Source organism: Siniperca chuatsi, linkage group LG2, assembly GCF_020085105.1.
Source record: "Siniperca chuatsi isolate FFG_IHB_CAS linkage group LG2, ASM2008510v1, whole genome shotgun sequence".
NCBI classification, from domain to species: domain Eukaryota; kingdom Metazoa; phylum Chordata; class Actinopteri; order Centrarchiformes; family Sinipercidae; genus Siniperca; species Siniperca chuatsi.
The window spans coordinates 9,203,356-9,491,713 of record NC_058043.1 but is presented as its reverse complement, the minus strand read 5'-3'; the positions used below and the strand labels follow the sequence as shown (position 1 = coordinate 9,491,713).

Genomic DNA, 288,358 nt, shown 5'->3' with positions numbered 1-288,358 from the left:
CTCTGAACTGGTATTCTCGGCCTGGCATTATGTTGCAGGCTGTGAATCTATTGTTGAAGATGCGATCTGCAACGGTGTGCCATGTTCTTTTACATGAATCACGCTTAGTCACCATGTAGTGCAGCCTGTCGTCACGTTTCTCATCTGGAGATGGGGTCCATGAAATGGTCACTGTGCCAGGCACGTTTTCATCAATCTCCACAGGACCTGGTGGCTTAGGTTCATCTGGAGTTCAAACACAAAAGGTTTTTTTGTTGTTTTTTTTTTTTTTTTACAGCATATGGAATAGGAGGAAATAATTTATAAAGGATGACGGTACAATATTTTATCAAACTCACCTGTGACTCTAATTTCAATGCTGAATGTTTCTTGGGCGACAATGTTCTTGACAATGATAGTATAGATTCCAGTGTCAGAGCGCTCAGCGGAAGGAATCAGAAGCTGGGATGTGCCCTCTGCATTGCTGATGGTCACCTTTTTAGACACTGGCACTCCATCTTTCAGCCAGATGACCTCAGGCCAAGGAGAAGCCTACAAAGAATATGAAAATATAATTTTGTTAGAAGACGAAATGAGATCACTATATATGAATTGTCATCGATATAAGTCATCATAATTACTTTCTAAATTACCTCAAAGTTAATGGTGAATCGTGCAGAATTTCCTGCTCTCACCACCATGAAACTCGTCATTTTGGCATCCGTGAATCGTGGTCTCACTAGGTTAACAGCAGGGTGAAAATGCTTTTTTTAAAGGATAGAGGGCAAACCAGACATTACTGCTGATTAAGATCAATTGTGTCCAGAAACCCAGTTCATCATTGCATTTATCTAGATTGTTAAACCAGACTTTGAAGATCCAGAGGTAACTCTGGGTTTGATTCGTGGAGTATCTATTAATCTCTTTAAATTAAGTCAGGTCAGATTTTCACAATAAGCCCTGCTTTTCTTTGCCTTTACTGGGTCTTTAACTATTAAATATTGTTACAGTTGAGTAGCTGTAATCACAATATTAAATAAAACTGTTTGACGTAAGTAACTTTGAAGTTAATTTTCTTACCAGGAGGGGGCATAGCGAGGATGTAATTATCCAGGTCCTGTGGCTCTCCCTCTCCTCCATCATTAGTAGCAATGACTCTCACCCAGTACATGGCCATTGACTTCAAGCCTTTCACTGTATAGGAAGTCATGATTATTGCATTTGAATTGCAACGATCCCATTCTGTGTTTTCTGCAGGTCTGATCTCCACAAAATATCCTTTGGCTTCATCCTCAACCCCCTTAATGTCCTTGGGTTTGGTCCAAGACAGGGACAGATTTGTGTAGGTGGAATCTGTCACTTTCAAGTCTATGACTTTACCAGGAGGCTCTGTAACACATGATTCATATTTAGTACTGCAATTTGTAGGTTGTATGAAGTATTGATAAAATAATTGCCATGATAACATTTCTAAATGTCCACCTACTTTTAGGGTCCCTGGCAAACACAAACTCAGATGGTGTACTGAATTCCCCCGCTCCAGAGTTATTGATTGCTGACACACGGAATTCATACTCTATACCCTCAACCACATCTTTAACTCCAAATCCCTTAGCTGTAAGAAGAAAGAACAATATGCAATATAAGAATTACAGCATTTATTAGACCTTCACATTTGTGTTGTAACATGCTGTCAAAATGTGATCAAACAAAAATAATGTATGAATAATAGAGTGACCTTTGATCATCTCATCAGGTGGGTTGACTGGGCCCCACAGGTTGCTGCCCTTCTTGCGTTTCTCAAGGTTGTATCCCAGAATACTGGTTCCTCCAGTGTTGGCTGGAGGAGACCAAGAGAGGTTGATGCAGTCCTTGAAGGCACTGACAACCTTTGGTGCTGATGGAGGTCCAGGGTATGCTGTATACACAAAAGATTGGAATCTATTAATCAGTTCTTAGTCTGAAAGGTAGATTATTTTGTGTACTGTGGGAGAAGTAATCATGAAGAATGTTCTGAAGAATCAAGGCCCAGTCACACCAGAAAGCGGCACAGCGAAATTAATCTGCCCGATTTCATTAATTAGATGACGGTAGAGGCTTGGTAATCTTGGGACTACTCACAGGGCTAGTTGAAATACTGTAGCTGGTGAGCTAACGGCTAACATGCTAGCAAACTGGGAACATGCTAGAGCTATGAAGTCACAATAGCTCTCCGAGCTTCTTTTTATCTTCTCTGTACTGTGGCGTTAACTTCCCCCATGGATCTTGTTCTCAGGATTGCATCATCATCATTTTATTCAATGAACAGTTATTGAAGAGGGGGAAAAAAGCTTGCAGGACAATAAGTTCACACAGTTTATTCAAGAGACATATTTGTACCATTGACTCATGTCTCATAACTGTCTGACAATCTATTATGGAGCAGTGTATTCGCAGGCAGAGGAAGTTAAATAAAACTGGATGGTGCAACACAACTGAAAAGCTACAATGGCCTTCGCCATTTTGGATTCTCTGTTTCTCCATTCTTTTCAAAGGTCAACACTATCAAGTCAACAGTGCAAATTGTTCAACAAATTTAAACTCAATGCGAGAGATCTGTGCGTATTTTCTTCACTCCCATGAGTGAACCAATTGCAGCGATTCCACAGTAATTTATTTTGCTGTTTTAAATGCTGGTGCAACCGGCCTTTACTAAAAAGTGGTATTTCTAAGATAACACAGTTTCATAATATTGGTCTGAGTATACCTTTTGTACCGGCTTGAATGTCCTCTGTTTCCATCAGCTCACTGATGCCCATTTCAGTCTCCACTCTGATGCGATAGCAGTACCTCCTGCCGTGGTCTACATCAGTGTCTCTGTATTTGGCCTCTGGACCAATTGGCCCCACCTTCTTCCAGGTGTTACGGCCAACTTGTTGTCGTTCAAGGATATAGTTGCCTATCTTGCAGCCACCGCTGTCTTTTGGGGGCTTCCACTTGAATTCAATTGAGGAGGAGGAGGCTTCACAAATCTCCAGAGGTCCCATTGGAGGGGTGGGTTTATCTGTCAAAAACGTATCAAAAGTAGCATATAGAATATTATTCTGTGCTGAACAGGTTACCTAATGTGTGACAAAGTAATTAAGTTAGACAGTTAATTTGTAGGCTACTTACTGTATAAGTAAATACAAAATACTGTGTATGAAATGTTTGTATACATACCCAGTACAATAAGCTGGCTCAAGGCCTCAACAGTGCCAAACTCATTTTTGAGTTTTATCTTGACTTCACCACTGTCCTTGCGCTGCAGCTTGGTTAGAAGCAGACGGCTGCAACCATCTGAGTGCTCGATCTTGGTATTTGCTTCATCCGAAAGCTCTTCACCCTCAAGGTACCACTGAATTTTTATAGGTTCCCGTCCAATATAAGGTAATTTGAAGGTAGCTTTGTGTCCTTTTTTTACGGTTACAGGAGTTTTAAATACTTCCAGTTCCTCAGTATCAAATCTGGGTGGATCTACAATGATTGGTAACACAATACAGACAGATATTTTAAGCAGTGTCATGCTATCTAGTTATGTACTTTAGATCAACTTTACTTTTAAAAATCAATTTTCATCATGACCGTGACCTGCAGGCACTCTCCAATGAATGATGCAACCCCTTTATGCAAGTCATTTCTGTAAGGAAAATGTTTTTACCTTCAACAACAATCAAGGCCTCTGTCTTCCTTCCCTCTGCTTCAAATTTATATTTTCCAGCAAATTCCTCTGTGACTTTGTGAATTTTCAGCTTGTGGAAACTTCCTTCTTGTGAAATGGTTATACCCTCAGATGATTTAATCTGGAAAAACAAACATCTTACTGTAACACAACAAATAATAAATTAAGTCTAAAGTTCTAATGAATACATGATAATCACTAATTCCTTTTTGGCTATGTTACTGCAATAACATCAAAGCCTGTATGCTACATAATGACCAGTTAGACCCTGGACTTACCTCATCTCCATCTTTGTACCAGATTCCTTTACAGTCTTCACTGCTCAGTTTACACTCCAGCACTGCTGCTTCTCCAATAATGGCTTTGCAGTCAGAAAGCCCAGCATGAAAGTGAACTACTGGGTCTGAGGATTTATCAACCAGTAAGTTAAGTCAGTGCACACAGCCAACAGGTGACATCTGCATCTGCAAGTTTTTGTAATTGTGGTTCTACAATTACAATGAATTCATACATCCATGTATGGATGTGTACATACTTACCTCACTTTTTAAACAAACATCACAAATGTTCTTTCTGCATTTCTGTTGGTATCATGTATTTGATATGACATTTAATGCAATACATGTTGAAATGCAGATTTAATGTCAGAAAATATCATATTTTAAGAGGCTATATAATCTTCATTTGTAAGGGATCTAAAAAGCACGCATTTTGTATTTATTTGAAACTTGATGAAGATGTCTTCTTGATTGTCTTGTTTGGGAGTGGCCTTCTTCAACTTGAAAGTTTGCAGTTAAAATCTCAGCACAGCTCATAAGAATGTCATCACTGAGGCTTTCATTTGCCTCCGTTCACTTAGTTACTCTTGAAAGACATACACGCTCTTAAAATATAAAATGTCCCACTCAAGACTGACAGTTCTTTGGTCAGTGGAAGAGTGGAATTAGCATTTTGTCTGTTTGATCTGAATTCAGTCTTCAATGTGCAGAAGTTGATTTAGAGCAAGGTCATCCTCCAAGGTCAGTTTGGATTATCTTCCATCTTCAAATTATGTACAGTAAGAGTGTGTGTCTACACACAAGTGTTGAAGTTGTTTTTTATCAAGAACAAGATCAGTTGTGTTTTTGTTCATATAAATAATTAACCTCAATGCACCGACTCATCCTGAATTTACATTTAAAAAGGCAAGCATGATTGTTAACACAGAGCACAGGTGCATTTAAACATTACTTAAACACACACACACACACTCACACAGTCTGCAAACACAATACATGAGAGACGGAGGTCGACACATAAATGTTAAACAATAAATTGCCTGCTGATATCCAACCTATGGGTCATAGAAATAGAATTGTTTAACCAATGCTGTTCTATTGTCTGCAAAACATAAGACAAAAGTATGTTTTGATTAATTTCACTGTTACCGCAACTGAAGAAATAATTATATTGTGTACCATCGACAAAAACCATTAGTGCATCAAATCTGATTAGCATTTCTTGAAGGCACTCTCAAGGTTAAATCCACTCTTGCTGAACTCTCTGATCATTCTAAAAGGCCATTTAACCAATTAGAGATCAAATGTAGCATTCTGCTCAGTGGTCACACACTTTTTATGTTAACCCTCAAATCACTGGAAAAGTCATCTGCTCATCAAATGGCTTTGTTCAGTGACAGTGCTTCCCATGCAGCAGTTAATGCAGTGCCAGTAATCTTACCACTAACTCTCTCCACGATCAATGGGCCTTGCCGTGCACGGCCTGAACGCTTGCCAGCTGCTGCTGGCTCACCGCTGTCCACACCCTCACCATTTTCAGCAGATTCATCACTCTCTGCTGTTGGCCCGGTGCCGTTATCACCACTGGCACCACTCAGTTCTGTGTTTTTTGCTTTTCAATTTTAGAGGATATCATCGTAATTACCATCAATCCAGTGTCTCATTTGCTGTTGGATATGCCTTACAAATAACATTAATGAAAACAGTAACAATAACAATTAAAATGTCAACATGGAGCATGAAAACAAGATCAGCAGCAACAACAACAGAAATAACAAACATTAACTTTAATGCAGGAGAAGAGGGTGGTGGAAAAGGTGATATCCGACTCACTATTAGAGTAAGATGGGCTCCATAATGGTGTTATAGTGTAGTGACTTGATTGGTCTAGGGCCTTGTGCATTGCTTTTCGTTTTGCAGTTAAGTATCACTTGCTACATGGATACATATTGTAAGTATTTTACCTCAAGGAGTATTACCAGTGACAAAAGTGCTGCTACTTTAGTGCTGCTAGTTTTAGTAGTATTCAACAATATAGATGGGAGTCCATGATTTGATTAATTGTGAAACAGTTGTTTAGTATTTCTGTTACTCAAAAATACCAAACCTCAAAATCTGTCATGAACAGGCAGCTTTTATGTTCTCAACTTGATTACATCTGTTAAGTCACCTTTTCCATTTTTCTACCCTCTAACATAACAAACTTGTACATGAATTAACCAAGGTATTTATAACAACAGAAAGACAAACATGTCTACAAACATTAAAGCACATATATTACGCACAAAACACAAATATAGAACATGTCTATATTTATTTAAGTAAAGGATTAGATCGAGGACTCTAAACCCATGCTACAATCGATTCGTACACATCCTGGATAAAGCAAGTTCTTTCACTGAGGCTTGACAAGACCTTTCTGAAATACCATTAGAAATTCACCCAGGGCTCATGAAGCTTTTAGCTAATTGTATGATTGACAAAGCTGAACAGTGTAGAGCTTTCTAAAGTGTCAGTGTCAGTGGTTTAATTTGGCCAGTGTTAAATACATTTATACATCTGCATCTCAATTAGGAAGTGTTTAGAATTTCCTACAGTTGTGATGTCAAAGTCATTTTCATTCCAAAATGACTTTAATAGTCAGTAAATTGCCTACAGCATGCAACCTTTGACATATCTTACCAACAACAGCTTCTTCAACCTCCACATTTTTCTTTATGGGACGTTTTCCTTTTGTCCCAGATTTTTCACCTTGTTGATTTGTGGTTTCCTCATCATTATTATTTCCTATTAGTGATAATAAATAGCAACTTTATAAAGAATGCCACGCATATCTAAATGTAATAATTAACTATCATTATACGAATGTTGACCTAATGATGAAAATGTTTTGAACATTTTTGTTTCAAAATTCTTTATAAAAGTGTTGTTCTTCTATTGATTTAAAGATATTTTAAAAGATATTGATTAAAGGTTAATCTAATTTTATAATGAATCTGAAGGTTCATGTAAAAGACAAACAGTAACATAATAAACATCAAAAGAATTGTAAAATGTAGACAAAAGAAATTAAGAAGACACTATCAAAACAGAAAAACAAGATGTTTTATATTGTGTTGCATTCTGATAAGCATTTAAGAATACTGGCAGAATAACGGACACATTTTCTTGTCATTAAGTCTCTCAACATACATTGCAGTATGAATTAATTTCTTACCTATTACTGTATCTGGAACAAGTGACCCATCTCTCACACGTTTCCTGCGTTTCCCTCCTTCACCACCTCCTTCTCCACCTCCTTCTCTGCCTCCTTCTCCGCCTCCTTCTCCACCTCCTTCTCCACCCTCTCCTCCTTTTCCATCTCCTTCTCCCTCTCCCTCAATTTCTTCATCAGAATCTTCAAATGAATCATATTCCTCAAAATCTTCTCCCAAACCTTCACCTTCTTCACCTCCAGCTCCACCCCCAGCTCCACCTTTAGCTCCAGCTCCACTTCCATCTTCTTTTTCACCTGCACCACCACCAGCACCTGCTCCGATGCCTTTACCAGCACCTGCACCTTTGCCACCATCAGTTCCGTCACCCCCTGCACCACTGGCACCCCCTGCACCACTGGCACCCCCTGCACCAATGGCACCACCGGCAGCACCTCCAGCACCATCCACAGCAGAGCCCGCACCACCAGCGGCACCAGCTTCTTTTTTCTTAGTTTTTCTTGCAGCTCCTTCCTTGCTAGCTGCTGCCTTCTTTGACCTTGCAGCAGCCTTAGCTTCAGCCTTAGCCGCAGCTTTGGCTTCAGCCGCTGCCTTTTTACCTGCTTCAGCCTCTGCTCGGGCAGCTGCTTCTGCAGCTTCTTTCTCTGCTTGAGCCTTCTTGGCAATTTCCATTTTTTCTTCCATTTCTTTCTGATATCTTTCCTGCTGTTCCTTAGCTATTTTCATCAGATCTCCGTCATTACCGCCTCCAGCCATAGTAGTTTTGCGAGCTGCCTTCTTGCCCTTGTTGGCAGGATCTCTGTCAGCTATAAAAGATAATATTTCAAATGTATTTATACATTTTAGCTGCAAGATGTTCCATATTTATGCATGCTACTGGAATTCGTACTGTGTGTTGAGAATCCCTGAACATGAAAAAGTAGAAATAGAATAGCTTAATTTTCTCACCTTCAACTACAAGCCAGGCATTGCAGGATTTGATTCCTGCCACCACAGCATAGATACCAGCATCCAAAGGCATACAGTCCCGCACAATCAACTTGTGGATAAGCTTATCTTCAGATACAATGATTTCATGTTTCTCACTGTTTGACAGCAGTGCGCTTTTTCCATACCATTTGACCTCATTCATAGGTGCAGTAAGGACACATTGAAAGAGGGCGTCCTCTCTTTCTTCTGCCTTAACCTCCTGAATTTTGACAGCAAAGTCAACTTCAGGTACTGCAGGATTACAGAAAGTCACAAAAAAAAGAAGCAGAGAGAGACTTTTTAATTTCATCAATCTATTCCATCCATTTTCTAAACTACTTATTCTGTACAGGGTCACCGGTGGCTGGCCTGACTCATCGTGTGCATTTAATTACAGTTATAACTAACCTCAGTTTCAAAAGAAAAAAATTATTTAAGGTGAGCAACAATATATCAGTAATCCTTAGAAAGCAACTGAATTTACTTAAACCTAATCTAATCTTAATCACTTGATTGAGGGCATACCTTTAAATTCTGTGGAGAAAACATTGACACCCTCAACATCCACTGAGTAGAGTCCAGCATCTTCTGAACCTAGTTTTTTAATTGTAAATACATATTTCTTGCCAACTTGTTTCAAACTATGCCTCAAGTTGTCGCCTTCTTCTTTGCTGAAAGGAACCATGACGCCATTCTGCAGGATTTAGGGACATGTTACATGTTATTTTGATAACAGATAATAAAATGCAGCAAGATTGGAGTAAGTAGTTAATGCCTCACCTTGTACAGGAAAATCTTGCTGCTAGGATCCTTGAGGTCCATGTCCAACTCAATTGTTGCACAGTCGTCATCATTGACCTCAATATGTTTCAGTGTACTGATTTGTGAAACAAACTACAGCAGAAATAGAGATAAAAATAACAAAAAATTCAAAAAAATATTTAATGAGTCTGCTTATACAATATAAGATGGACACCAAAAACTAACAAATAGGCTACTAAAACAACAAGAAGTGACATGAAGTGATATTAAATCAGTTTTGTTGGACATGCTTATGATAGAATTAATGAAGAATCAAAAGGCCACATACCTCCGCAATCTCTTCCTCTCTCTCTCTCTTCATTTCATTGAGTTTCTTCAGCATGCCACGGAAGTCTGTGATACCATATTCAGCACAGATGCGCTCATAGTCTTTCTTTTCTGCACTAAGGAGAATTTCCCAGACCTTCTCCTCTGGCTCCATTGGCTTTTCTTCACGTGTTCCATCAGCACTACTGTAGAGTGAGAAATTTCATTACCCCCACATACCAACATGTTTTCACTGAAACAATCATACTGTCATAAAAAAGCACCGTCATAAAAAAATACTAAACAGTTTATTTTAACAGACAAACAACTAAGTTTCAATATTTCACTCACCGTTTTTTAAGTTTTTTTCTGAAGTCTACTGCATCTGGGGAAACATAAGGAAAAACATCAGTCCATCACTGTGTATATGTCATGCTTTGTCTTTTACAATAGTAAAAAAAAAAGAGAGAGAAAGTTCCATTTAACTTTATTGATAGTGTACATACAATATTTTGATTAAAGCTCCATAAGTATTGTTTTCTTTTTAATAAAGTAAAACTGTGTTTTCAGCTTAATGGCTGATAGAGGAAAGTGTCCAATGCTGTCTAATTGGCACCCCACACTGTATTCCTGTTAGCCCAAATTAAATTCTGCTCCTTACACATTATCTGACTGATCAAGCATTATGTTAAGCTGTCTCCTTAACAATGCTCAGGCCAGAGAAACCTGGGATAGTTGACCTGATCTCTCTAATCTCTAAAGTCCCTTTGATATTTTTGGGCAAAAGGAAACTATAATAAAAATGAAGGCGAATGATCACAAACCATCCAGGTTGGTGAACCTGAGCACTTTGTGTTGGCTTTATACAGCCTAACATGATTGCAGTTGCATTTTTCAGTCAATTTCTAAGAGAGCCATTAATGTGTCAAGTGTCAGCACACAGTGGCACTGCGCAGATGTGACAGATGCACCATGACGGGCAGATTTTTCCCAATAATTCCAATTAATGAATAAAATGTCATGTTGATATGAAAATATATGTGCTAGGTTGTAGCACAGAAAAAGTGAGTTGCTACATCATTCCAAGTATTGATAGCTTAGATGAAAACCATCAACCTCTATTCATCTTTGTACACAGCTGGTTGCCCAATTCCCTAAAAGTGTCTTTTGTAAATTGCACTGTCAGTTTGTCTGCTATTGAGTGCTATTTGTGTCTGACAGGGGCAAGGACAGTGTTTTTAGCTCTCTTTTAGTGATAACTTTGGCTTTAAAACTGTGAGCCTTGACCTGACAGCCAACAAAAACAAACTGCCTTGCTAAAAAAAATTAAATTAAATTATACATCTCTTCAGATAAAACTTTTAGTTTCAAAAGGTACTTGAAATCTCACCTTCTCCTCCTTGTTTCTTTTGAAGTTCCTTGCTCTTAGAGAATCCGACTGTAAAGTAACACTTTAATTTTCAATACCAGTCACAATTCAATACAAATATGCTAACTTATCAAGAGGATATATAATGCAATGAGAGATTCAAAGAATAATAAGTATCCTACCCTGGATAACATTCAAGACAACAGTGCAAACAGCCCTTCCATATTCATTTGTTGCAAAACACTTGTAGGTGTCAGCATCCTCTGGAGCGACCTTAGGAAACTAATGAAATGCAAACAAAGAGTTAATGGCATTTTTATTTTCATTGAAAGCAGTTTGAGTCTTAAGGCATGGACATTTCCAGTATAAGAATAATCACTCCGTCTCCCATTCACTTCTATTGAAGCTTGAATGATGGACAAATTCAAGCGTGCGTTTCCTGTTTCGCTGTGATCTCCAGGATTTGCAGGTCAGAGTTCACCTTTGTTCAACTTTGACCGAACGGATGTGCTCATCCAATAGAGACACTGTTTGGAAATTGAGAAGTCATTATTCTAGCTTATATTTTCACTACACTTCGTACATTGCCACACTATCAGACAAACTTTAGCATCGCTCTCACACATTGTTTACAGTCTGTGATCACTCTGATCGGAACGGAATGGAAACGTAATGTGACCATGTCTTTAGGGTTTGTTGCAAATTATCATTATCATCTTTAAACGCTACATGTAAAGCTTACCTCAATGGTATGTTCGTGAGATGCCTCATCATACTTTTGCAGGCACACGTCAGGGTGAAAATGTATTTCTCCATTTGCTCTGCTCCATGTTATAGTAGGTGTTGGGGTGCCCACTACTTTGGCTTTAAAGACTGCAACTTTACCTGGAATAGGGATAAAATTAAAATGTCCTTATTAGTGTCAAATTATATATATGGTGATTATAGTACAGATACATGGCACATTTTCAAGCTTTGCCCACATGCAAACAATTTAACAAACATTTATATGTGGAATGTTCAGTTTGGCACATTGCTGTTTAACTTGTTTCGTAATTTGTAGGTATGTGCTCCCCTTTTTGTTACTTTGTTTTACATGTAATTGCACATGATGCAGCTCTAGTCAAGGAGTGTCATCTCATCATGAACTGATATGTGTTTAGGAAGATTTTCACCATAATAATAAACTATGTAACATTTCAAAAGTTGGGAAGGTGAAATGAGCCTCTAAGGCTTCCCCATACACCACATTCCTCTTTGCCTCTGTCATATGTCAAAGTCTGAGGATTCTGTTAATTCTTCCTAAATAATAGGAATAGTGTATTCTCTATACAGTATGTGGTAGGGATGGCTGCTCAACCCTCCTGAAGTCTACATGTTGCTTATTGCCATTTGTGATGTAGGTCAAGGTATTCTTTTACGGTCTGGCACACATTTGTTCAATTATTGTGATGGGAAAATAAAAAAGAATAATTTTGTTTATTTAAGATGGACTTGGGTCTATCACTCAGAGAAATGAAGACTTACCCTCTTGAATAGTCAGAGCAATGGGTTTGCGGGTGAAATCTGGAGTTGACATTCCCTCTGGAAGTTCCTCCATAAACTGCGTTATCATGACACCAGGCACTTTCGACTTCTTCCTAATGCCTAATCAAATAAAAAAAATATTAACAATTAGACAAGCTTAGTGTATAGAGGGAACAAGTTAAAGTTACAGTATATACAATATATTCATCCAAGCATGAAAATGAAGTGAACTTTTTTTTTTAAGAAAGGCTTACTAGGCTGTATTCAGATTTAGTTCAAGAGTGACTAATGAATACAAATCTAAAATCCAGACAAATTACCCAGTAAACATTTGTCGGTGTAAACTTCACTCAGTCATGTTCAAACATACATGTCAAGTGTTTATCTGAAGACAAAATAACTACCTAAAGGTGAACTCAATCCAGTTGTTGGTGTGATAATTTTTATTCTCCTATCCTATCCTATTTAAATAATATTAAAATATTTCAAGATGATCTAGTGTTTTCCGTGTAAACGGAGTGACATGTAAATAGGGATAACACAAGCAAGTGCAAAATTTTTTAACCAAATTAGCATGACTCCCTCTGCCACCTTAAATCTGACCCTGCCAAAGGTTTGTTGTACTTGTTCTCATACTTTGCAAAAACTCTATTGTTCTTTTTGCAAGAACATAATGCTAGTGAGTTAATTTACATCCCCATCTTCTCTATATCTCTTGTGTGTTGGCATTGCTCTGACACTACACCCTCACAAAAGAGTTAACATGGAGGACTCCCACTGGATTAAGAGTGCTCCTAATAAGCAGTACATACTGTAAGGCCCGCAGTAGGGTCAAAAGTCAGAAACCTTTCTAGAGGGAAGGTCTAAATGTCTAATTTATGCATCAAGACAATGTGTAAAATAAATCTTTTAAGCAACTTTGTAAAAGAAGACATAGACCTCTTGATATTAGTAGTGAGTGTTTAAGCCTGATATAAACATGCACCCCCAAGTGACTTTATTTATGTAAGTAGCAGGCGTAGTAAGCTAATAGTCTGTGTTGTAATAAATTCAGTATTCTTGCCATAAACATCAGTGTTTATGTCCTGTTGAAAACGTGAGTGGTTAATGTTAATTAGAATATGGGACACTTCTTATTTAACTTTAAATCCATTGTGGTTTACATGAAGACAGTTGATACAATGTTTATCTCTGGCTAAACTGGCTAACGTGTATGCAGCTTGTCATACATAGAGCTATTTATTCTAAGATAAAGTATTAAATGAATTATCAGAAAACTGAACTTTGTTTCTAAAGGCAAATAATATTACAAGATTACATGTAACTCAGTCACAAAGTTGTTTTTCAGCTCTCATTTCTAGTCATAAAGAAAAAAATGACCCTAAGATAAAATGTTTATCCACTAATTCTTATGTCAGTCAGATTATTGGTTCATTTTGTGTGTTCACATAGCACAAGTATATGGTCTACTCTACATTAAAAGTACATTTCTCAAGTTTCGTACATTCTGTGCACACCATATATGTTGTAAATGGATGGTTTCAAGTTTATTGAAGCTTAGTGCTACATTTTTGTTTAATATAGGTCGTGCAGTTGTTGGACTTGACGATTTCATGAGACTAAAGCAGCAGTTCATGGCCACGGCAATTGTTACATACAAATGTCTCTGGAGTTGACTGTTGAATAGATTATAACAAAAATATAGTTTTTTGGTGAAGTTGAGATATTAAGACATTCATTCATTTTTTCAATTCATTTTTCAATTGAACTTCACATTCATGTCCACTATTTAATGGAAATTAGGCGAAATTTCTTTTAATAACTATATTTAAGAAGTCTATTTTAGGTATGTACTGTCATGAAGGTTGTCATATGTAATTAATTAAACCCCTTATATTCCTATTTCTAGCACAGTTCAGTCTAAATTGTGAGCACTCAAAACAGATAAAATTAGCCAGAAGTTTTCCGTGTGGAGGAAAAAAGCTCTGCCCTCTGCAGTTTCTAGAGGTCCACAGGGTACAAATGATATGAGTCCATCTTAGTTTGATGGGCTATTTTAAAACTCTTTTAAAAGTCTTTAGAATTAGGCACTGATACTGTGATTGATAGAGTACCAACATCAACTAACCCACAGTAATCTCGAGGGTGGCATCACTGAATGCTGATCACAGGGGTTCAGCTGGTCCAGGGATCCCTGGTCTTTAATTATTTTCACTTGGCATGAAAGACCTGTAATTGGCAGAATATAAACTATAGAATATATATGTATATAGTTTAAGTAAGGAGAAATTAGCAGGGTGCCCCAGCATTTTGCAGTCTGAAGCGCATTGGTAAATTGCTTGTGGCAGGTTCTACAGAGCTGCAGAACTGTATGTGGCAGTGTGCTGATAACATTACAAGTTCACGCTGTGGAATTGCAAGGATGACGGGGGCATCATTAAAAGCAATATGTTTGCATGGAAATATTGATCAGCCTATTAATATAAACAGCAATTAAAGTTGCATGTTTAAGCCAGGCATTGATTTCATGGGTCAGTCAGCAAAAAGTATTTGATGGAGTATAATTGGCATACATTTGGTACAGAAAGATTCATAAGAATCCTTCCAGAGCAGATTTAAGTTGATTTAGGTGTTTGATAAATGCTGTGTAAAATATATGTCTTTGTATATATGAGTCATTAGATCGGCATTCGGCAATCCTTATTTTTCAAGAGATCTTGACAGCTGTCAGATGGATAAGCATGTATATGGGCTGCGATCACTAAAAAGTTGAAGGTTTTTCATTCAGTCCTCATCTGCTTGTGGCTGAAAATAGCAACTGCTCTTATGGTGTCTCTAATACTGTTGCAAGGTCTGCTTGTTCTGTTTAAAAGTTCTCTACCAAACAAAATTGTTGTGGAAGACTGTTTTTTAATGTTCTTTTAAAGTTATTTTCCAAAATGATTTTTTTTAAACGAGTACAGAAAGTTTCTTAAACTGTTCCCCAATCCTTTCTCCTGTTATTCATTCATTCATTCTTTTTTTTTCACTGTACAGTATATTTTAGTATGCACAAAATGTAATTAATTAATTTAACTGACTAGTACTTGAATGAATCAAATTTTGTATCCTTGCATCGCACAATGTTGCCCACAAAGCTACACAGAGCTGGAACAAACTTACAGAAGATATTACACTTTTCTTACATCCTGCACTTGAGTGCTGCACTTTCCTCTATTTATTGCTCTGTGCTTTCATCTTTTTAATTTCTTTTAGCTTTTTAAATTAGTTTTTCTTATTTCATATCTTTTATGGCTTATAAAGCACTTTAAAATGCATTTGTGTATGAAAGGTGCTTCATAAATACACCTGGCTTGCCTTGCCAAATGAATAAATGAACGAATGAATGAATGATAAGGAGTACGTTCAGAAAGCTTTTCAAAACCTGCTGACTCACCACCGTGGTCCCACTGTTATTGTGTGATGATGTGTGTATATTCTCATCAGTGCAACTGTAGTTACTTTGCAGTAACTTTGCCCTTCTTTGCCGCTCTGCTGTCCAATCATACAGTAACTAATACTGAACTTTTTTCATTTGTTTATGTCCCAATGTAATTAGATTCTGTCACTGGTCTTAATTGTCCTGGACTACATTAGTCTCAGTATATCACTCTCGAGATTTACTGCAATGTCTTCTTTTGGTAGACATGAACTAATTACTGGTTGGCTCGCACTTCTAATTTCCTTATTTTACTTCACGGCCATGTTAACAAAGAAAAACAAGTGCCATCTATGATTTGATACCTCAGAGCATTGTGTGTATTTCCCTTTGTCATAGGAATACAAGAAATCAAAAGATATTGAGAGCTAGGTGAGGCTTAAGGGCTTCCAGAGGTCATGAGTGTCATTCCAGCTGATTACCTCAAGACTTCAATGTTCTGTGTTAACTTGACAGCACATGGTTCTCTTAGACCTGCTTTGAACTGCTAGGATCATAGAAATTGCAATTTTGTATCTGTGACAGTCCTGGTCGTCACAGTGAAGCCAAGGAGGGCATGTTGGTCAGGCATGAAAAGGCCAATAATCTCAAGGGAATACAGAAAGGGTAACTTAAAGGGGTGACTCAGTTTGCATTGGTGTTCATTGTATAAAACTACAGCCTCAAATATGACTTATATCTAATTATTTTATTGCTACTAAATTCATGCTGTTTGCAGTTTATACATATTAACCCAAATTTACAAGTTAATTATGTTTAAGCTTGAAGATTTGTGCAATTTTAAGGGGACACTGTGGTGGCCAGTTGGATTACCTAAAATTTAGTAGAGATCACACTACTCCTTTTTGGAAGTCCCTGTAGAGCAACTTCTCTTATTGAGACTTAACTGTGCCAACATACTGTACAGGACTAATCAGCATGTGAACATAAGTTTAGAAAGTGGCTTTTTTCCTTTAAATTACAACATAACATAGACACATGGAAATCAACCGCAGTGCCCTCTAGCAACAGCCTTGAGCTAGTATTCATATGGAGGTTGTTTAAAACGTCACAATGAAATGCATCTGTTGTGACACTGAAAGTTGAATCATCCATTTCGGATGACACCTTTCAAGGAGTGATGAAGAGCACATCATACATGCAACTCACCAAACATGGAGTCATGCACTTACAGTAGGCGAATCATTTGTGAAATTTGATTTCTTTTTTTCTCGCATACCTTTGTCGTCTGGGTGAACTCCTTCAGAACCGTCGACTTAACAAGCAACGAGAAATCAGGAGAGGAAACAGGACAGGTAAATATTAATCCTGACAAAAGCACCATGGCAGGTTGGAACTTCGACAGGATTATGGAGACAATAAACATAAAACACCACAATATACAGTGTAACCCAGGAATGGGAAGCACAAACACAGACACAACTTAGGCAGAACGAAATATTCAGACACACATCACACAACAAAAAATGGTTAGTCATAGACAAAATATAATACAGTATGTTAGCAACATATGTTGTTACAGCAGCATGTAAACAGTTGTGCTGTGCAACTGCTGATTAGACTTAACTTCAATCTCGCTCAGGCAGACATCTCAGGATGATTCCTGCGCAGTGCTTGAGAGAAATAATTTGAAAATACTATGTGGAAAAGCAATTTGTTGGAAATGTATTTAAAATAAGCCTTCATTTTGTCTTCTATCAAACAACGACACCATTTCATTTTCAGTTTTCTCTTCAGTTGTGGCAGCGGCTAACGATAGTTGCATTGATCCTCCAGGATGATGGTCTTGATCATCCTTGTAGCCATCAGCTGAGAGTCACAGTAACCCTTAGTGAAGATTCTTTGTCTGACATGTTTTTTGTCATGAAGAAATTTTTTTTCACAGCATGCTCTCGTTCAGTAATTCAGCTTATTTGCATCTCATCTTCTGGCATCTGTGACGCCTGTGGTTATTTATTTGACCGATATCTTCATAATCACATCCTTGGGGAGGAGAAGTTGATGAATGATATGGCCAGCGCCACATTCAAACTTGTTGCAGCATGTTTTTTCAGATAACAAAAAACTTCCATTGAAAAGTAGCATCTGTGCCCTTGTTGACAAAAACATGGTCTTTGCTGATGAGTTTTCTTGACATCATGGATGGTACACTGCACAGTGCAGGGATTTGAAACACCATGAATATTATTTGAATTGCTTCAAATAAGTTGTGGTGCTTATCTTCATTTTCTCTTAGCTGAAATGGTCAGCCCTCAACATGATACAGCATTATTCAGATGTTTTGGGTACTTCACAACACCGACCATATGTAATCTTTGACGTGGTTAACATTCCCAGGTTTTTTCTTGTCTTGCAGGTTGTTGTTTTTTTTCTTGAATGCAATAGCTGTGTAAGTCAAATAGATCCTGTTCATCATTTTTTCTTGGATAAGAGGAAATACAGGTGGAGACAGCTGCAATACCAACCCTTGACTGACCTAACCAGAGAGGGCGTCCATCCCCAGCACTTACCCGCCTGCCCAGCGGCAGTTTGATCGGTCACCTTTGACCTCTTCCACATCTTGGCTTCCTCTGGAGCTCTGCTGATTCAGAAGGCTCTGTAGCAAAAAAGACAGACGATACAAGAGGAAATATTTAGCATACATGCTCAGCTCAGAAGCAAATCAGTGACATTGACTGATATTCTCCTCAGAGCTTAAGGTGTCAGTCTTTTTAACTTTGGGATTGGTTTTGCTTTTAGTTGCTCATTCTCTTTTTGAAAATGTAAGCAGATGCCACTCAAAGGTTGTCATAGATTTATTTAAAACTTTTGGAGGAAAATCAGCTGCTCTAAACTGCTCAGATAACTTTTTCTACAGCACACTGCAGTTACTCTAACCAGTCAGTAAGAGGCAGCAATCAATGTCGTTTACAGTAACTATTGGCCTTGACATAGGATGAATACCTATCTCAGGAATCCTTTGGAGGCATGTGTTAATTAAGCAAAGAACTTGTCGAAGCCTTAAATAAACAAGGTGAAGAGTTGGGCTTAATGTTTAAATCCTGTACACACTACCACTGCTATAGCCTCCCAGCCTTGAATAATATTGCTTTAGTCATTTATGGTACAATTTGGGGGGAAAAGTTTTAAGTTATAAGATGAAATACCATGTTTTAAATGACCTCTTCACAGGCTTTAGAGATCAAAAAACAGCTGAAAGATGCGGCATCTCCCTTCACTTGATTAAAAAATATATACAGTATATAGCAACTTTATTACCTAATGATTATTACCTAACATTGTTTTTCAAAAGAAACAAAATTTTAGCACTGAGTCTGAGAGGGAATTTGTTCACCACCACCATTATTTGGTTAAAATCTTCATTATAGATACTAAAAGAGTTTTATATATAAACATGAGGTGTAATGTGACACTTATGAGGACCACAACTGACTCATATGACACTTGTTTAACCGTTGCATGAGTCATATCTCCTCTCTGTTATGAAAGGTCACATCACCACTTTATGCCAATACTATTTTTTGTTCTTGTAAAATTTGACCTAATGACTCAAGTTAAGAGGTCTTAACCTTTTCATTGGTCAGGGACTTAAAGTAGGTGTGGTTACTACTTATATTATGGTCATCATTACTTTACAGCTGGACATAGATTTTCAGAAAATATTGTTGACATGAAGAGGTGAGTCCTGTTTGAATTTTGCTTTTAGTGCTCAGTGTGACACGCATGTGACATAACATTGCACCTTTGGGTTTACTTGGATGAGCTAATATGATAATATTACTGATTCTTTCCCCCGCTACCTTTTTAAAATACCTATGTTTAGGAATTTGTTTATCATTATGGATATTTCGATTGCTATTAAGTCCTGCCATAGCTGTACAAACTTTAATAATGCAAAAAACAGCTATTACCAAAATGCTTGCTCTTGTGTACTTTGCATGAAAAAGTCTTAACTAACTATTTATTGCATCATTCTTTAAATGTCATTATCATGTCCATCTACTACTGTAATAGATACACACCTACTGTAGTATGCTGCCTGGTTTACCAGTGTTCCAACAGCATGTGCACTCAACCTGCTCCAACTCCTCTAAATCTTTAAAGCCCCTGAAAACTTTCTATTTCTCTCACATTAAATATTCATGAATACATTAGTAACAATGAAGGTTCAACTGTGGGGAAAAAACATCCCTAGTTATTATTTATTAACAGAATAACACTCAAAACCTCAGGTAATCTGCTAATCTGTGATCATGTAAGACCCAGATGCTCATAATAAGAAGCTGTTTGAGAAAATAGATTTTCAGGGGCTTTAAACAAAGAGAAAATTGCCTAAAAGCTGAAATGTCTATTTGAAACATGACTGTGGCTTTGTTGAAATGAGGACTTCTCATTTTGACTTGAATTATAATTTGGCAAAAATTTCACCTCAAATTTTAAATATTTACAGTCTGTCCTCATGTCCTACTGAAAATAAAGTAAGTGCTTTATTTTTAGTTGTACACATGCACCAGCATATGTTCAGGAAGGCTCTGCGCTCCAGTGCCGATCTTGGCTCTTGGTGGATCTTGAAAATGAACTGCATAACACATATGGTAAAAGCAAAACAGCCTGCAACAGGAGACATATTGGCAGGAGGCCCTTTGCATTAAAGGAAACCCACTCCTCTTCCCTCCCACTGAATAGTTTTGCCATTTTAGCTCATCACATTTATAGTTTAACGTTTGGCTGAGGCTCTCATCTGATTTAATGAATTCAGACTTGTGGGGGAGGGGACGTTGTTGATAAAATAACTGTCAATAGATCCTTAGCATCTTTCCTAGTCACTGTCCCTGAGATTTTAAAGGTTTGTGCTGCAGGCTGCATTACAGTAAACACTAATGTTGCTTTAAAAAAAATACGAGCCATGCTTCATAACATCATTACGTATAACCAGTATGTAGGCAGACTGGCTGTCACTGCAGGCCACATAACAAGTCACCAAGCTTAAAATTAGAGACGAACTATCTAAAATGTTGGACCACTGTAGCAGAACGAAATTATGTCCAGCTTTTCACCCTCAGTCAACCCTCAAAGTTTGTACTGGTACTCGCCTTCCCATGCCTTTACTGTTGATGCCATGCTTATATATATCTCACTTGTTATGTTCTGCACACACAATCATAAAATAGAAAATATAATTGATATAAAAATGACACTTGAGTCTGTTTTCCTAATATGATGTTGGTATCTTAATTAAAAAGCTCCTTGTGGCAATGATTTGCTCCTGTAGTATTTTGACAGTTTGTCTCATAACTGATTCCTCTTGATTCATCATATTAACAAAATGATAAGTGATTTTGTGTTTGATTCCTTAGCTGTCCATGCATGGTCAAAACCCTGTGATGTCTGACTGTAATTTCATCTTTGCATGTGTACAACACCACATCCCTTGACATTACCTAAAGTTGACCTCTTCTCTTATTAATGACATGAAATACAGTAACAGTCTTCAGAAGATGGCAGTGGAGTTATTTGAAGTTTGTAAAAAATAAAAAAAATAAAAACACAATTGAGATGTTGAGATGCTGCACAGCTGACAAACGAATTATGACTAATGTGTCAGTAGTACGTGACATATCTCAGTGATTCAGCCAGCCACCGCAGATGACTGCACCACTGACCACGTACTCTTGAAATGGCATCTGGTAGCTTCTCAAATGTCCCCCACTGCATTTCTCCGCACGTCACTGACTGCAGCTGAGTGTACAAGACAGAAAGTGGCTTCAGTTGTGTAACTCACACAAAACTGGGCCTGATGACAAGGCTTTTTGGTGTCAAATGAGCACTAATGGTGTTATTTGAACTTCCCAATGGATTTGCTCATTTGTTCCATTGCTGTAAGAGGGCTGACAAGTTGATGCATGTTGTTCAAAACATGTAAGAAATGCTTAAGCCGTAGCATGTTATGTGTGGCAGTATGCTTTGATCAATCTGTGTTTTATTCTCCTTCACTTTTTAGTCTTATCTTTTAAATTGCTCGTGTCCTTTCAGATCTATTAAGCATAACTGCACTGAAGATAACTGCTTCTCACAAAAACCCATTTTGCATCTGCACAATGTGAGACACAAGTATAGAAAAAACGACTACCGTGCGAAGAGTCCTGTGTATTTCTTTAATGTAAAAAGAAATCCTATTTTTCTGCCAAAATACAACCCACACCCTCCATGCAGCTCAGGCTACATATCGATTTGATACCTCCATCTAAAGTTAGTCAACACCAAACAACCTCACAGCTCTGACCTCACTGCTATGATCCACCTTCCCAGATTGAAAACTGTGAAATTCAAACTGAGAAGCCTGCATGCCTTACTAAAGTGATTTCATGTACCAACACCAAATTTGTGTGTCCTCTGTGTAACAAAATCCTGTACAATGCTTAATGTATATTTAAATTATTAGTATGGTTGCATACTCTGTAATTTGAGCGACTGAAATTAGATAGCACATAAAAATCAATCACTTTATTGCTCTTTAAGCACAACAGGTTCAACTCTTGGTAGAGGAAAATAGAAGCATGTCTGCATTACACACAGGCATGAACAGTTTAGGTTTTTTTACTGCACCTATTTGTGCACCTGCCGACATCTTTCTGATGCAAACAGTGACGGCACACATTGTACTTATCCTGATTATGTTCACAGGGGCTGACTAATAAGAAATAGGTTGACTGTAATCCATTTTCCCTCTCTGCTCAGAACATTTTCTCATCCAGCCTTCATTCTGAGGGCCACCTACCTGCTCACAGTCCTCAGTGCTCTCAGCTCTGTTCTCTTTCAGGCAGCAGTCTGGTCACACTGTGCTGTCTCCTAATTTTTTCAATGTAATAGATCCTTCCAGCAGTGTGCAAGTCTGTGCTTGATGCTCCTCTACTGACTAGACCCAGTGACTGCCAAAAGCTATTTAGGCTTTTTTGTATTTGTGGTGACTCCAAAGACATTGGAGTGGGCGGTGAAGCGGGGGGGGGGGAGTGAAGGGTGGGTCAAAGAGCAGGTTAAATACTTCTTAAAGAATCATTTGTTCCCATAAACCAGATGTAGTGACACAAATGAAGAGGAAGTTTGTTTGTTTACAAGCCTGAAATCTCAATATATCAGTGTTCACAAGTTTAGGACTCGATTAGGTTTGCTATGTGTAAGTGTGCTGTAAATGATTGTTTATGAAAATAAAGAAGGCAAGAAAACTTGTGTTGTTTTTGTTTTTCCATGACACATTATAAAGGATCTTCATATTAAATACATATGAAATGCAGCCTACAAGACAGTAGACCTTTGATTAACAATGCACCTGATTCTCTCACTCCATTGAGCACACTTTTATTACAAACCACACACTGCATAAAACCGAAAAAAAAAAAAAAAAAGAAATTAACATCAAGCCCATCAAAACAGTCTTGTGGATTTTTTCACTAAAATCAGCATTTGTTTGTGTTCAGGTTTAATGTCAGAATGCTGTCCAATGCATTTGTAAATCTTGTCAGACTGATTTCCTGTAATTATGTTTAGTGGAAGTGATGCATTCTTGACAACAACTGGGACATATTAATTACCATCCTGCCAACTTAGAAATGTCTAAATGGTCAATATTGATTTGACAAACTGGAGTGGAAATATATAATGATGTTTAGTGGATGAAGTTTGATATCCAGGGCAAAGTGTCCTCTTTAGGGCGGACATTTTGAAAGTATTCATAGCAGACACACTAGAATTGAAACAGAGTTATTTATCACGTCATATTTAATAATAGCTCGGCATAGAGAATGTTATTCTGTATTTGGCTTTGAATAAAACCTATAAATGGATACAGCTACATCTAAATCAAGGTTCAAGGCTGCAGCCCTTGAATTCTTCTGTTTCTTGTCTTTTGTTACAGACTCTGGTATTCACGTTCAAGTTGCATGTCATGTCGGGAGTTGTTTGTTATTTTAAGACACACCGCAAACATTGCCAGCCACTGTCCATAGAGGCTTACATAAAGAAATGATTTATAGGTGCATCACATTGTCCCCTCCCATCAGGTGTCATGACAAACACGGGCAGCTGTTACGAGTTTGTTATGTTCCTATGAACATCTAAAACATGATCAAGAGTATCAACAAGTGCTAGTAACTCCAACCAAAACATCCTTACCAGAAATACGGACACAGTAAATGATGCTAGGGAATAAAAGCACCCATTTACATACAAAGTGATCCAAATTTATTTATGTATGAAACATGATGACAAACTCAGTATGCATTTTTTTTTTTTTTTTCAGCATTTAAAATTTATTTTCCAATAATATGGGCTTGGATTACTGGAGCGACTTGTACCATAAAACACACTCTCATTTTGCTTATAAATGTTTTATACCAAACAAATTTATATCTTAAAGACACAGGTATGTCAGACCTCCCTGAAATGTGTTTTACCGCATGCCAGTCCTCCTGACTGCCTTTCTTGCCTCGACAGTGAAACCAGTGAACTTTGCCTCTAGCAATAACAACAACCATAAACCTGTCACACTTAAATAAATGTGCCTCCAGTTATCAGTTTCTAGCAGGTGTTCAAGGGTCTGTAACTATTTAAGTCGCACAGTATACATAATAAATGTATAGGTCGTTGAGAATATCAGTGCTGATCTGCTTTCGTGTTTTTATGTCATTATTTTGAAATACAGGAAAGATAAAAACATTTTGCTGGGGGACCTTTATTTATTCTGCTTTGATGCTGATTATGTTTAATTACTTAAAAAACTTTATATGGGATTTCAGAATCTGATACAGTAAGACACCAGTAGCTTATATGTTTCTGGATGTCATACAATCATAAGTGCTTAATGCTTAAGTATACATACATTTTTGCCAGCTACTTAACTGGCTTACTGGTTCACTCACATGGAAAGATGACACCAAAGGCATGTTCTGGTTTAATGGCCAGAGGTTTAACCATGTCATCTGGTCAGGTCGAGGTCTGGGAAGGGTTGATGAAGAGCATAAAATCTGTCCCACGCTATATTTGAGTTACGGTGATATTGGAAACGACAGATAATTTACAATAGTGTGAATATGAGTTAAGTGTTATTGTGATAAGACACCAAGATGCCTATAGAAAATAATTTAGTGAATACATCTTGTGACTTACCTGTTTTAAAAACAATTGTGCCATTGTATTTTATAATTATATAATATACTGTATAATTGAATCTAACCTGAAACTTGATCAGTTATTTGATTTGCTTGTGTTAATTTTTCATTAATTTTGTAAGAAGTCTTTCTGGCTGCACAGTTTGTTGATTCTGATTTCTGATTTGAAACAATTTTATTATCTACACACATGCACATAACAAAAGTAAAGACATATACACTCCACTTGCCAGTTTTTTAGGTATACCTAGCTAAAATGAAATGCAGTCTAAGACAACAGTCCTGCAATCAATCCTACCTTCATGAAGGTTATAATTTAGTTTTTGTTGAAACTGTTTGGATTTGACTGTATGGTCATTTTGGATGATGTAGTTGTGTAGTGGTGCTGTTGAACTGCATTGCATTATACTGACAGGTGTTTCTATTATTTATTCCCATTAATATCAATGAGGATAGGCTAAATAACAAACACCTCTCAAATATACACATTTAGATACACCTTTACATTTTGTATTATTCATATATGATTTTGTATTAATGCAAGAACAATGTAATAATGATACAAGGAGTAATTCATCAGTTGTAAAGTGGCCGCATTTTTTTATTCACTTACAAAGACTGTAACTTTGGAAGATAACTTGATTTGTCCAACACAGAGTGCAGAAGCCTTATATTAGCTTTGATAAAGTTTGGAAAGTATTTTTTAACAGAATCAAACTTGAAAAAAGTGAACCCATCCTTTAAAGTAATAAAAAAAAGATAGAAAACAGACAAAGCATTAAAAGATGGATATGTGATCATGGATAGATAGAATTAATGAGTACATATTTGATTTTAACTCTAACATAGATAATAATGTGTTTAAATCTAGAGCTTGAGCTTTACCTTGTGATTTCTACCAGTTTTCCTGGCCTTCTTCTTGAGATACTAGCTGTCAGCAAATCTTGTGCCAGGTCTGTTTCATCGCCTTTGGTGGATGCTTTCATCACACTGGCCACAGATTCAGAGGTCAAGTTCCAGTTTTGATTATACGTTGCATCAAAATACTTATAGTTGTATAATGAGAGATAACAAGCTTGTCCAAGTTCTTCCCTCCTGTGCTGCTCCTCGCTTCCTCATACTGCTGTTTTCCCGACTAAACCTTTCAGGTACATGTGTACAGTGATGGCTTAGTATTCTCCAAATTCCTTGACCTACATACCAACTGGCTCCTTACAACTGTCTGTATCAGTTCCTAATGGTCTGTCTCATAATTCACACTCCGCCTCCTCTGGCTCCCTGTTGCCTCCTTTCCACTTCATTTACCATCCATACCTACCTATTCGTTGATATTCTAGTCCTTCCTTTAAGTCTGCTCCCTCAAGCAATGTCTTATCTCCCTCTTTCATTTTGATCTGTCTCGGTCAATGTAGTATTTCACCGCTACATTATTGTCAGACATAGGTAGCTGCATTTGATATTTGTCTGTGAAGCATCCCTTGGTTTGTTAGTTTGCATCATTTTGTCATGTAAGCTGCTTTAAAAGCTGCCAACTGTAACTGCTGTGTGTTTAGAAAATTACAGTATTATAAAAGTTTCTTTGCAATGCGAGCAGCTAGACTGCAAAGGTTAAATTTTCCCAGGTGCAGGCCACCAACTCTCCTCCTCAGGTGTCTGTGGCTGCACTATTTTCATCTGGATCATTTTAATAATGTCAGAATCAGAAAGACATTTTTATCAACTGTGGATAATGTTTTGGAGCTTCAGGGAGTGCACCATGCGATCAGGAAAGGTAATGCCCCCAATCCTTGTAAGAGGCGAGTGGCTGATGAGGTCACACCATGTGTTGATTTACTGTTCTGCTAGCTTTGCTATGCTGATACACCCTGGTCAGAACTTAGCCCCCAGCTGCAGCATGTATGAATCAGGAGATATTTTTGATACCTTTTGGTTGTAAAAGTGGTTGTAAAAATGAAAGGCTGTTTCAGTTTTGCTCTTTCTTCATCATGCATTTTCTGAGTTCAAACTGAGTACTGAGTTCATAGCTTTGGTTTGGCAGGGAGTTTGCTGCTTTCTAAGCTCATTAAACTTAGCATTCTCTGTTTTTGGCACACACAAAAGGTGACATGTATTCATACTGTATGTTATTTTCAAGTTTAATGTGTTTTTGGCTTCTTTCTGACCTCTGAACCAGGATGTTTAAGTAAATAAAACCTTTTCAGAACACTTTTCACCTCCTTAAAGCACACACACATCCAACCAGTGAAGCAGAAGAGGTAGCTAAACTTCTTACTTTACCTCCAGAGTAATTGAATGCTTACTTTTCACACTTCCCTGACTCTAAAGTGGCATTCATCATGTCTCCGTCATGGACTCAACAGCGTGGAAAATTAAATTTTGGCTGAATTTATACTTTCAAAAGAATACTTTACTGAAAATGTAGTATACTTTACTGAAAATGTACTAAGACATTGACCAGAGTTGTCCTCATAGCGAAATGCTTATCACACCCAGAAAACCTGTGGTGTGATGGGAATCAAGTGAAAGCAAGTGTACTATACATTTGGTATTATCTTCACCTGACTGTCAGTAAGACACACAAATTCAGAGAGTTAGTGGGACAGATTTCAGTTGCCATCTTAGTTTCATAACTCTTAAGAGTAATAAGAGTAGCCAGCCTTAAACTGTATTATCACTGTGATCAATTGTGCAGTGAGGAACATGCTGTTCAGTCCTAGATAGATGTGAAGCTGAGTGGACCCAGTCTTGTGAAATCTAAATATGTTAAACATTGCAAAATAAACTACAGAAGGCCTTCTCTTTCTTTCTCTTTTGTGGTTGACAAAAGCTGACAGTGGTGAACAAAACACGATCCTTTACTTAAGTAAAAGTAGGAATATCTTAATGTAAATATACTGCATTACAAGTAAAAGTCCTCAATTCAAAAAATCTATTTAAGTAAAAGTGCAGAAGTATTATCAGCAAAAGGTGCTTAAAGTAGCAAAAGTAAAAATATGTAAAATGCAGTTATATATTAGAGAGCTGATTTTAACTGCTTTATATACGCTGGGCAGGTTTATCTTTAACACTTCATTATATTTTATATATAATGTTATTATAATATATATGTTCATATGTTTTGTATGTAAAATCTTATTCTGCAAAGTAACTAGTAACTATAGCTGTTAATTTAGTGGAAAAGCTATAAAAAGCACAATATTTACCTTTGAATTGAAGTGGAGTAGAAGTATAATGTAGCAGAAAATGTAAACACTCAAGTAAAGAACCTCAAAACTGTACTTGAGTAAATGTACTTAGTTACTTTCCACCACTGAAAACTCATGTACTTTTAAATCTATAATCAACTAGAGTATATTCTTGTTGATGCTAAATATGGCACTAAAGTAGGCGGTAAATATATTGCACAATTAAAAGAAATAACTGTGTACATTTTCAAGGTGTGAACCTTGTATCATTCACTCAACTACATGAATCTTTTACTCTAATGAGGAGACAAGTGTTTGCAGTAGAAACTGAATCTCTCGGCTGTATGGTCCATACACAGCTCTGGCATGGCGCAGTTAACAGATGGTTGAACAGACGTGTGTAGTACTTCGATATGAGAGATGATACCGTCCTCATACATGTTAATTGACAATTTAGCGGGAATGTGAAATGGTCACATCTTGGCGTTTTGCCACCACAAGAGTGGGAGCTGGTGTCAACCTGTCAACATAGCACAATGAGCTAAATTGGTTTTCATAGGGCTCTTGGCTCAAAAATTAAATTTAACGTAGTCAAAATTAGGTAGTAATTAGGTGGGTGTAAGCAAGGTTATGGTAATTAGATATTCCTTAAAAAACCAGTCACTATGTTGAGCTTGAAGCTGTACACATGTGCTTTTAGAGATTGATTCATAGCTCAAAAATGCACTGTATCAGTCTTTTATATGTGATGTCTTTGGATGTTTAAAGGTACAGTTCACCCCAATTAAAAAATCACCAAAATTAAAAATACACATTTTTCCTCTTACCTGTCGTTACCTGTCGAGTTTTGGAGATATCGGCCATAGAGATGTTTGGCCGATATTTTTTGAATATAATGGGACTATAGGGCACTCGGCTTGTGGGGCTCAAAGCGCCAAAAAAATACATTTGAAAAACTCAACAGCAATTTCTCCTTCCAGAAATCATGACCCGGTTACTCAAGATAATCCACAGGCCTTGTTGTGAGCAGTTTCATGTAGGAACTATCAGTAGAAAGAAAATAGTTACCTACATGAAACTGCTCACAACAAACAAAGATGGATGTTACGCTGACCGATTTAAATGAGTATTGGGTCATTTCATTGCTGGGCACAAGATTTTAGAATCGTGATTGGTTGAGATTCTTTGGGGCCGCCCGACTGGCTTGAGTCACGATCAGAGGCTCTTTTAGCTTCGAGACAGTCGGGGCACCGAGGTCAGCGTGGCCTTCCTGGAATTCTCTGTCTATCATGTGCTTCGGCTGCTGAGTGAGCGTTTGGGATTACTGAGATGTCTCTATTTCCAGTTAAGGAGCGATCTGCTTCATTTCTTCACACCATAATGGAAAAAGTAGTGCCCAAAACTCTCACTCATCATCATCTTCCCTCTCCTTATTTCTCACGCCTTGCTATATCGCACTTATACTGTCTCATCCACTGACATTCAACTCCTGTTACCTCTCCCCTCGCCTGTCTATCTCCTTGACCATGGTGATAAACCCATAGCTGTCGCTGTCATGCAACACTCAGGACTCTCATAAAGGCGCCACCTGTTGCTGGTGCATGCCGTGCCGCTTAACTTGGAATACTGCAAACTTGGCACTACTCAGTCATTTACCCCACACACACACACACACACACACCCCACACCCCAGTATCCTTTTACTGGTGACATGTGTCCAATTAAAGCAGCTCAATCCACTGCTAACAGAAGGTAGATATAATTCAGAAAAGCAGCGGTGGCTTATTGCTAGGAAGTTTAAGATCAACACAGTGTTTGTCCTACTTGTGAATCTCTTAGAGTGTGCAGTCTTAATGCTAGTGGTATACTGTGGATAGTATTAAAAGCTTAAATAACAACAACATTATATATGATGGTGTTACAGTAAAGTAAGATGGTGCAGTAGGGAAGTCGTATATACGGCTTTCCTACTGCACTATTCTACTACCAAAATAGGCTATTAAATGCATATTCTCATGCAATTTTAGCCTACAATATATATATATATATATATATATATATATATACATACAAAATAATTTTTTTTACTATCACCAAGAAATTCAGAGGGAGTTCTTATTTATTCATTTTTTATTAAACCGACTACTGCTATTACTTCTACTAAAATCTTCCTTATAATATTACTCCAAAAGACTGTCATCACAAGAAAAATTACTTGTTGTTTGTTAAAATGCCAACCTAGTTAGTACAACCTACAGTATGTTTACATTTACCTTACAAGGACCTCTAGCGGCTGTGTGAATTATGACTATCAGGAGCAAAGGCCGAAGCAGCGTGACATTTTTTTAGCACCGCCAAACCTCATAGGGAAGCGCTCAGGGTGGATGGATTGAACAACAAACCTTGTGACTCGAACATAGGAGAACACTGTTTGTTTCCTGTTTCGTACCAACAGTAAATGTTGGTTTCTTTTGACCATGACTGCGTCCTTCCATAACCTTAACCAAGGAGTTCTTTTAAGCATGACCTCTGCTATTTCTTAACCATAAGGAAGTAGTTTTTGTGCCTAAACCTAACCAAACCTTTACCATAATGGCAGCAGATCAGCATAAGCATAATTTTTGTAACGGTTTTGGGAGGCACTGACAAACTATGTTGTTCTGCTGATAGAGGGATGAGATGAGCAAAATATTTATTTTTGAAAGCGATGATAAACAGTGTATTTTGTCATTTAGTTCGGAGGACTTGTACACTGTACTACACTGCCAAACATCTTTAGCTGTTAAAGCAAGTGTTTTATATAAAAGGGATAATAAAAAGTGCAAAAAAGTGTTAAAAAACTAGTGGGGTAAAATAAAATGGACAAAGAAGATCAGTCAATACAAGAGATAATTTCCTGCACCTCTTCAGGGTCAAAGAGGAGATCAACAGTTTGACAGCTTAAATAAATAATTAACTATTGCTTTTATTTGCCACAGTATGTACTTCCTTGATGCTTGTGACCACCTATTTCGTCAGCTCAGTCTACACAGCTCTGTCTTATGGGCTGTACTGTTGATGTTGTTGTAATTCAGCGGTGTAATGTTTTGATTCTCTGCAGGCTCCGTGAACTTAACATGTGTACTCGACATTAGATTCTGCTAAATTAGTTTGTAAAAGCTTTTTGCGATGGGGGAAACATGTGAAAGTGAGTTAGGAGTTGAATTTGTATTTCACAGCTGTTGTGAAGTAATTATGATTACCTTAGGTAATTTCCTAAGTAGAAAATATGTTTACAAATTAAAAGACCTGAAATGGCTCTTACAATTTGTTCCCTTGTTCTGTTTCTGACACATTTGGTAGGTTTACAAAGTGCACTTGTTGTGAAATACTAAAGTGTAATTGCACGTGAAATCTTAAACTTCAGATCTTCAACCCATCCTTAATTGTAAGCTCTGTTGCTCAGCCTCAGGGATAATTGCAGTACATTTGGTTGTAATTATATATCTGGGATCCACTGACACATAAAAGCTAGTCACACAAGCCTTTCCTGTATAAAGCTAATGTCCTAATGTTTATTAATGCCCAAATGTTTTTGGTAATTAATCAAGCAGCTGTGTTGCAATTTGCTATAGACCCAGTGGCGTATGGCCACTACCGTAAGACATCCATAAGAATCCAGTTAGACCCTGGCCATATAACTGGAAAATTCACACTTGTAATGGCTTCCTTACAGGTGCTGGGAAAGAGATCGTCTTTAATACAGTACACGCTGTCAGCTGGCATGTTCTTCAAAACACGCTGTGTCCTTGTTACAAAAAAATTGGTCTTGTAACTGCATCTCATAATCTTTATGAGTTTAACCACATCTCATGGTCTTCATCAGTGGATGGAGTTTACTGCAGAAATTCCACCTACTCATGAAGACCTTGAGAAGCAGTTAAAAGCTAAAAGTTAAAAGAGGAAGTAGCCCTGAAGTTAAATAATGAAATCTTAACATTCACTGCCCTTTCCACATTAAACGGACCAACTCAGAACTGCTGTTATGAAATAAAATCAAATATATGCTTTAACAAATCATTGTAAATACAGTTGTGTGTAAGGGACTTTCCTTCCCCAAAAATCTGCTTTTCAGGCAGTTTTAACTCCCATGCTGTGTATTGGCCCCAACATGCTTCAGAAATTTTAATATTATCAATGATTTCTAACCTTAACGTATGTTAACGTGACCATCTCTAACAGTTTCATTCATGGAGATTGCTGGGAGAGTACACTCTGAGTGCACTGCCAGTAAGGACTACCTTACAGAATACTGGCAACTGAGTATTACAGGAATGCTCACAAAAACGGTCAGATTTATTTCCAACAATAAAACTTGTGCGCTAAAACTTTTGAAAACTATAGTTTTCTTCTATTGCAACTAATGAGCCCACATGCTATGATTACTGTTGAGTTTTTTTCCCCCACTGACCTGCAGTTTTTAAACAGTTATGGAGTGATTAATCTTCTGGCATCTTGATGATTTTTTATCATCAGTTTCCCCCTGTCCTACCCTGCCCAGCAGATGATGGATGATAAGCTGATCCAAAGCGTCTGACCCATTTCAACCTGACTCCTCTGCAACAGTAAACATAGGCGCCTTTAGACATTTGAGTCACCGGCACATTCTCATATGAACGGCCTCCATTTTTCTGTAGCTCCAGTATTTCTTTAAGATACAGCCACAGAGTCTCCAGAATGCCTCTGACGGCAGTCATTTTAATACCTATTGCAAAAAATTTTAATAACAGAACTGGAGCCTACCGTGACTTTTAGTACAGACACTAATGCTACACACAGTCGCAGATAAGGCTGTAATATTACAATGATTTGAGAACCACACCAAATGCGAATATATTTGTATTTTCATTGTAAAAAAAAAAAAAAACACGTGTGTGATTTGGGCTATTATTGTTATTGTTCTATTACATCCTTTAATTATTTTCAGTCTCCATGACTACTAGACATGTCAAACTCTGTGTTCTCTTTTCCTTTTCTCACAGACTTAATTAGGCAGAAATATAGGCAAGTGTATAGAGAGAGGTAGACAGATATCTAGACAGATAAAAACAAATGCTGTATTTTAAGGAGACAATCATCCTGTGATTGACTGGAATTGTTTTGCCATATCTTAATTAAGGAAGCAGTATTGTCACTGGATGTTTATGTGTTGGACATAACAGCACTTTTAACTAGATTAACTAGTGTTTTTGAACTTTAGTCTCTCACAAACAGTGGAACTGATCTGCCGATGTGGGCCAGCAGATCCTGGTGGTTCAGGAGGAATTAAAGATGACCTCATGTGACTTGTCAGGATTAACTCCTACGTAGAATTAGGAAAACATTCATCTCTGTGTGGCCTCATCTATCGGGTACTCACGTAAACTAAGATCAAAGCTGTTTGGTGTGGTATTTCATCGATCGCATTCATCCATAGATATTTCATCAAAGCAACAGATATTAGACCAGATATTGAGAAAATGGATTATTGCTTTTATCATGAACAAACTCAGTCGCTTGAACCTACAGAGTAACAATCTATCAGCACCAGACGAGAGCCAGAGGCATGTTCTGCTGGGTTTAAAATAGTTCCTGGGAAGTTGATCGTCAGTGCTGAGCAGCAGTGGAAACCGCATAGATCAGATTTCTACTCCATATTATTGTGAGACATAAAGGGCCTTGTCAGCATTATGAAACAACATTGTGGATTACCTGTTGAAACAGAGTCATTTAAAGATGATGCATTTCTGATACTTCCAATGAAGATCTCTCCACACAGAGTAACAGGCTTGACTTGATTCCTTGAGATGTACTGCTCAGTGTTATATTGTGTCTGGTGTTGCCACTAGATGGCATTGTTACACTTTATTGTGTTGCACCGCCCTCTGAGGACAGGCTTCCTTTAAGCAGGGGATGAGCTTAATAAATTAACAAATATAAAGTCGTGGAGGCATCTGGAGCACACTGGTCAGAATTTATAGACCCTGAATTACAATGCGGTTTTGAGGCTTGGCTCCCATTGTGTTGATGCAGTTGGTGTGACCATGAAGTATTGATCGCATTATGAAATTCACTTAGATGATAAGTGGTGTCTTGGAATATGTATATTCATAAACAGAGAGACCTCCATTTCTTAATGGCAATCCATTTCTCAGCAGGCATACAGCAGTGTGTTGAAGGCAGAGGTAAAATTGGATTGCATTGCCAAGGGGAGACCAATTTTTTCCTACTGTTCCAAGCCTTCATCGCGGGGAAACCAACACAATTGCTTTGTTTTTTTATATCACATTAACCATTTCTCATGTGGATAACATACTGGAGGTGGCATTGAATGACAATTTATGAATTAAGTTTGTATAAAATGAAATTATGGAGATTACCAGCTGCCACAGAGCAATTTTTTTTATCCGTAATGAAAAGGAAAAAAAATCACAAAATATATACTTGACTAGACAGGACAAAACATTTTAATTGCTGAAGTATAAATCATTGATGCAAGTGTTTTAATGTTTGTAAACAGATCTATTAATGATTTGTGCATTAGGAACACCCTTTCCAACTATAGTAAGGGCTTCACGAACTGCTGAATGAAAGGATTCTATTTATTTATTTATTTTCTTTTTGAGATTCTTAAGGCAACATTTCGAAGCATGAAGCTTCAAAGCAGGGATCATCCGGGGACATGACACAGGTACAAGGAAAGATGCTTTTTAAAAGTGCTCAAGTGTAGTCATGCATTTACCCTAATGTGTGATCAAACAATGGGATGATTCATGGCCGCATCATGAATTACCTTACAGCACACCTTTAAAAAGATTAGCACATTATTCTTTTCTGAGAAAATGATTTTTCCCTCACCTAAGACAGCAGTTTACTGATTGGTGGTGTATTATAAAACCCAAGAAAGTACTTCTCTAACCTTCTCTGCAGTATGTTGAAATGTGTCAAATATGCCTGACCATCTGTGCCACTGTGCATTGTTATACTGCCAAAAGTACAAATGTACATATTAAAAAAATGCAGTTATATTAAAAATAGAATTGAATATATGCAGACTCTAGAAGGGTTTTACACTGCATGCCAATATATTTTCATTTCTCTTCAAGGTTACATTTCACAACATTATGACAGGGCATTACAAGGCTAGAGCTACACCAGCATGTTCTTGACAGTCACATGATCCACTTAATCCAACTGATGGTGTGTTTCATTTGCTGAAGACCATACTGATGACAAAAAGCTCCCGAAACATCCCGTCTTCTACCAGTACTCAACATTGGTTTAACCTACTGCGTATCTCAGTGCGCTCAACTCCTAATATTCGCACAACGGTAGTGGATGAACGCGCATTCATTTGCATTTTCTTTTGCCTATTTTCTGTAAATTCGGTTGAAATTTGTACCACATTTGGATGGAAACCTGACTAGTAATTGATATATTCTATAATACACTGCAAATACATACATACAATACATGCAATATAAGTTAGTACACAGGAAATCTACATATATTCAAAAGGTATTTCAGATGCACACCATATATATATATATATTCATGAATCTTTACTTAAGGGTTGTACATGTTCTTCATGGTGTAATAATGGATGATGGGATAATAAAATAGAGCACACCTTATAGATTAAAATCAAAAATTATCTGAACATTATGTTTTGAACATTATATTATTAGTTTCTGTCACCCCCACCTTCCCCTTTCTCTTAGCTTGTTGGCCTGTCTGATACCAAACTATGCTGACAGACTACCTCAAACCACCTCTTTACTGGGCCATAGCTTTTTGGTATATATCACAGCCAACCCTAAGTACCAACAAATAAGCCCAGGCAAAGCAGTTATTCATCATGTGATGCTTGGCGGTAATATATCTCTCTGTCTTGGTCACCATAACTCTTCCTTATAGTAGCCGTTTGAACACTGCAGTGTTGCCAGGGACAGGAGCGATAACTCTGGTGTAATAATGGACCTCTGCACAGCCATGATGATAGACGAGCCCCCTTGTAGGAATATATTCTTAATAAAACACACTTTTTTAATAAAGGTCCTTTATGTAGGAAGTCTCATGTGGGAGAAAACTCAGGAGAGTGAAATCCCTTCATACCTCCTGTGTGTGTCAAGAAGAGCTGAAGTGCCAGAGGTCAGCTTTATTAAGCTCATTTCATAAGCTCATACATACATTCATGGTCCCCATAAGATGAATTGCAACAACTTGCACTCTGACTTCTCATTTAGCGCCATCATCAGGTCAACATTCTAATTTGTCTAATACTTTGGTTTATGACCAAATACTTGCAAAAATATCCCATCAGCCTCAGCTGTGCTTTGTTTTTAGTTCTAATTTACTGATGTTAGGATGCTAACACGCTAAACTAAGATGGTGGATATTGTAAACATTATACCTGCTAAAGATCAGCATGTTAGCATTGTTAATGTGAGGATGTTAGCATGCTGACGTTCACATTTAGCTCAAAGCACCACTGTGCTTAAGTACAGCCTCACAGAGCTGCTAGTAATTTCAGTACTTTTTAAATGTAGGCCTGCTCTTCTAAACGTACATTTTCATTGCATTATATTTAAGCACATGCAGTATCCTTCCATCATTTTCAAAATATAAGGGGAAGTATGCCAAACTCTTCTACAGCCATTTCTTTGTTAGTTTTTACTGTTGTTGCCTTTATTTTGCATGTGTCCCACCAAACAACCTTATCCTCTGCAGGGGGAAATAGTGGTCATCATTTAGGTTAATATCTTAAGGTCCCCATCTCTGGCTTTGCTTATGCTGAATGCCATTCATCTGCCTGTAGCTGATGAGCTGTCTGATAAGCCTCATAGTAATGGCCCTATGAGATACTTCCACATCTCTTCTTCTTGCTATGGATCAGGTATAGAAAAGGGTAATTGGAATCTGAATGAGAAATCAGATGGCCTTTTGTTACTCAACCTGTGAACCTCATCGAGCAATTCAGGCATGTGAGTCATCTTTTGGTAGTTACAGAGCATGTACCACGTCACAGGCAGCTCACAGTCAAGCTGAAATAACAGTACAGCAGCTCAGATTGTGCATTTACTCTTAAAGAGAAAGCAAAAAACAGGAAAAAAATCCTGTACCTCCTACCTGTTTAGAACTCAGTCTCAGCTATAGTGGACTTCTGCAAAAGAAGTCTCCGGTTTTTGAAGCGTGATGGATTACCAGTTTAAGAGAATAAATATGGTTTGTGGAAGGAATTAGACAGGAAGAAAAACTCATGCACAAATTGAGTTTTTATATGTGAAGTAGAATTGCTCATTCAATGCTTTCTGCTGTCTGTGCTGTTTCTGATATTGGGAACAGCCAATAAGGAAGAAAACCAACTATGTTTGTGCAGAAAATCACCTTCCATCAAAACAACCATTCATCCTCTAGTCGGGCCAATACAACCCAAACTTCCCTCATTGTATCTAACAAAAAAAAGTCACAAGTAACGCAACAATACAAAATAGCAGTAAGTCAGAGGAAGAATAAAAAGATGTGTGCAGAATATGACCAGCCAGACTCATATTAAGTACTTTGAACATACATTTTAGACGTTATATATTACATCCACATCTATTCAGTATGAGTAGATGAGAGTGACAAGTTTAGCCTCGAGGTCGGAGGGTAAGAAGCTACAATATTACGTTATTGTAGACAGCAGTGAAAAAGTAATCTCTCCAGGCTCTCCACTTGTCACACTGTGCAAGCAGCGGTGCTTCACTTATTTTAAGCTCCTCGAGCTAAAAAGAGAAAGAAAAGAAGAAAAGGTGTGATATTAATAAAGAAACTCCCCCAAATCCAGGATTCCAATGGATGATTCCCCCTCAACAAAGTGACTTTGACTCATTGCACGACTATGATATCTGTGGTACTGCTAAGACTGATGGCTCTGTATATAAGAAGCAAGAGGCTAAACTACCTTCAGTTTCGACCCGTTCACTATCACTCACATTTCCTCTACATGATCTTGTTATCAGTGTGTGGGCATCATGTTACCAGTCTGCAGTGCATGCACTTACCAAAAGTGTTTGATATTTTTTCTTTTTACGTTCTCTCAGCCTTGATATTCAGCTCTTACACATTTACCGTGAAGCATGATTTCAGAATATGAGACAGCAAATGAGAACTGTGAGTGAAGAGGAGTCTTGTGACACCTTTTCAGCAGGTTTGTGGTGCAGGGATTTACAATGTGCCATTAACCCTATTATTCAGTTTGGGGATCTTGTAACCCTGGGCACTCTTTAACAGTTAAAAAACATAATCAACATTATTTTATCAGCTTGATGCTTCAAAATGTTTCCTTATTTTACAAGAATTGCTTGTATAAATGATTTTGAACTGATCTCAAACATAACGCCACCAAGTACGATAGCATACTGTCCATTTTTTTGTTAGTGAATGCTTTTTTGGCAAACAAAATGAGTATTTGTTCAAGCATATCCCATATAACAGAAAACATAAAATATTTACAAATTTGGGGTAATAACAATGTTTTATGCTCATTTCTGTGTTTTGTCGTCTCCATTATATGTGCAAGCTCAATTTGTGGCAAAGGGATTCTCACATTTTTTACAGATCGAGTAGAGATCAAGTAATCGCACAGAGAAGAAATCTACCTATTGGCCCAAATATTAGATGACCCTAATTATAAAGCGAAAAAGTAAAACATGAAATACTGGCATTAAAACATAATGTAAATCCCACATTTGTGTTTCACAACACTCTCCTGTCAGGTTCTTTGAAGCAGTCAGAATAATTTTCTCTGACAGTTAGCATTTTTCTGTTTGAGCTCCTCTTCATCTTCGTAAGCTGCTAATTGCTGCTAGCTGCATCGTAATTCTTGGCTGTTTGACAGATGATTCAGTGGTCTGTCCCTGCAGTAAAGATGTCGGGAGATGATTTCGACTCATTTTCATTCGTCAGGAATTTATTTCCTTCGTGTCAGTAAAACACGTTATGTGAGCCGTCAGAAACACCCATAGGTTTTAGAGCTAAAAGACAGACAGACTTGAACTTCCTAGCCAGACTTTTTACATTAAAAAAGAATATATAATGTTAAATGAATAATATGTAATTGTTTAGTCCTCGACAATTACGTATTACGGTTTTTCAAACGTAATTTCCAAAAAAACAATAACGTCTTAAATTTGGGCCAGTACGGTATTTTTAGAATGCCATCCTGGCCGTGCAGCACCATGTTTTTTCCATACGGCGTGCATGTTCACAATCCACTCGACGAAGAAGAAAAAAGAATTGAATAGCAAAAAGAAAAGAATCAATCAGGTACATGCACGATAAGTAATCAATTGATCTATTACTCGTACCCATACTTACGTACCACTTTTACATATCAGGTTTTGATTAAAAAAATATTTAAAGGAAAAAACTAGTTGATTTTGACATTTATTTTTCTGCACATACAGCAGTGGGGTCTGTGGGTACCCAAACAACGAGGAAGTAAAGAAAATGTCAACCAAACACAAGGGTTAATATTGAGTAGTTAGTTCTAGTAAGGTAAAAATTTAGTTTTGTTTTGCTGATTCAGCACACGTAACTTTAGCATTGTTTCTTGATCCTAATCCTTGTCATCATCAATCGATGACCACCCCCTGATTTTTAACAAATTAAATTCCCTATGCTCTGCACCACTTATTACCACTACAGTGATACTAATCAGACATGCACGTTTTATTTTTCAGCATTTTTTAATTTTGCAGTACAGAGCAAAAATAAAATCACCCTAGGGATCTTACAACCACAGCTAACACTGTGTACTGTGGCCTCCCACAGAACTTCGGTACCTTCATCGAGGGCAATTTGACAGTAATTTCTGAGGAAAGGGACGGTATTACTCAATCGCTTCACCCACCTATGTCTGTAGATGAATCATGAGTCCATCTGATGAGGTTCATTCATTTCACTGTTCATGCAAAACGAAGGTGCACCGTCCTCTTGTGCTGTTTGTTTCCTTGTCAATGTCTTCAGTCGTTAGAGTAGGATGAAAGTAGTTTGTCAGCTTCAAGGACTCGTGATTGTACTAAAACAAAAGCAGCAGGGAGGCTCTCCAAAGAGCTGACAGGCAGTGCAGTGAAATGCCCAAGCACCTGCAGGCTGTTACTCCCACAAAACCTACAGTATCTTTTCAGTATGAAACACTTAAACTCTGTAGACTTGAAAAGACTTGGCTGTAAAAAGTTTTTCATTTTGCTGTTTCATGGAGAACAGAGGCTGTGGTCAGCTTAAAAGTTTTCATGGTATCAAAATGTCCATGGAAATTTCTCCTGCAGCTTAGTCTGCTTCTGTCCATCCATATGCTCAGTATGTCCCAAAAACTCATATTTTCACCAAAATATGTTTAAATACTCTGCTTCCATTTCAATCCTGACACAAAACAGTGTTGATCTCACAAGCAGGCGTGTGCATTGGCTTGTGCACGGCTGGATTAACCCGCCCCTCACTGCCCAGGGCAAAAATGAGCTATGGGTCCCCCCTGACTTCCCCCCTCTTCCCACTTGCTGTGTACTGTGTATGTAACCCAGTGACCTTCAAGAACCCATCATGTGTAGTCCTCACAGCAGACTACACATGGTAACTTCATTATATTTTGCCAGAAGCCCCAGATACCAACTAGTATTTGCTTGCTGGAATACTACCTGTTACCAGCCCCTGTGATAATAAAGGTCTTAAAAATATTTGGCACAGTGCCTCATTATAATATATGGCCACGAGATAAGGTAATAACAGCCCAGTATCCCTAGAAATTACATCCATATTGGATGATTCCACACCTCACAATTTCTGTCCAGTGCCAACATTCAGTGCCAATGCAGGAAGTAGTGTGTCCTATATGTAGTAACATGGAAAGTAAAAGGGGTGATAGATGGCCGTGTAACATGTAAAACTTTCATGCAGGAGTAAGGAATAAACAATTATTTTCATTATAGATTAATCTGTCAATTATTTTCTTATCGGAAAATCATTTTCAGAAAATGGTGAAAAATGCCAGTCAGTTTCCCAGAGCCAAAGGTGATACCTTTGAATTGCATGTTTTTGTCTGAACAGAGCAAAACCCAGTTTAAAATTATATAAATTGTTTAACATTTTTGTTGTTTAAATGACTACATTTTTGCATTTAACTAAATTTTTGTTCATTTTCTGTAGATCGCCTAATCAATCAACTAATTGTTTCAGCACAAGTTGATATTATGATTTAGTGGTGTATTTTTACCAACCAATTTACACTTAGTTAAAGTCCCACTGCATTCAAAAATGTGTTTTGTTTATTGTTTGTTCACTTGGATATTTGACCTTCTCTGTGCAGAGTGATGTGTGTGCAGAGTTTGACACTAGAAAGCTGTTTTTATATTCATCTGCTTAATGTTAATTTTCTATTCTGTTGCTTTCAAAAAACAAAATGGACTGTGTAGAATTAACTTTTTAGCTAAGACAATGACAAAAACAATAGTGCTGCTTATTATTTTATATATAGATAAATATATAGATAATGTATACACATACAGATACTGTACATGTTCACTGATAGGTTAAAATATATTCAGACACAAACAGCATTGATTTACTAATCTGTTTACAGACAGAGCTGGTTGCCACGTATTGAGTTATTTGTAATTTATAACCTCTAATTGGACAGTGACAATGCTTTCAGACTGCTGGCTGTTTTCCACGGCTGGTTTAAGCTATTCTCTTATCAGCAGTAAGCATACTTGTTGAACTAGTAGTCTGACACACAGTTTATCACCTGTCCTTCAATTACTTTATCAGTCAGCAGGCCGGACGTGTCAGATCCCAGCAGATAGAGAGTATGTTGTCGAGGCAGAAAGAGACAGGAAGGAAGAGAAGAAGAACTGCAGGAAAACAGGAATAGAAAACATTTATTTTCTTTGGCCTTAGAGCAGATACTTCTGTGTCTTCTTGACACGTATTCCCTATACCACCTCTTCAGCAGGTCTTTAGGAGTTAATATCTATTGGCAGCGCAATTTTCAGACTGAAACCAGACAGAGTGCCAGGAAAACATGGAACAATATGTAGGTTGTCACACCATGTAAGAGTGAGTAGAATGAGCTGCAATGATTTCCCATGCCGTCTAAACTTTTACACATTTCACGCAGTTCCCTGGACTAATTTCCTTGAGTGCTCTCAACAGTCCTGTAAGATTTGTTTGGCTTTTAGAGTGCATCTTTTGAATCGTTCCACAGTCCAATTTGGTTAAGAATCTTTTGAAATGCTGAAGATCATGAACCTTGAACATTATTTTTAGACTTATGGGAAGCTTAACATGCGCAATGGGACTGATTTTTGAATTGTGAATTATTACAAACAGGATACAGCAAAAACATCTTTTTTGTGCTTTTTCTTCTGCTTTTGCTTTTGCTTCTTCGTAGTAGCACTAGTATTATATTATTAAAGGAATAGTTCAACCTAATCGCTTTCTTTCCAAGAGTTAGATGAGATTAATACCACTCTCATGTCTGTGCTTTAAGTGTGGAGCTGGAGGCAGGAGGCGATTAGCTTAGCTTAGCATAAAGACTGGAACTGGACTGGCTCTGTGCAAAGATGAAAAATAAGACCACCAGCACCTATAAATATCACTACGTATCACAGTGTATCTTGTTTATTTAAGCCGTGCACAAACAGAAATGTAAAAACAACAACTTGTGCTTTTTATTTGTTAACAGTCTAACTTTTATTAACAGTGCCTTCCCGGAGTCTTGTCGTCACAGTTAGGTTGCAAGGCAAACGGGGGGGACGATGCAAAGAAATGGTGGACAGATAGATAAACTGTTGTTTATCTATCTGTCTATTGTTTGTCAAAAATAGATGCAACACATAACTCTAAAACCACAAATTATCATTTGTACTTCTGTATGTGTACATATCAAACAAACAAGATACATTATCTTACCTAATGAACTTTAGAGGTGCTGGTAGATACATTTGAAACCTTTGGAGAGAGCCATGCTAGCTGTTTCCCTGTGTTTCCATTCATTTTTCCCCCCAGTTTGTATGCTAAGCTAAGCTAATTGCCTGCAGGCTCCAGCTCCATACTCCACGCACAGACATTAAAGTGTTATCAATCCTCTTATCTAAGTGTCAGCAAGAAAGCAAAAAAGTGTATTCCTCAAAATATTGAACTACTCCTTTACACCTGCACTAATCAGTATTTTTATAATAGCAAAGGGTCAGATAGCTATGTGTAATGTGAAAGGTGTTCTTTGTAATGATGAGCCGATCTGACTCTGCAGTCCCCTTCAGTTCTGCAGAGCATTTTAGCATCTTTCAGCTCACTCTTTTGTTTGGCATTTAGCAGCTAAAGAGCTAGATATTTTCTCCAGGAGTTGATGGTTAATGATGTCTGCAGACACATTACAACACAGATCTCCATTGTAATATTAATAACTTATTAATGCGCTAAGCAAAATTTCAACTAATACATATCTAAAATGTATTATTGGTTTTCTTTGTGCCGCAGTTTGTTTGTCGGGGGCTCGTTGTTTAGGATTCCCCAAACAAATCATCATATTCCCTCAGACACTATGCAGATGGTGGTTGATAATTAGGAGGCTGAAATATGTCACTTTTATGAGCATTGTATTTTGCTCTGCTGCTGTAGTGTTGCACTCAATGCAGAAACCAGACTGCACCCATCTAATCCCTCACACTTCATTGACACATCAGTGAGGACGGGTGTGGTTAAGCTCTTGATGAAAGATGCAGTGTGGTTACTATGAGTGTGTCCATTACCTCCACGGTAGATTTCTTATTTTGCCTCAGCACCTCAACTTATAGCAGACTGAGCTGTTTGGAATGGCTTTTGATTGGTGCAGGATAACTGATTTATGATTTAAGCCATTATCCTTTACCCAGCATTCTTGGTGTTTTGTTCAGTATGTCCTCCCATTTGAGAAGAAATAGAAACATTGGCATTAAAACATTATTTGTCGCCATGATTGTAAGAGCACAATGTGAGGGGGCCTTGAGGCGACAAATGAAGTGAGCTGAAAGGAGGCACTCATTGTCTTGTGCACTCATCAAGACTTAAAACTCCAAGCGATTAAGTTGGATAAGGCTTGATGAGACCCTATATCAGACCCTCTACATCAGAAGTACTTTGTGACTAATAGCATTTGTCACAGGTTGTTGAACATACATTTGGTTTTGCATTTGGAGACTTTGTTCAGACCCAGTGGTGAATTTAAAATTTGCCTTGAGGCAAAAAGAAATTGTGTTGTGTTTTTCTTGCTGCACTGGGGAGAAAAAAACACAGTATTAATTCCCAACAGCTATAGCTAGATTTAGGTTTGACACTTAAAGCTGTCACTTTTGTTCAGCATGTGGTGTGGTGGGTCCATTAGAAATGGAGCCTCAGGTCCCTTAGAAATGGAGCTGTGGGGAAACCACAGTATTGGAGGGGTTGATTGTACTATGAAAATCATATACACAAATCATAAAACTAGAGTTAAGATTTAAAAGGTCAAAAGTAAGTCACAAAAGCTTCAGCTATGATTTGAAATATTAAAAGTAGGATTTTGAATGTTGAGAGTTTCTGAACACACAGAGATTCAACACACAGATTTCAGAGATGGAGATCTGCTCTTTCAGCTTTACATGTTGCGTTTTCTGACACTGATTTAAGAGGGGAGAGGTCTGAAACTCAAACTGAAGCTCCATAGCTACCATTGAGGACACTGAGGGCGTGTCCTCAATATTTATTTATCTAATTTTTGTGAATTTGTGTGTTTCAGCAACCTGGGGGTGCTTCACATTCTCAATTTAAAAGCTTAGACATAGTGGGTATTTCATAAGCTAATTACATTATTTTTAGACTTAACAAGTTCCATCATTTAGACTTTCATGTTGGAAAATAGAATTTACATGAATGTATAACTCAGGAGTTACCTGACTAAATAAAGTATAAGTAAGTAAGCAATCCAACCCACTCTTTGGTTAGTGGTGTAGTCGAGGTGGGTTGTCAATCAATGTTGTTATTTTTATATTTCAAAGCATAGATTCAACTTGTGAAACTTTATTTTTAACTCTACATTTCTTAATATCAGTTTTATGAATTGTGAATGGCATTGTATTTGTTTCTTTTTTTCTTGCTACCACTCTCATACACGCAGATACAAACACATTGACCAAACAAATGTTCTTTTCAGAACATTTTGGTTAATGGTGTAGAGTAATCGTCCCACTCCATGAGATGAGCTACACACAAGAAATCTGTATCAACACTTTTTGGCTTGAAGGATGATTTTGCAAAGCCATTTTAAGTGGAGCTTCATTTATGGGTACAACAGTTTCCTGGTCCAGAAAATATGTGGATTTAATATTAATCTCAATAGAAGGTTTAACAGCCCAATCAATCCAGTTAAATTATTGTTTCTGTGGTTGAAAAGTGAGTCTGTAGGAGATAAACATTCCCTAGTAGCTCATAATCTTCACAGTTTGTTGCCAACCTGCCCCAATGGAAAAGCAGTTTTTCTTTTGGTCATTAATTCTTTCAGATGGGAAGGACAAAGTCCTGTGAACATAATCAAAGCAAGTGTTGCTCAGCGTTGACCACATTTGTTGAAATGTGAGTGGTCATATTAGGAGGGCCATGCTGACTAGCTGCCTGGAAAGTGGAACTACATTAAAAATGGGGAGCAATTTCCTCTTCTGCATCTTGTGCTCTCTGTGTAGATATATTACTGTATGAGCTCCCATCCTCTCCGTGACCAGACACCCTTCTCTGCTTATAAAAGTAGAACGCTTTTTTAGCCTATGCATCACATTTACCTACAGTGTCATCCACAGTGTCACTGTGGTGAGGGGCTTTGAATGGCTCGCAATAAATCATGATTTTTAACAGCTTCAGGGATTGAGTTCACCTCTATCTAGACTTGACCTACTTCTAAGCAAAGTCCACACAAGTTGTTGTAGAGTCCCTCGTGAGAAAAGACAAATGTGGATCTTCTCTAAATACTCATTGTGCACTTTGTCATTTCATTTGTTATACACACTACGCAATCACCCCTCCCATCCAGCTCCCATTTACTATTTTAACTCACATCCTGCTCCATTATTGTGCCCTGCAACACCACGCACATTAGTCTAACAACTGTTAGTCCTCAACAATTTGTATTTCTTGATGTAATTCGAAGGTTGTGAGTGCTGATTAGAAATTGAAAGCTCCGAAAAATACTAGCAAGTGGACCTTGAGTTTAGGGCTGCAACTAACAATTATTTTCATTATCTGTTAATCTATTGATTATTTTTCCATTTCTTACTCTGTAAAATGCCAGAAAGTGGTTAAAAAATGTCCATCGCCATTTCATTCTTCAAATGTCTTGTTGCGACAGTTATTTTCATTATAGATGTAGAAAAATTGTTTAAAATGCCTTACAGTTTCTCAGAGTCCACAGAGATGTCTTCAGACGTCCTGTTTTTTCAGAGAAACAGTTCAAAACCCAAAGATATTCGTTTTCAAATGTTATAAACAAGAGAAAAGCAGCAAATCCTCACACTGGAGAAGCTGGAACTAGGAAATCTTTAGCAGTTTTACTTGATTAAACTTGACTTAAACAATTACTCGATTATCATTGATTAATTGTCAGATCATTTCAGCTTCACTGGAGTTAAGATAATATTTTGTTAAACTGTAGATGCGGATTGCAGTTGTGGCTCCATGACTACCTGTGAGATATTATTTGCCACTTCTAAGCTAGAGAAAACAAAAAAATCAGAAAATAAATCTTAGGTTGTCCGTGTAAATGGCAAAAGCCATTTTAGCACTTTCTCTTAGTGATAACAAAGATGAATTTAATATAAAGCAGCAATAAATAAGATTTTGAATGCTCCATAGCACAAACTGACTGGTAGGATTGTTGATCAATTCCAATGCCTCAACAGTTTCTTCACCTGGATTTCTGGGTTTCAGCTTGAACTCCTGAAACAACTCCCTCCTGCTACAAGCTACTGCTATTTTCACATGCTCAGCAAGCAACAAAAGAATGAGGTGTCCTGAGAGACTTCATCAACAAAAGCAAAATAGCCATGTTCTCTAGCCAGTCAACAGTAGAAGAGTTCAGTGTTTGTATTGGTGTGATGTACTACTTTTTTTTTTTAAATAACTGAATGTTGGAACTGTTGGAGCTCAAATAAGGTTGACTAATCACCTCATAAAAATGTGACTCTGACTTTTCAGTCAGTTACATAATCCGTCAATATGTCAATTAAACTGCAACTTTGAAAAGCTACAGCCAATTAAACTTCACAAACAGACATCAAAATATTTGTCCTAAGATTTACTACTTTTTTTCCCTTTCTGGAGCTGTTTTACCACCACATACTACAGTGTAAACCTGCTTAGTGTGGACAGTAGTAGTATGGATTTGGGACACGCAGTAAGAGTCTACAGTCATGCTTACAGCAGCAATGTTTTGAGCTAAATGCTAACATCGGCATACAAACGTGCGCGCAATGACAATGTTAACATGCTGATGTTTAGCTGGTATAATGTTTACAATGTTCACCATCTTAGTTTAACGTGTTAGCATGCTAACATTTGCTAATTAACACTAAACACAAAGTACAGTTGAGGCTGATGGGGGTGTCATTAGTTTTGCAGAGGTCGGCAGAGCTCAAAGGAGAGAGAGAAATGGTGCATAGTAAATTAAAGCAATATTGCCAGTGAATATGAGAGACCCTGGCTGCGGTATACTAGGCTCCGTATTTTACTGTCACAATCTTTCCCAGTCCTTGTTAGGATGGCATAGTTACATTGTTAAGGTTTTACCCACCTCCTCACACCCCCCCCGATGGAAACATGTTACCCAAGTGTCTCTCCAACCTGGGGATCTCTACATATAGCACTCGCCTGGTTCCCCGCCTTCCCTCGGGCTCAATTAGAACCATCATTCAGTGGACTCCACAGTCGAGATATTCGCTGGCTGTGTTACTGACAGACGAGTTATGAAAAGCAAAACCTTGGAGATAAGACGACTAATGACATCTTTGTCTACTGTGGATGACAGTTATATACTGTTCATTTTGACAGAAACAGACAACTGCTTCAAAATAAATTAAATCTGAATCAACTTTATCAGTAAAGTGAGAGGGTAAATTAATTGTTATCACACACAAGACCACAGTATATCAACAAAAGTATGACTGATGGAGTTATAATAATGATAATAAAAATACTTGTGCTTCTAAAACAAGATAAGATAAGAACTTTATTCATCCCAAGGACATTTTTGGTCCCAAAAACATTGGTACACATAAAATACATACATGTAAAATAAATACATGTATGCTATAAATAAATACTATATACATACATAGTAACCTGCCAAGGAACTGAAATGAAAATTTGCTTAAAGCTTACTCTGGTACAATACATCAAATGGTAACATTGATGTATATTATTGTACATAGTCCCTTAGAAATAAATATAATAACTAATAAATAAAATATATATATGAAATACATACATACATACTATGGATGCACCTATACGAGTGACTGATAAATTATTCTCAGATAAATGAGAACATTTTTTAAATTAATTATTGTTGTTGTTCTATAATTTCAGACGATAATTACGTCCGATAATGTGGAGCCTTTTCTTACAATAGCTGCATTGTGACGCTGATTTAACACTGCAAGTATAATAATGTCACAGGCAGATGAATAGAACTAACTGCATTACTGCCTGTCAACACTGTCAAGGAAAATCTGGTGATATCTTATATTTGTTTCTTGTCAACAAATCCCATTAAAAGACCATAACCAACATCGAATTGATTCTACTAAATATTTCCTGTGTAGCCAAAGCCTGATATAGTGAATTCCTCTGTGCAATAGAGCTCCATTGTTGTCCAAAAACACATCAGTGAGCCACACTGTTGCACTGAGTGACATGTTCATTTATCACAATGAACATGGAAACCATATTTTATTTGGACATACACCGTCCTGCAGCCCACATGCACACGCAATGTGTATTTGTCCGCAGCTGAAAATAGTCCACAACAAATGCACTATTTACTCCTGTAAAACTAAAATGCCCTGCTGTTTTAGGAAATTACAGAGCTTTTTTAATAATTAACTAGTTTTTAAAAGATTTATGTCTTCAGGAGTACCACAAACATGTAAAGGAAGTTAACGCATAATAGCTAACGCATCGTTGGTTTTGGTCTTTTCATGGATTTGTTTGACACTAAGAAAAATATAAAAGAACGGTAGCCTTTGAAAGAAAAAGAGAGAGAACAATGTCAGTAAAAATGTCTTTTCTTATGTTGCACTACTAACTACAGATTCTGACTGTGGGAAAATAAACAGTTCAATATAAACATTTATCTCACAATTTTGTTATTGCAAGATTGTTATCTGTTAGTACATCCGTATGGGCCATGCCAAAACTGACAATTATTGGGTATTGTTATTGGCCCTGAAGTTGCATATCTGTGCATCTGTAATACGTCTTGGAATAAAATAGAATAAATGGGAAGGTAGAAAAAAAATAAATGGAGGTGCGAAGTACAAATGAATGCTTGAATGAAATAGCAAGACACTGGTCACAGTGTCGCACATTACATGCAATAGATAAACTGTACAAAAAAGTGCATCTGTCACTATATTACCATGTCACAGTGTAACAACTGTACTGACAGGTGCATCTGTATTATATACAGTATTTATAAATATATATTCACATCGAAATATTTATGTATTTCATTTATTCAAATACTTCTCAGTTTTTTTCCCTGTACGGAAGTAACCTTCCAGCTTTTACGCAGTGACTGAACATCAGAACATTACTCCTTTGATTGTGCGGTAAGTGATATTCATGAGGTACTGTTTCCTAGCAACATACTGTATGCACTGTGTATAAGCCACAGTATCACATTCACTCACACTATCAAAGACAAAAGGTGAATGAAATATTAGTGGAAGATTTGAGAAAACGTGAGACTCTGACCGGCTCTGCTCTTGCTTCATACATACATTCAGAGTTACTTCTTTCCCTTTAAGCTCGCTCTTCTATCGCCGTCCACAGTGAATTGTTGAGCCTTTGCGACTGACGCTGCTTCTTCTGTTGGAAAATCACTCCTCTAGATCAGACTTTTTACAGCAAAGCAGGCACTGTCAGTCTCGAGTCTGTTTATGATGGTATACAATAGCAATGCTACACAGCTGAGAGAGCTCAGTCAAAGGACCCTTGAGAGAAACATCACTGCATTTCTTCCCCCAATCTTGCTGTATATTGGTGCTCAATTCTAGACAAATGTGCTCCTGTGCTCATTCTGTCACCTGAGGCCAGTTGTATTGTATTATCTTCAGGTGCACACGGGAACAGGTCTGTACTGAGTGGACTGGACATTTTATCGGCTCAGCTATTCATACTTACACAAGGATTGTCCCAGCACTGACTGCTGAAGATAGCTTTGACTCAGTCCCCATCCAATGCAATCAGCTACAATTAAAATGGTTAATGAAATTAAATTATTTGATGACTAAAATCGAATTAAATTACTTTTTGAGAGCTTTCTTGCAAGAAGACGGTTTGCGTTTACACTTTTGACGGACTTTGACATGGTCCAATTGTCTTATGAAAGTGTGCCAAGACCATTTCAAGAACATATAAAAGGATTAATAATTGCACTGTGATCCAGTCCTCGTGTGATGGGTTTTGTGGGTACTTATGCTCATGTTAATATTTCCCACTGCTGTGCGAGCAATATTTGAATTAATGTATTCCACTAATCTGAAGGAGCTGTCATTGTCACTGTGATGACTTAGCGATGAGGAGGGGTCTACGCTCAGGAGGAATATGGATTTTCCACCTCATCGACAACGTGGTGTAGTTGTAACATTTATAGTGTCATTCGTTCATTTAGGGTCCTTAGCTCATGTGGATAAACCTCTCAACCCCTATCTGAGCATTTGCATCTCCCTATCGGCAATTACACGGTTGAGTATTCTGCATTGAACCCCTCAATAGCCGTATCAGTGCCCACAGAAATTTGTTCCAGAATATATTTTGCCATTACGCTGCCGAACAACATCTCAGGTTGTCCTAAATATTCTTCAAGTTTATTGAAAATTGCTGCCTTTCAGACTCAGACGCATTGAAGCGAGGAGAGGCCAGCTGTTGGAGAAATAATACATACTCTCCTGTCTTCTCCACAGTTGGGAGGGAAGTCCTTAGTTATAGAAACTGAAGTCTCTGCTGGCTGGAGCTGATGTGCACGTCTGTCTGTCTGTCTATCATATTTAAAGGTCAATCATTGTTTCTCACCAAAAACATTGTGTGCATCCCTGAGATTTAATCAATTTCTTTAATGCATTTCCTTCCTCATAAAACATTTGCAGATCTGATTTTTGGAATAATTTGATTTGATAATTAACCCTCATGCATATGCATGACAAATATAAACAAAACGCGGACCACTCCTAAAAACGTTGCTCTTTTGAGGTACTAGTGTTCAAAAACTCTTCAAGGTACCTTTAATGTGAGATTGTATAAAATAGCTGCTGACTCAACTCTGTTGTTAGTTTGTGTGTTAAATATACAATAAATTCTAAAATACATACCCCAAATAATGGACGGCAGAAACAACATGTTGACATGTCATGAACTGATGAACTGATGAACTCATGTCATACTCACCACGTTGTTGGTTTGAGTTTAGCTTTTTAACAGTGTTAATGAGGCTAAAGCAGCGCGTACTGTACAGCTCTACTGATTCATTATGATCTGTTCCAATATGCTGTTTTCTAATGTTGAATGAAAACTCAGCTCCTTCCTGCAGCTGCTTCACAGTAAAAGCTCTCCAGCCACAGTTTTACCATGAAGACGATGCAGGAATTGTAGAGTCATCATGAGAGAGAGAGATCATAATGATTTAATCAGTAGTAGCTAGACTGTAGTGATGATCAGTGTCCATCAGTATGCTTCTTTTTATGTTGGGTCATTTAGTGTTGTCCCTGCTGGTAAATTCAAGCCCTTTTAGTGAGCTGAAGTTAAATAAATTGTCTTTAATTTATTATCACACACAGATCAAGGCATATTTTTGAGCGACATACAGTATATGCTTTTCTTTTTGTAGATGTAAGAGATGATGAATTCTCCTCATCATGTCTTGTTGATTTTGTTTGTGGATGTCTTCCAGAGAAGCAGCCGCAAATTCAGTCACTTTTGGTTCCCCAATAATCGCGAAAACACTTCTGTAAGATCCGGGAGGGATTGATTATTTCAGCTCGAGGAACAACATATAAGTAATGTGCAGCTTGTGTTGGCCTTTGCCAAGTGTTATTTATTAATAATATATTGATTTACTGATTTATTTAGTTAGTATCCCACATCAGCATCCTGCAGTGTCTCCCGTATATAGATTTTATTTGGCAGACAGCCAAAAAGTGTTTGTTTCCAGAATATTGTATTCATGTGAATTTGTGACTTCATATTGAATTCTCAGTACTCTTTGCAACATGAGAACTGAAATATGCTACTGAGCCTTCCTATTTTCTGATTGTGATTCTAATAAGATACTTTTAATGCTTTGGCTCACATCTTTATTATTCCTGCCAGAGTGGCATGATATATTTCTAAATTTGTTCAAACAAAAGGGAAAGAAATCATCAAGAGTGTATGTCATGCAAAACCCTGTGGTCTCTTGAGAACATAAACATTGCAGACACCTCATTCTGTCTCTGCTGTGGGAAGATGATATATATTCTGCTCTGCATTTTGCAGTCATCTAGTACTTGGGCATGCATTTAGCACACTTGCTATGCAACAACTGTTATTTTCCAAGCCTTTTGTGTAGGGGGCTCGCAGTATCAGGGAGGCGTGGAGGAGATGATAGATCCTGAGAGCTCCTTGCATGCAGAGGCCTTGGATTTAAGTAGCAGCTAACCATTCATTTTAAATAATTTCATGTTTCCCTCCACCAATTCTCTGTCCTTCCACTGCTATTATCAGAGTAATTGTGCCAACATATTATTCAGAGGATGGCAGCCATTGTCTTTTTTCTTCAGGGCTGACAAACTTGTTTTTTTAATCAGTATTATTAGTTTACAGCAGGAATAAAAAACACTCACACAGAAGAGCTGCCAATCATTTCGTTGAATATAATGTAAGTTTGTTACAGTAATTTACCATTCTGCTTCTTAATCATACAACATGCATTGCATGTATTGATAGTAAAAAGGAAGGGAGAAATAGTTTCTAAGGGTCAAAATTCATGACCAAACTAACTCGTAAAAGAAACCAGTAGATTTTCCCGAATCACACAAACCTGAAAGCGGATGTTGAAGTTTTAAAACATTTTTAATAGAAATAAAATTTTGTATAAAAAAAAACTAAACATGCTTCACACACTTCATTAGTTTTCATGAGGTTTTACAAATACATAGTCAGATAGCCGGGCACTGTATCTTTTTGTACATTTTCCCCAATTTTAAGATATGTCAGGACATAAAGCAGACATCATCAATCTATTTAATAACATACATTAACTTGCCATTTAATTTGGTCAGCACTCACATTTTATTCTGCAACACAAATGGTGTTGAAAGTAATACACAGGGAGGCATGAAAAGCAGCATTGAATTCACAACACAAATGACCCCACAATGTTTTCCCCCAAGACATTAGAGGGCTTTTATACTGCACAAAGCCAACTATTAATCTGTTCAGCGAGCTGAGGGTGATTGATAGAGATATTGTATACTTTTTCAATTAGATTTTTGCAATTTGCAATTTGTTGAAAAGCCTTACAACTTCCTGACACCTCCTTCCTTATCATGAGAGTGCCTGAGGAGGACATGTATAGTAATGAAATTTCTCAGTAGCTGGTCCATTATGGATATCACCTTTAGGGCATATTGCACAATCCTCTCAAGGGCATACTTCATCTTAATTCCCCTCTTAATGGATCTGTACAGCTAAGCTTTACCCTTACACTATGTGTGACCAAGAGAATAGCTGGTGGCAGTGATGGGAGGGTCATCCTGGATGACAGCTCACAGTAAGATCTCCTGGCTAAAATACTGTTTGTTTTAACCACGAGCCACCGTTTCAAAGCACATACAGGTATGCGGAGGGCAGTGGCAGCCTTAGGCTAGCTGGTAATACAAATCATGGCCTCACTTAAGCACAGATAAATAATCACTCACTAGACCTTCACCATTTGAGAACAGTTTTTAACGTACAATAGGCTCGGGCCCAAACAATTGTTAACAACGCTGCAACAGAGTTTAAACGCATTCCAAAGATATTATTTTTTCTTTTTCTTATTTATTTTTTTTTAACAACACAACACAGGATGTTGAAACTGGCATGCTCAAAATTGGCAGAGACCATCTTATATGTGTAATCATTCTTATTAACTCAGTAGAAACCTGGAAGAGGAAAAAAAATACATGGAGTCTGGTACAGATTTGCTGCATTGTTGAGATGATCACCAGTCATTTGACTCATGAGATACATTTAGAAATAAAAACAAACACAACCCCCTCTGAGAAATCCATGGATCATGTTTTCATGCCTTTTTGGTGTTGATTAATCCCTTGTGATGCCGTGAGGGTTTCAAGAATAATTATGTTTGCAAAACTGGCAGACAGCATTGAGAACACCTGAACATATTCTTGATTTTAGTTCAGTTTTAGTCAGCACTGCTCAAGATGACACACAAGTCTTTGAAAGAGGGCATAGCTGAAATGTAAACACTCAAAAGGAAAGCTCCATCTGTCAGTCTCCAGGCCTCTGCCATGCAAGCATTTATCATATTTCTTTTTTTGTGTGTATTCTCGTGAGGCAGACAGAAGATGGAACCTTACAATTGTACTGTTATCTGTTCTGGTCCCCTGTTTTGTCCATCCCTGTGGTCTCTCCTTGCCATGGCACGTCTTTGGGCAGTGCTTCTGTCATCTCCACTTGAACAATGACATATCCATTTTTTTTGCCGGCCATGTGAAATTCCACTGCATGTTTTTCTCCATTAGGGTGGAAATCCTGAATTAGGATAAGAACCGTTGTCCCTTAGATTGCATGGTTGCTGTAGCTGATGTAGGTTTGCTTTGTTGGGAAAGCTGAAAGAGAAGAATGAGAGGGGAGATTGAGAGTCAAAGGTGAACTATTGTAACCTGTGAGATGAGGAAGACTAGGTCATGTGGGCATTTGTTTGGCAGTTTTCCCAGTGTAACAAGTGTAATCTGCCCCCCCCCCTTCAGCTATCAGGCCTCAACTTTCCAGTTGTCTCCCCAGACTGTGTTAGCTGATTCGCTGAGGTGGAGCAGATAAATCCTGACATATCACCACCAGATCTCAGCAGTTGAGGGAGCTGGCCCAGACAGGAATTTTTCAATTTCATCAAGCCATATATCCACAGTGGCGATGACAATGACAAATGGTGCTTATTCAAATAGCCATGCACTGTTCAGCCCCTGTAAACGGTAACCCCATGAGGATAAATTGCTGCTGGCTATCAATTCTGCGTCTTTGCCTTCTCACCACTTATTGTAACAAAAGGCCCTATTAACCCTCCACAGAAACATAAAACAAGATAGGAATTAATGTTGCACTATGTGTTTACATGTAACTATTCTGATGGGCCTCAACACAGTGTGCCATTGTTACTACAGAGCATTGTCAGGCAGTTCATATTGATTTCAGTTTTCTGTGTTAACAGTAAATACAATGTCAGCTCTTTTATTCTTCTGTGAAGGGAAACATTTCTCACAACTGCTGGTAAAAGTAAGGAGTAAACAAAACTTTAAAATGTGTGACAATAGACTTGATTCCATGTTAATAAAGGCCAGAATGGAATGAATCTCTGGTGATAGACATGATTAAAACCTTTTCCTGTCTGAGGCAAGCCGAGGAAGAACGTTTTGGACGTCAGTCATTTCTGCTGACTCAATTGCTGAAGTCATTATTTACTTCACTTGTATAAATCCCGGGTGTGTCACTGATACAGTAGCGCCATGCACTTTTATTGGTATTGAGATTAGGAGGAGGCAGACACTGAGAGATTCAGCTGCTTCAGAAAGGAGAGTCAGATGCCCTTTGACGTGTTTAAACTCTGGCTGCAACCAATGTATTTCATTATTGATCTCTCGATTGTTATTTCAATTAATTGTTTAATCTATAACATGTCAAACAGTGAAAAAAAAAATAAATCACATTTTCCCAGAGCCCAAGCCCGAGGTCTTTAAATTCAGTGTTTTGTCCAAAACTTTATTGGTACTATATTGAATTTACATCATATAAAACAGTAAAAAGGGAATGAAGCTGGACCCAGCAGATATTTGGCCTCATAAACGACTTTAACCAGGGGTTTTAAGTCATTTATGCCAGTTTAAACCTACAGTTTTTCACTTTAATATGTAAACCTTTGTTTACATTTTGTTTTGTGTTGCATTATATAATGACATATAGTTTGTCAAAATAAAATAAACTCAAATTAAATGGTCAATTAGATTTTATGGTTTTTTTTGGAGGAAAATTAATCATTTAGATTAATCAATTAACAAGTGAAACGATAGTCGATAGATTAATTGATAGAAAATAGTCGTTAGTGGCAGCCCTAACCTAAAACTCTGGGAAATTACAATGGGCATTTTTCACTGTCTTCTGACATTTAATAAACAAAACGATTTATTCAAGAAAGAAGTAATCAAGAAAGTAATTATTAGATTAACTGACTGCACAGCTTGTCAACACAAACACTTTAGCCAACAGACCAACAGCACTCTTATTGACCGTGGTGCGCCTGACACCAAAATGTCTCTTTCTAAACATAAAAGAAAGGTTGACCAAGCGAGAACAACCTAGTTATTCAAGTTTGAGACCGGTAACTTAAACAAGTATTCGATTATGCAAATTGTTTGTTTTCTATCGATTGACTGGTCAATTAATCAACAAATTGTTTCAGTACTAGTAAGTAGAGAGAGCAATAGTCAAAGAGGGAAGGTAGCTTTTTAGCATGTGGATCATGTCAAAGTGTCAAATTCCATGTGTAGACACTAAATTCAATGAAATAATGATGAAAATCAGATTTGTGAACATCCTAATGACAATAGAGAAAAAAATCAATGTTTCCCACTTTAATTTAAGGTTTTACTGAAGTAGAATTGTAGTTGCATTGTTGAACTGCAGAATATGTTTTGTGTTGACAACTGTAATCCATTCCTTCATGACTTCACCCCGCCACATAATTGAGAATCCTGTAATGGTTCCTACTGACTCGCAAACAATACCCCCCCCCCTTCCAAATGAACAACAGTGGCACATTTACTGGATTCAATGAAGTGTTAAATAACATGCTCCACGTCTGTTGATAAATAATTATTTTTTACTCTGCTTCCTATCACTGCATCAATTTGTTTGATTTACAGACACTGAAGGACAAAACATGCCCGAGAAAAAAAACAACCCCTGTGGGTTCTTAGTCAAAGGCTTCCTCATTAGCATTTGTGTACTTACTTTGTGTTTCGAGGCTTTCACACAGCTCGGTCTTGGCTTCTCCGTTGGGTCTGAGTCCGGCCTTGGGGCTGAACTTGTTGGACATGGTGGCGGCGGTAACCACGGCCTTGAGGCTGCGTGTGCGCTTGGGCACATTCTGCTCGGGGTGGAAGAGAACAACGTAGACCTTTGGCATGTAGAGCAACCCAAGGGACACTGAGGCGCTCAGGCTCACAGAGATGGTCAGTGTGGTTGTTTGGATGTACATCTGCAAACACCAAACATGCACAACACAAACAGTTTAGCCCTAGATTGTGCAGATTTTTCTATACGGGTGGAGACCTGTACAGTACAAGTGACATCTGCTGTGTATCATTCTAATTAGAGCGTCCAATGACCCGTTTGTTGGCCAAGCTGTTGTTGAAGTAGTTTCTACTGTGTGCAATGGAGGCTTCTGATGATGATGTTGTAAAGCTTGTTTTAAATCAGCATCTCATCTGCTTTTAGGGCGCATGTGCCAAACCACCCAAGGCCACCTTGTTTGTTTAATTTTCTGCCATGCTAGTTTTAATATGGCCATCACATCAACCTGAACACAGATTTGAAAACACCAGTCGATTGGATCCTATTCTGGCTCATAACAAGCAGGCCCGTAAAAAAAGAAACAAGCTCGTGAAAATTTTACACATGGTCAAATCCTCTGAATCATCGGGGAGAGCAACTCTGAGTATCACTCTCACTCATTCCATTTTAATTGTTTCCAAAGCTGCAGCAAATGAATGAGTCATCTTCAGGAAAGCATTAAAGAAGAAGGAACGCTTGTGTAATTTCTGTACATCGTACTATGTTGTGACTGCTTGACTGGCCATCTGAGAGGAATTAAACTTGTAAGTTGTGTTACAGAAGTTACAATTAAATGAGACTGCAGACTTCCAAATATTATGGCATTCTCTACAGCAGGAGGTCCCGACCTTTTGTAGACTGAGGAGGGGAGGTGTTGGTACAGGTACAACCAAAAAAAAAAAAAGGTAACACATTTGGATATTAAAACACACATTAGGCCTTTTATCTGCCCTACCAGCTCTGGAAAAACTCTCAAGTTCTCTGACTCATTTTGCTACCTTGTTATTACAGTAATATACAGCGTTCACGCCACATAGTTCAGACCGTAATTACGAGCAGGCAAGTGGGAAAAACCATCCACGTTAGCCTCCGACCTGTAATTCCAAGTTGAAGATGTGAACACTAATAGTCCATTTTTGATATAAGGACTTCAAGGGCTACAACCATGGATGTATAAAGAAAACAGGATACAGCATCAGAGGCGGGGCCCTGTTCATTCATATGAAAGTTGCTTTGTGGCGTATGAAGGAAAAAAAGTACGACTTCTGGGTATAAAATTACCTGGACCTTCCACATAGCTTCCGCATCTGTGTGGCACAAAGAGCAAGCGCACTAGCGTTTCCTTTAACCCTGCCTCCCAGCTGCTCGGCAGGGCAGCGCAGTCCCATGGCTCTGATGCATGTTCATTATGCCTAGGAAAGTAACTCTGGATGCAGCTATTAGTAAATTTTACAACTTTTAGGACATGATGATTTAAATAAGAGCTATTTAAAGGTCCAGCGTGTAACATTTAGGAGGAGCTATTGGCAGAAATGGAATATTTAATTATATAAGTATGTTTTCATTAGTGTAGAATCACCTGAAAATAAGAATTTTGTTTTTTATTATCTTAGAATAAGCTGTTTTTATCTACAGAGAGAGAGGATCCCCTTCCACGGAGGCCGCCATGTTGCAGCGCCATGTTTCTACAGTAGCCCAGAACAGACAAATCAAACACTGGCTCTAGATAGGGTCGTTTGCATTTTTCGCGGCCACCATAGTTTCTCTTACACGCTTGGTGCGGGAGAGTGATGCGAGCGGTATTCAAGTGGTTGCAAACTGCAATTTCACTGCTAGATGCCACTAAATCCTACTTACTGTGTTCGTACTGGAAAGTTGATGTACCCCAAAGAAAATGATCTACTGATTTACAGATGTATCTTTGACAATGTAAGTCTATAGGGAAAAGTTTTTTTGGGCCAGTGTGCATCAAGTGATGGACCCGGAAGTTGTAATTACACAATTTGGCCACTATGTCAGAATGGCTTAAAAGCCCGGCGCACTTCCGGGGGGCTTGGCTACAACACAATGCTGTGGGTGCAGGATACAGTATATTTACTCTAACGTGGGCAGGAGCAGCATCACCATGTCAGGGACACAAATTCTTATATGAGAATAAGAAAGGCTGTTATTACTGGGCCTTACCATGCAGATAAATGCAGTCTTCCAGTAAACAGCACAATATTCATCTAAGGATGGAAATGAATGCAGTTTCGATGTATTTTGTCTCTCTTGCTTGCTGACTCCCTCATATGTCAAAAACAATTAACAAAAATTGCCAGCCTTAATCAAAATTTGATCAGTAAGCAACAAATTCAATTCTGCTCTGAAGCCTGATGTTCTAGCTTTGACAAAAAACTATCACTGCATGTTTTTCCTCTTTAGGTTCTCACACTGCCTCAAGTGGAAACTGTTTCTGTTACTTTTAAAGGCATTTAATAAGGCATACTTGCAGTTCATGTCTTCTAAAGGTGCTTTACTAAACAGTTGAGTAACAGAAATAATTCTTTAGATAAAAAAATCCATACGGGATTCCTACATGTCTTATTTTCGCTGTAGGATGGGACAGGCAGATTTTCAATATAAAACACTGCTGTGGGCGCGAGAATGATCGAATCTCGGCGGGAAATGAGCGGCTGCAGGATGAAAAAAGTGTATCATTGTTCAGCTACCATGAGGACTGATTTATAACTGTAATTAAATCACTGTTGACTGAAGAATTCCAATACATGATCTCAACATGTGCTAGCAGAGGATCAAACATTTTCTGGGGCCATGATATAAGACCCAACTAAAATAGGCTCTCATAGGCTTTGTACCTTACTATAAATATTTTATATGATTCTGCCTTTAGTAGTATCTCTTCCTTTTGACTGGGTGAGTTTTCATCAGCTACTGAGTGACCCCCAGTAGATCCCTGCTGGTTTTTCATCAAAGCAGAGTAACATTTAGCTCCCCAGATGTGACCTCTGCTTGAATATCTTGTTTGTTTTTATTATTTGTGACTGCGGCGCTTTCCCTCCAGACTGGCTGCATCTCATCTCAGCCAGTCCTGATACCATGTGGGACTGCTGGCTGGAGAGAACAATGGAAGAATGGAGGCTGTATGATAGAAGGGACAGCTGCAGTGGTCCCCTCCCAGCTGTAGGGAGTGTTAACCAGTGAACTGCTCTGGGCTCGGTTCACTGCTGCCTCAGGGACAGACTAGTGAACCCAAGCTGTTACTCACATAAACAGACAAAAAGTTCTGCTGCCTTTCAACCAAGAATAGCTCTCTTCAAAGCCATCCTTGCAGTCACTTAGTACATAGAGTAAAATTGGAGTCAATTAACCATAATTTGAAATTGGGCTCGGGGGATAGAGCTAAAATTAGCATCAAAATATTTTAAAAAATTCTTCAATATATACATCACAATATGATAAAAATGTATGCAAAATTAGTTCATGTTTAAGTATATTTGCAATTCCAACTATAAAAAAGTACAGGCTGTAATTATTTCATCATCAATGAATCTGCAGATTATTTAGTCAATTAATTGTATGTAAAACATCGGAAAAATACTTCCAGAAACAAAGGTGACATCTTAAAATTACATTTTGTCCGACCAACTGTCCAAAACTAAATAGGAATGGAGTTTTTGCTAAAATATTAGCTGATGAACTTCTGTCATTTCATTAAACGATTAATGAATTACTCATTTCAGCTTTGGTTGAAATTAAATATTGTTTCTTCAGAACAAGGGTATAAAAGCTGACAAAGTCAGACAAAACATACGTAGCAAGACAAAATTATAAAACATCAAATAAAATAATCAAATTGAAGTTCAATGCAATGAACTGTGTTCCACTGTTAAACAGATGATGAAAGTTTCAGATGAAACTCTTCATACATAAACAAATAAGCTGTAAATAAAAACCTGTTGTTAGTTTTTAATTACAGTGTGCTTTGAAATGTTAGGTTGGATGAATTATGCTAAACAATAGCACAATTAAACCCTAACTAATACTGAATTTTTGAGGTTGATGCCAGTATTGATATTTGAGATTTAACAAAATCAGATAATGCTATATTGGTTGATATTCATTCATTAATTTTTACATATAAAAATAACATCAACTAACATTTTTCACTAGAGAAAAGAGACAAGACATAGGCTGAGCGTGGTATTTTACAGTTGAAAATCCCCCCCCCGGTGGATGTGACTGTTTCTAAATGGTCTCAAACATATCTTTGGCATGTCTGTACTGCAATTTGTTGTTTTGTATTTATCAGTGGACATACACGGCGACACAATATATCTGCAATAAACAAATCTTGGTTAACATATCAGCCCTGCAAATCTACTGGTCTAACTTGAAACACAATTTGACCATATTGTTACAGTACAATTCCACCAGGAGTTGTTATATGATAATATTTAATTATTGCCCAGCCCTTATTTGAAATAACTATATTTCTGTCTGGTATTTCATCAGACAGCACCGCAGTGCCAAAAAAAAAACCCCTCCTACTGTACTGCTTCATGGTGCTACAGTGTATTTGCTTACAAATGGAGTCCTGTTTTCAGTGTCAGACCAACTCCAGTGTTCAATCCATTAATTTGTTTCCCCCTGATTGCAGTGCACCTGAGCATGCACAGACCAGAGCTCATAAAAGCGAGTTGCTCTATATTTCACACACCTATCATCACATTGCCATCAGCAGATCTTGACTGAGGCAAAACAAAACATAGGAGAAGCAGTGTATGGCAGCATTAATGACTACATTAATACATTAATGGAAAACCATGAGGATCTATTCGTACATATATGAGGAGGAGAATCTCACATCACCACCTACAGAGAGTGCAACACAACAGAGTGAGAACGTCTGTGATAACTGATAACGTAAGATTAATTCAAGGATTAAAAAATGTAAACAGATTCTATTTATAACCAGGGACTCTAGAGAGCTTCTACTTCAGGATGCAAACTATCAAATTCATTTAAACTGCATAATTCCCACTCTACATTAAGCCGTTATTTCTCAGCATGTTATGGAAACGTTCAGCAGAGTGGCTTGCTGCATGAGAATTCACTATAATTGCACTCTAATTAAGCTAATAAACAAATAAAAGCCTTAGGGGACACAATAATATAGCTTCATGGGAGAATGTCATTTATAAAGATCACAGTCTTTTGGTCTTGATTAGCTTCACGGCCTGTTCACCCATTATTGGAGCACCCAGAGGTCAACAGCCAAGACACAGATGACTGCTGTGCTGTAGGCCTAATGGACGCAACGACTGCTCTCTGAAGTCCAAGATGATGCTCAGCTCTGCTCTGTAGCATCAATCTTCATTATGTATTATTGGGCCTGCAGGACATTATTGTGAATAATGTTGTTTATCTTTGTACTGAAAGGAGAGAGAAATGGAAAGGACCAGGGTGGGGGTGGTAACAGGTAGTAGGGAAAAACAATGAGCCGACACACTCACGAGCACACTTCTGTCTGACATCTGGTCTTGTTGAACTCGCTGCAACTCCCACTCTTTGTCTGACTAGTGCACTAACAGCAGTTTTGTGTCGTCGAGTTGACAGTGCCAATAGTGTGATGGAGACTTCATAGTGAAATAAACAACACTCAATTCATCAGTCCATTCATGCACTGTAATGGCAGGGCCTCTTTGTGTGGGCTGATTGAATTTGAACTGAGCCCATTGTGCTGAAGCCTCATTCCCATGCATGCTATTGTCCGACGCCTCTCCTCCTACCTCTGTCTTTGAGACAGCCGCTGATTTAGACTGTTTCTCCAGGTAAGCAGGTGTCACTTCTATTCCTGCAGCTAACATAAAGCTCTGTGATCACGCTCCATAGACAGACCAGATGTCCCTGTTTGAATGATAGAGAAAGCCTCCCATGGCATTTGTTACATTTATCCTGGCACCAGATGACAAATAAATGACTGTGCTTGTAATGCTGAGACAGAGGCCTGCTGTAAACTGGTGATGAGCGCATAGCATGGCTAGATAAAGTAAATCAAGACCCGGAGGAAGTGGAGCATTTAATTGCTCTGAAAGACGTAACAACGTGGGTTGTGAGGCTTTGTGGGGCCTGTCATTTACAGTATGATGATTATGAGGTGTGTTTGCTTTGACATGTTAATTCCTTAAATAAGAACATTGTTTATGTAACAGCTCAGAGAATCAGTCCCAGGGTTTGTTTATTTTTGTTTTATTACATGAAGCCTGGCACAGCAAAACTGGCTACTTTATTGTGAGGCAGTAAAAGCCAACAAGTTCTCCAAATTAAATAACAAAATATGTTGTTTGTAACAGCCCTTCAGAACGATACATATACTGTAAGCGTTTTCAGATCTGATGCTCGCCAGGTTGACATAATTTGTCTGTGCCTTCCAAAACCATTACAAATCACTGCCGAAAAATGAATCACTTTGATGATCCGGCAATGCTATGGTTAAGGTTTGGTTAGGTTTAGGCACAAACACAACTTGGTTAGGGGTTAGGGTTAGGGAAAGATCCTGGTTTGGGTTAAGATGACTTAACTTCGTTAAGGTCAGGGGACCTTTGTCATAATGGTTACAATATAAACTACTTGAGGTTAAGATTAAGCTTATGGAACAATCGTGGTCATGGTTAAAAGAAATCAATAATTTCTTTCGGTAGGAAATGGGAAACGAGCGGTCTCCGGTGACAAAGTTCCACGTTTTGTTGACCCACCCGTCCACGCTGACCTACTCCCTCTGCAGACGTTATGGCTCACACTACTTCCTCCTTTGCTTGCTTTGTCACTTGAATGTAAACATTTGTTGTTTGTCAAGCTGTCTTTTTTCTTGGGACAGTCTCTTAAAAGCCGTCTATAATAACAAAGTAACTTAGTGCCGCATGGTAAATTGATTTTTTTCCGACTCGACACTCCAGGGCCCTTTTAGTTATATATTAAATATGATTATTCTCTCTCAAATGAGGCAAGAAAATAATGTAGGACATTTCCCTGAAGCAAGATTTCCATTTTGTCTTCCATCTCATGTCTTACCTTAACAACGCTCAGGGCAATGGTAGACGTTTTCCAAATGATAAAAGTAGAACTATCTCCCAGCCATTGTGTATACAGTTTTCTACAGGAAATAATAATTAATGAGTGACTAATACAATTTGGCTGTCTTATGAGTGAGAGAAGTTTTTCCTGACAGTGAGGTATAGAAGAAGAAGAAACAAAAAGTAGGACTTTACTTACCCTTCTAAGATTTTTTTTCACTTCTATTTTGCTATTCAAAGCCATGCTAGCTAATGGATTACCTCATCCTCCAAAAAAGTAGTTCAAGCTCCCTGTGATTGTATAATTCTCTTTCATCTTCAGAGAGAGGAGATGAAATGATTAAACAAAGAACTTGCTGATATCCATGGCTGCTGTTGACATGTGACTTAAGATGTGCAACACTCACATTAAAAACTAATGCGGACTTTGCACTTGGACTGCTTTTTCTTTACTGCGTGTGATGATCGTTGACATTTCAGTACATTTTCCTGAACATATTTCGGTAAATGTAACATATAACAAGAAGTATTTATTGAGCTCAACAGGTCTCTCATTGTTTTCAACATGTAGATGCTTGTTGCTCAGTTTTAGTATTAACACCAGTGGATTTTTGAGGTAAGAGGGATCAATATGCAGATTCACAGTAGTTTAGACTTTGTGGTGTTAACACAACATGCAGAATATGAAAATAAGTCATTGTACTGCTGGTCACATACTGCAGCATTAATATAATTCAATTGGCTGCAGTCATATACGGAATGTCTGCATTGCTGTAGACTATAGAAATTATTTTGGGATGCTGAGCGTGACACAATGCACACACTCTGTCTCTGAAGAACGTTTTTCAACAAAGGTAACTATCACAGCCAGTTTTCCAGGCCAGAATTTCGATGCATTGTTTTATTTAACCCCAAAGGAAAGGAGGTAAGGATTAATTTGTTGCATCTGTCAGACCCATGCTGGCACCGCTGATAGTGTCCATGCCAGTATGAAGCTTTTAACTCACCACTGGCCTCTCTTTGTAGCCACTAAGCCCCTTTTGTTGCACGGCCAAAAGACCTCTTTCAACTTGATCTACACATTTCTACTGTACCATTGTTATACCCCTTTGGCTTTGTACCCAGACTGTCTCCACTGAATGTGAGTTTGAAGCCCAGCCTCCATTTCCATGTCCCTTTTGGATCTATCTTGACCTGTAGGCTCCCAGTGCTCCCACTGGATGTGATCCAGGTCCACAGTTCATGAGCTCAGGCACATTGATTTGACATGGGAATATGAGTGTGAGCTTGTGTTTGTGTAAACAGCTCATGGGTCTCTAATGCACTATGGCATACAACCGTCACAGATATGTGAGTCAAAGGCTTGCGTGCTGCCTGCAGAGTTATTATGCACTCATAAAACTGTGTCCACACTTTGTAGGTTGTTAGTATGCTGAATATATGAAGCTTCTACATGACATCCCATTTTTAGTTGTTTTAGCTGCTGAGTTCTATTAACTTCATTTCTAAAATTGCTCTTGTCATACAATACAGGCAGAGTGGAATATTTTAATAAGACAATGAACATTGGCGTGACATGTGGGACTGAGGTACAAATTTACAGGTTGCTGAACTGCGGTTTAAAAAAGTTGAGTAGTGTGCAGTAAAAGTCCGGCATTCAAATTTTCACTTAAGTAAAAGTACAGAAGTATTGACAGCAAAATATACTCAGTACTAATTAAAGTATCGAAGTAAAAGTACTGATTATACACAACAGCCCCGTTCAAAGTTAGATTCTATTCAGTATATTATATTATTATTATTTATATATTAACATGTAAACAGAATTGTAATGTAGCTGACCTACACTGACCTAATTGTAGCTGCCTACTACTGTTTGATAGTTTGATCCAGTGGTTCCCAACCTGTGGGTCAGGACCCCACAAGGTCATGAGACAAATCTGAGGGGTTAAGAGATGGTTAACAGAACAGAAAAGCAGAAAAAACATATTTCTGCCATACCAAATGATGCTTCTTTTTTTAGACTCAACTGTAATCTTTTATATATATATATAAAATTTTACCTCTGAAAATAAAACTTGAATTGGACAGGTGGTACACAGGCAACTTGTGACAAGGGTTCAAGGAGATGACAAGAAGAGATTCCTTTGTTTTTTAAGGGGTCACGGGCCAAAAAGGTGGGAAGTACTGGTTTTATCTGTAACAATACATCGTATTTTACTTGTTGATCATATGTTTTGTATGTATAACTTATTCTGCAAAGTTACCAGTAACTATAGATGTCAGACTAATGTAGTGGAGTCAAATGTACATTCCTCTCTGAAATGTATTAAAGAAGAAGTATAAAACAAAATAGAAAATACAAGTACCTCAATTGTACTTCATTACTGTACTTGCATAGATGTACTTAATTACTTTCCACCATTGCTAATGTGTAGGTTTTTTTGTTTGTTTTTTTTTATCTGCACCTGCACACTCCTGGAATAAACTCCAAATATTCTTGTGAACAAACCAAGAAGAAATAAGCAAAGAGCAAACAGAAATCAAAAAGGCAAGCTAATACGTTCGGTATTAAAGAAGTTTCTGTGTAGCTGCTAAGATTTCTAAAACCCTTGAAGTATTGCCATGAGTTAGGAAAATGCACTTCAGCAATAGCTGTAAGCTTACCTTTTCTGTGGACTGTGAAGTGCCAAAGAAGATTGGGATGAACGCTAGCCAAATAATGCAGGTAGTATACATGGTAAAACCAATGGGTTTGGCCTCATTGAAGGTCTCCGGCACCCCTCTGGTTTTAATGGCGTAGACTGTACAGGTGACCATGAGCAGCATGCTGTAGCCAAGCAAGCAGATCAGAGACAGGTCAGAGATGTCACACTTGAGCACACCACGAGCCAGCGTCGGGTTAGACGTCCTCTGGTCCTCATAGTCAATAATGGCTTTGGAGGGATCCACGCCAAACCAGATGCACACCCCAAGCAGCTGCACTGAGGCCAGGGTGAACGTGATGACTAGCTGGGAGGCTGGAGAAATGAACCTGGGTGCACTGACAGACATGGAGCCCTGCTCAAAAATGCGGTAAATACGATTGGTTTTGGTGAGCAGGGCAGCATAACTGATGCTCATGCCCAGACCCAAGAAGATCCTCCGGAGGGAACAAATTCCTACATCAGGGGTAGAAATCATCAGGAATGTTGTGGCATAACAGAGGAAGATGCCAGTTAGCAGCACATAGCTCAGCTCTCGGCCTGATGCTTTCACAATCGGAGTGTCGTTGTAGCGGATGAATGTGACCACCACAAACACGGTGGCCATGATGCCAACGACTGCAATAAGGACGGGGATGACTGCCCACGGAGAGCTCCACTCAAGTTTAACAATGGGGATTGGAACGCAGCCCGTGTGATTCTGGTTAGGCCGCAAATCAAACCGACACATCTTACACGTGTAGGTGTCTGCCTGGTACTGATAGCCATCGCACCGCTCACAGTGCCAACAGCAAGGGATGCCCTTCACAATCTTCTTGCGCTCGCCGGGCTGACAGGGCTGACTGCAGATTGAGGAAGGGATCTGACGGACACCACCAGGCCACTGCATCGTACGAACCTGCGAGGGAGGCAAAGGGACACAGAGATTTGTAGAGTAATAAACTGTCTGTATCCTGTAAAATGGTGGCATGTAGAGGTAGTGATACTTTATTGATCCAAAAAGATCCCCAGCACCCCTGGAGGTCAAGGACAATCCAGACAGTGGTTACTTGTTGTCGGGGTGTTTGAACCTGGCCTACAGTACCACTCTGTATGCTCCTATGCTACCTGGTTTTATTTATTTATTTAGGTGGGGGATGGGAAAGGGTAAACTAGGGGTCAAATGAAGCATAGATTCAGCTTGATTTACCAGTGGGAGGTCAAATTATCTGAAGAGCAAGACATGAGAAGAGAGGGGAAACCCATTGTTTGCTCTACAAGGAACCGACACAGTGTTTCTCTTATTATTTTTTTGGTTTGGTAAATAGTTAAAAAATCAATACTCGACTGTCTACGATCAGAGGAATAAAATTCTGTTTCAGGATACTATTCTTCTTTGTGGATTTTACCCTTTTACAAGCATACTTGTAAAGATAAATTACATTCGTCATTTCAAACGGGTCTGCTCTCTTTAATGTTATGTTATCAATTTTATTCAATTATGCCTGTTCATCCAAAGCCGGTAAATTTGTCTCTAAATGTTCATTTAATTAAGAACTCAAAGAACACTAATTAAATACAGCCGGCCTCAGAGTCAAAACTGGCATGTTCCACAGTAGGTGCCAACCACAAAACTCGCTTTTTTCTATATTTTTCCGCAGCACATTTTGTTGAAAGAAGTAAAGAAGACAAAGCTCCTCTCAAGCTTCTTCATGTGTTCAATTGTACTCTCTTTTGCCTGCCCAAGGCCTCCTCTTCATTTTGTCAAAACATAATTTGTTTGGTTCCTTTATGTAATTTACTGTTATAATACCGTTACTTCATCACACCCCCTGCTCACAGTACTGTTTTTGGAAATCAGTGATGCCGTCTGGAGAGATGATATTAAATATGTCTGTCCTTAAGCTCTCATGGCTTTCTTTTCATCATAGTCCGCCCTGTTAATCATTTAAAGCGCCCTCTGGATATTTACACCTTTGAAGATAGCACTAAGTGCTATCAAATGGTTTGGGAGGAGTTAGTGAGCAAACACATAGTTACAGAGCTGGAGAAAACTATTTTTCAGAGAAGGATTTTCATTGCAAACACCAGCACAAACATAACACTTGTAGGCTGAATGCCATCAATCCTTTTATGTAGATATGTGTGGGCATAGAATAAAAAAGGCAATGCTCACGTTAAGATGGAGTTGATCCGTCCAGTGGCCAATTATTTTGTATTCGGCCGTTCGGTTTCTGATCTGGTATTGGTAGATCTCATAGCGTCCAGGGGCATCTCCATTTTCATTGAAGAGCACTGGATTGCCAGCTATGCCTGAATAAGAGAACAATCATCATCATCGTCATTTACTGCACATCATTTAGTTGTTTTCTATGACGTGAGCATGAATCTGTGAAAGCAAACTAATGTGTGGTCAGTTATCATTCCACTACATTAGAAACCAAAATGATGCTTGTGAATCTGAAACATTTTGTTCTTTTCTTTTTCATTTGGCAAGATGGCTAAGATCATATTCTGTCCACTACTGTGGGTGCAGGAGATCTTTCCTTATAAGAACATATATACACAAGGAATTAGGTTCATACGTTTGATTCTCAGGCATATGATTTACGTTCAATACCAACTTTCAGAGCCTTTGCAGGAAATAGTTTCCTCTTAATGTTGCGAGGTGGAAATTATGTGTAATGTGGAGGCTGTAGTGGAGAATGAGCATATAGCTTGTATAACTTTCATGCCAGAGACCCCAGTTCATGTCCCATCACAGACTAGCAATTAAAATTGGCTTTTTCATCAGAATCTGAATTAATTGAGACAAAAAGGCAATTTAGTCAGTCAGATTATCAAACCAGATCTAACCTTAACAATACTGAAGTTGCAAATAATTTTAGTTGGCATTGAATGTTCAAAAATGACACATGCAGAACCTAGCTGCATTTTGCAACCAGCTATGTGTTGTTGGCTACTGAGCAGCATCCATTGAGCTGTTGGGCTTTGTGCTTGTGAAGATATTTGGACAGTGAAGAACTGACTTTGAACAGCTGGATATCCACAGGAGGTCCAGAGGTTGACAGCTGATCCCCTCCTGACCTCAAACACTTGTCTCACCACTCTCCGACTCCCCAAGGTGGTCTTTGCTTCATCATTGTGATAACAATATATTCCTGTGTGCAGTTCTAAGACCAGCTGTAATGATGTGTCACAAAGAAAGCACACCAAAGATTCCTCTGTAAGCTCCGCAATGGAAACTAGATAAGCCACACAGTCCAGCGACCTGTTTAATCATGGTAAAACGTCAAAAGGTTCTCCTTAGAAGGAGAATGAGGGAACTTCATGTCTAATTTCGTCTATGCCTTTAAACACTGATGAAAGCTGTAAGCCCCTGTGTTTTTCTTGCCACACCTGGTTTATTATTAAGTCCTCCAAAACACAATGAGCATCCCAGTTAAGAACAAAAAGGTAAACCTGGCCAATTGCTGCTGATGGATTTCTGCTGAGTATTTTTTTTTCTCTTGCTCTTTGTTTTGATGCTGGAGGATGCAGCGCCCTAATCCACATCTCGATGAGTCAGCCCTGCTGGATTACAGCATTACCATTTTACTCGGCCTTGCCTCTGTGACAATGCCGCCCACATCACAAAGCAGTTAGTGATCATGGGAGGATTACAGTGACTTTATGAAGCAGAGAGGCATTATGTTTCTATAAACATATTAAGCACATCAACACTATTGCAACACTATTTTCTATTAAAGATTGTTATCGTACCAAGCCTTTTTTGTTCTTTTTCTCCAATTTCCCAAGCTTTTAAAAGCACTTTGAAGCTGTATGCCTTCCACTGTCATGGTTGGGGTTATGTGCTCGAGCCTGTAAGTGCTCACATGGACAATACTGTCACTGAAAGAGGAAAATGGACCCTGAATGCCACACTGGTGGTTTCGAGAGAATAATGCAGCAACACTACCAGCAAAACACTGCTGATACTGTATGTTTATATTTAACATATTTATGGGTTTTTTGGCCATGCTTGCTTTTCAAACTGAGACCTTCAAAATAAGACAGGTCTCTTACCGTGGCTTCTATATGCACACACTACACCTGTTACCACTGCTTGTTTATCACACACACCAAGTTTAAGTCTGAAAAAGCCACATGCAAGCAATTCCAAGATTTTGGTTAAAAGTCTTTTTGTACAACTGCTTTAAAGGCCTAATCTTTATTTTTGGACCATATAATTTACAGGTGTATATGTACATATACAATCAAAGATTAACTGATAATAATTCAAGATATGAGCCTATTTTACTCCTGTACAGTATTTACAAACATCAGATTTTTAAAAACATCACAAACAGTAATAACTTTTAGGGATATAATAAGGTTTATGTAGTTTTTGTCATATTAAAGGACCTGTTAATCAAATTGGGAGTGACAACAAGTTCAATCCTGTGATTTTAAATTTTGGTGATGAGGTGACCCTTTTGGTTTTATGATAAATTGTGCCTTTAATGTTGTTATTCACACACTTTTCTCTTAATTTTTCATCTGTTACATATTGATAAAGACTGTGCTACATCAGATGTCAGCAGCAATACATAACCACCATGAATTGAATACAGAACTGCTGGAATAAGAGGTGATTTCTGGGGAGTGCAGCTCAGACATATAACAATATGCACTTATCACCGAATATTCTTCTGTAAAAAAAAAAGTATTATATATAAGTATTACCACTGTAAGAAAGCAGTTATGTATGCATTACTTCCTTTCCAATCAGGTGTTTCACAACTGACAGCAAAATATCTTGATTCATATTTGTTTATCTTAACACAGCAGAATGAGCCTATTTTCTGTGAGGACAGCTGAATAAATACAGTAGTTCCCTTAAATGCAACTTCAACACTTTTACATTTTGACACATGAGAAGTAACCAGATGGTATCATGTGCTGAGACAGCACATCATACCTCTCTAGTGGTATGCATTATGGTAAAACTAATGTAAAAGACAAATCTGGCTTTTTAGTCTTAATGAAATGACACATTAAGGAACTATGGGGAAATACCATGGTCCCTGTCATTCTTCCAGAGACAGGAGTGTGTTCTCTTCATTAAGTGTGAAGAGAGTGCTGCATTTTGGGGCAGTATGGTCAATGTTTGAGTTGCAGATGAGGAATTAGTCCTGTCATGTGGCACAAACTGCTTGTCTAAACAGTCCTCTCACTAGTCAGGGGCATAATGAGTTCCACAGAGGCCTCTGCCATGCTGCATTGTGCTGTGCACTAATGTGATGGGGTACCCTGAGGTTGCACATGTGTGTACCACGGGCTACTCGATTGCTCATTGCTTTGTGTGCTCTCAAAGAAACAGTGGGGTTAATGGAGTGCTTGTAATTATATGTAATATTTAATGACTGTGGTATTGCTCCCCTCCCTCTTCCACCGCACATACACACCTTAAGAATTACCCGAGTATGGTCATTAATCCAATATGTGCTTGTTCTGCATGGATACACAACCGGGACACCTTGGTGAATGGCAGCACAGATTTCTGCCCTCTACACCGGTCATTAACTCTTAATGACCTGTACGCAGGCAAGTCATGCAGAATTTACCACGGATCCATTTTATTCTTGAAGTGTGTGCGTGTCTTTCCTGCCCCTCTGTCACGACATTTGCATGATTACTTAATCACAGTATAACAGTACTATAACTATCTAATTGGGCTTTGAATGTTGTAAGCATGCAAGTGTCATGCTTTTAAAAGGCTTAAAAAACTTGTCTAGTGTCAATCTGTCAAAAGGTTTATTCAAATAACGATAATGCATTTGGGGCTTTAAAGGAGAGAATATGGATAGCATAAATTCTCACATAAACAGCAGTATTAAAATAATGGCAGTCTCCTATAATAACCAGCACGAACAAATAACGGTCAAGTAAAAAAACATTGAGGAGGGTTGGAATTAGCAGTTCTCTAGCTTCCATGGTAAATTCAGCATAATGTTCATTTCCGCAGCACTAATTCCATCAGTACAGCAACAGAGTCATGGCATATTCACCAGTTTGCTGCACTTTTCTCTCTTTTTCAACAGAAATACTGTTTTCATTTATTAAATAATTACAACTGAGTCTTCTGATTTTGCAAGTATGATTAAGTTACTATCAGTACAACTTACTGTAGAGGTTTTAAATTCAAAGGCAGGAACAGGCTGGATTATGCCCTCCAAATCACAGGAAGGATTTGAATGTGAAAAATCAATGCAAGAGTTGAGTTTCATTGATGGTAACTTGTTTCTGTTACAGAAGACAAACTCAGAGCAGTGACTATGACATGGTGAGTAGTGGTTTGGAAATGTACATTAACCTGAATTTATCAAGACAACAGATAAAGATGGATGGATTTAAGTCAGTTGCTTGTTTAAGTTTTCTGATAAAACCATTATTGTCATCAAACATTGTGACATGTTAAAATGTAGGGTAATAATAGCACAAATAGAGATGAGTCATGAGGTCAGCAAACTGACTTAGTAATGTCAGTTACACAACAATATCTAAAGTTAGCTTACATTAGCCACCATATTTTTAAATTAAAATTCTTTTATGTCTTTTGTTATTTCTTCTTTCAAAAGTTACATAGTCTCGCTTTAATAGCGTATTAAAATGGGAGCAGTACCACAAAAAATTATGATACCTAAACTAAAATATGATACACTTGGAAAACTGGAACATTTGAATTTATGGTACCTAGCAATATTTTTTGTAGTTGCACATCTTACAGCATGTGTACAACAGATTTTGGGATGGTCCCTTATAGTGACAAAAGTAGATACCACACTATGATGAATAGGCTTTATCTTAAGAGCTGCCCATTCTTTTCATGTTAAGATGTGGACAGATTTTTGTGAGTAACAGGGCTGAGTGTCGTGCAAGTGAAAGAAAAACAGACATTTTGCATTATGCAAAAAAACATGTACATTCAAGAAGTATCTTTTGAATTGCACAACAATGAAAACTTTGCACATCCTTGAGAAGAGATGCTGTAGCTCAGAGCTCGCCTTTATTCCACACTGCTGTCCCTGGTGAGAATGGCAGCGTAAAGGCCATTGCTGTTTAGTCTGTGGCACAGCAAAAATACTTTTCCCTGACGTGATAGCAAGAGACATGAAACACTAGTGGGAAACTTAATTCAGTTGTGGCTTATTGAAGTCTGAACACTTCTTAGATGCATCAAATGCAAAGGTGGGAACAAGAAGGAAGGAAGCAGTGCATAAAGATGGACTGGAGCTGTTTGATTCTTTGCTGCTTTGTCGGCCGCAGATCCGGCTGCTGCTGAATGAGCCCAAAATGAGCACTTGAGAAGTTGATGATTTAGAAGAAATAAACAGCTACAACTTTAGATGCATCTGTGTGGAAGATATGGTTGGAGAAATATGTAAAGCCTCTTGAGAAAGCGCACAGATACTCCCAGACTATACTGAAAATATCCCAGCCAAGCAAATACTTTTGTCAGATTACTTTTTTCTTTTCTAAAAGGTTATGTCATCAGCTAGCTTACTGTGTCCCCTGTTGAGACCCTGACAGCCCACTGAGATATCATAGATAAATAGTTTTTTGAGCGTGCCAGGACTATGGCCACTATGAGCGTCTTTGGTTTTTAAGAAGCGTTTTGACATCTGACCTTTATCAGCTGATTTTCATTACATATGCAACCTAAGACACAATACATTTGCAATGGATATGGTCTTACTGGACTCTTGTGAGCTGCAGAGGAAGAAATGTGAATTCTTTGTAGCAGATGTCCGCTAAAACTGCTGACAAACAAATGTGTAACAATAGAGTCTTGCTGGCTCAGCCTCAAGAATGATTCATCACAACAACAAAAATGACCTACTTTTACACACATTTCTGGCGATTGCTATTTGTAAGAAAAAAGGGATGACTGCTCTGTGTGTTTACTGGTGCGTAACATACTAATATCACAAAACAGAGATAAATATTGTCTTTGAAAAATATAATACACATTCCAGCAAGTCCAGTCTCAGTAGTTAGGTCGTTTTGTGTCTGGACAAGTTCAATATACTGATGTGTGCTGATGCAATTGGATGGAGTGTGGTGTAACCTCAAGGAAACCCCTCTGGTCAGATGGTGTTGTAACATTTATACAGTTTGCCTGGTTGGAATAACATTCAGTTCAAAAGAACCTACTGCACTGGAGCTTCATGTCCCTGCTTACAGGCTAAAAACCTCATTGAAGCCAATTTATAAAAAGCACCTCAGTGTGTAAACACTCAAAAAAAAAAGAAAAGTTAATTCATTAATTTAATTGAATGAATGATGATTTCTGTTGTGGATCCAATCTTCACACGTAAATAAGATTCTTATTTACATTCTAGATCATGATATTTGACATGACCTCTCTCTACATGGTGCTCTTGTAATATCTGTATTTTTTACTTTTGGAAAATTTTAGCCATTGTGCACTTACTTAATGCTTTTTTAAACAATATTTTGTTTTAGTTGGTCCAAAACGCCAAACATTCCTTACAGAAGAAATCAAACATCAGTGCCAAAAGGGAGGAATAAAAGCTGCCATGTTTTCCCAGAGTGGTTGCACTTGAAACTCCAACTCTGAAATTGGTGCCAGGCTCAGTAGTGTCAATAATTTATATATACTGTGTACACACACACACACACATATATATATATATGTGTGTGTGTGTGTACACTAATTTATCTAGACAGACTATATATATAGAAGTTTTGTCTGGGAAAAATTAGAACTGTTTTGCAACAGACCATGAGAACCACCAAACCCAACACACCACCTGTTGTGAACAGCAGTCCATCAGTTGTTTTTCTCCCACAAGTTATTGGATTCTGAGCAGCACAGCTGGTGCAGTTAGGACATCTTAATGGTTGTTGTTGAAGGAGACTGTTTCTACCTGATGTCCCATCAAGTCATAGGACTCTACTCTTCGGTTTTACATTGATAAACTCAAGTTAGTCAGGGCTGAATAAATGTTGAGTATTATGCCGAAGAAATGCTGTCTGGACACTTAAGACATTGGAGCCATTCCCATGACGAAAAGGTCAATGTATATTGCCACAGTTAAAATTACTATTACTACATTCTTAGCTAAACCTATATACATTCACTGTAGCACCCAAACCAGAGGACAGCTTGGTTGCTACAGTAAGAATCTCTAAAAGGGAAGTAACCCCAGTAGCTTAGTAGCTAACTAATACCCAAGGGTTTGTTGTTATAGTGAGAACAATTCTATCAGAAAAAAGAGATTATATATATAAAGCTGTATAGCTTTATACAGGTCTAAAACCTACTGTATATTTGTACATTTTTGTGAAATGACTGCCTTTTAATATTAACATCACTAGCCTGATAACCAGACTGAACTGACATTTTGTTTAACTTCCTTTATTCAGTCTGACATTTTGTTCATATTAGCCAATTTCCATTTAGGAGGGATTGTTAATTAGTTTTGTTTTACACTAATAAATCATTAGTGGGTGACGTATATCTGTCCGACCAACGTCAGTCGACACAGAAGCTGCAGGAGAGGTTACTAGAAGCAGTTAACTTTTCAGTTTTTCAGGATGATCAAACAAATGTGTCAATTTGAGAGGTTTTTTTTATAGCTATAGCTAGGTAGTTATGCAGGAATGTTGCCTACAAAGATATTATTGGTCAATTGTTTCTCCAACTGGTAAAAAAGCCATCAATAAGCACAGGACCACAACTATTTGAATTGTTGAACAAATCGGAGATGTGGGATGATTTAGAGGTCTGGCCCAGGCTTGTTCATTACAACTATGAGTAACAATGTTTTACACATTTTTTTTACATTAACAAGTGAATTCCAGGCTTCAAAAACAAAAGCAAATGACACATGTAAGTGAGATGTTCCACTCATGTGTCCAGTAGACAACAACACATTGGACAGAAGGGTTGTGATTGCCTCTGGCAGTAGTGGTACAGCCAATGCGACATTAGGAGTTACTTAAAACTCACCACAGAGAACTGTAATGTGTGTCAGGACCTGAACATTGATAATGTGCGAAAGCATTTATTAACAGTGGCATCCTCTCTTTCATAATAAAAATGTCCCTGATCTTTTGTGACATGAAAGCCTGCAAAAATCACCTATTCAATTTTTTGAGAGAAAATATTTTCTTTTACTTCTCAGATATGAATTAAACATTGAATTGACATTCTGCCAATGCAACAAGTAGATATTAGAATGACAAATTAGCTTGAAGAGCAAGAGTTCAAATGAATAATTTATCTGCACAAACACTGCATACTCAAGTCTCTGAGAGAGAATTTTAATTGTCTTAAATTGCTTTGCTTTAAAAAGGCAGTGTCTATATAATGAAACTCTGGATCACTGCTCTTTGTGTGAAAGCAGTTAATTATTAATATGCCAGTCATGAATGTGACTTGACTGATAGCTGGGTATAATGTAAGGCCACATGGAGGAAATTGAAAATAGGTCATACAATAGAAGAATGTAACTAAGGTGCTTGGTTGTGACCCATGAGACGTTAATGACGTCTACATGGAGAAAATGTTTGTCTGGTTGTGCCAGAAATGCTTTCCAATACCTTCAATATATAATATAATTCACATGAAATACATTAGGTTAGTACATTTACAGCCTTCCAGTGTTACCAGGTGTACAATAATTATTATATTTGTTCGAAAATTTAGCCCTTTCTACAGTGTAATGTAATTCTGAAAAATCATAAATACACGATAGTTTTGGCATGTCATAGTTTAAGGTTTTTAGCCATGCTAGCGGCACAGCTCTAGGAGTGGCAGTGTCAGTTTGTTGTCAGCCCACCACTTTGGTCCAAACTGAAATATATCTCACTGTTTGATGGATTACCATAACATTTTGTTAAACATTCATGGTTTCCAGAGGAAATGACTTGTGATTCACTGACTTTTCATCTAGCACCATCATCAGGCCAGGATTTTAATTTGTTTAATACTCTGGTTTACGACTAAATATCTGCAAAACTAATGACATTCCCATCAGCCTCAGCTGTGCTTTTTTTAGTACTAATTAGCAAACGTTAGCATGCTAACACGCTAAACTCATTGTGAGCATGTTAGCATGCCGACCTTAGCATTTAGCTCGAAGCACCGCTGTCCCTAAGTGCACCCTCATAGGGAGGCTAACGTGGCTGCAGACTCTTCGTCTTGTTTTTCTATAATAGTGAAACTGTAAAGAGCTGATTTTAAACCAGCCTGATTATCAATTGTACATTAACTGTGTCAGTAATGTATTACGGCAAATGTATTACGGCAAACTGACCTTGGATCTGTCATAAATGATCCAATCATATCTCTGCTGATATCTCATGCGACAGCTGCTGTCGGCTCTCACAACCTCTTATGAACTCTTTCTGGCTGTGTTTCACAGTCAGTTTGGTATGGTTATCCTCACGTTTTGTTTTGTTTATGGTTTAGAAATGCTATAACTATAACCTGTTTGCTTACACACTAGGGTGGACAGTATGTCCTCCAGCTTGTAAAACAAACAAACAAACAAAAACCACTAGCTTGTAGTCTTAGCCCATTGTAGTCAACTTGGGGAATTGGGTGTATTGTGAACCTCCTTTAGTCAACATTAGTGTACGATAATGTGCGATAGTTTGGCCTGAAATACAATGACTCTGGAGTCGTTGTACGATTACGAAATGTTTGAGGATTGAGCTCTCGTTACAATGCCTCTTGAGTTGAGGCAAATATGCATTCCAGTATTGATGAACGTGACTGACCTGCAAAGTTTAGACGGCGGATGTGCTTGAGCAGATGAGTGCCATTGATGGGATCCATTTTAGCGCAGAGGCCCACCTTCCCTGGGCAGAGCTCCTGGTGCATATTGTGCAGGGCATGAGCCATTGCATAGACTGCATCAATAACAAACTGCACCTTTCCTTCCTGCTCATAGTTCGAGTCCTTTCCTATCCTCTCCTGATCTGTAAGACACAGACAGATGTAAATTAGACACATCACATGCATAATTGTACTGTATGTGTGTGATTTTGTAAATTGGTTACATGCATTCAAATCATGGAAAATGCATCCTCTGTGGTCACCCATTTGGCTCATTGTTAACCATGTCAAGTGCGAGGTTGAGTCAGACATTTATATCCATGTAGTTAAACAATCATGAGGGAGACATTTCACAAGTGGATTTGAAACACTCAATCAGATCTGTAATTTTATCATCCACATTATGCAATCAAGAAAAATGCATTTACTTCAAGACTCAAGCGGTTTCAATAAATGGGTCCAGCTTAAAGAATTATCTACTTGTTAGGAGTTTGCCCCTGACCCTTGTTTGAAGTAGACTGATGATAAAGCAGTATATTTAGTACTTGTTCCAGAAAACTAATATGCATAATGGTACCAAAAAAAGATTTTGAAAAGATCCATCTTAACGAATAGATCAGAATAACTTGAAGATACTTCTTGTGTTTGCCAACATTCACTAAAACGTATCTTTTCAACACCTCTACCCTCATGTCACCCCACTTCTGTGCAAACCACTTGGAATAAGCGGAACCTTTTAAATGGAGGGAGTGGCATCAGTCCAAAAGGTATAGAAGAAAATGCATTGCTCCTCAGTGAGTCTTATTCTTTCTACACTGAATGGGTCTTGCCTCTTGCAATTAGCTAGAAGGTAAATATCTGGATCGCTGCAGAGGAGCGAATCAATTCCAATATCTGGAGTGCAAGGTTTTTTCCTCCGGGAAATCTCATCAGTTAAAAAAAGTCTTTCTTGTCTCTCTGTCAGGAATACATGGATTCCCTTCGAGTGATTTTTTTTTTACACATTAGTTCTTGGACCTACATGTCTATGCTATTCACTATGCCCCGTGCCATTTTCCATTAGCAACTTTAAAAAACTGATATACGTTCCAATGTGATCGAATCCTTGAATCCTGACCTGCTTGACTGAGTGTCAAACTGTGAATTCAGTCTTCATTGCCTGGATGTATTTAGAGGCCAATACAGCGGAGAATCAGAGAAGCAGGAAATGGAGACATCCATTCACAGGATGGGAATAATCCGCCCATAAGCTCAATGTAATAACTTGTGATAGGAGTTTATTAATCCTAGCCCAGGTTGTTCCATAGGTTTTTGTGATTGTTAATTGCTATGGAGGAGGTGGGGTCTGAGAAGGAGATACAACATGCAAATCCTAACTTCTCCTGTAACTCTGCTGTTTGTGGAAAAGAGATTATAAAAAGCAGGTGTGTTCAATTTAGATTAACAATAGACTAATTACCAAGGATGAGCTAATGATAGAGCTGCATATATTTATATACCTGCCAAATAGAATTCAATTAAGCTTAGCAAGTTCATAAGCACACAGTGGAAATTTCTGCTGCTGAAATTTCTAAAATATTGGCTATACTGTTGGGTGCAAAATTACCCGATGCTCAACTGTTTAACTAAATTGCTTGCCACCAAATTTAGCAAAAATGTGAAATATAGCATTGTCTTGTACAAAATATAAGGCACAGTCATTTGGCCATAGCATAAGGAGTACAAACCAAGAAATATATTTGATAAACTTGAACCGGGTCAAAAAAACGTGTTCAAAAATGTGTGATTTTCTTTTTTTCTGTGAAACTGAAAAACATTGGTTTGGACTGCCAGTAGTAGTATGTCACAGATCACAATACAAAGTCAACAGTAAAAACATGCCCTAAATTAAAATGTATGTTGTTATGGAATGATACATCTTGCACTGATTCATCTTGTTGCGTAACACTGATACAGTGCCCAAATATTTAATGGAACACCACGAAACATCAGTTGTAAATACATGTTCAACCCTGTACCTCCTGGTGTATAATTACCATAATTACCCTTATTCATAATACCTGTGGTGCGATATTAAATGATTTAATTATTATGATACATTGAGTGTTTCTGTGGAAATTAAGTCACATTTTCTGGCCCAGAATCTTGACCAAATAATTAAATTTGCATATACATGTATGTAAAGGTTCAGACAGCATGAGATTTTCTATTCACTGTCAGTGTTGCGGCTCTGGGGGACAAAACACTATGTACACAAATGTTGAATGACGGTCAGAATGACGATGCAGTCATCTATGTTGTAACTTAATCAATATTAAACTCTGCTTAACCAAAAAATATTGAGCATATGTACTATATGTGATCGTCTTTACTGCTTTACCAAACATGTTGTGACTGAACAGTCATTAATCATGCAACATCTGTACTCTTAAGGTTCAAGCAATTTTCAATAGCCACTTCAATCTGAAAAAGTGCTAGCCCTCAAATCAGTAAAGGTCTCCTTCTGTCAGCCATCTTTCATTTACTACATCTCCAGCTCCTCACTGCAGACCAGAGGCGTTTTAATGTCCCCGATTATCTCATGAGCTTTTGAAATGCATGAATTATTGTTGGAGGTTACGGCTCAGTAATTAAGGGCCACAGGGCCTTGATTGGACAGAGATTGTCACAGTTTGGCCGACATGCTTATGCCATGGGGAATCCTGCGAGCCAGAATGGGTGTGAGAGTGATATTTCTCTTGCAGGCTTGGCAGGCCACCCACACTAACTTTGTATTGTCTCTTCTCCATAAGACCATTTCCCTTTTTTCCTCCGTCTCTCTCTCTCTAGCTCCCTCCTCATTGGCATTTTGGCTCTTTCACACACATTTTCCAGGCTGACGTTTTGCTTTCAGAGAAATTCACTCAGATTAAGCAAAGCTGAAGCAAAGTGTGGGTGTCTTCCACTCTGAGGTGTCACACAAGACATTTTGTGACAGTGTGTGTGGGCTCAGACCTTTGACCATTTTTTCAGCTTGTAGACTAGCCACAGGCCATCCAATCTTTTACTGCCAAGGCAGTTGGGCTGCCTCCTAAATTAATGTGACACTGGCGCTATGTGTGCTACTCTTGTATTTCATAATTTGGTTCATCTTAGAATTTGACTTTATATCGTCTTATATCTGAATTGCGGCTAAAGCTGCTATTTGTGTCTTTTTAGGGCTGGAACTAACAATTATTTTCATTATTGATTAAGCTGTGAAATATGTTTTTGATTAAATTCTTTCATAAAATAGTGAAAAATGTCCATCACAATTTCCTAGAGCCCAAGATGATTTCTTTAAACGACTTGCATTTTCCAACCAAAGATATTGAATTTAGAAGGATTTAAAAGAGAGCAACCAGCACATCTTCATTTGAGCAGCCTGAATCAGCAAATGTTTAATCCATTAGACTTTAGGGCAAAAAGACTCATCTTTTATCCTCCTTTATATCAATTTTTTTCATATCAAAATTCCAATTTGAAGCCAGACATGTCTTAACAAGCTATGAAAAGTGCAGTCACCAACATTGATTTTATCAGCTATTAAACAACTGTGGACAGCGAATTTAGTCAGCTGTAACTAATCAAAATGAATTCTTTTGAGCTTATATGTTTATATGTTATCTGCATGCTGGTGTCTGTACTATTTTACCACATCCAAGGATGGTCTCCCCAATGAAGACACACCTGTCTGTATTGTTTTGGTGTCTGGCAAGATACAGTTACTGATACTTTTGATACTTACCGGGTCTGCACTGGTACGTACTGTTTCAAGAAAATAGCCATATGTTCGCACTCTAAAGTCCAATTCTGACAAAAGCTCTCGCCTTCTCCCACCTACCTGGCTTTTATATGTTACCAAACTAACTGCCAGCCATCTAAATGGAAGCATAACAACTTTAAACAATGTTACAAACTCACTTGAGTAATGTGGGACCAAGTGTAGCTTGCTTTAAGCAGTGCGGGTGGTGAATGTTTTCCTCTCTGGGCTTACCGTAGCTGTATGCGCACACTGCTGATTAAGTTCAGTACTACAAACTACTTATACTTGACCTGAAATCGACTCGGTTGCTGCTGATACCAGCTCTTGTACATACTCGCTGCCCTCGAAACTTCCCATACATGTAGAACTGCAGCCCAGTACTCCCATTAATACCAAAGAGACTGCTTGGGGGTTTCTGGGCTCGCCAGATTCTTTCATGGACCTGAGTCTCAGTAGACTCAGTGCTTGTTAGCCTGTAGATACTATTCCTGCTACCTGCGGACTTGAGCGAGACTCTTGCTACTGGTTTGCTTTGGGGTTGATAGTTACACAACTTTCAGTGCATGTTTGTGTTGCATTTTGATTTAAATACTTTTATAGTCTCGGTTATTTTGAATTTCTGTTACTGTCATGATACATATGAGTTGGAAGATGTTTGTTTATTTACTGTAAAAATAATACACACGTAGCATCAACACAATTATAACTGTAAGTTATTAAGTAACAACACTTCTTGATTTCATAAATTATCATCCAATACAGACCTGGAATTTAATTTATAGAAAATAATCACAATTAAAATCGCAATCACAATGGTAAGATATTTTCCTCAAATCACTCAGCCCTATTCTATGTTGTATTTATTTATATTATACAAAAGAAAATCCCCCCATAACAAATTGGTGTCAAACCTTTAACCCACTGCACGTTTGGAAAGGCTTCAGCCTCCTGCAACCCTCAACAGGATAAGCGGTTTAAAAAATAGATGCTCTGATGAAAAAGCAAAGCACATGCTTGCTTTATCTGCATTGCTGTGTTTCCTGCTGCTCCCCCACATCATTAATACGCAGGAGAAATAAGGAGCCTATGAGATGGATCCCTACTCTACCTTTCCACATTAATCAATATCAGTTTTACATCTCCTTCGTTCACAGATAAAAGACATGTCTCACTTTTTTCCCAGTCACTCATGCCCTCCTTATCCTTTGATCACGCTGAGCAGTCTTACACACTCTCACACACTGATAATTCTGCAGCATGCCCCATGAGGTTCTCTCACAGCTGCCTCAGAGACACAGCAAAGCTCTCCACCAGTGGAGAGTCACAGAAAGTGTCACACTTTAACCTCAAACAAATGCTGTGAGACTCTCGCAGAGCTGATAGTGAAGTTTAACACTAAAATGTCTGTAATGACAAAGGTGAGTGACAGAAGAGCTTCTGACTGCATTATACGGTTGCCTACCACATTCACTCCCACTATAGTGAGAGTCTTTACCTTGTTGATGTGGGTATTTTAAAAATCATGAAGTTAACCCTAGCACCAAGGGATTGTAAGAGTACATTTTGTAAGTAAAGTATATGAACATTTACAGTACAAAGAGTTAGTCAGAGTATGTAATCATTAAATGATCATTTGCTTTTATATTAACTGGGTTTTTGATCACTTACAGTGGGCCTATTCAATTGGCGGCCTGCGGGCCACATCCAGCCCAGAAGCAACCTTGGACTGGTCCAGCATACATAAATCTATGCCATCTATATGACAAAATAAGTAAACTACATATATAGTGTATGGAAGTAGCTAACGAGTGAGCCATCTCGCTTCCTTCTCATCTCTGTTGAGCGTTGCAGATGCGCAGTACCAATCAGGCAGGATGTTTACGGATGTAACAACACCACCAATCATAGTGCAGTCTTGGTTTGATGAACAAAGTTAGCAGACAGTGAGCAATGGACTTCACATGACAATATTCACAACTTCGATTCATTTTTATGAAAAACTGTTTTGATTCTTTTGATCAGTGGACCCCTACAAACTAAAAGATTATAAATATTAAGCGAGCGACCCGGTGGGCTTTAAGAGGTTTTATACATCCAAAGAACTTCTATAAAAACCAGACCCACGGCGTCTAATTGAGACCTGCGTTTATTTGTCAAAACATGTAGCCACACTCGGCCAGTAAAAGGGACTCAGCGTTTAATTGGGTCTCGGCTTTTAATTGAAGTTTTACGGTATGTCTCTTACTCTGTCAACCCTGAAACATAAAATTGACAATGAAAACCGTCAATTTAACCCTACCTGGACTAGCAAGTGTCTTACTTGTTTACAAACCTGCAAATAAAATATAAATCTAGGGAACAGCCTGACATTTTTAAGCAGTCCATCTTTATAAGTCTGGTGATATCTTTTCTTATTGTTATTTAAGACCCTTGAAAAGACAAAAACCAATTACCTGTATAGCCAAAGCCTAATACTTTATATCTTATTCCTCTGTGCCATACAAAAACTATTAAAAACACATTGATGAGCCACACTGTATTATTGGGTGACATATTCCTTCACTATGAGCATTGCTGTTTATTTTGAGTTGATGCAAATCCACCTTCTTGATGTTGTTAAAGGGGCACCGCACCAATTTTACATATCAAAGTCTGTTTACACAATTGGGGAGTATGACTGCATATGTGAAAAAAGGTTGTATAAATAAATATAAATAAACAAATATAGAGCCTTTTGTGACTCCAGAGGGAGCTCAAGGGATTTCACTTGAAGCAGCGTTGGTTGGGGCTGAAGACTACAAGTTATAAAGAAATAAGGTTACCAGACCTCTTTGAGCCTGCTGCTTATCGCTGCTTAAGGCTAGCGGCTCCAGGCTACATAGCCGCTACTACCATAAGACAATCAAATCACTAACCGAACTGTCACATTGTTAGTTTTGGTCTTTTCATGGGATTTTTTGATAATAAGAAAAATAGAGAATATTGGCAGCCTTTTCCCTTAAAACCTAAGATGCGATTGGCAAATTTTACTGTAAAACTTAACTTCAGCGACTGTAAATATTGAAATACTTTTAATCTGCTGTTACAGATCTGCTTACCTGTCTATTACCTGTAAATTTTTTGGAGTAAATTAACAGATTTTATTTAGCTCAACTATTTATTCACTTCACTGTTCTTCTTATAAACTAATATAGATACTTAAATATTCCAGTAACCTTCCTTATTATGACTCCAGGGACAGATTCATAAAACGCTCTTTAGATTCAAGACCAAATGCTTATGTATGCACAACAGCAGAAATAAACTTACACTGTCTTTGTTCCAAATTTAAATGCCTGCATACAGATTATTCCATGTTTTACACCTCAGTTACTGTAAAAATGTAAACACACACGTTATCCAGGGTGCTGATCGCCCGCCACGCTTCTGAACAGTCACTGGAGCTCCCCAAGGATGTCACCGGTGTTCTCGCCAGCATTCCCGCTGGCAGGTAAGGTAGGGGTCACTCCTACCAAACTCAAGACTATTCTGTCAGTATTACCTTATTCACCTGAGTGTTACCCTACATATAACCCTCTGTGTTCTCTCTTGTGCTTAGTGTTGGGACTTATTGGCTGTGAAGACAAGCCAGCTGTTGGTTTTACAGCCCGCCTCTTGCGTAAAAGTTTCTCTCTAGTGCATTTAGTGAGTCTGTATTGTTTCAGCAGTACGGTTTTAGTTGTTTATTGTTTTGCCAAGACCTTCCTTTGTTAGATCCTGAGTCTATAAATAAATAGTGTATTTTAACTATACCTAGATATAAACAATTATAACTTACAATTTTAACTGCCTACATGAAGGCTGCAATGTTCAGTTTTTGTTGAAACTTTTTTGAGAGTTGTTGAATTTTACTTTGTCATTTTGGAAGCTGTAGATTGTGGTGCTGTGAATTGTATTGCTTGACACTGAGAGGTGTTTCTAACATTGAGTCTACCCCATTTACATTAACAATATAAATGACTATGAAATCAGGTAGTTGATATTATCTGACATCTATTTCTTTATATTTATATTTCCACATTACTGAATATTTTGGACAATGATTGTATTTGTAGAAGAAGAATGTTTCTGCAGAAGTTCATAAATGCTATATGGAACTCTGTAATGCGCTGAAAAAAGTTTTACCCTGATTCCATCTTTGATGATGTCTTTTTTTTACCCACAATGCTGCCGTATATGAAAATCGAAACACACGTAAATGTGTGGATGTACTGTTGGCACACTGTCACAACACGTTCTTGTTTCTAAATACTAGTGTCTGTGGAAAGTAGCGTATGCAGATTGTGCACACAAACATCTGGCTCCAGGGCAGAGTAGTGGCTCAGCGGTTAGCACTGTCACCTCACGGCAAGAAGGTTGTTACTTTGATTCCCTGGAGTGTGTGTGGTTTCTGCCTAAAGACACATTATTCAGTTGGATAAGAGACTCAAAATTGCCCTTAAGTATGAATGTGAGAGTGAGTGATTTTCCGATTTTGTGTCCTGTAATGATGTGTTGATCGATCTGGGGTGTCTCCCTGCTTTACCCTCCTGTGTATGCCCCACAACCCATCTCCAAACTATGTTATGTAACATACATGTAATACTGTTTTTCATTATTATTTGTTGCACATTACTCTGTCCTCACTGTAAATTAAACCATCTTTAAATTTTAAATACATTTTGCTTTTATTCCATATTTGTGTGTGTATAATCTAGGGTTCAATGACATATAATTTACAATGTACTCCACAGCATGATCCTGCCATATTTGAAAATCTGAAATTTATTTTTTGTTTGTAAATGTAAATTCTGACTTGATAATACCAATTTTGCATTAGAATTACTGGCTCTAGCTTTCAGACTTTGATATGAGCTCAGTCCTCAGCTGGCTTCATCACTTTGGGAGAGCAAATATTAGCAACTGCAGATAAAAAGTCTGGTTCCTTAAAATAAGTCAAAGGTACAAGACAGAAGTCTATGTTTCCAACAGATGCTGCTGTAAGAGTCCAATTACGGAGCTTAAAATTCTGTTGTCCAAGCCATCTATGGCTGGGTGAAGTCTGAACACGCTATAACACTGATTTGTGCCTCTGGTTGGAGTCGTTGTATTGTTACATTATTCAGGAGACTCGTGTGTTGACAAACATTCAGGTTATTCAGAAGTAAATTTGCAAATTTACAGTGGGTATAATACTTCTTAAACCAGCAGCTACACCCACCTTGCTGTGCTGTAGGCATTGGTTAGTCACTGTGCTATGACAATCATTTGAGTTTCACACTCAAATGATTCTCATGTTCATCAATTTTGCACTTATTAAGATGAAGCATCCTTTGTATTGACCACTATTAGTGCAGCAAACAGTAACTGATTTCTGTAGATTCTTGTAAAGTAAAAAATACAAAAAATTACAGAAAAATGATTAAGATAAGGGAGACTAGTTTCACTAGTTTAACCCTCATCTTTTAAATATATGTTGTACTAGTAATTTGTGATTGAATCTTAATAAAATGTGCAGGTTTTTCCACCTCAAGACAGATTGTGCCAGCCAGAGCTGTGTAACGTATGGCACTGAGCCTGAAGCTTCAACCACCAAGCCATTCACTTGTTATAGCCATGTGGGTAAACACACTAGACTCAGCAGAAACATAGTGAAGCACCTAAATGAGCTGTGAGATTTTAAATATTGAATGTATAGCTGTTCCACTTTTTATGGGTGGGCAATGTTGTCAAAACACTTTCACCATGAGCCAAATCCGTCACCTTCCTAAAGACATCAGAAGAATGTTTTCAAGTTCGTTAAAAGTTTGAACAAAAAGTTACGTTAAATAGCTTTTTCCCCAACAGGAGAATATCTTACTTGTGCACTTTTTCAGCCCGGACCCTTTCTTCACGGCATGACGGCTGAGTTTGCAGTTGAAGTTGTTCTCCCAGAACTCAGCAAACCAGATATTCCTTCTGTTGTTTTCCAGCGTTCGGCTGATGAAGTAACGATCAAACCCTAGACAGATCAATGGGTTCATTGTCATTGACACAGTCATTGTCAGCGTAAACAGTATTGGTGCAATCTCTGATGAGAGCTCTGATGTGTTCTACTGTAGAATTGATTGAATACTGCATATGTTCAATTGACTTTCTTGCTTGGTTTTAGTGAATTTCAGTTTTTAGACCTTTGATTATCAAATGATTAATGGTTAAGCAATACAGAGCAACTTTTATTCTTCTGGAAACAGATAAAGCCCTGCATCACATGAAAAATATTTCACTGAAATATGCACGTGGTTTTATTATACAAGGAAATCTGATGTATGCACAATGCTCTTCTCTGTACCTTTGATGGACTGCCGCTTGGGCAGGATGGTGACTGCTCCTTCTGCCATCTCCTCCTGGTGCACTACCGGAGAGATCTTTGAGCCCCAGCTGTCTGAACCCACCCAGATGAAATGGCCTGTCTGGTTGGCCTTTTTAGCTGCATGGAGTAGCCGCCTGCAAAGGTGAAGAAACAGATGTTGTAATAGATAAGGTCAGCATCCCGACCAGCTCCACTTTGATTTTGTTTTGCAATTCATTACACAGTGGTCTGGCAGAGGTGGACTGAAACGGCTGTGTTCCCTCATGTTTCTGTGCTGTCTGCTGCAGTCGTGTTTCTCTAATCTTCAAAGAAGTGTTATGTAGCTATTACCAGGCCTTACCTGATATCATCTTCGTTGGCAAAAAGTATGACGACTCTTGCGTTAGGGTTTTCTCTGAGTCGCCGGATGACCTTGTCAAACTCTCCCTGCTTTGGCTCCCGGGGAATCTTGACGGACTGGGAGATGCACACACCCCCTAAACACACACAAGTTTATAGATGTCAATATGATAATTTAATTTAGAAACTGGAAATCAATACCTTCACCAGAAACGAAACATACAATTAAACATTAAAAAATGGCACTTTACATATTTGTTGTGTGAACTGAATTTAAATATAATTAGGTAATTAAATCAAGGGATTTGTGGCTACTTCATCAGTTTATCAGGGATTGCTTAGAAAACTGAAACTAAGATGGTGAAATGTTGTATTTCCCTGAAGTGTGATTGACCAGCAGAAGAATAATTAGCTTTTAAAAGAAAGAAACAGCCTGGCTGTTAAGGTTTTTTTAAGACCTTTTCCTTATCTACAGTATGTGGGTTTTCCATCAGATTGGTGTATGATGTGACAACGTACAGTTGTGGTCAAAAGTTTTGAGAATGACAAGTATTGTTTTTTACAAAGTTTGCTGCGTCAGTGTTTTTAGATATTTTTGTCAGATGTTACTATGGTATACTTAAGTATAATTACAAGCATTTCATAACTGTCAAAGGCTTATATTGACAATTACATTAAGTTTATACAAAGAGTTAATATTTGCAGTGTTGACCCTTCTTTTTCAAGACCTCTGCAATTCGCCCTGGTAAATGGACTGTACTTAGCACCTATAGCCTCTATATAGCGCCTTTCTAGTCTTTCTGACTACTCAAAGCGCTGCAGCAGCCCTGGCTTGCTGTCACTTAACTTCTGGGCTACATCCTGACTGATGGCAGCCCATTCTTGCATAATCAATGCTTAGAGTTTGACAGAATTTGTGGGTTTTCGTTTGTCCACCCGCCTCTTGAGGATTGACCAGAAGTTCTCAATGGGATTAAGGTCTGGGGAGTTTCCTAATCATGGGCCCAAAATTTCGATGTTTTGTTCCCCAAGCCACTTAGTTTAGCCACTTTTGCCTTATGGCAAGGTGCTCCATCATGCTGGAAAAGGCATTGTTCGTCACCAAACTGTTCTTGGATGGTTGGTAGAAGTTGCTCTCAGAGGATGTTTTGGTACCATTCTTTATTCACGGCTATGTTCTTAGGCAAAATTTTGAGTGAGTCTTGAGTGAGTGACTCCCTTTGCTGAGAAGCAACCCCACACATGAATGGTCTCAGGATGCTTTACTGTTGGCATGACACAGGACTGATGGTAGCACTCGCCCTTGTCTTCTCTGGACAAGCTTTTTTCCGGATGCCCTAAACAGTCAGAAAGGGGATTCATCAAAGAAAATTACTTTACCGCAGTCCTCAGCAGTCCAATCCCTGTACCTTTTTGCAGAATATCAGTCTGTCCCTGATGTTTTTTGTGGAGAGAAGTGGCTTCTTTGCTGCCCTTCTTGACACCAGGCCATCCTCCAAAAGTCTTCGCCTCACTGTGCGCGCAGATGCACTCACACCTGCCTGCTGCCATTCCTAAGCAAGCTCTGCACTGGTGGTGCCCCGATCCCGCAGCTGAATCAACTTTAGGAGACAGTCCTGGCGCTTGCTGGACTTGGGCGCCCTGAAGCCTTTTTCACAACAATTGAACCTCTCTCCTTTAGTTCTTTATGATCCAATAAATGGTTGATTTAGGTGCAATCTTACTAGCAGCAATATCCTTACCTGTGAAGCCCTTATTGTGCAAAGCAATGATGACGGCACGTGTTTCCTTGACCCTAACCATGGTTAACAGAGGAAGAACAATGATTTCAAGCACCCTCCTTTTAAAGCTTCCAGTCTGTTATTCTAACTCAATCAGCATGACAAGAGTGATCTCCAGCCTTGTCCTGGTCAACACTCTCACCTGTGTTAATGAGAGAATCACTGACATGATATCAGCTGGTCCGTTTGTGGCAAGGCTGAAATGCAGTGGAAATGTTTTTTGGGATTAAGTTCATTTTCATGGCAAAGAGGGACTTTGCAATTAATTGCAATTCATCTGATCACTCTTCATAATATTCTGGAATATATGCAGTAATTGCCATCATAAAAACTGAAGCAGCAAACTTTGTTAAAACCAATACTTGTGACATTCTCAAAACTTTTGACCACAACTATATAGTAGTCTGCATGCTGTTGCTCTAAAATATATATGTCTATGAATAGGGCTTTATACGTTCCTGTACACTATGCTATTGCCCTGTTTGGTGCCTTGCAATTAAGTGCTGAAAGATAGTCCTGGGAAGTGTGATCCTTACACACAATACAACATAATGCAGAGTTAGGTCGCGTTCAGACTGACTTGACCCCTGCATGAAAAAATGGAGCCCTGTCTCTTTCAATTGAATGAAGCCAGTCCATCAGTGCAGCGGAGGTGCCAACGGGGGTCGTGCAGTAAAAAGGTTGAACCAAGGTCAACAAGCTGGCAAGGCACTGCGCTGGCCAATCGAATTCATGCAAACGCACACTTCTGGTGGCTTACCAGTAGATTAAACAACACACCCCCACCAACGCATTTCCCTGTGCTGCTTTAATGCAGGGCTGATTTCGATGGGAATCCCTGCCCTAGACCCACTATACATGCACAAAATGACCAACACTTTGAGTCCTTGCAAAAGCAGACTGAAAAAAACTAAACAATGTGGTGTGTTTTGAGCAGTCAAAGCAACGTTTCCAGTGCTTCTCTAACAGGATTTCTAGGGTGATATTTAGAGTGTCTCACTGTGTTGTGTTTGTCTGAAGGATTGTTTCTTAGCATCCTGCAGCTCTCAGGACAGAGGGGACACAGCCAAGAAATGTCTTTGTACATACTGTACACTGTAGATCCTATACAGATACATACTGTACCTATCAGTCTTGTAGATGGAGACCAGTTTAGAGTCAGGGAAGCTTAAGTTTGTAAATAACTCTTGGCCAAAGTGAGTCTGTTTATTTACAGTGTCACACGAAAGATTAACTGTACAGCCTGAAGTTGTTCTCCAAAAAGCAATCAGAGAAAACAACCAGCAGGAGTGAGACTACTGAAAATTATTGAACAATTAACTGCAAATTAATTAATGTTACACATTCCTCTCCATCAGCTGAGTCATGTATTTATGCACCACCTACACACTCAACAAACTGATGCATGAACCTCACACAGATAACAAATACTACAGCAAAAATGCTTCTACCATTGTTAGAATTGGAAAGTAGATTATTGTCCTGTGTGGTCTAGACTCCTGTCTTTCTGTGGTTTTCCACCCTGGTGCCCAGCTCATTGAGGGGGCAGCTAAATCTGTCCCCATTTAGCTGTCTAAAAAAGTTCTGAGGTCTGAGACAGAGTCCCCGTGCTGGATGAAACTGGCTCATTCTTGCACAGCTGTCACTGAACCTCGTTAAGTTTGAGAAGGTCAGACGGAATTTCTGACCCAGTCCTCAGACATGCAACCATTTAAAATTTTGTTAAAAATATCTGCAACAATCCTGCATTGAGAACTGTGTAAAGACAAGTTTTGAGAATGGTGGGCTGTAATAGCCAATGAGAGTTTATGACAAAAGAAATGAACACATGCTGCCTGTGCCCAACTCATTTTCTCCAAATTTATCATCTGGCCCAAGATTTTATTTTATTTTTTCAGCATAAATTAGTGTGCATGTAACAGATTTTGTAAACTTCTCTTTCCCCTCAAGCTCAGTTTTGACAAAATTTGGGGAAAAAAACTAAAAGTCAGGATAAAAGGCAGGACAGCAGGATATCAAGATCACTCACCACCTAACCCAAGCACAAAATCTTTTAAAGTGTGACCCCTCATATTCTGTTTGTTCTTAGCATGTCACTGCATCAAAAACAAAGGAAACAAGATTTAAAAGCCCTCAATTTAAGCTGTGTAGGCATGTTAGCTTTTTAAAAGTTTTGTAGTTTGCTTTACCCTCTTGAGGAGTTATACAGTTCCAAAAGATACTTTTACTATCCCCACATCCTGAAAATTAAACAAGAAATTTGCAGACCTGTTGATTTAGCTCTGGTCTCACACTGAGAGGGACATTGCACTGCTGCTTTTACAACAGTATAAACCAAGCACCTTGCTTGCAGTATTTGGAGCAGATACATTTTACAAGTCAACTTACAACAACCTGTACAGCTGCGTTGATTTCATCCACATTTTTCACTATTTAAGTGGCCATTTTTCTGTGGCTATTTTTTGTGGATGTAGTTAGGTAGCTAGCTAGCTATGTAGGAAGACAACAACCCTATTCTTAATCCCACCTGCAAAGCTTTGATTGGTCAATTGTTCCTTTAATTGTGGGAAACCAGGTTAGAGGATCTGTAGATTGTTTGAAAGACTAGGGTATGGATTAATGGTTTCTAGTGCAGCACTATCAAATCTCATGTTTTGACATGTTCATTTGATGCTGTTGTTTCAGTTTTTTTAAAAAGATATTTAACCTGTAGGCTTCTATGACATGTATTTCACTTTTATTACAGATTTTGAGCGGTAAGTGCATTGTTTGATCCTAGAAGTGATGTGTGGTATCCCTAAAATTCACACTAACTGTATGGATGCTTCACATCATCTTTTAGTTTATGGTAGACTGCTGCAGGGAGTGTGTCTTGACTGCAGTTGTGAGAGCATTTTATCACTTCAGCCATTTGTGTGTGATGACCCACTTGTCCAGCTGAATCAAACTCTATTATCGGTTATTTTCAATGTTTACTTAAATTGATGGGTTTAGATAAGTGAGAAGCATGCAAACAACGCCATCATTTTGCAGGTTCTCACATGCCACAGTAGATGACTATCCTGGTGTTATCTTGACATTGTGTTCACTAAAATTAATGGAAACTAATAGTGACAAGTAGCCACTGCAGTATCAGGATAGCCACAGTCACAGTATACTGCTTTTTATTTATATTTAGATGCCGTCCAGATAAAAACAGACATACTGCATGTGAGATCAAAAACAATTGCATACAATTTTCAATTCAAGACATCAACGAACAGTACAATTTTTGGTATTTGAATTATGTGAACATTCGATTCCACCACCACTAAATTGGATTATGTCACATAATGTTTGCCACATGAAGAAATAAGCTAACGATTAGACTTAGACTGCAGAGAGAAGACATGTTTATATATAAAAGAAGATGAAAAGCTGTCAAAATGTGAATTTATGTTTTTAATGGCATATCAGAAACCAAATTGAGGTCAATCAGTTGATCAGGCAGTCAAACAGATTATCTGTCCTCATAGCATGAGATCCTCACTCGACCACTGTTTGGTATAGCTTTGCAACTGCAGAGACTCTGTGTTCGGTATCGTCTCTGTGTTTGCCCATAATACTGAATATATTCTTCTTCCTGTTTTGTGCCCTGTGTAAAAGAGGCTTCTTTTGTGCTTCCTGCATATTTCTTGCCATTGCACCTGACATGGGTATGAAACAGAGTAATTCATAAAAATGACACTTATAATAAACCAGTTTTCAGTGTGATGTCCTATCCCCCAGCTAATACACACTGCAATTAATGCTAATATCATAATGATACTGTATATTAAAGTCAATATTCAAAGATTAGGCAACTAAAGCAACTTCAGTTAAGCTTAACAGCAAGTTTGACTAGTTGTGTCTTCCTACTCCTCTTGTAGTAGGAATTTCTTTGTAAGGCATCATTATGGTGATTGAGAAAGCTGCTGCCTAAGAAAACACATGCAAATTGACGAAACAACGCAAATGAGATTGAACATGTTCAACACTTTAACAACACATAACATCACATTTGGTAAAACAAATACAAAATGAATGAATTAATGCTGCTAGTTATATGGAACAATGAAACTAAGTCACAACACAATAGAAGTTTGTGGGAGACACTATAAACTAGTGAACACAGTAGTAATTAGTAAAAGGCTAACCATAGTAGGTGTGCAGGCAATATCTATAGTAATATCTGAATCATGCAGTCAGAATGTTAAAACTAAAATAAACACTATAAGCCCTTTTTCGAACATAATTGACGAATGGTTGATGTATTCGTCAGTTTTCAGTGTGTTGTGTTGGACTTGCAGCGTTTCCTATTTCCTTAGTGTTTTCTGCATTTTCAGCGTTTCAGTGTTTCTTCATGGTAAATTGGTGAATATGTTTCCTAATCAGTGTTTTATTTTTTTGTGGTGTGCTTTTGCTTTGTGTATTTGGTTGTGTTTTCTTCAAGTTGCACTAATCAATATTTTTATATTGACAATGTCAATGTCAAATTTATTTATATAGCACATTAAAAACGATGGTTGACAAAAGTGCTGATTAGGATAAAATACCAAATGAACAAATATAAAAGTTAATAACAAATACATAAAAAGAAAAGAAACAATAAGCATAATAATAATAAAAGAACAGCAGCAATAGAAAATGAAATCAAGGTGTCAAGCTCAGCTAGAATTGAATGCCAATGAGAAGAGGTTAGCAGCGTCTTAAAAGTTCTAGGGTCCGGGCAGCTCTTATATGGAGAGGTAAACTGTTCCAGAGATTAGGGCAGCCACCGCAAAGACTTGGTCACCTCTGTTTTTGTGCCTGGATCTCGGAACATCCAAGAGCATCTGGTTAGTCAATCTCAGCGAGTCTCTGGAGTATGATGATGTAAGAGTTCTGCCAGATAAGGTGGCGCCAGCCAACCCAGAATGGATAAAATGAATATGTGTAATGTGAAAGGGGTTGCCCGTAGTGACAAAACCACAGGGGTTTCAGCTCTACGGAGTGTTTTACCATCTTTCAGCTCATAGTTTTGGTTTTACGGTCCACAACTTTACTATTTTGGTTCAGTCTCATTGCTCTCATAGTGTCGTTTTCGGCTACAGCAGGCATACAGCAGCTGCTGTCTATTTGTTAAAATAAACCACCAAAATAGTGAGACATACACATACACATGACACAATCTCAGACAATCACCAACACTAAAACCCATATATAGGAATGCATGCAAGTACAAATCTAAGAACATGTGTTTTGTGTGTGAAACATTTGAAATATATTATGTATCTAATGTATAGTATACTGTATGGCATCAGCTCCTTGTATTGCAATACTGTGAGCAGTGAAGAACCACTTAAAAATCCGGGATTAAATGAGCTGACAAAGGCTTTCTATTAAACAATTTTGGTGTCACTTCTCTCATTCTGCCTGCATTTTCCAGCAACAGCCCATTTCCCATTTCATGGCTTTCATGTAATATTCCAAGGTAAAACATACTGTAATTTCCTGCTTAAGTCAGGACTTGTAAAAACAGCAGTGAGCTTGCTAACCTTGCAGCAGTACTATTAAAAAAAAAAAACGACTGCTTTTTAATTCCTCTGCAAACTACAGCATTCCTGTTTGTACTTTGAATACATGATGTAAAGACCTCTTTGTCAGTGAGTAAAGTTATGCCCTGAAAAAAAGAACAAAACAAGACGACACAGATGCCATCATGCTGATTGCTGATACTGATTAAATCACCAATAATGACCAGTTATTGCTGGATTAGTAAGGACGTCTGTCAGCAAACTTTGATGGAGGTCACAACTGAATGGGATCATATGTAGATCTTACATGAACAGTGGTAACTAACAACATTTAAAATGTCGTATGTGAACCATTCTCCATAGTAAAGTTCTCAGCTGTACTGTGGATTTACAAATGAAATGTGAACTGCAGAAAAGTCACAAAAGTTCACGGAAGAATTTAAGTAATGAACTGACAACATATTCAAAGAGGAAACTGCATCTTGAGAAACACTGTTTGATGCTAGAAAGTAACTTTGTCTGTGCTGGTTTTACCTTCCTGCTGTATTTACAATACAAAGACGAATCTTCTAGGTTTGCTGTTGGCTTGCTTTGCGTCAGGAGGTTGTTTTCGTGGATATGTGAGGAGATTTTAAATAATTTCTTCTTCCAAATTATTCTCTTTTCTTGCCAAGTGTATATATACTGTGTAACTTTACTGCCTATGTGGGTCTGACGTGCCAGAAAAAATATTTATAGTCCAATGATGCCATGTGTTTTTCAAAATAAATGTCCAAGACATATTTTCAACTGCAAGCCCTATCAGGGTGGCTTGTTGTATCTGTTATGCTGTGTTCATGCTCTGTTCATGTTCAATTAAACCAAAGAAATATATTAGTATTAAGTCTGAAAACACAATTTGTTGTTTCTCTGCTCCACTGACTTTCCTAATAGTACATCTTACCCCTGTTATTTGTTCACCACGCATGTCTTTTTGTGTATTTGGTCTGTGGAGCCACTCAGGTAAATAATTAACATGAGGAACACACCATCTTTTTTTAAGCTCTAGATGCTTCTGATTTTTAAGGGGTGTTTCATTTTTGTACTTTTGGAGAGTGCAAAGTTGATTAATCTCAGACCTCAAGCTTGTAACATTGTGTTCAATCAAATGAGAGCACATATACTAGTCCAATACCAGTCATGCACAACTTGAAATAATCCCTTTCATTTTAATCAATGATGTGTGGAATACAGGTATACTGTAAAATGATATTTGGATAAGTACAATTTAGGACATACAACAGAGGAAAAAAATACAATGATACTTAGAGACCATATTTTCAGAAATAAGAAGGTGAAGCATAGACACCTTCTGTTTTGTTCACACACACATCACAACTTCGTTTTCAGTCGCAGCAAGCAGCTGTTTCCAGAATAAAAAGCAACCTGCCCAGCACCAAACGACAGACAGAAAAATAGGTATGAATTTCATTTGGTTTGCTCTTGTCAGGTGTTTGTGTAGAGGACAAAATAACATGAATGCTTTACAAAAATGCAATTCAATACATCAACATGAATGAACATGTTTCTGTCAAAATCTCAACAAAAGGTAGCATTTTTTGATAGACTATTGTGTCATATTAGATTGTACACATGATTTTTATTCTCTGTAATAAAATGAGCTTTATAAATGAAGTGTCTTGACCTATTGTGTCAACGCAAGGTGTCTGAGTTTGATGCTGTTATACTGCTTCATGGAAAACAGAGAGCATGCATGAAACTATTGCTATGATACTTTTTACTACTGTCTGCTCTCACATACTGCACAGTTTGTTTTCTACAGGTCAATGTCAGAATTCTTAATTTTAGTAAATTGCAGCTGTGGTGAGACTTTAAAATAATATATTTCCTGGAATGGTTAATTTGCTGAAGCCCAAAGTAGGGACACAATTGGCTCCAGGCCTTTTGACATGTCAGTGTGAAAACTGTTGAAGGCTGACAGCATACTAGATGTTTTTCAGTTTTGTCTCTCATTGAATGGCTTCTCGTCATTCAGATTTTATAAAAATAAAATCTCCCCCCCCCTCTTTCTTTTAGTTAAATGGTACAAACAATAAAATGGAGCACTGCCTCCATCCATAGTGTTTGGATGAATACAACATTTTGACAAATATGGCCTGTTTCAGCACTTTGGATTTTTTTCGCCTGTATTACCAGACAAAATAAGCAATCTCAAATAAAGGTTTGAGATAACAGAAACTTGGCTTCGCAACATTGACTAAAATTACCTAATCTCTTTTATGCTTTGGATTGGGCCATGGTAGAGGAGTCAAAACCTGTCATAATTTAAAATTTGACCTTTAGTTAGTATTGCCTCCATCAAGCTAATCATTGTAATGTTTTTAAACACCAGAACACAGAATCAACCCTCAACATTTTTGCACCACTGAATGGAGGTGGTGTCTGCCAAATCACACTTAAGTTAAAAAAATGTGAGTTTAATTACAGAGCCCCTCCAGCAGGCCAGTGGGTCTACTCTTCTGAGATATCACCAGAGACATTCCATTAACAGATAGATTGACTGGAGCTCTTCACCACAACCCCTCTTCAAAGTACAAGACAAAAAAGAAACTACATGGCTGCATAATGTTCCATTTTATTTTTCACCTCTGCTCTAAAGCAAGGGCAGCAGTTTCAATCAAACCAATTGACTTCTGCCTGACCTCTTTCCTATGACTACAGTCCAGAAACGCCGTAGGCAGAGCTGAAATCGCACACTAAACTTAACAATGCTGTAGACTGTAGCCTATCTAATTTACTCTGTAATAGTGTCATAGTTCAGTGCCACCAAATTGATTGACTGAATTTTCAAGCATGCTTTGGCAACAGGATACTCTGAAAAATGACCAAAAAAAAGGCCTCCCAGTGCAACTCCAAGTTTATCTTAATATCAAAGAGTAGCAACAAAACAGTTGCGATATAGCACTTGATATTAACCTCTTCATTTAGAAATGACCACTCCAGGCCAATTACATCAACATGTTAATAAATCTAATATATAACTATCCATAATGCCATAATCTTAAATGGATCAAATGACTACATACATGTAAAAGGGTGGCTCGTAGTGACAAACCCAAAACCAGAAAATTACCACCTGACTGCAGTTCCCCAGCTACAAAAAGCCTTTTAGCCTCTTTCAGCTAATTGTTTTGGTTTTCTGACCCACAACTTTACTTTTTTGGTTCAGAATCATTGCTCATATTAGTGTAGATTCCAGCCGAAGAAACCAGCTGTTTTAAGCAAAAATAAAATTAGGATAAACCGACAGTACGCTACCTGCTCAGCACCTAATGGAAAACAAGCAAAGTTAGCGACTAGACGGTGAACATGGTGGAGCATTTAGCAGCCAGATTTTCCCCTCAGGAGAGCAAAACGGAGCTAAAAGAGACAGAATACTGGACTTACATTCGCCAGTTGGCCCAAAACACAACTCTAAATTAATGTTAATGTTGCTTTGTATCTGCTAGATGTTTAAATAGGCAACTATATGCTAACAAATTAGCCATATCTGCTTTGTAAGGCCATAATTCAGTATGTCAAACGGATGTGATGTTCAGCTTGTTGTGGAGATCTGCCCCAGAGTGGCCAAAGAGAAGAAAAACTAATGAATGCTGCCTTTACTTATTATGAAATGATTCTTAAAATATGCACTTGTTACAGTGGTTTTAGTTCTCATTATGTGTAAGTGAGTTTTTATTTTTTTTGTCCTCAAACCGAGAGCTTGAGAAACTTCAGACGACTAGGATATTTCTGCTATTTCTGTCTGGAAAGCCTGGGCCTCTTCCAGAGAGTGTTTTTCACACCTCTGACCTGTCCTGTGTGAAAAGGGACTGCTACTTACATTCAAAAGGTGTTAATTAAAATAAGGGAAAACAATCCAGGTGCCATATGGAGGAGGCTACCTAACAGCAGGCTCCTATTGTTTTGGAATTTCACTGTGCTGCTCTTCTGTGTTTCTGTGGAGATGAGGTCATCTGGAGTGACAGGCTGACAATGATTAGGTAATAGGCCTTCACAGGCCGCTGGTGCTTTATAAATCCGCTCTGTTGGATCACACATCGCTCACTCACAAATTTGGCTACATTGGTTTGCCTTTTCTTCTTGTCAAATTGTGAAATGATATATCTCTTCACTGAAGAGAAAAGCAATTTGTTGTTTTATTGAGAAGTAGTTCGTGTAGAGTGAACTCAGAGAAAATATTTGCTGCTGTATATTTTTGCTTAATATTTTATTGGTGCTATTGTGAGAGATACTGTGAGTGGGAGGGAAGGAACCTGCAATAGCACAGAAAACCTCTTATGAGAAAAATGTTAAGCCTCAAGAAATGATTCACAGCTGCTCGGGAGTATTTTTGCACCATAATTGACATGCCACAAGCATAATTTCCCATCATTAGATGGACCTGTTGCCTGGGAGCACAGGAGCTTCCAAGGAAGAAAATCCAAGCCCTTAAGCTGCCAGGCCTGAGAGATAACAGAGCAGCACTATCACAACTGCAGAGATATGGGCAAAATATGCGGACAACAAACAAGCCCATTTTGCCCATTCATTATGCGGGGATGTAGAAATCATATCAAGCATTCAGTTATACATAATGAATGCAGACCTGGAGGAACATTTTCATAAAAACTCTGCAAAGCAGTGCAAAATACTGTAAGTGCAACCTCAAGACTGATGTGTGGAGTAAAGCGTTTTCAAAATGGCTGAATAATGTTCCTAGTTCCTTTTCTCTAAAACTCTTCAATCCCTAACTCTCTTTGCCTTCCTGCCCTTGACACGAAGCCTGCAATTGTGCCAGTCCTAAAGAAAACCTCAGCTGCAGGAGATGAATGACCTCTGTCCATCATCATCACCACCTCCTCACCAATTAAATGCTGACAAAAAACTGCAGAGGAAGCAGCTGCTTTCATCTTCTTATTGACTGATTGATTTGCCTGTTTTTCTATCACCCTATAAGATGGTTTTATGATGCAACCCGACAGTGTTTCATTTGATTTATAGAATGCAGTTTTAGCGGACGCACTGATGTGGGAAGGTGATATAAACACCATTTGTGAATTCATATGGTACAAAAACCCTGCCTGCTGAGGGAAAAAAGCAAAAGAAAAGTCAAGTGTTTTGTTTTGCTAATTTGTTGTTGGAGTCCCTGTAGAATAGACATAAATGTGGACAGAAATAATGCAAAACTGAGTACATTTTCAATATGTGTATAAATATCCAAAATCTGAGGCTACAAAAGACTGACTACCCAGTGTGGGAGTTGTTTAAAAGATTGTTGTTGTTGTTGTTGTCTGGTTGATGTATTGAGAGATGTGTCCAGCCCGAAGGATGAGCTATTGTTTAGGTATTTTCCATTCATCTGGGATCTATATTCACCCCACCCTTCAGGATAATTAGTGTTCATGAAATACATTTTGCTAAGAATATTTTTCATTAGAGAGCTGTTTGTCATTGTTGCTTTTTGTGGAAGACTCTTCTCACTTTTGACATACGTTTGATATCATGTGAAGCATGAAACAGCTTTATTTTTCAGTTTCCCCTCTAAGGCAAAAAGGAAAAATGGAAATTCTCTCAAACAAGATTTTTCTTTTGGATTAGGGGTTGACTAAGATGGTTTTCTAGGACTGTTAGGACTGATACTGTTATTTTTAGATTAGAGGACCCTATAATGAATATTTCGCACTGATATACTGTATCTTTAAATTTGATCAAATTCATGTCTCCCCAACAGTTTTATTTCAAGATTCAGGGTTAAATTTATTCATCCATAAAATCATGGAAATTACAGTGTTTCCATCTAATCAACCAACACTGATTACAGAACATAGGAAATAAATACCCATAAAATAACACGATAGATAAAATTAGATTTTTGAAAGTGTGGTTAAGTCTATATAGAAAGTCAGACACAAAATACCAATCTGATATATTGGCAAACAGATACATAAACAAACAAACATACAGTGATGGACAAAATAACAGGAACACCTAACAAAACATTACAATCTAATACCACAGCTTGCAATTAATCGTGAATTTGTGAAGTTTACAGCATACAGGTTTTGGGGAGACTTTAACTCTGATCATATTTGAAAATGTAGTTTTGAATGTTTTTCACCACATTGTTGATGCTCTAAATAGTCTAAGCCTTGTTTGTACTACTCAAAATTAGTCCACATAAAAATAACTAATGTTAGAAGACTCACTCTAATTAACTCCTTTAAATGCTGACCAGGACTTGCTGTGAAAACTTGATCCACCTTTCATCTTGTCTGTACAGTATGTTTGGATTTGAACAGTCACAATGCATGCATACTTGGAAAAGCTGTTAAATGTGCCAGCAGGAAAATCAGCAGGAAAGACAGTAGCCGCCCATTTCAGCACAGAATACCCACAAAGCATTTTGGCAGCTCCCTCACTCCAGCATGAACAAAGCTTTACAGTGATAATGCCAGCAACAGACAGGGACCTGACGCATAAAGCGAGTTCAACAGACAATAGTCAGGCTTTCTATGATTTTTTTTTTTTTGGGTTATCCTGGGTTCATCAAGTCTGTCCATCAGTTGGTCCACCGCTCTGGTCCAGACTGAAATATCTCAACTATTGGATGGATTGCCATGAAATTTGGTATAAACATTCACAGTTCCTCAGAGGATGAATCCTAATGACTTCGGTGATCCCCCAATTTTTCCTCTAGCGTTTTGAGTGAAATGTTTTGACAACTATTGGATGAATTGCCATGAAATTTGGTATAGTTGACCTTAACCTGCTCCTTAATCATTACTGGGTGTTCAAAAAGAATGTGAAGCGAATTTTAGAGGCGGTGCGATTGCTTACAAAGTGAATAGAAAGATGCAACTACAGGGCGGCACAAATTAGCATGAAGACATGTCTTGCATGACTTGAAAATGTTTCAACTTGAGCAAAAATGTTATGTGTTACAGCACTTTATGAATCTGCTTCACACACATCCAGTAAGTGAAGGAAAGGCAGAGATACTGGAGGGAAATAACAGAAAGAACAGGAGTTACTGCTGAGTAACAAACTTCAGTCAGTTACAGCTAACGTCTGTGCAGTTGGTACATTGACTGTTTGGAGCGAATAAACACAAGCAGTCCAGCAGATTCTTACGAATGACGCATGGCAGAATACGTCACTGTCTGAATACACCACGCCCCAGCTATACACTTTGGAGCGAATTCACAAAGAATGAATTGTGGCTGCTGGTAGCACCATGAATTGCACATCATTTGCAACCACTATCTGCGCCGTCTCAAGGTCCGATTCACAAAAGATATTGCGATAATGAGATTACAGCGCAAAGTTTTGCAGCAGGGCAATTTGCCATTGTTTTGCATCTGTTAAATGTTCATTTGCAATTTTCTGTAATGGTCCCAGAAATTGGTAATATTTGTTCTTAAGGTGTACTGAAGTAGCTTATCACATGACATGTTTAAGCAACATTTGGGTCAAAAAATGTTACAAAATGCAGTTGCAAGAACAAAACTTTCCATTCATGTGGAAAGAGTTGTTTGATTTGAAAGAGAACTAATTCTAATTAATTATCTAATAACTCTCCCCTGTTCTTTCATTTGTTTCTATCTGCAGGATGTGTCTTATTTTTCTATGACTCTGTATGAAGTGATTGTTATTTGGGGTGCTTTAACTGTGCGTCATGCCTCGGGCGGAGATACTTATTCTCCCCTACTCTCTCCGCTGGACTGTTAACAGTGTGTAGCCACCATTTCCATTTCTCACAGCAGTTTTATGTTGTTTTACAGTTTAATTCCCTCATGGTGAATATCAGGTATTGTAGGCTTGCTGTCTCTTTGCCACCTGTGCGCGTACTGTATGATGTACTGTGATGCGCTATTGCTTCGCCTGGCTACAATCCATGCTGCCATGATCACTGAAAAGTCCAGCTGTGACGTCCCTTATAAATGCGCTTCAGTTACCACCGACTCTCTGAAGAAGCTAACAATTTTACTCCAACTGCATGTGGCTATTAGCGCTGGTGAATTCGACCTTGTTTTTCAATGAGACTCATTTACATAGAAAGGGGCCAATTTTGCGCCAAATGTTTGCATATTACCTCATTTACATACCTGCAAACAGCACCGGAGCACTGAGACGCTATTTGCTTGGCAGCACTTTTTGGGGCTTAGAGAATTACACGGTTTCCCTTTGTCGTATTTATGCAGGTTTAGCGGCCGCAAAAGCCGCGCAATCCTTTTGGGAATTCGCCCCTCTGCCTTTTCTTCCTTGACATTCATTGATAATAAAGAAAAATATCAACAATTTAAGAAGATTTCTAAATTACTGGTAGTCTAAGAACAGTCTGTAATTAAAAGTCCTTTTCATGTTAAATTGTCTTTGGAAAATAGCAATTGTACACACTGATGTTAATACTGCACTTAAGAGATAACATTAAACAAAGTATGTGTTGTTGCTCATGAAAACAATCCCCAAAACAGGATTGTTTGCAGAAAGGAACATTTTTCACACACCCTGTGAACACCCTGATGTTGTTAAGTGCTTGGCTGCACCAAACCAATTTTGCATCAAAGAAGCAAGATGAAAAGAATTCAAAGCGACAGTGATATAATTTTCCCTGAAATCTCATGCAGCAACATTTTCTCTACAAATGCAGCATTCTTGATTTGGCACAATTCAAACATGTTTTTCTGCTCACAAAATGTCAATAAATATCACAGTGTTTGTGTATACAAATAAGCAGTTTATAAACATTGAATTCTTTCACTTTCCAAGCCTGACTTTCTGTTAAATAATCCCTTGTAAAGTATTTGTACTAGTCATGTGCTGATGTACATTTTAATTCTAATTACCTGCAAATATGCATATTTTATATTACATTGTATGCTTAGAAAGGGCTTCTTTAGAAAGCACAACACTTTGCAGTGTGTTTGCAAACATGGTCTATCAATGTCTAACAATACTTAAGAGAGGGCCCAAATATGTGTCTGTGTGCTCTTTAGTCTTTTTGTATGAAGGTATTTTTGTAGTGAAGATAAAAATTTCTATGATGAAAGCTGGTTTAAAATTACTCTTGTCATATGCCTCATGTTTGTTGCATTGAACAAGAAAAATATGTTTACGAAAGATACATACCGATGTGTAAAAATAAGAGCTCTTGTAGCTGTCAGTTCAGGCACTGATGCAGTGTTTTGACTATATTGGTTTGTACATTTGTGGGCGGTTTGGTTTGGTTTCAGAGTTTTTTGTTTTTTTTTTGGGGGGGGTTGAACACTTACCACAGAGAACACTGCCACAGCTTTGATTGATGTTGATATTCTAGCTTTGTAAGCACAGTAATAATTAAAGCCAAATTAGAGTGTATCAATATTTTCTTTATCATATCAGAGCTCCTCTTTTCTGGACTTTGGCAGCTGGACAGTCAGAGCACACTATTTAGAGAGATTTTAGTGAGTGCATCAAACTGAAACTGTAGAAGTGAGGAGGAGAATATTTGCTTTGAGTGTAAATTCTAATCTGCAAGTTCTCTGCTGTTTTGTTACAAAAAATATATATTTTGTCCAGCCAATTTGACTAAGGATACATTCTGAAGAAATGGCTTCTGGGATAAAACGCAGGGATAGAGCCATTCACACATTTGAACACTGGAGCTGTCCAACACTACTACAGTGCATCTCCACTGGGTCAACTACTGAAGCAGTGAAATGGCATGCATATATTTTCACTGTAATAATTGCACTTGCCCAGCCTTCAGGGCTAAAGAATCTGGCTTCAGTGCCTTGCATAGGTCCATGCTGACAGTAGTTACAAAGTCAATTCAGCCCCCTACAGCCAGCCTGTCCCAGTGAGACTTCAAACTGGGAAAGTTTCTGTTACGAGCTGGATTCTTTAACCTCCAGGCTACCGCTGTACTGCAGTTAATTTATTTATTTATTTTCTAATGCACGCTGGCACATTAACTGGTGCCCTCAGCTAGAAACGTTCCTTACAGACACAATTCCACTCATTTTATATGGTATAAACAATATGAGTAAAGTCAGATAATGATGAGACTTTAATTTGCTGGTGGCCTCAAGGCTTGCTACTGGAAGATTTTGATGTTCTCCTAAAGACATGGCATATCAACCACTCAGCCAGATCAGTTTATTTCAATGTGCTAATTTGTGTTTAGTACTCATAATGTAGTAAATATCCTAATATTATTACTGAAGGCAAACTGTGGATGAGCATTGTACTTAAAGATAATTTGGATTAGCTAATGTGCAAAACAGATTTGCTGCAGCTTTGTTTAAAATGGGGATTTCAATGTGTGCAGTGACTACTTAAATATTAGTAAAACTGCCATTTGAAGCCAGCATTACTGTCTGGACATAGTATTGATGTTTCAGCAATATGCCATACTAATAAAAAATTCTAATACTTTTGTTGCACTCAACAAAATCTCTATTTTAATTTATTTGCTAATTGGTTTGCATGATTCCTGTAGATGGAGATTTATGGGCATAACTCCAACTTTACAGTAAGAAACAAATAAATGGGGGCATCCTCATTTGCATGTAGAGACAGATATTCTACTTCCACAATCAAACACATGGCGATCCGACTATTCGATGCCTGCTTCATCTTTCAAGCTTTATTAAGAATTCTGTGGAGAATTCACAGCAAAGTGCACACATTGTTCTACAATAAATTAACACTTGATGGAGGAATACAGGCGAAACATAAAATGAATAACAGCTGACTCCATGACATCTTTGTCTTATGGCAAATTACTTTAAAGAAAGGAGGTTCTTATGTCTTAAATACATGAAGCTTTTATCATGTTATCTGCTTTTAATTAAAGCTATTGTCTTATGACTTGTCAAATGAACGCAGTGAATGTTACTGCAGTTACCCCCATACAGTATGTGAAAATATGGATGTCAGACTGCTTAACAGACCCCTACATCACTGCTGCAGGTACTGCAGATTTCCTGACGTCTTAGACAAGATGATGCAGTTTTCCCTCAGCCTTGTACTGCAGCATAAAGATGATAGTTAAAGAAGAGACAAGAGGATCACTCCAAGATCTTTACAGCTCTATTGTTGTCAGTGTGCTTCAGAGCTCTGGGTCCAAATATGGTAATCCTGGATCTGGTACCCTGGCCTGTGGAGCAGACCTTGTCAAGCAGGACTAGAATTTCAAGTCTGTGGGAGCTGTGTTAAAGTGGGCTAATCCAATGGACATGGTACTGTACCTTGAGGCCTGCGCCGCAGTCTAATCTGTGTAGAGACTAAGGAGCAGAGAACCATCCAGAAGAAGAACTAGTATAAACTAGCACAGTCAGCCTAATTCATCAGCAGGCACTTTCATGGATCGTGAGAAGCGATAATCCTCCCTTCATTCTATTGTTTTGATATTCCTACAATATTCAGTTAAACGTTCATGTCATTGCTTTTGGTTGATAGCTTGTGGATCACATTACACTCACTTGGAATACATTTTTTAATCATATCTCTTCCTCCTTTTTAATCATAAATCCTCTTTAATTTTTCTGTGAGCTCTAAAACAGCAGACCTTTATGTCTTCTTTTGTTCATCTATCACCCTGAGTTGAAGTTTTATTTGATAGTAGGAAAAATGGATTTGTTCATTTGCTTTAAACTGCCATGATATTTGACTGAACAGAACCCCTATTCTTCAACAGAATAGCTGCCACACACTGTAGAAACAATTCAACTGCCATAAAAAGCAGTGTGTCTTTTTCTCCGCTGTCTGATGTGGTAGATTAAGTAGGAAAGCTTTTTACTGAATTTCCAGACTACCACGAGGATACGCAGCACCTGTTGGTGGAAATGCTCATTGCCTTATGGCTGTATCCTGTGTGACTGATGCTGTCAGTCATGAATAGGTGAATATACCTTTTGAATTTCATGAAAACGCTATTGAGCCGCAGCAATGAACAGAGTGAAAGAAAGTGAATTAAACTGAGCCTTGCACAGTCACTTTTGCTAGCCTTTAGACTTTGACCCATTCTGAATCATTTGAATTTCATCTTGGCAGCCTGGCCACATAACTGATGCTATTCATTACATGATTGAGGTGGGTGTTTTTGTGAAGTGAGTGGAGGTAGCCAGACCATTGCTGAGAGCAACTTACGCTGTGATGATTGATAGGACGGCGAGCTGCGTAAATGCTGGAGTGTTGGTTCCCTAAATGCAAGTGAGTGTTACTCTCATTGCCGGCTTGGGGCGAAGCCATTAATAAACCCTGCAAATGATGATAGCTGTTGTATTGATTCTATTTGCACCCTTTATTCCAGTGGCCCCTTTTACTCCAATACTTTGCCTCAGTAAACACAGGCATCAAAATTGTTGACCCGGGCTGTCTCTGTCATTGATCACACCGTTGATGTTAGGACATCGCATTCTCTTTGTTTGTGTAGTAGCTTAATCCATCCACAAAGCTTGCTGATGGTACAAAATGGATCAATACAGGAGGAAAATTGGAAGTATGAGATTAAAAATTATAGATTTATCCCTGAAAAATGTGGCGATATCCCACCCCGCTCCTTTGCAACTGATTGACCTGAATACTGCAAGAAACCAGGAAATGTTTATGTTTCAAAATAAAATCCTGCAGGGAAATGGTGCACTCTGCATCTTGATCATAGCATAGTGTACGTTTGTTTTCTAACAAACAGTGAAGAATGAACTGTTTCATTTTGATCACCACTTCATCAGACTGACAAAAGAACAAATGAGTAATGAAATTACAGCATTACAGCAGCTCACTCACTACTGGCTACAACTGTTTCTCTGCATTCTGCAAACATTTCCTTTTTTCCAGCCAAATCCAATCCTGCTTTGTCTCACCCACACGCCTCTCCCTCCGTCTCCCTCTCTCTTTTTCAACTGACTGTTAAGCACACTGTCATTTGTAATAGAAATGACACGCCCTGAGTCAAAGTGACATTATGTCAAAATTTTATCCTGTGATTCCTGCCAGGCTATATCACTCTTGCTGTATTCCTCATTCAGAATCAAATTAGAAACACTCTTGCAGAGCCGCCATAACTTCAGAAAGACTCCGGTGTAATGTCTTCAATAACACTTGGAATCCTTAATGCTATGCTTAATGTCTTTCACTCAAGTTTCGCTGAGAAACTTGCAAACTTCCATACCTCTTTAGTGTTTTTGAAATCTGCCAGAGAAAATGGGGGATTATGTTCAACTTTTAAATGGCAACAAGCAAATGAAAGGCTGTTTGTTTTTCTCCCCTTCACCAGAATGGCTGCCTCCCCTTATACTTGAACAAAGGATAGACTTTTATGGCATTGCCTCAGCCTCCTGCTGCTTGTTTTGGAGACTGATAGGCAGCGTCACATTTTTATGAAGCTGTGAAATGTCTTTTCTTTTTTAATCTAGGTTACTTTAGGTCAGGTGAAGAAGGGCTAAAATAAGGATGGAAAATATTAAATGTGTCTGAATGCCCAGTTGGTCAGAAATGCAAACCACACAGACTTGGTATAAAAAAAAAACACATTAATCAGCATATTGTGGAAAATAAATCCCAATGGGGTGTGCTTATCCTTAAAGAAGATATTTTTTAACCAAATGCTTTGAGGAAAATCCCTACCCACAATACATTAATACATGGCAGAACACTTCTTTTCTGCAGCTGTCGCCAGAAAATGCTTTTTGGTCAGGAATAACTATAATTCCTCTGACATTCCCTTCAATCAATTCTGGATGTTTAGCCTAGCCTAGACATTTTCCTGATTTCATCAGGGCTAATGGAACAATTGGAATCCTATTTGTGGCTCACTGTGCAGCCTATTACCTTATTGAAATCTTGTTCAAAATACAGCATCACTGTTTGTTTGTGTTTTTTGCTAAATCAAATTGAGTTTCCACCATCAAGGTTATTTCAGCATACTGTGTATGGAGATTGCTTGTCGTCAATAATCAGTGGTTGGTTCATGCCAATGTTTTCCCCTCACATATGGCACCAAAGTCCCTATTCATCCCCCCTCATGACAGTGGTCCCCCTGCCTCGCTAACACAAGGGTGCCTTTCCCATTGCTTACAAATTGACCCTTCAAGGTCCTTGTGCAGGAATGAAATTGCATTTGTTTCCCATTAGAGGAAGCATACAGTTTTAAGAAATTGTTGGGACTTTGTGACAGCGGTGAACACTATAGAGTAATAACATTATTATGGAAACAAGACACAAGGTTGGTTTTCATTGTTACAAGAGACCAAAGACTCACTTCAGGGTCTCTTTACAGATGTGTGAATAATCTTCTTGGGACAAAATTACTCTTTTCACTGTCTTTAAACTATAAATACAGATACAGGGAGAAATTATTCATACTTGAACGGTAAATCACTTAGGCGTTTAGTATGGCTCATTTTGAATTATACAGTTTCAAAAGGTATATGAAAAATATCCAGTTACATAATCTGCGTGGATGACTTATGGTTATCATTGGCTTTTGAATCTCAATCTGTTCCAAGCCAGTTTCAACTAATCGCTGACTGCTTTTACAGGTCATTTCCAACTCAAAGGAATAAAGGTGTGTTCATCTATATTTGTGGTAAAGGTGTAGTGTGAATGGAAAGAAGTGTCTATAGTATTTTCTGGTAAATCTACAGCATATTACAGAGATAGATTCTGATGGAAAAGGTACACTTTGACATATCTGGTTCGCTTTGAATCCCCACAGCTGTCCACAATCCATTCTTGTCAATGTCAACGCTCTAGTGAGCTAGCTAACAGGCTAGCAAGCGAGCTAGCAAGCACTACAGTAAGCAATCAAACAAGGTAACCCGCTAGCAAGAGAGCTAAGTGAGGGACATCAGCTTGTTTAGTGTCAGTCCACAAAACACGACCCAAAGTGCACCCTCAGGAACAGTCTCTAACTTCATGACAAGACGTTAATAAATGAGACTGTGACCTGGCTGTTACCTGCTTTCTATCAATAAAGTTGCGGTGTAGGCTAGTTTGCTACAGTTTATGAACAACAAATACCAAGTAAAAAATAAATAAAGAGTTCGCACTGAGCAGCGGAAAATGGCAGGCTGAACAGGTAGCTGAAGAACTAGTAAGCTTGTTTACTTGGTAGCTGGTTAGCTCACTAGCTCGCTCACTAGTAAATGAGCTTGCTTACTAACTTGTGTAGAGACTGCCATTCTTTCTGATTTTATGGGTGGACAATTACATGTGGGTACAGTTGGGTTCTATTCTAACCGAGGAAAATTGGGGGGGGTCAGAAAACAAATAAATGTAACCTCTGTAAAATGTACATTTTTCCGAAGGGTTAACTATTTGCTTGTGGAATTTTTAAAGGCCCTACATGTGCACACAAGTGTTTTCAGATTTTTAGGCTGATAGACCTCTTCTCAGGTTTACTGTATATTGGGTGGAGCAATATTGGGAGTTTACTAATGTCAATATATACTTAAAATAAAACACATTTACAACAAATAATCATAAAAATGTATGTTGCCCTGCCCTGACAAGTGCAACTACATCAACAGTAGAGTGTGTCCTGCCCACAGTCTTGCGAAAAGGTCTAATCTAAAACACCACCACTTCCTGGAAAACTGCTTATTCTTGGAAAACAATACATAATTGCTGGTGCTTGTAGGTTTAACTAAAAGAACGAAACAAAATTACACACAAATCTTCCAACAATCATACCTTTCTGCATAGACAATTAAATCAAACCACCTTTCTCTCCATAACAAATAGCCCAGTGGTTTACACTAAAGATTAAAACGTATTCCATTTCAACAGGAAATGCATAAATTGGGGTTACAGTAGAAGTTTGTGGGTTTTAGCTAAAGCTGCGGTCTTTGGAAGAGGTTGTTTATCAGGATGAAGATTCAGGTTAGATGAGAAGCTGACTAAACAATATTATCTTCTACCTGCTCATTAGCAGGAACCATCTTGAAAGAAACAATAGTTCTGAAGGAAAATGTACTGACAGATGTGTTTGCATTCGTTTTGGACTTTGTCATACAAGGCTCCATGCTGTGCAGTGCTATACACTCTAGACAGTTTACAACAGAGTTGTGAAGCAAAGTCTGCTCTGATGCAGATACTTTACATGACAGAAACTCCCCTGCATTACCAAAAATAATGATTCAGTCTTAACCAAGTTCACGAAAGTCTCTTCAAGCCTTTTTCATTGTACTAATGTTGATTGTGATGTCAAGATGTCAATGGCAAGAAAGAGATGTGACAACTAATTCCCACTAGATTCTCTACTTTATATATTTCCTGTCCACCAAACTGTGCTCAGATGCACTTCACTTTGACTTTTTATTATTTTAGATTTGTGTGATTGAGATAAGGTAAGCCTGTATTGATCCCCATAGGCAGCAGCACAAAGACAGAAATAAATACAGATAAATAGGGAAAGTAAAAAATAAATAATAAGAGGTATATAAAACTAGAATAAGAACAGAAGTAAAAATATAAACTATACAATTATATTATCCTTGTCTTTGCCTATGCTAAATCTTACCACTTGTGCTGCTGGAATGACCTAATTTCCCCCAAAGAATCAATAACTCAATAACCTAATCTAAAGACTAATGCTGCTCTACTCTGCCAATGGATACATGGGCCTGGTAATCCAGATGCCAACTGTGCAAATCAGGAAAAACTACAGATGTCGCAACTAAAATAAATGAGGTAATTCCAGTTCCAATTCCATTGGAGTTTTTGACAGTGTAGGCAGATAAAATCACAAAACTGTAGAAATGCAGGAACTGAAAACAGAATTCCTGGAAACATTATCAGCATGGGACAAACAATCAAGTATGGGGGCTGTTCCAAGAAAACAGGTTTGTCTGTGGCTGTTTTTGTCTGTTACAGCGTTGGGTTGGTTGCCACACATAGAAATTGGTGTGCTTTATTTTAAAATGTTACAAGATTATTTTCAGATGCAGTGACATTGATTTGTGTGGTTTAATCAATTAACAATTCAGTATCGCAGCCTTAGCAGCGGCAGCCACTCCAGCCGACCAGGAAAAGATTTCCTTTTTATGTGAAGCAACAAAAAACAGATGCCACAGTTCTGACCACACTGATTCATTGGCAAGTGACCTCTGGGGGCAAATATACCACAGCTAAAAATGTTGTCATAAAAAAAACAAGAATATTTCTAAAGGATACAAATTTTATGTAGTTTCTTACTCATAGCATAACTGTATGCTGTTTATATGGGCAATGAATAAAACTGTTGTACTGTGAGAGAAACCTGCAGTTTTGACAATATCCATTCTGACCACAGAGCAAAGCGAGTCATAAAATGGAGCCACAAATTCTCACTTTCTAAATTCTACTTGATGACTTGTCCTGTTATTTTCTGATTCTTAAGACATCACACAAAGTTTAAAAAGTTTAATTAAATGTTATGTGAATCTGGTCAGAGGCTAGTGTATTAGACTTATGTAATTCAGTGGAGAGACACTGCATAGGTGTTAGACATGTTCTTTAGATTTGCTCATTGGAGATTTATTTAAAAACTACACAGCTCTTTCCTAAAATGAAACTAGAGTACATATCTTTTAGTGAGAAGCAATGCCCCCCCATGCTCAGAGTTTAGAGGCAGCTTGCAATTGGTGGAAAACTAACTGGCCTTCAGGGACACACACACACACAAATGACATGTGACTAAGCTGTTTTTCTTCTTTTAAAAGTAAAAACACTAAAGACTAAGAACTATAACTATTGGTGGTGTTATAATGCAGATTCAGAATAGTGTATGTATATACAGTGGCCACTTCATTGGGTACACCTGTAAAATCTAATGTAATCCAATGCAACAGATCTTCATAAAGTCTATTTTTACAAAGATAGTAATATTCAGTTTTTGGTGAAACTGTCACTTAACTATATGTTTATTATTGAGGTTGTAGTTTGCACTGGTGCTGAAGTGCACTGCAATATATTGGACTCCATTTACAAACATGACGGGGGAAGAATATTAGAAACACATTTCAATATAATGCAGTCCAGTACAACACCACCACTAACTACAACCTCAATAATAAAAAATATAGTTAAATTAACACCTCTCTGACAGTGTGAACAAAAACTGAACATTACAGTCTTCCTAAATGAAGAGTTTGTGCCAGATCTGTTGTATTGGATTGCAATAAAATGAATACAGGTACCGAATTAAGGGGCCATGGAGTGTATGTATTGTGTATGTGTTTCTTTAAGGTATTTTATTCTCTGTGAATGAGTTTAAGGGATGCCAAAAAGGGAAGGAGAAAGGAAAGTTGGTTGTATGTGATTTCAACACACTCAGGCACAAACATTGTCTAACAAAATATTTTTTTCACAGTGGCTTGACAGTTATGTAATATCCAAATACCAATATAAATGTATATAAGCATGTATATACACACAATAGATATACTTGATATTTCCTTAATGAGATTTGTTGTACTTAGTAAAAACTACATACATGTATGCAAAATTCTATTTGGCTAGGTTAATCTCTACCTTTCTTTGTTGAGGCATGTAAAATCATCATGAGATTCTGTTTGCTTTTAACACTTGCACTGGCTGACATGTCAAACATGGTTAACTCCTGTATTTATTTTGAAGTATTTATTCAATTAGTTTGCTTAATTTGTAATTTCAATAGTCACTGTCATAAATCATTCCAATAACAATAATCTAGTAGAAAATATCAGGGTCTAAAACAGGTTGTCATTAAATCTTTATAATATTGAATAATACAATATGTAAGCCTATTCTAATGATGTTAATATGAAGCCGTTTAGAAAGTGCTTAGTGGAAGCTGAGAAAATCTTATCCCTTTGAGTGATATTGATATGTTCTAATGAACAGGAGCTGTATGGATTAGTTACAGAATTGTAATCCTGATTACATTATTGTTTTATGTTGTCTAATTGAAATCCTTTCCTCCTTAACAGTTGGGAAAGACAAAGGCAGATTTAAGTATCTTTCAAAATCTAATCCTTTATCCTTGCATCCTTACAAGTTTGTTACATCAGTTCCTATTCCACAAATGTGTTTAATTTGTTGCTTTTTATAATTTTTGTACTGTAAATTGATTATTTCCTGTTGTTGGATGCAATGTGACACCCAATTAATGTCATTTAAGATCCATTTTTAGGCATGTGTCAACACAACAGCCTGAAACACAACTGAAAGCAAATGTGGTATTGATCTCTTTGTCACTATCCTCTTTTCATCTTTTTTTAATTTCACATATAATTATTCATATACTGTATTAGCTTAGCAGCCACTAACCTTATCTATACCAATTCACATTGCTTTTTGTGGCCATTTGTGCAGCATTCAGCAGGTTCTTTGGGATAAATTAAACTGCAACATCCCACATAACCTCCCCCACACCCTAATCCATTTTCTTCTTCATTTGAATATTTACTATATAATATGTACATTTACATTACAAAGTACATGCTCCCATATGGGAAAATGTCGTCATGTGTGTTTAGCTTTAAAGGGATAGTTTAAAGTGAGGTTGTATGAGCTGATCTGCGGCGTAATATAGTGCACAGCGCAGTTGGGCTTATGCGTAAGAATATGTGAATTCTATGGTTAGTGCCAAAGAAAATGGCTGTCTGACAGCGAGGTAAAGTGGCAAAAATATTCTTAATATAGCATACACTTAAACTGATATTAATTTTTTTGAGGTGGGCCTTTTTTACGTGGCTAAAATATGTTTTTTGCTGCCCCCCGTCCACAGCAGTGCATTGCTCTGCTTCCCTACCGGAACTCATGTCTGCTTCTCCAAACTGGGGGCGAGCTGACCGCCTGTATTACTGTAGGTAATACACTGACTTTGGATAAGTACCTCATACAGCCTCACTTCAAAACACCTGAACTATCCCTTTAAGTTGAAGTACAGCATGATCTGACCTGAAATACTGAGGTTACCTACCATTTAAATAGGGTACTGTATCTAATACTAAAGATCAAAGTTCAAGCAGCAGTTCTTGCTTAAGATATTGGCTTTTACAATATCTCTGCAGTAAGAGAAATGCATGACCATTAAGTCACCGACAGGAAGCCCCTGAGTGGAGAGAGAGAAAAGCGAGAGTAGATGAGTGATTATTCAGCCATTCTCCTTGCCCAATTAAGCAATGACAAGTAATTGTTTCAACAAATTGCAACAGGACATATCTGAGGCACTCAGGGGTCATTTGCGGGATGTCAAATAATAAATAAAGACATAACTGGCTGACAGGCGACACACGAGTGTGGACTAGAGATTAAAAGGCCATATGGATAGAAGCAGGAACATCGCTGAGTGTGCTGTGATCTCTTCCCCAGATGAGTGTGGTCATTTAGAATACAGATGTTCAAATGTCTCCCTCACCACATCCTACAACATTTTTCCATCAATTAACCTTACAACTTTACATGGCTATTTTTAAAGGATAGTTCTGGTGATATTATATCACTATATCTTTCTCAATGTCATCAAATTTCATGAAAAGACCAAAACCAACAATGAATTGATCTTACTAACAAGCATTGCCTGCATATCCAAAGCTTGATATACTGTAGCTGATTTCCTCTGTGTTATAGAGCTCCATTGTTGTACAAAAACCATTTAAAACACATCAATGAGCCACACCTTTACACTGGGTACATACTCCTTCATTATGACGAACATGGGAACTGCGGTTTATTTTAAGTCGAGACCACATACACCATCTTGCTGCTGCTGTATGCATCAATCCCGGCTGAAAATAGTCCCCAACAAATACAATAATTATTCCTGTTTGAGTAACGTTTGCTAAAAACTGCAGTGCCCAGCTGCTTTAGTAAATTATTAAGAGGTGTTGTGAGCTGTTTTTGAAGACTTACGTACAATTGGGCTTGGAGCTGAGATCAACAGACAGGGCAAGGATGTCAGAAAGTACTGAGAGATGGACTAACACTGGTTTTGGTCTTTTCATAGGATTTGTTGACTGTAAGAAAAAATGTAGAATATCACCAGAATAGAATATCCTTTAGCTAAATCATTCAAAGAAACAACTTCTGATGAACCTGAAAGATTCTTTGTTTGTAAGAATCAGTAAATAAAGTTCAATTAGACTCTACCTTCCTCTATCACAGTTCATATTTTACTTTCTGTTACCAGGCATAACCTCAATCCAGTCTAATATTGTCTGTTCTCTGTATCTACAAATAAATCACCCAGGAGCAATGCAGAGTTATTTGTGTTCCCCTTTTCTTTTTCTTCATTTTACATTTCCCACATACGCTTATTCATCCAAACTCTTTGGCTAATGCTTGTAATCCTCCTCGTCAAACAGGGACAGCAGTTACTCCATTAGCAGGGTTTCTCATGTTGATGTCAGGCAGGCCACTGGTTTGCAAGGGAATCTTGTTAGGGTTCTTATTGACATTGTGTTTCATTAACTTGATTAATGACATCTATTGGGGCACACTCCACAGTAATCAACATCTCTGCAGAGAGGGGCTGTCTGCAGTCAAGAAATGGACTCTCTGTGCTTCTTCTGCCCACACTTGACTGGCCTCTCTGTGTCCTGTTTGTTTCCTAAAGGCTGCACTCAAAAAGAATCTTATATTCATAAATACCAAAGTAGTAAGTAGTAAGAGACCATGAAGTAGACCCCAGATGACCATTATGAACTTTCCATTTCAGAAACTGTGTGTGTTCCAGAAAATAGGCCCTTTGAAATTAAAGAAATAATGCATCTTGTGACCATATCAGCCAGGAATACATCACTTAAAGTAAGATGCTCCTACTAAATTATTTGGTGATACAAATGCTCATTCTGAGGCTCATTACCTCATTCTCCTGCTGTTTGCTTTGATTTCTTCACTATTTAATAATTATTGTAAGATGCGCATTTGTTAGTCTGGCACTTAAGAAAAGGTCAAGAAAATGTTTTTGTTAAATATTAGTTTAAAAATCCTATACACTACACTCTAATTTAAATGTATTACACTGTCATTCGGATAGGTTTTGTGTTAACATTTGAAGGACAACAGACACACATTTTCATTCATCTGATGTTTTAAACTTATATATAAGTGGTTTTATACAAAGCAAAATAATTTCTTTCTCCATCTCTGAGTATCCTACATATCTCTCCCTTTAGGAGGCGTCACATCCTGTGTCAGTGCTTGGGAGATGAGAAGCTGCTCACCTCAAATAGCCCAAGAAGAGGAACACTGAAGGGCACAGATTTCCAGCTCTAAGCACGGCAGGCCAGGGAAGAGAGATACAAAAGCAGAGATCAAAAAACCCCACCTGTATTCATATTTACCTTTCATCATCTGCTTTTTACACACATTGTACTTGGTTATATTTGCTAGCTCTCTTAAGGGAGAGAGGGGAAAGCTGTGCTGGTGCAACTCCAAGCAGGTGGCTGCTGGGCTGCCAGGGCTGTTGCTGTGGGAGCTGACTCAGATAATATGCTTTTTCGGCTTATTTTCTTGGTACGTTTAGCTCACAACAATGCTATCTGGCAAAGTAAGTGCGCAAGTGCGGCAGTGAATTAACAGTATATTTGCAATATAATATATCAACATAAAATCTTTCCACTGTCAAGGGATTTGATGGCTTGATAGTGTAAGAGTACACTATGGAGAGTATTTCAATTAAGAGATCAAACTGAAAGCAAATCACTTGGCAGGAAAATATCTAATATCTGTAGAGTTTTCAGAGCCAATTACTTTGATTCGATTTGATAAGTGTTGATTGGAGAGATGTTTATCCACTCAGAGCTGGAACAAACCTGGAATGAACTTTATGATGATAACGTTGACAAAGCCTGATTCATATTTTTATATATATAGAAATAAATTGAAGCATAATGCTTGCTCATAAAAATAATACATGAAAATCTTAGCTACAAAGACTATACAACCACCAATAGTATGCAAGGTACTGCAGATTAAGGCTGCAACTAATGATTATTTTCATCTAACCTGTCAGGTATTTTTTTATTAAGTGATTTAAAAAATAGTAAGACAATAGTGAAACATTTCCAACGCAGTTCCCTAAAGCAGAAGGTAACGCCATCAAAATCCTTGTTTTGTCCAACCAACACTCTAAAACCTGATAATATTCAGTTTACTACCACACATGACAAAGAAAGAAAAGCAGCAAATCCTAACAATTAAAAGCTAAAACTAGAGAATGTTTGGCGTCTTTACATTAAAAAAAGACAAACTACTAATCAATTGTCAAAATATTTGACCAGGTTATTTTCCAGTTGTTCCACTAACTGATTCATTGACTAATTATTTCTGTTGAGATGAATAAAATAATTTTTGTATATTTGTACCTAACCTAATAAAAGAGACACTCAGATAATTAACAGGGAGGGTATTGAGGAAGTTATGGTTTACAGATTAATAATTTATAACTTAATATATCTTTGTGGTTAAATCCTTGAGCTATATCTGCAGTCTATTCTGCAAAACAGGTATAATTCCTGACTAAACTCTTGACTAAAATGTTTAAAAATTCTAAATGGGATCAAAACATTCTTTATTGAAATAAATGTGTGGCTTGGAATGTGTTCAGGTATTACTTCTTCTTTAATGTTGGTTTACATCTAAGAAATGAGCATATAATTCTGTTCCTTTTTTTCAAAGCAAATGAATTCTATGATTTGGAAACAAGACAAAAATGTATTTAAACAACATAAATTCTTCTTGGATTATCCATCATAGTTCTGTCTTGCACATCATTAGATGAGGATGATCATTTAGAGTTGTTGTTGACTGCACTGAACATGACCTCTAAGTAGTCCTTGAATCAAAATCATGCAACGGTACAGTATATATGACACTGTAGGTTACTGGCAGTTTTTTCATTGTTTTCTCATATCCCATGTGTCATACTGCCAAATAATTGTACCTCAGCTTGGGTATCTATCTAGACTCTTCCAAACTAACAATTAAACAAAACAATTTAAAGAGACATTAATTTCCTGATTTTTCAGCTCTGATATAATCCCTACTAAAAGAGCCTTACATGTTTTACTCAGACATCTCTTATTTTCCATCCCTCAGCTGTCCCTGACTTGTGCCCAGGCGATTAAGTGTTCAGAAAGTGACAGACATTATTGATGAGCAACCACAGCCAAGCTGGTCTCATTCTGTCCAGGCAAAGTGCAAGCCGGAGACATGACCGGGGCACCTTAAAGTCTCATCCTTTTAATTACGCTCGTACTTACCCAACCAAAACACTCAAACTCCTTGGGAACTCCTACAGTAGAGTAATTTGTTGGAAAGGGGTACACGCAAAGGGAAGACAATCCAAAGACTTGGTGGGTCGGGTCATGAGAGCCATGGCACTCCAACATACAGTCTAAGTTTGGGCCAGAGAACCATAACGAGGTCAAAGACACCAACACCCTGCTACACTGGACACAAAAAAACTGAATTTTTCATCTTTCCCATCTGACTTCAGTCTGACAGAACAGAAAACCTTGTGCTTCACTCGCACTTTCAGGGATCTACAGATCTACAGCATTACCACCTGCATGTGAGTTTTTTTTTTATGGTTTTGGTCAGCTCTTTGTTTCACTGTGCCATTTAGGTTGTTTGCAGGATTAAATCCTTTACATGCCTGTATTAGAAATGTTATTCATAATTATCGCATTTCTGTTTAATTGTTATTTTGTGGTTATCTTTCTTATAGTGTGTGTCTGTAACTCATTGTTATTGCTGCCTATCTTGGGCAGGACACTCTGGAAAATGAAATTTAAGGATAAATAAATACAATTTTAAAAAAAGGTGCATCTGAGTATACAGCAGTACTGTGGCAGACCAGATCCAGTGTAGACACTGACAGGGCACTGTAACTGCTGATGTGCTGCTCTTACTGCACAGCCAGAGAAGAAGGTGTAAAAGTGACTAAAAGTTGCGTAGGGCTGCAGTGGCTCTTTGGATCTAAATGAAGCTTTAAAGCCATTCACATCATAAGCAAATGTGTAGCTGTAACAGACATCATGTGCTGTTTTCCAGGCATTTGTACAGTATGTGATGTGGTGGTACATATTAAAGTTTGTAATTGACTGGCTGTTTGCATGTTCCAGGATCAAATCTAACATTTGTCCTCACTAGTTGATTTTTGCTTGCATGTCTCTGAGTTTCACCGATTTTCTACAGTACTCTTCCCACGCCCAGTGCTAGGCAATAATGATATATGAGGCCAAGCGTACTCACCGTCCTCCCGAGACTTCTGAATGAAAGCATCGACGCCGCTTTCCCCGTAGTTCCCCTCTGAGGCCACTGTGGAGACGTAGTTCCAGCGCATGGCCTTGACAATGTCCACCATGGCCTGGGCCTGGTAGGTGTCTGGAGGCACCACACGTGAGAAGAAGTCGTAGCGGGTGTTGTCACTGAGCTCTGGAGCTGTGGAGGCGTAGCTCACCTGGGGTATCTGCACAGAAAAGAATATTGATAATATTATAAGCTTGAAGTAGCTTCTAGTGAAAATATAGGAAGTGAGTAAAGAATATAGGGGCAAGGCAAGTTTATTTGTGTAGCACCTTGTCTAAAGCCTGTCCTGCGTTAACGAAACCTCCATCGTGGGTTAATGACCGTGTCCGGAGTATTAGAAGGCGTGTAGACGTGCTGAACGAAAAATCTTCCAAATTATGGTGCAATTTTAATATGAAAGAACGCAGGTAGCAGCCAACACAGCGGAAGGAATTTGTGATCAGAGTTAGAGTCTGATGTAACTCTAAATTATTCTATAGGCTACATTTTAATCCTGACATTTAAAATTAAACCACCCGTTTGAGTCATTGGTTCTGTTGTTTCAACATGAAAATGTGAGTGACTGCCGTAAAATTGAACCGAACTATAATGTATAATGTTTAATATTGAGTCAACTGACCTCAGGAATACTCTTTGTTTCCAGTAAGGTATTAGCTTGCAGTGACTTTATGAGGTAGTCATTACTATTGCTGCTCTAGAAACAATGTGTAGTTTGAAATATATATTACTTGTAATCCTGTTCTGAATTTATTTTATGTAACGGATAATGACTTACACACTGTTACATACAACACAGTCAATCATTGTGTTTCTTTTTCCTAATAGCAGATAGTTGACTTCACAAACAAAAATAAGAGTTGAATTTTGACTTTTATGTGTTTTACTGTTCGTTGACACTGAATGTAATGTACTGCATTTGACCACACCCACTGTGGCCATGTGACCACGCCCCCTCAGCCAAGATACACAAATCTATTTGTCCATAAATCCATCAGACCTCACCTTAGTTACCTCACTCACAGCCTGTCTTGCAGCCGTAAGGCCCTGGGTGTCCAGTAACTTCCTAATGCTGAACAATGACAAAACTGAAGTGATGGTGTTTGGACCCAAAGCACACAAGGATTGTGTAAATCAGACTTTAGCTTTACAGGGTTTGCTGTGCACCCATGAGGCCAGAAATCTGGGAGTAATCTTTGATTCGGACCTGAACCTGAGCTATGAGTATTGCCAAGGTTAGATCATTTCTTTCATTCAGCAATGCACAAACTCTCATTCATGCTTTTGTCTCCAGCCATCTAGATTACTGTAATCAATCTAGATGGCTGGAGAAATCAATCAACCGCCTCCAACTTGTACAAAATACCGCAGCTAGGGTTCTTACAAGAAAATATGAGCACATTTCCCCTATTCTCGCCTCATTGCACTGGTTACCCGTGGTGTTCAGAATTACCACAGTGTATTAGGGCCTTTGTAGGTAAAAAAAAATATTAAGGAGCCGGGGGAGGGGGGTAATATTCCGGAAAAAAAAAAACTCAAAATTTTTGAGATACAAGTCGTAAATTTCCAAGAAAAAAAACTTGGAAAATACTATTTTTCAAATGTGCTTGTGTTCTTAAAGGCTCTGTACTCTTTTAAAAGGAGGGTATGCAGATGTTGTTAATAACAAAATGGGGAAGAACTGCAGACATTTATAAATGACTAAGATGTGACACATGCTTTCAAGTGGCTTTGTTGCAGTCCCTCATATCTGCCTAACTGTCTGAAAGCTCCACCTCTACTCTTATGTCTGCACTGACTCGTCTTGTATTATTAATGACTGAAAAAAACTCGGAAAACACAATTTTTCCAAGTCTTTTTCTCGTAAATTTGTGACTTTAATCTTTTACCCCTCTCCCCTGGCACCATAATTTATTTATTTTTACCTACAATGGCCCTAATACACCATTGTACAGAATTTATTTCAAAATGTTATTGCTTGTTTTTAGATCACTGAGCGGCCTTGCCTTTCTTACATTATCGACCCTCCTCACCCCTTGCACCCCTGCTCGTACTGTCAGATCTGCAGACCAGCTGTTGCTCTCGGTCCCCTGGGCAAGACAGAGGGTAGTAGACCATTTGTCCTAAGGGCTCTACAATTGTGGAATGACCTTCCATTGGGAATCAGTCAAGCTACATCAGTGTCCTCTTTTAAAACTCTTAACTAATTTTGTAGCTTTTTTGTTTTATGCTTTTATTCATATTCATATTATTATTATTATTATTATTAGTCTTAAGATTTTTATTAATTGTCTTTGCTGCATTGAACTTATTCTAATTTGCACTGTGTATTTCTTTTTGGTTTATATGTTCGTGAAGCACTTTGTAATGTTAGGTGCTATATAAATAAAGTTTATGATTATTTCAACAACAAGGCAAAGTGCTTTACATAAGACATAAGAGGCATTAAGACAATATATAAAAGAAACGCAAAGCAATTTTAAAAAAGACAATATAGGACACATAAATAATATAGAATATAAAAATAAGCTAAAATAGAATAAGACACATTAAACAGGAGAATAAAAAATAACAGTGCAGTGCAAGATATTAATAACTAGTCCCAAAGTGAATTCAATGAAAGATAAAACAGAAAGGTCTTAAGCCTTGATTTAAAAGAACTGAGTTTTCTGGGAGTTTTTTCCAGATATGTGGTGCATAAAAACTGAATGATGCTTCCTTGTATTTAGTTTTGACTCTGGGGATAGAAAGCAGACCTGTCCCAGACGACCTGAGAGGTCTGGACGGTTTATAATGTAGCACCAGATCTGAAATGTGTTTTGGCCATAAACCATTCAGTGCTTTGTAGACCACGAGTAGTATTTTAAAGTCAGTTCTTTGACAAACAAGAAGCCAATGTAAAGATCTGAGAAATGGAGTGATGTGATTCACTTTGTTGGTTATAGTGAGGACTCTAGCAGCAGTGTCTGAATCAGCTGCAGCTGTTTGATCGACTTTTTAAAGAGACCTGTGAAGACACCATTACAATAGTGAAGATAAACACATGGAAAAGATTTTCTAAATACTGCTGAGACGCAAGTCCTTTAATTCTTGATGTATTCTTGAGGTGATAGTAAGCTGATTTTGTAATTGTCTTAATGAGGCTACTAAAATGTAGGTCTGAATCCACAACTAAACTAAGATTTCTGGCTTGGTTTGTGGTCTTACACGTTAGCAAGTGAAGCTGGGCACTGACTTTTAATCGTTCTTCTATGGCTCCAAAAACAATTATCTCTATTTTATCTTTGACAAGGGAATAAACATGAAACAAGTAGATTTTCAGGGAGAGTTGTGATAGCATCCAAAAAGCTGCCTTCTTTTTGAAAACAGAGCTACTGATCCTAAACCCCCACCGAGCCTTTTAACACCAGGCCTCAGTGCTCCCTTATGCTGCAGCAGGCTGGCCAGTTCACAAGCTGAGATGATAAGCATGTCAGACTCATGAGAGGGGTCACTTGCTAAACATAAATATGTCTCTTAGCATCTAAGCACAGCATGTTTTACACACTACAAAATGTGCTTGCTTAGCTGTAGCTTCTTACTTTGATTTGAAAAAAAAAGATAAAAAAATAAGTTGTATTTATTTTATTATATTTCTTACGTTTTCCACTACTACAGGGTACACAGTAGTGGCTTTTATAATAGTAAAGCTTTATAAATGCAAGATGTTGCATCACGGCAGGCTTCTGTTGCTCCCACAGCTCCAAAGATTTTACTGATGCGTATGCTGAAGAAAGAAAAACATTACATAAGAAACATAGGAAAATAAATAGGTCAACTAAAGCACGAAGCCTTTCTTGAGTGACCATAATTTCTGGTTGTAGTTATGTTTCTCAACACAGGGGACTATTTCCAGGGATTGCACCGTGTCAGTTTTTGTAATAGGTAAACTGTGTTTGTGTAAATGGAATTTTTCATCCCTATGGCACACAGTAATTTACCTAACAGAAGGCAGGGGTGTTTCCTGGTAATGATACACAGTGTGCTTTTTTGATGAGGATCTGTCGTCACGTTTTTGTGTCTCTAAACAAAACGACGAGGTGCACTCAGTGAAACATGATCCTAATGAAAAATAGCCCTGTTTTCCCTCTAGATGCCTCTTAGCCACATGCAGCATTTCATTATCACAGACAGCAGACCTGTAGGCTGGCACACAAAACACACACACAGAGAGAGAGAGAGAGAGAGAGAGAGAGAGAGAGAGAGAGAGAGAGAGAGAGAGAGAGAGAGAGAGAGAGAGAGAGAGAGAGAGAGAGAGAGAGAGAGAGAGAGAGAGAACCCTTGATATTAAACATCTGACTTCCTCCTCTCACCAAGATGAACACCACTGTGGCCCCAACTCACTTATTTGGGTAAAAATATATAAATAAAAACTGAACTGGAGTGTTATCTTGACTGGCCCTTGGCCACAGATTGCCTGTGATACAGGACATGTATAAACAGAGAATACAGACTAGAAAACTTGTAGAAAGGTAGGTAGTTGGAAGGGATCTTATAAATGATCTAGGCGGTACTAATGAGTATGCATAAACCAGTCATTTGTGTAAGCGTGTTAGTCGTTATTTGCTATATGCTGCATTTGGTGGAAAGGTTGTGGCACCACTAAAATCACTAAAATAGTTACACATTGCTAACAGGGGTCTGCATTTAGCCACAAGGCATGTGTATAAATGCCTAAAAAGACTTCATGTTATCTGTAAACTCAGAGCACTGTCTGTTGCCCCCCACCTCCTGGTGCTGCTTTACAAAAGCATAATTCAACCCATCCTGTTGTACTGTTCCCCCTGCTTCTACACCATGTTAACCATCTCCAACCATAACAAGCTTACCATCATTACACATACTGCCTCTAAAATCATCTGCTTTCCCACACCCAAACTCTCAGATATGAATGACAAAGCCATCACACGCCTAGCACTCACAATAGTAAATGATAGTGATCACCCTCTCAATCATCACTTCACATTAATGCCATCTGGACGGAGATACAGGACCCTAAAATGGAGAAGAGCTTGCTTCAGCAGGAGTTTTGTCCCCTCTGCCATTGCAGCATTGAATAAGCTGCCTCACTGACAATGTTGTGTGTTGGGATATATGAATATATTCATGGGGACTCTATGTTTTGTTTTTGTGTTTTTCTGTATGTTGTTATGGTCATACCTGTGTGTTTTGATGTTGAACTGGCTGTGAAAACAAATCTCCCTCTGGGAAAATAAAGTCTAAACTAATCTGTATGGCCAGGCACCACATTCTACAGGTGTTTGTTTGTGTAAAAATAAACTATTTGTATAATGTAATAGGAATTTTACTGTCTCTACTATTAAATGAATTAAATATGCATGTTAAAACTTTCATGCACGTCAGTAATACAGCAGTCTTTATTACAGTCTGTTATTATAATTTTGGACAGTATAATTACTGTGTAGTTTGTTCACACTAGAAAAGTGACAAAAAGTATACTTAAAGCACACAGCATGCATACTAAATGCTACAGATTTTTGAGTGTGCTGTTGATTCACACTATTCTCCCACAATGCAATGCATAACGGAAATGGAGGAGCTGCTTACAGCTGGAAAAAATGTAAATAAATGCTGGGTGGTTGTTAAACAGCTCCAGAAAGAAGAACACAGAAGAAGAAGAAAACAAGCATTAAATCTTAGGAAAACCTTTTTTAATGGCAGCAGCTTTCAATTGCTGTTTGACAGACATCCGACGACACGCATTGTATCATTTCCTGTTGGTATAAAATGGTAAAGTATAGTAGACTATAACAATTGCAGTACATTCTCTAACATTCTCAAGTTAGCATGGATTTAGGACACAGCTCGTGTCTTTTTGTTTATCTGTTTTTTGGTGAATAAGTGTGTTATGTGTAGGTTGTTTTATGGTAGAATAAAACCAAACCAATAGTTTTAATATTATATTAAAACTTTCATTTTAATACTCATTTGATTCACATTTCATTTTAATATTCATTTGATACAGAATCTGGGGTGAAAAGTGCTGATTTCTTAGACCTATTAAATGAAACAAAAATCAAAAAATGACATGTTTCCCTCTTTGTTTGGTACATGAGGTTTGTTTGTGGTATTTTCAGTGTCTTCCACCGCAGCCTTATCCATGCTTGTCCAAGCTACCCTAGCTTGGTTTGAAATGTATTCATAAAGACAGGTTAGAGGCCAGAGTCGCTGAGGTACTTCACTTCAGTACCAAGACCTTAAGATGATTCCCAGAGCGAGCCTCAGCAGGGGAAAAACATGAAATAATGATATGGAAAACGTAATAATGGAACTGAGTGTATTCATGGACTGGAATTTTGAATAACTCACCTAACAAAGCCTAACATACTGCTGATTGAGGTTATTTAGGGATAAATAAATAAAAAAGAAAAATGTCATGTAACTAAAAGGCTCATTGAGAAATGTTCAGTATTTTCACTACAACTACTGCTCTATTTAGCAGTGTTGGTGGCATTTCTATTCAGGCATCCCTGTAGAAGCTTTACATGCTTAAAAATGCTTTGTTCGGTGGAATTAACCCCACACAAGGTGTCTGTGTCCCTATAATTGTTCTTGTTTTGTTATGTTATTGTAATGAAAAAATGGTTCTACTAGTTCTACTCCTCATCTAGCTGCCCTTTTCTTGTTTCCTCCGATATTAGGAATCACACAGAGACAGTCAGACGACAGATGGACGAACGGAGTATGACTTCGAGCCCTGCAAAATAGCCACACGGACCTGCATTGCACCAAATGATCAAGGGTTTCTTCAAATTATATTGACAGAAACCAGGTAGGGTATCCTGCTGAATATTGGATAACTCTTAAGTATGCACAACATGATGCATGGATTACGGTCTAGGACATCTTGTTACTTACATTGCATCTGAAATGAACAAAAGCACATTATTTGAAGGAGATCTACAGAAACTAAATCAGAGGTAAGAGTGAACGAGTATGTTGCCTGGCATGTGAGTTTCTCAGCTATGACACCCAACATGTTGTCTGCTGAGGACTCCGCAGAGTGCAAAGCTGTTTAATTGTTGTGACTATTAACAGGTACGGTTTTGGGCCAAAAATAGCAGATTTCTGTAACACTGTGTCAGTTGCTGTGAAGGTGGCAGGGAGGTGTGTTCATTTTCCATCCTGACCAGAATATTGCATGATCTTAGCATTTAGCACTTGACTTTGTGAATGCAGTGGGGAAAAAAACTTATTACTCTAATTTTAGAAAAATAGTTATGCATATGATGGAACTTAACATTAATAAATTTCAGTGAGGATCACGGCCCAGTGGCACATGGTATGGTATAATGTCCATTTGACTATAAAAAAAATAGCTGTTACTACAGCACCTGTCTCTGCTTGTTATTCAGTTTCACTTGAAATTACATTAGAGTCTCAAGACTCTACTCGAATTTACTGCCACACAAATAATTCATATTACAACATAACAATATATTCCCTGAATCTGTGTGGAGAGATATTTAGGTGTACAGTTTTGTGCATCACTCCCATCTGATCTCCGTGATTCGACATCTCACTCTGAAATGCCTGATTTCTAATTAAAATGGCCTATTGATATCTAGACATTAAAAGTAACATTTTCAAATGTCCTAAGATCACCTTAGGTCATAAAGCCTCTCAGAAAATTATAATTTGGCATAGAAATATTGTGTTGCATCCCTTATGTTTTACAGCATCTTTTAAGTCCTTTTAGTGACTGTCTGGTGCCACATTTCTCAACTGTTGTTTGCTTTGCTGAGCATCCTGTTGAGATGAGCAGCAACTTAATGATGATAATGTTGGGACCCGATGTGTAGGTGCAGTATTTTTCTGGGCAAATTATGCTGGCATGCAAAATAGTTGACTATATTTGCATCTGTAATTCAGACACCTGACAGATCCTTGCAACCTGCAGTGCGGCCCAAATGCAGCACATCTGCTTCAATCAAGTTGCATATGGAGAGCATGGATGGGTAAGCATAGTTTATCCTTACTACTTGGCAGTCTCATTTCACCACAGAAGAATGCTGACTTTCAACATACATAAGCTAAGCCAAGCTGTGTTTCTTCATGACCCAGCCTTATGATAACAGGGATATACTAAACTACAAAACCAATAACTGTATTCCTATTTTGTTCAAAGAAGCAATTTTCACATCACATATTAATGTCAAAATAAAACAAATCCTGTAAATTATTTATTTATTGTGATTAAAGCTGAAACAATTAATGGTTTAATTGATTACTCAATTAACAGAAAATTAATCAGCAAATATTTTGATCATTGATTTATGGTACCCTGTGGAGTTTTTGCTCTAGAGGAGAGTTTTGTTTGTCTAGTGCCTGCACATGAGGATGCACATGCATTGCATTTTTGCCAATGGGAAATGCATTCAACAGGTTAGTTAAACCTCAGAGATACACACAATGAGTTCTGGAGAGTAACACTGAAAGTAAACATTAGTTTTGGGCACAGGGCACCTTAAATCGAAAATCATTTTTCAAGCTCAATTCACAAGATCTCAAGCAAGGGCTCTGGGAACTTTATTCAGTATTTGAGAAATTAACTGACAATGAAAATAATTGTAATTGACACACTTTTTAGACTGAAGTTTAATGTAGCAGCAGTTACGATGACAACACTGTTGAAATTTCATATATTTCTGTCTTGAGGACAGGAAAATTATTGTACAGTCAAGCATGTCTGTGCTTGACATGATGGTGCTTGTGAGATATCCTTTATTCTCATGCAGCTTGCGCTGCCTTAAAACAAGTTGGTGCAGTTTATCATTGTGCTTTGCATTTCATTACAGGTGACAAATGTCGTACTTATCACTGTGTACTATATAAAAAAGTAGGTAGCAACATGAAGAGAACTACTTTCCATTATGCTTATTCATAAAGGTCTCCTGCAAAAGCTGCCTCAGTATATCACTTCTCTTAAAATTTAAAAAACACTGCTCACCAAACCAGATCTCAGGGCTGTTTAACTCTAGTTACCCTTCGGGTACTGAAGACTGCCTTCCACTACTTTGCACCTTATAAATGGAATGAGTTACAGAGGATTTTAAAACTTGAATGTTTTACCCCACTGGCCGATTTTAAACGTTTAACTTTCAATCTATTTAGTGATGTCTACAATTGTGTCTCTGATGCTGTATGTGCTTTTGTTTTGTCTGGCTGTTTGTTGTCCTTTCTCTCTAAATTTCAACTTGTAATGTGTTCTTTTCAGTTCAACCATTCACAATGTATTAGCTAAGAAGTAACATTAGGTTTTTATTAAGTTTGAGTTTTCCAGGGGATCACATTTGTTCAACATGTTTTTGGTTCATGATAGACATCTCTTTATAACAAAATTGTCACAAAATGAAAATTAGCCTTAAATTGAGGCAAGATTGCCCCCCAGATTCCTCATCAGAGTAGAATACACACAGTACCATGAAAACATTTTGGGAAACATGGGGGCATGTTTTAACCCAATATCCAATGCCCAAAGGCAATTTTACCAACATCAACATTTAGCAGCTCTGCCTGCTGTCTTTAGACAACTGTAAATGTAGAAACAAACAGTCATGATAATCATACACTAAAACATCTGCCAGGCTCCAAAGTCTGCAGTTCAAGGTCTGCTTTTGCACTCCATGAACAGTGGGTTTTGGCATTGTTTTGCTCTGTGTCAGAGAGCTACAGAACAGCAGAGCTCGCAGTGTAAAAAGCTCCTCACTCTCACACAGCAGGAGCTTTGTGTGTTGGCTACAGTACAGAAAGGGCTGCATGTCATTGGCCAAAACGGCAGTGTACTATATTCAGGCAGAGATAATGCCTGCAGTTTTCTGCTCCAGCTTCATGCAGATTAAATTTTCTCAAATTACAATTTCTAATTTATGTTGTTTAACTATATAATGGCCACTTATTACTGGAATAGAATCTGCAATGAAAACAACAATAAATATAATATTTTGTTTTCATGGATGCTCAGCATCTGCACAGGCACAAACAATAGAGACACACATCATTATTTCATTCACATACCTTCTTAATTCAATTTAGAGCCTGAAAAGAAATTTGGGTGTGCAAAGTGGCTGCAAACATAAAAAGAAGTTGTTTAAATTTTGCAGTGAGGGATGGGGGTGAACTCTTTGAGTCAAACGCGCCACTTCAGTATCCAGGCTCTCTCCTTAATTGCTATCAGCTGCTGTTGACACTAAGGGGAGATTAAAGTTTCACTTTGTTACTGTCAGGGTAAGTGGAGCAGCAAATAGCTGAGCCTCCTGAATAGAAAACCAATTCCTGCATAATGACATAACAAAACAGATTCTCACTGCTCTGGGAATGAACAACGTAGCACTGAACACAATGGGGACATTTCGCTATGATTCAGACTGATTCAATATTATATAAAGCCCCTGTATAGGAGTGGAAATAAGTTCATTATCTCAATTATTTTCTTGGACTTTCACAAAGGCAGTTCCTAATTTCTTCTGTCCTTTGTGTTTGTGTGTTTGAGGCACTGCATAGTTATAAATGGGTTTAGGTCAACAGTTAATTTAAGCCTAAATGGTAAACTGTGAGCCTAGATAATGCTGCCTAATGCCAGTGCAGCCATGCAGTGTGGCCATACTGTCCACTGTCAAATGTTCAGCCCCAAGAGGCTGGCGATAAAATCTCTGAGCATGCTTTAGACCTTTTCATAATATTTCCATCTCTCAGATTTGACCTTTAATATTATGACATTCGATTGAATTGAGAGAAGGCAAAGCCAATAACATTGAGCTCATCCTGCTTTGTCTTCCACAGCGACTGACATCATCCTGCTTCAATCATGCAGATCACTCTGGAGAACCAATGTCTCTGGGCTGCCTACTTCGGCTCTACTGAAGTGATGGTAACGCTTCAGTTCGATAAGGATTTGTGAACTGAGCTGAACCTGCTTGTGAGCTGACCTGCTTGTCCTCAAACCTGGAAAAAGCCGATCAACCTCTGATGTCAGAAATATTGTACAACTGGCTTAATTTATGAAATATTCGTCATCAGGAATGTACACCCAACTAAGACCAATTCAAGCGATAGTATAAGTCAGAATAGACAAATTAATGAGATTTTCTCCAAATTAACACTTCTTGTAATAGAGGTATGGTTGCAAAAGATGATAAGTGTCTGGTCTAACTGTTTGGACTATCACACATGAGCAACACAGATAGTTACCGTTCTTGTTCTTGTACAATGAGGGTGTGTGGTTGTTTGTTCATGCATGTCTGTTTTCTGTTGAAAGATTCCAGATATTGATTTTGGTGTCGCACTTGTTCCACTCTGGAATTGATGAGACAAATGACTTTACTGTTACAAAGCATAACTTTGTGTTTGACCTGAGATTTAATTAAAAATACTAAAGACAGCAAAATACCACATGCTAGTACTCCTTCCAATCCAGCTTGCATGTGGAAAAGCTCCATGCATTAAGTTCCTACCTATGGCTTTTATCCAGTTTTATTCAGTGCAAAAACACTGTACTAGTACTTCCAAAAAACTCTCAATATCAATATAGAGAACCACAATGGATAGTGAGAGGGTACATGCTGAAAGTCCAAACTCCGTCACACGGGTTCTCTCTGGTCCCTTTGGATATCTGAGATGGTCAGAGGTTCTTTGAAGCACTTCTCATCTGTGCTAAACATAGCACCCCCCATCTGTTAAAGACGTTATGACAGAGTGTGTGAGAAATCAACTGCCTGCTATCTGGGTCTCTATCTCTCTGCTCTCCTCTCTGTGTGCACCAAAGACGCCACCTCTAGTGACCCTTTATTCAAGCTGCTGAAGTTTGTAGAAAACATTATCTATCGATGACACATCAGAGGGCTGACTGTTTCACTGAGCCAAAAACAAGTTAACACTCTTGATACGGTGCAGATGAGGACTGATTTCCCCCAAAATCTACAGCATCATCTTTATCTGTAATCAGTGATGTGAACACAAGGAAGCTGTTCAAATTTCTTGAGACAACAGGATGAGAATATCGCCAATCTAACCACAGAGGATGTTACTCCAGCACCCTTTTTGGCAGGCTCAGTGTGTCACAGTCAGTCCTGGTCCAGTCCTACAGATCCATCATTGAAAGCATCTTCACACCATCCATCACAGTCTGATATGGCTCTGCCTCCTGCCGCTCCAAGGGAAGCGTGTCATTCAAACCTCTGAGGGGGTTATCGAGTCCGGGCTGCACTGCATCACACACACACCTGCACAATAACAGAGCAAGGAAAAAGGCAAAGAAGATTTCCGCAGACCCTGCCAACTGGGACAGCCACCTGTTTGACCCGTTTGGTTTACTTAAATCACCTGCCACCATGACTGTCTGTTCACATGGGCAGACACTCTTCCTTTCAGACATGAGAGTCAAAAAGAAGAGATTACTGACACTTCACGCTTTAAATATTTACATTATAGCTCCAGGCTGGTGGTTCAGATTGTATTTAGATATTAGTGAAGATGATCCAGCATTTTAAACTCATAAAACCCAGACCATATATTAGCCCGGAAGCAGCTGTCAACTCACAGGGGCTCTCAGTTTTCTTTATGTTGCACCATTTGATAAGGCAGCATGTCGAGCTAATGAGCAGCTACTTCACATAACTAATGTTGAGGATGATCTCACAAAATATAATTAACAACGTTGAAAATTGTTTCGGTGTCAGAATAAAAAAATGTTTAAAACATGTTCCTGGAGTGATTTATTTATTTTGTGAGATGGTAATGCCATTACCTTCTAATATTTTGTCCACCCAATTTAGATAAGAGAGGGTAGACTAATTATTAGAAACATCTCTCAGTATACAATTCTGCAAAATGACTATAAAGTTGATTTTACACCTCTCTGAAACAATTTTAACAAAAACTGAACATAATAACCTTCATGAAGATAGAATTTATTGCAGGACTGTTGCATTAGACTGCATTAGTTTAAGCTAGGTAAATAAACTAATAAACTGGCAACTGAGTGTATTTGCTTCACAGTTCTCTAAAGGCAGTATTGTTTTAATTCCAATAGTGTTTGTTATTTTTCTTCATGAAACATTACAAACATGTGATAAATGCTGAGATTGTTTAAGAAAATATATGGAAGCAAAGAAGATATAAGAAACTGAACACCTAATTGTTAAATTTGACCACCCCTGAATACTTATGTTGAAATTGGAATACCACATGCTTTCAAAAACATATTTCAAATGATATGGTTTGAACTCTCCTTTTTAAAAATCTGAGTAGGTCATTTTTGATAGGTGTGTAGGCGATTTTGTTTTGGTTTCACAAATTTAGATAAAAAACTCAAGAGTCAAATATTTTAAAAACTGTTTTCAAGTTGCCTAAAATAGAAAACGAGCAGGAAGTATCCTTAGTGCTTGAATGTTCCAAGTTTGAATTTTTCATCATGAATTTTGATGTCTGAATTTTTACCATCCAATTCAGCAACCTGATTTTGAGACTTGACTTGATTTTTTAGATCTGAAAATGACAAAGTCAAAGAGCAATAACTCAAAAACAACAAAAAAAATACAAATTTTTTGAGTATTAGACTATTGAAATATTTTGTATCTGAATCTGTGAAACCAAATAACTTAAAATCTAATTTCTGAAATTGCTAAATTCTACACAGAGTATAATTCAAACCACATACATTTAGAGACATGGTTTTCAAAGAAAAGCATTTCATCGCTATAAATTTAGTAGTATTTAAACATTAGTAGTTACCTTTTTCATGTCTTCACAGTGAAAGCACAGGTGGAACTAATAACATTAACGATGCTCAGGTCCTTTTAAGTGTCAGAGGTAGTCATCTCAGTGAGTCAGTACTATGCGCATGTATCAGGGCCCTGAAATTAGCCAAACTAAATGGGATGCAACCATTATTAATGTTATTAATTACACCTGTGCTTTTGCTTCACGACAACTCAAAATTCCTGCTGTTAAAAAGCCTAGAAAAGGTGAGCAGCACACGGACTTACTTACTACTTCGAGATAAATTATATAAAAGGTGATGTTAACATTTGTGCCGTGGCCACCTCCTTCGCTGTTTACAAGTCGGCTCTCACAGTAGCCCCTACTTGATTTTATTTGCCAGAGTAAAAACCAGAAACAGCAACCAGACAAGCTTGAATCGCTTCCAGTATTTCTACTATAAATCCAAACAAATCCAAGCAGTCAGGGTACACAGTTTACACCAGCCATGTCCGTGTCCTGTTCCACAACATTCAGCACATGGGGGATTCCTGTGCTGTGCATAGCTGATCATCTGTCACTAACACTGATGCAACCGGTAAGACATCAACGTGGCCCTCACATGATGAAAAATAGCCACAAGCACAGCAAAAGATAACACCCCACCCAACACAGTAGTGGCAGAGGTTCAGCAGAAGTCCTCTGAGACATGCAGCAGCATGTGACAACCCACCATTTGAAACCATATGGTGGTAGAAAACACACACACACACACACACACACACACATCCTCTGCCAACATCTCCACCAGGTAGCTAATGAGGAAGAAGTTTAGGGATGGTTTGGGCCGGAAAAACATTAAACTAAAACTTAAATACGAACAGTGGAAGCATAACTTTGAAGATAAATCCCCAAGACAGAATTGTATCCACTCCCCACCGCCTTCCAACAAAAATGTTAAATCATGTTGTGTGATGACACTCCAAACTTAAATAAAAGTGACTGATACATCATAACAATTGGCAGAAATTATCAACCATGGTTATGAAATAAAAGACAAAAAGGGGAAAGCATCCCTCTGACAAGTCTCTTTCTCTGCAGTGTGCTTAAAAACACCCCAAGATAAATCCTCACAAACCAATAAAATGCCACTTAATAACACAGGTACAGAATGTCCTCATAAAGACCTCGAGATATCATCAATACCCAACCATCAAAGTTATTGCACCACTGGGCTTGTAGTGACAGGAAGAGGCAAGATATTTGCCTTGGCCCTAAAATTATTTTTCTCAAACTGGGCAGACCACAAAGCTGTACAGAGTGTCACATTCACTGACCCTTAAAAAAGGGCTGTTGCTTGTATGTCAAGCCTGTATGCCTTTAATCCGTGCGATTTTAAACACAATCTTGAGTGAATCTATCCTTATCAGTACTGGCAGGTAATATTCGCGGGTTATGTTCGCCTTTTGTGTGGGCTTAAATTTGAACATCTCTAGTGTTCATTTCAACTTGCAGCTATCCATCTAACAGACGGAAATAAAAACGGAACGGATGCATTTGAGCGTTTATTTAAAATTCTGTGTGATTTTCTGTTCTTTAATGTTGATACACCATATTCCTGAAAAACACAAAATGCCTCTCCTTCAAACATAAAAAGGGCAAAAAGTCAAAACATTGTGCTCAAAGTGTCTCTGCTGCATATTCTCCATAAACTTAAAGTACATGCACTGACATATTTATACACAGCACACATACTAACAGCATGCGTCGTGATCCAATTAAACTTAAAGATTTTCTCATCTTTTTGCACTAATTTTGTGAAATAAAAAATAAATGAGTGGTGGTGAGTTTGCAATTATGAATACCTTCACAGTAACAGCAGTCCCACTTCACTGTTGGTCAATAACATATTATGGCCCTCTCCTAAAATGACTGGATATGCACGATTGCTCATAAATCATTTCTCTAGCCTCCTGCTTTGTGTGACTTTTGGAAGTTTTGAAATTGTGTCTTTATTCTGAGTTTATTGATGAATAGCTTTCAGGCATTAAATAATGGCACAGCAAGATCAAATTTAAACAAGTCCACATACTGCACAGCGAATTTCGTTGTTTTTTATTCATTAGTTTCTGGGAATGTCAGATGTAAATGGACTAACTGTCAAGTCTAAAGTCTTGTAAAGCGTATAATTTCACAACGATTGATCCACAATATCACATACTTAAAGCTTATAGTTTCTCCAATCATGTAAGAATACTACAATGGACAAAATATTTCTAATTTTCAACACCAAACTTTTGAAAGGAGCAACAGATTTTGTAGTTGGAAAAACAATGAGCTGTTTTGTGTAATGACACAAACACCAACTAAGCACTGTCTTCGAGTTGTTTGATGCTTGTTCAAATGTGTGAATACTTGAAATATTACTGAAACAATTAATCGATTACTCAATTAGTGGAAAGACAGAAAATAAATAGCCAACTATTTTGTTGGACTGTTGTTCAGACAAAAGGCATTTGAAGACGTCACCTTTGGCTTTAGGACGTTGTAACGGCATTTTATAGACCAAAGGATGAATCCATTAATTGAGAAAATCATCAGCAGATTTATCAATAATGAAAATAATCATTTTGCATTTGCAGCCCTATTGCGGGGCTCAACAATAAGGAATGCCTGATTGCCTGGGGCAAGTAAATCGTTTTTTTCCGGAGCTGATGATGGAAGTAGCTAAGGAGCGAGCCATCTCACTTCCTTCTCATCTCTCTTGAGAGTTGCACATGCGCAGTACCGATCATGCACTCATGAGTAAGGATGGGTTCTGAAACCAGGTATTAAACGGACCCTGGGGCTAAATCATTAAAGACTGTAGTATTATCACGCTCGCTGCAGCCTCTCCTGGTGTCAGTCAGTATCAGTCCCTCCTCTGCTGCTGTGATTCATTGTAGGTAAGTTACTATGGTTAGTTTGTCTCAGCCAGCAGCTAAGTTTATAAGAATTTGCCAAATTTTGTGATTCATGGCAAACTAAGCTAAACAGTTATAGACTTCAAAGAGACAGCTTCGTTTTAACTTGTTTGTAACAATTCGCTATTAGCCGAGCTAGCTCGCTGTGCTTGTGTAAAACATATGAGAGACTGCAGACAGAGCAGATTAAAATATCGCTTTCTACATGACATGTTTATGCTTGCTGAACAGATGTACTGATAAAGTATTGGCTTTTTACTCGTGGAGGTTTTATTGCACTTACTTACAGTAATGAGCGTAGTTGTTGTCAACACGAGTAATCTCCGCCGCGGCCTGTCTGATCTGCTGTACGCTGACGGTGCACCGTGTGGGTGTGTGTGTGAAGGACAGAGGACAGGAGGAGTGACTGATACTGACAGATTGTTTAGAAAGAATGAAGAACACACATCACTCAGATTTTCAAGTCAGGAATATGATTTATTTTACTGAAATTTTAGATTTGTTTTAAAGTAAGATATTGAGTTTATATAGTGACTTTGCTGTTGTGAAGTTTACTGTTGCTGCTCTAGAATCAACATTTTGTTAAATTTAAAATATTCAGTTCTAATCCTGTTCTGAATTATTTTTTTAAATATATTTTTAAAAAAGAAAAAATTTAGTAATGAAAAACAATAGTATTGATAAAGAACCAAACTGATAAGCGTATCGATAAGAGTAGTAGTATCAATAAAATCCTAATGATACTCATACCTACTCACGAGAAAATGGCTACGAGGTTATGGTAATTTATCACTCACTCACAGTTAATGAGTCCCTCTCTAGGGAGAAGGACGGGGCTTGTCATTAAACATGGCAATTAACAATTTTGTTGTTATCTGATAACTGCCAATAAATAAAACAATTTGTATAGGGGCAAGTAAAAATTGACTTCAGGTAAGTAGATTTCTGACCCACTTGCCCGACCGGCAAGTAAAAAAAACCTTAATGTTGAACCCTGTAGTGTATACTATAATTGTTCTGTCTAGTGTCCAAGGCAAAGGTGTTAAATATGAGTTTACAAACAATAATACACCTAACCAAACCCACTGCACAAACCAAACACACTACTCGACTCTTATAGAAGTGGTCCTCACATAGACAATGAAAATAAATAGTCTAATATAACAGTCAGTGAGGCTGTTTGTCATGATTTAGGGTGTATGACTGAAATCATGTATGGTTGTACTCAGGAAAATTATTTTTTTTTCTCTTTCTGGTCACTGAGATAAATCACAATTACAATGGCCTTTCTTATTATAAGTTCTGGCCTGTAATAAATATAGATGATGCTACAGACAATAACCACATGGTAACCTATGCATTACAACATGCTTTGGGGCTAAAATGTCTCATTTCAGAAAAGCAGCTTAAGTGAATTTCCTGTTTTGAATTCGATCACACAAAAACCATGGAGGGCCGACTGCTGCCACTTCTACACCTCCACCCCACTTCTAAGTGTGGTCTTTTGAAAAACTGTCCATCACGAATTCATCACTGAAGCAAACACAAATTAATTAATTCAGCAAAACAACGCTGCCCAGTATTCCCCTCAAATGTAAGTATCACTTTGTGCAGGCAGGTGCAGCAAAGCCTCAAGTATAAAAGGCTGCTTTCTTTTCTTATTATTTTTCTTCTTTTCATGGGATGGGTAGCTGCTAGCTGTTAATAGTGAATAAATTGGGAATGCAATAATAAAAATTCTTCACATGATTTTCATTAGTATGCAAGGTGCTGATGGCAGCAGCTCTGCATTTGTTAACAATATCCACACAGATTTTGCAAAGCCAAGGGAAAATGCAGTAAAAAGACTTGAAAACCCCAAACCAATGGAGGGACACTTGCAGGCTTCTGTCTCTTTTCTTTTTTAGTTCAGCTATAAAATCAGGCTCATGACCAGCTTTTTGTCTTCATTGTGATCAGGAGTAGGTGGGTGAGTAAGAGTACTGTAGCTTGTGTCTTTTCACACAATAAAATTCATAAAAATACAGAAAACGATACCTAGAAAAGCCTCAATTCTGGACAATGTGAACTTCTTGGTGTGCAAAAGAAAAACCTACAATATCATACATATATTTCAAGCTGTAATTGACAGCAAGATCTGTTACATTTTTATAAATGTATGTAGAGGGAGTAAAAAAACTGGATAGCCCTAACTGAGCTGTCAAACTAAAAGCTGATTATCTTCATTAAATGCCCAGATGACAGTTATCGCCAGCCAATTATCCATACCACATATCTGTCATCCTACTGGAGAACCTGTCTGCAAACCACAAGAGACATAACTCCCACATTGTAATTCATAAACTTAAAATAAACTCTTTAGTCCAATCTCCAGCCTAAAGATTAGGCTTCCCTGTCAGCTCAGGATAAACCGTGCAGAGTCTTCTTTACTGACTCTGTCCCTGTTGCTTTCCCTTTGTTGTTTAATGAATAAACGACTCAATTATTGATGATCTCGGAGTTCCTTAATTATTAAAATGTACCTGTAGTTGAAAGCAGTGCTGGGGTTAATACGGGTGATATAGCGGCTTGGAGGAAAAAAACACCTACTTAATTGTGATGATTAGCGCTGGGTGCCCACTGTTCTGGTTCATGGTGTGACAAGGTGGAAAACTGGAGGAACAGCAAAAATAACAACGTACAAATAGCGTATGGTTCAAATGTTTTTTTATGCTGATTTTATTTTTGCATTAAATATAGATAATAAATAGATAGATAATGATTTGGTGTTCAATTTAAAAAAAGTTAAACCAGCATTCATTGATATTTTTGGGATACTTAGGGGAACAGTGGAACACGCTGTAAACACAACATTAACATATTATCACCTTATGAGATTGATATGGCGAACTTGTTAGCAAATAGTTGCCTATTAACACATCCAATAGACACGGAGCAACATTAGCATTTATTTGGAGTCATGTTTCTGTCCTTCTGATACATTTAAGTCCAATATTCACTCTCCTTTTAGCTCTGTTTTGCTCTCCACTAACTCCCGAGAGGAATATCTGGCTCTTTAGTTTGCTAAAAGCTCCACTATGTTCACCATATCAGTAACCTTGTCTGTCTACCGTTTCTACACTACCTGCCCAGCACCAGTGGGTTTAGCAGAATTTGTTTGCGGAAAACATCTGCCTGCTGCGGCTGCTGATAACAGTAAAAGAGAACTAAAACAGTAAAGTTGAGCGCTGGAAAACCAAAATTCTAAGCTGAAAGAGGCTAAAAGAGCTGAGGGGAACTGCAGAGTTACTGATAATTCTCTGTGGGCTTGTCACTACGCAACAACCCCTTTCACATTACATACAGTCATTTGATCCATAAAAATATTGATTCAAGCAGCTTTAACATTATGAAAGTCTGTTACTGTAGACATATGTTTATATGTGTATATACAGGGCAGGATGTACTAAATTTGTGCTGTATCGCAATATCACTAGATTTCCGGCCAATGTTAGCTAGTAGAATCATAGTATTTTTAGCCAGTTTTACTGTGAAGCAGGCAGGTGCTCTGTGCCTTTGCTAATTGGCATTTTGGCAGCATTACGAGCCAACGGGCAGCTTCTCAATTACTGGGTTGTTTCGCTAACAAACCTGCCAGTGTTGCACCTCAGTGTATTCAATTTGCCTTAACCAAAAAACATTTAACTAAATGTTCTTTCTTTCTTTCATTATAATATTAGATTTGTGTCACTATAGTGTAACAAGCTCAAAGTTTATATGACAGGTAATGAAATTAGATGCCACTGAAGCAACAATGCATAGTGTCTTTTCTGACACCTTAACTGTTGCACATCAAGGCAGACAGGGAGACAATATTTCATCCAGTCCAGAACACCAGCCGCACCAACAATAGAAAACAACTGCCTTTGAATGGTGGATCAGGATGTTGGATTTATCATGCTCTCAACATGACCTCTTTCGACTTGAAATACACAAGTCCTTTGATTGCTTCAGCCTCCCTGACATGAGCTTTCAATCAGACTCTTTGAGAGCAATTCCCTGGCCAGGCTTTGTCATCTATATTTCCACAATTGTTTGGGGTCCTGATTTTGAGGAGCACTCAGGGACCGATCGGTTTTACCTCGCCTGACCTCCTTTCTTCTCTCCAGAGATGAAGAGATATTCAGTCCTTTTCAAATGCTGCATGTACACTCAATTATCTATAAGACTGTTGATATCATACAAACTCATTTGCATTAAAGAGACAGAATCAAATCAAAGGGTTATTAAATTGTGTTTTGATGTTTAAATGAATCGTTGGAATACAAGTTCTTTGCTCTTTGATATTCAGGACAGACAACAATTAAATCAACTTTAGACCTTTAACTTTTTCATAAAGCAGTTACTTGTTTTAACTTTGTCTGATGTCTCTGTTCGAAACCTCAACTTGATCATGTATTTTCAGTAATTGACTAATTTCTTTATGTGTATGTGCAGAGGGAGGACAGGGGGAAAGGAAACAATGAAAAACTGCAATGAAAAAGAAATGGGAAGAAGCATGAAGTCAGCAGAGGCATGTTTAAGGTAGATAAGGTGAAACCAATTGACGGTTCCTGCTCTTTCCCAGTGGCAACAGACATTTTATTGGCAAGTTAGTAAGATAGTCTCCCCGGCCCCAAGAATAAGCTAGAGAATTGCAACAGCTGGAGAAAATGCTATTGGTCACAGCGAGTCATTGAAAATGGAAGTCTCAGTGGTGAGAGCTTCTCCCATGAAATTCTGCTTTTCCTCTTTAGAAAGGTGTGGCATATTTCTAATGAGATCCCTCTATCACGCTTCAAGTCAGAATTCACAAAGTAATTAACACATTCAGTATGACGTGCAGTCTCTTCTGTTCACCCTGCACAAACTTGTCAAGATGCGGGAGTTCATGATCCATTCAGTTCTTCTTTGATTGTGAGAAGACTCAATTCAAAACAGTTGCACTCTCTCTCTTGAGTATATGAGTTTTTAAGCGCTCATCAGGACCCATGAGAATAAGGCTAAAAACAAAATACTGCAGGGAAACATCTTATCATACATGTGTTAGAGGCTACAAGAAACAGTTTAGTAAAGGGTGGTTGAGGAAATGTGTCACAACAACCCACAAATAGCCCTGGGATGGTGCCCCTGGACACTCCGGTTTCTGGCATGTGCTCCTTGATCAGTAGGCTTGGGCAGCCTGGCACATGGTGGGAGGGATTGACAGTTCACAGCTTGCTTTCAGGACTGGTTGGATAAATGATTAAAACAGCATGATGGGCAGCTTTATAACACAGACAGGGTCAAAGAGGGCTGGCAAGTCACTCTCTGACAGGAAGAAGAAGAGGGAAAAAAAGAATCCACTCACAGAGCTACCCATGGCTAATTAGATCTGACGGGCAATGGAAAGTGAGTTCAAATGTAATCTATTCATAATCATGATGTTAGCGTGAATATTGAATTTGACATGATGCAATGATTTCAGCCATGTCTTGGAAGTACGAATAAATTCTGTTTCACAACAGAAGTCACTCCACAAGGTTACTGTAGATACTGCTGAGCAATACCACAACTAGGGCTGCAACTAACAACTGTTGATCCATTGTTAATATTTTTGTATTAACAATGGATCAAATGACTATGTGTCACTTGTAGTGACTGACTTTGCCCCAGCTGCACAAAGCATTTTAGCATCTTTTCAGCTCATTGTTTTGGTTTTCCAGCCTACAACTTTCTGTTTTGGTTCACTCTAACCTCACTTATCAGCATCATTTCTAGCTGCAGCAGGCAGCTCTTTTCAGCAAAAATGCTCTGATTAAAGTTAGCGACTAGCTGTTGAACGTATTGGACCATTTAGCAGAGGCAGAAATTTCACTCAGGAGTTGGTGGAGACCAAAAAACAGAGCTAAAAGGAGAGTCAATATTGTACTTACATTCATGGGGTGGTCAGAAACACAACTTCAAATGTTGCTCGGTAACTTCTGGACTTGTAAAAAGGCCACTGGTTGCTACCAAAATTGTCAACTTAAAAGGTGAATGTCAATGCTGTGTTTACAGCTTGTTTCTCCTGACCAAAACTGGCCCCCAAAAATGCAGGATTAAGTCTATAAAATAATAGAACAAGGTGACACCTTCAAATTGCCTTTTTTGTATGATCAGCAGTTTGAAACCCAAAAAATCATCATATTTGAGAAGCTGGAACCAGTTAATGTTTGTGTTTTGTTTTTACTTGATAACATTAACGATTACTGGATAATCAAAACTGTTGCGGTTGACTGACTAATCGATTAATCGCTTCAACTCTAATGGCAATATTTCATTTCAAATCATTAGGAAAATACATTATAGTTTAACATTGGTCCTACCTTCCCCTGCATAATTCAGGAGATGCTTCCAAGACTCTGTTGCTATGTTGTGTGACTGATTAATACAACCTAATTACTCTACCTAATTATGCAGACTGCCTCTCAATCTTGCTGTCTTTGACCCTCCCCCCCTACATTGTCTTTCACTTTCTCTCCAATGTGGCTGCCCCTGCCCTCAATCGCTCTTACTCTCTCTCCTCTCCCTAATGTGGCGAAGGCGGGGGGAGCTCTGCAATGGTTGTCAGCGGTTACAAAAAAGAAATACATCCAAACCTTGAGATAGAGTGCAGTTTATTCTCATATTTAATTTCATATCCTAAATCAGCTTGGGGTTTGTTCATTAATATTGAGCGCTGTTCCTGCCAGGAACTTGTGATTTTCATAAGCTCATTAGTGACTGCACCACAGATCATCAGGGTCGGGGTGAGCAATTATTATGCTACAAGTGGAGAAGCCAGCTTATGAAAAATATGTTAATCAATAATGGCTTTAAGCAAACTAGTTCAAGCTCTAAAAAAGGTTAATAATGTACCAAATTTAGTTATGTTTTACCAAATTAAATCCGGATAGAGAATATAGATGCTCTAAGCCCACCCTCGATTTCCCACAGTTTAGCATGACTAGAGGAACAATTATCAAAATGAGCATTGTAGCACAGAGTGGCCATGAAGACCAAATTACAGCCAGCGAGGGCATTTCTATTTCTTTTTCATCCATTTAAATAACATGACCTGGAGAAGAGTTTAAATGAGGCACAGCAGCAACAAGAAGGACCATTGGAAGGATTTCTCCTGGTCGGCCTGTCTCAATGATTAGTGTAGGTGTTCAGGGAAACACTAAAAGGTCCTTGTGGACGTTAAACCTGATTAGAGAGTAAACAATCATTTGTGATAAGTAGGCCTTCTTCATGGTGTCACTAATGACCAGAAAATTTATTCATGACAGTTTTTGCAGCCTATAGTGTTTCCAAGGTTAAGGTGTTTCTATGAATAGCATTTGTTATATTGGTATTTCATTCTAAATTCAATATGTGTGTGTACGTTTGGATTTAATAAGGTAAAATGAGAAGATTGAGCCCAACAGTGTTATTTTTGCTTATTTCTTGTTTTAAAATATGGAAGCTCACTGGGGAGAGCATGTTGCTTGTATTTCCTTCATCAGCTGCTGATCTTTTCTCCGTTTGTATATGAGAACACATTAACTTTTCATGAGGATGAATTTAAGAGTAAAAAGCATGCAGTGTGTCAACTACTGAGGTTTTTAAAACCTAAATGTCAGATCAAAATTTCATCGGGAAGGCAGAATGGAAAGACCTAGACTAGTAACATGGTGCATGCTGCATTTGTGAGTTTTTTCTTGCACAGTGTTGTTATCTGGTCTCACTGATAGTTACTGTGTGGTCGCTATGTTTCACTTACTTTTTAATGAGGAACTGCCAAAATACATGGAGTAGGACACAAGCACAATACACGTTTGTTTAAACAACTTTTCACGTCCTGATGAATAGGGAAAATCCCTGCATTCCCGTGGTGACACGCAGATGGCTGAGCAGAGGGATTTAATAGTAGTTTAGCTTTTAAATATATGCTAAAATCACATATCTACTATCATAAAATCCTGTGGTTGGTCCGTTTTGCTTTCATACCACAAACGAACCACACCAGTGTTTACTTGGAAGTGGACCAAACAGAGGTGCGTTGTTTTTGTAATTTGGCAGTTCCTCATTAAAAAGTGAAATGTAGCAATCCCACAGTAACTATCCCCCGAAAAAGCAAGATGCCTCTTTTGTGCCATGTTTCTACCTGTCCGTCATAATTTATGATATATGAGGTCCAGTTGCAGTCTCAACAAATAATGCCTCAATCAATTATTTTTTGTGAGCTCTTTGTGACACCAGAGAAGAAGAATATTAGTCAGTCACCAGGGTTTGATTTTTGCACTGATGATGCAGGATGACATCATCAAAACTGTCCAATCAATGAGTTGCCAGTCCATATGACTGTGTGCTTACTCCTCGTGTGTTTGTTTGCAATAAGTCTGTGTAAATAATAAACACACCATCAATATATGATTTCTTTTCCTTGGTCTGGACCAAATGAACCGAGCTACAGGTGCTTGTTATCAGAAATAACTGTTTTGATGCCTCTCTCTATTTATGCTCTCTATCTTGTACCAGCTGAGCATACGATACGCTGTATGCATTATATGCAAATACAAAGGGCATATTGTGACCTTACACAAGATCTGCGGACACTACAGCTTTTTATTTAAAGACTTTAGAAACATGTATATGCTGTGTAGCTTCTTCTTTAAGGATTATATTTTCATATTCCATATACACTGAGACTGAGCTCAGCAGCAGGACCAGCTCAAGGAGGATATTTAATACCAGCCATGCAGCCCCATAAAATGGTTGTTCCTGTGTACTGTAGTTAATAATCTCATTACAGTTCATTCAGCTCTTTGGTTCATATAGCTACACCCACCAGCTCCAGTAGGCTATCTCAAGAGATTGGGCTGAGAGAATTAGAGAGGGGCACTTAGCTCTGCTTACTCACTCTCCTTCCTTCACTGTCAAATCCCAGTTCTTTAGAAACACACTGTGGAAAGATCAGATGACATAATGTGAAACCTGAGAGTGAAAGGGTCTTTTTGATTTTCATCTGACAGGCAATATAAAAGCATCACAGTCGCATAATAATTTTCAACAGAAGCTTCTGAAGAAAGAAAAAAACTGTACAAGACTAGCTTTAATTTGTGGCTTTGGTGTAAATATTATTGATGATGTGTACAGCCAGGATTGTTGAAAGGTGGCTGGGCTACTTGTCCTATGTCATAACAATTCACAACACACAATTTTACTCGAATGCGGGTCTCTGAGAATGACCATGTCCAGCTTTTTCAGGCCTGCTACTGCTTTGACAGTAGTAGCTGCAGGGCAGAACCATTGATCTGAGCCCTGAATGTTTGAAATGGAAAAGATCAATCAAAAGCAAAAGGGTTATCAAATTGTATGAAATCTAATAATATGACTCGCACAAGGAAAGTGCTCTACACCAGTGTAACCATCGATCCCTTTCTCAACTTGCTGTTTCAATTAGACAGCTCTTATCAATGGTCTAATAACACCGGCCTAAAGAGATCAGTATCTTTTATGCGCTGTCCAATATTACAAATATGTCCAATATCGTGAACAGGGCCACCTGGGATGTAAATCTTTGTACAATATTGTGGTCTGTGTGTCAAATTGTGGTACAAACAGTTTGCTCAACAGGGTAGGGCAAAAATTAATATTGGCAAATGAGAACTTTCCATTTTGTTGCTGTGTCCCCTGCTGTAACATCAAAGATTTCTTCTGTTATTCTCAGAGTGATGGGAAGCCTTACAGATTTTGACAGTTACAACGAAGGGCTCAGGTTCCAGGAAGATTTATTTTCGAGGTAGAAATTTGTCTTTTTGATTTTACTAGGGTCTTTTTAGCATTGGTATCCATTTGTTACCAAGTAGACATTTTGAAAGCAAGGTCCCTGAAGATGGTGTAATGACATCATCTCTTCTCCCACGTAACAAAATAGTGCGCACTTCACCAAGCAATACTAACAGACAAGATGGGAAAGTGTCTTGCCACAGATTCCTCAATCATTTTGTCTCTGATGAATTTTTGATGTTTCTCCAAAAGCATTTATGTGCCTTTTGAAACCTGCCATAATAGCGTGGGAATTCATAGTTGTGCAGATAGCCTTATATAAATCCCTATTTAATGTGACCTTCTTTTCCTTTCATGGAACAAGGATGAGTCACCAAAAAAGGGCGGCTCAAATTCCATTACCAAGGAGGCTTTGGGCATAAGCTAAAAGTGAAAGCATGGCAACACCCTGCCAAAATGAGTCCCAAAATAATTAGGTTGATTCGGATTACAAAAAATGTGAAAGTGAGGTACTTCTATGAAAAAGGAAAACATTATATTCATGACACTTTTTGCCAGCTGATTAAAGAAACATGCCCAATAGCAGTTTTTTTCCCCTTTGGTAAAATATGCATTTGCTGACATTTAATGTTGCATTTGACTCTGCTAACAATAAACTATTCATCTCTTCTCTCTCCTTTCATCATTTCAAGTTAATTTTACTCTTCTCACCTCACTGACTTGCTATTGTTCTCTTGATTCTCTGAAACACAATCAAGAATATCTGTCTTGTTTCATTTATTTCATTTTCATGGATAATATTTGGCACAGCTTTCCTCACCTCCTGTAGCTACTGCTTGTATCATTGTAGGACCAAACATGTAACAGCGAAGTTATCAGCTCAGCGTGGTCTGGTTAAAATAGACCATGACTATCAGCTTTAGAGGGGAAATGGGCTTAACATCGGTCTGTTAGCTGTTCATGTCTTTCATGTGAGCATGACTCTGGCTTATCAGCCCCCCATGCCGTGTCACCCCTGTGATAACTGTGACCACAAAACAGTATTACAGGAAGACATTACAAGAATTAATTTATTGCCTTGTTTCATACTTCAGTTGCTCAATTTGATTTAGAGGCCCTTGTTTTGGAGAATCGAGGTAAAGGTTCAAGATTGAAAGGTCGTATTTCATAAAGTGCTAAAGCGCTCCAATTATAGTTTTAATCGGCTGAGGTTCACTGGGGGAATATAAAGCAACATGTGCCACTCGGGATGAGTGAATTACAGCAGAACCCATCTTTATAGTCTGTCACTGCCAATTGATCAAACACTATTGCCATTTGATGATTTGCTCTATCCTCTTTCTGTATCCATAAAATTATCTTAGGACTACATGGGTAGCCAAGAAAAGAATAATAATTTACTCTTTGAGCGGTTTTATTGGTATTTTGTCTGATCTCAAAATGTTGATTTCGAAGACATGGGGGGAAGATGCAGTCTAACAATCCCTGATTTAGCATGTAACTAGAACAAGAGGCTGCCTGAGTATTTCTTCTTGTACATTTTTGGGCTTACTCTACTTAAATACCTCTGACGTTTTGACGTACAAAAGTCTGGGCCTAAGGGACTGTGACCAGCCCCATTGAGCCTGTAATATACATATAAGCATGCGGCACACCCACACATTCGTTCAGATACTCCTCTTCCTTGTAGTAACGCTGACATATCAGACCATTGTTTGTCACTGTCATATTTTCCGAGACTCAGCTTAAGGGAGCGTCCATGTGCAGTCGGCACTCATGCATTTTTCATGAATACTCACTGGAGTTCCTTTGAAAGACTACGTTCTATAGTCTCCATCAGAGTTTGCTTTCTGTGCCTGTGATATGTGGTAGAGAGGAGAAAATTGCATTGCCCCCTGATAAAAGCCACAGAAGATGAATACTCCAGACAAAAGTGGAACCTTTCAAAGTAGGGCAGATTAATTAGAATAACTATGACCAAGTCTCCAAACTTGTCAGGCATAGAGGGAAAAATCATCATTGGAGGCTCATCTTCTTTTTAAATATTATCACTCCTCTTCTCTTAGTGGTGTATTTCAAATAAAAGCCTTGCTGACACACCAGACTTTTATTATTTCACAACAGAAGCTATGGTTCAACAAATGCCATCAATTGCTGTAATACGGAGGTTTGCACCAGACACCCGCTTCACTGCCTGGCTCCTCAGAGACTCCTGAGCTGAATGGGACATAGTCAGCAGAAGAAAGTGAGGATAACAGAATGGGAGTGAACTCATTCAGCCACCGAAAGCCCGATCAACTACAAAATGAAACATACTATGAAATATGGGGGGGGGCAAAACACATATTCAGATAAAGACAACAAAAAGGTCAACATTGAAGCCACAAAAACTGAGGAAGAAAAATGTGGCAATGATGCAGAAGTGGAGAAAGTTCAATTCCTCATCCTTTTACTCCCACAGGTTCAGATACATGCTGTAAGGAGGAGACGCTTAATTAACTTCATCTTGTTCACCTCTGAGCTCAATTTTTAAAAAATAAGCTCTTCCTGCAAAACGTCAAAAATACAATTATATGCTACACTTATTCCTGACAATTCAATTATCATCAAACATAAAAAGTCTTAATTTAACACACACAACATTTTCAACGGCTCCATCGGTTAAATGCTATAACAGCCAAATTAGGATCTTAAGAGTCATACCTGTCAGCAAAACATTTGGAAAAAAAGTTTTGCTCTGACTTTAAGGCCTGCATTTGACTGACTTACAGCATACAGGCTTTGAGGGCTGTAAGGGACAGATAGCATTCCCACCTCAGATCATTTTCACGAATGTCAGAGGTAGCCAGTGTTAGGAGCGACTATAGGAAAATCTCCTTCCTCGGCATCACATCACACGAAGATTTGATTTACTGTTGCGTGTATCTGCAAGAAAGTGATAAACATGTCTCCTTCCAGCTATTCAGGGGTTTCCTTCTCTTGTCCTCATGGTGGGAAATTGAAGAGGAACATGGAGAATGAGCAAACGGCTCACAACTGTGGCAAACACATTAAATTGGGATGGGTTTTAGGCTTAGTGATGCTCTGTGATGTCTGTGAAGCTGACCAGTCTTAGTTATTTCATGTATGCTGACTTTGAATTTCCGCTAAACAGGAAAGTTGGCATTGCTTCATTTATTTATTTTTTTTTTTTAGAGCTCACTTTTTTTTTATAGCTCAAACAGATATAAAACATTGAGATTACACGTTGTGACACTGGTTGATAATCAATAAAACATTTGACAGCATTATTAGATATTTATTTACATTAGATGATTATATGGCAAGTAAATTAATTTCATGCCAGGAAAGAGTAACTACAAATGATTAATATTACATTAGTTCAGAGAGAAAAATAAAACGAGTTAATATTTAATTGCGTGAAAATTAAAATTTAATGTTCATCTCATCAGTGGAATATGCCATTCAGTTTTAATTGTATATGGAGATCCAATGTCTGCATTTATACAAGCAATATTTGTATTTCAATTAATTGCTATTGAGAAATTAGAGCATTATTTTTGACTTGACAATTACCTGTTAGCAATATAAAGAATAAAAACGAATAAATATAAATAGTCCAACAGTCATTAACAGAAAAAATGCTTGTTCTTTACCTCTGAGTGTAAGACTGAATATCCTTAAAAAGGCAACACACACACACACATCAATTTTTGAGAAATGAACCCAGACTATGTTTCAGGCACAAATTATGTGAACAATACATTCCTCCACCACTATTAGGACAGTGTAACAAATGCACAAACTGGACACCACTTTACCCATTTGTCATGTGAAATAATTACAGTTACAGGATAAGGCGGGCTTTAACCCATATATTTCTTATTGTCAATAAATCACATGAAAAGACTGAAACCAACAATGTATTTGTCCATCTGTCAATTCTTTACAACTTCCCTTGCCTGTCCTTGGAACTCAGTTCCAAGCCCACTGACTACTACTGAAGATATAAATCTTTAAAAATAGGTCACAAATATACACACACACACACACACACACACACACAGTAGATTAAAAACAAAGGCAACACAATTTCCAAAACATAGCTGGCCACTGTAGTTTAGCACACATTACTCAAACAGGAGTAAATGGTGCAATTGTTGCGAACTATTTTCATCTGCGGATTAATCCACATTTGGTGCACTAGTGAGTATTTACAACAGCAGGACAGTGTATGTGGGATTGACTCAAAATAAACTACAGCGACCATGTTCATTGGAATAGAGGAACATGTCACCCAGAGCAACATCATTAATAGTTTATGGACAACAATGAAGCTCTATGGCACAAGGGTATAAGCTAAATCAGGCTTCGGCTACACAGGCAATACTTGTTAATAGGATCAATTCATTGTTGTTTTTGGTCTTTTCATGGGATTGTTTACAAGAAAATAAATATAGAATATCACCAGAGGTATCCTTTAAGGTTAGGCAAGCAAAACAACTTTATTTAAAAAGGTCAGGTTTAGGTAATAACTAACTGGTTAATTTTATGCAAATAATTTAAATCATGGTTAAATAAGAAAAAAATGTAAGTTTTCCATAATCTTCTTGATTTGAGTTGGATTTATTAGTGTTTCTCAGTCTGCTTACCTTCTTCACTCAGAGAAATAGTTAGAAGAGCAGCTTGTTCATCTGGCTTTTGTTTGCTTCATGAATAGGCTAATTATTTCAATGACTTATTTAGCATTAGTGAGGCCAATGTTTTGCCACTTGTCCTGACGGGCCTACTTCTGTATTCTTCTGATAGATTCATGGAGTTTGAAGCCATGTGTATGAGATGGGGGATTGTTGAAGATGTTAATAACACTTAAGATGTTTATAATTTTCTAAATGACTCATCAGAGACTCCCTGTTATTAGCGAGGTGTTGTCACTTGGGGTTATTTGATCCCATGGACTTCAAGGGTAAGAGGGATATTTTTATTCATAAAGACATAAATATAAAAAACTATTTTCAGTTTATGATTGCCTGTTTAGCAGAGATGTGTTATGAGTCATAATATCCAGGTCCAAGTCAAGCCTCCTTAACAGCTTAGACTTAATATAATTATTTCTCTAAATTTCACTGCTAATGAATCCCACTGTACTTAGTAGTTACTGAGGGTATGTAAGATCTGTAGTTATGATTACTTTAAAATCATCTCATTACAGGATAATTCCGATTTATTACAAGTAGGACCTGAACTGATAGAAACAATGGCGAAAATAAGAAGGCCTTAAAGTTTTTAAAACTGTATTTTTTAATGCTAAATTTGTTAGCTTTTCATTTGGGGGATTGAGAGGATGCAGTTATTGAATATATTATGGGCGGACAAAATGTAAGAACTGAAAACATATCAGACTTTGTGTATAGTGATGATAACAAGCTAGAGAATTATGTTTTCTTATCTTAGGTTTAAATTCTTGCTTAGTGTCTTACATCTCAGTCATATGAAACAACTATAAATCAGACTTAATAGTCAGCAATATCATCAGTCTAGCTGATAAACAGAAAAGTGAAATGCACCAATTTGAAAGGTGAATGGTTCCAGCATTGCATTTTTTTTCAGATATGAAAGCTATCTCATAACACCATCTGTCAGAGGAAGAACTTTGTGTTGCCATGCTAACACTAAAATCAAACACTCATGCACTGTGAGCAAGCAGCCAGCCAACATCTTACAAATTTTAATTAATGATATATTATTTAAAAAACATTTAAGATACCAGTCTTAACTGCACAAACGGTAGTGGTTATAAGAAGGAGAGGTAAATGATGAATTTGGGGATTTTAAAACAAACAGACTTCAGATTTAACAGCTTCACTTTTGAATCCAAAATGAATTCAGTTGAATACAGATACAAAGATACCCAAATATAGCATCTCTGTACTCCCCTTGTATACATCTATCCACCACCATAACAGCTTTTCTTTACACCACACTAACACCTGTTCTTTGCTGTGCCTCTGTCATGTAATCCTTTCATTCCTCACACGTTTCTTTTAAACAGCTGGTGTAGCATTATCCAAGTGGTTCACAGCCGCAACAACAGTTGCACTATGAATACAGGCCTACATTTCTGCCATCATCTCTTATATTTAGCTCAGTTACAGTGGTTTTTTTTTTTTTTTTTTTTTTTTTAGAGTTGTGAACAATTGCACACCTTGTTGCATGATCCCGCAGCTCTCTCCCAGAAGCTTTTCTGTCCGCTGTACGGTGTGTGTTTGACAGTGTGCTGAAACACCTTTGACACACAAGTAATCACACCCTTCAATTAACACTTGGGAGAGATGGAGGCAAGCTTTACTTAGACAACTTTATGACAACTTTAATCTTATTTTTGAAGTTTTAGCTATCATTCTTGTCGGTAATAATAGTAATAATAGCATGTATTCACCAAGATCATTTCTGAGATCTGAGAATGCAGTGACATTGCTAAAAGTCAGAAGAGGTGAGAAACACGAGTAAATCGTTCAGCTTTTAGACAAACTCACAGGTTGGCCAAACTTATTCGGAAAAGGCAACTAAGGTCAACGGTAAAATTATTATACAAACTGTCCATTAGTTGTGTGCACACACAAGTGGTTTGGATAATCTGGCTAAACGGTTGACAACCTATCTGCTGGTCCAACTGCTCATGTTTCGCGACCCGTCAGACTTTGTTGTAGGGTTGTCGCTGTGCTCTGAGATCTCAGCAATTAAATTGATGAGTACAATGTTATAACTGACAGAAATGATGACCAAAACTACAACAATTAAGATCTAAATTGTAATAAACTGGAATTATCCTTTCAAGTGGCATTCCAGCAATTTAGTACTGCATGTCCATTAAGTTGGCGGACTTACAAAAGATGAAAAGGTTCGGTCTAAATTGAAGCAGCAGAGGCCATGGTATCCTGACTTTTAGTTCCTAGTATGAGACAGGCTGTCACAACCCTGGATCTTACACCCATAATGCAACTTGATAGATAAATTAGTAAACTAAATCCTACTAAATCCTTCTTCAATGTTAATTTTGATGCAGCAGAGTTTTTTTCACAGCTTAGTGTACGCTGGTATTTGGAGCTATTCATTTTTCCCTCCTGCCTGACCAGAGCTTTTGTCCCTGCTGAAGAGAATCCCACAGCATGATGCTCTCATCATCATGCTTTACCAGCAGCCACTATATTCTGTGGACTTGAAGGGTGGGAAGTGATGTTTTGTGGTGCATCCACAGAGTTACAGCGCAGTTATGGGCTATATGCCAGACCTTTTTTAAGTAACTAACATCAAAAGTCTTTTATCCTGGTTTCATCAGGCTAGAGAACATGCTCCCTCCCTTGTTGAGACTGACAATGTCTTCTTGCACAATCAAGACGGGACCTCCATTTTCCATCTTATCACTCAGCCCATAACAACACAAGACACTGAAAAGGGTATTTAAAGACACAGAGTGGCCAGACTCTACCATACAGTGCTGCCCTTGTTTTAAGGTTGCTGTGGCCTCTTCGCTATCATCCATCTTGGACAGACAGCCTGATCTAGGTGAGGTCCTGCTGGCGACATAGTTCCTCTACCTTTTGAGTATGGTTTTCACATTGTTCCAGAGTTTATTTGTGGTCTTTGAAATCTTTTTTTCATCTTTCTTCTCATCGAACACGTTCAACATTAAGATCAAAAAAACATCCTGTGGTAGCTTGGTTCTTGACTGCATGCTGACACTCAGCAATATGGTGATTTGAATCACTCGAATAAGAATGAGCTCAGTTGATGTCAGCTGAAATGTGCAGCTTTCTACATGCTTTGGAATATGATTAGATAAGTCATTAAAAAAGAGGTATATGGGCCTAAATAAATCAAGAAATGTTATGTTTCTTATTTTTAATTTGTTTTTTAGACTCAACACAGAAATTTACAGTATATTAACATAAACTGTATATAGATGAGCTATAATCTATAGTATGTCCGATATCACCAGTTAGTTTAGATATTTTTTGTTTGATTAACAATGAATGCAATTTGAAACAAACCTTTCTCCTGGACCCTCCCACATTACAGATATATTTGGAGCAAAATCGTATGTTTATTTCTCCACTACAGAGCAAAAATATACCTTTTTGCCTAGTTTTCTGGCTTTTCAGTTCTGTCAAATGGACACCAAACCACACAATAACTAAATGCTCTGTAAAAAACAAGTCTGTAGAAGATGTAAACATGACATTCACTTGAGAAACCTTTTTTATGGTCAAGTACTGCTTCCTGTCTGCATGTAGAGAGGACAAGAGTTGTCTGGTCATCGTATAAATGAGAATTAAGTATGCACATCTCATCACTGGTTGAGACTTAACCCTTCAATAACCCCAGAGAGAATTTTCCCCTGACCCTACAGTTAGTACACTTTCAAGTGAAATAACAGACATGTTTTAGTTCTTCTTATGGACAAAAGTAAAAAAATATTTTACAGATAGCGTATATTTTTAAAGACAAATAAATAAAAAAAAATTACTTAATAGTCATATACTAACAACAATAAATCATGTAATCTGTTCTTTGTAGAACCAGGTCAGGCTTGTTAATCCATGTGGTGGGCCACCAGCACAACAGTTTTTTGGGTGATGGATTCATCACTGACTTGTTTAGTATTTCTATACACTTCAATCTAGATACACCCTTAAGGCAGGAGTTGCACAACTCCCAGTGATCAGCATGAAGTTTGTAAATGTCCAAAACTGTTATTGTGATGGGCGTTCTCTCCAAACGTAAAATAAGTGCAAAATCATGCATCACAATATTCTCATGAACATTCAGCATCAAAATGCAAACTCAATCATAATGCAGCGGCTTTAGTATGCCCCAGCTGGCAGTAGCATAGCCCACTATGTGTCATAGTCTGGGTGACTACTTTTTTTTTATTATAATGAAGTCACATTTAGTGGGAGGAGGGTTGAGTCCACTAAGGTAACAAAGTTATGAATGTAATGTTAATCAGCTGCTCCTTGGTGCTGTTTAGTTAATAAGCAGTTCCTGACAAGCATGTGCAACACTGCCAAAAATGTGTGTCTTTATTCACCCTATGGATGAAATAAAGGAAGTTAACGTCATGGATAGGCTACCATTCTTGTTTGTTTCTTACTTATGAAATATAAAAGGGTAAATTCACGCTTAATTGCAAGTTATGTAGTTGCCATTTTACAGTTGGACCAAAACAATCCAGGGATACAGTGCACATGAGCTTTAGTCTCTCACAGTTGAGTCTAATCACACAGTCTCACTACTCCTCCTGTTTCTCACCCCCTGGTAAGTTGACGTCTGAGTTTTTTAATTAAGGAAGAGGCCAGAGCAGCAACAGTCTACAGCTGTTTTATCAGACTGAGACTGAGCTGTCAACAGCAGGCTGGACTGTGGTCAGTCTGTTGCTCGGTCTTGTCCACTCATGTACATGTATATACATGAAGTATCACAACACAGCGTCTCTCAGAGTGACAGCTGAGCTGTGACAGTCACAGTGGTTGAGACGGCGAGAAAAGCACAGAGTGATGATGAGGAAACAGCTTGTTGAAAAATAAGTTGATTCTGTTCAAAGACGACAGCTGCACAGACTTTGTTTATTCAACATTCACTATATTGCCAGGACAAAAGACTAATTTCTCTCACTGAATGGAGATGTAAACATGCCATGCCATGCTAGTGCCAGTTGGCATACTTTTGTTGTGCTAATAAATGATAACACATTGGTTCAGTTTTTAAAACCGATAAATAAACCATTATTGTTATAACTGCTCATTCTGCCACAGTATATTTTGTTTAACTGGAATTTTAATACTAGCACAACCCTCAACCAAGATGTGCATCTGGCTAACTGCAGAGGTTTTAACACTGAAAAATTTACATATAATCATCTCCCTAAAGAAACGTCTCCTCAATTTGGCTGCCTCTCATAAGGTTTGTTGAGACCTGATAATTAACAGATATAGGAAATTGTTGATTCTTAATCAAAAATATTAACTGCTGTGTCTGCATGTTCTGGAGTTTGCTGCGTATGCAGATATTTTGTCTTTTTGGGTGACTGCCTGTGTAGAGACAGATATGTTTTGTTATTGCAAGAAATAAATAATAATGTAAGTAAATTCATCTTTACTTTTTTCATGGTGGATTCTTACGGTCTAATTTTCATCATAGCGTAAGAAAAAAAGAAAGTATGGAAATCATCATTGATCAAGATCCATGAAGAATCGCCTTTTGATTGTATCAAAGCACCCTGAATCGAAATCAAATCGTGAGGAAGATTCCCACCCTTGGTACTCCTAGCCACATAGGACAGATGCTGCCGATACTGAAGCAGCTGACAAGATATTGGTCAGAACTGATCAGGCAGACACGCTATGTGACAACTTAACATTCCCTAGCAGTCAGAATTCCCCTAATTGCTTCATTGATGCTGTTCTCTCACACAGAACATGAGCCTGGCATTTAACGTCACCAGAAAAATAAGTGAAGCCCAGGAGATTGTTATAATCGGCATTCCCTTTTCTTCACAACACATTCACTATAAACACAACACATCAAGACCTACTGTATATTTATAATATTTGTAACTTAAAAAGGTAGATAAGTTTGCATGTTGCCATCTCCAAATAGATTCAAAAAGTAACAATAATTATTTATATTGACAAAATATTTAAATGGACAAGAGAAAGCTTTAAAAAGGTGATTCCAGCTTTCTGTGGACAAAGTGTTTTCTCTTGTGTAGCCCAGCTAATATTATATAAAATATATTTTCTAGTGTTTCTTTAAAACCTTTATAAAGACACCCTTTGTATTTCCATTTCCCCCCTGAACACTGTATTCATTTCATTACATTATTAACACCTGAGTGTGACATAAGGCTGTCTCGGGGCAGGTTCCACCATGTGTGTGTTATGTCAGCAGAGCCTGGCAAGGCTTGGCTGTATCCTCTGCATGCAGCATCTCGGCCATAGGCAGTTTCCATGGGAGGATGGGTTCCCAGATCTCTTCATCATCTAGAGCGTACTAGACATGTGTGTAATGGTCTCTCTCATGCCTCACTGCAGACTGCCCTCAGTCTGCGAAAACTACATCCAGAATTAGATGGCAGGGGGGTTGACAAACACTCTTCCACAATTCCCGGCAGGTCCAGTGGCCTTTCCACAAATACACGCCCGGGCTCACACACAGGTTGGAAGCACTTAAGCACAAACACAAGCACCCGCATGCCAACATCACTAATATGTGCACGTACATGCACACTAGTGCACCAGCAGAAAGGGAAAACACAGGAGCAGAGTTTGTTTGCAGTTTCTCTGCACTGTTTGGCATTTGTCGACTTCAGTGTCAGACTGACAATCACTATAGGTCAAACCAAATTGCCTGTTGTCCAAGGTGTCCTGAAAACACGCTTGCCTAAATAATTACTCACTCAACCATACTCTAGCAGCCTCAGGAGAAACATGGGGTCTTTTTATGTTTAGAGAGGTTATGATATGTCCGATTTCATGAACCAGATGCCACTGTGAAAAAATAAAAGTGCCATAACAGGATTTAACTTCTCTCTCCACCCTAGTCAATCTCACATTACAGCATCTTGACTATCGATCTGTGCTGCTCAGCCAAGCTGCTTGATAAGAAGTGCTCAGACTTCCCATAGACAGCTGATTATGTTTTGTGGGCACAGCCTGGCCTTTTCCCTGTCTGACAACAGTCTATTACAGCAGTGATCAGTAAGCAGTGTAATCACCTGTATAGGTGTTGTGGCAATGATATGGATGAAAAGAGCATAGCTAAGCCACCAACGACAGGCCCTGACCGTCAAAGATCAATACATCATCTTGACCAATAATAAACATCAACCTTTTGCCTGTCAACAGATATATTAGGGGAAGAATGTGATGTGGACCTTTCATAATAAATTGACATCTGCAATCAGCAGTTTGGCTAAATCAGCACGTGCCCACATCCAAAGCATTTGATTTGTTTTTTTGTTTTTTCAGTAATGCAGGCCTTATGATGCCATCACGTAGTTCACTGATCTGTAAATCCAGCCATGAAAATATTTTGCTTGTGTAGATCAATATCAAATCGATACACTTCCATTTCTTCACAGCCAGATTAGCACATGCCAAAGATAACTATGGCTACAGGCATCGATACATAGTGAATGTCCTATTTACATTCAATCCAGTGTCATTCTTGAGATGAAAAATAGTTAATTGTAGTAAGAACATGTCTTTTCTTTGCTTTACTACTCTAGCTATTGGTTTGGATTGGTTATTAAAGACTCAGTGCAGACCTGGGTGAAATAGCATTCTTCTATGGCTGCAACTAATGATTACTTTCATTACCGATTAATCTCACGATAATTTTTTGCATGAATCGAATAATCATTTTGTCCATATGTCAGAAAATAGTGAAATACTCTGATCACAATTTCCCAGCAACCAGTCCAAAACTCAAAGTTATTCAGTATACTATCATATAAGGAAAAGTATCACATTTAAGATGGTGGAACCAGTGAATGTTTGGCACCTGTGCTTGTGTGACACAAATTATTCATCAATTAAAAAAAAAAAAAAAGTTAATAAAAAAGTTTGTAATAACTCCCTGAAGTATCATATGGGTTTAGTTTGCTGCAAACCACAAGGAAAGCCAGAAAACTTAGACAGACTTAGACAGTCTCATCATGTTAAACCAGTAAGTGGCAGCAAGTGGTTTTGTAGTGTAATGCATTTACTGCACTATAAAATGTTGCAAACATTCCCATTTTAAACACTGCTACATTGTTATATATCAATAATGTATGATGTTCAGAGCATTTTGTGACAAAGTGTTGTAATTTATGGGTTCTCTGTATATGATACATGTACAGTATGGAGAGAAGAAAACAGAGTGAGAGGGATAGTGTGTTGTGCTTCCTGTAGCTTCGAAAAAAATGTGGAGAATGTTCAGATTACAAAAAAGCTATCAAAATCATATATGACGTATCAAGAGCTGGACAATATGGTTGAAATCTAAGGCTGCAAATGACATTTTAATCATCTAATAATCACCCTGTTATTTTTCTGATTAATTAATGGATTGGTCTACAAAAATGTCAGATACTAGTGCATCATAATTTCCCAGAGCCCTAAGTGATGCCTTCAAATTGTTAGTTTTGTCAAAACAACAGTCCAAAACCCAAATATATTAAATTTACTGTCATAGAAGACTAAGAAACCCATCAAATATTCACATTTGAGAATGTATCTGGAACTAGTGAATTTTTGGTATTTTTGCTTTAAAATGATGAATTAAACGAATAATCTATTCTCAAAATTGTTGCAGATTAATATTCTCTTGATCGATGGAGAAATTAGTATATTGACATCTTCCTTTGGATTTCTCTATTGGATCATTGCAACTGTCAAATACAAATGAAAACCTGGCATTTACTGCTATTTATTTCAAATAATCAATAATTGATTTTCCATACCTGCTTATTCCGATTAAGGGTTAAGGCAGATAAACTGGTGTAACATAAAACTGACACACACACACACACAACACGACACACACACACACACAACACAACACACACACCCCTATAGGCAATTAAGAGTAGGGGTCGACCAATATGTTTTTTTCTGGGCTAATATCAATTATTAGTAATCAAGGAGACTCATAACCAATATATGGAATCGATATACATTTGCAGTAAAAATTTAAATCAAAACTCAAAAGTCAAAATTTAGAATAACACAAACTCCAACACAAAACTTTGTTTAAATGCCTAGGCATGTGTTTAATTTAATTAATTAAAAATATTACTTTTCAGCATCATTTTAGAAGAAAAAAGTGCAGGGAGCTCCCAGCAGCAATTCTTATAAAGTTAACTGAAAACCTAAATAAATAAACACACAAAATAGCTCCCCAAAGTTTTATAAAGTACATAAATTAAGTATAAGCAAGAAGTGACTATTCAATTCTGATAACTGTACACCATCTATGCAGCCCATGTATGGATTAACACAGGCCTTAGATGCAGTTCCAATATGTCTAAAGTCTCTAACAACATCAATATCCTGCACCTCTCTAACTATCGCATTCAAGATGGCTCTACGAAACTCAACGTTAGCTTGGTGTTAAATAACACCCATGTCCATGTAGCTTGCAAGTTTAGTAAAGAGCGACAAAGGCAACAGAGTTTCCTTCACAACGGAGGTGAAAGCAAAGTTAAGGTTACATTTGCTAAACCTAAAGTTAGTTCGCTTGCTAACACCATTATTACCATCGGCTACCTATAACATGTAAAAACACCAACTCAAATGGGTGAGTAATCTTACATTGGGAATAAGGTAGCTAACATAAGTTCCAGTTGCATTGGCACCAACGTTACTCAAAGATATAGCTATCGCTACATAAACTCAATTATCTCATTATAGTTAACTGTATATCACTGCAACAAAGTGGATTATTTGGGGACACTGGCAGACGAGTGACTGATTTAAAAGCCATCGCTTTCGCCTCCATTGAATGACATCCCATAGGCTATGACTTCAGCATTTTCAGTGGTGTAACTGGGAAACTGGGCATGCTTGTCATCATAGAAATAGATCATAAGATTGTGATGTTTATTGCAACTTCAGCAATATCTGCTGCCTTACCTTCGAAACACAACACCGCTCGCTGACCGGAGCAGCTTCAGTCTGCAAATGCATTCCTCTTTGCCCATCTGTAGCACAATAACCTTCTGATTAGTTACACATCACAAGTAACAGCTAGATAGTCAGATAGTGCTGTGGGCGGGACATTGAGCAAAACTAGAGTGGTGACTACAGACAGAGAGAGGCGGCTGCATCAGAGCCAAAGTAGTGCATTTTTAAATTTATTTAGTTTATCAGCAATCGGATAAAAAACTTTTTTTTTTTTTTAAATGATTCCTATAATTAGAAAAACACTGAATACTGGAGCCGATAATCAGCCAGGCCAATAATTCGTCAACCCCTAATTAAGAGTCTCCAAACTGATCTGACCTACATGTCTTTGGACAGTGGAGGAAACTGGAGTACCGGGAGGAAACTCACACCAGCATGAGGTGAACATACAGAACAGAAAAGACCAGGACTGAGATTTGAAAGCGGAACTCTACACATTAAAACAGACTCAAGGCCTTTGCATGCAGTCAGTTATTATTGAGTGAAAATACATTCTCATGTTTAGTCAGTCTTGCCGGTATATGCATTTTTTTGCATACAATAAAACTCTCAAGTAGGTCTCTCAAGTATGTCGCAAAAGGCTATCAGACAAGTCATAATGTAAAAATATAAACACATACATACATGTGTGAAATTTGCATATATTAAATAACATCCTATGGGAGGACTGTACATGAGTTTTTTCCCCCTTATTTTAAAAAGAGGTTTCCCCCCAGGCAACGTGGCCGTGTAGCTGTGTGTGTGTGTGTGTGTGTGTGTGTGTGTCAATCACACTGCCAGCTGCTGTGTAGGATCAGCTGGATTTTAACTGGTCCAGTTCTTTTTGATGTGTGCTTTCAGCATTTTGAGTAACTTATTAAACTAGATTACCAACATCTGAAAGTAGATTTTAAAGTGATTCTACAGCTCCAGTCTCTTCTGAAATCTGCTCTGGACACTTTGTATATTCAACAGGAGTGACAGAATCAGTCGTTTTTGAGCAGTTTTTGCGAGGAGAAATATAAAAAAAATGTGGATGTGTTCACCATTTCTGTGCATCATGAGTTTTTCAGGTGACCGATCACAAAAAAATGCAGACAAAAAATTCAGACTAATAATAGCGAATAATAATAATTATAAACAGTGTTACGTTGTTTTGAGGTGGATTTTGCCTCTATTAGTAGAGGCTGATACTGCCTAAGATACAGTGTAGGGCTGTCACATTTATTTAAAAAAAAATTGCATTATCATTTGAATGTGGATAAAAATTACATTATAAATTTAAAAATTACGAATTCAACATTCACTGTGTATAAGCACAACAGGCCATGCCTTGTCCACCAGAAGGGGGTGTACGTAAAATTCTCTGTCACCGTTCATCTACTGCATGCCCTGTTGGCTTTTCAGCTTCTCTTTGTATTTGAAATTGAAAATCGAATACCTACCCAACGAACGAATATCTGAATAGTCGGAATATTCGGGTCCAGCCCTAGTTCAAACGCATCCACCCACCCACACACATACTGACAAACACACAAGTGTCTGGCATGTGAAGAAAACTGACAGATGGTAGAAAGCCTGGATTTGGAGACTGGATGGAAGTTTATCAACTTTAGAACATAATAAAAATGATGTTACATCTGATTTGTATGGAGAATCAGTCACTTGAATTTGGTGAGATGAGATCAAAACTAAGGCAAAATATAATTATACAGGAATACACAACATGCAGCACACAGAAATCCTACAGAGGGGCCAACACCTGCCACCAGTAATTAGTCTCTTTAATGCAAGCAAAACAACAGAGTGAAGAGAAAGAAAACACCTATCACAAAGGATCACAAGCATTGTAATCAGGAATTGTTCCTGATTTAAAAATAATTTAAATCACTTCCAATCTTTCAACTTTGAAAAAACTCAGACATTTGTCATATATTCTTACTGTTGTTATTATAAAGTGTCTGTCTTGTGGCCTGTACTGTCAAAACCTATCTTTTTTATACAAATGAGTCAGCATGAATCAACACTTACTTATCCAGCAGCAAAATAAGTGGAAAGAAAGACAAACTAGGTTTGAAGTCATTTAGAAGCAGTGTTACCATCACACAGTTTGTCCACCAGAGAACACTGATGAAATGTTCTGCTCAGTATGTATCTTGGTCACAATTCTTTAAAAAAACACAAATCTAAGGGATCTGTATCAAGATTGTATACTTATGTTACGTGTTTATGTTAAAAAAAACAAAAAACAACAGCATATCGTTAACTAGGGCTGACCCGGATGCTTAGAAGCTTCTACCGTTGCCATGGTAATCGACGTCCAAATCATAATCATATGCATTACCCAAAAAATCCCAAATAGCCCATGAAATAAGAAATAGCAATCCAACATTATTAACATTAAATGGCAAGGTTGATGGCTTAGCACACACACGCGGAGTGGAGCGGAGCAGAGGAGAGACAGGTGAAGTGAACTCTACTCGAATTGACGTCAACTCGTTACATTACAAACACTGAAATTCAACCGTGGTGTTCTATCGGGAGATGCAGAGACTTAAGCCAACGAAAAGAGAGTAAGAAAAAGTAGCTTTGAATATTCGCGGCTGATTCTCACTGAAGCTTCTAAGCCCCAAAAATGTTATTTGGGACAGCCCTATCGTTATCAGATTTTTAAAATTCACAAATATCAATATCGACCTCAAAAATCCACTCTCGGTCGGGATTTATTTTATTCAATTTTCAATTTAAAAGGGCTTATAGTTGTGTTCCAGTTAAATGTAGGTTTTTGAGTTGTCTGGGACAATTTATTTGAAAATCCCATCATACAATGTTGTAAACAGAGATGAGACGTAGAGATGAGTGCATAATATCAGTCCCAAGATTGATTTAGGATGTGTCCTATGCCATCAGGTCCATAAGCTAAAGGATTCCTCCTCATTATGACTTGATATGACTCTTTGAAGCAAACAAGTGTGCCTTGTTGAAATTCCAGCTAAAAACTGTGCAAATCATTGTTGAGCTTTGTTTAGTAAAGCCAAAACATTAGTTCAGGTTTCCATTACATGCTGTTGTTTATACTGACTATCTAAATTAACCTGAACCACAAAATTAGGAAAGAAAACATAACCTGAAACCGGGATTTTCAAGACTTTCCTCTAATCTTTGTTTCTTATGGATATCTGGGTAATTTTATTTTTTCAGGACTCAAATACAAATTATTCCAATAACACAAGAAAAGAACAAAAAAATCACTTTTTTTAAACTAGTAGATGTATGCAGCTGGTGATGAGGGGTCGCAAAAAGACAGTGCCTCAATTTAAGGGGTCACAAGGCAAAAGATTGGAAGCCACTGACTTAAAACATGGACATGAATCAACAGCCAGTGCCAGTACATGGTATCAAACTGCCTTACACCTTCATAGGCCTGTAAGACCTGCAGATAATGGCTCGGCTGCAAAACCATCAAATCTGAGCCATTCTGAAAATTTGGGGGGTCTGATTTAGGATTTGGCCAAATCAGGATAAAAAACACTTTCTACAAAATGCCCTCTCGTGTGTTGAGAAAGACAGAGCCTTGCACTGTAGATGCAGGCAATATGTGCATGAGCAGAATGAAATAATGTGGATGATGCTGAAGCCCCTCTGGTGGTCAAAGATCAGTGGGTTACCAAGTGTAATCATTTCTGACTGATCAAAATCTAAACCGGAGACAGACTATTACTGTATATTAAATATCAAAGAAGGCAGAAAGAAAGTGTTGGCTTAATAGCTGCACAACCAGACAGTCAGCATTTTGTTAATGGAGTAGTTGGAGGACAGAGAGGGCAGAGGAGGGTGGGAAAAAAAACACGGCATAGGAAAATACTAAAAATCACCTCCCTGAACTGAGCAGGATTATTAGCTGCAGCTCCCACAATGACTTACAGTACTCAAAAAATGGCTCTCATTTTAAAATTACAAAGTAACAATGTCCTATACTATCTATCCATTTGTGCTCCAGCTTCCCCTTTTGAAGCAAAAATGATACAGTCCAGCTTTCTGTCTAATAAAGAATGTGATATATTCTCATTGGAAATGTGCTTATAATGAAACCTAGAAATAAATCTAACAACACTTACTCTTTTTTCCACAGTATAATTCTGTAAATTAGGGTTATGGTTAGTGTCACTGTAGTATGTATCTGCATCAGCATCAAACTACAAAAAACTACATAGTATGTGGAAAATTGCTCTCACTAACAATTCTGACTCAAGTTTACACACTTGAGCTTGTTGCATGAAATTAAAAGTGCATGTACAGTGAGAAAAGAAACCATTTTTAATGGCTTCATAGTGAAGCAGTCGATGTTAGCTATCGTATTATCACTGTCTCACTGAATGAGTGGGTTTGGTTGAAGTGAGATGCCTCGATGGGCTGATAGCCTACTAGTTTATCTTGATTTCGCTGTCATTCCCCCAAATGAGCTGCTAAATCAATTGTGACACAGGACCGTCACTCTACTGTGTCACTGGAGAGTTTATAGAGGAATAAAAACCATCAGAACAAGGTGAGATGAAGCATGAAATTTCATGATATAAACCCATTCTTTCTTGTTGAAAGAATTCACCATACTAGGGCCATAACAAATTTAAATTAAAAGAAATGTACCAGACATTGGAGGATTGACTACCATAAAAAAAAAAAAAAAAAACATATTCTCGTCCATGCTACTTATCAGGTTGATCCAGAGTCATTAAAAGTGTGGGCAACCACAATGATGAAATGCAATAAACAAGGTAACTCATTTTCAACCAAGCAGTGATGAAACTTGGTGTAAAGAAAATGAATAAGTGCCATATAAAATAAAACCACTCATGATAGATTTCAAGGACCGTCAAACTTTAAATTCCTTTTATACATACAGAAAAACAGACAGAAATAAAACACAATTTTAAAGCAACATTAATATTCTACTATTCAAGTGGATTCAATTTTTTACCTCTGATCTAATTCTGTCTGAGTCCAAATTATAAATGAACACAAAAAGCATGCATTTAAATCTGTAGATTTGATAAAGTTTTCTATAGAAGCTCTGCTCAGGTTATTGCTTCATTCCAAATGACTACAAGCCCAGCAGCTTAAAGATAAAATGCTGCTCAAATACATTTTGAAAAGCTGAGAAGGAGGAGATGGTTCTCACAGAAAACTTATGACCATAATTTTCATTAAGATATACTTTTATAAAATTAATAGATAGCTTTTCAGTACAAAAGCTGTACTTGAATTTCAGCACCAAAGACAAACCAAACATTGTTTTTCTTTCTTTTCTAGACTCGAAATCAGCCATAAGTTCCCTTACTGTTGCCAAAGAGACAAAAGAGAAAATGTTTGAGGTTTTGCGGTACATTAACTGATCATACCAACCTAACATTAACCGATTTTACCAAACTTGTCTGAAGCTAAAGTGTTTACAGGAGCAGAGGATCAACTGGAGGGAAATAACCATTAACTCACTAAAAGAGATTGCAACAAAGCAGATGGTGAGCACCTCTGGGAAAGAGGGATGTGGTGGAGCTTTGACCACAAAACAGCTGCAGAATGGATCGCATATTCTTTCGAATAAACTGTCAACTGCTAATGATATCTGCCATCCTCCTCACACTGTGTGACTGCTTTTATATGCATATACTTGTCAGATGTAATTGCAGCTTTTACCTTGTCAAATTGATTTCTCCCCCCCCCCCACACACAGTCATAGTAGATACACTAGTAAAAGCAAACATTAACAACTTCAGACTATGAATTTGATTTTAAAAGGGTGTTTGGACTATGTCCTTTTTATACCCAAAATTTGTTTCCCTTTCTGCACCCATCAAGTGAAGATGCTGTATGTTTGCCAAGCAAGAATCCCTACTTACATCTGAGATGTCTGTGTTCATTGTATTAGATCACAGTACTTGGCATAACAGACAGTATACGCATAATTGCTAATCTGCTTAAAAATATATTATTCAATGCTGTGGTTCATTAGTTACATGCTTTTACCAGCAATGTTATCGTGTACAAAATCCCACAAGAATTCATGAGAAAATAAGGCTCAGAGATGGCAGCTCAGGGTAATCTCAATCAATTATTCATAATCTATGGTGTTTATCCACCACTACATTTTTTTGACTTTACTTTTTGTTGACAGTTTGAAGCACTTAACCCATGAGGGTTCACACCAATTAAACTGCCTACCACTAATTACAGCAATGTCATGCAAGAGCAGCGTTGTAACAGCACAGGTCTGGATCAAATGTGAAAAAAATGATCACATACGGTGGTGTGAAAAAGTGTTTGCCCCCTTCCTGATTTCTTATTTTTTTTTGCATGTTTTGAGTATTAACTGCCTTTTTAAAGGTCATGCCACAGCATCTCAATAGGTTTCAGGTCAGGACAAAATGAAGACTTTGCAGTGGCCTAGTCAAAGTCCTGACATGAATCCTATTGAGATTCTGTGCCATGTAGGTTTGGATTTAGTTTTCCCTTAATAATAACAACCTTCATTTAAAAACTGCATTTTGTGTTTACTTTTGTTATCTTTGACTAATATTTAAATTAGTTTGATGATCTGAAACATTTAAGTGTGACAAACATGCAAAGAAATAAGAAATCAGGTAGGGGGCAAACACTTTTTCACACCACTGTAGGTATTAATGTTTGGTTGTTTGTTTCTGAGACCTTTATAAATGTTCTTACACAATGTGAAGGTGCATAAACAATAACTCAGTAGGTCAGTTTCTGTCTCCAATTTGAAACTTAGAAACAAGAGCATGATCTAAGTGTGAGGGAAAATGTCAGAATGAGTAGGATGCTGAAGGCCTGTGCGCTCTTGCATGAAAAATCATTTTCTTCTACTTTTCTTCCTCTAAATGGATCATTTTTTTACTCTTCTGTGGTCCCTTTACTACTGAAACTAGCCACTTCAGTGAATGTGAGATGCTTTGTCCAGCCAGCAGTTAAATGTAATGTCAGAACAAGGAGCCACCAAAATGCTTTCCAGTGAGCATCAAAGGCTAGAACACGATGAGCTTCTTATTCCTGAGTCACTGCCTCTCTATTGTGCTACTCATGTGCACCACAGAATGAAACAAATGAAATTTAAAAAAATAAAAAGATTCAAACTTTTGTTACGGTTGAGTTGAAAAGGAAATCCCTGTCAACACTAGTCAAAAGGGACAGACCTAGTAGTACAATCTGTGTTGTAGGTGATGTGTGTCAACTTCATGAACGCATCTGCTACGCAAATTAATTATGTAATCATCTGACATAGCTCGTCTGTGATCATGAATTATCTTTTCCCCAACTGCTTGTCACAGCGGCTCCCACTTCTCGGGGAACTACACTAAAATGTTCTTGAGCTGCAGCTCCTGGTCCTTGTGTTACCGTTACATAAGGTTAAAGTAAAATATTCATCAAGCTGCTCTGGACCACATCTGTATGCAGCTGAGTGCTGACGAAACACTTTTTTCTAAACCTGCTAACTACACCAGGGTGGCTGCTGCTGGGTTTAAAGTGGTTTGCGTGCAAATGTGCTTGATTGCTTTTGTGTTTCTGTGTGTGAAGTGTTTATATACATGGTATGTGTGTTTGAGTGGCACAACTATGAGCATGGTGTGTGTTTGTGTATGTGGTTGCACAAGCATACAGTAATACGCATGTCTACATGCTTAAGAGTGTGCGTGTCTTCATCAGTATGCTGAGTTTGTACTCGTGTGCATGCATTGCCTCCATTTAAAGCAAACATTTATGTCTAGCCGCAGTGCTAGTAGACGTGGTTGGCCCTCTCCTCTCTGCATGCTAGATCATGCAGCAAATGATGTCTTGCTGGTACAGGGCGTGTTATGAGACGGCCGTAAAGTTAGTTAGTTAAAGTTAGTTACCTTTCGGCCATCAGCAGGTCCATCAGGACCAGGAGAACTAGCTGGCATCTGGCTGACCTGCGGATCCCTGGGAAGCCATAACTCAAGATCCCCCTAAATGACCACACACCACTCTCCATTAAAGGTTTTATGTTTAATCTATATAACTGACCAGACTGCTTGACATCACGTCAGGAGCCTTTTCTCTTTTTTGATTGTTGTAATGACCGTTATTCAATTACAGCGGATGCTGATTGATTGGCAAATGCCTTGGAAAGTGTTTGATTTTCTATTGTGCGCCTCAGAAGCCCAAGTGATAGTAACTGAAGATGAACTCGTAAAATCTCACCGTGTTGATCTTCTCAACCCACCGTCTGACTGAAGCAGCTTTCTTAACCTCCAGCGGTCTGAATGTAAAAAGGCAGCAAAGGGGAATGCTAATATACACATTGAGGATAAAGAGAAAGGAGATCAGAGAAATCCAAATTAAATATGCAAGGACACCGCTTACGTGCATTAATGAAGAGGGAATGAGCACTGTACTAATGACGAAGGATTTGAGCCTTCCATGTGAGATTGGGATCAAGAGCACGCTGCTGGAGAAGCTCATTACTGTGGCCCACACCAACTCCTACCTGTGTGAACGCGCATATACGCATATTTTATGTGTGGGGAACAGAAAGAAATATAGAGTTCATGCACAGGGCTTTGCATGCTTGACTACGTGTATTATGTGTATTATCCGCGGGTATATATAAAGCACACCCATGCATAGAGTAGTGTTTCCCCTATATGCGGCCCAGCACCTCTGCTATTTAAAAATCTCCCCATACACTAGGGCTCGGGCATGTGTGTGAAAACAAGAGCTGAAAGGAAAAGGAAGGTGGGCAGATTAAAGTACTTTGTGAGTAAACACTAAAATAAGATAGAGAATTAAGTAGAGTTAAAATGGTAACATAAGAAATAACCTACTAGAAATAGGGTAGTATATTAATTTATTCTTTCAAATATTATATTTTCAATAGACAAATAATGTCCTGCATATTTTGTTGTTACCTTTGTTTGTTTTTAAGAGTAAATGAATAAAATACTGAATAAAATATTGAGATATTAATGAGACAAGTATTTGATATTTATTTTGGGTAAATTGTTATATTAATCGAGTAATAAAAAAATAATCTTTAGAATAATCAATAAATGAGTCGTTAGATTAATTAACTACTCAAAGAAATTATGGTTAGATTAAGTGATAAGAAAAATAATCGTTAGGTGCAGCACTACCAAACACAATAAACTCACTATCTCTACTTAAAGCAGCCACAGAAAGTATTCACAGCGCTTCACTTTTGCTGCAATGGAGCTCTCTCAGAGTGACCCACTGGGTTCTTGGTCACCTCCCTGACTAAGGCCCTTCTCCTCCCAATCACTCAGTTTGGCCGGGCGGCCAGCTTTAGGAAGAAACTTCTTCCATTTACGGATGGAGGAGGCCACTGCGCTCATTGGGACCTTCAATGCTGAGATGCTGCCTCGATACAATCCTGTCTCGGAGGTCTACAGACAATTCCTTGGACTTCATGTCTTGGTTTGTGCTCTGACATGCACTATTAACTGTGGGACCTTATATAGACAGGTGTGCACCTTTCCAAATCATATCCAAATCAACTGAATTTACCTGTGATTTTACATGTGATTTTTTCGTTTATTTTTAATAAATTAGCAAAGATTTCAAACAAACTTCTTTCAGGTTGTCATTATGGGGTATTGTTTGTAGAATTTTGAGGAAAATAATGAATGTAATCTATTTTGGAATAAGTCTGTAACATAACAATGTGGAAAAAGTTAAGCGCTGTGAATACTTTACAGATGCACTGTATACGTGAGGATTATAAATCGAACACCCCCAGACATTGCCACCGTTTAGCAGTCTGTTATTGGTTATTGGTCACTGGTTGTTCAAAGGCGCAGTTGGCAGCAATGAAGGCTCCGCTGCCTGTCTCGCTACCTACCTATTACAGTGAAGTTCAGCAAAGACGTAGAGATGACCAGGAACAAGCTCAAAGGTAGGCCACTCCTTCTCATCAAAGGGGGTACCCTCTTTGTCTTTATGGAAAGTTTGTTATTTAGCTAACTACATAGTCAGAGAGATAAAACATACAGTATATATCAAAAGGAACAGAAATCTTAAGGACCACTCAACTATTATCCAAAAATGTTGAATTCCACACTGCGCCAACTCACACACACAGAAAGCAATGAGTCCGCCATAAGGTTACATCAAGTCGCTGTCAAAATTTCCTTGCTTGTTTTTTCCACTGTTTTGCTAAGTCTTGAAGCATTTTATTAAACGTAATTCGACATCTACAACTGTGTACAAATAAGTGTATAAAGCCCTTCTTGTGTCAGCAAATGTGATAAATATCTTTCTTCTAAATAAAACTCACGCACTTCAGCACCGTTGCTGGAAAAAATCCTAGGGGAAACACTGTTACAGGCATACATAAACTGAAGAAAACATGCATACAGTACATTAGAGCACACAGAAGATGCACAAAACATATCCGTTTGTGTGTTCTGTCACACTGGGTTACCTCTGATTAACGCTGGGGGCTTCGACAAGCAGGAAACATCCCATGTGGTTTGTAACACTCTGAAATCAGAGAGCTTATCAAATCATACATATTCTGTACTGCAGGCTGTTGCTGGGGAGTATTAGATTAACTAATACACAAAAAAGCAGAAAAAATAAATAAGAAATCTAGGGCTGTACCCAAATCAGAGTTTTCCAAATCGACTCACCAATACGGGCTGATTCTTGATACAGACTTAGTGAGGTGGTTCTTACTTTTTGTTATCAATTGATATATTTTGGGTTAAAAACATATTCAATATTAATTCACCTTACCTAGAATTATGAATAATGTTATAAGTATTCATGAATACTGCAATATAAGATCCTAACACATAATTTCCTAACACACTGCAGAGCGTCTCTCCTGCATGCCATAGATGACATAGTGTTGATCGCATTGGAGGAAGCAGTGCCAGAGTCTGGTCTGGTTCAGGAGCAGTCTAGCATTCAGCACCGGAGCTGAGAGCCTCGGAGAGGCAAGCAGAAACAGCTAGCTGCAGCTAGCAATTATTTTCATTATTGATTTATCAGCCAGTTATTTTTTCGATGAATCGATTATTTTTTGGTCTATAAAATGTCAGAAAATAGTGAAAATGGCCAGCACAATTTCCCAGAGCTCAAGGTAACATCTTCAAGTTGTTTTGCCAAAACTTAATTTAAAAAACCCTACAGATTTTGAGTATATTTATCACATAAGAGAAAGAAAAGCAGCTATTCCTCACAATTGAGAAGTTGTAACTAGGGAATGAAGAAAAGAGCAATGACATAAACGATTAATCGATTATTAAAATAGCTGAAGAATATTTTTCTGTCGACTGACTATTCGTGTCAGCTCATTACCCTTCCCTATTTCCGTTACAGTTAGACTAGGTTTGCAGTTGGGTAATTTTGAGACAAAATGCAAATATGCAGATCCTCGATTAGGTTAGAGCCCATTTTGGTGGCCTGTTGAGGTGCACTTAGGTAAGACAATGAATCAGTTGCAGGGATAGTTTTATGACTGAGTCACCACCTGACCTACAAGTACTTTTAAGCAAGACAAGAGGGAATATTGTTTGGATTAAGCATGAATTTTCATGTGAGATCAACCTGAAAGTAAACTTTGGAGGCAGAATTATAATTAGCTTTTTAGGTGAAAGCAAAACACAGAGGTTCTGAAATACATTTTGAAGTTGGTTTTGAAGTCTGAGTGTTATCCGAGGAAGATTCCCTCATTTTAATTACCAGAGAATTTAAATAAGCAACTACCTCGCCGGTCCCAATGAAAGTGATTTGAGTAATATCTGTGCTAAAATGTGTAATTGCCCATGAAACAATTCCAAACACATGACAGTACTTTATAAAAAAAAAAAAGTATACTTACTATAAAAAGTAATTCTTTTAAAATTCAAAGAAATGTGTATTATTTTGCAGTGAGCTGAGCAGTAAATGGCAATCACACCTTCAGTAAAGTAGAAAGAGCTATTACGCTTGCCATGGCTGGCTGGATAGAAAATAAAATATGTGTTAAATAATTCATCAAACGTCCAAATGTACATGAACAGGACACATTTTTTTCTTTTGTGTAAGCAGACGTAAACACCAAACTGATTGGAAGAAAGGCTATGGGGTAAAAATGAAATTAAGTAGTATCCTATTAATCACTTCTGTATTGTGACAGACAATACCTCTCACCGCTTAGCAACCAACTCCTGCAGGGCAATAGTCAGAGTGATGTGATTTACCAAGGGATCTCCTCTATAAAGTTATGAAAGTGTCCATTGCGTGGCAGCAGATATCTTTTCTTTATTGTTCTTTCACACTGTTCAGCAGCTCCTGTTGTTTTTCAGCTTGTGTTATTAATTATTCAAACAAATATATAAGAGGATCAATAAAGCAAAAACACCACAAATCACAGTTTCAGACAGTATTCAACAGGAGACGTGCTGTTCTTTGTTCTGTGCATAGAAGTGGACAATCAAACCTACACAAACAAAATAACTGCTGATGTCTTACCTTAAACAGGCGCAGTATGTTGGCCACCATGATGGAGACGGAGCTGGAGGAGGCTCCGATGACGCCCACCACCCTCTCTGGTTTGGTGATGATTGGCGCTCCCCCGCCAAGACATTTGACGTCTGTCCCATCCTTCTCGATCAGAGCCTGCACGAAGGTGAGCGACTGCTCCAAGGCGTGAGTGTCCCTGGAACAGGTGTCCAGGACACGAGCCCCCAGTGTGATGTTAGGCAGTAGATTATTGTCATTATTGATGCGGTCAAGGGCAAAGAGCATGGCCTCCAGTCTGTGTATACCCTTCTCCTTCTTCAGTTCCCCACATGGCTTGCCATCGTGGCCCCTGGCGTGTACTGGGAAGAGCCCACCTAAGGAGATATCCCCGTCAATGCGGATGGAGTTCAAATGTGTGTGTCCTGGCCCTTTGGGTTTGGCAGCCTGGGCGGCCTTGAGGGAGCTGTAGAGAAGCAGCAGCAGCAGCGGCACAATCAGGCTGTTTCTTTGACAGCCGGTCCGATCCGGTCTGCACGCCGGGAGTTGAAACATGACCACAGCCCGAGCACACATCCACACCATACAACCAAACCCAGCAATCAGAAAACAACAGAAGCCAGGTATTATTTTATGATGGCCAGAGGGTTAATTGCAATACCTCTTGAAGCAGCTGGCACAGAAAAGGCTTCTTCTCATGTCTCTCCTCTCTCCCAGGCATTCAATTAATGCAGAATATGAGCTTGGCTCTTTCACAGGATGGAATCCTGTTCTCTTCTCCTCTTTCACTCCCTCACTCCATCATCTGACCACAGTGGTGGGCAGCTGCTCTTCTGTCTGCTGTTATTCACAGACTTGCCTATGGAGATCCTTCACTTGGGGCATTAGGAAGAACAAAGATGAACGATAAGCTTTTCTCTCTGTCTCCCCCCCCTCTCCCTCTGTGTCTCTTTCCTCTCCACCTCAATCAGAAGTTTTTAATCTCCCCTGTTCCCCTAGGCAGGGATTTGGTATATGTCAGAGCCCTCAGGTCTGCTTAGGTCCACAGGCTTCAGAGTGAATTCCTGAAAGATGAAAAAGAGAAGAGTAGTGAGACAGGGCACAGAGAAAACAGGGGGAAAAAAGGCAAAGGCATTTGTATTGGTATGAGCTTTTCAATACCTTTTTTTGCTTAACCTTTTTAGTGCAGCATTAGGTGGAATGAAGAGACAGTTCTGCTCCCAAACTCATTTATTTCTCTTATACAGTCTACCTAAGTCTACCATTTTGAATTCAGAAGGTTTCCATGAACTCTCAAAGTTGACAGGGCTGAGTGTCAGATCCCTGTGCTTAATTTTCACCTATCAACCTTGTCGGCTGACGCACTCAGCCTCTATCACAATATTGTGACATTCTAAGATCATTATGTTTCCTATTTCTGCTGTTGATTTTACATAAAACTAATACATTGAAACTGTTTTATGTTTTCAGTAACACAAGACCGTGATGTCGACATTGGCAATAAAAGTTAGTTTGCTGTTCTGTGTTGGTACTTTGCAAAAAAATAAAAAATTCTAGAAAATGTATCACCATTGCTGCCACATTACTTCTTCAAAGCCTGTCAAATCATTAGAAACATTAAGGGTTTAAAGGGAAGTTCAAAAGGACTGAATAAGCTTCTGATAAAGCTGATATCTCTTTGGGCCAAATGGACCACTCCAGCATTACCTACTGTAGGTATTTCTGCTTACTACAGGTAAAATCAATTACATATATTATAATGGAATTCACATGTGGGTCTCAGAGTCTCTTAAGCACGTCTGAGTCTATGCCTTGCAGGGTAGAAAAGTACAACAAACCAACGGGGTATGGTCTAAGAAATTAGTTTCAAATTGTAATTATGCTATTACAGATGGAGAGCAGCTTTTATATCCAAAGTTGGCAAGAAGAAAAATATCCACGTTAAGATATCACTGCATTAAGCGAGCTGACTTCTGATTCTAAGCAGCCATTAACAGCAGAAGATACTGTACATTTTCAAAAAATGAATGAAATATCATCCAGACCACTGGTGCCTGTAATTTAGCCCATAAAGGGATCTAAATATTTTACACATACTGATCACATATAGAAACAGAGCTTTGATACATTGAAAACGTGAAGCCAAAACCTTATTTTGAGCTCTATGATGGCAGTTGTATCTCACAATCATTAGTTGCAACCTACGATTATCAATTAATCAGCCGATTATTCGTTTAGTTGTTTGGTCTGTAAAACATCCAAAAATGTGAAAAATTAACATGATCATCAACCAGAGCCCAAGATGATGTAAGATCTGATTTGATGTAGTTCTGTTTATTGTTTCAGTGCTGTGACAGATTCAGGTGTTGTAAACAAGCTGGTGAGGTGCAAAATTTCAGAAGCTGGATTTTGAGTTTCTAGGCTCCATCCTGTAATGAACATCTACACACCCACACTATCATTCCCTGCCTTCTTTTTTTCTTCCTGACACACACATACATACATGCCACAAAATATGCCACTACAAGCTATCTTGTATGTACATATCTACACCCTGTTCATTCCTAAAGCTGTAATAGGCTCTGAAGGAACAATCTCCCTGCACACAGTCGCAGAATAGGGCTGTAGACATTGGTTTTCCAGCAGAGTGGGTTGAAGCCTTGGATCGGCAACGGCTGAGATTCATTGAGAGCATATTGGAAGTGACAAGGTCCTTTGAATACACCCAACTATCTCCTACTGAGTGAGAAGTAATTTTTCAGAGTTGATTCACTGCAGGTCCACTTTAACTGCTGCAAAGCAGATGACAACTGGAAAGCCTGCCAACTCACCTTAGCCCCCATAACCAAATACACACCATGCACCAGCATATCTAACATCAGAGCAAACACAGAGAAGAGCAGTGAGCTGCCAATATAGCTCAGTATAGATAAGCAAAAGAAAAGAAAATACAGCTGTAAACATTGAAAAGTTCAAATGAGAAACTGTTCTGCAAAACTGCAGATTTCAAGACATGTCATCAAACTTCATGTTTGTAGCGAAGAGCTGGTGGGGAGACAGCTCATAGATCTCTGGTTTACTGAAAAACAGCAAGCCAATCTGAAGGTGTATCTCGAGTGCAACTGAAGGAAAACAATCTTACTTATTATCATGATCTTAAATCTTTAATCTTAAAGATCTCAGTGCTTTAGGGGTGAGATGGCTATATCCACTGAATAAATCATTTCAGAAGCTACCATCACTCTGTTGAAACCTACGAATCCCATTTTACTCAAGCTCTGGGGTTAGTGCATACCACCTTTCAGAGCTCTATTCAACATGACATGTAATGATGTAGTAACCAAATGGAAAGCGCAGTATTAGCATACTCAGTGATATCCGGTTACACATTATCAACGTTTTCATTGTATATCTTATTTCCAGAACTCAGCTGTATTATACTGTATGTAACATTGACTCGATTCTGTGGCTCATATTACAATTCTCAAGCATGACACACTGTAAACCTACCTCAGTTTTGGTTTGCTTTTGAGGCACTGTGCTCAAAATCTCACTGCTCAAAAAGAACACAAGTTACAGGGACGCTGAATGTGTGTATATTTACAGATCAGCCCATAATGGCATACCTCGATAAAGATGTACGACAGAGACTACCACAAAAATGCTTACCAGCTACAAAATGTCAAAGACAGCTGCAGGAATTACTGGAGATTCATATCAGGAAAACAACCTTTCCTCAGGTGCAAAAGCATGTTTCAGAATAGACTATGCATTCATTTCAAAAGGCCATACAATAACCTTTAGGAAAATAAGCGTGTCGTTACATGGCCACAAAAGCTACAGCAGCAGCTGAATCTACAGGAACACCTTAATTCGGATAAGGGCAAAACCTGTCTGTTTACAAAGAGATGCTCTGTGTTTACTTTCTGCACATTCTGTCTGTTTTGGCAACTTAATTATAGAAGATTTAACTTAATGAGTATTCTCGACAGAAACACGCAGATTTTTAAATGTGCACAAGAAGGCACAATCTGGGTGTTGTTTTACATTGTGTTGGGTCTTGCGCACCTACACATATGTCAAGGCTAGTTTTCATGTGTACAGACCATTTTGATATATGTTTGAAGGAGGTCTAGCGACAGTTTGTGTTTTAATAGAACATAAATAGCAAAGTCATTGTGGAAAATGTGATCCAGAAAGATCTGCAAACATACTTAAGACTCAGGCTGCTAAGAGTAACAATGCTACAAACAGAATCATCTTATTATCGTATGCATCCCTTCCACTCTTGTCAACCCGACTGCCCTTACAAATGTATCTCACCTGAAAAAGCTTAAGAGGTGTTCTCTTTGAAGATGAAGTATGTGTTGTGTAGACCTGCCCTACATCTTGAAACTCCATCATATTTTTTACCACTTGACATTAGAAATTTCACAGCTCCAGTCCAAGCATTTTACAGCCCAATCAGTATTGCAAAAGGAACATTATAAATACAAACAAGAATACATCTGAAATAAATGTATATTTATTTTCAGCAGATGTTTCCCTCTTCATCTTCTGAGACTTGAGCAGCTGCTGGATGTCGATGCCAGCCAGGGAAACTTTTAGAAATGTGCTGTAGCTCTCCTCTAACAGATGGGCAGGAGGGGCTCTCTAATTGACACTCCAACATGTTGATGCTGCACAACAGATCAATAGGAAGGTAGAGGAAGACTGCCCTGAGGAAAATGAATGGAGAGAGCAGGGCTAAGCTGCACACAAGCACTGGAGAGCTTTGAAGAGGCTGCCACTATGTTTCTAGTGAAAGAAAAAAATGATTGAAATGAGCCTTAAAAGAATGCATCAATAAGAATGGGTCAAACTTTCAATGTTGCTCTTTATTCACGTTTGTAAGTGGTCTGGGGGTAATACTTTAATTTTTGAGCAGCAAAACCAGAAAACTGCAATACATATTAGTGCAATACGCTAAACTGAGTTTGCCATCTTTCACAGATCTGCTTTTTCAGCACATCAACCCAGCTATTCCCAGCCTGAAATATTCTGACACTAGAAAACATTCAATGTTTAGTTTTACCAGCAGTTTTATTTTATTGTTGCTGTAAGCTGCATTGCCTTTTTCAGTATCATAATGTACAGCATTATACTGCATTCCTGTCCCAATCTATATTTAGGGCTGCAACTAATGATTATTTTCATTATCGATTAATCTGCCGATTATTTTCATGATTAATCGTTTAGTCTATAAATGTCAAAAAATTGTGTGAAAAATGCTCATCACAATTTCCCAGAGCCCAAAGTGACATCTTCAAATTGCTTCTTTTGTTCAACCAACAGTCCAAAACCCAAAGACTCACAGGCAGCATGCACACGTGCACACGTTCTCCTGCTACTCGGTCAGGGCACTGCAAACTTTAGTAAACTTTCGTGTAAGTGTAATTTAAACTATGCTCTCTACGAAAATGAGAGTAGAGAGTGTTTTGGTAATTTTTTTCACCGTGAAACTTCTTCTCCTGCTACTCGGTCAGGGCACTGCATTTTTTACACCAGGGAACAGCTGATCACGCTAAAGCCGAGCAGCATGGCGCCCAGGACAACCGATGTCCCCACTGAGATCTGGAGGAGGACACACCGAGGATGCAGAGGTGGAACGAAGACGCGAGGGAAGAGAGAGGGGTCCAGAGAAAAGAGACTTAAGAAATGTTGTGGCTGTTTACAGCCCCCCCTCTGCTAACCCGGCATAGGCGTGCAACGCCATTCACACCACCATAGCACAACTACCACTCATTAATCTCGGGTGACTTCAACCATGTCAGTGTTTCAACAACACTGACTAATTTCACCCAGTATGTGAGTTGTCCTACTAGAGAGGAGAGGACACTGGACCTGCTGTATGCTAACGTTAAGGATGCATACAGCCCCTCTAACTCAGCTGCTGTCTGCCCTCAGACTCCTCTGAGTCCACTGCTCCCCCCTCCTCCATCTTCCTGGGAGAGTCCTCCTCCCCCTCAACTGGCTCTCAGGCTAACGGCCGTATTATACCGTACATACTTATGAACCTCTAAATCCACTTGGTACTTAAACGTATTTTAGCTTTTATACTTATATCCACTTTGTGCATCGACGTGATAGTGAGCAGCTGTAACGAAAGAGTTTCCCTTTTGGGATCAATAAAGTATTTCTGATTCTGATTCTGATTTCCACTCAACAGTCCCAAACCCATGGATATTCAGTTTACAATGATAAAACAGAGAAAAGAAGCAAATCCTTACATTGGAGAAACAAAAACTAGAGGATGGTTGACATTTTTGCTTGAAAACTAACTGAAACGAGTGTTCGTAATTATCAAAACAGTCGTTCATTAATTTTCCATTGAATGACTAAGTCAATAAGTCAACTGTTTCTGCTTCTTAGACCAATGTAAGATGATATATTTTCAATGCAAGGATCATTATTATGCAAATGTTACAAAACATTTTATACAGGTCTATATTTTCCTTGAGAGACAGGAATTTATCAAGTAGTATAAGAATTTCCATCACTGCACAGTTGCTACTACAGTATGTACATCATTTTTACAGAGGAAATTTCAGGCCTTCATACGCCTCCATGCAGCACGACAGAAAGAGTCTTGATGAACAGAGTCTTTATTGCCAGCTGTCACGCTATGCATTTGAGACAAAGCGCAATCTTGATACCAGTTTGTGTCACACTTCACAATAGAAAGAAGCCTCCACTCACTCAGATATGTGCAGCCTGAATGTGGGGTTTCTTCTCTCTTATGTTTCAAAGTGTTTTTAAGCTGCAGCACCTCATCCAAGCCTCGCAGCGGCTGAGCAGTGTTTCCCTCCATTGTTGAATACTTCACAATAATAACTGATTACAGTTGGCAAAGAGGAAACTACCTCTCAAAGCAGAGCTGGCTATAGTGCAGGTTGCAATAAAGTGATACAAATGATAGAAAACTACAGCTAAAGCTTTCGACACATTGTCATATTAATTGACCACGTATTTCAGTTTGCTCCAATTACGACATTTGTTTGGTTCAATGTGCCCCCATTTTTATTCTATAGCACCTTAAGCATTTTTACACAACTGAGCCAGGTACAAATGCTGCTGAAGAGCCAGGATACAACTAATGAGAATCAGTTTGCACAGTAATTCCTTATCCATCTTTTATTCAGTATGATCATCTTTACAATAATGAAAGAAATCAGCAGGAATAAGATAATCAGTATATCAGCATCAATTTTAGAAAGTTTCTATAGCACACTCCCCAAAGCACTCTAATTTCTGAATTTTAATTATAATTTAAAGATCTTTTAAGTACTGAAATTCAATACAGAAGACAGCTAATTATGTCTAGTTGCTGCAATGAATTTACTACTTTAGTCGTAGGCCAATCTCACAGTGTAAGAGATGTCCTAATTGCTTGGTTTGCAAGTAAATCCTGTATGTGCAATATTATGTGTATATTTGTGTATTAGTGTTATATACTCAACTTTCTTTACACCAGATTTCACCTTGAAGGAGTGTAAAGGATGCAACTAATGATTATTTTCACTATCAATTCATCTGTTGACATTTTTTTCAAATAATATTGTTTTGTATGTTAAATATCAGAAAATCGTGAAAAAGCGCATCACAATTTCCCAGAAACTACAGGTGACTCTTCAGATTGCTATATTTGTCCTTTTAGCAGTCCAAAAACCAAAGATATTCAATTTACAATAGAAAAGCAGCAAATCTTCACATTCACAGACGTTGGAACCTTTTGCAGTTTTTGATTGATAAGTGTTAATCAAAATGTATGCCGATTAATGGTTTCAGAGCGTGAGGGTAAAAATAAATAATCTAAGTAATAAACAGGTTAATAACCGTGTTCATTGAAATTGATGGGATCATGTCCAGCATGATGTATGCATTTTGCACATCACTGCCAGAGGTATCTACTGGGAAAAGCATTTTTACAGAAGAGAAAATTATTGAAATGATCCCAATCTCTTTCCCTTGACATCTGATGTGTTTTGCCACTGTTGGATATGAAGAGAGATGGGAGCGGGGAGCTTGAATAGTTTAACTCCAGGGCACATTAATTACAGAAACAGCAAAAAGCAGTTGACAGTTGTGATTTATTTAGAACCCTGAGATATGTGGTAAATCTTGCTAAGACACGAAATTATGCAACAGCTGACTGTGGCCGTTTGATTTCCCTTCGCTGAGAACCCTGAGGAAACACGGGTGCAATTTATCTCTTGAAATATCAACTTTATGACAACCACACCAGAGAGCCGCTCCATTTCTGTGCCAGCTACAGAAATTTTAGGACATGCAAACAAGGCTTGTTAACACGAGGCCAGAGCTGTGCTTTTTCAACACGGCAAATGTAATGTGTTGTTTTGAAGATACCGTCATTTGGAAGAAGAGATTGACGGGGGAGGGAGACGAAGAAATGGGCCATCCCTAAATTTTTTGTTTACTTGCACTGGATGCTTTTCTTTGCAGGGTAATGGAGGGCTAACATCACTGAGCTGCATCTAGCAGGAGATAAATGGACTGAAATGTGAGAACAAGCCCTGATTCTCTGATTCTCCTGCCCTGGAAGAGCAGAGGGAGAAATCTTATGCTGCTTAAAAAGGATGAAGATGCTCTGAGGGGAAACCATTAGGAAGTCAGAGGAGCATATTAAAAATAGTTGACTTCCGGTTCACAGAATGAGTGATTCAATGACTAACATCTCTCTATAATGATGAAATACACACCCCCATATTCCTCAGTTCCTACCCTTCGTCATTTCAGTCTCCTTTATTCACTGCGTCTCCTATAGTCTTGTTTAGGCTCTCCTTTTGGGAAACAAAGTGCCAAGTCTACTTAATATTCATCACCGCTACTAGGTTTCCTCCCTATAAAGCTTTCAATTCCTACCTATCATCACATGCACACCTTGGGGCCTGGATTGAATATGATTCAGAGGGCAGACTTGAATCTTGAATCTACAGGTTAAAATATATCCAAACGTCCTGGTCTCTCAAAGCCTCTGGCACTGAAGGCTGCTCTCTCACTCTGTGAAGCTGGTTAATGGTCCAGTGAAAAGATGGCATGAGGTGAACCATCTCCAGCCTCCTGTTGACTCTAAGCAGTGCTTGGTAATGATGCCTAGCACACTTCATCTTGTGGGTCGTATACCCTTTTTTTTTTTACCTTGTTTTTTTAGAATACAAACTATAACGGCTTAGTATGTACAGAGCTGGAATGAGAAGACAGACTATATCACAAGCCATTACTGTGTAGCGTGTCCTACAAAGTGTCTCTGTGTGTGTGTGTGTGTGGGGGGGGGGTCCACAGTCGATACAGAAGGCTGCTACTTCTCAGACACATTGATTGATTTACTGTATCTGTTGAGCAAGACCTGCCTGCCTGTCAGGATTAAAGAATTTGTCTTATCAGACCTGTGCCCCTGAGAGACCTATTTCCAGCAGAATCGCTTGAAGCTGCAGCATATGGAAAACTAGGGCATATCAGCAAGAATGAGTGGTTTGGAAGTATAGTCTGTGTTTGTTTGATTTTTCAAGATAATGGGAACAAGGTGATGTAGTCGCACAAACATCAAGTGCCTGAGTGAAAGCTGCGGTTGAGGTTTGAGTCTCAATCTGACCTCAAATCTGCTTAGTGAATCTGAATCCTATCAGTCTTCTAGACCAGAGCCACCACCAGCATCACCTTCACAAAACTGTTAATACACTTTTAATCTCCTGCAGCTAATACAAAATGCATAAGACCCAGGGACTCCGCAGAGGAAATCCAGAACAGGAAAGCCTCCTTTCTGAGTACAATTTTGTCATTATCTCCACCACATCCAGAATAAGGAACTTTTCTATTCCAATTTATCTAAGAGAGGATACAGAATAGCCTGATTATGTGAAAATTCAATTGTCTACACCTATTACTTATTTGGGAACACACTAGGCCTACATCCAAGGATTGTAAGAGCTCATCGTATTCCAAATGTCAAACAAATCTAAAATAAAGGAACAACCAAAAACTCTAAACCATCTTTTCTAAAATACAGCACAAAATAGTGGGAAAATGTTAGAATGTATGAAAAAATGCGTAACCAAAATATGCCAAAAATCGAGTCCAAATTTCAGAGCCTCTGCCCATTAATTTTAATACAGTTACCTGCTGAGGTTGTCCCACAGTGCTCCACTGCATCCAAGAGTGTCCCAACCCCCCCACCTCTGCTTGAATCTGACTCTGAGAAATAATTTAATCTGAAGTAGCCTACTGTTAGATTGTGCTTGAACAACAAAACCAAATAACATTCAGTTTCTTGTGCAACTCAGAATGATGTTTAAATTATATTTAGATCTATGTTCAAGCCAAAAAAAAAGAAAATGTGCATAGCATACACATACATAACATACATGATACCTTCTTAAAATGCAGCATACTGTAGCTAATTATCATAGCAGAGATCAACAATACAAGATTCATTCGCAGATCACATTTTAAAAATACCATGGTATCAATGCATCCATCAACTACATGCCTTACACGCCATATCTCCATTCAACTATACGCCTGGCATAGCATACATAATATAACGTGCATTCCGTATTCCCTATATAGTCAAACAAATCTAGTATCCCATATACAGTGTTGCTTAACAACAAAACAAGGATGAACATTTCTAGACCATCTGTAAGACCTACACACAATCACGGATCCGACAGTAAACAGGTGACTTGACCACTAATTTATCCAGCCGAAGGCCTCAGCACAGTGACTGTATTTTAACACAAATACAGCCAAAATAGGAACCGCACAATTAAGCAATATAGCCTTAACAACCGCCCGGTACGTAGACAGGGCCGCGGCGGGCTGTTCTGCCATCAGTAAATCCAACAATCAAGACAGATGAGAGGTGCGTTTCACTCACCAACTATTTGTAGATACGGAGACTAATATCCTTCATGGCGGAAAAGAGTTGAATACTCTCATAAGTTTCCACTGACCGGACTTCAGTTCTTCTAAAACAGCGGAGTCCATTGATATTTTGGCTAACGTTAAGTGGACAAGTCTCCACTGTTTCCTCTACCTGTTGTCGCAGCTCCAGTTTCGAAGTAGTTCTGGCTCCCATCAGATGCGACGTTAGCTAAATCAACACACAGTAATTTTGGGAAGAGGCGAATTTCATAAAAACTACAACTACCCCCAGCTGCTTCCTGCTAGCGTTATGTTAGCTAATAACTGCTAAATTAGTTAACGTTAGCTAGCTAAAACTTTAATTTAAATAACTTTGCTAACTTTCCGTTTGGTGGTTTACTGAAATTAATTAATGTTAGGCAGGCTTGACAAAACTTTTTCCAGAGTCGTGACCATTTACAATTTCGAAGTAGCCACGTCTGTTTAGTTTAAACCTACGTGGGCCTATGTTTTAATTAAAAAATGCTAACTTTACCTGGCTTCCTCTAGCTTGACATGAGTGCCTCTAAAGAAACTGTCTGGCATCCAGGGGGCGCTGTTTCACCAGAAACAGAAATTCAATGAAAAACTGTGGAAAGAGGACCACAATGAAATAAATATTATCTGATAAATTATTTAATATATCTAAATAGTTTAAATCATATAGCTTAGGAAACCTTGCTTTCATTTGCTCCCACAAAAATACTGATTGTGTGCCCTTGATGAGAGAGACCTAGTTATTTTGTTACGAGGCAGCTTTGGGCAAACACCATTACATTGCATAAAATATTCTCTGTGGAAGGTCAGTTTAATTGCAGTCAGGATTTCTTTTTTATAACCCTCCTTTAACTTACCATGCATTCAGGTGGCTAGAAACTCCAAGTGAATGCTAATGTTGCTTTGTCTCGTGTCTAGAGCTGAAATGATCAGTCGATTCATCAATTGTCCTGTCAACTAAATGTTAATCGGTAACTCTTTTGATAATTGTTTGACCATTTCAGTCACTTTTGATGCCAAAAAATGCCAAACGTTCTCTGATTGCAGCTACTCCAATGTGCTTTCTTAATAATTAATCATTAGTGAAAATAATAATTAGTTGCAGCCCTGTTTATGTCTGCTTGAAGTTTAAGTAGCCACAACAACTTTATAAGCTATTGAATGTAGTGTTAGCTGTACATCTGTCAGCTTGTTTTGATGTATTTCTGCCTCCTATTGACCAAAATTAATTAATGCCGCTACGAGTAAAAGTAAAATTTGTTTATTATTTGATGACGTCTCCGATCATGTTCTGAACTTTGATGATCTGGCTGCCCTTTTGTTTACAGATGCTTTTATGTAATGTGCTTTTAGATATGTCCCGCAAGATTATACCTAAAGAAATGTCAAAAGGAGCCTTCTTTTGGCGCACACACAGACGAACTTGGTGATTCCTAGTGTCCTTACAATGCATGTAAATGTTCTTTTGATCTAATGACTTTAGCAGTGAAATAGCCCTAAAAAAAGACAATTCTGAAAGAGGTAATGCCACTGAAGAGAAAACCTTTTCCAGCGATTATCAAATCTATAAAGATGGTTTGTGAACCCATCAGAGAAGTTTGGACAAACTTTAAAAAAAAATCATGATGCAATTCGATAAGGACAGAAAAGAAATTAGGATGGTGAAGTTTATTTTTACACATGCTCAGACAAGAATTCATCACCACAAACCCATTGATGCAAAGAGGCACCATCATCCCCATCATCTATTGATCAGTGCATCATCACTGCAGCACTGTATTTTTTAAATCAGATGCAACTTTCTAACCTGTATTGATTACATATGTGCAATGGTTATGGCTTTGTGTGTAGGATGGAGCCTTTTCTTGCAACAGCAGGTGCTGGATCTATGGGCTGTTCTACAGAGAGACTTCACTTTATCATGCATGTGGGGTGTCTTTTATATGCATAATTGATTAAATTATACTTCCTGCTCATGAGTGTGAACACCTGTTCCTTAACCTATAAATGTACCTTTTAGACATCGTCAGGATGAATTCTTGGCCTAGTAAAAACATTTTTTTTGCATTGACAAAATTAGTGTGGATTTCATTTTTGTGCTTTTAAAGAACAAAGCTCTCATTATCCTTTAAACTCTTGTGTGAAACCAAAGACTCTCAGAAGTGCAGATGAGCGGTCTACAGCCCACAGGTCCTATGAGACCTGCAGCAGATGTTGGCAGCGCGGGGTCTTCTTCCAAAGCAGGTGGGCATGGGCACTCACCATGTAATGCATGTTCAGTGTGTAGGCTGGAAAGCTTTCTGTTCACCAGCTTTAGCTCTCCACATGTGCAGCAAAATGGTAACAGTTTCTAAGTCATAGCTGATGTCTTTGTTACAGTGAAACAGCTATGGGAATCTTTGACAGTTCTTGTCAGTAAGGACTCTGAAATTTTCTGGTGAAATGTGACAGCAACTCACCCAGATTTGAGCTCAATTCAAGCTTAATAAAAGTGGATTGTGAGAGTTTGGGGTTGCAGCTGAAAATCCTGCAAGTTGCGGTGTAAAAAACAGACCCACAGACTGTTAATGCAAGCCATTAACATAATAATATGACATTATTGGTTGTGTAGGGACAGGTGATTGGATAAGTGGATGCTGGAATGGGGATTAAACACATATTTGCCAAAGACACCTGTAGTGTCGATTTTTCACACTGTTTGAGATGCGGGTCTAATAAAATCATGGTTGCAATTTGTATCAACCATTTTGTGGCTTGTCAAATTGTGTGATGAATGCCTGATGAATTGTTTTTTCTAACAATTGAACAATTGCACTTACAATAGATAAATACATGCCAATGTGGTTTCTCTATGGCTGTATTCATGCCATATTCCAATCGGTTGGTTTGTAGACAGTGGTCGTAGCAGCAGTCACATTGTGAGACTTTGTTTTCTGACACAGTCAGAATTTGTATGTACATTTTTATGTTATATTTAACAACGTTTATCTTTGGCTGCCAAAGCTCCAAATTGGCCAACAACACATCTCACAGTGTGATCTAGGACCACTGGTTTTGATAGATTACCAAAGATTTCACTCCGTTTCTCTTAGGACTGTCAATTTTCTTCTTTGACAGCTCAAAATTGTACAGCTCATAGGTGCCTTAAGTTAGAATCTGTTCCAAAATGTAGCCGGTTTTCAGACTTCAACCCTGTTAAAAACTGACATAAAGATTCAGATAGCGTAATACTGTTGTGACTGTTGGTAGAGACTTTGATATAATAGGAATAGGAGGCCAACCTAAGCAATTCCATTGCATCTTTTGACAGAAGAGACAGGGGCAAAGAAAAAACAAATATCAGAAATTCCCAACATATCAGCAACAAGAGAGAATAATGCACACTTGTCTGAACTCCATAGCCCATCGCAGGTCTTTACAAGTGTGTAATTGCTATGTGACACTTTGGAAGACAGCACAACAATGCAATCTCAAATGAGATTATCTGAATGAAAAAGAAAGGGACATTGTTAGAGGAGAAGGATGTCTCTTCCAGAAAATAATACTGCCTCTCTGTCTGCATTCATGTCACAATTCAAACATCAGTTTACACTGCCATGACTTCACAAGTTGCCCTGAACACTGTAACAAGTCTTTAGGGGCAGGAGAGAAGGATGTCACTGACAATTTTATATAGTGCAAAGCTTGACTGCTAATAAGATTATTTTCTACCAGTGGCAAATATAACAACTTATTTCCTATACAAAAATCAGTTCTTCAAAAAAATAACACGGCCGTGTTTCTGTCTTAATTTGTGTTCTTATTGTGCACAACTAAATGCACTGATATTTTTCTCCATTTATTTATTTATTTACTTTTGTTTACTAAAGTATTGTGGAATTTTGCTCATTTTGTTGACATTGTTCTGTTTTATATTGTGCAGCCTTTAGAGTGCCCCTCTGAAAAAGTTCTAATAATTTCTCCTTTTACTTAAAACAGTTTTTGTTAATGGGCATTCTTTTGATGGTGCTCACAGTCTCATCCCACAGCGTTATGTGGACATCTCCACTGCCCGCTTAATCGGGTGCTGATTAACTGACACAACCTTAGAAACCAATTTATGATTACTTTTCTTCACCCATTCATAGCCCATTATGTCTAACAAAGATATATTCGGAAATCCATTTGGAAGTTGGCACTACATTGTCAGTATTTGAGGTAATAACTAAACAAGTAAAATGAATGTGTCTGGAAATCAATTTCATTTAAAAAAGTTAGCCCCACTTATTAAACTGCCATCCAATTTGTTGTGATGAGTGTAAGTATTTAACTATACACGCACATAAACTCAAGCCATGTATCCACATGCAAAACAATAATGCTTGTAAATATGAAAAGTCACAAAGTGAGAGTGATTTCAAATTATTTATGTAAATTTTCAAATATGTTCAAACACAGTCACACAAAAGAGTCTATTACAACAACCTTGTATCCAGAAAAACACCTGTAATAATGGATTTCTGTAATAAAAAATAAAACTATAAATTTTTGTACAATTTTATTTTGAATGACTTCATATAAAGCCAGATATAATTTTGAATTACTGTGTGGAAAACTAGGCTGATCACGGCTGCTTACAGAGAAACTTTGTCCAAGCTCGCACAATACATAGTTTCCCAGTTCTTATACCATGGTAATAGAAAGTTCTGTTTCCCTGGAGCCACAGCTCACTAAATAATGTGGCAGGACTGTGTAGCCTACACAATTGCTATATAAATACTGTAAAATAAATAGTATATTTTATCTTATGCTATATAAATAAACCAAAACTAAGAGTGTACAGCCCTCCTAGCACCTCTATGAGGCTGTACTTTGTCACAGCGGTGCTTTGAGCTAAATGCTAAAGTCAGCATGCTAACGTGTTCACAATGACAATGCTAACATGCTGATGTTCAGCTGGTATAATGTTTACCATGGTCACCATCTCAGTTTAGCATATTAGCATGCTAACATTTGCTAATTAGCACTAAACACAATGCATAGCTGAGGAAATCTTTTACCTTATGGCGGCGCTTGAGGAGAAGTCCGGGGATCACCAAAGTTATTACAACCGACCGACGAGCCATACGGCTGGCTATGGTACCTAAAAATACTATCAAGCTACACAGCGGTATGTTAATACAAATCAGCAATAACAAATCTTACTAATAGTCCAAGTAAAACAACAGTGAAATTAAGCTGTTTATATGATTCTATATATATGTATATACAGTATATATCAATAATCACGTTTGCATGTCATAAGAGAACACTACTCAGGCACAAATTGATCAAACTTGCCATTACAACAATAAAATGTCTTGAATGGTCTCTGTGAGTGCCAGTAATAGCTGAAGACTCCACATACTGTATGTTACTGCAGCTATGCTCTCTCTTGCTAAGAGCATCATCATGCAAACAATCACAGCACAATGTACACATGTCCCGCCTTACTCACATTACCGTCTTAATCACATTACAATTTTCCATACATGTAAACATGATCTATGGCCCTGAAACTGCTGTAACAGCCAAATGGAATAAGTGCTGTGATAGTGAAGTGATACATGTTGTCAAAGATACAGGAAAACCTTACAATATCTTCCACAGAATTTCACCTTTTCGGTTTTCCATTTCTGTCTAATTACTGTCACAGTCTCGAGGGGCTGCAGAATGTAGAAATTGACACAATAAATGAACATGACAACCACTAATCTTAGACATTCAACCGAGGACACAAGAACAATCTTAATCACAAAAAGGGAAACTTTGTTTTGGTCAGAGAGTTTTATCTCTACCAGGACTACCAGGGTGCTATGAAAAGGGATACAAAGATGTCTTGCTTGTTATACAACCATGCATTTTTAAATTTATTTTGAAAGGGTACAATTTTCTGAAACCACAAAAATAAAAACTGTTGTCCTTCCACTTGGGTAAAAACAATAACATTTGGGATTTCAAGGTTTCCACTAAACAACAGTAATATGTTAATTTGGTCATTTAAAAGTCTTTTCATCCTCTTTTGTTATGTTTTTAAATGATCTCATAATAAAATGATATCAGGTAAGCCAGTTGTTTTCTTCCACTTGCCTTCTCTCACTCAGTGCACCTTCCAAGCTTATAAAATACCCAGCAGGATAACAAAGGAAGAGGGAAAATGAAACCTGCAGCATGCAAAAGAAAAGGAAGTGCCAGTGACAGATTGCTCTTTTGCTGCGATCCTAGTTGTCATGGAGATGATAGTAACTTGTCGTAATGTCAGGGTTAGATGTTGCTCATTAGGCCAGTAATGATTTGTGGATAGATTGTAGGTGTGGGAGCTGTGTCTCATTTGAAGCCATACGCTGGTAGCCAGGGTACTCCAGACACTAGTGTTTACTGAGAGAGCCAAGCTATTTTATTGTTCCTAATGTCATAATTTACATTCTGCTAGTGGACCCTAATGGATCCAACGCTGCACATCTTCCCTTTTTGTTGAGCTGAATAATCAATGAAATGTAGGTTTCAATCTTTTTGATCATAAAGCACACTATAATCGTGTTTATGATGGTATTACTATTAGTAGAGGTATCAGTAGTAGTATTATTACTATTATCATGATTACCATTGATAGTGTTGTGTGTTTTGGACTCATAATGGAACATTTCTTGCAGGTGGTTCATCATTTTTTACTTGTGATTAACCGTGTGAAATTCTGGCAGGGGGTTTGCTTTTATGCCACACAGTTTGACTCCTTCACTCCCTAACAGATACTGAACATCTGTCAAACATTCTCAGCAGTGTGACAGTGCGATAGCAAAAACAGTCAATATTTCAGCTACAGTATGCAGTATTTATTCAAAATCTAATGGGAGCTCTACATTACATTTTGAAGTTACAGCAGGCAAGATTTTCATTTAAAAACACATTTGTTGTATCAGTCAAACTCAGGCTGCAAGCCAACACCCCATCCAAAGTTACTGAGAGTACACCTATTAACCCTGTTTACCCAAACTAAATTCTGCTGTTGGGTACCCACAGAGGTGACTAATCAAAATTTGAGTCAAAGATGCTTCCTAATTAGTAGCAAGCAAGTACTCCGATCAGAGAAATCTGGACTCAGCAATGTTTCTTTTGCCAGCTGTGAGATTTTGCCTCTCTTGTCCCTTTAAAGCAATCACAGACTGACCAGTATTGCTGTGTGCAGTTTAATGACTTCTCAAGCCATGATTTCTGGCTAGTGAACTTTAAATTGTCGAAATAGTTACTGCCAAGTGTATATGAATCCACATATTATATGTTTACTGCAGCATCTGCAATGTTGACAGCTTGTGACAAGATTTAAACAATTTTCATGGAGTGCTCCAATCCAAGCAGGAATGCACCTCGTCCTATGCTTCTGATTGTAGGTCCTATGAATTTTTAAGTTTGCATCATGGTGACATACAGGAATTCTTGGCATATAAAATCATATAGAGTTTGGGCCCCAAGGCTTCCTGTTCCAGCCCCGGTCCTTTCCCTTTGACATTAAGTCCGGAACATGCTCCCTCATAGGAAAAGCCCAGCTTCTGCCTTTAATGAAAGGTGTTCATCATCACCTTGTCAGCAACAGTGTGTGACTAAGACAGGTTGACGCCACTTAGTCTCCCTAAGGGGAGCGCTGGCTGTCAAGCAGAATTTGTAGTCCTACCATTTTACCTTGACAGACGAACCAACCTGGACAGGACAGGAGAGCGGGGCCACATAATGGGCCCTCCAGTTGTCTTCTCCTTAAAAAAGTGACATTTGTGTCTTAATTGAGTCCTTGGCTGCATCTTATTCTGCTGTGCTAGTCATTCTGTGTTTACACCAACAGATGAATCAGAGCATTGCTTTTTCACCATCATTCATCGCCCACGCCATCACATGACAATCCTCGAAAGGCCTTCAAAGGTCAGTGTGGTGGAGATGACCGGTCTCTCCCTTGGTTGCTACAAGCGAGTGCCTTCGCTTTGCCCCAGTTCCCGTGCATGGGTGAGCCTTGATCGCAGGCGTAAGGGGGGTTACAGTAATGCTAGCTGACATCCTGAGAAGCTGTGATTGCTTAGAGGGCTTTGCGGGCTGGGTGGACAGTGTGGGTGGCTGCGGAGGGATAGGGGCCGTGTCTCACAAGGACCTTTAACAGCCTTTTAAAAGCTCTGAGAGGGCCGGCCTGACGCCAACCACTCAGAGGAGAGAAATCGCTGACAGAGCTAAAGGGAGGGAGGGCGGTGGGGAAGAGGCAAGCAGGAGCGTGCAGCAGTTCCTGGAATGCCTTTGAGTTCATCACGTAATCCTGTGATCCCTACGATGATCTAGACACACCACAACCTAATCGCCCTCACTGGAGTCACTGTGTAATTACAACCATTTGCGCTAAATAATTTACCAGGTGCAACCGCTGAAATAACATCCAGCACTCATGGAATGCACTTCTGCAAGCTTTTCCACTGCAGCCTATTATACCACTTTAGTCTTTGTCGGGTCAGCCTGGCCACTGAGATAGAAACATCCTGCTTTACAATCCTATGACCTGGTACCACTCACAGCAAGCTCACAGAGTGCTGTGTTTGACCTATAAAGGTTTGACTAAATTGGCTAATACCATGCTCTGTGCCACTGAATCCTCTGTTTCTGTGGACAATCATCCATTGCTAGACGGGGGAAAAAAAGATATTATCCAACAAGAACACCAAAGTCCTGGGAAGCTTTATTACTCTCATTTCTTCAATAACTCTCTCAGACTTCCAGTTGTGTGCCATATTTCATCTTGGCGCTGAAGAATGAGTTTTCTGACAGTGAACATGAGAAATGCAAGAGACTCAATGGGCACGGCTGGAGGGGGGCAGCCTACCCACAGAAGATCACAGCAGTGGCAATGAATGCATCAGAAAACACTGCTGTAGGCGAGCATAAGTCAACAGTGCCTAATGTGAGCCTTTGGTATGCATGATGTTAAATAGATTGTGAAAATGCTCTTTTCATGACTAAGATGGAGCTTTTCATTAATCCTAGAGCTGAACCTGCCTCCGCAAAACAACGAGCATCCCTCGCGGGAAAGACAAAACACCCACGGTGGGCTAGAGGGAAGAGCTCTCATACAGCCCATGGACTCACTCTCGTTGCATCCGCCCCCTTAACTGTGCGTGTATTTATGATTTGCATGTTTGTAGATAAAAGTTATATATCACATGTGTAGCATGCTGTAATAAGTATCTCAAGCATGTATTATTTTCTCTGTGTGTATGTCTATATATGTCCCTTTCAACACCACGCACATATGCTTCTGCGCTGTGCGTGCAGAGCGTAGGTGGATGTGGTTGAGACAGATATTCACAGAACTTAAATCATATTCTTTATGTGTACATGTGCAGCAGTTGGTCAGAGGAGATAGGTTTTTTATTTTATTCTAGGAACCCCCGTTAATGATACCCACATGTAGAGGATTAAAGTAATAGCGCGGAGATTCAGTAAATATTCACATGTGTGAATGCTGATAAGTCTGCTCAAGCTACTTTTTTATTTGCTACGATATGAAAAATACTACAGAAATAACTTGCACACCTCAATTTAGCTCAACCTTCCTTCCTTCCTTAGTTCTATCTTCCATAAACTAATTGTCAATGTCACGAGAATGTGTGTGCAAACACATTCGTACACATACACATTCATTTGCAACCACAATTTGAAACCTAAATTGCAGTGTTGGAGTTGCAATTGAGATAGATTATCAAATAAATTGAGTTATGTCAGTTTGCCTTTGTGTGCCTGTATGTACATCTGCACCAGTGATTATTAAATATTATATTAAAGTTTCACTTCAATATGCCTGTGCCACTGGTAGCTGTAAACGGTGCACTGCATATTCAAAATAAAACAGGTTTCACTGTCAAACTGTCATCTTGTCATGCTTTGTAAAAAAGAAGGCAGAGACAGTTTAATCAGCGGTTGCAAAGTTAAATGAATCACCACAGGACATCAGAGGATTCAGACTTTACTTTAGACACAAATTCTAGGGCACAGTAGCCATATAGCAGCTATATAGCTCTCTTCATGTTCTGTCGATTCTCCAGAACCTGCACCACACTAATCTCATCATAGCAAGCCCAACAATCTATTTCTGAGCAGAGCCATTTCTTGAATCAAACACCTTCCTCCCAGCCAGCAGAGTATGACTGTGAAAACCAGAGCTGTCCGCAGGTAACGGCCCAGGCATCCATTTGTAATGCTGATGTCAGAGCCAAGGATTGCAGCCACATTATCAACACCTGTGTTGAGAAGTGAGGGGTGCGTAGAAATCACGTCTGCTACAGACGGAGTCATTGTAGAAACCAATCTAAAACTTGCATCTACTGCCATTAAAACCGTAGATTTTTTCATGCTCACCCAATTGGGAGTGAAGCAACAGAGCGGTAGTGCATCTGCAACCGCTGTAATCACCTGACCTGACTTGATCCACTAAACAAGCATGTCACCTTAAGTGTGTTGAATAGATAGTGTCAAGTAGAGTTAAAAAAAAAAGTGGAATCATAATTCAGACTTGTGGCCATTATACAGGAAAACATTAGAGATATTTTATGCAACATAGGCATCCTGCAATCTGTGTGTACACTGTGCTCCTTCAAAAAAAAAACAACCTTTGGGGGCTAGAATACATCCTATTGTGCCCATGACTGCAATAACTAGAATAAAGGCAGCATTTTAGAGTATAAGAGAAGCCTTTTCCGTATGGATTTGTAACAAACTGCTAATCTGGTGGTACAGTTTGATATACATTTAAAAAAGATCTGAGAAAAAATGCATACTAAACTACCTCCAAAGATGCTCATCTGAAAAGAGGTTTCAAGGGAAAGTGAGCACAAATGGGATATATAGAGTGTAGTGCAGCGTGATCACAGTGAACTGTTGCCTCTGTCCGGTTAACACCCACATTCAGAGGTGGAAAGAATATCCAAGCAGGAGCGTTACTGTGTTATTAAATTGTACTCAGGCCATGCTTGAGCTCAACTAAAAGAACAACTCAGAAAGTATCTATCTATCTATCTATCTATCTATCTATCTATCTATCTATCTATCTATCTATCTATCTATCTATCTATCTATCTATCTATCTATCTATCTATCTATCTATCTATCTATCTATCTATCTATCTATCTATCTATCTATCTGTCTGTCTGTCTGTCTGTCTGTCTGTCCATCTATCTAATTTTTTTAAATCACTAAAAGCACCTTAGTTGGGCTGGGTTGTAGAGGTGGTGAAGAGGAGAGATAAAGCATGGCTAAATATGGTTTCTGAATAGCTGGTACGTGACAGCAGCTTCTTTTTCTATTATTTCATTATGCAGGTGCAATACAGGAGAAGCACTGAAATCAGCAAACATTACACAACCGTGCATGAATAGCAGGAAAAGAAATGGCAGGTGATAGTTTGGGAGAATAGGAGGCAACTGTTACTGGTAACACCAGTGCTGTCACAGCTCTCTTTTATGGCAGCCATAATTTCATGTCGAGAAAATAATGCACTCAGTTGCTGCCCGTTAATATATGTTGTCTTGGAACTGCTCATGTCTACATGTTAACGCAGTTTATTAATGCAAAGGGGGGAGTAGTGGGAAGCAAAGAAATAAGGGTGGTGGCATGGAGGGAGCTTGAGGGGAACTGATGGCTATGGGAGGTAGGGGAGATCTTACATCTTGATTTTGTGGATTTTACTTGGTGTGATGTAGGATTATCAAAGGGCTCATTCCTCACACATTTGTTTCCTCCCTTGTACGTTTAATGACATCCATCACCACTTATAAATCAAAATTTAAATCTCAATACAAAAAAGGTGAACTCTATTGGCATAATTTCAAAACGGACATGTCATGATTAGTCATGTCATCAATATGTATCATTATCTATTGTGTACTTCAGTAAATACTTTTATATTTAAAGTAGCTATGTTTTTATATTAACAATGGATCAAATGACTGTGTGATGTGAAAGGTGTCACCCGTAGTCACGAACCCACAGAGAATTATCACCTGATTCTGCAGTTCTCCTCAGCTCTACAGAGCTATGTACCTTTCAGCTCATTGTTTTGGTTTTACAGCTGCAACTTTACTGTTTTGGTTCACTCTCACTGCTATAATATATATAATGTTGCTTCGTGTCTGCTGAATCTGTAAAAAGGCAGATGTTTTCCAACACGTTCTCCGTGTCAACTTAACAGGTGATAATATGTATATGTGTACATATATGATAATATATGTGTTGTTTTTACAGCTTGTTTAATGCATTCAGAGTTTAACTTCATGATGAAATGGTGATATTTCCTTTTTGTGTGCCCTTCTTCAATCCACCTGTCTCATCTACTTATACTACAGTTTGTGGTTCCCTCCAGTCTTGGACTCCCGGACAATCCCCAAAGAAGAAGAGTGACTATGTTATAGTAATTTGCAGCAAATATGGACCTGTGGGTACATCAGTACAACTAGCTATCCAGCTTGTGAACATGTGGCTGTGTCTGTGATCTTGGCTGTCCCTTTTAACTCTTGAAATACAGTACTTTTCCCACTGCATTTTGGTCTGTTGAGACCACTTATCATGGAGAAAGAAGTGAAAGAGTGATACTACCTGTTCTCTGATGTAGGCCCAGTGCTCCCTGTACAATTGCTGAACATCGGTGCAATATAGAAGAGTTGCTCACCTTGTATTTTATGTCTTTCTGCTATTTTAATTTATTCCTTAATTTCTTCCTGTTGGTCATTTTCTTATTGCAATACACTATATATTTATCTTTACACTAAAAAATGTCATCAAGTATGTTTACATTGTTGTACAGTATGCTGCTTTATTAAAACACCAAAAAAAAGAGCCCAAGTCTTAAACAAATATGAAAATTGCCATCAGTTTTTAAAAAGATAAAAATGTCCTAAAATTCCCCATTGTAGATGCGTTGCAAAAATACTAACGTGCCACCATGTCTTGTCTGTTTGGCCAGTTATCCAAATGAATACGAAAAATACATCACAAACAACAAAATGGCCCCATAAATACACAGTACATTAGCAATAGCTCCTTTTATAGGTGTCTTTGAGTTGAATTTTTATTTCAATAGAGGTGTTTATTCATTATTGATATAGCACACCAAAGCACATTTCCCTTCTATCAATATGACAGGCATATTACAATTCTACCAGAGGAGTGTGTAGTTTGTAATAAAGGGCAAAGCAGAAGAAAGTTTAGATGGATTAAAAGTCAGTTTGGATACTTTTTGGTGATTGACAATTCATCAGACACTAATGAAGCAACTCCTCTGCTCCAAGTAATTTCAAGTAAACTCTTTGAATCATTTGAAGATATTATTTCACTCATGTCTGGAACTCCTGGCATAGACTGATTGAAGAAATGGACTCAGGCATGTAGGGAACATTAAATGAACTTGAGTAAAGGTGATTGTAACTTGATGACAGATTCACAGGCGGGAGGCAAGATGCTCTCCAACCCTAGTGTAAGATAATGTGTATAATCCACTGCAGAGATGTTAAGTGCACTCATTTCACACTCCATTTCACACAACGCTGCCCTAGGAAGAATCTGTGTGTATGATGACTCAGGGAAATGCACAAGATCACTCTTCTAAATCTTTCTGTTGTTGTTTCTCTCCATTGTTAATAATTTGAAATCCAATTGTTTTCCCACAGTATTTCAGAATTAATTATATGTCAGGAATATAATAAGGGCTGAATCCATGTTATGTGCAAAATTCATACTAGTCAATATTTGGTAGCAAATTACTTCAAAAGATGCATTGCCGATATTAAAATGCTATTTGAAGGTCTAATTTCTACCTGTTGCTTTACTCTAAATTTACAACCTAATGCACAAAATTGAAGTAGTAGAACCTCAAGAGATAATAGTGTCTGTTTATATGTCATTACCTGTTACAAGGACAAACACTGAATTTCCATCCATCAGCCTAAGAATAGGATATCCTCTCACTGAGTGCCAGTGGCCTATTATCAAACGTGTCATGCCCATTCAAGCACGTGCCCCACCAGATTTTTGATATCTGAATTATTTATATATATTTTTTTATATTTTATTTTATTACTGTTATTTTTTTTACAATATGTAGTAGTTATGATCATTTTATATTATGAATCAAACTTATCCTTCTAATTATGTCAGAACTCAAGAAGTCCCTATGGTATTGGTTTCTTCCAAATGTTGCAGGATGAAATCAGTTTGCAGCAGCATAAGCATGTACACAGCACTCTGTTGCGCATCAGTGCTGGAGGAGATGTAGGCTACAGCTTAACAGTGTGTTGCTGAAGTGATTAGTAGAGCATCATCCCTTATTCAAACGTGTGAAAATGAAATGCAAGAAATGCAACACCCACCCCCCCACCCCCACCCCCCACCCCCACGCTGCTTCCTATGTATTGTGTTAGAAAACACAGCTATTACCATGTTGGCAGGTTCCTTTAATCTGTGGCTTTGTTATCTATGTTCTCTAAATTAATTTGTGGATATACAGTAGTCTTTTTATGTGAATTTATGCCCCTTCAAATGTTTGGGTGAAGCAGACAAGATTTTCCTCTTTTTCAAGAAAAGTGGCAGTAGTGTAGAAGCTCGTGTACAAGTGAGTGTCATTTTCAATAACCATAACAGCACAAATAATGGACATGAAAATCTCTAAATAAATATACAGTATTTACCCAAATATAAAGTGGGAGATTACTGAGCTACAAAAACTGATTTAGTGAAGTTTTGAAATAGTCCCCCCCAAAGTCTTTGAATATTTTGCAGAATTGCAGAAAATTGTTCATTATTTTCTTTTTTGTTCTGGGGAAGGCCCCGCATGCTCCCCGCTATAATTGTGTCTCCATGAACTTCTACTGATGTAATTCATACACATCACATATCCATTAGCTTAAATGTCATATACTTTGATCTATTTGAAAACATTTTTCTACACTATCAACAGATAAAATACAAAAAACATCGTCAAAGGGATAAAATGTAGGCCACTAATTGTGGGATGTTTTCCTGAAAACCTGACAAACTTCTAAATTAAGAAATTCATGGATGCTTCTAGATGCATAGAAAGGAAACACATCTGTGTGTGCACTCATACATAATGCAACATGAGGCCATGAATTAGTGCAGGATTTTTATTTAGTCATGTATTTATATTTAGGTATTTACTAATTCATTTTCTTTCAGATTAAGTGACCTGTTTTTCATTTTAAAGAAAAAAAACAGAGCATGTTGTGTTTGTAGTGTAGCCATGTTTCTCATTTCCCCTGTCTTTATTATGGGATTGTTTGGAAAACCTCCCCAGTGAGCAGATGGCGTCTGCCGGGAGGAGAATGAAGCTGGAACCTGGACTCTATACACTGCACACACATTTCCCTATTTCTAGCACAAGTCTTTGTAAAAGGGAACAACAGAGGTCTATCGGGAATTTAACCACGGGTCTGTTTTGGGAAACAGTGCACACGTTTGTTTATTGCAGTCTTGCTCTTGGATCCATGCAGCTGCAGCTACAGTAAAAGATGTGGATACTGGAGAGTCTCTCTGCAGACTGGAGAACAGGATCAAGCATCCCCCCTCTTGGAATGATTTCACTTACTTTGATCATCATGGTTTCCATCAAGTGAATGTGATGTGTTCATTATTTGACCGCTTTGCCAACGGAGTGAAATGTAAAGAAGCATTTGTATTCTCTGGGCAAGCTATTCTACAGTATGCTGGTGTGTCCTCGTGTATTATTAAGCAGAGTGCGAGGCAATGCTACAGTATCTCCTCCTAGCTGCTTACACTATGGCCCATGACATATTAACGAGAACTTAGCAGCAGGAAAACCATGGGTCTTATGCTGAGTCTGCACTTGCTAAACTTACTGGGGGGACATGATAAGCCAGGCAAAGCTTGGAAAAGTAAATCTAAGGCTGTTTGAATAAGCCCTGCACCTCTCTGCCAGCTACAATCCACACACAGTATTCCTCCCAATCTCTCTCTGGGGTAGATTTCTTAAGCACGCTTTGTAGCTAGATCCAGGTAGACTATCAGTCACTGCGGTTGTGAAGAACATGCCAACAAGAATAACCCAACGTAAGATGTAAAATCTTGTGGGAGCTCAGAGGCTGGACGAGATTGAATTAAAATCTCTCTTTTGCTGAGTCAGACTCTTTAGATAATTACCCACAGATATGAGGAACATTTCCCCTCTTGGCTGTAAGTTCAGAGGGAATGCAGACAATGGCACATTTGGCTGCAATCACAGCAGCCCCCCCACCATGAATTGACGCTAGGAGAGTAAGATAGCACAAAGCTAATCTCTGGCCCCACAAAAAGGCCTGAGGGAGCAGCCCAAAATGGAAGCAGTATTAATACTATGGTTTCTTAGTGTGTCAGGTATCTTTGCTTGTCTTATGGTCCTTGAACACTACCTCCAGCACTGTTTTATATGCCAACAGACAAACAGTGTACATGCAGATTAAGCATAATATACATCCCTGTCAACAAAACAATGGCCTTGAAGTAACAACCATGCATGCCTAAGTAACCTATTAAAGTTTGCTCTGGGGTGCACAGTAGCAGTCTCACATCAGCAGTTCTACCGCTGTCTCCAATCTGGCTTCCACTGCCAGGAGGCTGCACATCTGCACAGCACAGTGACTGACAATCCATGGTTCACACACCGTTCACCCCCCCACTCCAACCCCAACACACACTCACAGAACACCAGCCAGCCAGGGTACTCCCCTACGCGACTCAACTTGTTTCAGGGCTGAGAGGGAGACACGAAGAGAGAGGTGGAGATTAGATCAACCTGGGGGAGCTGGGGATGAAGAAGCGGCTGTTTGCATCCCGGTGTTGCCATTCAGTGTCAAAGTGGATTGGCTTGTAATGAAGAAAAGATTTGTCCCATGGTTTGGTCTAATCTGTGCTTTCAAAACTGTAACTATAATTACATTTAAACCCTGTAGCTCCAGCAGTTTGGATATTGAGTCATTCTTTTATCTTATTTTGTGAGACTTCAGGCGCCTCTGCAGCGCAGCAAGGCACAGAGCTCCACACAAAACGCTGCGCCTAAACGCGTAAAAACAATCAATGCACCTACAGTCCTGGGCGTTGCACTCCTTGTTATAGGCAATCCAGAGATCTACTTTTCAAAACTGTCGTAACATTATGAAACATTAATTGATTTAAGTATTAAACAGCATTGTAACATTCAAGTTACATGAAAGATGTTTTGCGTGCATCCCCGGATTTGTATCATGGATCCTAATTGTCAGTGTATTTTCAATACTCCGCCTTTAGACTTAAGTACATTTAAGTCACAACGTTTTTTAAATATGATTGCCGTAGATGACCCATTTTTGCAGCATGGGTGGCTGTACTTACCCCTATCTCCTGCCCACGAAGAATCCTTTTATGAGAAGTGACCCATATCCAAAAGCAAGATCGTATCTTGTTGGGTCTTACAATCTGTGAAGGGAGGATTTCCTGAGCAATTCTGGCTTCTTCTTTTTTTAAATCAACAGCTAAACATTATTTCTGAATAGTATCCAAAAGGAATCCACACGCATTTCGAGGCTGCGTCGACCCCCCAGGATCATTGCGCTCGCTGTCCACGGAAAAGTGGTGCTGAAAGTCTCAAGTCCCAACTTTAGGTTGTGTGCGAATGGGAAATAAATGGCACGTCCAGTATGGCCACTCACTAATACCGCTCCTGCGATGAGAAGATCAGATTTTTACGGGATGATAGAGCGGAGAAGCACATATCCCACACCCGAGGCGAGAGCACTTTCCAGCTGATAGACGGAGGACTGTATGCGCCCCGTGCACTGGATGTGATTGATGTTAAAAGCATCGCAGCACACCGCCTTTATCAGGGAAGAAATGCAGCATCAATGAATGTGGGGAAAAGGGTGTGAATGCCAGATTACAGCATGTAATAGGCTACCACCAGCGCTTTGGCAGCGGCTGCATAGTGAAAGTGTGACATGAAGCCTTTGCTTCCATTTGTTAAATCTTAACGTCGATTTGGCCGCCTGGTGTCTTACCTCTCAGCACAGACTTCAGTGTCAGGTTTTGCACATTTGTTTTTCTCTGTGATGTGACAAACAAGCATAGGAAACCACTCTGCCTGTCTGAACTGACAGTTAAGTCTAATTAAACTCTGATTTTAAAATATCTCATTATTTAGGGCAGTTAATGACTCTATTTGCAAGACACATCTTATGTCTGCCAGATTACTTGCAAGACAAGATGCAACAATTCTATTTTTCCCAGTTAATATTCTCATGTCCATGACTATCAAATGTTCTGCAATATGATAGCGTACAATCAATCCAATTCTCACGCTGACAACAGAAGATGTGGTGTGATTGTTTCAAATATGACGCTTCTGGGTCGACTCCAACGTTACAGGTGCTGTTGCGCAGCCTATGCAGTATGTTGAGTCTCAAAGCCTTGGGATGCTGTGCGCAGACATTGACGAACATATCAAGTCCAATCACTGAGTGCGAAAACTCAATCTAGATGCTGTGTATGGTTTTGTGTGTGTGTGTGTGTGTGTGTGTGTGTGTGTGTCACTGACGGACAGCAGCCACATTCTGCAGCAGAGTATATGAAATCATGTCCAAGGGCATGCCTATATGCCAACATTATACAGCAAAAAAGCGAGAAATTAGTTTTAAACCAAGCGTGGAATGTTATTATTTGAGACTTTAATGCGATTGATGGATCAATCTTTTGGCTATTAACCTTCAAAAGTCTACAAAGTGTGTTGCAGGAAGATGAAGAACCTCCTCATCAATCAGTTTAACTGTGGCATCGTGCAACCTGCAGGAGGAGGGATTGATTCATTTTCCATGATGTCCAATGGAAGGCTCATGGTGATGATTCTGCCTTTGCTTCCTGTATATGCAGCTGCTTTTTCTGCCTTCCTGATCACAGGGCTGTGTGGTGTGTGGAGGCTTTCACAGGTCTGAGTGGGTCACACCTGTGGAGTGTTGGACTGACTCCACCACATCAAGGGAAAGTGGAGGGGTGTGTGTGTGTGTGGAGAGATGGGGGGGTCCTTGGAGGGTGTGTGTCATGTCTCTGTGGGCCTTGGAGGCAGCTGAGCCTCTGAATATTCATCCCAACCTCTGCTGGAGCAAATTCCAGCTACACGACTAGACTGACTGGCAGTCTTGTGGGCTGTCAGGGGACCTTATAAGTCATGCAAAAAAATCATAGCGCACATTTTTGAACAGAGTGTTTTACATCTCTTTATTACCCCACAAAGCATCAGCTCTCTTCCATCTGTCACCTCCTCAAACCAGTGTTCTATTTCTGTTTAGCATAGTTAGTATAATAAGTGAATTATTTAGCTGTGGAGAATGGATACAAAAGTTATTTCCACCAGGAGACCCATTCCTGCTTTGCTTTCTGCTGCAGTGCACTGGGAGACGTTCTTGTTGAACGTGTCTGCTCTGAGGATAACATGTTCCGCCGCTGAGTCCTCCCCGTCCCTCTGTGCAAGGCAAACTCTGGAGATTACTTGTTTCAATTAGCTATGGGGCGGAGAGAATTTAAGCCATGTTAATTCCAGTCACTAGTGAAAATCCCAGTGACAAAGACTAACCACTGAGGCATAATCGCCTGCCCCCAGACGTCTCTCATTTCATGGATACATTAGGGGAATTATTCAAAATGTAAATTCTGAGGTCACGAGATTTTCAGTTTATAGATGGGATTCATTAAAGGCCAGAGCTCCTGCAGAATTTTTATGATTTAGAGTGACCCTCTGCTTATGACAGCTCTGACCTGTTTTTGGTTGTTTTGTCCACTCACTCAATCCCCCATAAAGAGCCCTTTTGCCTCTTTTTTTAACTGTAAAAGAGTATTTGGTCTGAAATAACTTGCTTCAAAATGTATAAATAAATGTTGAATTAAACTCTCTGAGGAAGAGCTGCTTTAAGATTCGATTCGATTAGATTCAACTTTATTGTCATTACACATGTACAAGTACAAGGCAACGAAATGCAGTTTAGGTCTAACCAGAAGTGCAATAAGCAAGTGCAGGATATAAAGTCAGTGCATAAATGCAGGATAGAGCAATATTATGAAAATATTTTACAAGTGATACTATGAACATTATATACAGATGGCATTACTATAAACAGAAGCATACTGATGGAGTTAAAAGTTTTCAACTAAAGAATAACAATGATGATAAGTAGACGGAGGAGGGGGAGGGGGAGAAGAAATGGAAGTCCCTCAGTATGAAATAAACAATAATCTAATAGTTGGAACAAAATATGATGTTTGTGTCTCGCATCTTTTCATCAGTATCTGTGTCATCTAATATTGAACTCTGGGGGTATATAGACTATCTGCTGACATTTGATTACATAAAATTGAGCTTCTGACTGTCTAACACACCCACAAGTTGGAAGACATAGAAATGAGTCAGTTTGTCACTGTCTGTTTGAAGCAATATTTTAGAAAGATGAAACAGGCCAGCCAGGGCAGACAGATTGGCCATATGCTCCATGTGTGAGTAATATATTTTTTTTGCGATGCTGGCTGCATAACAGTTGTCACAGGTGTAACCTTTGAACTCTAAAAGCTTTTTTATAAGAGACTGGCTACAGTGCAAATTGTATCTATGGTACAGAGCAGAATGTGCACAAGAAAAAAAATAATCTGCAGTATACTCTCAAACTTTATTACTGTTATTACTAACTTTTCCTCTGAGTTAGGAAGTCGCCATGTGAATGCCTTTAATATTTTCTGGTTTTGGACAAAACGTTACATTTGACTTGGCTCTAGGATATTGCGATGGGTGTTTTACCACTGCTTTCTGATATTTTATGGACCAAACGAATAATTAAGAAAATAATTGGCATATTAATTGCTAAGAAAAATTATCGTTACTTGCATTAACATTGCTTCTAACATTGAGTACAGCAATGTATAATTGCTATAAAAGCAATATAGCAAAATACTTTACTTATGACAGATATGAATCCCACTACTCATGGTAAATAACTGTGTACAGAAGGATAGCATTATGTTGTAGTTGGCATTCAGAGGTGACAACAAAGTATGCTTCTAGTGGGATGCCAACATCACAAAAAGGACAATAAAGTACAGTACGTGGATATTATATGTACCTTTTATCTATTCTGTGGGTGTCAATTGAGTAGAGTGGAAGCATACTCATTCCACTTTTTCTCACTAAAACCTCATGTGTGTCTTTTCAGTCTCTGGTCATTGTTGCAGGATATTTTGCCATGGTATTTTGAAATGACCCTGAAATAAATTAAAAACGTAATTATTCAAGGAACAGTTACCTGCTTTACTGTGACAGACATTTGTGCAGTTGCGAGCCTGATACTGGCGGCGTCCATGAGGCACAGACATTGTAGGAACACAAAATAATATTTGTATGTATTGTAACAAATATCAACATATATCCCTGTTAATGGCAAACTTTGTTTTATATTTCACTGATTTCATATACTTTGAATATACTTTATACATTATCTGTTTGCTCTTAGACTATTAAATAAATAAGTTGAATGTCACTAGACATATGAGTTTGGGCTGGTTGTAACTGGCATGACAGCAGCATCTGGTGGTTATGACATTTAACATCCTTAAATACCTTAAATGGTTTACTATGTGAGACTTACAACATAACCTAATAGGTATATAAGCCAAATATAGTATTTTGCATCAAAACATAAAAAATAGTTTTTCATATCAGGCCAATGTTCCTTCTTCCAAAGTAGATTTTCAGTTGATGGATATTCAGTCTTTAAATACTTTATTCGCAGCATTCAGTAAAAAATAACTTTGTGCAATATTCTATATAAAATAAGAAAATAATTATTATAGATTGCACCTTTTAGCAAAGGATACAGTACACAGAGAGAGGGCAATGTCACTTTAAGCCCAGATAATCACAACACCGTAAATTGCTTCTCTTGTGTGTGAAGCAAAGCACAATCTATTCTGGCCTTGGGCAGAACAACACAATCTCCTGCTTATTTAGTCGTTAACGTGCATATTTACCTGGAGAAAGAAGGTGCTCGAAAGGTTAATGTTGCCAATATCTTTGCAGTCTTCAATAAAACAAACCTCAACCACTGCATAGCCTTTGGTTGTGTGTCATACATCTTCACAGGGATTGCTATATTAAGAGCTATAGCACTATAGCTTTGCACTTTGCCACAGTGAAGCTCTGGTTGTGACTGCTCTGTCTGTCTGCTACGATCATAGAATATACCAAAGACTGAGCTTATCACACTTTTAAAACTCTATTATGTTCTCTTCCAAAAAAAAAGTTAACTCAACAAACATTGACTGTGTTGCACCAGCTATTTGTAAATCCATTACTAAGTGTGTAAAGCCTCTCCTGTTCTTAGTGACCTACTAAATCTGGATGCAACATCAAAACTTAATATTTGTCGTAGCTAGTTAAGACTTTATGTGCAATGTGCAAATCAGTTGCTAGAAAACATCCGTAGTGCTGTCCAAACTAAAGCAACCAACTAGCTTACCTATGTAAACAGGAAGTCACTGAACCATTACGAGTTGTAACATTACTTACAAAAATTCGTTTTGGTGGGTAATGTCAGCGTATTTGTTTATTTGCAAAAGAAAAGGCTGGATAGAAGCTATTCCTTAATTTGGCATTTATTAAAGCATTGGAAGATCAAAAGCATCATGTACAAGGAACTTTTCTATTCAGAAAGCCACAGTCAGCAAGCTGCTAATCTGTAGCCATCATCCTAAAAAAGAGTGCTCTTCTTAACATCACACAGAGTTTTAAATGAGAATGTACAACTATTTGATAGGTTTCTACAGAGGTGGGGAGGAGCTGTGGTTTAGACTTAGCTCTCCCTTCGGTGGTGCACAGGCTGGTCCCAGCCTCTTGGCACACGATTCCACCCTTCATGTGGAGACAGCGCCCTAGTGGAGGAATCCTACACTTCCTCTGTTTGTAATTTGCTAAAGTCTCTGCTTCGTTCCCCAAAACTGACACTTTTCCTTTCATGGTCATTACAATACATACTGTCCTCAGTACATGATGTTCTTTCTGATATCCCTGTTTCTTTGTATAAATGTAAGCCTGTTTGCAACAGCTAATCAACTTTTCCGTGCAGTCAGCAAGTCTGCAGGACAACCCTTTGAATTGTTAAGCCTCATGCCCTGTGTGTGTGTGTGTATGTGTGTACAAAAGTTTCAACATGTTATTAATATAATACTACGTGGGACCACATATCTCGTTATTAGCTCATTTTTCAACCATTTTACTACTACATCTGCTGACTCTTTCTTGCATGGTATTGCCTTTACCCACTTGGTGAATCTGTCCATCATCACCAGCAAGTAACAGTAGTCTTTTGTTCTGTTTTCCACACCCATATCGGTGAAGTCGATTGTGATGTCTTGGAATGGTGCTTCCCATAGGGCACTTGTATGCCCGCTTAGGGTTGTGTCCATTGCAAGTGTAGCAGTCTGTCACATAGTTTTCCACTATTGCTGTCATGTGGGGATGCCACCAGCATCCTTCAATGTTCTTCTGTGTTTTCTTCTTGTTCTCATGAGCTGGTCCGTGTGCTTGTTTGAGTAGTAGCTGACAAAGTTTGGCTGGAGCCACTATTCTTCCATCATGAGCTCTCCACAGGCCTTCCTTCTTTGTTGCTCCTTTCCGATGCCATTCACTTTGCTCATATACTTCTGCTTGTTCTTCCATGTCAATGATTTCTTTCTCTGTTAGTTCTGGTAGTTGTTCAATGGTGACAGACATCTGTCTTGGTGTGTATCCTCCCGCCTTCTTGGCTGCTAAGTCTGCAGCATCATTTCCTTCAGCTATACTGGTGTCTAGTTTCTGGTGTCCTTTACATTTCATCATGGCCACAGCTGCAGCTGTTTTTACTTCCTGTCTGTGTTTTCCCTCCAGTTTTGATTGTTGGATCATCGTTGTACACATGGTGTTGTTCCTGCCAAGCATGTTTACCGTGAGTTTGTATTGGATTCTTTGTTCTCCCGTGGACCTTGTTTGGATTTTGGGATTTTGGATTTTGCCTGCTCCCTTGTGTACTGTTTTTCCACCTTGGACTCACTCCCCTGCTTTCACCTCTGCTAGCCGGTTACTTATCTGCCTTTTGTTTGCCTGTACTTGCCTGCATACCACCCCACAATAAACACGGAAGTTCCGGCTACTTCACCCTGAGACCGCTTCCTCGTCATCTGCTTTTGGGTCCACTTACCACTATACAGCTCCCATACAACAGAATGATCCAACCAAACATGGACCAGCAGGCAATAACCCGGAAGTAGCACCCTATCACTTAGCGTTAGCTAACCGAGAGATTCTGCTAGGCCAGCATGAACAATTACTCCGGACTCTGACAGACAGCAAACAGGCCATGGTTTCCCAAATCACACAGCTAACCCAGCAGATCTCCCGAGTCACCACCCAGCTCTCAACAGCCGGCACCACCTCGCCTACAGATCCCCGTCATTCTCCACTACCCACACGGATCACTTCAGCTACTAGCCCTGATCGACTCAGGAGCAGAGGACTCTTTCCTGGACTCTTTGCTGAATGGCAGCAGCCATCGCTCTCTGTCTCTGCTGGATGGCAGCAGCCATCACTCCCTGTCGCCGCACCCTGTCCTCGCCGCCGCTGGATCACAGCCACACCCTGTCCTCGCTGGCGCTGGATCGCAGCAGCCTGCGCTCACCGCCTTTGCCGGACCGCTGCAGCCTCAGGCACCACCATCACGCCTTACTGGAACACAGCAGACAGCAACCCCTGCCTGGTGGTAACTACTCCCCGCTCCCGTACTCCCTTCTGGATCGCAGTCTGATCTCTTGCCGGCCGGACCTCAGCAGCTCCCGGGACTCTCCGCCGGACCTCAGCAGCTCCCGGGGCTCTCCGCCGGACCTCAGCAGCTCCCTGGACGCCCTGCTGGATCGCAGCCAACTCGTTTCCCGGCTGGATCGCAGCAGTTCCCTGAACTCTCTGCTGGATCGCAGCCGACTCCTTTCCTGGCTGGATCGCAGCAGCTCCTTACTCCCAGGCCTGAGGTTCCGAAGACGGCGCCATGTCCGGAGGTCCAGTCACCAGCTCCCTGTCCTGCTGCTTTGAAGCCGGTGCCATGTCCTGCCGTCCCGGTGCCATGTCCTGTCGTCCCGGCGCCATGTCACGATTCCCTGACACCGGCACCAAGTCCTGTGGTCCAGTTGCCGGTCCCATGTCCTGTTGCCACACCGGCTCCAGCCCCTGCTGGATTGCTGCAGCCCCTTGCTCCAGCCCCTGCTGGATCGCAGCAGCCCCTTGCTCCAGTCCCTGCTGAGTCACAGCAGCTCCTTGGTCCATGCTCAGACGCTGGCTCCCCGTCTTGCCGCCCAGTCGCTGGCTCCAGGCCCAGCCGCTTCGGCGCCATGCCTTGATATCCTGCCGTCGCTGGCTCCACGCCCTGGTGTCCAGCCGCCGGCTCCCTGTCCCGAGGCCCAGTCGCCGGCTCCCTGTCCTGAGGCCCAGTCGCCGGCTCCAGATCCAGCCGCTTCGGCGCCATGCCTTGATGTCCCTCTGTCGCCGGTTCCAGCCTCCAGAAGGTTTCAGTGGTTGCAGCAGAATGTCTGAAATTTTCGTTTTTCTTGCTGTGGAGAAGGTGAATGCACTTGATCCCAAAAATGCCACTACACTGCGTTTGCCAAGTACCTTGCACATCCTGCTTGCCCTGTTTCCATATTATCCAGTTCGGAGCTGTGGTACATTAGCACTCTTCTTTCTCCCTCCTTTTTCTGGAAAAGCACAGCATTAACTACTCCAGCTTTTTCAGAAACATCAAGATGGAGGGGTTTTGTGTAGTCAGGTGATGTCAGAGCAGCAGCTTGTGCCAGTGCTTGTTTCGTGAGGGTGAAAGCCTCTTCAGCTGGTTGGGTCCATGACAAGTGGCCAGTGAGGTTGTGATTTCCCACCTCCGCAACCATGTCTCGCAGGGGTTGTGTGAGCTCCACATACGCTGGAACATGGTTACCGCTATACCCTGTCAGGCCTAAAAAGGCTAGCATTTGTTAGACTGTGGCTGGTTTCCCATGTGACAGGATGGATGACTTCTGTGAGGCGGTGAGGGTGTGTCTTTCATGAGAGATCTCACGGCCTAGAAACACAACCATGCGTCTGGAAACTTGCACCTTTTTTCTTTTGATCTTGTACCCTTGTTCTGCGAGCAGTGTGAGCAGGGAGTGTGTAGCAGTCAGGCAGGCTTCAGCTGTAGGGGCAGTCAAGAGAATGTCGTCTACGTACTGTATGACCACTACATCTTGGGGTAGAGCCAAGGGTGTGAGGTGTTGTTTTAGTACAGCGTTGAACAGTCCAGGGCTGTCCCGATATCCTTGCCATGTCTGGTCCTTATACGTGAAAGCAAAATATTGTTTTGATTCTTGGTCCAAAGGTAAGCAGAAAAATGCACTGGCCAAGTCCACCACTGTGAAGTACTGGTGCTGTGGACCAAAGTTTTTGGATGGCCAAGTATGGGTAAACGATATATTTAACTTAACTGCTGATGCTTTGTAAATGTAGGTAGGACTTTATTTCATTTATATATGCATACATGGAGAAATATGAGTGTTTTGGAGTTAGTAACTAGTAATTAGTGTTCATATAGTCTAAAATGAGAGGGAAATTAAGCTAACCTTTCTAACATCAGAAGGTCATTTAGCAAAACTTTACTGGCATAATGTTTCGTAAACTGAGGTATGTTGTGTTATTTTTGTGAAATGTAATTTAAAATCTTCCCAGTTTATATCATTATTAAAGTGTCTGGGTCAGATGTGTCGATTGTATTACATGTTATATGTATTTGACATAACTTATTTTACTCCCTCTAAACGGGTCATGTATTAGCAAGCTAACATTAGCTTTGTCAGTTAATCAGTTAATTATCTATGCAACAGTTACATCTGTCAGGTACTGGGCTCAATTCTCCAATGTTACAGGCTCAGAATGAAACACTCTCAGGTCCAGACTGGTGCATACATTTAATTTAAGGTGTTATCTGTGCAAAACATATTCATGACCATAGTCAGCAACACTGTTCATATCATCGTCTGGCGTTCACTCAACTTACATCAGCTCTGCTGTTGCTCTTGAGCTGGGCTGTAATCACCTTAACATTTGCAGGTGTACAACATATCAAAACTCAATCATTTCTATACAAAAGTACAAAAAACACATTAAACATATACAACAATGAACATATTTCCACACCTATATGAGTACAGCTCTGTAATTTTCCACACCATTCTCTTATTAATTGCATTTACTTGTTGATTTAGTTCAGTTACCTGCTTATTTCTGCTGGCCGATTCAAACAATGAAACTAGCTTTCCGGCCTACATGGCTAATTCTCTACAGGTTTAACTCTGCTAACTAGCTGTAGCTAGTAAGTAGTAGCAGTATTCTTAACTTTTACACCGTTTCAAATACACAAAATACTGTTAATAGGTCACAGTAAGAACTATACATGAGCTGCTGGGCTTGGTCTACATTAACTAAACATTTCACCGGACTTTACTGACTCTAAATTACCGTTAATGATAGCCCATATACATATCCCAGTCTTGCATGTAAACTCAAATTCACAGTATTATTTGTGACCCAAACAAATGTTTATCATGTTTATAAGAGTTTGTACTATATTTGGTCACCATAACAGTCTATTTAACTCCTGTGCAAAATATATTCATGACAATAGCCAGCAACACTGTTCATATCATGGTAAAGATTAAAAAAAAAAAAAAAAAAAAAAAAAAAAAAAAAGGTTGCATCTACCTTAATTAATCACCGGTTTAATGCTAATGCACCACCCAGCCAGCACCGCTAAGTGACCCAAATCAAACACACCCATGATGCTGTGATCAACAGGTGCTGGACATGTTGAAATGCTCATGGTGGATCCTCCAGAAGTGACTTCTGTGCTCACTTTTACCTTTTACCCTGTGAGGCCTTTCTGCTGTTTTTGACAATAATCCTTGATGTGACTGCAGAGCCTCTTTCAGCTCAAAATGTTTCGATCGATGGCCGATATAAAATTCAAATATCAAAACAAAGAAAAGTCATGTATAATTCCATTCTTCCATGCACAGTACAATCTAATTTACATGGTTATTTACACGGTATTTAAGAGAGAGCAGGGTACAGTATGTCAGAAGCGATGTCATTCAACTGCATTATTATTATAACATATGTATTTAACGCTAGCCAGTAACGGTTTTAGATTAGATTTGCTGTCCTTTAGGATGGGAGAAACATGTTAACATTTAGAAAAGACAATGGTGACTGAGGAAATTTAGGTGTTTACAGCTCGAAACGGATTTTTTCACCACCTTCCCAAAACTCACAAGGGGGAGCGTTAACATCGTTCCACAGCAGCCACACTGACAAGGCTGCCTGGAGATGTGTTTGCAGACATATTTTGTTTATCTTCCTCGCGAGCGCAGGCATCGGCTGATTATCGGCCCAATTCATCAGTCTATCGCTAATTTGGATGTCATGTCAGACCAGTTTTATTTATTTATCAATACACATAGTGAAATGTGCCAAATGTAGGGTGAGCATTCCTATGGAAGCTCAGCATTAACGTTGTTTTGACCTATCATTTGGCCTCACAGTGGGTATCAGGCTGTGCTCTCATAAATCTACTGGGCCCTCTGAGAGGCGACACCATTCTCTAACCCTGACCTAATGTACCTTTTAACTTAAACTGCTTTTGAATCCTACCCTCACTCAATCAAAGAGCAGATGCTCAGCAACATGACCTGCCCTCATGTCTACATTTTATCTGCTTAGACTAAACTACATTAGTTGGCCGCTCTGGGTTGATAGGCAAAGAAAGCCACGAGCCTGAGCAGTTGTCCAGCCTTAATCACTTTTTTTTAGCTCCACTTCTCTTACAAATAGCCACAAATTAGCAGCCTTTCTGGTGCCAGAAATATTTCCATACCTGAATCATGTCCATTGACCTGTTTTACAAAAGAAAAAAAATTTCAACATGAAACTGAGTGTAAGAGTGCCGGCAAATTTAACTGCACCCACACACTCAACACAACCCTGCGAAGCATGCTATCACTCTTTGGCTAACATCAATCTGAGACACATGGTACCTGTGCTGTGGAAGCAAAAGGCCTCTCCTTGCCAGCCAGTCCTCAAAGCATCCCTACCTTGAAATGATGGAGACATAGCCAACATCACTGAGCACATGTTAGCCAGTGATCAGGCTTTACACAGCCATCAATGAAATAAATCATACTTTGATTTGGATGTCATGTCAGGTCAAGTCAGTTTTATTTATATAGCCAAAAATCACAAAGGCTTTACAGTCTGAACAACATACAACTATAACCTTAGACCAGCAATATGAATAAATATAACAATAACTCTATAAAAAAGAAAAACCTTTAACAGGACAAAATGGAGACCCGTAGGAAGAGCAACAAAGGAGGGATCCCTCTACCAGAACAGACAGACTTACAGTAGAAGTGGAGGATGACTAAATTAAATGGGGGAGTTCCTTATGACCAAATAGTTACTAGATTGTCAGTGGTTTTTATAAATAATTCACAAGTGTTTTACAATTGAGCGGCACACTTTTTCAAAACCTGGCTCACACTGTATATGTTCTGAAAGAAGTGAGCGCCCTCTTTTGGACATGACAGAGACTGTATCTCTGCTCCTGTGTGTGCGAATGGTTTACCAGAGACTCGCAAAGAGAATGTGTTGCCGTAGCAACTGCAGATAGTAAAAGTGCAACCTGTTGAGTATGATCCTATACAGATATGTTTAATTGTATAAAGCCTGCTCTCACGCACAGGATGAAACCCAAGAGAGGTTTCCTTCTTGCCGTGTTTAAGTCTGTGACCCTTAGATGACACATTTTACAGTTTACCTTTGCTACATGTGTCTTTGTAATAAAACATAAAAACCAGGAAATAAATTTAAATAAAGTTTTATTTTTGATAAGACTGATACTTGGGTTGGATTAAATCTTTGTCTTGATTAAAAAATCTTCAATTTATCCCTATCGACCTAGCCTCAACAATCCTCAATAAGTGAAATCAATGACTTTTCACGAACACAGAATAAGTAGATACATTTGCAGTAAGTTTGTGAGCATGTTTATTACCAATGGTCAATGGTAACAATGGTCAACAATAAGACTGTGGTTGAGCTGAATGTGTATAATTACAGTATAAGTGAAACAGTTTATCTTCCTACAGATGAGAATATGTTGACTTGACTCCTAACTTCTGCTTCAAAAAAAGATCTTTTAGCGTTGCCATAGTTTAATTATGTTTATTTGTTATTGCTGCATATTTACTGCTCACGGCTGGCCTGGGGCAACACATCCAACGAATTACATTTTCTTTCCTGCATCTTATAATGTTTTTACTGTAATATAATAGAATATATCAGCAGCAACTAAGCTACACATAGGGGGAGATGGACAAAATGTCATGAACACCTGCAGAACATAATGCTGTCCAATACAATACCTTTGCAAAAAGTTCAATTTTTGCGAAACTTATGTTAACTTTTGTTGAGACTTTGTCAGAAATGTGTTAATTTAAAACTGCACACACACACATACACACAAAGCCATGCACAGAGGGGAACAAATATCAGCTACACCTTGCTAATATAGTCCAGTCCAACACCACAAACTCACAGTTACTGTATTATATAGCAATTATATTGTGTGTGTTTGTAATATTGTGTTAACCTCCGGTATTTCCATGTTTATGCCTGTAAAGGGTGTAATTGCCAAATTCTACATATCCAAAAATATTAATAGTGATAGTATTATATTAATAGTAAAGATAAAATATAAGATACCTGTCTAGTTCTGAAAATATACATTAATAGCATAATTTGTCCACATTTGCAAAAACATTTGAAAAGATGAAACTTGAGAGGAAATGCAATGGGACTTCAACAGAAAAAAGACAAAAAGGAGTATGAAAGAAGCAATAAAATGACACAAAATAATAGGAGTAATGAAGCAACCAATAGAAGAGAATAAACATTATGGCTATTATGGCTTCATGTAAGAAATCACTATGCTGACAATTTCTAGTGCATGTAAACTGGACTGTATGCTTGTGAAACAGATGAGAAGAGATTACTAAAATAAATGAAATATTTTTGGTTTGTTTGATTTGAATGCATTACCAGTTTGCAGCTATGGCTAAGCTTGTTATCTAGTTGAACTCAGTTGAACTCATATGTTTTAATGTGAAATAGTATCGCTGGTCAGACGGATCAACGTCTATTTATCTGCTCTATCATTACTGAAGGCAGTGAGTCAAGGGAAGTTCAGTGTGCAACATTGCTGGGCAGCAGCTCCAGACTTTCCCTCTATCTCTCTGCAGTTACTTATACTACTAAAGCTACATGCTGATAGTCAGCAAATATTGTTTGTAGTTGGTGAGTAAGTAGATGTATTGCTTTAATTCAAAATGAGCTTGTACAATTAAGGTACACCACTATTTAGGCAGGTACTAGTTATTTTGGGAATCAGATGAACTAAGCCAATTTGTGGCACAGAGACGGTTTAGTCATCTATAATTATGGAAATACAATGTAAGGATGCTTTTGTCATTATCTTAATGTCTATAATCACATATTGTGTTGATTATTGTCAATTCACATGAACACTCTTCTTTCTTAGTGCATGCACTATTTGCTCCCCTGCTGCTGTTGTGTGCATGATGGAAGCGATCATCTAATTTGTTCAGAGAAGAGTAAAAAGAAATGTTTATTTAGAATTAACCTATTAATGATGCATTTGTATCATGAATCATGGCGCATGGCTCAAACCTACCTGCTGCTACATTAGCCACTTTGAATAATAAAAAGTATCAATATCAGTATCAGTATTGGTGATTTTGACCCTGGTATTACTTGATATTGGATCTAGAGCTGAAACTATTAGTTAATTAATCAACTATTTCATTGACAAAATAATTAGGCACCAATTCTGATAATCAATTAATTGTTCTGTCTGTACAATGTCAGAAAATAGTGAAAAATGCCCAATTTTCCAGTGCGCAAGGTGCCATAACTAAATTGCTTGTTTTATCTGACCAACAATTCAAAACCCACAGATATTCAGTTTATTATCATATATGACAAAGAAAAGTGCAAAATTCTCACATTTCAGAAGCTGAAACCAGTTTTTTTTCTTGAAAAATGACTGAAATGATTCACTGATTATCAAATAGTTGCTGATTAAGCTTTCATCCATTGCCTAATCGATTAACCGACTAATTGTTTCAGCTCTAAACTGTTAATATGGCAGGGTTGAACTTACATGTAAGATGAGCCTACCATTTTAGTTCACATTATTGGATCAGTTTTGGGGATCATGCTGGCGCTGTCCATTACCTGCGGTGCTGAAACTGATTAATCAAACCAGCATTACAACCATTTTGTAATTCTGAAGGCATACTACATGGATAACGTTACATTTAAATTTTTCAATGTAAGGTGGTACAAGTTTAATTATATTAGCCTCAAACAAGTGGCCGTGTCAAGCTAGTTGGAGGCTGGATCCAAAAGTGCCAGTTTCCCTCACCGGCTCGCTCCAGACAGAGCGTGGTGTTGCGTTTTCCTCGTATCCGTTGCCCCAATTCTTTAATGCCGGTTAGGTAATTTTCTTACGCTTCCCGAGCTATTAAAGGTGAAATTACGTCGTGGGCGTAGCGGCTCCTTGTAATGGCGACCGTGCCGTAGATGTGCCTAGGTGTGTGAAAATGAAGCGAAGAAGAAGTTATTTCTTTTAAGTAAAACGCCGAGGTTCCTAAGGGGGAGGACTTTGCGTCTACAACCATCATCTTTATAAGTGGTAAACTTAGCTGTACTTTTGAACTTTTGTGCCCTTTAAAATGATGAAGATCAAGTCAAACCAAACCCGGACGTACGACGGGGATGGGTACAAGAAGCGGGCCGCCTGTCTGTGTTTCAGGAGCGAGACTGAGGAGGAGGTGAGTCCGGTGATGTCGCTGTCTGGCGGGCCAAGCTAACATTAGCAGCTGTAGCTGCTCTTAGCGTCTTCTCTGTCTTTAATCGGAACATTTATCAATACAGCTGTGGTTTTATGCCAGCTGGAAACGATGAGTCACTCGTTTCTCTAGGTCTCTTTTATTGTCTTCTGATGTCTTACATTAAACGTTATTTTTGAGCTCGTACTTACCCAATTGTTATGTAAGCCTCTTTAGCTGTGCATATAGCAACCTCAGTTTTTTTTCTACCCAGCGTTACTTGGAGTCAACCTGTTAGCTGCATGCTAATGCTAACTAGCCGTGTTGCTGTTATGAGCAGCCGGCTCTCGGCCAGCGACCACAGCCCACAGCACAGGCTGTGATGAGTGGTGACTTAATGATAATGAGATGCGGCTGGATAGAAATCATTGTTTAGCTTTATAAAATGACAGGCTAAGATATTTATCTACTCAAGTTACGGATGATTATGCGAGCTAAGTAACTGTTAATGTGTTATCGTTAATGCAATTGGTATTGCTAGCCAAACATTGGAGTGATATGTAGCTATTAGCTGTGCTAGCTTTAGCCATAAGACAACCCTGGTAGTGATACCCGGTTAGCTCGCATTACTGTGTATTTTGCGTTGTGTACTTAATGACTTAAAATTAACAATACTAAGATTTGGATCATCCACACGGCTTGATGTCAAACTCTAAACCTGTTTCCTTTTGTACAAATTTCACCACGTAGTTAGTTAACGTAACTGTTAATGTGCCACTCGCTACCTTCGTGCGCTCTCTGAAAATCACTCAAAGTAGCCTGCAAGGGGTTATTTGAGATCAGAGGCGATTTGGGAAGCTGATGTCCAGTCAACAACACGCACAAAGATGTCTTTGTAGTGGAAACATTTTATCAGGGAAGGAGACGAATTGAGACTAAACTAATTCCTCATTCCGGTTTAAATAGAGGGCAGATTGTGAACAACATGGTCTGTTGATTACAGGAAACACATCAGCATGACCTGCACGTATCTAGAAACTTTTACCAGAGACCGTAATCTACTAGATCTGCACTCAGCCAAGTCTCAGTTTTTCTCAAACAGATTGTTGACACCATGAACTCAACATACTTGAATTGGGGGGGGGCAAATTCAGTGACTCATACCCTAGCTATTGAAAAAAATGTGTATGATTTGCTCAAGACATCCAGCTGGATAACTCTGCTCCAGGTCACTTCAGTGATAGTCTTGATAGTTTTCAGTGTCTTAGTCGACAGGTAGCTGTTGTCACATGTTAGGGTTTGGCTCTTCCTGCATCTAGAGATGACTGAATATCTTTCTCAAGCAGCAACACTTGTGTAATGTGAACACACACCAGTGAACACTATTAACAAACAACAATGAGTTAGACTGTAATGCCTAACCAGTCCTGTGTGGGATGCTTTGCAGGTGCTGCTGGTGAGCAGTAGTCGACATCCTGACAAGTGGATAGTTCCTGGAGGGGGAATGGAGCCCGAGGAGGAGCCCAATGTTGCTGCGGCTCGAGAAGTGTGTGAAGAGGTTAGTTCTGTAACTTGTTTTCATAATTATTATAACTAATTTAAGCCGTATTTTGGTAACTGAGTATATTGTGGGGCCCTTTTCCTTTTTTTCCTCGTAACTGACTGTCAGATAAGCATACCTATGTAGACTGTGCACTGGCAAACTTTACTTGACCCTTGTATCTGAAACATGGGTGTGAAACATGCCTTTCTAGACTTAGTTCATAGCCAGGAATATTGTTCTGAGAATGGATTTCCATTTGCAGCGTGGCTCATAAGATGTATTGTATTTCATTTCTATTAAATCATGTCTGTATTTAACACTGGGCCTTATACCTTGCTCTCAAAATCCATTTCGTCAGTGCAGTCATCCTGTTTGCATGAACAGAGAGAGAGCCTAGCAACATGTAAGCTGTATCATAGCATCATGTTACAAAGCAGTGTTTAAGTGTCAAAGGAGGTCACGCAGATTGAACACTGGCTACCCAGCGGTTGCACTGCAGCACTATCCAATCCCACAAATACAGCAAATAAAGGGAAACAATCAGCTTTCATTCTTTGTATGTTTCAGACAGTTCTATTTTTACAACAGCAGCCTCGTTACAGAGGCATTTTGAAGGACAAAAAGTGTCTTTTCAGGACTGTACGTTTTGTACATAGCACTGGCGCTACAGAGCTTGAAGGTTTTGTAGCACAGGCCACAAAATTGTAGCACAAGTAGGGCTGTGATGGTATGTATTTTTCCTAGCAACATATACCGCAGTATACCGGCAAATGATATGCTTTAGGCAAAATTACAGCCATGATGATGATGATAATAATAATAATAATAATAATAAGGCTGTAGCCTGATTTGGTTAAGTGCAACATAAAAAGGGAACATATATATTGAGTCACTGTCGGTAATAGCCTATAAATCAGTAGCAACAATAACAAAGTGCAACATAAAAAGGGAACATATATATTGAGTCACTGTCGGTATGTAGGCTAGCCTATGAGTCAGTAACAATAAGTGCTCATTGTACAACTACTCACTGGGCCGCTAAAGTCAATCGGCATATCCTGCTGGTTTATTTTTCGGTCTTCATGTTTCTTGCCAAGAAAATCAACGTGTTCACTTTATCTGGTTTAAGGGAGGATCTCAACTTTCTGGTCACCACTGATTGCTGTCACGTTGGTTCTTCGCTCCTCTCGCAAATGCCTCGGAGACTCCCAACTGTCGCTGCTGGCCTGAGGTTGTGGTTAATTCTAAGATGTGATCTTAGATTAGAAGTATTTCCTCACAAGACGGCTACTTTTTTTTCTACAAATGCGGCATATTGTTGTCCAAATTCATTGCCTGCCCTTTGTCGTCTGGCTCAAAACATGCCCAAATAGGCGACATAACATTTGGCTTAGGAACTAGATTCATGGCCATTGTTGACTCGAATAATGTCAACCGGCTAGCTGCAACTTTATGGGCATTAACGCATAAAAGAAGTGTATTCATGATTAGCGCTTGCAATTAAAATTAAAACTCCATCTGTTTACTTTATGCTTCTGTCTTTTATGTCTATTATTCAATTGAACGTTATCTGTAGATATCATAAGTACTCAAGCCTAGAAATAATTAATAATAATTGGACACACAAAAGAAATCCCCCAAATGTTAAATGGACTGTCCCTCCCCCTCGCGCGCAAAGCTGAAGTGAGGAGCAACTGAATTTTTTTTTTTTCTCCAGAAGCCCTTGAACATAGGATGGAAGACAGTCAATGATGATAACTAAACAATGATTGTTTATATTTCATATCACACACCATATGCACTCCTGTAATTTTCACCAGTAAAAAACAAAACAAAAAACATTTTCAGTGGTGACAGTAATGAGCTCAACCCTGCGGTAGGCATCACACGACCGCGGTCATATGTTATCGTCACAGCCCTAAGCAAGAGTATAAAACGCCTTGTTACCATCTCTAAAAACAACCACAGAGAGACTGTGTGTGTGTGTGTGTGTGTGTGTGTCACAGATCTTGCATGCCTGCTGGCCACTCTTTCTTATTTAGCCTTATTTATTGCTACCTGGCTAGGTTAGATATGAATATCCTGCATATACTGCCTACATCCATCCCTTAAATCAGGTATCTCTCTTGTGTACATGCTGTTTATTGCTGCGGCATTTCGATCAGAATGGCGAAAGGGCTCTGAAGACACTGAATCTCACCCGGCTGTCAGCTCTTGGTGGGTCACTGACCATATAAAGCCTATTCTCTGTGTGTGATCCATCCCACTGATGGATGCTGATATCATCCCTTATCCTGGCTCCTGCTGTTTGGTAGCTTTGGCGGTTGCAGGATGCTGTGGCTTGCCAACACATTTCCACAGGGTCAAAAGCAATGTCACATCACTACTGAGGTTTATTAAGTGCTAAAAGGCCGAATTCAGAAACTTTGTGGTGACTTTGAGTGGTACCGAATCCATCACCATGTACTGTGGCTTCCTGAGCCTCTTATTGGACGGTGGTGTTACAGGACATATCCTAATCCTAGCAAGTTTATTCTGATGACCATAGTGAGTGGGTGATCACTTATGCTTATTGGTTTGGGGTCTTGCCTGGGATGACAGTGAAGACCGCATTCAGGAACAGGCCAAAGGTTACAGATGGTTCCTCTGTCTGACTGTTCACAATCTTGGCCTATGCTCTGTAGTCATACGCTCTGTCCTTGCATTAAGAAGTCTCAGGACAGGATTGCATAACTTGTAATGCAGCCTCAATGCTGTATATCCTCTTCCAAAATTATGCCCAGTAGCCTTTAGTTACATGAATGCTTGAGTTGGGAGACGTTTTCCATCTCTAAAAACATACAGGTTGACATTTGGCCTATTACTTAATCCCTGGCACGTCTTCTGAGTTTCTAGTGGTGGGCCTGTTCTTTTACATATGATCTTGCTAAAGGCCTGAAGAATCCAACACGGTCCAATCCACAGTCCATAGTACAGTGCGAGTAGTCAACATTTATTTATAGACTGAAACTGGAACCTGAAGAAGAAGCTGCAAAGATGTCAGCAAGTGGCCTGGCTATGTATCTAAATCTGACCTACTATTCACCTCTGTGAGTTAAGATCTACCTTGGAGATTATTTTTGTTATTAGAATATGTTTAAAGGTAACAAGCATTGAGAAACGGTTCAAGTTATCCTCTCTCTATGAAATGTTGTGACATTTGCATGGCTTGGGTTTCAGGATCATAGGAAGCGTAACGGCAACTAACAGCAAAGCAGTTATTCTGTTTTTTGTTTCTGACCTTTTCACATGATCTCTTATGATACTCAAAACATCTTGTAGAGAAGCTGTCAGTATGTAACAGTAAGTGATAGCTGAACAGAGAGAGGTGTTTACATGTATTTTGCAGCTGTAGAATTTAGAACTGCAACAATTAGTCGATTAATCGATTGACAGAAAAGTTTGGTATTTTGGTAACTTTGAGTAATTTGAGTAATTTTTGGAGGCTTCTCTTAAGCAAAAATACCAAACTTTTGCTGGGTCCAGCTTATCACATGTGACCTATGTGTTTTATTGAAGATTAAATATCTTTGGGTTTTTCACTGTTGGTAGGACAAAACAAGACGTGAGGCTTGGGCTCCAGAAGATTGTGATGGGCATTTTTCTTTTTTTCTAACATTTTAACTTTTAATCAGTTAATATAGAAAATAACTGGCAGATTAAATCATTATTGAAAATAACTGTTAGTTGCCACCCTAACATAATTTTTATACTGTAATTGTACCTGTAGTTTGAGTTACAATTGGTCATGAAAGTTCAAAAACCTGATTTCCAACTAACTCTTTGACTATAAATGTCTGTTTCCAGAATTTAGATTTCAAACAAATTTTATTTTACAGTGCGTAAATTTAATGAAGAGAGAATCAGTACATGCAGGATATGACTTCAGCTTCTGGTCAAATTAAGTGAGAGTGTTTTTGTGTATGTTTTACATGTGCATTATTTTGAGGCTTCAGCAACAACCCAGGAATTATATGGAATAAATTTGCAGGGGATAAAAACAATCTTGTGATGTAATCCACTGCGACGCAGAGGCAAACTACAGTTTCACAATTGCCATACAAATTAAATCAGTCTCTGACACAGTCTCAACAAAACACTACGAGGTTCAACAATATAGAGTTTGTCAGGGTATTAGATTGCATTTTATTATACAGGTGTTATGTTTTTGTATTGACCCCCATCTGCCTCTTCATATTTAAGAAAAGCCCTTAGTTGTGCATTATAACTGTATCCTGTGGTATGTATTTGCTCACCATTTTAATAATGTTCCTTTTTATTTTACAGGCCGGTGTGAAGGGGACTTTAGGTCGCTTAGTTGGAGTATTTGAGGTGACGTTTGTTTGCTGTAGACTTTTTTGGTTTTCAAATGTCAACATACTGTGCAGCATGTTTGTGAATGAGAAGTGAAAATATGTTAATTCTGTTTTCCCTACAGAACCAAGAGAGGAAACACAGAACCTACGTCTATGTTCTTATTGTAACAGAGGTGCTGGAGGACTGGGAGGACTCGGTCAACATTGGTAAAGCACTGAATTTGTTTACTTGTCAAAATGAGGATCATATGGACAAAGTTCTCAGGCAGTCACATGCTGTCTGTAGCTTTATTTTTCTTTCCCAGGCTTTGTTCCTGCCCTTGTGATTTTCACTTTAGTGCTGTGTACAGTACTGATAATTAGTCAAAACCTATTTTCAAAATTGTATTTATTTTTTTCTTGTGTTGTGTCTCACATGTCCTAACTTGCACCACAATGGTGTCTTGTTCTGTCAACAGGGAGAAAAAGGGAATGGTTTAAAATAGACGATGCCATACAAGTGTTGCAGTGTCACAAGCCTGTGCAGGCCACCTACTTCGGGGCTCTCCAGGAGAGTTGCTTGACAAGTAACGGAACACCTTTGGTGGCCACGATAGGTGGGGACCTCTCCCCTACCTACAGCATCAATCAAAGCTCCGTCTCGGGTATCAGATAACTAAAACCATAACTCTGACACCCCCAGGAGCTTTCGCCACCACTTGCGCTCTTACTTGTGTCATTTCTCTTCTCTTTCTCTTTTGTCTCAATAACATGGTTTGCCTTGCCAACTCCTTTGTGCCAGAACTGTGGCACAGACTTGATGACAAGTGTCGGGTGAATAGTCTGAAACACTTTGTAAATGTAAATGTAATTTTTGACCCCTCTTTTTTTTTTCTTTTTACTGACAATTGCATGAAATGTCTCCTCGCTCCCTCTTTCCTTAAAGCGCCCTTAGCGTGGTGTTTATTGAATGCAAGAACTACTTTTTACTGTTGTAATGTAAAAGTGTATGCTTAGTGCTTAAGCTGAAGGCTTTTGGTGATCCTTTTAACATTTCCTCCACTTTTTTGGTTATTTTTCTGTGAATGAATGTGCCCATTAGTGTACTCCCCCCCCCTGTTATAAGGATAGGAAATGTTGTCTGTATCTGAATGAACAGAATTGTGGGAAGTGACTTGTCTTGCATGAGCACTGTTTTGTTGTGTCTCACTCGCTCGAGTGACCTGATGCTGACTGTGCAACAGACTTGTGGTAAGGTCTTTGGATTCTCTTCATTTTGGTCCTTATCGTGGTTGTTGATGTCTCTTTAATCAGAAGGATACGGCCCCTGAGTAGTCTTTAGTGTCCAGTGTGTTTCTCTCTCATTTGGGAAGCTAGCCAAACACTACAAGTTTCACTCTCAAACAGAGCATATAAACTGTAAAGAGGGTGAAAGAATGTCAACGTACAATGTAAAATGAACCACCTTTCTCCTCAGTGTCTTTACCTTCTTTTAATCCCTTTTTTGTTTTCTTTTTAAAAATGCTTTCTTGTGGCTGGCTACACAGTCTTCCTCCACATACTGAGGGTAGAAGTAGTAGATTTAAAAAATCATGGATTTGTAATCTCAAAATTCAGCACATATATCATTTAAGTTATTAAAACCCATTTCCATATTTTACTCCTCACATTCAGTTTGGTTAAAAGCATTTGTTTACATTGTGTTCATAACATAGTACAGGTGACTTTAGTGGGCACTTTTCATTATTGACATGATTTTTATTTTTTTATTTTTTAACCCTTCCTTTAGTATTTAATCTGCATCCCCCAAAACACTCAAAACACCTGCTTGACATTGAAAGTAATGGAATCTATAATGCTGTCTTTGGCAAGATGCAGAACAAACAAGCCTTGTACAGTTTGAGACCTCGTTTTTAATATGTAAAATGCTTTTGGATACTAGTTTGTTTGTTTGTTTGTTTGTTTTTTTCTCTCTTTAACGTCTGGCTCTTTAAAGTCTCTTTAGCCGAGCTGCGTCACTTGGCCTCGTGGCGGAGGCAGCTGGCTCAATACTGTGAAACTGGAGGCGCTGTAGATAGCATGTTAGAGGTTTTTATTGTAAATTGTTTATTTCTGTATAGATCAAAGGTGAGAGTACAAATGACAAAACGCCTCTTACACATCTGTGAGTCGTAAATGTAATTTCAACTGAGGCTGGAAGAACTGATTGAACTCATGGCGTTGGCTTTGGAGCTGTTGGGGAATTTTCCCTTGACATAGCATAAAGTACATCTGAGGCTAAAGAACAAGGAAAGTGGCTGTAGGTGAGAGTGAAGAGCCTATTTATAATTGAATATTCTCAAAATCCTCACATTTTAGACCAAAACAAATATGTAACAGTATGGGATTACTGTTTGTTGTTTTGTTTTTTTGTCCTAATCTTTGGCTAAGCTATAAAATTAAGTACAACAGCAGTCTGAGTTTCCAAACCACTACTTGGTTTAAAGAAAAGCAGACCTGAAGTCCTTTTCAGCAGCTGTTCCACTATCCCCAGTCATTGTATTATCCCATAGAGGGTTTCTTTTATTGGTCTTCCGCAAAAACTTAAACCACTTGGCCACTTGGGGACAGCGTAAAGGAGCTGTAAACACAACATTGATGCATTATCACTTTATGTGGTGAACATGTTGGCAAATATTTGCCTCTTTATACACCTGGCATATATGGAGCAACATTTGTATTAATTTGGCGTTGTTTGTGTCCATCTGTTAAATTTAATATTCTCTTATACTATATACTCTTCCTTTAGCTCCGTTTTAGTCTCCACCAATTCCTGTGGGAAATGCTCCACTATGTTCACCAGCTATTCGCTAATCTTGTCCACCGTCTCGTGTTAGGCAGGTAGCATACAATTAGCTTTTTAGAGCTTTATTGCTGAAAACAGCTGCCTGCTATACACAGAAACAACACTGAGTGAACTAAAACATAAAGATGGGCCAGAAAATGAAAGCGATGACCTGAAAGATGCTAAATAGCTCTGCCAAGCTGAGGGAAACTGCCATCATGTGAACGACTGTTAATATAGAAATATTGATTATAGCAGCGTTAAAGTTGAGTGTAGTTTATGGATAGTGAACTTTGAGCACCTTGATTACCTTGCCAGCACTCAAAAACTACAGCTCCGATTCGGTTTGAATGCTAACAAAATAAGTTTAAAAAAATGCTTTATCTTTGTTTAAATGATGGTTGCCCAACGTTTACTGTACAGTAGTAGATGCATATTTAACTTTGCCATCCAGAAACTGACGAAAAAAGCCGTCATGGGAAATTACATTGAGAACTGAAACCTAGTGGATCAAAAGCATGGTCTTTTCTCCCATTGATTGTTTGTTTGAGAGGGGCACAACTCTGCCAGCAAATCGAGCTTTAGACAGACTCCTAATATTGGCCTCTCTATAATCCCTGAATAAAAATGTTTTTTTCTGAATGACATATGTATATGTGAAAGGAGTCTAAAGTCCCCTTCGCAGCAGTTTGAGACTTTAAACAAGTTTTATTGCTGTGTATCAGAAAGGTGTGGTGGCCAAAGTCTTGCTTTATGATCCCCTACCTGGCACTTCATGGGAGATTTTCGTGTTGATTAAACCTTTTTTAGTCTTCGTTGAAATGTGCAATCGGATGTTAAGGGGATGTATATGGCTTAAAGAAAATCTAAAACCTATGCCTGAGTAATCAGCTGTGATTTCATTCGCTCTTGATAGTTTGATGCAGGTGACAGGTACTGTCAAAATGAATGTGAGGAGGATTTCCACAAGTAACAGCCAGTGACTTAATTATTAATGACCACTTGTTCTTTATCCATATTTTTTTCTGTTTGTACTTTAATCTGTTATGTTATTGACAAGCTAATGTCTTGTATATAGCTAACACAGCACCCTTACAGCCAGAGGACGCACTTTGGTCAATAAGGATTAGTGTCCATTTTTTTAACAACTCCCTTCTAAAAAAAACAAACAAAAAAAAACCATTTCATCAAGTAAAGTGATGTAGGATGGAGTTCAGGAGGGAATTTATGAAGTAAATGTCTCCAAATAAGCACGTTGGAGTTCATGTGGAGTTACGATGGAGCAAACGCAACTACCCTTTCTCCCTGGAGATTTCTGCTATCATAATTTGGCTCGTTTGTATATGACTTTGAAGCTTTTGAACTTGGGAGAAACAGTGGCTGAATTATTGAGAGAACAATTAAGAGCTTCAGATAAAGTCCCTTTCTTCGATTTACCAAAAGGTGATGGTTTAAATATGTATTGCCCCATCTAGCGGCCAAAGCAAAACTATTAAAAAAATCCTCACTTTGCAGCTGAGGATTGTAACATTCGGTTTCCTTTAGCTTGATGGTCAGGTGGCCATATTTATAACTGAATGACGTAAATAATTAGAAATTGATTCGAAAAAGCTGTTAAAAGATTAACCTAAATACTTGGAATTGAGTAACCAACTAAACACACATGCACTTCTAGCCGTTGACCTCAGCCTTGAAGTTACATACTCGTAATTGTTCTCCGAGGTATATGTGTCACTGGAATTTTCTTTTCCTCTCTTTTGTCATTTGGGACTGTGGAATAAAACCAGTGCGAGAAGACTGAAGATTGTAATATAAATGTGCCAACAAATAAACACCAGTATTTCACATTCAGGCCAGTGTCATTTTTTTGTGTTCATGTCGGGAGGATTTTTTTATCATTGTGCTTGCAGTACTATTTTCATACAGTAATACTACACTAGAATGTAGATAAGAGAATTGATTTGCAGATTATATATAGATCTGTATACTAGATTAATTGAACTGGGATTTCCTTTTTACATTATGTACCATTTTTAATAAATTAGTGGTCAGTGTCTCATATTGCTGTCCCCATTCCATAGTACACACTAATGGTATACAATATATAATAATCTTTACAATATACTATGTTTGCACTTGGTATACAATAAATCAACACACTTGACAGTTTTGTACTAACAGGAAATTATACAATGTGTGCTGTCAAACATCAATCAAGCTGCAACATCAGGATTTATTTTCTTCTTTCTGGATCTCACTACCATGCGCAATTTTAAAAATGTGTATTATGTGTTCACTATGGGAACGTGGACACAAAAGATGAAAATAAAGTATACTTAATCAGTATACACACTAAAAACCTACATTTCTGTGTGTGCTGTTGATGCACACTGTTCTTCCACAATGCACTGCACAAAAGGAAATGGAGGAGCTGCTCACAGCTGTAAAAAATTACAATTATATGTGGATGGTGGTTAAAAAAAAGCTCCAGAAACACGTCAGAAAACAAAAAAGTATTACATTTTTTGGAATAACGTTTTAGCTGTCTCTTTGTGACGTTTAGTTGGTAGTTGAATTCTAAAGTTGCGGTTTGATTGATGTTTAATGGCACAAGTATCATTTAATTTTTTTGTGTGTGTACTTCATTTAGTCAGACTTCCAGTGGGAACACACTTCAGACTCCAAATCTGTTTAGAACTGGTATGTGGTGTGCAAATGGGACACAGCTAATGAGTATGGTTTCACGTTAAAAGCGGTCATAAAAACTGCATGTGCCATTTTATGTGATCTGGACACCAGTTTCATATTTCCTATTAAGATAATGTTCATATATCTTCACTTTTGGTGAAAGCAGTTGGGTGGAGCTATGCTTGAGATTACAAGGTCACCATAGTAACACCTGTGCTTTTCATATTATTACAAGTTAAAATGTCTATTGCTCTTCCTTCCACATTACATGTAGCAAGATTAAAGTCACTCACTAGATCCTGTATGCAGTCAGATTTGAGGATAAATGCTTGTAACCACAAGTACTCACCCCCCCTTTACCACCTCATTAAAGACTGACGACATTTTACATCAAGTCTCACTGACTAACTTGATCCTGTTTTATGTTCTGCAGTATTATACATCTGCTCACAGTCGTCTTTACTTGTGCTCACTCTTCTAAACCTGCTCACTAACTTCCCTCTGCTCAGCATGAAAAAAATATCTAATTGTTTAATACAAACAATACTGACATGGATGAGTTGTGTTTTCATTTTCTTTATTGTACAGAAAGAGCGAGTGAAATTTACTGAGGCTGCTGTCCTCTGCCGCGTCCGAAGCCACCTCTCTGCAACAGAGAAAGGTTTTTGTCAATACATCAGTCAACCAGAAGTTTTATGACTGCAAGATACAATTTAAATCTTGCTTGCTAGCATTCCTTATTGAACCCACCCACAAGCTAACAGCAGTTTCAAGGCATTCTTGTTGTAGAAAACATTCCTCATTTGCCACAACAGAAAAGATGTTCAAGACCAAAAATATGCTTTTGTCTTGAATACAAATAAAAATACACAAAGAAAATTTTAAGAAAAATAATTTAAAAATAAGGTTTTACAGTGCAAATACAGTAACAGTACTTACGAACTGGAACTCTGTGGCAGCTCCAGCACCGGCCTCTGCTTTCTTGTCAGCACCAGCTGATGGAGAAGTTATGAATTAACAAGTCAGCCAACAGCTTTCATATCTTAAGCTTCAAAACAAATTAGCCACCAGAAACTAGCACAATAAAACGCTCATACACACACACACAAAATGTTAAGTTTACTTTTGAAGAGTTTTCTCCACTACATTAAAGCAAAGATACCAAAATGTAAGTAACTCAGTCCATCAGTGTGAAACTTTGCAAAAAAAAAAGTACTAATTAAACAAATTCAATTACTTATTGTATTAAACCTTCATTTACATTGTTAAATGTCCTTTAAAATATTGTATTATGTTTTCTTGACAGATCATTTAATTTTCCTATTTCATTCTCAAGAATAAATTGTTGGTAATTACAGAGCATTCTCAATGCATAATACCATCTTAAAAATGTACCTACCAAGCTAAAAAGTCACTATTTCCACCTGCCTCATTTTAAGACTTTATGCTGCTCATTTAAATTATTAACACAGTACAAGACCACACATAAGCAACTTTGTTCATAAGGGTGAGTAGTAACAGAAGTATACTTACGGGGTGCAGCAGATCGCCTGTATGCATCTCTGTCAGCCTCCCCACGGTTAAGGCGGGCGGGCCTCTCTCCTTCCATTCCTGCAGACAAACAAGAAAATTGAGCTCAGGTTCACTATGGTTACGGGTTATTTTGCTGCACAAAAGGATGAAATCAGGAGGCAAGCAGTATTCCATTACATTAAGTGAGAGTTGTTCAGTTTGAATGCTCAGGAGTCTCACTAAATAAAAGTGTGCTATATAACGCAACAGTGTTCATACAAATTTGGCCTCAGGAACTCTTTCATGAGCAGATTATTCCTGTGTATGCTTAAGGGGGAAACATAATCCCAGAACGTAGTGCTGTCACATTTTATCCAGCACTAATCTGCCGTAAACTCGAAAGATAGGGATGCATGATATATCGATGGCTGATAAGAAAATAAAATTGTTATTGTTCTGATAATGGTAATTATGTCAGATAATGTGGAGTGTGACTGCAGGCTGGACGCCACTAACCCCTGTTCTGAGTGAGTCCCCCCCCCGCCTCTCTCCTCTATTTGGTACGTTTTACACAGACATACGGAACTAGTTATGCAAATTATTATGAATGAGCTACAAAAAAGAACACTAATTGTAAGAGAGCTTTAGCTGACCATTAACCAGTCCAACAGTATGTACAGTTTTTCTAAAGGTTTCTGTAGCATATACATGTATCAATAAGGACATACGGCCTGGCATTAATTAGTCTACATATACAAAATACTAATAAGGTAATTATTATAAAAACAAACTTGTCAATCTAAAAATATTTACATTTTTGCATCGCAACCGGCCACAATACTGGTGCATCTCTATCTAAAAAGGACAACACTTTCTGGGGATCCACTCAAGGATTCCTGTTTCATGTTAGATACTAAATATATGATATGAGGCATCAGCTGTTCTGATTAAGGTGTCTTCTAAGATTCAGCAGTGTAATCAACAACTTGACTTGAATAGTCCCAAAACAGGATGATTAACACATCTGCCACATGCCACAAAGTCAGTGCAGGACTAGAGGAACGCAATCTAAAATTTGACAGCTTATTAAATTTCCTTTATCATGCAATTTATACAATGGCTAAGATTAAACATGTTATTTTCAATATGTAAACATCATCATATGTACTTATAAGGGAGGATGATTATCTGGCTCTCTATTGTGATTTACCCATGAGTCCCAACCATTTCTACTTAATTCAGCAAAAATTCTTATTGAGACTTGATTGGCGGCTGGATTTGTATTTTCCATTTTTATAATTATATAAAACAGGTCATCTCAAGTTAATACACGGCTGGAAACTATCAACTATCAGAGTTGCTCAACTCCTAACGCTGAGCCATTGCTGCAGTCTTTTGACTCCATGACGTTCATCTCTTTGGCATGCTTCCACTCAGCAGCTTTACATCAACAGCTAATGACTTGTGGTTTTGTTAGTCAGATTCCAAAAAGGACAATTACAATCTACAATTAATTTGATGTACTTTGAAAACTAAAAACCAGAGACATTAATACATTAGTATTTTAGTGGCGTTGGCTGATCCTAGCTTTAAAAAGCAACATCAGTAGTTATCACTACCAGTATTCTGCAGACTGCGGCACTGGCTTTTAAGAAATAAGAGTACATTCCATTTAAAAACAATTAAAAAAGCAAACATTTAACCAAAACACATGTATACCAGTGAGCTTACCCTTGGGCCTGGGCCTTGCGGTCTCAGGGCGGGTCTGGCGGCGCAGGGTGGCGGGCACAATCTCAGGGGGAAGGTGGAGGAAGTCTCTCAGGTACTGAATACCTTCATTGGTGAGGTACCAGTAAAAATGACGCCAGGCAAATTGCTCCTTCACATACCCACAGGACTTCAAGGACTGTAGGAAAAGCACACACATGTAATTTTCACACTGGACAGAGTACTGCCACAACGGAGCACTACCAACTCCTCAACAGTAAGAACATACTACATATTACACTCTTCTGTCAAAAAACCTCCATTCTATTTATACTTGACATGTTTTGCTTTCCTAATAAATCTTACTAACCTGAATCTTGCATCAAAACACTCTTGCATTTGTATTGTTCCAAAATGAATTAGACATTTCCCTCCCCTAGCCATGTGCATGTCACCAGCAAAGTCTCAATGCCTCCTAGCACCAGTGTGTGCCTCATGTATTGGCACACATTTGGGTCACAGAGGAAACCATCAATTTCTCTCAACGAGCCATGTTTGGAAAACCAAGCAAGTTGTGTAAAAACGCTCACCGCTGTTCTGACGGTATTTTCAGAATCCTCAGAGACTCAACTGCAACTTGGGAAATGGGTTTACAATCTTTTATCGTGCAGCGGATGGAATATCTTTCATCCACAGTTAGGAGATAAAGCTTGTAAAATACCTTTGGAACAGCAGAAGGTATTCTTAAAAGACCTTTTGAGTTTCAAACATCACCTGGTATCTTTTAGAGAAACTGATGGTTACCAATACACAAGGCACACAAACTGGGGCTAAATGCACCCCCAGTTTCAGGACAACTACTTTAAGAGGATAATAACTTAGTTCAGCTGTGCGTAGGACAGTAATTATTTCTTAAGAGTAAAATCAGAGCCTGATATATACCAATATTTACATGATGCGAGTGTAGCTATTGCTCAGTCTTTCATATTTTACAATTTCAAATATCATTTTCTGTTGGGTCTTGATGTCGCTCTTACAGTTAGGCGACATTTTCTGAACTAGACCTACTGCTTCTGCAAGTGCAATGAACTGTCGATGCCTGTACTCACCTGCTTACTCAACATAGCCACATTATAAATAATTATTTTTCCTTCAGAGATTGTCATCACATAATGCTGATGATGACACAGCACAAACCCAGATAATAGATCAATAGATAGATAGCAGACCTCGAGGTCAACATTGACTACACTTGGGTCACCTAGGAAACAGATCACTGACTGTCTAATACAACAGCTTGGTTCAGGCTATATCCACGTGAAGATACAAACTAACAAGGTCAAGTGTTCAACCTTCATCACCCAGTTTCTCACCTGCATCGCTTTCATCACATGAAGGTTGGGCACATTCTTGTCAGCAAGCTCGGGATGCTTAGCCAAGTGGACATCTTTCTTGGCCACCATGACTCCCTCCTTGAAGAGGAGTTCATAGATAGCAATGCGGTTCTTCTTGGGCATCAGCATCTGTGTTAAAGTGACATGTTAATCATCAGTTTGCACAAGCACAGACAGCTTACAATAGCATCCGCTATGGTAGCATGCTAACTGGCTAGCCTGTTAGCCACCTTAGCTACATCTACTTATTTAAATCAAAGCAGCAGAAAGTATACCAATTATTTCTTTGTTAAATCAATATACTAGGGTTGTTTTAAAATGTTCACATTTGTTGCCACTCTCTTTTATACAGGTTCGCGTTGACCAAGGCGGCCCGCGTTAACCGAGAAAAATGGCAGTTGTTCGTGAACATCAGTGCCGGGGTTGCTTCCCCACTTTTAAGCCGAATATCCACGATTGTAAAACGTTTAACGCTAAAATACGTTTACGTAGTCCGTTGTGACATTAACAACAATCAAACATCAAACACTGTTGCTTTATCGAACATGAGATGTCGAAGATATATTTAGATTACTACGCCAGGTCTGTCTTTACCTTTCCACTTGTTAAGGGACCGGAGCCGGAAGGAACGACTGTCGTTGATCGGGAAGGTTTATCCCCTCGGCCCGGGCCTGCTGGAGACGTGGCGCCCCCTGCTGGTGCGGAGTGGAAGACCAGCTAGGTGGAGATATACTATACTAATAGTGTAGCAGAGACTATTTAGCTATACATAAAACAACGCTTCTAAACAGTGGTGGAAGGGTACGTATTATATCATTAGATTATTATTACTCATGCATTAATGTAAAAGTAGCATTTTACTTTTGTAGTTGGTTGAGGTGCAGCTGATTTGTAACTATTTTGTATAGGACTCCAACTAATGATTGTTTTCATTATGGATTAATCTGCTGATTATTTTCTCGATTAATCGATTGATTGTTTGGCTTGTAAAAATAGTGAGAAATGTCAGCACATTTACCCAGAGCCCAAAGTGACAACTTCACAAGCAGCTGCTTGTTTTGTCCACCCAATGGAACAAACCTCAAAATTATTAAAAAATATATTCAAATGATTAAATAATTAAAAGGAAAAGCAGGAAATCCTCACATCTGAGAAGCTGCATAAAAAATGACTAAAACAATTATCAAAATAGTTGCCAATCATTATTTTTTTAATCAACTAAATGATTAATCAAATAATCACTTCAGCTGTACTTATATAAACTGTTGGGTAGTTTAATTTATAACAAAGCATCGTACTTTATAAATTCTTTGTATGTTGTATACAAAAATCTTAATTTGTAAAGTAACTAGTAACTAAAGCTGTCAGATAAATGAAGTGCAGTAAAAAGTACAATATTTCTCTCTGAATTGCAGTGGAGTAGAAGCAGAAAGTGGCGTGAAAAGAAAAGACTCAAGTAAAGTACCTCTAATTTGTGCTTTAGTAATAAAGATACAGTACTTGAGTAAATGTTACATTCCACCACGTGCCAATTTCCATCAGCAGCTATAAAAAAAATACCACCGTTCTGGCGAATTTCATCAGAATAAAAGTATAAATGTATCTCTGTACTACAAAATAATCCGTGTCAAAACACTGGATGAAATCTGGAATAATAAGTGGTGGAATGTAACTAAGTACATTTATTCAAGTACTATACTTAAGTACAAAACAAAATATGCAAAACATATGATCATCTTGTAAAATATGATTCACTCTTATAGATTAAACATTAGCCTGTATAAGCAATTAAAATCTGCTCCACCTACACTAACTACAACTGTAAAATGCTACCCACATTAATACATCAGTAATCACTTGGAATAATTAAATAATGGTGCATGCCAACTTGACTGAAAAGCCAAGAAGCCAAGTATGATAAATTGATAATTAAATTATAATTAAATTATTAGAAATTGCAAAGTTGTCTGCACAAATTGTCTGCTATTTTGAAGAACTCATTTTAGAAACAATAATTATGTGTAAACCTAACCAAAAAAAGCACCCTTGGGCTACAACTGCAATTATTTTTTCAGTTAATCAATTCAAAGTTCAGTCTACAAAATGAAGAATGCTCATCACAATTTAATTTTGTGATAAACTTGATTTAAAAAAATATTAATTTTATTCCTCCTGTGTTTCATGATAAAAACAATTCACTTAACCACACAAACCACGTAAAGACTCTCTCCGTCTAAATGATTAAAGCAGAGCTCTGTTTGTTTGAGCCCTTTTATGGCAGGTTGATGAGTTTAATGATCTGAAATGAAATGAGATCATTTCCTCATAACAAAAAGAATTGGAGGCAGAGGGTTTCCACTCAGCTAACTGACTGCAAAAACACTGTGATTATTTGTCTGATCAATCTAGTAATTGTTTAGTCTACAAAATGTAAAAAAAAACATGTGAAAAATGCTCATCATGATTTCCTGGAGCGACGTCTCCAAATGACTTGTTTTGTCCAAACATAGAAAGGCAACAAATCTTCACATTTGAACCAGAGAATGTTGAGCTTTTTTTGGATAAATTACCTAATCGATTAATCGACTATCTAAATTGATTTTGTGTCAATCAACTAACCATATTAACACAACATATAAACATTGGCTTTCTTTATATTAGATGCAATGATTGTAACATGCATAGCTGGCCTATACTGTGAGTTAAATTTATTTTCTTATTATTCTTAGTTATAAAGAGTCTTGTCTGTTTTTTTTTTTGTTTTGTTTTATTTCTTATTTTATTCAGAATCAGAATTTATATCAGGTTTATTGCCAAGCAGGTTTTCACAGACAAGGAATTTGCCTTGGTATTTTGGTGCATAACAATAAACATAGTAAGAGAAAAGAAAAGGAATAAACATACTGCAAAAGTCAAGAATCATAAATAGAAAATAGAAAAATGTACTATAACAAAATATTAACAATATATAAAAAATATGTCAAATATATCTGTTTTAAAAATGAAGAGCTGTGCAGTGTTTGAAACGAAGAATGTGCAAAATATTGACCAACATATGTGCATGTTCAGTATATAGAATATGTGCAATGTGGAGAGATAATGCAAATAAAAAAGTGTGTTAATGTAATGCATTGTTGTGTGTTTTATTTAATAAAATTTTTGTAATTTTAATTGTCAAATTCTACTTGTCTCTTTGTTACATTTGTAGTCTTCACATGTTGAAATCTTGGTTTATTTATATTAAGAACTTTGTAACTTGGTTTTCGTAGGTGTTCTATGGATACAATCTATAATAATAATAAAAATAACATGATGATGATGATTATTATTTTAACTATTTTATTATTATTTTATTTTCCCCCAGCATGCGTTTCCGCCAAGGTTTCCTATTAAAACGTTTATTTTGAAAGAGCTTCCCGGAAGTCTCAGTGTTCGTTATGGCTACCTTGACTGACCATCCCCCATCTGGCGGCCCCTTTCAGTGACACATTTACCGGGGAGACAACGGAGGCAGTCCCTGCTGATGAAGACAAATGATTACATTTTAAAAATATTCAAAGAAGCTGGATTAAAATTACGTTTCGGTATGTTATTCTTGATATTTTATAACCACATATCAGTCACCAACAGCTTGTTGTTAACACACTAGCTTAATTTATAGTTAATATTGCTGAACCGTTACATCTGCTGTCGGTGAGAACAGGCATTTTTCAACCAGTTATGTTCTTTCTGAGACTGAATGAAAGTACATAGCAGTAAAAGTTCATTGTTTAGAGAGGAAAAGTCTGCTCATTGTTATATCCTCTCTGTTTGCATCATAAAACCTGCAGTTTTGTGCTGAAGTGCCGGAGATCTAACTTGAACCACCGCCACTCCTGTACAGTACACCTGCTTCATGACACTCATTTCAAATCCAAGTGTATCAGGATCTATATATATATATATATATATATATATATATATATATATATATATATATATATGTATATATGTATATACATATATACATATATATAATACGTTAACAGTTTGACGTAAGAAAATTACATTTAACAACATTTGCATGAGTTGCTGTGCAGAACATGCAGTGAGAAGCAGCAGCCTGTGCTGGCTGCAGCAGAGGGCAGGGAGGGCTGTCTAAAGTGAAAAGGCTTGTCTCTGGGGAGAGCCTGTGCTTCCTCCAGACCATCACATTTCTTTGATTTATCGCTGGAGAGCAGCTGGTGGTAGATCAGGTCAGGTGCTGACTCTTCTTCACGGTTCTGATCTCTGTCTGGTCACTGATGGACTGTGGGATATGCAGGCTGATGTGCATCTGTAATGGAAAAGGTTGCATAGTGATATTAGATCAAATACCGTCTATAGCAAATGTTTGATGTATGCCTTAAACAGAAGTCAGTTTATTCAAAAAAACATTGTGTCCCCCCCTCATGTCTTAAAGGGCCACTTTTTTTTCCCACTTGAAGTTCAGTTTTCTCGTCATAAGGAGCACTGCTCAGCCTGTGAAAACATTTGTTTAATATCTTCTGGGGCTCTGGAGGAGCTTTTTCTGTTGAGTCTGAGAACACATCAGGGCTATCTCAGCTTGGACTCAGACACAACACATTTATAACGAAAAAAAAGGGCTCACAAATTAGAGATGTGGAGTTTTAAAGAAGTGGGCATTTATCATGCAGGGCAAGTCTAACAAAAGGTGCTGCTGAGTTGCATTTTGGGGAAGTGTAGGATCCAGTGTTTTTGTAACTTCTACTAGGGACTAAAGGTCAGGACATCTCGGCCTCTGCTCTGCTGCTTTGATTTTGACCATTCTCTTTTTAAATATGTCTCTCACAAGTCTCCCAGCTTGGTGGAAGTGCAGTACTAAATTGCTTTATTTCACTTTATTTGTATGTAGTCTTTTCAACAGACTAATCCTGTAATTTTCCACTTCTTGTATGCTGATTGTCAGCCTGACCAGGTACATTTTATGTCACTCTGTGTATTTGCATTTGGTGTATACAAACTGAGTAGTATTTGCAGCAGAGTAATCCACAGTAGGTTTCCACCTATTGTGTGCTGGACAAGAAGAGTCGGCCTGATTATGTCATTATCACTAGTACTGAAATGACCAGTTGATTAATCACTAATTAACTGACAACCATGTTAATAATTGCTTAATCATATAAGTCATTTATTAAGCAAAAATGGCAAATAATTGCTGGTTTCTGCTCTCAAACATGAGGATTTGATGCTTTCTCTGTTTATGTGACATTTGTAGACTAAACAAACTTGTTTAATTATGAAAATAATTGTTAAATAATGGTTATTCTCAGTCAGTGCTTTTGCTGTCAACAAGCTGAGTAGAAATCCTCTGCCTCCTACGCGGTTTGTCATGAGGAAATCATCTCATCCGATTTCTGAGCATCAAATCCGTCAACCTGCAATAACAAAGCGTAAACAAACTCTGCTTGAAGAGAGGATCATTTGGATGCAGGGAATGGTTACTGAGGACGAGCCTATTCTGTGAGCAAGTTTTTATTGTGAACTGCAAAAGGAATATAATATATATAATATGTGGCTTATTTATTTTGGAGAATTAATTGTATGCTTAAGTATCTTACCTAAAAATTCAGTGTTGTATTTCATGGAAATATCATAGCTGAGGGTCATTTAGAGAGAGAGGAGATTTGTGTGTGTCCCTGCACGCATGTTAAAGTGCTTTTATTTGAGTGAGTGCCTAATTGGATTAATTCATGTGGCAAATGAGGGACACTCATTTGATTTGCAGCGCCCGGTTCAACTCCTCTCTGTTTTTGTATAGGAGCAATGACAGATGAGCCGTCACTGCTAATGTAATTAATTAGACTAAACCCAAAGTCTCCTTTTTTTTCTTTTTCTGTGTAAGTAATGATAGATTTGACCATGTTATTCCCAGTGGGCATAGACACCACTGTTTGCTTCCAATTTCCATTTGCACTTACAAGCTTGGCATGTCACATCTGGTGCTCACGAGCCCCGTCTGACGTTAGCTGATTGAAAGCAATTAAGCTTACTTATTCTTTTCTGTTAGTCCCTTCTGCCTTTTTAACCAAGAATATGGCTGCAGACATCCTAAGCCTTTTCCATCTATGTCTGGGTTTGGATCAATGTAATTAAAATTTTCATTTTGTCTCAGTTCCTATGAGAATTATACCACAACACTAAATAGGTTATGATTGTTTCAGAGTTAAGTACTGTAAGTACTGCTCTCCTGCAAGGTCTCTTAGCATCTGAATGAGCAGATTTGGAAAGCCACTGTACATCTGAACTAAGTGAATGGAAAGGATCCTCTTAAAGCTTCCTCCATACATGTTCAGAGACTGTAGAGAGGTACAGGCTGGATGGTGAGAGAGCAGGGCTTTCGCTTTGGCCTGAACTGTAAGGTAATTGGAGCCTGAGATAGGATCCTCACAAGGGATCATGGGAGAAAGACAGGCTGAATTTCCTTAAAGGGCCAGGAGTTTGCATCTCTGTCATTTCTCTCCAGCTGATGTCGCACATTAAAAGATTCGGGGAGTTTGACCTGTAATGGTGCATGGTGGGTGTTACTGTGATACAGTAGGGAAAAGGGCAGAGCTGTCATTACAAACCAGGGCATACTGCGTTGTGCAACTGTTGGAACTGTGGAGTGGCAGACAACAATTTGCATAACAGAACGGTCCTGCTTGGCAAAGAATAAATGTCAGTCATTGTTTTGTGTTTTATGATAGATGGCAGCTCTGTGATGGAAAAAGAAAAGCCAGGATGAGCCTGATTCCATTTTGCTGTTAGGGTTGGGCAATATGATGGTATATACCGTGCGACGGTAGAAATGTGTCCACCGGTAGAGATTTGACAATACTGTTTCCACCGTGGGAGCTATCCCTTAGTGTCTCAACTATATATTCGGGACAGGCTATGCAGCAAATCAGGGCTGGATTCTCTCATGATTCTCTCGTGATATTGCTATTCTCTCGTGATCTCGGGAATCCAGCAGCCTCGCAAGGTAACGTGATTTGGCCAGCAGGATTGCTTACCACATTCTCACGTGGCGTGAGAGCGACAGTTGGTGGCGGTAATGCACCTCTAAGCTGGTTTGCCAACTGCCGCAGAAGAAGAGAGTGACAAGAAAATGTGGAGGAGGAGGAGTGAAATTGTAAATACAGAGCAGGAGGAGTTGATTGTGTTTGTATGGAAGTTCCAGGTAAAAGAAGAAAATAATCAAATGTGATGAAGTACGGTACGGTTATTTTAAACCATTTTTAAATTGAATTTACAGAAAAATTACTGTATCGTGATATATACCATTAAAAAATGACATATACTGTGATAGACGACTTTAGTCATATCACCCACCTCTAGCTACATACATGATATAAACTTACTGCTGGTTTTTAGTATAGGACTTTGGCCTTTCCTGTGCCTTCATGAGCTTTTAAACAATAATATTTTTGGATTTCAGTTTTCTAGGCCTTCAACTAACAATTATTTGTATTATTCGTTCATCTGCTGATTATTTTCCTGATAAATTGATTAATCGTTCTGTCTATAAAATGTCAGACAAATATAAAACATTTAATCACAATTTCCCAGAACCAAAGGTGATGTCCTCACTTTGCTTCTTTTGTCCGACCAACAGTCCAAAACATAAAGATATTCACTTTATCATAGAAGACTAAGGCAGCTTTGGAAATCTCTCTCTATTTACTGTATAGTGCTTTCCCACAATGAAAGTAGTGTTCATGGCATGTACACTGCTTTCTGACAACAATCCCACAATGTGTTGCATTTTACAGATCCGAAAATGACAAGTGATGACGCAAAATGATGATTGTTCTTAAGTATTCGAAATCTCAGTTTACTGATCACTGTAGAGTAAATTATATATGGAGTAGTGAATGAGGGAACAAAGGAGTGACACAGCTTAAGAAAATCACCAAATAGTCACATCAGAGAAGCTGAAACCAGGGATTCTGGGGCATTTTTGCTTAAAAAGTTACTTTAATGAATATGGAAAAAGTGTTTACTTATTAATTAATCATTTAAGCAAGAAAAATTCCCTATATATAAATAATACACACATAACATTTGTCTGGGTAGGTATCTGTTTAGTCCCAAAAAAGTTCCTGTTTTTCACCCCAAGCTGATTTAGCAAATCAGTCATGAAGGGCAAATGTACTATATTTAACTACTATACAGAGTTGTGTTCAGTATGAGGTGTTTTGGAAACGTCTTCCCAGACACTGATTAGCAATTCCTTGTTGTGGCTATACTGTCTGACTGTGCTGCTCCGTGCCAATAGATTCTGAATCAGCAGAATTTAACCAGCAGGCTATACGGTGCAGATCAGCAGCAAACGGCTTCATGCCAACACGGTATTTTATCCCAGGAGGTGCATCCAGGTCCCTGCCTGATGATAAATTCATGAATAGATAGACAGTAAAGGTTGAGGTCGGTCCCAAGATTTATACAGTATATTTACTTTTATAAAACTTTGTACCTGAAATTCGTCAGCCATCTTTTTCTGTGAAATTTTGGAAATCTCTTAAACTCTTCAACTGCTCTTTTATGATCTTAAAATTAGAGCTGAATTAGTTGACAGACAGAAAACAAATTTTTGATAATCTGTTTATCATTGAAAGCTGTAGCGTTTAGTCTATTAATAGATTAGTTGATCTATAGAAAATTAATTGGTTAATTGTTCATTTTTCAAGCAAAAAGGCCACGAATTCGAAAAACATTGGCCCAATCATTAGTTGCGTCCCTAATGAAAATCACTCTCTAGTTTCCAACCTGGGGGTCAGGGGGCCTCAAGTGGCCCCAAGATAAATCTAAGGGGTCACAATATGATTAAAGACATTTACATTTTGTCCTACCAAATTATATGAACTTTTGCTGACTTCTCCTCTAATTTTGTCATTTTTGCTTGTTTCTTGATAAATACCAAATACATTTACCGCTTCGAGAATAATCACTCTTTCGTTGAACTGCTCACAACCGTTGACACTAAAGTTCCTAACCTGCGATGAAGTATCATAGGTTAGATATTGCTTCATTTTACGGGCTCCCAGCACAAAAAGGTTGGAACTAGTGTTGCATGGCTGTAGGATTGCTCAAACTACATTTTAGGCTTATTTTATGTAAGTCAGCCTTGTATGACTACTGCTGAGAGTGCCGTGGGATAAGTCGTTGGCGTGCGTTCTTCCACTTTCCGGATCATAATAAATCAGCCTGCATCTCCGGGCACCTCTACTGTAGATGGTTACATTACAAAACCCATCTCACAGCTTAAGAAGAACAAGGAGAGGCTATTAGAGGTTGTTGGTGTGCAGGTTTGCTCCTCAAGCGTGTCAGATTTATAGTGTCAGTGAAGTGCTGTAGAGCCAAAGGAGGAGGGAGGAAGAGGGCTGGATGTTGCCATGGCGCCTGGGTTTGTTAAAGATGGGGTCTGTGTGGTGGGTGTGCAGCAGTGGGAGCGACTGTATGTGCGTGTTTGAAGTACGATGATTATTTTTATTTTCTGTTTAGGTTGAAAGTTTTCAGAGTCCCAAAAAAGTTCCCAGTTTTTACCTAAAACTGATTTAAGAAAATCCTTCATGAAAGACAAAGCTACTGTGTTGAGGTACTTGGGTTTGTGTTCTGTATGAACTGTTCTAGAAACATCTTCCCAGACACTGATCAGCTCTATGGATTACAGCTGCACCCAACGATTACTTCCATTATTGATTAACCCGTTGACTGTTTTTTCTGATTAATTGAGTAATTGTTTAGTATAAAATGTCAGAAATGTATGAAAAATGGCTCCCATTTGAGAAGCAGCAAATGTTTTGTATTTTTGCTTGAAAAATTACTTAATCAATTATAAAACAATCTCACCTGAAGGCACATATATTAGCTCTCGTGGAGTTTTCAATCATAACACCTGATCTTCATCAGAAGATCATGGAATTGTAGATGTTCAGATTTCCATCTTTCCTGAGCGCCTCTTTTCCTCTCTTCCATGTTGGCTTAAAAGTTTAGTTTCAGATTTATTCATGACAAGTGGGGAAAGTCATGTGATATGATCGAAAGCTCCAGGATAGCTAATACATGGAAATAAGATTATTCTGTCAACTTCTGTTTCCAAGGTCAAGAACTTTCAAACTGAGTTATCAAATTTGTTTAGGCCTGCAAACTATTATTTTCTCAATTAATTGTTTTATCTATAAAATGTCAGAAAACAGTGAGTATTTTAATTTCCCAGAGCCCAAAGTAACATCTTCAGATTCCTTGTTTTACCTGACAATCACTCCAAAACCCAAATATATTCTGTTTACTATCCTATATGACAAAGACCAGCAGCAAATCCTCACATCTGAGAAGCTTGAAACAGAATATTTGGCATTTTTTTGTGAACAATGACTGAAACAATTAATTGATTATCAAATATATATATATATATGTATATATATTTATATTTTTTGTCGCTCGACTAATCAGTTAGTTGACTAATCCTTTCAGGACGAATTTTCTATACTTTTCTACATTATCTAAGATGTTTTGTAAATCATATTGTATTGTAGACTTTTGTGATTCAGAGTTTTCACTTTGCTGATTGAACAGCAGCCTACATACTCACTTCATCACTGATGGTGTTTCCTCTCAGTGCATCTCACTTCTAACAGCCAGAGGAGTTCTCATTCATGAGAACAACAACAGAGGCTTTTAGTGTGTGTGGGCATGTGTGTGTGTGTGTGTGTGTGTGTGTGTGTGTGTAGCTCTCATAGCTTTTAGCAGCTGCACTGTTTTTGAATGAGTCACTTCCATTTTCCTGCCCAGTTTCAGCTTCAGTGTGTGCACACTGAACCGGGGGCTTCAATAAACGCCCTGTCCACACTGACTCTCTGCACTGGGCAGTGGAAAAAAAAGGTTATTGATTACAAACTGGCACGGAGAGCACACAGGGTACTCCCCACTTGCCCTTGAGTATTGATTGAATTCTTTTATGCGAAATTGGCTCTGCAGAGAATACTAAATGGTGCTCCACAACCAAACACACTCATACATATTTCTCTTTAATCTTCAAGACACGTCATGTGAAAGAGTGGTGATGGGAAAATATCCAGTAGAAGACTGTTTGTGGGTGAAACGTTGTCATTTCCATTTGCAATTAAACAGGAACTGAAAGCAACACAGCAGTGTGCGGATATGTTTTTGTTCTTTTGTGCAGATTATTGTCACCCAGCACCTGCAGAACATTTATGGATGTGCGTGTGCCTCCTGGTGATTGCCTAAAATAACCAGTAGGCCACAGTTTGTGTCTGCGTTTCCTTCCCTCACTGTACCGTAAGTTCTAAATGTGAAGTGAAACTAAAATGATATCAGTAAGTCCATGTTTCCAAGGTCATGAGTAAACTTTCAGTCTTGACTTTTAAGCCAACGGAAAAACGGTAATTTAAACATCTGCTATTCCATGACAGCTTCTTCTTTTGATCTGCATTGAATTAAGTGAATTTCCATACTGCCATCGAGTTTCATTGCTTTTCATTGAAATTTGTTTATTTATTTTTAAAATTTTTAATCTTTATTTATAAAGGGAAGTTTTGCTGAGAGCAATGCTCTCTTTTTCAGGAGTGCCCCCACGCTCTGATCTGCCGGCCACTGAGCAGGCCCACTCCAGCAGTTGGGCCTTCAGGGTCTTGCTCAAGGGCACCGCAGCAGTGGTACTGAGGGAGTCCAGTATTTTCAGTCTCTGCATATTTAACGGGATTTGTTGAACATTTTGGAAAATGCACTTATTTGCTTCTCTGAAAGTTAGATGAGAAAGTCTATACCACGCTCACCTGGTTAGCTTAGCTTAGCATAAAGGCTAGCCTGGCACTGTCCAAATATAAAAAGAAATCTGTCTACCAGCACTAATTAAAACATTAGCCTATATCTCATTATTATAGATAGACAAAGTTCTAAAGCTGTTGTTTTAGTCAGACTTTAGTTTGTTTTGCTGAGTTCACATGTAAGCACTTGTTGATTTCCAGAGAAAAAACAGCAAATGTTAACTAATTGAATAAATAAAATACAAATAATCCAAATAGTTTTGAGAATTTTACAGAGGGTGGGTGTTGGGGGAACTTCAACTCATAACCTCGGGATATTGGATGTTGTCAAATCACAGCAGGAAAACGGACTCAATTATAAGATTGTGTTTTCTCTACAAGGAATAACACCGGACCTCCAGCCCTTTCAGTTTGTCTCTTGCCTGCACAGGGGTCGTATATTACTTCCTGCTATAATGGGATATAACACCAGGGTCAAATGGAGTGAACCCCACAGGGAGAAACATGATTAGATGATACACAGATGGCACATACTGGGGACGAGCATCTGTCTGTGTGGATAGACAACTGGTTTTATTTGAGTCTTTCATGACTTGAAGGATTTCAGGCGATAATCCTGCAAGTTATTATGCTCTGCTGTGTGCTGTACGATCAGTGGAAAGTCTGCTTCAGTGGGAAGCTTCTCTGTCTTTCTGTGAGGACACACACCTGCGTGCTCTGGTTCTTTTTATTCACAGCATCACACTAAATAACAAAAGAGCTTCTGCGCATTTGTCCTCGAATGTGTTAAAGCATTTGTTATGTTTTCATTTCTGTGAAAAAACTGTCTCCCAAGATAATTTCTGTTATTTTGAGAATGCTATTATTCTTTTATTCATGCATCATTTTTTAAAATATTGACATATTGTGGATCCTCGTCAGTTGAAAGACACTCAGACACGTGGAATTCATTGTACATCAGCAAATCTGTATTGACTGAGTGAATGCAGCACGGCTGACCTGATGCCCCGATGTTGACTTATCTGTCCTCCACGGAACAGGCTTTATCTAACCACCTGTGTGACCGTGTCCTTTCTCTGTTCTTCCCGTCTGCCTTATCTTTTTGATGACTAAGTTTCTGTCTCTTCCGCCCTTCTCTCTATCAGTCTGTCTCTGAATCTCCTTTGCCTGGCACCTTTCTAAGGAATGTGCGTTACAAGGGAGAGCCGTCAGTCTCCACCCTCCCTCGCAGCTAGCTAATTATTGATGCATTAATGTGTCTTCTCAGGGATCTGTCAAAGTTCAGTCTCACAGTGTGTGTGTGTGTGTGTGTGTGAGAGTGTGTGTGGAAAAGGCGTGCTATACCGCAGGATGTGTCATGGTTGCAGGTGACGCTCTTTGACTCTCGGTTTCAGGTGTCTCCTGAAGGCTGTCAAGAAATTACTGGGAGTGACGCTGAGGACTGAGTGGCCGCAGAGAGGACAGACCAGGTTCAGTAAACTGCTGTGATCTGTAATGATACGTCTGAATGTCTGCTTTTAGACCTTATAGTTGTATACTTATAGTCGTATAGCTGAATTTGTAGTAGAATTTTTCCAGTAGTTGCGTCTATGTTAGCTGTCATATAACAGATAATGAATTCTGACTTGAATGAGTGAATGCAGGGTTTTTTGGGGGTTTATTAAGTGTTTTTTTAAACAGGTCATGGCCGATAAAGAGCCATGAAAGTCATCTTAGATTAAGTACACACGGACCTTGATCTTTGCGTTATCTAATTGAAGGTATGGACTTTAAAAAACCAGTCCACCGATTTGGCATTGTCAGATTCACAGAGGACAGTTTTTTTTTAAAAAGTATCAAAATCAATGCAGCAGAACCAGAGATATTGTCTATTTTATTTCATACATTCTTCTTATCAAAACCTACCCACAATGCAACTCGACTGCTGACAGTTCGGTCGGAACAAGCTTTAGTGCGTTATGCTAGTAGCAGCTAGCGAGTAGCCTCGACCTGCTAGCCACAAGCAGAGATGAAGAGCGGGCTACAGAGGTCTGGCAACCTCACTTCTTTCTAACTCCACATCCCCAGATTTGTTTTTGTTTTTTTTCAAACAGCCCCAACTGACTTTGTGCAGCTCTCTCTGGAGTCACAAAGGCCTTGTACAACTTTTTTTATTTTTTGACATATGCAGTAGTAGTCTCCAAGACCTGGTAAACATACTTTGATGTGTAAAATCGGACAAGTTCCTCTTTAAGTATTCACAATGGCATTCCAGTAGCATACCCTTGTACACGCTCTGTATATTTGTTAACACGTAGACACAGATTAATGTGAATAAGTTGTGGTCGGCCGCTTTATCTTCTGTTGTTGATCATCCGAGGCTTCCTGTGTCCTTGCTCCTGCTAATCAATTACACATTGATTGTACTGTATAAAGGCTGTAGCTGCTAAAAATAGGACCATTGTACATTGTATTTAAGTCTGTTTGTGTCCTGAACTTCTGTATTATTGATGTTACATGAATATTGTAGAGAAACAGGAATGAGTTTCAGTTATTCTGCCGTCTGACTGCCGAGGTTTTGCAAAATCGTTGTTGGCTGTTGTTTGGATACAGCATCAACACCTTTTTCTGCATGTGTTTGATGTTCTGAGCATTTTCCAACAGTGCACTGCTTTTTTATTCATACAGCTGCTACAATCCTCTACTGCTGGCTATTAAGCGACACCATGAGAGCAGCTGAGGGTCCAGAACCTTTTATCAAGGCTTCCTAAATAACCAACAGCTGTTGAGAGAGGCGAGAGCCGTACAGATTCTCTTTCTTTATTCACATTTTATTTACCTGCAACACTAATGTTTGCAGCCGAGACGTCAGCTGAGAATCCAGGATGTTTTGCAGGGCTGGAATTGTTTATCAGGGACCATCAGTGGTGATATTAATCTTGGTGAAAACTGGAGTGTATTGTTTTATACATTATAAGATTACATTTCAAATTAACTCACACACTGATCTGGGCTTTAGTTTGTAGTACACAAAGTAGATGTGTTTTGTGCTGTTGGGATTAGCTGTGACATGTTGTTTTTTTTACAAAGTTCTTCTTCAGGCATGTTTTAGCGCTGCTCACCCGTATCGATCTCTTTGTTTTATAATCCAATTGTCTTTACAGTGACGTGAGATTACATCAATCCTTAAAGAGTTTGTTTCTCTTTGTGAGTCAGGTTGGTTATCTCTATCTGTTTACACAGCAGTGTGAATTTTTGATGAATGTGGTTCTATATATGGGACTTGAATCTGATGAGGGCAGCAGCAGCAACAGTTTGTCCTGAGGGAAAGAAAAAGTGCTGCATCTGAATAATGTGGCCAAGATCTCACTGTACAGGAGGTGTTTGTGCTCAGAGGGCAGAGGGCAGCTCCAGTGATAGATACAGTGGATGTGTGTGTCTGTTTATATGTATGTGTGTGTGTATGAGGGCATATGAAGATAGTGGAAATCATTAAGTGATCGCTTTTTCAAACAACACAAAAAGCTACTGTGTGACTGTCAGGGCGTATAAGAAGCAATATATTTGTTTGCTTGCTTTTCCTTGAAGTGTCACCTCATTTTTATCAACTATTTTGGAAAATGTCAGCAGCTTTTTTTTTTGTTCCTGTCGTCTTTTATCTCAGATTCAGTATGAAGGATGAACTGAAGCGGAGTGCACTGTTTTCTTTTGTTTTTCTTTGTTAGAACAAACAATTTGTTTCACACGTTTCACAGTATTTTAGCAATCCATTCCAATATTTCAATATCCATTTTTAAATCCAGGTGTCCTGCGCTTTGCTGGGTATTGTTAGGCAACGTGCAATACTGGTGCAAATACAATGCTTGAGTTTTGGTCCTGAAACCAAAACAATACTTTTTTAAAATATCTTCTGAGGTATACAAACATGTTTTTCCACAAATCATTTTTTTCTATTTAAAGAGGCACTCCAGTTATTTAGTATTGCACATCCATAAAGATGTGGGACTCACAAGAGACACATATAAACAAAGAATGGTCTAAATTGAAGCAGGAGAGGCCAAAATATCCCGACTTTTAGTCTCTAGTATGGATCAAGCTCCAGAAACTCTGGATCCTACAATTCCCGTAATGCAACTTTCTCGTATTTCACTGGACCACGTCTGCCTTCTAAATGTCCTCTTCTTTCAAACCCCTCACCTCCAGTTCATAACGCAGGCTTTCTATTGAAAATATTACGCTCCAAGCCCAAGCCGAGATAACCCTGATGACATCAAGCCACAGTACGAGAACTTTGCTCATTTTAGATCATATAAGCTGTGATCAATGGCCATCCATCTTAGTCTGTAATTGTCGGTCAGGTGTCGAATACAGCAAGAGACATGGTTTCTATTAGATCCTGTGGTAGCAGACTTTTTTGTGAGAGTTTTAAATGCAAATACAAGTTTAATCAGTTTGTCTTGCTCCACCTGCTGAGATTTGATACTTCCCTGAAACTTAGTGACCTAGTTGAAGATCTTTAGATATACTATATTTGAAGAACTGACTTTGAACCAGTCTCTCCTGTAAGTCCACAGAGAGCTTGAAGAGGAATTCTCAAAACTTCATTTAAAGTTTAAGCTTAAGAAACTGTGGAGTTTCTCTCATGACATGAGGTTGTGCAGCTATATTAACGTCAGTTGTTTTGATTTCACACTGTGTCACAGATTTTAAAGAACAAGTAAGTTTTGTTTTGTTTGAAAGAATATACTTTACAATCACATTGTCTACCATTGTATATTGTCCTGATGCAACTGATTTCTGCTGTAAAATGTTGCATATTTCTAGTTTTAACATGATGTTAGAATTGTTAGCAACATAGGCAGGGGCTGTCAAAAGAGGACTGAATAGATTAGAGCATAACAAACACGGCTGTGAAGTTCAGTTTATAATTCTATGTAAAATTGACGTGGCAAATAAATAATCTTTAGCTGTCACAAAATATAGATTTTTTTTTTAAATAAATACATTCCAGCCACAGGGACCGTGGCTTATACAATATGATGTCACTTTAAACCAGTCAAGTTGCAGGTTTCATACAGCTAGATGTTCAGATGTACCCCAGTACATTTTTATTAGCCATGCTAGTGGTGTGGCTCTAGGGATGACAATGGCAGTCAGTTTATTGATCAGTCCATCACTTTTGTCCAGACTGAAATATCTCAACAACTACTGGATGGATCCTCCTCAGGATATAGTGTAATAACTTTAGTGATCCACTAACTTTTAATTTAGCACCACCATCAGGTCAAAATTTACATTTTTCCAGTACTTTGGTTTATGACCTAATTCCTGCAAAACGAATGACATTTCCATCAGCCTCAGCTGTACTCTGTGATAGTTATCAAATGTTAGCATACTGACACACTAAACAAAGATGGTAAACATTATACCTACTAAACATCAGCCTGTTAAGCTTACTGATTTAGTTCAAAGCAAGTAAAGCCTCACAGAGCTTGGCTGTAGACTTTTAGTCTTGTTAATCCCTATTCTCTCTGTATCATAGTCTTCTTTATATCCATCTATCAAAGCCATGTTCTGCTGCCTGTGCTTCCGGATTTGATCTCCAATTTATTTTTGCATGATGACTTGTGAAATCACCAGTGTAACAGCGCTGATTACACACTGTAGCGCAGTCCTTTCACCGCAGTGTCTTCATCATCAACCTCACCTCAGCAGTCACCACTGTGGCCTGTCTGTCCTCCACCTCACCTGTCCTGTTCACAACTCAGCACTCCACACAGAGCTGATCACGCAGCAGAGACACACAGTTGTCCACTCTTTTCTCTGTGATCGCTGTGCTCTCTTGTCTCATCGTAACAGCCAGATTGTGACGTCATGTCACTCTGGTTGGCAGGGTGATCGAGCTGCAGCTGAGACTGTGACAGAGCGCTCCCTCCGTTGTTCTACTGGTTTTTGAAAGCACAGGATCTCTTGGATAAGTAATGCTGCCAAGGAGAGAGCTGGCGAAATGTTGTCTATACAATTGCAGATGTGAAGTATTAGTATAGTCAAAGAGGACTTTGGCTTAGTAACTACTTTCATTATGCTTAACTGTATCATTTGTGATCAACATATTTATGATTTTATTGCCTTTGCATTTGGCTCTGCATTTCATCCCTATATACAGTACAGTTGTATAGCTTAACTTTTGTTTTGAGCTTTATGACAAGTTGTCTAATTATTTTTTATGACATATGCTCTCTGGCCTTCATGCAAATTAAGAACAGCTTACGTATATCTATCTCAGGGTCACTTCTACCCTTCATATGCTCAGCTTGATATTGTCGTTGTTAACCTAATTTGTGGTGTATCGAAATTAAGCCTCTTTTATTATCTGGACCACTGGACCAAATTCTGAAACTTTCTCTGTTTCCACCTCTTATGGCTTTTTTCCCTCTGGTCTTCCCTTCCTTCTTCTCAGAATATGTCCACACTAAGTGGAAATAAGTAAGTAAGCTTTTCCAGAGTTGGTTTCCAGAGTGTATAAATCTAAATACTTCAGCTGCGCTCTTTATAAAACTGAGCTTTTGTAAAACAATGAGGTATGTCTGGGGGCTGTGTGGCAGTAAAGTTAAGATGACAACTTTCTGTCACCTCTAACCCTCTTTTTATCATAGAATCAGTATTTTTATCATTAGTATTCCCCTTTTAATAGTAATGATAATATCAACTTATCTTATTCCATTTTTATTGTAATACCATTTCATCTTGTTTTTATCTTATCTTATATGTTTACATATATGTAATACCTCCTTATCTTGTATGTTGTTATCTTATATGTTTTTCACATACATGATTTTTGCCTATTTTTCTTGCTTGCTTTTATTTTGAAGCACATTGAGTCTACGCCTGTCATAACATTATGACTTAAATCATTATTTTAGACTCAGACTCAGTTGTCAGACAACAGAAACAGAAAAATATCTAAATGAAAACAAGTCATAAGTTCGTATTAAAATGTAAAATAGGTCATCACAGAAAGTAGGGCGGACTCAGAACAGAAGTTTAACCAGCTAAAACTCAGCAGACTAACCGGGATGAAACAATTAAACAGTTGCACTCCTGACCTGATGCGCCAGAGCCTTTGATTGCACAATTTTGCCAAACAAAATAATAAAACCAAAAATTCCTTTTGTTTAGGTATTTTATTGTAGACAGATAACTGTACAGCCTGAAAAAGCAGACGTGAATGTATGTCAATTTCATACAGTAGTGTCAGACTTTGTTGAAGCCTATATTAAGTAATAAGAAATATAGTTTGTTTCCCAGCATTTAAAAAAATATAACTTGACTATAATGCCTAATAACTTCAGTAATAATACCTAGTGTGTGATGCTTTTATAGAGGCATTCAAATGTCTCAGTGTATAATCTCATTTTGAAATGAAACTATGTTACCTCTGATCGTTCATATCACCAGTTCCACCAAAGTCTGATCATTAAACACTTCACACAACCACGTATCTACAGTGCTGTTCATAAACAGCAGCAGCAGCCCACCTTCTCCATCCCCCCCTTTTCTCTCTCTCCCTCCTCTCTGTCCTGCTGCTCTGTCTGAGCCATTCACGCAAAGCACCACAGGATTATCCCTCACTCATTGAGAAACACACACATACACACAGTCCTTTACTGCACGGTGCTCCAGGCAGGAAGATCTCAGATCACAGATCATCTTCCCCTGCTCTTTACGCCGATGCTCCGTCAGTCAGAGAGGACGCAAAAATAAACGAACGGGAGGGGAGAAGAGGAGGCGAGGAGGAGAGGGGCTCACTGCTGGAGGAGCCCACGTGTCTCTTTTCTCCTAGCTGCAGCCTTAGCCGCTGTTAATGGAGGACTGGGGGTAAGCTTTTGTTGCTTTGGCGGGGGGCTGTGTGCTCCCTCTCTTCGGGTGTATTGCTTCGTCTTTGTCTTGGGGTTTGACTCTCTTGACGTGTTGATGCTACTGGCTCGCTGTGCTGCGAGTGGTGGTGCTTTTTGGTGCCTGTGCACTTGCTTTAGAGGGATGGGGTTTCCCAATGCTCTTTTAGTCTCATTGCTTGTTTGTGAGGATGTGGATCTTTGACTGAGACTGCAGGTTGTACTGATGAAAGAGAAAAAAGAGTGAGGAATGAATCAAAGCAATGTGATAAATTCAAAGTGATAACCTTGGAGGGTACTGTCAATGTTTGGGTTTGTGTGTGTGTGTGTGTGGGTAGGTGTTGTTTGTCTGTCTACAATGAATAACTCACTCGATAGTGTACTCTAAATTAGAAATACAGTCAGATTCATGTCATTATTTCTGTCTCAGTTTTATCTCTACTTGTTGGCTTTGCAAAAAAAAAAGTGGAAAAAGCTAGTCTGTGGTTGTTTTCCTACAGTGCGATCTGTCTTTCTGTGAGCCAAGCAAAGGTCTATCCTGAACAAAAGCCCCCTCTCGGCATGTAGCTAATGGATTAACCAAGCATGATAAACACCCACTCATGCCATGCTCTACACTGCATCTGGCCGGGGCATTTGTTTTGCCCAAAGCTGTTGGGTTAGTAATTCCCCTCGATTAACTGGATTTTCGAGTCTCCTCACTTCCCTCTCTCATTTCATCTCTGCCCGTCATTGTCAAAAGTGTTGCTCCATCCATTGGGCCACGGCTGACCCAAATACCCATGCAGCTCCCACCCCTCCCCCTGACCTCCTATCAAAACACATCACTGCTCCTTCTCTTTCTATTGTTTCAAATGTGTCTCTTCTGCATCAAATCCTTCTTCATCAACAGCTTTGGCTTTGGTGAGATTTTTATTAATTATGAGACAATCATCTAACCGTCAGTTTCTAATCAGCTGGTGGCCTCAGTTACAGTAGGAGAAAGAAACATAGATATACATACCTGACCTGTCTCTTGATGTTTCATTAATTTTTGTTATAAATCAAATTGTTTTTCATTGTGTGAGGTACAGGCACAAAATGTGTGTCTTGAACAAATAGTGTGACATTCTCATGTCTGTGTACTAAATATGAGGCTACAGCCAGCAGCCGGTTATCTTAGCTTAGCACAAAGACTGGAAACAGGAAACAGCTAGCCTGGCTCTGTCCAAAGGTAACTAAATCTGCCTACCAGCACCTCTAAAAATGAATCCGTACAAAAACCAAAGTATAAAAACGACAAGTTGTGGTTTTATGAGGTTTCCAGGTAACCAGCAGAGACTCCAGGAAGTTACTGATCCCGGCCAAGAAATAGTCTGGCACATAAACCCCTGTAAAACCACAACTTGACATTTTTACATGTCGGTTTTTGTACAGATTCATTTTGAGAGGTGCTTGTAGGCAGTTTTTGTTACTTTTAGCCAGAGCCAGGCTAGCTGTTTCCCCCTGTTTCCAGTCATTGTGCTAAGCTAAGTTAACCGGCTGCTGGCTGTAGCTTCATAATTACCATATAGACATGAGAGTGGTATTGATCGTCTCATCTAACTCTCTGCAAGAAAGCAATAAGCATATTTATTTGTACTATTCCTTTAACATACAAAGTTTGTCATTCATCAGAGGGTAGATGACTCATTCTCAGCATACTTTGGTTGTTTTATGAAGCACTGTCGCAAAAATGACCTTGCATATCGCATGCATCATTACAACATCACAGAACAAATCCTTATCAAATGCTTTCACATTATCATCTGTTGATATTTTGTATTCCAGCAGAGGCTCAGTGAAACTTGTCTGTAGCTGCAGCTGGCATTTCACTGCACTGATAACAGTATTGTCAAATAACCCTCCTCATTGTTTTGGTGTCATCTTGTGTTTGTCATCCAGTTCATTTGCATCGTCGCTTTGCATCTTATCTTGATCTGCATTTCTGTTGGTTGGTTGGTTTGCGTGTTTTTGTTTGTAGCTCCTGTCTCACCTGCACACATTCATATCCTATTTCTTATTTTTTGTAATGCATCTTTTCGGTGTTCAGTGTTGTATCACTTCTTTGATTTATGCTTCTGCAAATATCTCAAGTAAACAAAATGTCTGGGCTTTTGTTATCATATCATAGTGGGATAGTGCAGTTGAAAGTGATAATTGATTAAAAAAGTCAGGTGAGCTCATGCGCAGGTGGGAAGCTCTGATAACCAAGACTTGAAGGAAAATTCTCAACCTGGATCTTTTCCTCATAATTGTGTCCATTCTGACTACGGTTCATGCTAACTTTCGGCACTTCTGTTGTTGAGATCCAGGAAACGCAGAGTTTCCCCTGAAGTAGCTCCCTGTAGATCTACAATAACTAATCCAAGTGGCTACTTTATGTTGTTTTCTTTTAGTCAAACTCAAAACACAAGTGTTTAAAATGATTTCTGTAAAATTGAAGTTTATTTGGAAAGCTTTTGGAGGCTCGCGCTGCTTGCCCTAAATATTGTTTTGCTGGACTCTACAATGGAGGTGGTGAGCGCAAAGTTAGCACGACCAAGAACAGCTACAATTACCTCAGGTTGAAAAATAAGAGTCAACTGCCAAGCAGCATTTATGAGCTTTTTCACTGACAACAGCTGCCTGCTGCGGCCGAAAACGGCACTGTGAGAGCAGTGAGAGCGAACCAAAACAGTAAAATTGCAGGCTGTACAGCTAAACAATGAGCTGAAAATCACTATACAGCTCCGTAAAGCCGAGGGGAGCTGCAGATTCTGGTGATAATTTTCTGTAGGCTCATCACTACGAGTGACACCTTTCACACTGTCACACTGTTTTCACATTGTCTTTTGATATATATCGATTATAGCGGCTTTAACTATGACAAACTGAGCATAGCTTCACTGATTTTTCAATCGCGTTTTAAGTCGCTCTCAAGCTGATGATATGCTTCATAAAGTGGTATTGAGAACAATATGTAATTTGTCACTTCAAACATAGGCTCTGGCCAAGGGGCCACTTGATCCCATGGGCCCCTGGGAATGTGCCCGGTAGGTCCGTTTAGAAATCTATCCATGGATGGATGGATATATAATTAGATAGTTTTGATTTTCTCTCTTTCTCCTCTCACTTTGGCAGTCATGTTGTGCCCTAATTTCAGCACGAATGTCATCATTAGCAATCATGTCACAGCTATTAATCTTCACAGCAGCAGGTGTTCCAGCGAGGCCTTGGGATAATGTTACTCTGCGGCTACAGTGGCTGGGTGAGTTGATGAAACTGAAAATGACTAGCCAGTCCTTAAATCTATTGTCATCTCAGGGAGTAGAGCGAAAAATAACCGGAAGCATTCAGGTTATGAGGAAGCTTGTGGTTTTCTAAGTGACTGAGCCTACCTGATATCAGTGTGTGGAAAGTATTGTGTAAAGTTAAATGCTCTGCTGGTGAACTTTTGATTTGCCCTGATGGTAATCGCTGATCTCGTCACCTTTAGTTTGGACTTTGTACACATTTGATTGCAAAGTTGTCAATGTTGGTATAATCCTCCCCCGATTTAATGATGAATATATTAGAGATGAAGCAACTGTTTGATTGCAGAACAGTAATTTATCAAGCAAAAATACAATTTAATGGTAATGTCTCCATTTTATATGCTTGTTTATTGAATGTCATTGTGACAATGTCATTGTAGACGATAAATCATAAAACAATCAGCAGATAATGAAAATAATTGTTAGTTACAGCCCTAGTTTTAGCCTTAGACTATATTTCAGAAATTGGTTTCGAAAACGCGTATAATCTGGGCTATTAATATGCCATTTATTTGTCAACCATAGAGTCACGTTATCTATTGCTCTTTAAAAAGCAGCTTAATTTGTTATGATCTTGTGTGGTTAATAATCTCTTGCATAAACCTTTCATCTGCGCTGTCTTTTTCTCGCTGCATAAGCATTTAGCATTCTTTTTGAAATCCATGACACAACATTTGTGGGTATTAGAAGATCATGAACAAAGTATCTACGTAGATCAAGACTGTGATGTTGTGATCACACGAGCTGCAGGAATAAGCATTTAATCTGTAGGCGATGGGTTGAAACAAAAAAATGCTATTTTAAACCACTGTGTCATAACTGCATGCTGTTCAGGTTTGAACGTGTGAGACGATTATTTTAGTGAATATAGCAACATTGTTTGCTGCTTATAACCATATTTATATCAACCTAATGTTTTTTGTGCACACTTATGACTGTATGCTCAAGGACCTCACATGGTTGCGGTCATTCACAATTTTTGAAAAACCTATTTTATTAACTGAGCCTATCGAAAAGCTTCGACTTTCGTCATTTCAGCAGTATTCACCATTTTACGGTATTCGTTACGACATAGCAAAAGGCATTTCCGGCAATCGGCTAGGCTAAAAACAAGGCTTACCTAGTCTGTTGCAGGTCACGTTTTGGCCTTTATTGTGGCTCAAGAACTGACATCTGACAGTTTGGTCTCATCTTGAACCAGAGCATTTGCACATTAATTCCATACCCTCTATGTTATGATCCAATTCAGTTAGGCATGATACGAGATGAATAAATCCCCATTTTGTTATCGTTGCCGCCATCTTCACTATATGGGAGCTGGGAGGGACAATTGAGTGGGATACTTTGTTTGGGAGAGGAGAGGGAGGAGTTTTATTTTGTGTGGTGTGTTACAACAATATCTTATAAATAAATAAGAATGTTTAAATTCAGATCTTTGGACTTAATGTCCCGTTTATTGTTTTCTTATTAAGTTTATACACTTTGGCGAACCCAGGACGTTTGGTTACAATACCACATACACTATTATATCCATCTTAAAGAAAACTGAGGCTATACTATACAAAAACACTTTATTAAACTTTGCATACATTTATATAAGAAAACGTATACAAAAAAACGTTCTCCCCTTCATTCCACTATTCTCATGCATACATGCTGGACACACAGCCTGCCCTGCACTCCCCGTTCCCCACCCACATCTGCACTCTACTGAGTGCACTCTTCTAGTTATAAGTGTGTTTAAGCGTCTCATGTATCCCTCTATTAGCACTGCTCACAGTCTCTGTGTTTACACTCATCTGTGCTCGTCTTCTCTTACAGTGCATGAGGAGTGTTACTCTGCTGCAGACCGCCACAGCCTGAAGCCATCCTGCCAAATCTGGGACCATGTCCGGAGCCTACGACGAGTCCGCCAGCCAGGAGGAGACCACAGACAGTTTCTGGGAGGTGAGACAGCTTTGACAGATTAAACTTAACTGGGAACTGACATTGCCTAGTCACTGAACCTGCCTCATCTGGGAGGTGAGAAGAAAGATCTGGGGCCTCGTTTATCAACTGCGTGTAGGCACAGATTCACACATAAATACATGAGCTGATGTTTTATCAGTAGCATTTCCATCACTGAGCACCTGCCGCTTCATACGCAGATCTCTGAGCCAGCACATATCTGTTGATGACATTCACTTTTAATCACTCAGCATGACGACAAACGGTTATATTTTGGTTCCATTACTTAATCTTATAAATCTTCTGTTGTGCAACTGTTAAAATAAGTGCAACAATTAAAAACAAATGATTTAGTACTTCAATCCAGCCTTTAATGTGGTTGCTCTCTCAGTGTGACCATAAGGGACTTCCCACCAATGACTGCCACTATTTTTTCATCTGTGGATGACACTGAAGTGGCACTCTGCCTCCTCCTGTGGCCCTGATGTCTCCTTCGTGAGGTCTTTTTCACTTATTATACAGCTCTTGTTCGAGATGACACTGTTTGCAGCATTTATGACAACCTGCCTTCATGCTGTCTTTTTTGTTCTTTGACAAGCCACATGTGGAATTGCCAAATTAAACATTTTACTTTAGCTGAAACTCATTTTCTGTGTCGCAACCCCTTTGAAGTTTGTCTTCCTTTTCTTCCTTACTTGCTCCATTTTTCAATTAAGCAGTCCTACATTTTGGGTGCTAGCTACTAAGCCTTTGTTAATGGGCCTGTTGGTGGAAGAGGTGCGATTTGTCATTGTTCATTTCACATCAGGTCTACGTTCACATGTTAAATACCAACTTTCTTGTCCATACAGGCAGTTCTTATGCACATATTTGGATGATTAGATGATTAAGCTTTTATAAATGAGCCTTTGATGTTGAAGTTGTACTGGCTTCTACATAATGAGGGTCTTGAGCTTGTTAAAGGCATGTTACTGCTGTACCTGTCTCCAACCACTACAATGACAGCTACACTGTACAGGTTTTCCAATGTACTGCATGACTTCCATACTGACTCCTCCTGCTTCTGTCTCCTGTTTAAAGGAGAGAGACTAGTCTCAAATTGAAGCCATCCGCTATCTGTCTGTGTCTAGCAGTAGTTGCTCTTAGTCGCCGACAGAGTTAACCAAATCACATAAATCCAAATGATTTGCCTGAAAATAGTACTAAATTGATTTATCAAGGTTTTCCTGTTATTACTAAACAATTCTGATACTCCTTGTACTGTCTGATATGTAAATATATCTAAACAAAACAAATATTTGCAAATAGTATTTGAGTTCTGATGACAGGTTAACAGATGCACGATAGTAGGGCTGCAAGTAACAATAACTTTCATTATCAATTAATATGACAATTATTTTTCTCAATTAATTGATTGTTTGGTCAGTAAATAAAGTTAGTTTCCTAAAGCCACAGATGATTGATGTCATATTGCTTGTTTTGTCTGACCAATAGTCCAAAACCCCAAAATATCCAGATTACTATCACTAAAGACAAAGAAAAGCAGCAAATCTTCACAATTGAGAAGCTGAAACTAGGGAATGTTTGTCACGTTTGCTTGTAAAATGACTCCAACCGATCATATATAAAAATAGTGGCAGATTATTATTTTGTTGATTGAGTAATTGAGTTGTTTTAGCTCTAGATGACAGTATATTGTACTGGGTTTCTGCCACTTTATTACATCACCAACAAACTTTCCTTTGCACAAACAGCCCCCAGTAATTTGAGCAACAAGTCCATTCATTATATATGAGAGGTGGTGACTGTTCAGTGTTCAAACCAGGAAAAAGCTTGACCCATCTTAAGCTATAGATAATATTACTATCACATTGCTGCATGTTTAGATACAGTATGTATGATGGATAGACTCAGCGAGTATTTGAGGGAGAAAAGACGTATTGTCACTTCATACGTTCAGTGTTTATAATCCATTTCCTCTCGGACTCGGCTGCGTTTTATCCTCATCATGTCTCTTCAGCCGGGCAGAGCGTTCAGGAATCAGCTGGAGCAGCAAAGGTGCCTGTTTCCAGCACACAGTCACTACATCAGTTGTTGCATTGCAGTGCTGCCTGCTGATCGCTGACTCGGCTGGCTGCTGCTGAAGCAAAGGGCTGGTGTGGAATACAATCATTTGTCCCCCGGCTGCTTTCATTCAGCCCACATTTTAGATTTGTTAGTAGTCATTTTCAGGGTGAAGTATAGGTAAACATCTATTACACATTCAGCAAAGATGCAGCCCTTTTTTTTCCTGTCACAAAAGGTGTGAAATGAATGCATTAAGGTTGGATTTTAGCCTCTCTCTCACTCTTCCTGGGTAAAGCTACAGTAATAGCTCTCTGGGAGGTTGCTGCTCCTGTGTCCATGGAGAGTTGTAAATTATATGACATTAACACACCCTCTGCTTTCATTGCTTAACTCCACACACACCAGCAGTTTCTTCCCTGCTGTTCCCTCCTGCCTATACGATTCATCACCTGCAGGCAGCAATACAGCAGTTTTCTTAGTAACATAATACAAATCATGCCATCTTCCGCCATGACAGTCAATAATGAGACATTGCCACTTTTTTGTTGTAATTAGCAGATAATTACATACAATCAGAGGACATCAGAAAATCTATGTCAGCTCTTAATTTTTAAAGCAGCAGAAGGATTTTTAAAAATGAGCCTAAATCACAAAGTATGGATCCTGATAGCTAATTTCTTTCCATCTCCACTAATCAAAACCTTACCGATTATTTTTGTTCACCTAAAGCAGCCCTTCTCCAACCAGGAAGTGAAGAAATCACATAAACAGCAGTGACAGGAATAGTTCAACATTTTGGGAAACACACTTATGTGCTTTCTTGACGAGAGTTAGATTAGAAGACACGACTCTCATATCTGTCCGTTAAATATGAAGCTACAGCCAGCAGCCGGTTAGCTTAGCTTAGCATAAAGACTGGAAGTCAGTTGAAACAGCTAGCCTGGCACTTTCTAAAGTTCAAAAACCTGCACACCAGCACCAGCAACATTTGTGATAATAATAGTTGTATGATAAATGCATTTCTTCCAGTCGTATAAATTTACTGAAAGTAACTTGAGACATTGTTTTTATGTAAGGTTGGGAACTACAAACGTACGGTGAAGCGGATTGACGATGGTCACCGGCTCTGCAATGACCTGATGAACTGCATCCAGGAGCGTGCCAAAATCGAGAAAGCCTACGCACAGCAACTGACCGAGTGGTCCAAGAGATGGAGGCAGCTGGTAGACAAAGGTAAGCGGTGTTTCACACTCATATTATGAAAATTCTTTTCAATAACATACCTTTTTTTGTTTTGATATAATGCTTTACTTGGTTTACTCACCCTTCATTCCTCCACCAGGGCCTCAGTACGGCACAGTAGAGCGAGCTTGGATGGCGGTGATGACGGAGGCGGAGAAGGTGAGCGAGCTTCACCAGGAAGTGAAAAACAACCTGATCAACGAGGACTTTGAGAAGGTGAAGAACTGGCAGAAAGACTCGTACCACAAACAGATGATGGGAGGATTCAAGGAAACCAAAGAGGCAGACGAGGGCTTCAAGAAGGCCCAGAAACCCTGGGCCAAAAAGCTAAAAGAGGTGAAGTAGTGTGTTTTGTTTTTTTAACACATCCATTCATGTGCAACTAATTGGACACGTTTTTAGACATTGAACTCATTTTAATTTGTCACTTCACCCAAATTATATTTTTTTAAAAAGAGTTGTTTTATTTGCAGAGGTTTTTAAATCTCCATATTTGAGACTGCCACAAATGGTGAGTGGGATTTAGTTTTGTTGTGCTAACAGTAACCAGGACATTGATTCTGAGAAGACGTGTTGCTGTTTTTCAAGGTATACATTTTTCAGTGACATGAGCACAAATTAAATTCTTTTCACCTCAATTTGAGCTGCGGTGGCAGCTGATATTTTACAAATAAAACCAAAACTATCTGCTTGACTAGATGCCAATAGGGGTAAATATGACATTTTCAGAATTTTCTGACATTTTATAAGCAACAAAATTCATCATCAGATTAATCAATAATGAAAATAATCATTAGTTGCAGCCCTACTTTATTTGTGTTGAGTTTATAACTAAGTGAATTTGTTCATGTCATCTTCCTTTAGCTCGAGGCTGCCAAGAAGTCCTTCCACATGGCCTGCAAAGAGGAGAAGCTGGCGTCCACCAGAGAGGCCAACAGTAAGGGAGAGGCCTCTGTGACAGCTGACCAGCAGAAGAAACTCCATGAGAAAGTGGACAAGTGCAAACAGGACTCCCAGAGGGTGAGAGCATCAGCTGGCCTGTGGGATCAGTACTGTCTCTCCCTCAGTACTCCAACATTATCTGTTCTGCGCTGAAGTGGACTCTGACTGCCTTTCCTTCACACCCTTTAACCAAGATTATTTCTTGTGCTTGAATACACATTTATTGTCCTTGCAAGGTTAATAGGATTCACATTTGACCACAGAACTGAAACACAGGAACAGGAACATGTGGACTAGTGATTAAAACATTAGTCATCCCTGTATCAGAATTAGAATCAGCTTTAATACTGCAAGTCAAAAGTCATAAATATAAAATATAAAATAAAATATTAATAATATTTATAAAATATTATAAATATAGTAAAGAATATTTACAATATGACTGTTATTTAAATTATCAGTGCGATATCGTATAATAATTTATTTCAGGCTGTTAAGAGTTTGTTGCTTGTGTGTGTGTTAAAACTTAGGCCAAGGAGAAGTATGAGAAGGCTCTGGATGAGCTGAGTAAGTGCACGCCACAGTACATGGAAAACATGGGGCAGGTGTTCGATCAGTGCCAGCAGTTCGAAGAGAAAAGGCTGAGCTTCCTCAGGGAGGTACTGTTGGACATCAAACGCCACCTCAACCTCACAGAAGACCAAAGGTTTGAGACGTTTAAAACAGTTAATATGAAGAGAAACAGTCATCAGCTAATCATTACCCACACACCAAATCCTTGCTGTCTTTTCACAGTTATGCTATAGTGTACGGAGAACTTGAACACACCATCACATCAGCGAGCGCGCAGGAAGATCTGAAGTGGTTCAGCAACACCCACGGCCCTGGCATGCATATGAACTGGCCACAGTTTGAGGTAAATAAATACCATAACAAGCTACAATTTTAAGACATGTCTTACATCACTGAAGTCTCCGCTGGTTGCCTGAATCCTCACAGTGATGACAAGACTCTAGGAAGTTACTTCTTCTCATCTAATTCTCAGCCGGTGAACAAATAAGCATAGTTCCCAAAATGTTGAACTATTGCTTTAATATTACATTTTCTCTCTATCCTAGTTTAACAGTATCAATAAGGACAATTACAGAGAAAAATCATTTCTGTTGATGAAACCAAATGAAGAGCCGACCATTTTGCAAAGCGGTCGTATAAAAAGTTGGTTATAGAATATTGAGACAGTGTCCAGCTTTGATGAGCATCATCTTGAGTAGTATTACTCAAAATAAGTATTGCTTAAATGTGACAGTAGTTACTGTTACTGCAAACAAATCCAAACCTAAATATATTTTGCCTCTTGTTTTGCAGGAATACAACCCAGACTTTACCCATAACATCTCTAAGAAAGAAAAATCAAAGAAAGGCAATGATGGAGTCATGCTGACTAACGTCACAACAGTAGTAGACCACGCTCAAGCTGGAGACCGGGGAAGGTAAGATTAAACACTGATATGTTTAATATTTTAATTCTTATTTAACAGATGCTCTTATCCAGATCATCTTCTAAATTTATATGGTAGCATTGCCGATGATAATGTAAATCATCAGTTTATCTTTGCATACTATGTCGGGCATAATCAGTGTTCCTTAACTGTATGGTGTCTGATCAATATTTAATATTTGTTGGTATTCACATCATTTTGTATGTAATTTAGTTTTATTCACAAGTGTTTCATAAATAAGTAACTACTGTCATCTCTTATCACAACTACAACTACAGAAATACAACTGCTAGTTGTAGATATAATAGAAGTACTCTGGTCGTGTTAATAGTAATAGTAGTTATAGCAGCAGGAGTAGTATGAGCAGTAATAGTACAAATGCTTCACAATAAACTACACACACTAAAACAACATAAAACATACACAGTGGCAGTAATAGTCGCAGCAGAGGTAGCATTAGAACATCATGAATTTATGCTGGTAGGACTGAAAATTTATGTTCTGCTGAAATGTGTAATTTTCAGTGTCAGCAGCTACGAGAAGAACCAGGCGTACACGGCCTCCACAGAGTGGTCAGATGAGGACCAGACAGCTCCGAACTCAGGCAACGACACCAATGGAGGGGCAAACCCCTTTGACGAAGATGTGGGTAAAAGTGTGAGAGTGAGAGCGCTGTACGACTATGACGGCCAAGAGCAGGACGAGCTCAGCTTCAGAGCAGGTGAGTGTGACACCTGGTGACTCCTACCATAACTGGGAGGTCACAGGGTTGATTCCTGCAGCAGTCAAAAAGTCTTGTATGACTGCCAGCACAGTTACGACTCAAGCTAGCAACCATTTCACTAATGAATGGAAGTAGTTCCTGCTGCTGTACTGTTAGCTTGGTACATAATGTCAAAGGAATACTCTACTGAAAAATCTTTTTAGTATCTGTAATGAGCTTGGTACCACGCATTTTTTGTATTACGTGAGCTCACCTTCCTATAAACTATGTTGAAATGGCAATAAAGTATTGAATCTTTGAATCAACAATTACAATGAATTACAACAGTAATCCAGTTGCTTTGCAAAAAAAAAATCTGCTAATATTTTGTCGTTCATGAACAATGTAAGCAAATGTAGTCAAGCTAGATAAACATCAAGCTAGATACTAACAGAAGCTGTGTATTTAGACTTATTTTGGCAAAAACACGAGTTTTAAGTGTTACGCGTAAACATTAGGGTTGGGCGATATCGCAATATATATTTCATGAGATGACTTAAAAATCAATAAGCAGAACTGCTTGATGGCAGTTATTTTGTCACCTTCATACAGAGCCAGGTTAGCAGTTTCCCCCTGTTCTTATGCTATTCTTTATGCTAAGCTAAGCTAACCAGCTGCTGGCTGTAGCCTTATATTTAACGGACAGATACGAGAGTGGTATCAATCTTCTCATTTACTCTCGGCAAGAAAGCAATTAAGTGTATTTCCCAAAAAGTCCAAATGTTCTTTCAATACACTAGATTGACCAAAAACAGACATTCCCATCTGTTTAATTGCTCTACAAAAACCCACACAGTCACAGAGAGAGCATGCAAACTCCACACAGAAAGGCCCCAATATTAAATTAGATATACTGTTGTAGAATTGTTTATCCATATTGCCAATCTTAAAGTGGATTATGCTGAAGAAGTGGTTTTAAAAATGTTAAAAAATGTTCACCAGTGTAACACAGCTGCTGTCTTCCATGCTACCTACCTTGGCCTACATGGGGGTGTTTCATACTCAAAACATGGGTTTTTGGCAGAGTATTCCTTTAATGTTCTTGCTGACAGCTATAGGATCCATGTTAACATGACTCTGTATGACATTCATTAGAATTGTTTCACATAATATCCTCCTGTGCATTTTTGTCTCCTTTCATTGATAAAGGGGATGAGCTAACGAAACTGGAGGATGAGGATGAACAGGGCTGGTGTAAAGGTCGTCTAGACAACGGCCAGCTGGGTCTTTACCCGGCCAATTACGTGGAGCTGATCTAACTGTTCCAGCTTAGGACGCTAGTATTGTCAGAAGGCAAACCCAGACTGAACCGTCCAGTCATAACTGCACATTGCCAGAGACTTGAAAACAAAGCTTCCTCTTCCTGTCAGGCACAGTGAATTGTCTTCATCTCAGCACTCATCACAGAGAAGACTTTACTGAATCTGTTCAGGATCACAACATCTCCAAATACTGCAACCGAAGGAAAATATTTTAGTCTCTTTTGTGTGTAGCTGTGTTTGATTTCAGACGTGATGCTAACATGCCATACAGTATGTTCTCTCATCATAATAGTGATATGGTATCGTCAGTTGTGCCTGGATAGCAAGAATGAGCTATGCATTGTGCATTTCATGTATATATTTTAATCTCTTTTTTTTTTAAGTCCAGATGCTTGTACAGTTTTTTTTTCCTCATTGAATACAGTGTTTTCTTTTCTTTGTGAGATATTTACATGTTTAGCATTACAGGAAAAGTTCGACATTTTGGGAAAATGCACTTATTCACTTTCTTCCTGAGAGTTAGATGAGAAGATCCATACCACTCTCATGTTTGTACAGTAAATGTGAAGCTACAGCTAGGACTAGGTTAGCTTAGCTTAGCATAAAACAGAAGGAAACAGCAGTCTGGCTCTGTCTGAAGGTAACAAAGTCTGCCTACTAGCACCTCTAAAGCTCACTAATTAACAAGTTATATCTCCTTTGTTTAATCCAGAGAGAAAGAGGCAAGGCAAAGATACTGCGAGATACTGATGATTTACTTAGACTGGCTCAAGTGACTCACTGCGGCCTCAGTGTATGATTTCTGAAGAAGTGTTAGCTAATGACAGCATATGAACCTACGCTTCAAACGGAGAGAGGAGGTGAACCTGAAGGCAACTGAGGCCTCATAATGAGTTGCAAAGCGCACTGCAAAGGCAGGAAAGGCCCATGCTAGCGTGAAAACATTCACATAGACATTCATAATGTAAGGTTAAGGTTTAAAATATAGTAAAGATACTAAAAGTAAAGTGTGGTGGGTGGCGGTTGGGCACAGTTGTCTCAATTATGTTACTCAGTACAAAACAGAGCCAGGCTAGCTTCTTTCCCCCTTCTTTGTGTCTTTATGCTAAGCTAACCAGCTGCTGGCTCTAGCTTCATATTTAGTGTACAGACTTGAGAGTGGAATAGATCTTCTCATCTAATGCTCTGCAGGAAAGCAAATAAGCTTATTTCCCAAAATGTCCAACTATTACTTTAATGCATTTAGTTGTTTTCCTGCTGCACTCCACAGCATGTCACTGAATTAGCATTTTGAAACGAGATAAAAGTCACTCAGCAGAGCTTCTCCTTGAAATGGATATATGTACTCTATCAAAAGGATTGTTTACATTAACCGCCGCTGTCCCACCCATCTCTAACAAGGTGCCTGATATAACTATTACCTGTCATTTAATTTCTTCACCTGTTTTGTCTTTACATGCAGACTGTGTTAATAATGCAGGCATCATGAACAAAACCTGCCTGGAAATACAAACTCGCGGCTGTTTTGTACGGCGATTTGCTTTCACAACCAAGGTTTTAAGGTGTTTATTTCTGCAGTTAATGAGACTTGTTTACTATGTCAGTGACTTGGCATTATCAGCTTCCAGCTCTTATCTCTGTGATTATGTGCATGCTGATGCTCCCACACACTGTTTACCGCTCTGATCTGAACCGATCCAGTGCATGGCCTCAATTTGTTTCCACCAAATTATTGACAGTTTCTTCTTCAAGTTAAAACTCTTATCAGGATGATGATGACGCTGTTGATTTGCATTGTGTAACATAGTCAGTCCTGATTTGTCTATTTCACTGTGTACCAAAATACAAGCTGTATTAAATATCGGCTGTATGCGTTTTTATAGTTAAATATTTCTTGTTTTAATCAGAAAATCTAAATCAAACTTTATACAAACAAAGATGGCAGTACAGTACATGTTATATGAGATTGGTTTGTTACACCTGGTAACCACAGGTGTTGGTGAAAACTACACCCTTGACAGTGAGGAAGATGGGTGTTGTCTTACTGACGCAGACAGAGAAAGCTGCAACGAGCACTGCACAAAAAAAGCAGAAAGAGGATCCGTCTCTGAAATATTGATGAGACAATTGCCTTTCATGCTGCAAGAAAGAAGTTCCTTTTTAAAAGATCCAGGAGGGGAAATGTCTCTTGTACTGAGATTATGCTTCTGTATGCTTTTTAAAAAGTGTTGCTCCTTGTAAGCACTGGATTCAGAGGGGTGAAATAAATATTGCCTTACCATAATTTGCCACACCTGCCACTGCAAAGACTCTCTCAACCTTCGCGTTCAACTAAGTGAAAAAGAGTTTCCACAGAATCTGACTCATGTTTGTCCAGCTCAGTTTACACTGACACGACACACCTCTTTGTCTGATTGAAGATGATTTTAATTTAAACACTTAACTGTCTTAACGTACTTTTAACTGTATTTGAAACAGAATGGGACTGTTAACTAAGTGTACTGTAAAAGTGTGTAAAAGCAGATGTGTACAGCTACAACATCCACTGTGAAACTCCTGTGATACACTGAAGGACGGTAAATCATATTTAAAAGAAAAATACTCAAATGCTCCTTTCTTTTCTGTCTGTTGCTCATGCTGGAAACATTGATCTGCAATGTTGAGGAAAACTTTTAGAGGACTAGAGGGCTTTCTCTTCTTTTTAGCATAGTGCTGTAATTTCCAAACTGTAGTGCCTGTTCATTCTGCATAAGCAAAAATAAAAGATGTCATCTGAAAACTCTGAGGCACATATGAGACTCTGTGAGCCTGAGAAAAAAATGTGACATATTTGATGTTTCAGCACATGATGCTACTCTGCCCTACAAAGCCAAAATGCAGTAACTACATATTTAGTAACAAATTAGTCAAGACAAAAATCTGACTTATTTTGCCGTATATTTTTATGACATGTTTAATTACAAAGAAAACAGCGTGTTAAATGTGCAGTTAAAAACAAAACAGCAAGCTAAAAACCAAACCAAACTGTCAACTACAGAAAAGCTAAAGAAAGAGAGCCAAATCCTGTTAAAACTAGCTAGCGATAGCCACAGCTAGCCCCCTAACTGTTATAAATATATTAATTTTGTGTGAACTAACATCTTCGTAATTTGGTTTGTTATCCCACGTATATAAGACAGAAGCTAAATCCAGTCACAGAGAATAAAAACAGCTAAAATAATCCTGCTAAAACTAGCCTAACATGTACACAAGATGTATTGATGTAAACCTTTGGAAAAACTTCAGCGAAGATGATCAAGGTGAAAACACAGTATCAACAAACTAAATTTAGCTGTCCATCTACTATTTATTCAATAAGAATAAGAATAATTACCTTGAAATTTATATAATAAATTAATTTACACCTTAATACATTTAAATAAGTGATTTAAAATTGTGGTGGAGTAGAAGTATAAAATAGGATGAAAGTAGGATCAAATGGAAATACTCAAGTACCTTAAATTGTACATTACTCTAAGCTATATTCCACCACCATGTATATCTTAACCCGTGCCGATCTGTTATTCTGATGTATCAGAATGAGTAGATCAAATGAAAGCAGTTCACCTAACGAACTGAGTCATTATTTGCCCCCGCTATACAACAAATTCAAAAAAGCATTCAGGGCCAAAAGTGGAAGAAGTACTCAGATCTTTCACTTTAGTAAAAGTACCATTGCAACATTGTAAAAATACTAAAGTACCAAAGGTAAAACTACTCCTTCTGGAGTCACATTGTCCTGGTGACTGATGTATTTATATATGACATCATTAGATTGTTAATTCAATATATAAGCAGCATTTTATTTTTGTAACTGGTCGAGGTGGAGCTAGATTTAACAATTTTAATACATTTTAGTAGGTAGTTTAGTCTAGCTGTTCCCAACCTGGGAGTCGGGCCCCTCCAAAGGGTCACAAGATTAATACGAGGAGTCGTGAGATGACAGGGGCTATTTTTTTTTAAGGGGCCACAAGCCAACTTTTATTATAAAATCTGTAAAGTAACTAGTAACTGAAGCTATAAGATAAATGAAGTCTAGTAAAAAGTAAAATATTACTCTCTGAAATGTAGGGAACTAGAAGAATAAAGTAGCACAAAATGGAAATAATCAAGTACGAGTACTTCAAAATTGTACTTTAGTACAGTACTTCAGTATTTACTTGAGAGTTACTGTTCAGGGTACACATAAAATGGTGGTATTAAAGCTGTGTCACTCACCAAATGAATACTATTTAGTCAGTGGGAATTCAAACTTTAATGGTTTTGTATTGGAAATTAATAAGAGCCCTGACTTTTGAATAAGTACCCATAAATTTCCCTTTTCAAAATAAATATACAAATCACAGCGTTGAGTTTTATTAATATGCATAAATTCAAACCAGATTGAAGATTGAAAGATTGAAGGAATACAATTCAAAACACAAAATGTAAAATCATATAGCTCAGGGCGCAACTCTATGTCAGTGGAGCAGCTTCTGGCTTCAAACTTCATGATGCTTGAATCTTAGTTTTTTGGTTTTGGGATTTGATTATATTGATAAATATTCAGTAGGGATCACATGTCTAAATATTTAAAGTGAGTGGTACCCCCCTTTAAATGAATTTGAAGAAAGTATTTAATGACAGTCTGAGCTTCCTCACCATTAATCTAGTCTGAGGAAGACTTAAATTAAAGCTGTGGACTCCAATCTGCTGTGGCCTCCTGGGTGTAACTTAATAACAGATTCTGCCACTAGAGGTCAGTAGTAAACAGATTCAGCTCTTTGTCAGGCAGACTTGAAGACGTGTGTCACATTAATCATCATATTATGAGTCAAATTCCCACAAACAACCACAATCCTTCAGTTAATCCTCATATTATGAGTCAAATTCCCACAAACAACCACAATCCTTCAGTATCAACCACACCTGCTGCCAGTTAATGACCGACAAAATCCCCACAGTGCAACAGGACTCAACAGGTACATAATAATTACCTGGCATTTTAGGCCTATGGCTTGATTTTTTAGTCTTCAAAACGTTGATGATATGCCACTTGTTTGTGGTGTAATAACTGAATGGACATTAGTCAAATTATGCAAATAGCTGGATGACATTTGTAGTTATTGTGCAATATCCTCCGTCTCATTATAATCTTAATAAGCTACACTTAACTTGGCAGTTCATGCACTATTACCTTATACTGTATCATTATCATCAACCGGTAAACCCACTTTGTACTTCACACTTATTTTATTTTATACCCACTTGGTACTTTTCTGACCTGTATTATAGTGTATTATATTTTTTTTGCTTAGTACTTCTATTCCTGTGTGCATTGACGTGATAGTGAGCTGCTGTAGCAAAAGAGTTTCCCCTCGGGGATCAATAAAGTATTTCTGATTCTGATACTGATTCTGATTATTTGCTGATATTCTGGTATTTCCTGAGGGGTTTTTCTTCTCACGACTTAAAGGGAAAGCCTACCCAGAAAAAAAACAGCTGTTTGCGTGTCTAAGTAAATTTTGTGATTGGGTGGTGTATATTTGTCTTTTTCCATTGACAACTGGCCAAACACAGACACTGACATCTTGATAACAGTTCTAGCTACTACAACAGTTACTAATACAATTTTTAAAGCAAATGTAAGTCCCTCAGCATCAAAGTGCAAGGTGTTTCTTTCTAGACTCGTCATTTTGTCACATTTTGGGAGAAGATTCATTGTTGAAGAAGCAGAAATAACAGTTTTTCTTGTTCAAGTTAGTCAAAATGTATAATTAAGGCAACATCTGTACAATGTTATACAATGCAATGCAGCTGTTTTCAAAAGAAACTTTGGGAAATTGGGAATTTAAGCTGATGTAAACAAGACTAGGACAATGCAGGGAAAATGGGTAAAAACGAAAAAGTTAAAAGTTAAAATGAAATACTATGAAACATTTTAAAACAGTTTCTCGATACATTTTTTTCTTTTTTTATAATATTTGTAGCTGCCCCTCCCTACTGAGAGATTTCATAAGGCTGTGTGTTGGCTTGGACTCATCTTTGCAGGGTGGATGTTGAATTAAAGTTGTTGTTGTTGTTAGTGGTGGTGAAGGGGTGGGTGAAGCCTATTAATTAATTCTGTCCACAGTCCTTATAAATGCAGAAGTAACTCTGTTTGTATTCTACAGGTCTGTATTTGCTGCACTACAGATTTGGCAGTGTATTATCACACCACGATTGTGCTGATAATTAAAATAATCATATAGATATCAAGATGTCATATCATTTCACCTAAAGGCTGACATTCTAATTTGATCCTTTTAATACATGTCCCCCCCGCCTCCGTGAGATTTAAAAACCTGTAAAGTATATGCAGGCATACGTTTACCCTCCACAACACACTCTTCACCTGCAAGATCAAACTGCTCAATATAGCTCAAGGCCACCTTTTCTTGGCAGATATACACCATCTGGCTCTCCCTTCATAGATAGAACAATTATGACACTTTTTAAAACCCGTTTGAAGAAAGAACAGTTAGCAGTGACAAGAAAATATAAAATGTCAACAAAGATCTAAACCAGAAAAGAACACACGATAAAAAGTTATTACATAACGATTGATGAATGATCCAATAACTGTTGAGGTGGGTTTAGCCTTCACATGCACTACAAACCCTGTATTAGTTAGAGACACCACATGGATGCTTATTTAGTTAAAAAATAAAGTTTATTGAGCCCTGTTTGAAGCTTGGATGTCCTATCTTTTAGGCATGTGACATTTTGACATTTAGGCAAACTCCAAATGAAAATAATAAGCACTATGGTAAGAAGTGAGTGTAAAATATGCAGCCCCAAAGCTCCACAACTAAATAAATAATGATAAAATATTAAATAAATACTCATATGAATCCATTCAGACAAAATAAGTAACTATGAAATTGTTAATTGTTAATTAATCCAATACATTTTGAAATAAAATGTTATTTCATCCTGCTTCTTTTCAAAATAAAAGAGTTCATTGCAGGTAATTTTTATTTCAATCCAGCAGTTTTTGGGTTAAATGTCATTTTTCATCCCCACGTCTTTGTGTGTCAATCAAGACAAACAGGACAGAGCCAGTAATTTAATTAGCTGTTATTTCATTGGCTGCTGTTCAAGGCAGAATAAGCAGACAGCCAGTGGCTCTCCCCTGTTTTTTCTTGATTGAAAGACAAGACTTTGTAATGAAAAGTGTGTGTGTGTGTGTGGGGGGGTATGTCAAATAAAAACAGACTTTGGAAAAAAGGACATTTTGAACTTAAAACTGCTAATGTGATCTGGATGAAATAATATTTCATAATAATGAGCTTTGACAAGAATCTAAAGTAACGCTAGCGACTCTGTGAGGCTGTACTTTGCCACAGTGGTGCTTTTAGCTAAATGCAAACATCTAGTAATGACAATGCTAACATACTGATGTTTAGCAGGTACAGTGTTTACCATGTTCACCATCTTACTTTAGCATGTTAGCATGCTAACATTTGTTAACACAAAGTACAGCTGAGGCTGATGGGAATGGCATTAGTTTTGCAGATATCAAAAACGGTGTCATAAACCAAAGTACTGGACAGACTTATATTTTGACTTGATGATAGCGCTAGAGGAAACATTAAGGGATCGTCAACGTTATTACAACTCATCCTGAGGGGGACATGAATGTCTGTACCAATTTTCATAGTAATACATCCAAAAGTTGACGAGAGTTGTCTGGACAAAAGTGGCAGACCGACAGACCAACATTTGCCACGCTGCCAACATGGCAAAAAATGTATTTAATTATTTTACAATTTCATCTTTATAGCATGCATTTTGTCTGTATATGTATTATATGACTATTTATTTTATATCTATTTATTTTGGGGTTTTTTAACACTTTGGGTCTCCATAGTGAAACATAAAATGCAATATACAGCAATATAAACCAGAGTTGACAACATAATATATATAAAGCAGGGCTCCTCAGCAGTAAAATAATATTAAGGTAATGCATCACTCTTTACCAAGTTACACTTTACAAAAAAAATTACATTTAAGTGGCATTATCAACACAGTCACAGCAGGGTTTGAGGATCCATCAGAAGTTTTCACCCTTGGATCCAGATCCAGGAAACTACTAAAGTCACCTTCTCCGTACCTTGTAGATGAGATAAAAGAACGTCCTGTCCTGTGGTTGATGGGTTACAGGAGGTGACTGACTGATTGTGTGTATAACAGCCAGGACCAAACCCAAAAAAGAAGCAAAACAATCCTAACCGCATTTTCAACTGTGGCAGGAAAACTGGCTCTAATTCAAACAGAGACAGTGGTCAAGATGAGTGAAACAAAAAGACAAAGCAAATGTAGCTGTGGGCGATGGGCGTTTTCCTAAAGCTTTTATGTAAGAGCAATCAGTTCTAAATGTTGGTGTAATGAGTAAAAGATAATTAAGAATCACATTATGAAAAATAAACAGGCAGATCATGCAAATGACAAGGCAGTTAATTTGTTTTTTTCTTTTTTAATCTGTTGTTTCATTCTGCAGCAGGAAAAAGCCTCAACAGCCACATTGTTTTGTCTCTTCCTCTCGGCCCATGCACCGATAAGCCTTCATGCAGCAGCTGCCAGCTGTTACTTCAGTGTTGGCAGTGGAAGTGTGTACCATTGGGGTTGGTCAGTGCATGTGTTCCATGTCACCTTTTTCATCTCTGCTTAGGTGTTCAAGTGCATGGTGTGATGTGTCCTTTTAGTTTAGTAGGTTTCCATTGCCTCCTCCTCCTCCTCCTCCTCCTCCTCCTACTATGCTGCTGCCTCATACTGGGTGTACAAACTGATACACCAGTCTCTGTGACACGTCAGGCTTGCGGATGATGCCCTTCTTGTAGTACTGACGTATGGAGCGGCTCAGCTTGTCATAGTTCATTGCAGGGCGATTCTTTCTGAGTCCCCACAGTCTCGCAACGTGAGCCGAGTCTTCGATTTTAAAAATACCTGGTGGAAATCACAAGAGATTTGACATTTGTAACGACACGCCACAAAATGAACATAATAGTGGGTGCTTACATTATGTGTATGGCAATATAGAGAGCAATGCAAGTCTTCCACTTATATGTATATTTCTTTGTTTGTTCTATTCTTTTATTTAAACCAGTAGTCTCATTGAGATTAAAATGTCTTTTTCTATAGTGGCCTGCAAAAAAAGGCAGCATTACATTTTTTTTCAAATTTCAAAACTGTAAGTTAAAGTCAAAGTGTTCTCTCCTGATTTGCTGTTGAAATACTGAAATACTTCACTTTTTTTTTTTTTTTTTTACATTTTGTGTTTTTGGAGCTTTTGACACAATGTAAGTACAACAAGTTAAACTGTTTTAAAATATTAATTACTTGCTTGTGAGATGTATAGGAGTTACAGTTAAGGAGTTGAGTGTCAGTTGAAGCACTGAAATCAGTTGAAGTGTAAGCATGTAAAGGAGTTTAAGTTTCACTTGAAGTGTAAGAGAAGAAAGCAGTTGATATGTCAGTTGAAGGTGATTCATTGTAATGAGCTGAACTTGTAGTTGAAGTGTAATTACTGAAAGCAGTTGAAATATTAGTATAAGAGTAAGAGATGAAGTAGTTGAGATAAGAGTAGTTGAAGTTGAAATTGAAAAGAAGTGTCCACTGAAGCCCTGAAATGGTTTAAAGTATCAAGTGAAGTGTAAGCAGTAACAAGTGAAAGCAGATGAAGAGTCATTATAGTGTCAGCGATGAAAGCACTTAAAATTTCAGTTGAAGTCTAAGCTCTGAAAGTTGTTGAACTGTGAATTGAAGAGTAAAAGATAAAAGCAGTTGAAATGTCAGTTGACATGCAATAAATGAAAGCAGATGAAGCGTCAGTTATAGTGTAAGCAATGAAAGCACTTAAAATTTCACTTGAGGTTTCACTCTAGGTCTAAGCTCTGAAAGTAGTTGAACTGTAAGTTGAGTAAGAGCTGAAAGCAATTGAAATACAATAGTAAAATAAATTATAAAATATATATTATGTGATTGTCACTTTTTTCCCCCCCTGTCATTCCAATGTGTATCTTCTAAAAAGCAATAAAACTCCCAAAGTGAAGTTTAGAGTACTTTTGGATATCTAAAAAGAGTCTGGAGATGCATATCTATACTGTAGCATAAAAAAATTATTAAAAAAAGATACCTTTTTCTTTATTGAGCCAGCGGATGCAGCGTCCATAGTTGTGAGGTTTAAGCAGGAGTTCTCTGAGGAACTGCCACAGATGAATGGGCTGACCTGAACAAGACGAATCTGCCTCGGACCAAAGTTCCTCGCCAACTAAACAACAAAAAACCAACATTTGGACATTAAGGCCACAGTGTAGTGATTCACAGAGAAAAACACACATTCCCCAACATCCAAAAGATTATGAGGCGAGGCCCTTAAGGTTTCCAAACTAACCAGGGCACAGGAGATATGCAAAGCCAAAATCTTGTACTCTTGTAAAAAGTCTAATATTTTTCTTACTACTACTTAGTAGAGTTAGACATAAATGCCCAGTGGTCTGTAGTCGAAGTGTGTAAATGTCCACAACATTTCATTTTGCCTAATTCTATGCAAAGTTACAGTGCAACATTGTCTTTAAATGACAGGTGTATGAGAAAACCAAACCTACCGGTAGCTTTTGTATCTCCAGCTGAACACCTCTCTTTCATCCACGCAGCTGGAGAGAGAAGAGACAGACGTTCAATTAAAAAAGGTTTTAAATTAATTTAATGCTTATACCTCTTACTCTTTTACTATTTTATTGTCATTCTCTTTTTCCATAATTGTTTCCTCATCAAAACTGATGGATAGAGCATGTTGTGTGCTGTATAGAGAGGCAAATTTGTGATTTTGGGCTATATTAAAGAAAATTGACTTGACTTGACTTGACTACATGACTAGATGCAAATTCCAAAGTTCCATACAGCCAAAAACTGGACAATACAATCATCGTAGGATCTGCAGCCGGCTACGATGACCCTTGTTAAATAAATATCACACACACACCTGACTTCCATATGTCCAGGTGTGCATGCAGTGTGTCTCCACACTGCGGTGAGCGCTGGCGAAACTCCTCCTCGCTCATGGCACACAAGTCCTTTCCTGTCAGCTCCTGGAAAGCCTTTCCTGCGTGGGGCAACCTGTACAGATGTTCAGTCCACAGCAGCCACTTCTGGACATTCCCTGTGTTCCACTCCATAGGGTCTACGAAAACAGAGAAAGACAGGAAAACGGTGAAAACTAGAAAACTCCCTGCAGTAAATCACTGGTTTGTGGTTATTCCTCCAGTGAGATTAAAGTCCTCTTGAATAAAGTTAAGTCATTTAAATTCACATTTTTTCCATTGTGTATTATGTATTATTATGCTACTTTAACACATAATAAATTTACTGGAACCACAAGGTAATCTCGCTTTTATGCCACTACAGTTCTAATCAGTAGAACAGATGACTGGAGATTGAACAGGTTTATGACAGCCAGAAGCCATACAATACATAATGCTTCCTCTGTTTGCTTTGCGAGCAGGAGAGACCTCGCCCTTAAGACTGTGTACACGTCTATTGGCAGGAAAGAACCATCACTGTCACAATCCAAGAGAACTCATGCAAAGGTCAGGATTAAACAGATCCTGGAGCAGGCAAACATGGCTTTGCATCACTAAGGATATGATTTAAGGGATCTGTCATCTTGCCGAAGCTATCCACACAAATATATGTTGATTTTGCAAGCAAGATCCAGTAGCTTGAATATTGTGGATTCAACATCCCTTTACTTACTTTAAAAAACTTTTATTTGTCATGAAAATGGCTTGTGTAAATTTGTTTCTTTGTCAGTTATATGTCTTAGTACTGAAACACCCCTTTTGAAGATGACAAACTGCAGGTATGATGGAAGGCAGCCTACCTGGGGTGATATTGAGCAGTTTGCAGGCTGTTTCAATGTCCTTCAGCACTTCTCCCACCACCATGCTCTGCACCTGCTCCAGAGACCGCTCCTCCTCCTGCCCCTCCAGCCCAGGAGAAAGTCCCTGTTCCTGGCTATCAATGACGGGGCACTGCTCTGGTTCCTCCTGGGACTCCATGCGAGTCATGGGTACAGCCAGCGTTGGGGAGGCCTCTGAAACTTTCACCAGCCAGGTGGCGTCCTCAGTGAGAAGCATGTCGAAGCAGGAGAGGTAGAGGCCCGGTATGCCACGCTCCAGGTTTTCCAGGCCTGATTTAGTCTCCCCCAGGTCCCAGGGTTCTCCAGAGCCCCTGTTTCGCTCCAGGATGGCGAGGGAGTCCTCTGTCATCCCAATCCGGGATCCATACACTGTACCTTCTGATAAACTGCCCACTGGATTTGACATAACTGGTACCTAGAGACAAGGGAGACAAGAAAAGCCACACTAAATGTTATATTTTAACCTGTTACTTGCGCATTCAGCATTGCAAAACATTTGTTAAAAAAGTGTCATTGTGACAAATTATTGTGAACGGTGTGAAATCAGAAAGAATCAACAGAGCTGCCTGTAACATAAGCACCTCCAAAGACAAGAAAATATGTTTTGAAGCTAAATATATCATTTAAATCTGCAGTCAACAAGAGCTCATAAATGATAATAATGTCTGACAAAATTTTGTAACATTCAAGCAGTTCAGCATTACTTTAATTAAACAAATTTCATGCTTTAAGTCAAAAAGACAATACCTTCTCCAACAGTTCCTTTCCTGCAATTCTCTGGCTGCTAAACCAGCAATTGTTTTTGTTTAGTAAGAAACTCCATCAGAGCAGCTGCAGGCAAGAATCCCTTTTCGTAATGTGTCATGGGCAAACTGAAGTGAGACTGTGCTGGTTGATGCTCTATAAGAACCCCCAGCCTAATGGAGATACTGGGGAAATTACCCTCAAGAGAGTTAAAACACACACAGGGCTGACAGGCATGAGGCAAAATGGATTTGACTGAGTCTCTTATTTGTGGGTCAGTGGCCCAGAATGGCTCACGTCTTGGGGGTAGGTGACTTGTATTGAGACCTGAAGCAGCTCTGCCGCCTGCCTTGGCTTTCAAGGTGCCGTCTCTGCAGCCCTCTGTCTCCACTGTCAGCTGGAGTTTTTAATCAAGTTAGATAATGTGGAGAAGAGCGTGCACAAAATCTGCACAAAACCACATGTTTGAAAACAACCAAGGCGTCTGTTTTATGAAGACTCAACTGATAGCCGCGACAGCTTCTTCTTAACAGGAAATTGCCATCATAAGTGTTCATTTATGGATGTCAGCTGTAGCACAAGTGTTGTAATCTCAGGGTGAACTCGCATATGGCACCCATAATGTGTACCTGCCACAGATGGCATATGGGAAGGCACACTGCTGTCACACACCAGGTTATCAGCGGTTGTGGCTGATGCCACCGTAAAAGAAGTGTGCTCCCACATAGCACATGTTCAAGGAGAGTCGTGGCTTTATTTGTCGAGACACAAAGAAATTAAAGTCTCATAAAATTGACTACACCCATCAGCCAAAGAAAAATCATTTGTGAGGGCAGAGTTTAAAATGGATTCAGGTGACATTATATCTTTGTCATAGAAGAAAATGCCCACACACTGACAGAAAAAAGAAGAATCAATTTATTCCACATGTAAAATGTGCCAAAAAAGTTAATCGTGTTCATCATGTTCTGGTGACGAAAGTTTTTACTTTTATCACCTTTTGCACACATGGAATAAATTGATACTTTTAGCATTTGAAGAGCCTCTTCTATTAGTCTGTGGCCATTTTTTTCTTTATATTTTGGCGGCACATACTTCTTACTTATTACTTCTTGAAAGGTCTGGATTCAAGGATTCAGGGATTCAAACCCTTTCATCATGTTGATCTCAAACCTTTCACATGATTCTTTTCCTTTTTCTTATGGATAAATTAATTGTAAAGCTGCTAACAACTTTTGAGAGAGGACATCTTTTGATTTTTTACCAAGCTTCCCGAAAGTTAAATGACGTTGTCTCCCCAGAACCTAAAAAACATTCCCTTCTAGTCTTTGGTCCCCAACCCCCCACTGTAAACTCTTCTCTCCGTTTTCCTTTTATCTCCAAATTTCTCTTAAACTATAACCCACTCTCCCTTTCACTCCATCAGGAGTCAGATTAAAAGCCACTGGTATCCCAGCCAGGCTGCTGCATGTCAACTCTGCTCTGTAACAGCTTGCGCTAAGCCCATTAGCAAAGCAAATTTAGCCATATTACCTTCTTCCAAAAGGAAGAGGGGGCACAAGAAAAAGACACAAACACACACCCCTGGGGAGAGGGATTAAGACCCTGACTGATCTCTAAATGAGTTTGGTCAAGACGCTGATATTCATTTCAGGAGCATTAGAGCTTGCTCCATTTACTTGGCAAAGTCAGCCTTTGACACTAGAGGAAAAGGACTCCCTCCATGCAGGCATCCACCCTGGGAACCATATTTCTTCTACATGGTTGGTCTCATTTAACATGAAGAGGGTGATTATTTGAGGTGAGGTTTGTATCATCACCTTGGATTTTATATGGTTGTAGCTGTGTTATCGGAATTATGTGTTTTTTCTGCAAAAAGCTAAACAAAACTGACCGGAGAGCACAGTGAAAAGTCACAACAAAGTCACATAAGTAGCTTTGATGAAGACAATAATGTGATGAAGAAAAATCAATTTGTGGTTTGGAGTCAGTGTAGACATTTCATCGATGCTGACCTCCAGTAGCCTTTCACCTACATGTGATGTGCGTGTAACTACCCTTAAAGGGTTTGTGATGCCTGAGATATCACAAAACATTTTCACTTCCAAACCCTCTTTTGAAATGAAAGTGGTAAAAGTTGCAGATCAATACAACCAATCTGACTCGAAATTAACCTGATAGCCCAATTATCAGAATTGCTGAAACAGTCATGTGACAGAAGTGTTTAGATTAATGTTAATGAGTAGTGATTAAAACAAGCAAAAGTCTGCTCTTTCAAAAGTGTGTTTAACCTGGATGATTCAATAAAAAAGAAAAGGTCACGTGTGAGATTTAAGAACATCTATCTAAAAGTGACCAAAATGTTCGTCAGGTGCTCGTCTCATCACACACTGTGTTGTTTGAGTCTGACGTTAAAAGAGTGTGCAGAGCCAGGCATGACTGTTTACCATGTGAGCATTAAAGGGAGATTTTTGTTCCTCATGGGAAACTTGGACCAAATAAGGAAGTCATTGTTCCAAGAGCAAGGAAAAAAGAAGGAGTTGCATCTTTGTGTCAAGCTCCTTGCTCAATATGAGTATTGTTGGGAAGAAAGTCTGCAGGCTGGAGGAAGTGATTAGGATCTGTGCATTGTTGCCTTAGACCCCTTTTTTACAGCAAGTGCAGTGTATTTTTAGGTAGACAATTTAAAGGTTGTCGGTAATTTTATTTGCATGTTTGCAGTGACTTCTATTATTTATGTTTGTAGTTTAAACTATCACATCTTCCCATTTCTTATGTGTAAAACTATTTTAATTATATTTTATTATACTGTCCCTGTGCGGGTTGTATTAACTGCCATGGTGGTGCACTCTGTGATTAATTTCTACTGTTAGTCAGGTGCAGTGGCATTAGGCCAGTATCCTAGGAAACACTAAACCATTGCAAATGCTTTGCTGTTGGTCTAAATTATTTTTGTCAGAGGGCTGTATTTACAGTTAATGATGCAGATGATAAACGTCATGCAACTGAGATTGGACCCGAAGATTGGAGGCGTGTGATGAGTGGATGGAGAAATAAAGCTGTCACCTGTTTTTGCAGATCAATTGCAGAGATAGTGAAGGTATGGAAACTCTTGCTATGAGGCCTAAGGCATGTGCTCATGCATCTGGATGTAATGTGATGATTGTCAGAAGCTCAGAAAGAGCAGGTTTTAAATAGTGGTTTTAAAAGTTACACAGAAAATGTGGTATAATCAGCAGCTGCTTTAGAAAGTGCCATTTACATGTAGATGAATGGGACAGGAAAATTTCACTACTTCATGTCCGGATTTATTGGTTAATAGTGCACACTGACAACCATTAAGTCAATTTACATCCACCTGTTTTCTTTCTTCTTTGTTTTTTTTTTTTTTAATTTGTGCATAAAAAAAAACCCGAGTAGAAATGCTGGAAATTTGAAAAAGGTCGAAACATCGCAAAAAAAGTTTGGCTGAGGTGGAAAAGTTGATGTATCAATAAAAGCAAAATATGAGAAGTGCAATGGAAACAGACTTAGCAAATAAATCATGACGTACATGAAACATGTGGCTTAAACGTCCACTGAAGCTTCTGCTCCACTGAAGAGACGAAAAATAGCGGCGGACAAAAACATCAGATCTGTGTGGAGCAATGAAGAGACTGTAACGTTCCTCAAATTAATTGACACAACTATTTCCATAATTTTTCATCAGACTGTCTGAAAATATGCACGATATTGCATCTCTCACAGTGTGGCTGTTCAGATCATGTATAAACTCTTTTGATTTCCAACGTGTTTGGACATCATGTCGTAATGGACTAGTTCTGATTGAGCATAACCCGATCCTGAGTCCTACAACAAATACACAGTATTGAATTGTAAAACTGTAGCATTTCCATTTGCGTGTACTAAATATATAACCTCGCTGAACTGAGTTAGGGACAGTACAAAAAGTATCAGGGGGCAAAAAGGGGGAGGGTAGTGCAATCTTTATTGTCTAACTTTTTGGGGAGAGCCAGGCGGGCTATTTAATGTTTTTCTGACCCCATATTTATATCTAATTTCTGCCTTCCCTTGTGACATTTACTATATAAAAAATATTTACATCAAAAAGATGACTTGAAAGCCCCCCTCCACACCCCAATAATTTTTGTACAGTCCCTTAGACAGTCAGAGCAACTCTCAACATACTCTTTACTCTTAGCATATAAGATCATTCCAAATCTGTCATTTAACACCCACAACAGAGTCATGATGTGGAGTAAAGATGTGCATTAGTGCACTGCATCAGTTTGACCTGATAGTTCTGAATGAGAGGGGGAAAAGACACCTACACCTTCAGAAATGAGCAAAAAGTACAGTTCTGTTATTTCTGTTTGTCACTTACTCTTATTACAGTCTTGTCTCGAAGAGTAGTCGTGTTGAATTTCCACCTTTAATCTAAATCATAATTCAATCTCCCGTCTTATCCAGGATTGCAGGGACAAATTTATTTTGCATATGTCAGCTTATCGTTGTGGTTTTTTGCATCGAACCGCCAACAACCTCCCAGACACCGTTTACTTGACCACATTTTTTGTTTTTTTCTGTGTGAAAGCTAATATGCAATTGGACAAAAAACAGGCAAGCATGACCAAGATACAAAGCAAACACCAAGAAAACAAAGCAAAAATGATAAGGTAAATAAATAAGATAACAACCCTTGCATCCAGCCACTCTCTTTTTTAAATCATGTTGTTTGCTGATGTTATGTTATGGAAATCTGTCCTTATCAATTGTCTTGTTGTTGTTTTTAATCCTGTGTTGTGAAGCCAAAGACAAAGTTTTTGACATTGTGGGCAGTAAAATTCCTAACTCACTACTAACCAACATACTGGCTATAAATCAGATTATTTAAATGATTTTAACTGACTGCCAAAGCTTTAAGTCTGTACTCAAGTTAATTAATAATCATAAATAATAATAAATGACTAAAATTCTCTAGATGTTTTTGATGCTATACCACATAAGTCACACAGAAGATGCCCTTTATTTTCTCTGAAAGATGAAAATTTGTGCTACTTAAATTTCACAGTAACATGTATTGATGAAAAGTAGAAAATTAGATTTCATGGATTTCCAGGAAACCACACAACTAGTGTCACATAAATGCTCCCTTAACAATTAAAAATAATGCTGCGAACAAACAAATAAAACCTGTATCTTTTAGACACACATCACATATTCAGGACAAGGTTAGCGTCTTCTTACCGAGGCAAAGATGCTCTTATGGCAAAGACTTGACTGGATGGTAGCAGATGCAGTGCGGCTCTGGTTCTGTTGAGGATGAAGGATGGCCTTTTGTCCAGTTGCAGACCAGCGCTCAGCTCAGACGGGACGACCGGTGTGCTACCTGAGGACAGAGGTGTAGCAGGCAGCGGGCACCCTTCAATTTGTTTCACCCTGATGACTGTCGCAGAGCCCCCAGCCTGAGGCCTCGGACCCTCCCAGGCTCTTTGGTACAATTACACTTAACCTGAAAGTCACAGCCTAAAGCACAACTGCAAACCAAACTTCAAGTGAAAGCACCTGCTGGGGGTGTGTACAAAGTGAGAAGGAGTGAGGGCAAGTGACTGGGTGAGCGAGTGCAAAGGAATTCCAGCACCATTGACTGCAATTTATATTTATACTAGGGCAGCCGTGTTTACTTATGTGTGTATGGGTGTGTGCGTGTGTGTGTGTGTGTGTGAGTCTGAAGTGCCAATGTCTTGCAGATTAGCTCAGACCTCCTCAAACACTACCAGTTGACCTCAGTGCTTGGGTGACAGACAATTCAAAGTGATAAGAGACTAAAGAATATATAGGATCACAAAAAAAACTTTCTAAGAAAATAAAAAGCTTTCTAATTTCTGTTCCATGTCCAGTGATGGAAAGCAACTAAGTACATTTAGTCAAGTACTGTACTTAAGTACAAATTTGAGGTACTTTACTTGAGTTTTTCAATTTTATGCCACTTTATACTTAAATATTGTACTTTTTACTCCACTACATTTATTTGACAGCTATAGCTACTAGTTACTACTCAGATTAAGAATTTCCATTAAAAAAGCACAAGCTTATGAAATACAATACATTATTAACGATTAAACCAGCGGTTCATAACTTTTTTGGCTTGAGACCCCCGTGAGTTCAGGTGTCATTGAGTTATTGAAAAAAAATGCTCCCCTCTAAACTTCTAAAAAATGCTAAAAAAGCCATGCACATCCCAGTGCCCAATAGGATGGCTGTTGGATCACAAAATATCTAGCAGAGTTGAAACAGATAAGTCTAAGGACGAGCCTTGTGCTTAAAACGTCACAATCTTTTTATTAACTGGAGCTACTTGTTGTGCAGATCTATCTCTTCCCCTCTAAACTTCTCACATGGTTTCATTTAAATAACTGTTAGAGGCCCAAAGAGGCAAAACTATCCAATATTTAAAAAAGCTAATATTACAGAAAAGGCCAAAATATGAATACAAAGTTGTGTAGCAGAACTTTTATTCTATAACTGTCTCACAACCCCTTAGACTAAACTATATAAAGTAGTTACAACTAGCTCCTTCAACCAGCTACGGCAGTAAAGTGCTACCTATGTATTAATGCATAATCATCTAATAATGTCATTCATAACAATATATCAGTCAAATTTTTCTGTAGTATGAGCACTTGTTATACTTTAAGTACAATTTGCTGATAATGGTATTTTTACATTGTGATTTTGGTACTTCTACTTAAGTAAAGGATTTGAGTACTTCTCCAGGATTAAATCTTCACTTTTGGAGTTTTTGGAGTTTATTCTCTCCATGGTTGCCTATATTCCACTCAGGGTCCTGATTTCACAGTCC

General features: G+C 38.4%; 6 protein-coding genes across 20 annotated transcripts in view; 2 read left to right on the top strand and 4 right to left on the bottom strand.

Annotated features, from left to right (window-relative positions):
* LOC122866254 (immunoglobulin-like and fibronectin type III domain-containing protein 1) overlaps positions 1 to 22,533 on the bottom strand; it is a 24,324-nt gene extending 1,791 nt beyond the window's left edge. The window contains exons 1-25 of one of the 7 annotated variants that reach the window (XM_044175690.1): positions 22,362 to 22,531; positions 18,094 to 18,179; positions 16,803 to 16,838; positions 12,106 to 12,225; positions 11,321 to 11,463; positions 10,761 to 10,860; positions 10,600 to 10,647; positions 9,561 to 9,594; positions 9,232 to 9,415; positions 8,922 to 9,035; positions 8,667 to 8,835; positions 8,121 to 8,393; positions 7,175 to 7,978; positions 6,640 to 6,744; positions 5,399 to 5,569; positions 3,958 to 4,082; positions 3,659 to 3,800; positions 3,181 to 3,474; positions 2,726 to 3,022; positions 1,718 to 1,897; positions 1,466 to 1,594; positions 1,060 to 1,368; positions 633 to 718; positions 339 to 531; positions 1 to 225 (exon numbers count right to left, since the gene is read on the bottom strand). The exon at positions 1 to 225 is cut by the window's left edge and continues 71 nt beyond it. In XM_044175690.1, the coding sequence (XP_044031625.1) occupies positions 1 to 225; positions 339 to 531; positions 633 to 718; positions 1,060 to 1,368; positions 1,466 to 1,594; positions 1,718 to 1,897; positions 2,726 to 3,022; positions 3,181 to 3,474; positions 3,659 to 3,800; positions 3,958 to 4,082; positions 5,399 to 5,569; positions 6,640 to 6,744; positions 7,175 to 7,978; positions 8,121 to 8,393; positions 8,667 to 8,835; positions 8,922 to 9,035; positions 9,232 to 9,415; positions 9,561 to 9,594; positions 10,600 to 10,647; positions 10,761 to 10,860; positions 11,321 to 11,463; positions 12,106 to 12,225; positions 16,803 to 16,838; positions 18,094 to 18,142 (4,330 nt within the window). In that variant the 5' untranslated portion in view covers positions 18,143 to 18,179; positions 22,362 to 22,531. Of the gene's footprint in view, positions 226 to 338; positions 532 to 632; positions 719 to 1,059; positions 1,369 to 1,465; positions 1,595 to 1,717; positions 1,898 to 2,725; positions 3,023 to 3,180; positions 3,475 to 3,658; positions 3,801 to 3,957; positions 4,083 to 5,398; positions 5,570 to 6,639; positions 6,745 to 7,174; positions 7,979 to 8,120; positions 8,394 to 8,666; positions 8,836 to 8,921; positions 9,036 to 9,231; positions 9,416 to 9,560; positions 9,595 to 10,599; positions 10,648 to 10,760; positions 10,861 to 11,320; positions 11,464 to 12,105; positions 12,226 to 14,233; positions 16,761 to 16,802; positions 16,839 to 18,093; positions 18,180 to 22,361 lie in introns of those variants that run through there. The other 6 variants (XM_044175648.1, XM_044175672.1, XM_044175657.1 and 3 more) reach the window with 6 other exon arrangements.
* Positions 22,534 to 53,299: 30,766 nt separating this feature from the next.
* Positions 53,300 to 204,962, bottom strand: LOC122866295 (metabotropic glutamate receptor 4-like). 5 transcript variants are annotated; one of them, XM_044175790.1, is made up of 12 exons: positions 165,555 to 165,670; positions 163,494 to 163,561; positions 147,947 to 147,988; positions 122,249 to 122,465; positions 89,684 to 89,819; positions 89,323 to 89,477; positions 88,852 to 88,992; positions 79,132 to 79,332; positions 69,515 to 69,651; positions 67,322 to 68,257; positions 57,477 to 57,723; positions 53,300 to 55,081 (listed from the first exon to the last, which is right to left on the bottom strand). In XM_044175790.1, exons 1-12 carry the CDS (start codon positions 165,604 to 165,606, stop codon positions 55,032 to 55,034), a joined length of 2,382 nt encoding a protein of 793 aa, XP_044031725.1. In that variant the 5' UTR covers positions 165,607 to 165,670; the 3' UTR covers positions 53,300 to 55,031. The 5 variants fall into 5 exon arrangements, with proteins under 5 accessions (XP_044031725.1, XP_044031700.1, XP_044031716.1 ...); XM_044175765.1 differs by lacking the exons at positions 147,947 to 147,988; positions 163,494 to 163,561; positions 165,555 to 165,670 and adding exons at positions 176,031 to 177,082; positions 204,394 to 204,962; XM_044175781.1 differs by lacking the exons at positions 147,947 to 147,988; positions 163,494 to 163,561; positions 165,555 to 165,670 and adding exons at positions 176,031 to 177,082; positions 187,477 to 187,522.
* A 14,695-nt stretch (positions 204,963 to 219,657) lies between these two features.
* On the top strand, positions 219,658 to 230,599 carry nudt3b (nudix (nucleoside diphosphate linked moiety X)-type motif 3b). Its single transcript, XM_044175635.1, has 5 exons — positions 219,658 to 220,050; positions 221,495 to 221,605; positions 225,917 to 225,961; positions 226,068 to 226,152; positions 226,404 to 230,599. The coding sequence occupies exons 1-5, from the start codon at positions 219,952 to 219,954 to the stop codon at positions 226,598 to 226,600; spliced, it is 537 nt and encodes a 178-aa protein (XP_044031570.1). The 5' UTR covers positions 219,658 to 219,951; the 3' UTR covers positions 226,601 to 230,599.
* Positions 230,600 to 231,996: 1,397 nt separating this feature from the next.
* On the bottom strand, positions 231,997 to 236,779 carry rps10 (ribosomal protein S10). The gene is made up of 6 exons (XM_044175621.1): positions 236,644 to 236,779; positions 236,029 to 236,178; positions 234,680 to 234,854; positions 232,970 to 233,047; positions 232,376 to 232,431; positions 231,997 to 232,082 (listed from the first exon to the last, which is right to left on the bottom strand). The coding sequence occupies exons 2-6, from the start codon at positions 236,176 to 236,178 to the stop codon at positions 232,041 to 232,043; spliced, it is 501 nt and encodes a 166-aa protein (XP_044031556.1). The 5' UTR covers positions 236,644 to 236,779; the 3' UTR covers positions 231,997 to 232,040.
* Positions 236,780 to 239,493: 2,714 nt separating this feature from the next.
* Positions 239,494 to 271,548, top strand: pacsin1b (protein kinase C and casein kinase substrate in neurons 1b). Of its 4 annotated transcripts, XM_044171620.1 has the most exons (11): positions 239,499 to 239,633; positions 249,254 to 249,328; positions 260,869 to 260,994; positions 264,138 to 264,294; positions 264,404 to 264,639; positions 265,168 to 265,323; positions 265,776 to 265,951; positions 266,041 to 266,161; positions 266,611 to 266,735; positions 267,269 to 267,465; positions 268,657 to 271,548. In XM_044171620.1, exons 3-11 carry the CDS (start codon positions 260,935 to 260,937, stop codon positions 268,764 to 268,766), a joined length of 1,338 nt encoding a protein of 445 aa, XP_044027555.1. In that variant the 5' UTR covers positions 239,499 to 239,633; positions 249,254 to 249,328; positions 260,869 to 260,934; the 3' UTR covers positions 268,767 to 271,548. The 4 variants fall into 4 exon arrangements, with proteins under 4 accessions (XP_044027557.1, XP_044027555.1, XP_044027558.1 ...); XM_044171622.1 differs by lacking the exon at positions 249,254 to 249,328 and having other exon boundaries at positions 239,494 to 239,633; XM_044171623.1 differs by lacking the exons at positions 239,499 to 239,633; positions 249,254 to 249,328 and adding an exon at positions 255,317 to 255,716.
* A 3,926-nt stretch (positions 271,549 to 275,474) lies between these two features.
* Positions 275,475 to 287,136, bottom strand: LOC122865698 (SAM pointed domain-containing Ets transcription factor). 2 transcript variants are annotated; one of them, XM_044174500.1, is made up of 6 exons: positions 286,744 to 287,136; positions 280,714 to 281,167; positions 279,817 to 280,014; positions 279,440 to 279,487; positions 278,968 to 279,102; positions 275,475 to 277,778 (listed from the first exon to the last, which is right to left on the bottom strand). In XM_044174500.1, the coding sequence occupies exons 2-6, from the start codon at positions 281,156 to 281,158 to the stop codon at positions 277,600 to 277,602; spliced, it is 1,005 nt and encodes a 334-aa protein (XP_044030435.1). In that variant the 5' UTR covers positions 281,159 to 281,167; positions 286,744 to 287,136; the 3' UTR covers positions 275,475 to 277,599. The 2 variants fall into 2 exon arrangements, with proteins under 2 accessions (XP_044030435.1, XP_044030445.1); XM_044174510.1 differs by lacking the exon at positions 286,744 to 287,136 and adding an exon at positions 281,500 to 281,655.
* Between the last annotated feature and the right edge of the window lie 1,222 nt (positions 287,137 to 288,358).

Bases quoted from the DNA above. Each gene is read 5' to 3' on its own strand.
- LOC122866295 (XM_044175765.1), bottom strand. From the start codon at position 176,603: ATGGTGTGGATGTGTGCTCGGGCTGTGGTCATGTTTCAACTCCCGGCG. The intron at 68,258-69,514 runs GTGAGCATTGCC...CCTCCCTCGCAG, and splicing joins CGGATCAACTCCATCTTAAC to GTTCGTACGATGCAGTGGCC. The intron at 55,082-57,476 runs GTAAGTACACAA...CTTCTCTTTCAG, and splicing joins TGAAAGCCTCGAAACACAAA to CTTTCCCAACAAAGCAAACC.
- nudt3b (XM_044175635.1), top strand. From the start codon at position 219,952: ATGATGAAGATCAAGTCAAACCAAACCCGGACGTACGACGGGGATGGG. The intron at 220,051-221,494 runs GTGAGTCCGGTG...GATGCTTTGCAG, and splicing joins GGAGCGAGACTGAGGAGGAG to GTGCTGCTGGTGAGCAGTAG. The intron at 221,606-225,916 runs GTTAGTTCTGTA...TTTATTTTACAG, and splicing joins CTCGAGAAGTGTGTGAAGAG to GCCGGTGTGAAGGGGACTTT.
- rps10 (XM_044175621.1), bottom strand. From the start codon at position 236,178: ATGCTGATGCCCAAGAAGAACCGCATTGCTATCTATGAACTCCTCTTC. The intron at 233,048-234,679 runs GTAAGCTCACTG...GTTTGTCTGCAG, and splicing joins CGCAAGGCCCAGGCCCAAGG to GAATGGAAGGAGAGAGGCCC. The intron at 232,083-232,375 runs GTAAGTACTGTT...TCTCTGTTGCAG, and splicing joins CTGCCACAGAGTTCCAGTTC to AGAGGTGGCTTCGGACGCGG.
- pacsin1b (XM_044171622.1), top strand. From the start codon at position 260,935: ATGTCCGGAGCCTACGACGAGTCCGCCAGCCAGGAGGAGACCACAGAC. The intron at 265,324-265,775 runs GTGAGAGCATCA...GTTAAAACTTAG, and splicing joins GCAAACAGGACTCCCAGAGG to GCCAAGGAGAAGTATGAGAA. The intron at 266,162-266,610 runs GTAAATAAATAC...CTTGTTTTGCAG, and splicing joins TGAACTGGCCACAGTTTGAG to GAATACAACCCAGACTTTAC.
- LOC122865698 (XM_044174500.1), bottom strand. From the start codon at position 281,158: ATGTCAAATCCAGTGGGCAGTTTATCAGAAGGTACAGTGTATGGATCC. The intron at 280,015-280,713 runs GTAGGCTGCCTT...CTGTTTTCGTAG, and splicing joins ACTGCTCAATATCACCCCAG to ACCCTATGGAGTGGAACACA. The intron at 279,488-279,816 runs GTGTGTGTGTGA...TTCTCTCTCCAG, and splicing joins CCTGGACATATGGAAGTCAG to CTGCGTGGATGAAAGAGAGG.